The sequence below is a fragment of the Scyliorhinus torazame genome, chromosome 7 (genome assembly GCF_047496885.1).
Source record: "Scyliorhinus torazame isolate Kashiwa2021f chromosome 7, sScyTor2.1, whole genome shotgun sequence".
Classification (NCBI taxonomy): Eukaryota; Metazoa; Chordata; class Chondrichthyes; order Carcharhiniformes; family Scyliorhinidae; genus Scyliorhinus; species Scyliorhinus torazame.
In genome coordinates, this window is record NC_092713.1 from 69,862,435 (window position 1) to 70,150,792 (window position 288,358).

Consider the following 288,358-nt stretch of genomic DNA (forward strand, 5'->3'; position numbering starts at 1 on the left):
CAAATTAACCATGCCTTAGGTTAAGATCCTGGTCCTCAAAATACTCTTTTTCTCAGTCAACCAAAGGCTGATCTGGCACATTGGAGGCGATGATGAATTTCATTGTCTGTGTCTGCCTTTACCGGGAGGAAGCTCCCAAGATATGGAAAATGGTTCACATTTTCCAAGATCTTGCCGTTGATCTTAATAAAAAAAGAAAGAGGTTGTGCTTGGGGAGCAGGTTGGAAGAGGATCTTAGATGTTCTGGTATTTAGTGAAAGGCCCGTTTTCTCATAAATTTCAAAAGGAGTGGACAATAACCCAGAGCTTAGTTTCTGAGTGAGTGGATACACAAGCATCATCTGCATACTGGAGCTCAGTGAATCGTGAGAGTTCTAGAATGGGATCCAATTCCCCCCAAAATGTATGCTTTTCTTGCCTAATACAGACAGACTGGGTTGCCCGAGTGCCATCAAACAAAGAAAAGGAAGTGTCCCTTTTAAACATGCACAACCAATACAAAAAAAACATAAATGAAACTTGTACAATTAAATATTCTCCATGTTCACCATGCACTCCAGTCCATATAGTTCCCCCAGTCGAGGAAGGCTTTGAGCGTACTGATGGACAGCACATGCTCCTTCTCCGGGGCTGCCCAGGCATGGACAAATCCATAAATGAGGCAGGCAGCCAAAGCAAGCAAAAGAATGTGTATAAGTAAGAACCTTGAGACAGTACAGCTGTCGCCGACTTGTGTTCACAATGTTTTTTTTAAAATTTAGAGTACCCAATTATTTTTTTTCCAATTAAGCGGCAATTTAGCATGGCCAATCCACCTAACCTGCAAATCTTTGGGTTGAGGGGGTGAAACCCACGCGGACATGGGGAGAATGTGCAAACTCCAGACGGACAGTGACCCAGGGCCAGGATTGGAACCCCAATCCTCAGCGCCGCAGTCCCAGTGCTAACCACTGCGTCACATGCCGCCCTGTGTTCACGATGTTTGATTAGAATTTTAGTTATTGTCCCCTTGATGGTTCAGTGATGCACTGATTCATCAATTCCCCTTGATAATTTGGACTAAGATGGAAATAATTTAAAAATGTTAATTTGTGGCTTTTAATATATTCATTTGATTTATGTTTTCAGCATGTTATGAATCATTGCAGTCTGGAGAGTTATTTTTCAAACCCAACAACATTTTTGATCCTTTGTACATCTAAAATAATTGAATTTTTGGAATATTAAAGAAAGCATGGCACTGGATAACACAAAATAATATTTTGTAAGCGTCCTTCGTGTTTATGTCCTTATTTCCCCTGTATGTTATTTTTGCTGTTACATTTTTGATTCATGGATGATTAATAGATAAGTGTTTTTAAGGCAAGCAGCCTGTACCTTTAATTCAAGCAGAAAAATCCAGAAGGCTGTGCTGTTTTAAACTTGCAGACTGGCTGGCATCAGTCAGAGAGTTGGGGTTGGGACTTGGTTTGATTGATATGGCTGGTGACCAATGAATTGGCCTAAAGGGCTGTGTTCTGTCCAGTAACAGGTGGTGATTGGATCCTATTCCAGATACTTTTCAGAGTCCCGAGGTTTCTGTTATGGTTCTGGCAGCACATTGAATGGATCCAGCTAACTCTCCAGAAAGATCCGACTAACTCTCTCCAGAAGGCTGCTTTTAGCACTGTCTTTCCAGAAAGCCTGTGTGGATGCTGTATTCCTGAGACTACTGAGGCCTAAAGCCAAACCACAAACTAAAAGCAAATTTGGATGTGAAGTAAGGTGCCTCTTCAGGAAACCTGTGAGTAATGCATTTCTAAACTACAGAGAACCTGGATAAATGAATCTACAGAGATCATTATAAGCTGCAAACCAAAGGCTTTAATCTGCCAGCTTGCTGGAAAGAAAAATGTGCTAAAGACCATCTTCTGAAACATATATTTTTTTCCCCCTCAACTTATGATTTTTACCTTCTTTCCACCCCTGTGTTGGTCTGTCTTTATATGTGTATGTGTGTGTAGAGGGTGGTAGCCAATTAAAGTGGAAAGTACGTATTAGTTAATAGTTTGTAAAATAAATTTAAAGTATCCAATTCTTTTTTATTTCCAATGAACAGAGCTGTGTGCACTAGCAAAAGTGGAGACGGCTCCTAGCTTGAACCCTTTATTGTATATATGTACAGTGTTCTTGTACAATAATAAATAAGTGCAGTCAACCTACTTAAGACCAAGAGGCAGCATGGCGGCGCAGTGGTTAGCACTGCTGCCTCACAGCATCGAAGTCCCAGGTTCAATCCCGGCTCTGGGTCACTCTCTGTGTGGAGTTTGCACATTCTCCCCGTGTTTTCATGGGTTCCACCCCCACACCCAACGACGTGCAGGGTAGGTGGATTGCCACGCTAAATTGTCCCTTAATTGGAAAAAATGAATTTCGTACTCTAAATTTATAAAAGAATAAAAAACTGCTTAAGACTACAAAGACTTCATTGAGACCTACCAAATTGTAACTGCAACTGCAACGCTGATCAGTTCATTGACAAATGTAAGTCAAATACTCACAATATATTCTACATGTCTATCATAAAGCTGTTGTAATGCAGTGTTCATAAGGAACTAGTTTTATACTACATAGATATGGGCCTGAATTTTATGCTCCCCCACTGGTGTGTTCGTAGACGGAGAGTGAACGTGAAATAGCACGGTTGGACCTCCCGCCTGCCCCGACCTCTCAGCAATTTTACACTGGGGTGGCTGAGGCCTCAGTCAGGCCACCCACCCGTACCCCAATGGAGACCCTTAAGTGACCATTTAGTGGGCCACTTCCCACGCAACCTCAATTTTCAGACTTGTGGAAGGAGATCCTGGGTATGGGGGAAGCCTGAAAATAATCAAGTTTTGGCCTCAAGTGGAAAGCCAGGGTGCTTCCATTAGAAACCCAGCAAGCACCCTCCTCCTTGAGGTCCAGTGACTGCAGAACCACCCTCCTCCAATCCTAGCCTCTCCCCTGACGCCATGAGACCCCCAAAATTTATTTTCCTGACATTCTGGGACTTAGACTCCGGGGACTGCATACAGTCTCAATCCAGGCAGTCCACTGCAGCTTCTGCTACTGTAGAGACTGCCAAGTGAGGGGTGGAAATTTGGCCTGAGCCAATCAACACTCAGGAGCATAAAATGTCTTGGAGTCAGGCAGGGAGTGCCAGGACATATTCCCTGCCAACTCTTTGAATGGCGGGACAGGAAACCTGGGCATCCTAATATTCCTAGCCATGGAGTACCAGAATGTAATTAAACTCTGATAGTTTTGTCTAATACTGTAGAGAAAATGTTGCATTAAATTATAAACATTGAGCAGGAAACTTGAACTGACCAATCAGTACTAAAAATACAAGAGCAAAATACTTTTAAAAATATCTTATTATATTATGGGCTGTGAGCATTACTGAGGGATAATCTTCCAGTGGCCCAGGTTAATGCTCTGTGATAAATCCCAGCACAGCACTTGGTGGAAATTAAATTCAATTCATCAATAAATCTGCAAATAAAAGCTAGATCCATTAATGTAACCGTGAAATGGTCATTGTCGTAAAAGCTCATCTGGTTTCACAAATGCCCCTAAGGGAAGGAAATCTTCCGTCCTTAACTGGTCTGGCCTCCAACATTACTCCAGACCCGTAGCAATCTCGTTGATCTCACTGCCCTCTGAAATGGCCTAGCAAGCCACTCAATTGTATCATTGGCCATGATAAATTGCCCTTAGTGTCCAAAATTGCCCTTAGTGTTGGGTGGGGTTACTGGGTTATGGGGATAGGGTGGAGGTGTTGACCTTGGGTAGGGTGCCCTTTCCAAGAGCCGGTGTAGACTCGATGGGCCGAATGGCCTCCTTCTGCACTGTAAATTCTATGATAGTACTATGATCTATCTATGATAGAAAAGATGTCAAAAGGGAATATTGCTTTGCTTATTTAAAAAAAAATTTTTTAGAGTGCCAAATTCATTTTTTCCAATTAAGGGGCAATTTAGCGTGGCCAATCCACCTACCCTGTACATCTTTGGGTTGTGGGGGCGAAACCCACACAAACATGGGGAGAATGTGCAAACTCCATACGGACAGTGATCCAGAGCCGGGATCGAACATGGGACCTCGGCGCCGTGAGGCAGCAGTGCTAACCACTGCGCCGCCGTGCTTTGCCAATTCTTGTGTGAACAATCAACTAAAGAAGGGGATTCCATGAATATCCCCATCCACAATGATGGTGAGGGGGGGGCGAGCACACCTGTGCAAAATACAACACCAAAACGATCGCTATCATTTACAGCTTATCACTACTGTGATTGAAGTGCCAAGTGCATGATACATCTCGGCCTCTTCCTGAGATCCCCAGCCTATTGAAGCAAATAGGTTCCAGTCTTCAGCCAATATGGTATCCAGGGACTGCTGAAGGCATTAGATGCTGCAAGGACTATGGGCCCTGACCACATCCTTGCAGCGATGCTGAAAATTTGATTTCCACAGTAATACTCGAGCCATTCTGTTCCAGACTGATATCTACCTGACAATGGGAAAGGAAAATTACCTGGCGGCAAAGTGGTTAGCACTGCTGCTTCACAGCGCCAGGGACCCAGGTTCGATTCCGGCCTTGCGTGACTCTGTGTGGAGTTTGCACTTTCTCCCCATGTCTTTGTGGGTTTCCTCCGGGTGCTCCGGTTTCCTCCCACAGTCCAAAGAAGTGCAGGTTAGGTGTATTGGCGATACTAAATTGCCCCTTATTGTCCAGGGATGTGCAGGTTAGGTGGGGTTATGGTGTGGGGTGTGGGCCTAGGTAGGGTGTTCTTTCAGAGGGTTGTTGCAGCCTCGGTGGGCCGAATGGCCTCCTTCTGCACTGTTGGAATTCTATGTCCTGTTCACAAAATGCAAGACCGATCCAACTCTGCAATTACTGCCCCATCAGTCTACTCTCATTCATCAGCAAAATAATGAAAGGTGTCATCAACAGTGCTATCAAGCGGCTTTTGGGCAGAAATAACTTGCTCACTGATGATCTATTTGGGCTCTGCCAGGGCCGCTCATCTCCTGGCCTCATTAAAGTCATGATCCAAACATGGACAAAAGATCTGAACTTGAGGTGAGAGTGACTGCCGTTGGCTTTAGGCAGCATTTGACCAAGTTTGGTATAAAGGAGTCCAAGCAAAACTTGTGGTCAATGGGAATCAGGAGGAAAGCATTCCACTGGTTGGAGTCATACCTAGCATAAAGGCTGGAGGTCAATCATCTCAGTCTCAGGACATCGCTGTAGAGGTTCCTCTAGTCTCTTGGGCCAACCACTTCAGCTGCTTCATCAAAACCCTTCTTTCCATCTTAAGGTCAAGAGTGGGGATGTTCGCCGATGACTGACTGCACAGTGTTCAGTAGCATTTGTGACTCCTCTGATACCAAAGCAGTCCTTGTTCATTTGCAACAGGACCAGGGCAATATTCAGGGTTGGGCTAATACGTGGCAAGTAACATTCACGCCACACAAATGTCAGACAATGACCATCCCCAACGAGACAGAATCTAATCATCTCCCCTTGACATTCAACTACATTACTATTGCTGAATCTCCCACCATCAGCATTGTGGAGTTTACCATATAAAATACCGTGGCTGCAAGAGTAGGTCAGAAGCTGAGAATTCTTCAGCAAATAACTCATCACCTAACTCCACAAAGCCTGACCACCATCTACAAGGCACACATCGGATGGAATACTCTCTACAGCTCCAACAATACTCAAGAAGCTCAACACCATCCAGGACAAAGCAGCCTGTGTGATTGGTACCCCATCCACCACCTGACACACAATGGCAGCAGTATGTACTATTCAAGGTACACTGCACTAACTTGTCAAGCCTCCTTAGACAACACTTTACAAATCCTGGACGTCCACCATCTAGAAGGATAAGGGCAGCAGATGCATGGGAACACCATCGCCTACAAGTACCCCTCCAAATCACATACCATCCTGCCTTGGAACTACATTGCTGTTCCCTCACTTCTTGTGGGTCATAAGCCTAGAACTCCCTTTCTGACAACACACCACGTGGATTGTAACAGTTCAAGATGGTGGTTAACTACCACTAATAATAATAACATAATTATCGCTTATTATCACAAGTAGGCTTCAATGAAGTTACTGTGAAAAGCCCCTAGCCGCCACATTCCGCCGCCAGTTCGGGGAGGCGGATACGGGAATTGAACCCGCGCTACTGGCCATGTTCTGCATCACAAGCCAGCTGTTTAGCCCACGAAGAGCAATTAGAGATGGGGGACAATGTTGACCGAGCAAGTGATGCTCACATCCTGTGAAAGGATAAATAATCAAAAGAATTGTCCCTCCCTAATAGTTTATAAAAGCAAAATTATGCAGATGCTGGGAATATTAAATAAAAACAGAGGGCTGGAAAATTCTGGAGGTTGGGCAACATCTGTGGTGAAAGAAACTGAATTAGCATTGAGTCCAATCTGACTCTCCTTCAGAATCTTCCAGAATCATATCAGGCTTTAAATGTTAACTGTCTCTCTTCAAAGTTGCTGCCAATCCTAATAATTGACATTGGTTATAGATTGATTGATTGATTGATTGTCACATGTACCGAAGTAAAGTGAAAAGTATTTTTCTGCGTCCACGGGAACGTACACAGTACGTACACACACAGAACGTAGGGGCGTGAGGCCATCAATAGGAGTCACTTCTTTGTCCGGAGAGTGGTGAGAATGTCAAATCCGTTACCCCAGGGAGTGGTTGAGGTGTATAGCGTAGATAAGAGATAGATCGGCATGAGGAAGAAGTGAATAAGCGGTAGATAGAATAAATAGATAGAATTTACAGTGCAGAAGGAGGCTATTCAGCCCATCGAGTCTGCACCAGTCCTTGGAAAGAGCACCCTACTTAAGCCCACGACTCCATCCTATCCTGTAATCCAGTAACCCCACCATACCTTTTTTGGACACTAAGGGCAATTTATCATGGTCAATCCACCTAACGTGCACATCTTTGGACTGTGGGAGGAAACCAGAGTGCCCGGAGGAAACCCACACAGACACGGGGAAAACGTGCAGACTCCGCACAGACAGTGACCCAAGCTGGGAATCGAACCTGGGACCCTGGAGCTGTGAAGCAACTGTGCTAACTACTGTGCGACCGTGCTGCCGTGTTAGGTGGTGAGTTATTTTATAGTTAGATGAGAAAAGATGGGAGGATTGGATTAGATTTGATTTATTGTCACGCTTACTGAGATACAGTGAAAAGTACTGTTCTGCGTACGTGCAGACAGATCGTTACATACATGAAAATATAAATAGAGGCACGGGCATCAGGTGAGCATACGGAGTGTAGTACTACTCAGTAGAGAAGATGTGTGAAGCGATCCATTCGGTTCATAAGAGGGTCATTCAGGAGTCTGGTAACATTGGGGAAGAAGCTGCTTTTAAACCGGTTAGTGCGTGTTCTCATACTTTTGTATCTCCTACCCAATGGAAGAAGTTAGAAGAGAGAATAACCTGGGTGGGAGGGGGGTCTTTGATTATGCTGCCTGCTTTCCCAAGGCAGCGGGAGGTGCAGACAGGGTCAATGGATGGGAGGTGGGTTTGTGTGACCGACTGGGCTGTGTTTACGACTCTCTGCAGTTTCTGACGGTCTCGGACCGAGCAGTTGCCATACCAGGCTGTGAGGCAGCCAGATAAGATGCTTTCTACGGTGCATCTGTAAAAATTGTTAAGTGCCAATGTGGGCATGCCGAATTTCCTTAGTTTCCTGAAGAAGTACAGGTGCAGTTGTACTTTCTTGGTCACAGTGACATGGGTGGACCAGGAAAGATTGTTGGTGATGTACACACCTAGGAATTTGAAACTGTCAACCATCCCCACCTCCGCACCATTGATGCAGAGGTGTGTACATTGCACCGGTGTTCTATCACAATGTGTGTGGTATTATCAGATATTGCAGTACCCGAGAGGCTGAAGTTCCATTGGTTAAACCTGGGGGTTTACCATTGGCTATATAGTATGTAGTTCCGCCCTGATAGGCGGGGTATAAGAACCAGTGCTGTCCCAGCAGCCCTTATTCTGTACCTGAGCTGCTGGGGAACAGTTCTAGTCTATTGATCTAGTTATTGATCGTGCATTAATTTAATAGACTACACTTAAGTAGAAAGGATGGATCTCTGAATCAAGCCGGAGTGTCTGCAACTCAGTCCCCACGCAGCGAACTCAGCGGCAATTTTCAAGCACTGGCTGGCGTGTTTCAAAGGCTACCTTGAGACAGCTGGAGGCACACCCTCGGGGGAGCAGAAACTGCATCTCCTGCACTCAAAAGGTAAGCCCTGGGATCTACACCCTCATCGAGGAGGCGGAAGACTTTGATGCGGCAATCGAACTTTTAAAAGGACATTATATCCGCCCAGTAAATCAGGTCTACGCACATCACCTGCTTGCTACGAGACGACAAAGCCCCGGGGAATCGTTGGAGGAGTTCTACCGCGAGCTACTGGTGCTGGGCAGAAGCTGTGGCTGCCCGCAAGTTTCGGCGAGCGACCACACGGAACTCCTAGTCCGGGATGCCTTCGTAGCAGGTATGAGCTCCTCAGAGATCCGCCAGCATCTTTTAGAGAAAGACACCCTGGGACTTAGGGAGGCACGGGCCCTGGCAGGGTCCATGGACGTTGCCTCCAGGAACGCACAATCCTACGTGCTCGACCGCGCGGCAGCCCCCTGGGCAGCGTGGAATCCCGCAGCGGCAGCCCCACAGACCTTCGCCGTGTCCGCACAGGCCTGCGCTGTAAGGCAGCCCGCCAACTCCGTTGGGCCCCGCTGTCTCTTCTGCGGGCAGGAAAAGCACCCCCGCCAGCACTGCCCGGCCCGCACATCCACCTGCAAAGGGTGCGGCAAGAAGGGCCATTTTGTGGGGGTCTGCCATGCACGAGCGGTGGCTGCGGTCTCCAGCGGTGACTCCACACTGCCACAGCGAACTTCTCCTCGGGCCCCGCCAGCAGTCACTGCCACCCCCGTATCCTAGGGCCACGTGCGGCCCACGGGCGCCGCCATCTTGTTCCCCGGACACCGCGCTGGACGGATGGGCGCCGCCATTTTGTCCATCTCCGACCACCATGTGCGACCCATGGGAGATGCCATCTTGGATGGGGCCCCAGGACCCCAGCCCGGCCGACTACACACTGCCCGATCAAAAGTCACAACTACTGTGTCTGGCCTCGGTGACTCTGGACCAAACTCAACATCGAACACTCTCGACAGCAATGACGACGGTCTTCATCAACGGCCACGAGACGTCCTGCCTGATCGACTCTGGGAACACGGAGAGCTTTATACACCCCGACACGGTAAGGCGCTGTTCACTTTTTACCCACCCTGTAAATCAAAGAACCTCCCTGGCCTCCGGTTCCCACTCAGTGGAGATAAAGGGGTTCAGTCTAGGAAACTTCACAGTCCAAGGAAGGAAATTCAACAATTTCCGCCTTTATGTCCTTCCGCATCTCTGCGTGGCTACACTCCTGAGGTTGGACTTCCAATGTAACCTGCAAAGTCTGACCTTCCAATTCGACGGCCCTGTACCCCCCCTTACTGTCTGCAGCCTCGCGACCCTTAAGGTCGACCCGCCTTCCCTGTTTGCGAACCTCACCCCGGATTGCAAACCCGTCGCCACCAGGAGCAGACGGTACAGTGCCCAGGACCGGACCTTCATTAGGTCGGAGGTCCAAAGGCTGCTGGGGGAAGGGGTCATTGAAGCTAACAACAGTCCCTGAAGAGCCCAAGTAGTGGTGGTAAAGACCGGGGAGAAACATAAGATGGTCATTGACTACAGTCAGACCATCAACAGGTTTACGCAGCTGGACGCGTACCCTCTCCCCCGTATAGCCGACCTGGTAAACAGGATTGCGCATTATAAGGTCTTCTCCACGGTGGATATCAAGTCCGCCTACCACCAGCTACCCCGCCGCACTAGTGATCGCAAATACACTGCCTTCGAAGCAGATGGGCGGCTCTATCATTTTTTAAGGGTTCCCTTCGGTGTCACTAACGGGGTCTCGGTCTTCCAACGCGAGATGGACCAAATGGTTGACCGGTACGGCTTACGCGCAACGTTTCCGTATCTCGATAACGTCACCATCTGCGGCCATGACCAGCAGGACCACGACGCCAATCTCCGAAAATTTCTCCAGACCGTTAAAATCCTTAACTTAAGGAGTACAATGAGGATAAATGCTTGTTTAGCACCGACCGTTCTCGGCGACATAGTGCGAAATGGAGTTATAGGCCCCGACCCTGAACGCATGCGCCCCCTCATGGAGTTCCCCCTCCCTCACTGCCCCAAGGCCCTGAAGCGCTGCCTCCGATTTTTTAGCTACTACGCCCAGTGGGTCCCTAACTACGCAGACAAAGCCCGTCCCCTGATCCAGTCCACAACCTTCCCCCTGTCGACGGAGGCCCGCCGGGCCTTCAGCCACATCAAAGCAGACATTGCAAAGGCCACGATGCGCGCCATCGACGAGTCCCTCCCCTTCCAGGTCGAGAGCGACGCGTCCGACGTAGCTCTGGCGGCCACCCTCAACCAAGTGGGCAGACCCGTGGCCTTCTTCTCCCGTACCCTCCATGCTTCCGAAATCCGCCACTCCTCAGTCGAAAAGGAGGCCCAAGCCACAGTAGAAGCTGTGCGACACTGGAGGCATTACCTGGCCAGCAGGAGATTCACTCTCCTCACTGACCAACGGTCGGTGGCGTTCATGTTCGATAATGCACAGTGGGGCAAGATAAAAAACGACAAGATCTTGCGGTGGAGGATAGAACTCTCCACCTACAACTACGAGATCTTGTATCGTCCCGGGAAGCTAAACGAGTCTCCTGACGCCCTGTCCCGCGGCACATGTGCCACCGCACAAGTGGACCGCCTCCGAGCCCTCCACGAGGACCTCTGCCACCCCGGGGTCACTCGCCTTTTCCACTTTGTTGAGACCCGCAACCTGCCCTACTCCATCGAGGAGGTCAGGACAGCCACCAAGGACTGCCAAATCTGCGCGGAGTGCAAACCGCACTTCTACCGGCCAGAGAGGGCGCACCTGATAAATTCCCATCCCTTTGAACGCCTCAGCATGGACTTCAAAGGCCCCCTCCCCTCCACCGACCGCAACACGTATTTCCTGAACGTGGTTGACGAGTACTCCCGGTTCCCATTCGCCATCCCCTGCCCACACATGACCGCAACCACTGTCATCAAGGCCCTCCATAGTATCTTTGCACTGTTTGGTTTCCCCGCTTACATACACAGTGATTGGGGGTCTTCCTTTATGAGCGACGAACTGCGCCAATTCCTGCTCAGCAAGGACATCGCCTCAAGCAGGACGACCAGTTACAACCTCCGGGGAAACGGGCAGGTAGAGAGGGAGAAGGGAACGGTCTGGAAGACCGTTCTACTGGCCCTACGGTCCAGGAACCTCCCAGTCTCCCACTAGCAAGAAGACCTCCAGGAGGCCCGCCACTCCATCCGGTCACTGCTCTGTACGACCACCAATCATACACCTCACCAACGTCTCCCTGTCTTCCCCAGGAAGTCCTCCTCCGGGACCTCGCTCCCAACCTGGCTAGCAACACCCAGACCCATCCTGCTCCGAAAACACGTGCGGGCGCACAAGTCGGACCCGCTGGTCGAGAGGGTCCAGCTGCTGCACACTAACCCCCAGTACGCCTACGTGGCGTTCCCTGACGGCCGACAAGATACAGTCTCCCTACGAGACCTGGTGCCCGCCGGAACCCCACGCGCACCCCAACCACCACCCCCACCCCCCCCCCCTCCACAGCATCTCACAGGAGGGTCAGTCCTCCCGCCGCCCCTGCCTGGGCCCTCCCACCCACCGACGCCCCCTACAGGCGCCCCCCTCCCAGGTCAACCGCTTTCCCCACCAGCGCCGTCTAGCAGCGACAAAGCTGCCATGGAGGCCAAAGCCACGCTCCCGGAGTTGCAGACGCCTGGACCCCCACCGGAATCACCACCGAGGCTCAGACGATCCCAGAGGACGACCAGGGCACTTGACCGACTGATTGCTTCATTTTAACTGATCTGTAACTATAAATAATAAACACTGACTGTATATATCTGCCATGACTGTAAATATCCTTTAAACACAGTAAGGAGGTATCACGGTACCTCCATATCTGATCATACCATGTTGAATACAGTTGTGGCCGCTGGCCTCCACCCCCGCCGGACTCCTTTTGAACAGGGGGTGAATGTGGTATAATCAGGTATTACAGTACCCGAGAGGCTGAAGTTCCATTGGTTAAACCTGGGGGTTTACCATTGGCTGTATAGTATGTAGCTCCGCCCTGATAGGCGGGGTATAAGAACCAGTGCCGTCCCAGCAGCCCTCATTCTGTACCTGAGCTGCTGGGGAACAGTTCTAGTCTATTAAAGCCTTCAGTTGTGCTACAACCTCGTTTTAGTAGTTATTGATCGTGCATCAATGTGCTTGCGACTTTGGTTATTCCGTGCAGTTTGATCCATCTATTGAATAAACAAATTCTAACACACTTACCATGTCCTCTATCACTCAAAACCTTGTATTCAATCCCACTCCCAAATGAAAGAAAAATATGGATCAATTTCACCTCTTTTAGAAAAAAAATGTATTTTGTTTCTGTACAGTGCTACTTTTGTTTTGTCAAAAATCTATGAAACTAAAAAGGGCAAGTAAAGCCTAGAAGGTGCTTTTGATTCACAATATTCCTTTTTATAGATGTAAAAATGCAAAACTCATCATGAATTTACTTGACATTTTTGTAAAAACAACGGCTTTACAGCTGTCGGAGAGATCCTGAGGAAAGGATCCCCCTGCACACAACAACCCCACCCCCTTCCCCCAATCCAGTGAAGGTATGATTTGAAACTTTATTTGATTTCTTCAAGCATATGAATGATGTTGGAAAGGCTGCATTGATTACCCATTCCTAGTTCTGATGGGGAGATGACATGGATCTCCTTGAACTGATCCAGCTCTTGCAGCAATGGTTCTCCACAAATGCTGTTTGATTCCAAAATAACAAAGGAATGATGATTATACAAGAACGTAAGAAATAGGAACAGCGGTAGGCCATTTGGTCCTTCAAGTGATATCTGCCAGTCAGCAAGATCAGGGCTGATCTCCCCGTGCCTGCGTGGGATTCACCCCCACAACCCAAAGATGTTTAGGTTAGGTGGATTGGCCACGCTAAATTCCCTTAATTGGAAAAAAAATAATTGGGTACTCTAAATTTATTTTAAAAAAAGATCAGGACTGATCTACCTCCTCCCACACTTTCCCAATATTCCTCAATTCTAGTCGTGTCCATTACTCCCTTTCAAATATACTCAATGACTCAGCAGCCACAGCTCTCTGGAGTACAGAATTACAAAGATTCACAAGTTACTGAATCTTTACCTCAGTCCTAAATGACTGAATCTTAATCCTAAGATTGAGACTCCTCGTCCTAGATTCCTTAGCCAGGGGAAACCCTATCAAACCCCTTAACATTTTTATAAGTTTCAATGAGGTCACTTCTCATTCTTCTGCATTCTGGGGAATATAGGTCTAAACCACTCAACATCACCTTCCAGAACAATCTCCTTACCCCAGGAATCAGTCCAGTGGAGCTTTGTTGCAATTCCTCCAAGCAAGTATCTCATTCCTTAAGTAAGGAGACCAAAACTGCCCTAAATAATTGCAGTAAAACTTATTCACTCTTTGCAATAAATTAACTTACCATTTGCTTTTCCAATAGCTTGCTGCACCCGCATACTAACTTTGTGATTATTGTACAAGACCCGTCTCCAAAGCAACATTTCCAAGTCTCTCACAATTTAAAAAATATTCTGCTTTTCCATTTTTCTGACCAGTGGATAATTCGACACTTCGCCATGTTACCCCCACCTTGCTTTGTATTATCAGCAAAGATAGATGGATATATTGGGTGGGATTCTCCAAGAATGGGGCGATGTCCCACGCACGTGGAAAAACGCACGTGAATCACTCTGGACTTATCTGGAGTAAGTCCAGGGTGATTCTCTGATTTGCAGTGGGCTAGCAGGGCCCCGCAGTAGTCCTCGCAGCTCCGGCTGCCTATACGGGGCCCTGCACTTCAGGTCGGGAGTCCGTGCATGCGCACAGCGGTGGCCTGCGTCGCCCACCCCACGCGGCATGACCCACATTACGGACTGGCACTGAAAACATAGGCCCCCCCCCCCCCCCCAGATCGCAAGTGCCCGCGATTCGGTGGCCCCTGGTTGGTAGCCTGACCATCCTGGAGGCCCCCCCGGTGAATAATCCCCCCGCTCTCCACCAGGGCGGCCGCGAACTGAGTCCACAGCTGCCACGACGAGTTGCCGACGGGTGGAACTATGAGAGAACCACGGCGTTGGAAACTCGTCCAGCTGCACTTGGTGAATCGCCACGCCTCTTTCAATGGCCCCCTGACTGGCACCGCGTGAACCGCACACGCGCAATTGGCAGCGATTCTCCGGGGACCAGAGAATCGCGGGAGCGGCGTCAGACCCGATCTTGGGTTTGGCGCCCAATCTCCGCCCCCGCGCCAATCCCGATTTCCGTGCGGAGGCTCGAGAATCCCACCCATTACATTTGGTCCCTTATCTAAGTCCACAATAGAGACTCTAAGCAGCTGGAGTTGAAATTCTGATCCTTACAGCACTCTACTATTTGCACCCTGTAATTTTGAAAATAACCTGTTTATTTTTACTTTCTGCTTCTGTAAGTTAGCCAATCCTCATCGAAATGTACAAATTAGGATCAGGTGTAGGCCATCCGGCCCCTCAACACGTGCTCTGCCATTCAATAAGATATTCCTGATCTGACAACTTCACATTCCAACTTCTCCCACAATAACCTCGACTCTGTTGTTCGTCAAGAATCTATCTCTGCCGTAAAATTATTCAATGACGCTGCTTCCACTGCTCTCTGGAGAGGGGCGTTCCAAAGATTCATAACCCACATTCATAATATTCATAATATTTATTCTCATCTCGGTCTTAAATGGGAGAACCATTATTTTAAAAATGTGACCCCTAGTTCTAGTCTCTCCCAAGATGGGAAACATCCTTTCAGCATCCAGCCTGTCAAGTGCCCTCAGGATCCTGTATCCTCTTCACAATCTATTTCCCACCTTTCTTTATGTCATCAACACGTTTTTGCAGCGAGGCATTCAGTCCCTTTATCAAAGTCATTGCTATAAATTGTAAATAGTTGAAGCCCCAGGTCTGATCCATGTGGCACTCCACTCGTCGCATCTTGCCAATCTGAAAATGACCCATATGCCTACTCTCTTTCCTGTTACCAACCAATCATCTATCCATGCTAAATATCCACCCTCTATCCGTACGAATAGATTATCCACAATCGCATGAGCCCTAATTTTGTTGGAAAAAACCTCGTGGCACCTTATCGAATGCCTTCTGAATTCAAATATACTTCTCCATGGTGGCACAGCACCTAACACTGCTGCCTCACAGCGCCAGGGTCCCAGGTTCAGTTTCGGCCTTGGATGGCTGTCCGTGTGAAGTTTGCACGTTCTCCCATGTCTGCATGGGTTTCCTCCAGGTACTCTGGTTTCCTCCCACAATCCAAAGGTGTGCAGGTTAGGTGGATTGACTATGCTAAATTGCCATAGTGCCCAGGGATGTGCAGGTTAGGTTACGGGATTTTTAAATATAAATTAATTTACGGATGTGGGTGTCGCTGGTTAGGCCAGCATTTATTGCCCATCACTAGTTGCCTTTCAGAAGTTGGTGGTGAGTTGCCTTCTTGAACCACTGCAGCCCTTGAGGAGTAGGTACACCCACTGTGCTGTTAGGGAGGGAGTTCCAGGATTTTGCCCCAGTGACAATGAAGGAGTGGCAATATATTTCCATGTCAGGATGGTGAGTGACTTGGATGGGAACCCAGGTATCTGCTGCTCTTGTCCTTCTAGATGGTAGTGGGGTTTCCAGGTATCTGCTGCTCTTGTCCTTCTAGATGATAGTGGGGTTCCCAGGTATCTGCTGCTCTTGTCCTAGATGGAGTGGGGTTCCCAGGTATCTGCTGCTCTTGTCCTTCTAGATGATAGTGGAGTTCCTAGGTATCTGCTGCTCTTGTCCTAGATGGAGTGGGGTTCCCAGGTATCTGCTGCTCTTGTCCTTCTAGATGATAGTGGGGTTCCCAGCTATCTGCTGCTCTTGTCCTTCTAGATGGTAGTGGGGTCCCCAGATATCTGCTGATCTTGTCCTTCTAGATGGTAGTGGTCGTGGGTTTAGAAGGTGTTGTTTAAGGAACCTTGGTGAGTTACTGCAGTGCATCTTATAGATGGTACATATGGCTGCACTGTTCTTCAGTGGTGGAGAGTTTGAATGTTTGTGGAAGGGGGAGCAATCAAGCGGGCTGCTTTATCCTGGATGGTGTCGAGCTTCTTGAGTGTTGTTGGAGCTGCACTCATCCAGGCAAGTGGAGGGTATTCCATTACAATCCTGACTTGTACCTTGTAGACGGTGGACAGGTTTGGGGAGTGCAGGTGAGTTACTCACTGTAGAACTCCTAGACTTTGACCTGCCCTGGTAGCCACAGTATTAATGTGGCAAATCCAGTTCAGTTTTTGATCAATGGTAACCCCCAGAATGTTGATTGTGGGGGATTCAGCGATGGTATTGCCATTGAATGTCAACGGGTGATGATTAGATCCTCTCTTGTAGGAGATGGTCATTGCCTGGCACTTGTGTGGCACAAATGTAACTTGTCAGCCCAAGCCTGGATATTGTCCAGGTCTTGCTGCACTTGGACATGGACTGCTTCATTATCTGAGGAGTCACGAATGGTGCTGAACATTGTGCAGTCATCCACAAACATCCCTACTTCTGACCTTATGATGGAAGGGAGGTCATTGATGAAGCAGCTGAAGATGGTTGGGCATAGGACACTATCCTGAGGAACTCCTGCAGTGATGTCCTGGAGTTGAGATGATTGACCTCCAACCACCACAACCATCTTCCTTTGTGCCAGATAGGACTCCAACCTGCAGAGAGTTTTCCCTCTGATTCCCATTGACATCAGTTTAGCGCGGTCTCCTTGATGCCATACTCCGTCAAATGCTGCCCTGATGTCAAGGGCAGTCACTCTCACCTCACCTCTGGCATTCAGCTCTTTTGTCCATGTTTGAACCAAGGCTGTAATGAGGTCAGGAGCTCAGCCACCTTGGCGGAACCCAAACTGAGGGTCCGTGAGCAGGTTATGCTATGCCACTTGATAGCACTGTTGATGACTCCTTCCATCACTTTGCTGATGATAGAGAGTAGACTGATAGAGCGGTAATTGGCTGGGTTGGATTTGTCCTGTTTCTTGTGTACAGGACACACCTGGGCAACTTAACACACTGACAGGTAGTTCCAGTGTTGTAACTGTACTGGAACAGCTTGGCTTCGGGTGTGGCAAGTTCTGGAGCACAAGTCTTCAGTACTATTGCCGGAATATTATCAGGCCCCTCAGCCTTTGCAATATCCAGTGCCTTCAGCCGCTTCTTGATATCACGTGGAGTGAATCGTATTGGCTGAAGACTGATATAGTGATGCTGGAGACCTCTGGAGGAGACCAAGATGGATCATCCACGGCATTTCCGGCTGAAGATTGTTGCGAATGCCTCAGCCTTGTATTCTGCACATATGTCCAGGGCTCCTTCATCATTGAGGATGGGAATATTTGTGGAGCCTCCTCCTCCATGGAGTTGTTTAATTGTCCACCACCATTCACGACTGGATCTGACAGGACTACAGAGCTTAGATCTGATGTGTTTGCTGTGGAATTGCTTAGCTCTGTCTATTAGCTGCTGCTTATGCTGTTTGGCACACAAGTAGTCCTGTGTTGTAGCTTCACCAGGTCGACACCTCTTTTTTCAGTATGCCTGATGTTGCTCCTGGCATGCTCTCCTGCATGTGAACCAGGGTTGATACCCTGGCTTGGTGGTAATGGTAGAGTGGAGAATATGCCGGACCATGAGGTTGCAGATTGTGGTTGAGTACAATTCTGCTGCTGCTGAAGGCCCACAGCACCTCATGGATGGCCGTTCTTGAGTAGCTGGATCTGTCCGAGGTCTATCCCATTTTGCATGGTAGTAGTGCCACACAACACGATGGAGGGTATACTCAATGTGAAGACGGGACTTTGTCTCCACAAGGACTGTGCAATGGTTGCTTCTACCGATACTGTCATGGACAGATGCATCTGCAGCAGGCAGTTTGGTGAGGATGAGGTCAAGTATATTTTTCCCTCTTGTTGGTTCCCTCACCACCTGTTGCAATCCCAGTCTAGCAGCTATGTCCTTTAGAACCTGGCCAGCTCGGTCTGTGGTGGTACTATCGAGGCACTCTTGGTGATGGACATTGAAGACCCCCACCCAGAGCATATTCTGCACCCTTGCCACCCTCATTCCTTCCTCCAAGTCGTGTTCAACATGGAGTACTGATTCATCAGCTGATGGTGGCCGGTACGTGGTAATCAGCAGGAGGTCTCCTTGCCCATGTTTCACTGGAAGCCATGAGTCTTCATGGGGTCCAGAGTCAATGTTGAGGACTCCCAGGGCAACTCCCTCCTGACTATACCACTGTGCCGCCACCTCTGCTGGGTCCGTCCTGCCGGTGAGACAGGACATACCCAGGAATGGTGATAGTGGTGTCTGAGACATTGTCTGTAAGTATGAATATGTCAGTCTGTTGCTTAACTAGTCTGTGAGACAGCTCTTCCAACTTTGGCACAAGCCCCAGATGTAAGGAGGACTTTGTAGGGTCGATAGGGTTTGGTTTGCCATTGTCGTTTCCAGTGCCTGGTTCGATGTCTCATGGTTGTCTCATCCATCGGTTGCATTCCTTTTTTGTGTTTTTTTAGTGATTGAATACAACTGAGTGGCTTGCTAGGCCATTTCAGAATTAACCACATTGCTGTGGGTCTGGAGTCACATGTAGGTCAGACCAGGTAAGGATGGCGGATTTCCTTCTTTAAAGGACATTAGTGAACCAGATGGGTTTTTACAACAATCGACAATGGTTTAATTGTCATCATTAGATTTTTAATTCCAGATATTTGTATATAGTTTAAATTCCATCACCTGCCGTGGTGGGATTCAAACCCGGGCCCCCAGATCCTGGGTCTCTGGATTACAAGTCCAGTGACAATATCACTATGCCACCGCCTCCTTACAGGGATAGGGCAGGGCAGTGGATCTGGGCAGAGTGCTCTTTTGAAGGGTTGGTCCAGATTCAAAGGGCTGAATGGCCTCCTATACTATAGGGATTCTAGTTACACACCCCAAAAAACTCTAATGCTTTCAAAAGAACAAATTCTCCTTCATAAAACAATCCTATTCTTAATAATAGAACCTCGTCGGGGCAGCAGGGTGGCGCAGTGATTAGCACTGCTGCCTCACAGCGTTGAGGACCCAGGTTCGATCCCGGCCCCGTTGTCCATGTGGAGTTTGCACATTCTCCCGTGTCCACGGGAGTCTCACCCCCATGACCCAAAACGATGTGCAGGGTAGGTGAATTTGCCACTATAAATTCCCCTTAATTGGAAAAAAAGAATTGGGTACTCTAAATTTATAATTTCAAAAAAATAAAAGATCCTAGTATTCCCCGTACTGTTACATCGTTCCGCTTGGGTCACTGTTTGTGCAGAGTCTGCATATTCTCCCCGTGTCTGTGTGGGTTTCCTCCAGGTCCTCCCACAAGTCCCGAAAGACATGCTGTTGGGTGAATTGGACATTCTGAATTCTCCCCGTGTACCCGAACAGGCGCTGGAGTGTGGCGACAAGGGGATTTTCACAGTAAATTCATTGCAGCGTTAATGTATGCCTACTTTGTGACAATAATAAAGATTATTGATATTATTGTGGGGGTTTCCTAGACGCAGGATTGCAAGGAGAAGGTGATGACCATAATAATGATCTTAATTAGTGTCACGCGACACCATTGAACTCATTGGCGTTAATGCGCAGGTGCGAATCTCTCGGGGCGGGACGGATCGGCGCCGCGGAGCCTGCCGGGATATGTAGTTTCCTTCTGGCGGAAGTTGGAGTCTCTGTCTGTGACGCCAACGGAAGGCATCGCTGCGCCTGCGCGCTGTTAGTTTAGTGGATGGCCTGCTGGTGATCGGGGAGGTTTTAGCCCAAATAAATAAATGGTGGGACACGTCGGGGAGCGCTGGCCGACCCTGCCGGTAAGAGTCTGAGGCCTGAGCGTGGGTGAGGGACAATACAGGATGGTTAATTATATAAATCGCCAAGTATGTCCGGGCGTACTGCTGGCTGGCTGATTCGCTGGCGGGCGGGGAGGGCTTTCGGCGCTTTCGTTTTGCTCTGTCTTTTAGGCCAATGACAGGTTTAAAGCCCCGGTGGGATTTGGGGTGGGGGCGCTTGTTATTTGTTCTGTTCGCTCTCCCTGGAGAAAGTGAAGGCGTTTAACCCGAGCATTTGTCACAGCTAATCCAAATCCAAGGATGTCGCAACCAATCCAGTGAGCCACAAGTGTTACCGGCCTAGAGGTTGTACTTTGGCCAATTGACGTGATCTTTTCCTGCCCGAGTGATATTATTAATCCTACTCCTATGTGTGGGTGTCTTTACGTGGAGCGAAGCTGCTTTGTGTTTATTCTTGTGACAACTTATTTCCTTCATAAATCCCCATTAAATATTTTTGATTGTTTTTGTCGTCGCGTCCGTTGCTGGCCAGATGAACCCTAAAGTCATTGTTTTAAATTTTACTTTTAAATTAGGCATTAATGTTTATCAAAATAGTGAAAATCCATGATACTTATTTGAATCAGATAAATGGACGTGTTGAAAGAAACGTAATTAAAGGTGGGGAATCGCCAATGTCTCAAATCTACTGTGGGTAGACGATGAGATGCCGCATCTATATTTTGTACATTCTCAAAATTCACTATGTTGTGGTTGCTGCCACAAAGGGTCCACAATCTTAATTGCATTTAACTTGTATCTGTTTTAGTAATTTACATTGGAAAGTTGTTATCCCACTCACTTTCTCTGTCATTGGCAGAGTAAGGCTATCTCATTTCTGGCACCATCGCTTCGAGAATCCAACTTTTCTCTACAAAAATCAATTCAGTCTTGGTTTGTTTACATATACTACTGAGCTTTGCTCCTTCTAAAACCAGAGTCAATCAAAGGATGAATAACAAAATTAGTAGCATATGTATATAAAAGCAAATTACTGCGGCTGCTGGAATCTGAAACAAAAAACAGAAAATACTGAACCATAACAGAATATACTGGACAATCACAGCAGATCTGACAGCATCTGTGGAGATAGAAGGGAGCTAACATTTCAAGTCTGGATGACTCAAACAATGAGTCACCCAGACTCAAAACGTTAGCTCACTTCTCTTTCCACAGATGCTGTCAGGCCTGCTGCAATTGTCCAGTATTTTCTGTGATAGTAGCATATGTATGCTGGCTGTGAAATGTGGAAAATGTTGATAACTTTTTACATATGATGCTGTAAAGGGAAGATATAAAAGTTACACCTTTTAAATCAATTTAGGTGTGTCAGAAAGAGATTTTTTTTAACCATAGCCTTATTACAATAAATTGTTAAATGCACTGTAGCTACAGCTTGTGGTTGAAATGAAATGTACAGAAAAAGAACAGGGATTGAATTGACAAAACTGTATTTGTTGAGCAATCTATTGTGAATGCCTAAGTTATTAGCATCTCTAAATTTCAATGACAACTAATCACTGAATTTTTCATTCAACTTTGTCACATATACACAAGGACTTGACTCCCGACCCTTCAGTGGAAATAATGGTAGGATGATAGATTGAAATGACATCTTCAAATACCACAAATTGGTATCTCTGTCATCCCGGTTTATAAGTTGCAGAATGTTAGTACCACACATGAAGTTACTGTCATCCTGAATTATCATCTTTTTAAAAATGATATTCATATTGTTTTACTTGAATGATCACTCATCCACAAAAACTATGTTCTGTATTTAAAACTGCTGAGACAGTCAAAATTTGAAATAATCATGTCAAATTCCCCTGTTCAGCATGGGGAGTAAATATTCTATTTTGTGGTGATCATCTGCTCCATGCGGAAGGCAGTGGCTGAGTGGTATTGTCGCTGGACTAGAGATCCAGAGTCGCACTGTGGGGTCCCGGGTTTGACTCCTGCCATGGCAGATGGTGAAATTTGAATTCAGTAAAATTATCTGGAATAAAAGTCCATAATAAAATCCCATCTGGTTCACTTTTTCACAGTAACTTCATTGTAGTAATGTAAGCTGACTTGTGACAATAAAGATTATTTTTTTTAAAAAAAATGTCCTTTAGGGAAGGAAATCTGTCATCCTTACCTGGTCTGGCCTACATGTGACTCCAGATCCAAAGCAATGTGGTTGACTCTTAAATGACCTGTGGGATGGGTAATAAATGCTGGCCCAGCCAGCAACACCCACATTCCATGAATGAATTAAAAAAAATTTCAGTTGCAGAATATTTTATTTGGGCTCGCTCACTAAAGAACTACATGCCATTATGTATTTTGCTTCAGACATATTGCACCATTCTCCCCTCCCATGGTTACCAATCCTCTGCAGTAGAGCTCCTCCACATCATAGGAGATCCAGATGCAAAATTGGTGAAAAGGTCTATTTGATTGAGGCGTCCAAAATCATGAGGGTGCTGGACAGAGTTGATGGGGAGAAGCTGTTCCTGTTCATAAAAGGATCGAGACTGCAAGAGTAGATTTAGAGTGATTTGCAAAAGAAGTAAATGTGATGTGAGGGAAAAACCTTTTCACACAGCAAGTGGTTCGAATCTTGAATGCACTGCCTGGAAGTGTGGCAGAGGCAGGTTCAATTGAGACATTCAAAAGAGCATTGGATGATTGCTGTGCAAGGGTACAGGGAAAAGGTAGGAGAATGGCACTAAAATATAATGAGCCGATGCACACATGATGGGCTGGATGGCCTCCTTCTGTACCATAACAGTTCTGTGATTCTATGACCAAATCATGTGGAATTTACTCTGCTTTGTTCTAACCACTATCAAAGAGCTTGGCTTTCTGATATACCCATTATCGGTCAACATTTCCTGATTGTTTTTGACTTTTCCGTACCAACTTGCTTTAATAAAGAATGGACACCAGTGAACCATATCATCTCTGAACCAATAGACCATCACCTAGGATTAACTGGTCATGTCCTGTTTGGGTGCTTCTCAACCACTCTTGAATCAGAGAGACAAGGAGACAGGCTATCTCAAATCTTCACATATAATTATATAAGAGTAGGTCATATTTAGCCCCTTCAGCCTGCTCCACCATTCAAAATGATCATGGCTGATCTCCAACATCAATTCCACTTTTCCACCCAAATCAATTATAATAATAGTCTGTGTTATTGTCACAAGTAGGCTTACATTAACACTACAATGAACTTACTGTCAAAATACCCTAGTCGCCACATTCCGGCGCCTGTTCAGGTACAATAGAAGAATTCAGAATGTCCAGTTCACCTAACAAGCACGACTTTCGGGACTTGTAGGAGGAAACCGGTGCACCCGGAGGAAACCCACGCAGACACGGGGAGAACATGCAGACTCTGCGCAGTGACCCAAGCGGTAATCAAACCTGGGACCCTGGCACTATGAAGCAACAGTGCTAACCACTGTGCTACTGAGGATTATTACTGAGGAGGCAGTTGTAGTGTGTGGTGTGATTGTTATGGGCCAGGGTTTAGAGGATATAGTATATCATGGAGTTCACCTGACCCACAACTTTTAATAGATGTTGGTTATAGGGAGCACAAGGGCACACTTTACAGGTGTGATGCAACAGAGATCTAAAGTATTTTAAAAACAAAACAGTGCTTATTCTATGAATCCAGTTAACATTTTATAAACCCACAGTAAACATCTTACCAACACTGATAACCCCCCAAAAAGATACATTACTCTATAGGTAACCGTTAGTAACTTTCCAAACAACATCCATAAGCCAAAACACTTTTTAACAAAGACAGTAGGTTTGAATTCTCTGCAGAGACCAGTTATCACTTTTAAATTATCAAGTGATCTAAACACCTTGTTTAACATACGAGAGAGATCAGTATACATCTGCTTGGTTTGAAAGCAGCTCTCCAACTGAAAGGAAAATTAAAACACAGAGCCAAAAAGAGATTCCAGCTCAAAACAAAAGTAAAAAGCAGAATCACATTCCAGCTCTACCCACACAATGACATCACTGCAGACATTTGATAAAACACACTTTTCTTAAAGGGACTCTCACATGACAGTGATACAGAGCAGTATATATTACAAACGTTCTCTGCTAATTCAGCCCTTCCTCAGTACTGCAATCAAGCTTTCAGAATAAATTATTTCCCCAAGTCTGAGAATGGAGATTAAATGCATAGCCATCTTCATTTAAAGACGGAAATGCTGGTGGCCAATCTTCCACTTATGGGGCCTATGTGGCAACATCGGGTATAAAATATTTCTCATGGTGAATCATACCCACTTATTTAATTGCCTGATGCCCTAATATGGCTGAAACTCTTGAGGTTGTCGACAGCTTCACCTTGGATCAGTAATTACCAGCAACCTGCTCCTTAGTGCTGAAATCAGCACCAGGATTTCCAAGGTTGCAATGGTCATATCAAATTTGATATGTGTGAAAATACAAAACTCTGTGTGTACCAGACTTGTCTTCTCACCACCCTCTTTTACAGTAGGGAAGCATGAGCAACAAGGAAAGCTGGCTGAACAGCTTCCACCTCCGCTGCCTCAGGTAAATATTGGGTATTTGCTGGCAGGACAGAGTGCTGAATATGGAAATACACTAGTGTTGAGGGAACCCCAGCATGTTTGCCCTCTTGAGGCAGTGGAGACTGCATTAACTGGGTCATGTGAGCTAAACGGATGATAGCCACATCCCTGAAGACATGCTCTATGGCGAGCTTGCTATTGGCATGAGATCAACAGGCTATCCACATCTGCGATGTAAGGATGTTTGCAAGAGAGAACTATAGTTGACCAGGATCAGAGTTGCTGCATGAGACGTCCTTCCTGTTGACTGGAGTGCCTGGAGAGAAACAGTCAGGAAGAGCATGGAAAAGGCAGAGAACAAATTAAATGAATAAGTGGTGAAGAGAGCCCCCACCAGAAGGAAAAAACTTTGGGCCAGCACTATTCACCTTCTGCCAGTTGCAGAAGGGTTTGCCACTCACAAAATGGTCTCTGCATCCACAACGGCCGATGTTCTGTCTAGGTGTGACATCTTCTGAGATGACCAGCTGCCATTACATGCCAACTTTGCATACACTGAATAATAATTGACCCTTGGAGCGAACAGCTTCCAACCCTTCTCCAACTTGAACAAGGCCCACTTACTTTAACTCTTGTGATCATGTCCTTCTTTAGTTATTTTTAATTTTGTGCTTCCTTGTATGTTTAGCAAAGTCTTTATGATCTACTTGTTGACTTCTGCTGCCTTCCAGTCCAAGCCCTAGTCTTTTCTATTCTTGTATTGAACCTTTTCTGAAATACATTTAGAGGACCCAATTATTTTGTTCCAATTAAGGGGCAATTTAGCTTGGCCAATGCACCTACCCTGCAAATCTTTGGGTTGTGGGGATGAGACCCATGCAGACACGGGGAGAATTTGCACACTCCACACTGACAGTGACCTGGGGCCAGGATTGACCCCCGGGTCCTCAGTGCTGTGAGGCAGCAATGCTAACCACTGTGCCACCGTGCCGCCCTACTTGTATTGAACCTAATTATATTGTATTTGCTGTTTCACAGTTCTCTTCCACTTCATTTTCTAGAACTAAATCATGCAATGCTTCTCTCCTTGTTGAACTTAGAATACTCGTCCATGAAGCAATTCTGGAGCGTTTAAAAAAATATTCCTCATTTTGATTGCTTTTATTCCAGACTGTTTTCCTGAGAACAGAAGAGGCTGAGGTGTGACTTAATTGAGGTGTACAAAATTATGAGGGGCCGAATAGGGTAGACAGGAAAAACTTGTTTCCCCTAACTGAGGGTCAATTACTATGGGGCATAGATTTAAGGTGATTGGTAGAAGGATTAGAGGGGAATAGAGGAAAAACTTTTTCTCTCAGCAGGTGATGGGTGTCTGGAATTTACTACCTAAGTTGGTGGTTGAGTCTGAAACCCTCAACTAATTTGAAAGGTACCCAGATCTGCATTTGGAGTGCTGTAACTTGCAGGGCTATGAACCAGGTACTGGAAAGTGAGATTAAAATGAGCGGCTAATTTGTTTTTTTCTCTTATTTTGGCTGGCACAGAAATGATGGGCTAAATGGTTTCTTTCTACACCATAACCGTTCTATGGCTCTACTATTTTGGGATAGTTAAAATTATACCTATTACATAGTTATTTATTTCTTCCTAAATCCCCACAGTTTCAGATTAATTGGTGACCTTTAGGGTAGATCTTAAAATGAAATGAAAATTGCTTATTGTCACAAGTAGGCTTCAAATGAAGTTACTGTGAAAAGCCCCTAGTCGCCACATTCCGGCGCCTGTTCAGGGAGGCTGTTACGAGAATCGAACCGTGCTGCTGGCCTGCCTCGGTCTGCTTTCAAAGCCAGTGATTTAGCCCTGTGCTAAACAGCCCCATCTTTACATGTCTTCAGTATGCATTGTCGTAGGATTTAACACAATTGACTCAGATTGCCACTTCATCAAAAAACATTGAGAAATTGGTCAGGCACGATCTTTCCTATCTTTAAAAAATATTTTTATTCTCCATTTTCACATTTTCTTCAGAATTTACACCCCACCAACAAACAGTAAACGGTAACAAATACAATGTCAGTCCCCTCATCAACAACAACGATCCCATTCTCCCACCACCCAAACAACGGCCCACCTGACAATATAAGCATCAAATAAAACAAACCCTCCCAAGGTGGGAAAATAAAGAAAAGGAAAAAAGAAAAAAAGGAATCAGGAATTTCCTATGGTCACCATTGGCATATACAGTCCACCCCCCACCCCCAATATTCAATGCAATCCAACCCCCGAAAGAGTACCGTGAATGACACCCATGAATTGTAGACACTGCCCCCCCCCCCCCCTCTCCCAGACTCCTCCCCTCCACTTCCTCTTGTAAATTCCTCCCTCAACCTCTGCTCCTTCCCCCAACTTTTCACCCCGGCTAGTCTCACTAGAACCTGTTCTACCAGGCTCCGATGGCCGCAGCTCCTCCCCCTACCTCACCCCCGTTCACTGGCCGGCTTAAACTAGCCAGCGTGGAGGCCCCTGCCCCGGTCTCCTTGCCCGGCCCCAGGAAAACCAAGAAATCCCCTTTAGCACACAACTCCCGCATGCACACCCAAGCCCCAAAGAACCATCATTGCAAATGAAAGTCCCATCTCTTCCCTTGTCCAAATATATACAGCGTCGACTCATTTAGTAGATATACCAACACGCAGTGAAAAAATAAAGTTACATGAGGCTACATCGGTACACGACCATTCTCATTTCTGCCACAGTCCTTCTGCCTTCGCATACTTCTCTGCTGCTTCCGCCGTCCCAAAATAAAAGTCCTTGGAATTGTAGGTCACCCTCAACTTAGCTGGATATACTATGCCACACTGCACGTTGCTGATGTACAGTGCCTTCTTCACCCGGCTGTAGGCAGCCCGCCTCCTCGCCAGGTCCACCGTAAAGTCCTGGTGTATACGTATCCAATCTCCAATCCACTGCATCTCCCGCTTCTGCTTTGCCCAGCACAGGACTTTCTCCTTCACGCTTATACGGCAGTACGGTAGCACAAGTGGATAGCACTGTGGCTTCACAGCGCCAGGGTCCCAGGTTTGATTTTCCGCTGGGTCACTGTCTGTGCGGAGTCTGCACGTTATCCCTGTGTCTGCGTGGGTTTCCTCCGGCTGCTCCGGTTTCCTCCCACAGTCCAAAGATGTGCAGGTTAGGTGGATTGGTCATGATAAATTGCCCTTAGTAACCAAAAAGGTTAGGAGGGGTTATTGGGTTACAGGGATAGGGTGGAAGTGAGGGCTTAAGTGGGCCGGTGCAGACTCGATGGGCCGACAGGCCTCCTTCTGCACTGTATGTTCTAACAATACCTATGGAACCACAGAGTTACTACTTTTGGCGGCTCACTCGCCTTCGGTGTAGGCCTCCACGACCGATGAGCCCGATCCAGTTCATATCGGGAGGGATCGTCCCCCTCCCCCAATAGCTTTGCCAACATCGTGGCAAAATACTCCGTTGGCCTCGGGCCCCTTCGAGCAGACCCATAATCCTCAGATTCTGTCACCTGGATCTGTTTTCCAGGTCTTCCATTTTGGCTCGCAGACCCTTGTTGGTCTCTATCACCCTCCGCAACTCCTTCCCCATCGAGGTGAGTTGATCACTGTGCTGCGATAATGCCTCTTCCACTTCCTTCAGTGTCTCACCTTGCTCCCGCACCTCTGCCACTGCGCTTGATACCGCTGCCCTCACTGGGGCAATCGCCTCCTCCACCAGCAGTTTCAATACTGCCCCCATCTCCTTCTTAAGACCATAAGACATAGGAGCGGAAATAAGGCCATTCGGCCCATCGAGTCCACTCCACCATTCAATCATGGCTGATTTCAACTCCATTTACCCGCTGTCTCTCCGTAGCCCTTAATTCCTCGAGAAATCAAGAATTTATCAACTTCTGTCTTAAAGACACTCAACGTCCCGGCCTCCACCGCCCTCTTCATCGCTTCCATGTGTTTTGTGAACTGTTTTTCAAGTTCCACAACCATCACCGTGGTCATTTCTTCTGCTGTGAGCAATGCGGCCTCCCCTGGTGCTCCAGCCTCCGCTTTCCTTACAGTTCCTGCGCTGACTTTTTCACTCACCGGCAGACTTCCGTTAATAGCACCTCACAAATTTCCTTGGGTTATCTCTGCCAACACTGAAATATATACCATCTAAACAAGGGATTTATTTACTTAAAACCATCTCAGCTTGTCCAGGAATTCATTTAAAAAAAAATCTTTTAATTCTAATTTTCAACATTTTCATCAATAAACAACCAAAGAAAATCCAAACTAACAAATACAACAATTCTCCACACACAAACCGCACCCTGCTCAATATACAGATCAAAACATCCACCCGTACATTCCAGGTAAAAAAAACCCACAAATTAACAATCAATTCATAAACAGTGTAACCAAAGACAACAATACCGCCAAACCCCCCCATCTAATATTCAATGGCGACTAATTCTCGGAAGTGCATAATAAACAGCCCCGATGAATTGTGGAACCCTTCCTTCCTCCCCTTCAGCTGAGACTTCACCTTCTCGAGAGTCAAAGAAATTCAAGTAGGTCCCCCCCCCCCCGCCAAGCAGTGTCACAAGATGGAGAAGCAAACCTCCACCCCAACAGGACCTGCCTCCGGACAATCAGCGAGGCAAAGGCTAACATCTGCACCCGCCTGCCGTCTGAGCCAGCCCGAACCCCCAAAAAAGGCTTCCAGGGACCCTGGTTCCATTCATGAACACGACCCCCAAGATGACCCTGAAAACCTCCCTCCAACAAACCCCTCACATTCCACGTAACCATCCTAACCCGGGGGGGGGGGGGGGGGGGGGGGGGGGGTCTCATTCTCCTCCTCCCCCCCCCCCCCCCCCCCCCATTTCCTGTCCATCGTCCTCATAAATCCAGGCCCTACCCCGTCCCATTGTTATCATTGAACAACCCCCCCCCCCCCCGCCAGAATCCCCCCATCCACTTCCTCTCAAAAACACTTCAACCAGCAATGGTCCCCTCTCCCAACGTTTCACACATCCGAGCCCCATCGAACATCTGATTGCCGCAGCCCCTCCCCCCACCACACTCCTGTTCACTGGCCAGCTTGAGCTAGCCAGTGTGGAGGCCCTTGCCCAGGCCTCACTCCCCTCCAATCCCCCCCCCCCGTGCGGTCCCAGGAAAACAAATAAATCCCATTCAACACACAACCCCAGTATTATAAACCACAATCATTGCAAACGAAAATCCCAACTCTTACCTTGTCCAAACAGGCAACTTCAACTCATTTAGCACATATAACAACATGCAGTGGAAAATACAGCTACATACACTCCTGCACCCCCCTACCCTCAGTCCAAGTCCAATCCTCAGTCCCATTTATCACTTCTGCCCCAGTCCTTCTGCCTTCACAAATTCCTCCGCCGCTTCCACTGTCTCAAAGTAAAAGTCTTTGGAGTTGTAGGTCACCCTCAACTTAGCTGGGTACACTATGCCGAACCGCACCCTGCTGTTATACAGTGCCGTCTTCACTGGGCCGAAGGCCGCCTGCCTCCTCACCAACTCCACAATAAAGTCTTGATATATATGTTTACTAGCTCCAGCCCACTGCACCTCCCGCTTCTGCTTTGCCCAACATAGGACCTTCTCCTTCACGCGGTACCTACGGAAACAAATAACCCCTGCTCTTGGCGGCTCATTTGCCTTTTGTTTTGGCGTCCACACCCTATGAGCCCGATTCAGTTTGTACCGAGAAGGATCTTTCCCCCTCCCCCAACAGTTCCACCAACAACTTGGCAAAATACTCCGTCGGCCTCAGGCCCTCCACCGCTTCAGCAGGACCACGATCCTCAGATTTTGCCGCCTAGATCTGTTTTCCAGGTCCTCCACATTGGCTCGCTGACCCTTGTTAGCCTCCACCACCCTCTGCAGCTCCTCACCCATCGAGGTGAGTTGATCACTGTGTTGCGACAAGGCCTCTTCCACTCCCTTTCAGTTTCTCACGCTGCACCCACACCTCGGTTGATGTCCTTGACACCGCCGCCTTCACCGGGGCAATCGCCACCAGCACCTTCAATGCTGCCATCATCTCCTTCCTCATTACCGCCATGTGCTTTTCAGACTGTTTTACAAGTTCCACAACCATCACCTCGGTCATCTTTTCTGCCGTGAGCAATGTGGCCCCACCTAGTGACCCAGCCTCCGCCATCCTCCCAGTTGCCGAGCCGACCCTTCCACTCAACGGCGAACCTTCATTCACCCCTTCACCGCAGCTTTCCTTTGGGTTTTGGACATCTTTCTTCCTTAGGAGTTCCTGCACTTATTTAACAAAGGTACCCCTGGGACCAGGCATTAAATTCTAAAAAATCAAGCCTCAAGCAGTAGCCATCCAACGTGCGACTTCCTCCTACATGCCGCAACCGGAAGTCTCCAGGAATTCATTTTAATTTGTATTTGTCGTGCAGTTTGGGAGAGGGCATGTTCTACATCTCTTTTTCCTGTGAATGCTGTGGGGACGTTATCATTAAAGATATTTATTGTTTGGTGCTCATCGTCTGTTTCAAGCCTATTTGCCTCCTTTCTGATTGACCTCTTGCTGTTGTAGCATTGAAAGCATTTCTTATTCTTACATTTTGCATCTGCAGTGATGCTTTTTGTTAGATATATTTTGACCCTTCTGTGATACCCTTTGTTTCACATGACTTGAATTTGGGTGATACTTGTTAAGTCTGAGCTTGTTTGTCTGGGGCATGTATTTGTCCTGTATGTCCACCATTCTTTTGTTTGTTTTCTTTTGAAATGTTGACCAGCATCCTTCTTGAATCCACTTGTCTTAATTCATCAATGTCATGTAAAATTAAGAAATTGGACTGTGTCTAAGCTATGCACCAATCCCTGAAGACACAATTAGCCATAACCTTAAGTGAGGAATTTGTTTGCAATTTAATTTTTAATAATGTAAGCAAAAGGATAATTTCACCAGTGTTCCAGCACAGAGTGGCAAGTTGCAGTTTTCTGGCGACAGGGTGAACTCCTAATGTTAAGCATACGGTCAGGGATACCTGCAATGTGCTCTGATTTTGTATTTGTGCAGTTTAAGCCAACTGTAGCTGTGCACTACCAATAATTATAGTCTGACCGTATTTATCGGCCTGTATTTGTTTTTACAGTGGCAGGTGGTATCAAAAACCTGCATCTTGTTATCTTCAAAATGAGTTTGCTATAGGATGCTGCAGATATCAGACATTAGGAAATATTTAGGATCAAAACTGCTTCAGTACTAGAGATTGAAATGTCGGTGTTGAATTTCCTCAAACTGTGAATGAAGAAACTGGCAGTGACTTTGATGGCTGGATCAGAATTGAATTTAAACTAGATTTTAATGAAGAATAACTTAACACTAAATATATGCTAAAAAGAGTACTCACCTTTAAATATGAAACTTATTCAGTCATTGATGTTCATGCACATTTTCGCATTTCTCTCCATTTTGTTCTAGTGGTGGCGCGTAAAGGTCTGTGTAGCCTTGTGGTTCTGTAATCACAATGAATTATTATGCTGACCTTGAGCCCAGAAAAGTTGCTGGGAGGAGCTACAGTACAATAAGTTGGCTGCTTCAAATGTATTGGAGTCAGGTCTAGTACAACTGGTAAGTTTTATTCTATCACAGTCAAACTTTAAAAAATCCACTTTTAGTTAATCTGTCTGTTTCAGACATGTTAGATACATTAGCAAACATTTACAATTGATTTTCATTTCATAAGATAAAACATCTGTTTTTGACTCCCATATGTTCAACAGACACCAGTATGCCCTTTGAATGTAGTTTTATTTTAAATGTTCTGCAATAGCAAGTCATATCTTGCTACTGTTACACAAACCTGGTGTTGGATATACAAGATTCAAAGCAAAACAAAACATAATGAGATCAACTATTGTTCAGTAACCTCAATGTTGTATCATTCCTTGCTTTGGGGCAAATTTGGTTAGATTGATGAGATGCACTGAATTTTGATAACTCTTGCTGCTATGAATTGTATAATCTGGTTGACTCATTACTCAGTTCGAATTCAGTGTTTGTTTAGGTACCTCCTCTTTCCCATTTTACTCTCCGTCCAAGCTGCGGAATTGTGGTTTGGGAGTTATTAGCACAGATGCATATTCTATCTTTCCTTGATGTATCACATGTTGATGCTTAAATATTGTGTTGTATTTTTGTTTCCCCAAATGCACTGTAATAATGTTGCTCAGCAGTCTTCTTGTTAGAACTACTGCTGACAACAAAAACACCTTTTGTTCTTTACTTCCAGTAAACTTGCAGTGCAAGTTACTTAAATAGCTGCCAATTCAGAACAGCTACAACAAAATGGAAAGGTTTTTTTGTACTCCTTACAACAATCTGTTCAACAAGGGCTAGCCTTCAGGTGAAAACTTGACAACAATACTTGATCTTGGAATACTCTTAGAAGATTTAGGTTCTTTTTAAAGATTTTTTTTGCCTTTATTTCTGAATAATATTTTAATTTTTAATCTTAGTTAAGTGAAGTGCCTTAAGCTTTTCAGACCACACTCAATCATCCCCTCTATTAAATGAATGGTAGATTCTGAACCAGTTTTTTTTTTTTGCCAAGCACTTTTTAAAAAACCTTTTTGCAATTTTGAAATAACTGATCAACTGCCAGTAGCTACATTGGGTGTTAATGAAATGCCAGTTTGTAACTATGCTATTTAAATACTATTGACCAGTCAGTTCTTATTGCTTATGCAATTCAAAATGTTCTGGTGGTCTGGTTAGCTCAAGAGTGCAATATACCAGCATCTGTAATCGCTAAATCCTTAACAGGTTATGCTTGTGATTTTAACAGGAATTCGACAAAAGCTGTTTGTTCCCCCTGGGTTATAGATCTGCATCAATCAATAATTAAGTGACTGACTAAGATAGTTTAACTTTAAAAAGCGGGAAGAAGGTTGGCTGTTGGCAAAAAGAAAGAATACCAAGTGCTGTTACAATGGAAGAAACTAAAATTAAGGATGAAGGGCACAAGTCTGGGAAGTCACCTCGCCTTGTCCGTGGAGAAGGTAAGGACTTGAAAGTTACTGTGCAGAATGACATTGAACAAAAACCTTCCAAAAATCTAATTGAGGGCACTTCTCGAGACAATGGCAAAACTGTTTCAAGCTGGAGCAACAAAATGTCAAAATGGAATGAAGAACTAACAGAAAGAAAGAACAATGAAAAAACTGCAGATATGAAATTAAGCAGGAGTAGCAAACAAGACATGCCAAACTGTGTAGCTAGCTCAAGGATTTCAGGAACACGTAATATACATGATCAAGGTCACAGCCAAGGAAGCCGAGCAGCAAGTGGAATGACGTCAGCTGAGAAAATAAAACACAAGCAAGTTAAAACACAGCAAGCTCTTGGGAAATTTGCAAATTCTAACACCTGCAGTAGTTTAAAGGCTGCAAATGAAAAGGATTGTTTCCCTGTGAAACCAAAGGAAGAGATTGAATTGGAGTGTGCAGCACAGTCAAACAAGTCTCCTGTGCGTACAAATAGTGATGGCAGCACTTTGCCTGGGAAGGCCATGCAGGATGTCAAAGAAGTGGAAAAGAAGCTAGATGTTTCTGGTAAGGTGGATTATTCTAGGATTATATTTCAATTAAATCAGGTAGTTATTTATTAATTTATACCAGAATTGGCATCTTGTAAATGAAACTGAGTGATACTTCGCTGTCCATTGTGAAAATATTCCTATCACGATTATTCTGAGGTCACAATAGTTTTTCATGACATTTTAAGAAATACATACATGTGTGATTTAAATAGGTAAGTGTGAAATACCTATTTGTATTTCACTGGAAATGACCTAATTGTTCACTCGCATCATTGCTTTGGAACAATAGCAGTATATTGGATGTTAATGTACAATAACCTGTCTTTTCGCTTATACATGGGTTTGAATTCAAAACAGATTGAGAGGTGCAAAGAGGTCTTGCCTCTGACTGTAAGAGTCCTGTGTGAACTATATGAATCTAATTTCTAGTGGCTGCAAGCCCTTAATTTAGCACTACAGTGGCAAATTTAGAAAAATAAACCATAATATTGGCTGGTCTCGGAAATGGAAATTATGTGTGCTTTCGAGGTTCAGAAGAAGATACACTGCTGAGGCAAAATAGAAGGAGCTTTACTGTGTATCAAATGTTCTGTACCTGACTCAGGAATGCTTGAAGCTGGGTGCCTGAAATAATGGCACTGGCATCAACTATTGAGCCCAAATTTCAGCAAAAAGAGAAATAAACAGCCAGCCACTTATTGTAGCCATCTAGCAATGGTCATTACATAACATTTCAATGCATTTTGTGGTGAAATAGGCAGTTGTGAATTCATTAAAGCATTAAGATGGATGCTCCACATACATTACCCAGTTCAAAGTTCCCAATTTCAACATGAAACTTACTGCACTGATGCAACTACAGTAACTCACGAGTCATGAATGTCAGTTAGTGTCTTTTATTTTAAAAGTGGTCACTTACAGCAAATGAACAATAGTCACAGCTATTATGTTTTCACACTAAATATTACGTCCAAATGTATCACAAGAAAATCTATCTTGTTTTCTGCTCAATTTTATTTTCAAAGTTTTAAAATATTATTCACTTTATTCTGGAACATGGGAATTTTGACGTCAGGAAATTTAGATTTATAGTAAATGAATATACGAGCAGGAGGAAATGATACAACCCTTGAGCTATTTAATTACCATAAGACCATAAGACAATGGAGCAGAATTAGGCCACTCGGCCCATCGAGTCTGCTCCGCCATTCAATCATGGCTGATATTTTCTCATCCCCATTCTCCTGTCTTCTCCCATAACCTCTGATCCTCCTATTAATCAAGAACCTATCTATCTCTGTCTTAAAGACAAAAATTAGATCATAGTCAGCACAGCAGGGGATGATTCAATCCATCGAGTCCATGGCAGCTCTCTAGAGCAATCCAGTGACTCCCATTGCTACACATTATTTCTGTAATCCTAGATGTTTATTTCTCTCAAGTGCCCTTCTAATTTCCTTTTGAAATCACTGCCTGTTTCCAGTTCTTACCATTCTCCCTCTCATCCTCTCTGCATCTCTTTTCAAAACCTTCAAATTGTGTCTCCAATACTTGTACTATCAGTTAATGGGAACAGCTTTCCTCTGTCTGCCTCGTTGAAACATGTCATTATCTTATATCCCTTTATCAAATCTCTCCTCAATCTTTTTTGCTGTATGGAGAATAACTCCAGCTTCTCCAACCTCGCCTTGTAGGTAAAATCCATTCTGGTAAATCTCTTCTACACCCTAATGGTTAGAATACCTACAGTGATGGGCAGCACGGTGGCTCAGTGTTTAGCACTGCAGCCTCACGGCACCGATGTCCCAGTTCGATCCCGGCTCTGGGTCACTGTCCGTGTGGAGTTTGCACATTCTCCCCGTATTTATGTGGGTTTCGCCCCCACAACCCAAAAGATGTGAAGGGTAGGTGGATTGGCCACACTAAATTGCCCCTTAATTGGAAAAATGAATTGGGTACTCTAAATTTGTTTTTAAAAAAAGAATACCTACAGTGCAGAAGGAGGCCATTCGGACCATCAAATCTGCACCAACCCCACCTAACCTTTTGTCACGAAGGGGCAATTTATCGTAGCCAATCCACCTAACCTGCATATCTTTTGGACTGTGGGAGGAAACCGGAGCACCCGGAGAAAACCCACGCAGACACTGGGAGAAAGTGCAAACTCCACACAGTCACCCGATGCCGGAATTGAACCCAGGTCCCTGGCTCTGTGAGGCAGCAGTGCTAACCACTGCCACTGTGCCGTGCCTGTACCTCTGCTCCATTTATCCCCTTTGCTCCATATCCCACCAGAGGAAAGATTTACCCTTTACACTAGCAAATCCTTTATAATCCTTTAGCAGTTGCTATATTTGACACAAAGATAGGTAGGAAAGTAAGTTGTGAAGAGGACATAAAGAGGCTACGAAGGAATGTAGACAGTTTAAGTGAATGGGCAAAGATCTGGCAAATGGAATATAACATGGGAAAGTGTGAAATGTTCTTTTTTGGGAGAAAGAATAAAAAAGGCATATTTTTAAAATGGTGAGAGATGACAAAGCCCTGAAATGCAGAGGGATCTGGGTATCTTCGTGCATGAATCACAAAAGGTGAGTATGCAGTTTACAACAAGTCATTAGGAAAGCTAATGTTTTGTTTATTGTGAGGGGAATTGATTACAAAAATAAGGGAGGGGTTGTGCTTATGTTATACAGGACATTGGTAAGACCATGTCTGGAGTACTGTGTACTGTGTTGGTCTCCTAATTTAAGGAACAATGTAAATACATTGGAGGCAGTTCAGAGAAGGCTTACTGGCCAAATACTGGGCAGATGGTCTAATGAGGCAAGGTTGGACAGGCTAGGCTAGGCATGGATCCACTGGAGTTTAGAAGAGTAAGAGGCAACTTGATTAAAACATATAAGATCCTGAGGGGCTTGACAGGGTAGATGTGGAGAGGTTGTTTCCTCTTGCAGGAGAATCTAGTCATTGGAACTCTCTTTCTCAAAAGCTGGTGGAAGCAGAGTCTTTGAATATTTTTAAGGCAGAGGTGGATAGATTCTTGATGAGCCATCGGGGTGAAAGGCTATTGAGGGGTAGGTGGGAATGTGGAGTTGGAGTTGCAATCAGATCAGCCGTGATCTTATTGAATGGCAGAGCAGGCCCAAGTGCCGAGTGACCTACTCCTGCTCCTAATTTGCATGTCCATACAATCATTTTAAATGCCTCAACTAGATATGGCCTTCAGAGCTCAGCCAGCTCTAACATAGATTAACATAGAATTTACAGTGCAGAAGGAGACCATTCGGCGCATCGAGACTGCACCGGCTCTTGGAAAGAGCGCCCTACCCAAGGTCAACATCTCCACCCGATCCCCATAACCCAGTAATCCCACCCAACACTAAGGGCAATTTTGGACACTAAGGGCAATTTATCATGGCCAATCCACCTCACCTGCACATCTTTGGACTGTGGGAGGAAACCGGAGCACCCGGAGGAAACCCACGCACACACGGGGAGGATGTGCAGACTCCGCACAGACAGTGACCCAAGCGGAATCGAACCTGGGGCCCTGGAGCTGTGAAGCAATTGTGCTATCCATAATGCTACCGTGCTGCTCAGTCAATATTAGTAGTGTCAGGCCATTCTTGGTAATAGACATTGAAGTCTCCTACCCACACCCTTCACTCTTACTTTCTGAAGGGAAAACAAGATGTTCCCTGGCAATAATCACAAGCCATCTCTTATCCTTGTAATCTTCAACTATAGGATTGTTTCAGAACTTTCAGTAAAATTGGAGAGAAAAATAATCAAGATGAAGAACTGCAGCTTGTATACTCATTTTCTTTGTAAACTAAAACTAATGCTATCTTGAAGCTTCTTCATAAAGTTCAAAGCACTGTTGCAGCCCATTTTCCATTCCTTCTGGAGTCCCTGTATTCATCCAGCTACATTTCCTTCCCTTAGTCTGTGCTATTTTTATTTGAAATTAATACATCATTGCAGAACTTTAGTAATTGTACGTTGACTAGACCAGAGAGGCGATTTCCAGACTCTACTTAGTGCATACCCATTTCCAGATTTACTAGCTATTCATATATCCGTACCAGTGTACTCGTTTAATATTTTCATAGAATCATAGAATTTACAGTGCAGAAGGAGGTCACTTGACCTATCGAGTCTGCACCGGCCCTTGAAAAGAGCATCCTACTTGAGCCCCAGAATTGGATACACAACTCGAGTTGAGACGGAATCAGTGTTCAATAAAGGTTTGCGTTCTCTTTTGACTCTCTTTATGAATCTTAGGATCCTATATGCCAAACTATCCACTTTTTCAATCTACCCTGTCACTTTTGATGCCAGGTCCCTCTGCTCATGCACCCTCTTTTCGAATTGTACCCTTTATCGTGTCCTTCCACGCCTCATTCTTCGACCAAAACAAATCACTTCACACTATTCAGCATTAAATTTCATGTCCACTTCTCCACCAATTTTCTGAATCATGTCTGTATATCCTTTTGAAGTCTATTTGCAGTTCACAACATTTCCAAGATTTGTGTCATCCTCAAATTTGAAATTATGCCCTGTACACCAATGTCTAGGTCATTTAGATATATTAAGAAAAACAGGGGGTTGTAACACTGACCACTGAGGTCCCCACTATATACCTTCCTCCAGTCCATAAAACACCCATTCAACACTACTGTTTCCTGCCAATTTTGTATCCATGCAGTTACTGTCTATTTTATTCTATGAATTCTAACTTTGCTGCCGAGCCTGTTATGTGGCACTTGTATGGCACCTTTTGGAAGTCCATGAAATGCAGATCAACCATATTACCCTTATCAATCATCTCTTTTACTTCATTAAGCACTCTAGCATGTTAGACATGATTTTTACCAAAGAGATTTTGTCCCAGATTATTGGGCTGTAGTTGCTAGGTTTATTTTTACATCCTTTTGTGTAACCTTTGCAACTCTCCAATCCTTTAACATCACTCCTCTGTTGAAGGAGGTTTGGAAGTTTTTGGCCAGTGCCTATGCAGTTTCCATCCTTCCTTCCCTTGGTTGTATCTCATTTGCTCATGGTCACTTATCAACTTTAAGTACAGAAAGTCTATTAAATACCTCTTTATTAATTTTTAACCCATCAAGTATCCCAACTACCTTCTCTTTCATTATGTAATGGGCCTCAAGTTCTGCCTTGCTAAAGACAAATGCAAAATATGGATTTAATATCTCAGCCGTGCTTCTTATTGGTTTTTCACTTTTCCTGTATGAACCCAGCTGATGTTGGGACTGGACGAGTCTGATCCCAGAATGGAACCTGGCTTAATAAATCCTAATTTGTATTTGTCTTAGAAATCGTGGAGGGTAGTTACTGAGAAAATTCCCATGTGCGCATGTGTCATTTGCTGATGAACAAAGACTAAAACATTTATTAAACAACAAAAATGAACTATATTACACTAGACAAAAATGTTGGAAAGATTTCAATACAAACGCTAGTAAATAAGTCAAATCGCACTATTTCTTCACCCCAACCTTTACAGATGGATACAAATTTGAAAAGGTAACATAATCTAAAATATCTATCTTGTATTCTGATATTCACCGTAAGTATGCGGAGAGGGATGGCACGGTGATTAGCACTGCTGCCTAACAACTCCAGGTCCTGCGTTCAATTCCGGCCTCGGGGGACTGCCTATGTGGAATTTGCACTTTCTCCCCGTGTCTGCGTGGGTTTCCTCCGGCTGCTCTGATTTCCTCCCACAGTCCAAAAATGTGCAGATTAGGTGGATTGCCCCTTAGTGTCCAAAAGGTTAGGTAGGTTTATGGGGATAGGAGGCGTGGGTTTAAGTAAGGTGCTCTTTCCAAGGGCCGATGCAGACTTGATGGGCCGAATGGCCTCCTTCTGCACTGTAAATTCTATGATTCCTTGATTCTACATGTAAACTGATAGGTGAACTGTGGTCAGACACAACACACTCCAAAATCAGATGCTACCTATGCAGAGCCTATGGATTTCTCATTAACCTCACCACTGCCCTTGTTACATCATGAGCCAACCGGTCTCACTGAAACTTTCTCCTTCTCACAAGGGCTTCTGATCTCCAGGTTCAAAGGACTCGCCTGGGATTCTCTCCCAGGATTCTCTCCCAAACAATGCTTTCACTCAGATATCTTTAACAAGGGTCCACTTCTAGGGTTTCAAACTTTCCCTCCGATGTTTCATTTCTCCCGGATTGCCACGCACACTCAAGCTTCACCTTCCACACGCACTCTGATATTTGGCCGTGCCAAGCAGAACACCATTGCTTCAAAGGCCAACAGTAAGGAGTCATCAACCTTTGGCTGTGTCTTTGAAACTTTTGGCTTCTCTCAAGCCCACTTTGTTTTAAGTCTGCTCCCTCCCAGCTTCCTCTCTTTAATTCAGAATCTTTTCCTTTGCTCCTTACTTTCAAGGTTACCCAACAGGATTCAGTTGGGTAAGAGAAGAGACAGTTTCACGTTCCTGTCCTTGACCCTTACCTTGACTGTCTTCTTGGGACCTCTTTCTGTCCCATTCCCTGATTTGGAGCCTTCTTCTTTGCTTTGAGATCTTGTCCCTGTTCCCTTCCCATGTCCTGCTTACTGGGAAACCATCAGAATGGCCAACTTCCCAGATCACCTGACCTTTTTGCACTCTTTCACATTCTTCCTCTCGTTTTCCTTCTGTGCACGTGCAGGGCTTACTTCCCATCTGAAAAAAAATTGCATTTCCGGAGGGCTGGTTTCTGTCTGACGACAAGAAAATCCACAAACTGCGCATGTGTCATTTCATGGCCTGCGCATGCGCAGAAATCCTGAGGCCCACTGGGAACTGGTATTTCTAACCTCCAGACACTGATTTAAAAGGTACTTTGAAGGCAGCCCATTTTCTGTTAAAGTTTTGCAAGCTAATCTTTGATTCCAATTTTCCTGGGCAGATTTTTTGCTCTATTGAAATTGGTACCCCCCCCAATTTTCTTAACTCTTGATTGCTCCTTGTCGCCTTCCATAGATTTGTCTTGCCTTACAAATCTTATTGAATTCTTTGAGGAGGTGACCAAGCATGTGGATGAAGGTAAAGCAGTGGATGTAGTGTACATGGATTTTAGTAAGGCATTTGATAAAGTTCCCCATGGTAGGCTTATGCAGAAAGTAAGGAGGCATGGGATAGTGGGAAATTTGGCCAGTTGGATAACGAACTGGCTAACCGATAGAAGTCAGAGAGTGGTGGTGGATGGCAAATATTCAGCCTGTATCCCAGTTACCAGTGGCGTACCGCAGGGATCAGTTCTGGGTCCTCTGCTATTTGTGATTTTCATTAATGACTTGGATGAGGGAGTTGAAGGGTGGGTCAGTAAATTTGCAGACGATACGAAGATTGGTGGAGTTGTGGATAGTAAGGAGGGCTGTTGTCGGCTGCAAAGAGACATAGATAGGATGCAGAGCTGGGCTGAGAAGTGGCAGATGGAGTTTAACCCTGAAAAGTGTGAGGTTGTCCATTTTGGAAGGACAAATATGAATGCGGAATATAGGGTTAACGGTAGAGTTCTTGGCAATGTGGAGGAGCAGAGAGATCTTGGGGTCTATGTTCATACATCTTTGAAAGTTGCCACTCAAGTGGATAGAGCTGTGAAGAAGGCCTACAGTGTGCTCGCGTTCATTAACAGAGGGATTGAATTTAAGAGCCGTGAGGTGATGATGCAGCTGTACAAAACTTTGGTAAGGCCACATTTGGAGTACTGTGTACAGTTCTGGTCGCCTCATTTTAGGAAGGATGTGGAAGCTCTGGAAAAGGTGCAAAGAAGACTTACCAGGATGTTGCCTGGAATGGAGAGTAGGTCTTACGAGGAAAGGTTGAGAGTGCTAGGCCTTTTCTCATTAGAGCGGAGAAGGATGAGGGGCGACTTGATAGAGGTTTATAAGATGATCAGGGGAATAGATAGAGTAGACAGTCAGAGACTTTTTCCCCGGGTGGAACACACCATTACAAGGGGACATAAATTTAAGGTGAAAGGTGGAAGATATAGGAGGGATATCAGAGGTAGGTTCTTTACCCAGAGAGTAGTGGGGGCATGGAATGCACTGCCTGTGGAAGTAGTTGAGTCGGAAACATTAGGGACCTTCAAGCAGCTATTGGATAGGTACATGGATGACGGTAAAATGATATAATGTAGATTTATTTGTTCTTAAGGGCAGCACGGTAGCATTGTGGATAGCGCAATTGCTTCACAGCTCCATGGTCCCAGGTTCGATTCCGGCTTGGGTCATTGTCTGTGCGGAGTCTGCACGTCCTCCCCGTGTCTGCGGTGGTTTCCTCCGGGTGCTCCGGTTTCCTTCCACAGTCCAAAGATGTGCGGGTTAGGTGAATTGGCCAATGATAAATTGCCCTTAATGTCCAAATTGCCCTTGGTGTTGGGTGGAGGTGTTGAGTTTGGGTATGGTGCTCTTTCCAAGAGCCGGTGCAGACTCAAAGGGCCAAATGGCCTCCTTCTGCACTGTAAATTCAATGATAATCTATGATTAATCTAGGACAAAGGTTCTAGGACAACATCGTGGGCCGAAGGGCCTGTTCTGTGCTGTATTTTCTATGTTCTAACCTAAACCTCATGACACTATGATCATTGTTGCCTTACTGACACGTGATCACTTGTCCTACCTCATTTCCCAGAATATGACCCAACAATGCTTCATAGGCTTGGAAACATACTGACGTAGTAAAACTCTTCTGTAAGCACTGCTTGTCCATCTCTGCATTTTTTACTACTCTGAACTTGTTCATGTGAGGGCTACTGAGAGGGCAGCAGAAACACTAAAGTGTTACGTCCTCAAAATATCCTTGAAGGGGTCAAACATACCCGCGTGGTTGTCTTGGCTGTCCTTGTCTCTCCAACCTTGTGATCCACCAAAATAGAGAAAGCTCATTCAGGAAAGAACCAAATGCATTAAGAAACTTCAGGAAGGTGCAGAGGTGAATTTGAGGCGGCAGAGGGAGCACACAAATCACCAAACACCTCGTCTCCCCAACCCTTCAAACACCACCTGCCCAGGAAGTGGCAGAGTCTGCAGGTTGAGCACTGGACCATTTCAATACCCATCAAATCGGAATTAGAAGCAAGGCATCTTCCATCCTGATGGACTGCCTAAAAGAAGAGATCGTTTTAGTCTATATTAGAATATTTAAACTTCTCTAGTATAACTGCGCCATTACTCTGTCACATGTTTAATCTGTAATTTCCTTGCAAATACGTTCCTTTATATCTTTCCCATTAGTTGGTGAACTATAGTTTGAGTTCATTAGATGGGTCCGTTTTTGTCCCATGTGTGCAGGAGGGTTTCTTGACACAGTATGTAGATAGGCCAACGAGAGGCGAGGCCATTTTGGATTTGGTACTGGGTAATGAACCAGGACAGGTGTTAGATTTGGAGGTAGGTGAGCACTTTGGTGATAGTGACCACAATTCAATTACGTTTACTATAGTGATGGAAAGGGATAGGTATATACCGCAGGGTAAGAGTTATATCTGGGGGAAAGGCAATTATGATGCGATGAGGCAAGACTTAGGATACATCGGATGGAGAGGAAAACTGCAGGGGATGGGCACAATGGAAATGTGGAGCTTGTTCAAGGAACAGCTACTGCGTGTCCTTGATAAGTATGTACCTGTCAGGCAGGGAGGAAGTGTTCGAGTGAGGGAACCGTGGTTTACTAAAGCAGTCGAAACACTTGTCAAGAGGAAGAAGGAGACTAATGTAAAGATGAGACATGATGGTTCAGTTAGGGCGCTCGAGAGTTACAAGTTAGCTAGGAAGGACCTAAAGAGAGAGCTAAGAAGAGCCAGGAGGGGACATGAGAAGTCTTTGGCAGGTAGGATCAAGGATAACCCTAAAGCTTTCTATAGATATGTCAGGAATAAAAGAATGACTAGGGTAAGAGTAGGGCCAGTCAAGGACAGTATTAGGAAGTTGTGCTTGGAGTCCGAGGAGATAGGACAGGTGCTAAATGAATATTTTTCGTCAGTATTCACACAGGAAAAGACAATGTTGTCGAGGAGAATACTGAAATTCAGGCTACTAGACTAGAAGGGCTTGAGGTTCATAAGGAGGAGGTGTTAGCAATTCTGGAAAGTGTGAAAATAGATAAGTCCCCTGGGCCGGATGGGATTTATCCTAGGATTCTCTGGGAAGCTCGGGAGGAGATTGCTGAGCCTTTGGCCTTGATCTTTAAGCCATCTTTGTCTACAGGAATAGTGCCAGAAGACTGGAGGATAGTAAATGTTGTCCCCTTGTTCAAGAAGGGGAGTAGAGATAACCCCGGTAACTATAGACCAGTGAGCCTTACTTCTGTTGTGGGCAAAATCTTGGAAAGGTTTATAAGAGATAGGATGTATAATCATCTGGAAAGGAATAATTTGATTAGAGATAGTCAACACGGTTTTGTGAAGGGTAGGTCGTGCCTCACAAGCCTTAGAGAGTTCTTTGAGAAGGTGACCAAACAGGTGGATGAGGGTAAAGCAGTTGATGTGGTGTATATGGATTTCAGTAAAGCGTTTGATAAGGTTCCCCATGGTAGGCTACTGCAGAAAATACGGAGGCATGGGATTCAGGGTGATTTAGCAGTTTGGATCAGAAATTGGCTAGCTTGAAGAAGACAAAGGGTGGTGGTTGATGGGAAGTGTTCAGACTGGAGTCCAGTTACGAGTGGTGTAACACAAGGATCTGTTTTGGGATCACTGCTGTTTGTCATTTTTATAAATGACCTGGAGGAGGGCGTAGGATGGGTGAGTAAATTTGCAGATGGCACTAAAGTCGGTGGAGTTGTGGACAGTGCGGAAGAATGTTACAAGTTACAGAGGGACATAGATCAGCTGCAGCGCTGGGCTGAGAGGTGGCAAATGGAGTTTATTGCAGAAAAGTGTGAGGTGATTCATTTTGGAAGGAATAACAGGAAGACTGAGTACTGGGCTAAAATGGTAGGATTCTTGGCAGCGTGGATGAGCAGAGAGATCTCGGTGTCCATGTACATAGATCCCTGAAAGTTGCCACCCAGGTTGAGAGGGTTGTTAAGAAGGCGTACGGTGTGTTAGCTTTTATTGGTAGAGGGATTGAGTTTAGGAGCCATGAGGTCTTGTTGCAGCTATACAACACTCTGGTGCGGCCGCATTTGGAGTATTGCGTGAAATTCTGTTCGCCGCATTATAGGAAGGATGTGGAAGCATTGGAAAGGGTGCAGAGGAAATTTACCAGAATGTTGCCTGATATGGAGGGAAGATCTTATGAGGAAAGGCTGAGGGACTTGAGGCTGTTTTCGTTAGAGAGAAGACGGTTAAGAGGTGACTTAATTGAGGTATTCAAGATGATCAGAGGATTGGATAGGGTGGACAGTGAGAGCCTTTTTCCTCGGATGGTGATGTCTAGCACGAGGGGACATACCGTTAAATTGAGGGGAGATAGATATAAGACAGATGTCAGAGGTAGGTTCTTTACTCAGAGAGTAGTAAGGGCGTGGAATGCCCTGCCTGCAACAGTAGTGGACTCGCCAACACTAAGGACATTCAAATGGTCATTGGATAGACATATGGACAATAAGGGAATAGTGTAGATGGGCTTTAGAGTGGTTTCACAGGTCGGCGCAAAATCGAGGGCCGAAGGGCCTGTACTGCGCTGTAATGTTCTATGTTCTATAGAACACACCCACTGTAATGTTACCTCAATTGTTCTTTGGCTCTAACCAAATAGTGGGATGAGTTATGAAATGCTTTGAGATGTTAATTATGAGATACATCAGCTCCAAACGTCCAGATTGCCTTGATCCACTGCACCACACACAACCAGTTCACAGCAGGCATTTTCTCCCTGGCCCTACACTCAACCCTGGAGCATCTCGACAACAAGGACTCCTACGTCAGACTCCTATTCATTGACTACAACTCCGCCTTCAATACCATAATCCCAGCGAAGTTCATATCAAAACTGCAAAACCTAGGACTTGGCTCCTCTCCCTGCAACTAGATTCTCAACTTCCTGACCCACAGACCACAATCAGTATGGATAATCAAAGACACTTCCTCCATGATAGTCCTCAATACCGGTGCCCCGCAAGGCTGCATGCTTAACCCCCTACTATACTCCTTATACACACATGACTGTGTGGCAAAATGCGGCTCCAACTCCATCTACAAGTTTGCTAATGATACGACCGTAGTGGGTCGGGTCTCAAGCAATGATGAGTCAGAGTACAGGAAAAAGATAGAGAACCTAGTGGCATGGTGCAATGATAATCTCTCCCTCAATGTCAGCAAAACTAAGGAGCTGGTCATCGACTCCAGGAATCAAAGTGTCCTACACCTCCCACTGTCTGCATAATAATAATCACTTATTGTCACAAGTAGGCTTCAATGAAGTTACTGTGAAAAGCCCCTAGTCACCACATTCCGGCGCCTGTTCTGGGAGGAAGGTATGGGAATTGAACCCGCACTGCTGGCCTTGTTCTGCATTACAAGCCGGCTGTTTAGCCCACTGGGCTAAATCAGCCCCATTAATAAACCAGCATCAATGGTGCCATGGTGGAGATTGGTTGACAGCTTCAAATTCCTAGGTGTAAACGTCACCACCAATTTATCCTGGTCCACCCACATCGATGCTACGACCAAGAAAGCACAACAGCACCAACACTTCCTCAGGAAATTTGGTGTGCCCACATTGACTCTTCCAGTTTTTATAGATGCACCATAGAAAGCAACCTAACTCGCTGCATAACAGCTTGGGATGCCAACTGCTCGGCCCAAAACAATAAGAAACTACAGAAAGTCGTGAACACAGCCCTGTCAATCATGCAACCCCCCCTTCCCATTCATTGACTCTGTCTTCACCTCCCGTTGCCTTGGGAAAGTGGGAAGCATAAGCAAAGATCCCTCCCACCCAGGTATTTCCTCTTCCAACCTCCATCATCGGGCAGAAGATACAAAAGTCTGAGAACACACACCAGCAGATTCAAAAACAGCTTCTTCCCCGCTCTTACCAGACTCCTGAATGGCCCCCTTATAGACTGAATTGATATCTCTCTGCATCTTCTCTACAGTTGTAGCACTATATTCCTTATGCTTCACCCGATGTCTATGTCTCTGTATTTACCGTATGTCCTATGTTTTTCATGTATGGAGCAATCTGCCTGGACTGCATGCAGAACAATACTTTTCACTGTACCTTGGTACACATGACAATAAATCTAAATCTAGATTCTGTCCTTGTCTCTCCAACACTATGACGTTCTCATTAATCAATACTGCAATCCATCATCCTCTCTCCTTCCCTATCTTTCCTGAAGGCACAGCACCACTACTGACCAAGCTGGCTGAGCCAAAAGGACATAGTTGCTGTACTGGGTCTGATGAGGAAACCAACAAAAAAAACCTCATTCCTTCATCCTTCCGAGTCTACCTGTCGTTGATGCACCTGTCCATGAAAGTATTGGTAGGATTGACCACCGCATAGTCCAGGCATTTTCGTCGGGGTCAAGTCGGGGTCGCGACCTGCAGGTGGGTCGCGGGCGGGTGTCGGGAGGGTCGCGGAGCCGTCTGTCGCGGCGCTCCCAATCTCCCAAATTCGCACGCAGCAGCCGGCTTTTAACAATGCCGGCTCCGAACGGCCTTCAAAATGACGGCCGTGACCAAATAAAAAAAAATGCGGGCACACTGCGCATGCGCAGAACCGTGTGGTTCGGTGAGCTCCATAGAGCTTCAATAAGGAAAACTGATCAGCTAGCATTTACAGGCAAGATTTCACCCAAGATGTGAAGGTACTTTTTTTCTAATTCTGTTATGAATTTCTTTTCTATTTCTGATCCCAAAACCGACTGAGCCTAAGTAGCCAAATCCTGAGTTACACTGAATTACATTGACTGTATCAACACATTCGGCCAACCAGCCCAAGTCCACATTTTTGCTTCATTCGGCACACAATTGAGTATAAGGCACTATTCATACCGGAGAGAAAACGTGGAGAAACAAAAGAACAATCTGGCCAGCCAACCAGCCCACACCTTGGAATTGAATGAGCAAATACTTTATCCCTCATGTCTTACAAAATATGAAGCAGCTACTGGTCTGACCAGGTGGACAGAAAAGCAGCAAATGGAATACAACCCAGGGAAGTGTGAGGTGATGCATTTGGGGAGGTAAAACAAGGCAAAGAAGTACACAATAAATGGGAGGATACTGAGAGGTGCAGAGGAAGGGAGGGACGTTGGAGTGAATGTCCACAGATTTCTAAAGGTAGCAGGACAGGTTTCTAAGGTGGTTAAGAAGGCATCTGGAACCCTTCCATTTATTAGCCAAGGTAGGTTTGCGCAATCGGAGAAGCAGGAGAAGATTTTTTTTAAAAATGCAATGTAATCTTCCTGCCTGAAGGGAGGCAGAGAGCAAGTCACAGCCTCCAAACATCAACGGCACGTGCTTTCAGCGCGATTGCAATTCCTCCATTAGCAGCAAATAAGGTAAGAGAAAATGGTGGGTCGCGAAGGTTGGCTGGTGTGGGTCGCAAAGGTCGGCCGTCATGGGTCCCGAAGGTTGGCCGGTTGGTAAAAATAGGTCCCCGGAAAAAAAAATTGAAAAACACTGGCGTATTCCTTGTGGAGACAAAGTCTCATCTACACATTGAGGACATCCTCCATCATGTTATGTGACACTATTGTCGCGCTGAATGAACTCAAAACTGGGCATCCGTGAGTCATCCAGCAGCAGAATTGTACTCAGTCATAATCTGTAACATCATGGCCTGACATAATTCCCGCTTTAGCATTACCAACAAGCTGGGGATCAACCCTCACTCAATGGAGAGTGCAGGAGAACATGCCAGGAGCAGCCCCAGAACATGCCAGGAGCAGCTCCAGACACACCTAAAAATGAGGTGTGAACTTGGTGATGGTACAAGATAGGGCTGCTTGCAAGTGCTGTTAGGTAATTTGGACATTCTGAATTCTCCCTCTGTGTACCCGAACAGGCGCCGGAATGTGGTGACTAGGGGCTTCTCACAGTAACTTCATTGCAGTGTTAATGTAAGCCTACTTGTGACAATAAAGATTATTATTATTATAAGCAGCATGCAATAGACAGCTAAATAATCCCACAACCAATGGATCAGCTCTAAGCTCCGCGGTCCTACCACATCCAGTCTTAAATGGTGTGGACAATTAAACAACTAACAGGGGGAGGCAGTTCCACAAATATCTCCATCCTCAATATCCGTGCAAAAGACAAAGCTGAAACATTTGCAACCAAATTCAGCTGAAGTGTTGAGTACAAGATCCATCTCGGCCTCCTCCTTAGGACCCCTACATCACAGATGCTAGTCTTCAGCCAATTCAATTCTCTCCATGTGATACCAAGAAAGACTAAAGGCACTGGATACTGCAACGGCTGCGAGCCCTGACAACATTCCAGCAATGGTACTGAAAACGTAATGAAAACAGAATTAGCTGTTCCAGTTCAACTACGACACTTTCATTTACCTAGCACTATGGAAAGTGCACAGAAAGCGGGACAAACCCAATCTGGCCAACTACTGCTCCATCAGTCTGCTCTTGATCAGCAAAATTCTGGAAGGGGTTGTTGACAGTGCTATCAAGGGACAATTACTCAGCAAGAACCTGCTTATTGACATTTAAGTTTGGGTTCCGCCAAGGGCACTCAGCTTCTTACCTCATTGCAACCTTCATCCACACATGGACAAAAGAACTGAACTCGAGAGATGAGTTGAGACTGACTGCTGTGATGAACAGAGATTTTACAAATATTGGCTTCAAGGTATTGGGCAATTTAAGGGTTAACAGCCTGGGGTTAAAGTGTGTTTGACTGCAGTGGTCATGTTTTTATATTTTTAAAAATAATTCTGTTTTGCAAGACCTGGGTGTTTTTAGGAGCCAGAAGGTGAAATTGACTAGAGCAATGTCAGTCTGGACTAATGCACCGTGGTTTGACTGAGGACAGTCCCTGGGGAATGAATATGATTTCAGTCCCTGGAAAGTTCATTTGTTTTGCAGCTTGGGGAGATGATGTCATTGTTGGGTGGAGCTACGATTCAGACAGAATTTTGAGAAAGCTTTTGGGCGAAGAATTTAAGTCTGATCTGGCAACTCTTGTTTTGTTTGATCATAAGTAAATTATTTCCCAGTAGGATAGTTTAAAAAAGAGTGATAATATTTTAAGGTAGAGCAGTCTTGTCTGAAGACAAGGAAGGAGCTGAAACAACTCAGTTGAGGCGAGAGTCTACTGGGGTCCAAATCTATTCTGCAATGCAAGTATTTCTCAAAGCCCTGCTGCTTTTAAGATGCATTGAGAACTGTATATTTATTTTCTTCTTGTTTAATGGGAAATTGAGGAGTAGTGTTAAGGGATAATTGGCTGTTCTTTTCGGGTGTGAAGTTAAAGCGTTTAATATTGTATTCATAATGTCTTGTTTTAAAATACCAAAGCCCTATTTTGTATTTTTAAAAACCTTTATTGGCAGAAGTAGGCTTACATTAACACTGCAATGAAGTTACTGTGAAAAAAATAATAATTTACAGGATGTGGGCATCACTGGCTAGACCAACATTTATTGGCCATCCTTTGTTGCCCTTGAGAAGGTGGTGGTGAGCAGCCTTCTTGAACCATGGCAGTCCCTGAGGTGTAGATATACCCAGCGTGCTATTAGGAAGGGAGTTCCAGGATTTTGACCCTGATTAGCAGAAGGAAGATTGAACTCTCACCTTTCCTACGTCTTTCTGAAGTAGTGGGTGGCACGATAGCACAGTGATTAGCACTGTCTGTGTGGAGTCTGCATGTTTTCCCTGTATCTGCGAGGGTTTCTTCCAGGTCCTCCGGTTTCCTCCCACAAATCCCGAAAGACTTGCTGTTCGGTAATTTGGACATTCTGAATTCTCTCTCTGTGTACCCGAACAAGCGCCGGACTGTGGCGACTCGGGACTTTTCACAGTAACTTCATTGTGGTGTTAATGTAAACCTACTTGTGACAGTAAAGATTATTATTATAGAATGCACTCTGCCCATGCACCATCTCTGCACATATGCAAATTCACCATTCACGATTTTAACTTTTGTGAGATTTTCCAGGAATAAAAGGGAGCTGACTATGCATTTGCACATAATAAAGGCATTGAAGAAGAGTATTATTATCAAACAGAATTTCAAACCAAACGCAGCACATATGACCAAAAGCTTGGTCAGAGTCCTAGGGCTGGATTCTCCGCTCCGCCGCGCTACATTTCTGCCCCGACCCACTGGCGGGATTCTCTGTTATGCCGGCCAGTCAATGGGGTTTCCCATTGTGGGGCAGCTCAACGCCATCGAGAAACCCCTGGGCGACGGCAAAATGAAGAATCCCACCGGCGGAGAATGCGCCCCCAGTTTTAAAAGAGGCAGGGAGATTTAGGGAGGGAATTTCGAAGTTTATTGCCTATGCAGGGGTAAGCTTAGCATCCAATGGTGAAGCAATTAAATAGGAGATGCACAACATCCGACTGCATGGGATTTACAGCACAGGAACAGGCCATTCAGACCAGCCAGTCAATGCAAATGTTTCTGTTCCATTCACGTGTCCTCCCATCTTTCTTCCTCTTAAATCTACTTTCCTACTATATATTCCCTTCTCCCTCAAATGCTCATGTAACTCTCCTTTAAATGCATCGACACTTTGTATTCACTTCAACCACACCCTTTGGTAATGAGTTCCACATTCTTACCACTCTGAGGTAAAGCAGCTTCTGAATTCCCTATAGAATTTCTTATCTTGATGACAATCTTATGTTGGCCTCTTCCCCACATGACAAGACATTTTCTCTCCATCCACTCTTACCAACATCTTTCATAATTAAAAAAAATGGTTTTACTCACCCATCAGACTTTGTTCTTTTAATGCAAAGGAATTATTTTTCAAGAGAAAGGAGACCCAGTAAAAACATAGAATAATAATCTTGGTGGATTTCAACTGCCCCAATAATAAATGGACAGAAAAGATAGGTAAAGGGTATTGGAGAATGGAATTTCTACAAAGTATGGGACCCCATTCCAATCCAATATGTAAAAAGTCAAACTACCTTATCTGAAATTTATACTCGTACATTTCTGGTATCATGATTGTAAATCTTCTCTGTACATTCTCCTATGCCTCAATTTCCTTTTTATAATATGGCAGCCAGAACTGAATGTAGTAGTCTATGTGCTCTAACCAAAGTTCATGCAGGTGGAGTATAACTTGCTTTTGTTTCAATTTTGTCCAACCAGTAATAAAACCGAGTGCTTGGTTTGCTTTTTTGTGGCCTTGCTAATCTGTGATGGAACTTTTAATGATTGATACGTTTGTACTGCCAAGATCCCTTTGTTCCTCTATCCTAACTAGACTTGCACCTTCCAAGTAATATTTGGCCTCCCTACGAAAATGTATCATCTCATATTCTTCTGTGTTGAACTTCATTTGGCAATTATTTGCCCTTTCCTAAAGTCTATTAATATCTTCCAGTGAATTTGTTGCAGTCCTCCTCAATATTCACTATACTCCCGTCCCCGAATTTGGTGTGATCCACAAATTTAGAGTTTTTGATTACAAAGTCCAAATCATTAATATAAACCATGAACAGCAGTGATTCCAGCACTTATCCTTGTGGACCACCATTTGTATCTTCTGCTACTCTGAATAATTACTCGCACATTGTGTTTTCTGTCTTGAAGCCAGCTCGCAATACATTTTGCCTCTTGTCTCTGAACTCCATATTCTCTGACAGTCATTAGCCCATCAAAGGTCTATGGAAAATCCAGATGAACCATATCTACCACATTACCATTCTCTCTGTTACCTCCAAAGATTCAAAAAGGTCAGTCATGCAACATTTTTGCCTTGACTATTCATTGTTATATTTGTAACTTTAGATGTACTTCTAGTCTCTCCTTTGGTAAGGATTCCATTATTTTTCCTCCTGATGTTAAACTGGTCCATAATTCTCCAGACATGTTCAGTGTTCCCTTCTTACACATGGGAATTACATTTGCTGAACTAGTGGTGGCAGCATGTGAGGAGAGGTCGCTCACTAGCAGCTCCCACCTGGATCCTTGTTTTAAAGTCCTTTTGCCCAGGTTTTCAGGAAACGTTTTGCAGGAAAAACCATTTCTTTGAGGATACAGGGTATCTGTGCCAAACCAATGCTGGAAAAGAGCAGTAAGCAGCCTGTAGGAGGTAAAATTCTTCAACCGATTCGTAAGGCATTGCGCAACTCCTCCCTGGAGAAAATGGCAAAGGCTGCACCCGCAACGGTGGCCTCTCCAATAACAGCAGATATGCTTTTGAGTGTGCTGGCAAAATAATTCAATGCGCATTTTGATAAACAGTGGAAATTGATGTCGGAGAAGATACGAAGGTTGCTCATGGAGACCTTGGGCCCCATCCGGTTGAGACTGGAAAAGATTGGTGATGAAGCATGGCGTGATGCAAAAGGGTGTGGAAAAAGCACTGTCGATACACTGAGCTGCTTCCATCATGGCTGACGAGAGCAAGAGATTGAAGGGCAAAATCGATGATCTCGAGAATCATTCGGGGAGGCAGAACCTCAGTCGTGGGGTTGCCGGAGGGGATGGAGGGCCCGAATCCCACTGTGTATGTTTCGCAGATATTTGGGGAAATGATGGGGATGAGTGGTCCCATGTCCCCTCCGGAGTTGGATAGGGCCCATTGGACACTTCATTAAAAGCCTCGACCGAACGAACTGCCATGTGCAGTCATCGTTCACTTTCATAATTTCCAGGAGAAGGAGCGGGTGCTGAAGTGGACAAAGGAACATTGCGATTGAAAGTGAGAGGCCAATCGCATTTGGATCTACCAGGGCAGCACGGTAGCATTGTGGATAGCACAATTGCTTCACAGCTCCAGGGCCCCAGGTTCGATTCCGGCTTGGGTCACTGTGCGGAGTCTGCACATCCTCCCCGTGTGTGCGTGGGTTTCCTCCGGGTGCTCCGGTTTCCTCCCATAGTCCAAAGATGTGCAGGTTAGGTGGATTGGTCATGATAAATTGCCCTTAGTGTCTAAAATTGCCCTTTGTGTTGGGTGGGGTTACTGGGTTATGGGGATAGGGTGGAGGTGTTGACCTTGGGGAGGGTGCTCTTTCCAAGAGCCGGTGCAGACTCAATGGGCCGAATAGCCTCCTGCTGCACTGTAAATTCTATGATATGATAGGACGTTGGTGCTGATCTGGCAAGGAAGCTGGCGGCATTTAACAAGGTTAAGGCCACCTTGTACAAGAAGGGAGTTTGGTTCGGGATGGTATATCCGGTGAGGCTGCGTGTCACCTATGAATCAAAGGACTTTTGCTTTGATGCACTGGAGGAGGCAGATGCCTCCGTTAAAAAACATGGACTTGGTTCTGTGCTTTGTGTGCTCTGACCACTGTGGGTTGGGACGAGCATTGGGGTATCCTGTATATAGTTGTCACAATTTGATGGTAAATGTTTGTTTTTGTTTTTGAAGATGATGGGGGATTTCTTATTCACTTGTGGTATATTTATTGGTGTAGGCCTAACTACTATGAGAAGTGCTGTCGTATGTATTATAGTTGAAATTGCATAGCCCCTGTTGTGAATTCAGTTTTGTAGGTGGACTGTTTTATGAGGTATGTTTTATCCCCGGAGCGAGTGATAATGTTGTCTTTTTCTCTATCCTGGGAGAGACTGCCCCACCAGCATTAAATTCAGCGAGCTAATGGGAGTGAGGTGGGGGCAGAAGCTGCAGCTGTGAACCAGTTTCACTCGGTATCTGTGTGTGATTGGGAGTTGGGGCTTGGGGAGGGGATTTTGGTCATTTGTATGGTTTCAATAAGAATATTTGGGTGGTATGTTATTTGGGGGAGGATGAGGGGTTAGTTTGCTGATGGTGACTATGGGATTTTCTTTGTTTCACTCTGCAGACCAATGGTATTTTATGCACCCAAGGGATAAGGAATTTTCATTCTTCTCCCATGTGCCCAAAGTTTATTCCAGGATTGACTTCTTCCTATTGGATAGGTCCGTTTTACCTTGGATGAGGAGGGCGGAGCACTTAGCAATCGTAATCTCGGACCATGCTCCACATTTTATGGACTTGATCTTGGAGACAGATCCCAGTCAAGCACCTGCCATGGAGGTTAAATGTGGCGCTGTTAGCGGATAAAGGGTTTTGTGAGCGCATGTCCACGACCCTCGAGGACTATATATTAGGTTCAGTAGGGACAAATCTGTCTGTCCCTCCATACTGTCGGAACTCCAGCTTTTAGAGGGAAGGTAATCTATAAGGCGCATTTGGATAGGACTGTGAAGGTGTAGTAGCAGCAACTGATGGGTGCGATTCTTGAGACGAATCGCCAGTATTAGTGTGATCCTACACGGGAGTTACTGGCGAACAGGAAGTAGCTGCAAATGCAGTTTGATCTGGTGTCCAGAGGGAACGCGGTGAGTCAGCTTTGCTCAGGAAAGGGGGGGAATTTTACGAGTATGGGGAGCAGGCCAACCGCCTTTTAGCGCAGCAGCTGTGGCAGCAGATGACTTTCTGGGAGATCATACAGATCAAAAACACGTGCGGTAGCTGGTTTCCATCCTGAGTGAAGTTACAGCGGCTTTTGAGGCAATTCACAGGAATCTCTATAGGTCAGAGCCCCTGGAGAATGGTTCGATCATGTTGGTGTGCCTAGATGGGTTGTCCTTTCCGGAGAGAGAAAGATGGGAGGTCCCTTTGAGTCCCAAGGAAATACTGAGGGACATTGAATTGATGACGAGGCTCTGATGGGTTTCCTATCAAATTTTATAAGACGTCTGAGAGCCAGTTAACGCTATTAATAGTGGACATGTTTAATGATTCCTTGTCACGGGGTTCCTAGCCCGCCACGCTTTCACAGGCCATTATATCTCTCATTTTAAAAAATCTTTTTATTGGCATTTGCAACATTATTTACATCGACATTCGTGTTTATTGATTGTACAGTATAATGCAAAGAGGCTTTTATCTTACTTTACTTTATTTACATATTGCTGCCGTCTAGTTCGGCATGTCCTCCCCTTTAACCCCCCCCCCCCATCTCCCCCTTTTCCTTGCTCCCCCCTTTCTCTTCTCCCTTTGTCGGCTTCAGCTGTTTTTCTTTGTGGTTACCACCCCGCCGCCCCCGGCGTTGTCCCTTTTTACCTGTCTCAGATATCTCTAATTTTTAAAAAGGACAAGGACCCCACAGAATGTGGATCATATAGACCCATATCTCTTTTGAACCTTGTCGCCAAAATACTAGCTCCGATGTTGGCGTTGCGATTGGAGCACTATGTCCCGGAGGTGATCGCGGATGACCAGACAAGCTTCATTAAGGGTCAGCAATATCGGCAAATATACGGCAGCTAATACGTATTGTCCTTTCCCCGTCCAGTTTCCAAACCAAAGTGATTGTGTCCATGGATGCCGAGAAGGCATTCAATAAGGTAGAGTGGGAGTACCTTTTTGATGTCCTTGGGAAATGATCTTGGGTAGAAGTTCATTTTGTGGGGTTGGCTGCTGTAGAGGGCTCCTACGGCCAGTGCTTTGAGCTCAGGGTATTTTTTATTGAGTAGGGTGCAAGGCAGGGGTGTTCTTTGTCTCCACTCCTGTTTGCGCTGACGATTCAGTGTTTGGCCATAGCACTGCGATCTTCAGGTAAATGGAGCGGGAATAAGGTGGGGGGAGGGAACATAGGGTGTTCTTGTATGCTGATGACCTGCTTCAGTATATTACAGACCCAGCCTCCTCTATGGGTGAAATAATGAAGCTACTCAGGAGCTTTGGCTCCTTCTTGGGGTACAAACTGAACCTAGAGAAGAGTGAATATGTTCGGGTTAACCCCTGGGGAGGGGAACCAATCTGGGGGTATATTACCTTTTTGTCTTGCCAGAGGTAGCTTTCGTTATCTGGATATCCAGGTGGCCCCTGATTGGCCATCGCTCCACAGATAAAATTACGCTAGTCTGGTGGACAGGGAGAGATCCAACTTGCTAAAGTGAAACAACCCCCTTCTGTCCTTGGTGGCAGGATCCAGACTATAAAAATGAATATCCTCCCAAGGTTTTTATTTCTTTTTCAGTGCCTCCCTGTTTTACTCCATAAATCTTGTTTTGCTAGGATTATTGAGCCTCCTTCATTTGGGCAGGGAAGGCCCCAAGAATCCGTAGGGCATTCCTTCTGAGGGACCAGAAGTCGGACGTCTAGCATTTCCCAATGTTCTCTTTTACTACTGGGCAGCCAACATTAAAAAGACATTGCAGTGGATTGGGAAGCCGAGCTTCATGTGGGGACAGATGGAGGCGAGCTCTCTTCGGGGCTCTAGTTTAAGGGCTTTGGCAACAGCCTCACTCCCCTTCTCTCCGCTGAAGTACTCTTTGAACCCGGTAGTGGTGTCCACTCTTACGGATATGGAGGTAATTTAGGCAGCATTATAAATTGGGCTCCATGTCTTTGTTGGCCCCCATCAGTAGCAACCACCTATGTACCGTCGAGTTTAGACGTGCGGTTCAGGTTGTGGAAAAAGTTTGGGGGATTTGTTTATGGAGGGGTGGTTTGCTAGTTTGGAGAAGCTATTGGCCAAGTTTCAACTTTCAGGGGCGGACTTGTTCCTTTACCTCCAAATACATGATTTTGTCCAAAATATTTTTCTTACATTTCTCTTGGCTCCACAACCCTCCTTGTTGAAAAGAATCCCAACTCTAGCACGGCCTGATGGGGGAGTATTTCAGGTATCTATGGACAAATACTGTCAATGGAGGTAGCCCCACTGGATGAGGTTCAAACAAAATGGGAAGTGTAACTGGGACCTACTTTAAATGAGGACATATGGTGTGAGGCCTTTTGCAGGGTAAACTCCACGTCATCCTGTGCATGACTCAACCTAATTCAACTCGAGGTGGAACGTAGGGCTCAACTAACTAAAGTTAGGATGAGTGGTTTCTTTTCAGGAGTGGAGGACAGGTGTGAGCGGTATTCTCTGTGGCCGGCTAATGACACCCACATGTTTTGGTCGTGTTCCAAGATGGTAAGCTTTTGGGTCTCCTTTAACACCATGTCAATGATTCTTAACGTTGTCCTTTGGTGGCCATTTTCGGGATATCGGACTCACCGGTGCTGCAGGCGGGGCTTAAGGCAGATGTTCTCGCCTTTCCCTCGTTAATAGCCCGAAGGTGAGTTCTGTTGGGAGGGAGACCTTCTGCCCCACCCAGTGCCTCGGTCTGGTTGGTTGGGTTACCTGATTGAATTTCTACATCTGGAAAAAGTCAAGTACACCGTCAGGGGGCTGGTTGAGGCGTTCTATCTGAGGTGGCAGCCATTCATTTCCTACTTCAAAGAAATGGTCACCATTAGCAGCTCTTGGGAAAGGGTGAGGTTAGTTCCTATTGTTAGGCAAAGGGTGCTTCTCTCTTTTGTGGGATTTATATGGTTGTTTGTGTTTTTATTATACTGTTAAGTATAATAACACCGCTTTCTGTGTTGATACTGTATTAGTATTTTGTTTGCTATAAATGAAACATTTTTAAATAAAAATATATATATTTTAATTAATTGCTATTTGCGATTTGCCTTTTTTGGACCAATTGTTAAACATGAATAGTAGTGTTACCTCAGCTGGCTATTTTTGAGTTTATTTTAATTCACCTTGAAGTTCCACCTCTGGGTGAACCCCTCCTCTGCCCCCCATAGGGCATACTTGATCTCCAAGTGCAGGAATTCTGCTAGGTCACCCACCCACACCACCGCCCTCAGCGGCTCCGAGTCCCGCCAGCCCGACAAGATCCATCTCCGGGCTATCAGTGAGGCTAAGGCCACATCGGCCTCTCTTCCCAGCTGGACTCCTAAATCTTGGGGGAAAATGCTAGAGTCAATTATTAAAGATGAAATAACTGAGCATTTGGAAAGTGGGGACAGGATTGGTTCAAGTCAGCATGGATTCATTAAAGGGAAATTATGCTTGACAAATCTTCTGAAATTTTTTGAGGATGTGACCAGTGGAGTGGACAAAGGTGAACCAGTGGATGTTGTGTATCTGGACTTTCAAAAGGCCTTTGACAAGGTCCCACATAAGAGATTAGTGAGAAAAATTGAAGCTCATTGTATTGGGGTAATGTAGTGACGTGGATAGAGAACTGGTTGGCAGAAACAGAGACTGGGAATAAACAGGTATTTTTCAGAGTGGCAGGCAGTGACTAGTGGGGTACTGCAGGATTGTGCTGGGACCCCAGCAGTTCACTATATACATTATATTTTGGACGAAGGAATTGCATGCAATATCTCCAAATTTGCAGATGACACTAAGCTGGGTGGCAGTGTGTGTTGTGAGGAGGGTGCAAAGAGGCTGTAGGGTGACTTGGAAAGGCTGACTGACTGGGCAAATACTTGCAAATGCAATATAATGTGGGTAAATGTGAGGTTATCCACTTTGGTGGCAACAACAGGAAGGCAGATTATTATCTGAATGGTGGCAGTTTGAGAAAAGGGGAAGTGCAACGAGACCTGGGTGTCATGGTGGAACAGTCGCTGAAGGTTGGCATACAGCGACGGTGAGGAAAGCTAATGGCATGCTGGCCTTCATAGGGAGAGGATTTGGTTATAGGAGCAGGGATGTCTTGCTGCAGTTATACAGGGCCTTGGTGAGGCCACACCTTGAGTATTGTGTGCAGTTTTGGTCTCCCAGTTTGTGGAAGGACATTCTTGCTATTGAGGATGTCCAGCGAAGGTTCACCAGACTAATTCCTGGGATGGCAGGCCTGACATATGAAGAAAGACTAGATCGACTGGGCTTATACTCACTGGAGTTTAGAAGAATGAGAGGGGATCTCTTTGAAACATATAAACTCCTGATGGGAGTGGACAGGCTAGATGCAGGAAGAATGTTCCCTATATTGGGGACGTCCAGAACTAGGGGTCACAGCCTAAGAATGAGGGGTAAGCCATTCAGGACTGAGATGTAAGGAAAAGGCGGTGTGGTTGCATTGCTGGTTAAAGAGGAAATTAACACAATAGTGAGGGAGTGTATTAGCTCCGACAATGTGGAATCTGTATGGGTAGAGCTGAGAAACACCAAAGGGCAAAAAACATTAGTAGGCATCATATATAGACCCCCAAACTGCAGTGGGGATATTGGGAATGGCATTAAATAGGAAATTAGAGACGCATTTGATAGAGGAGCATCTGTAATTATGGGTGATTTTAATCTGCATGTAAATTTGTCAAATTAAATTAGTCGCAATATGGTTGGTTTTCTGGATCATTACATTGAGGGAACCAATTAGACAGCAGACCATCCTAGACTGGGTACTGTGTAATGAGAACGGAATCGTTGGCAGTCTAGTTCTGAGACCTCTTTGGGATGAGAGGTCATATTGTGATAGAATTTTTCATCAAAATGGAGAGTGAAGTAGTTGATTCTGAGATTAGGATCCTGAATCTTAACAAAGGAAACTACGATAAAATGAGGCACGGGTTGGCTATGATCGATTTGGGGCGGCACGGTAGCACAGTGGTTAGCACAATTGCTTCACAGCTCCAGGGTCCCAGGTTCGATTCCCGGTTCGGGTTACTGTCTATGCAGAGCCTGCACGCTCCCCCTGTGTCTGCGTGGGTTTTCTCCGGGTGCTCCGGTTTCTTCCCACAGTCCAAAGATGTGCAGGTTAGGTAGATTGGGCATGCTAAATTGCCCTTAGTGTCCAAAAAAGGGTGGGTGAGGTTGCTGGGTTATGGGAATGGGGTGGGGGTGGGGGCTTGGGTGGGTGCTCTTTACAAGGGCCAGTACAGACTCGATGGGCCGAATGGTCTCCTGCACTGTAAATTTTATGAGGAAGAATTCTTCTCTCAGAGTTGTGAACTTGTGGAATTCTCGACCACAGAAAGATGTTGGAGCCTGTTCGTTGGATTATCAGCCGGTGTGTGTCCAGTTCTGTGATCTTCCCCAACTTAATAAAGTCCACGTTGTCTCATTTTGGGGCATAAACATTCACCAGGACCCCCTTGTCTCCATGTCCAACCTCGAGTGCAACAACTGCCCCACTCATCCCTTGCTCAGCCTCGTCTGATCCACCAACTTCAGGTGCTTCTGCATGAACACGAGGTCCACTTTCAAACTCCCAACTGCACAAAAACACATGACCATTTAACCGGCCCATTTAACTCTTACACATTCTAAGTAACCAGCTTGATCGGGGTGCTCCCCCGCCCCTCCCCTGCCAATCAGCCATAATTCTTCTTGAGCCAGCTGCCTCCGGCGCGCATCATGCACTTTTCCAGGCCCATCCCAAGATGTCCGCCACCATCTCTCTTTACCCAACTACACCACGCCAACCACACTCATGTCAGCAAACCTCCCTCCACCCCTCCCCATAACTACCACCAATACTGAACCCCCCCCCACTCCTGGCAACCTCCCCCACTTCACTCCATTAACCAACCAGCTAACATGGTGGCCCCCACCCAGGGCCTCTGACTACCCCTCATCCTCCCAATCCGCCCCTCCTTCCATCCCTCCAAACAACCAATATACAAAGAAAAACAAAATGCACAAACCATCACCCCACCCCCGTTGTTACCTGCACCAATCCACCCACCCTATGTGCCCACATTTTACTCAAAACTCCACTCCATAGTTCATTGTCCTCACACTCCTCCCAGTCCATGGTCCCTCATAAAGTCTATCGCCTCCTCTGGTGAGTCAAAATAAAACTCTTGCTCCTGGTCCATAACCCACATGCGGGCGGGGTACAGAACCCCGAACCTCATCCCCTTTTTGGAGAGGGCGTCCTTGATCCAGTTTTACCCGGCCTTCCGCATGGCCACCTCCGCTCCCAGGTACTGGTATATCTGCAGCTCACTCCCCTCCCAGGTACACTTCTTAGTCTGCCTCGCCCACCTTCAAATCTTCTCCTTATCAAGGAACCAATGTAGCCATCCCACATCGCCCTTGGCGGCTCCCCCATCTGCAACCTCCTCCTCAGCGCCTTATGCGCTCAGTCCACCTCAAAAGGCCCCCTTCCCCTTAAGATGCACAAGCATACTTACCGGCCTCTGTGACCTCAATGTCTTCAGGCATCCCCACAATCGCAGGTTATGCCTCCTGGAGCGATTCTCAAGATCCTCCAGCTTTTCCCTCCGCCTTTTCTGGCTGCTCATCACTATCACCATCCCCTTTCCCATCTCCACTGTGGACGGCACGGTAGCACAGTGCGTAGCACTGTTGCTTCACAGCTCCAGGGTCGATTCCCGGCTAGGGTCACTGTCTGTGCGGAGTCTGCACGTTCTCCCCGTGTCTGCGTGGGTTTCCTCCGGGTGCTCCTGTTTCAAAGAACAATACAGCACAGGAACAGGCCCTTCGGCCGACCAAGCCTGCACCGATCATGTATCTTATCTAGACCAACCGCCTGCATCCTTCTATACCCAGTCTGTTCATGTGCCTATCCAGATAAGTCTTAAAGGTAAGTCTTAACCACCTCACTTGGCAGCGCATTGCAGGCCACCATCACCCTCTGTGTAAAAAAAACCTCCCCCACACATCTCCACTGAACCTTTCCCCCCTCTCACCTTGAACCTGTGCCCCTTTGTAATTATCATTTCCGCCCTGGGAAAACACCTCCAACTGTTCATCCTATTTATACCCCTAATAATTTTATAAACTTCTATCAGTTCGCTACTCAGCCTCCGTCTCTCTGGGGAGAACAATCCCAGTTTATTCAGTCTCTCCTCATAACTAATACCCTCCATACCAGGCAACATCCTGGTAAACCTCTTCTGCACTCTCTCCAAAGCCTCCACATCCTTCTGGTAGTGACGTGACCTCAGAATTGGACACAGTATTCCAAATGTGGCCTAACCAACGTTCTGTAGAATTGTAACATAATTTTCGAGCTTTTATACTCTATACCCCATCCTATGAAGGCACGCACGTCATATGCTTTCTTCATCACCATTTCCACCTGTGCTGCCACTTTTAAGGATCTCTGGACTTGCGCGCCCATACCTCTCTGTGTCTCTATGCTCCTGATGGTTCTGCCATTTATTTTATAGCTCCCACCTGAATTGGATCTACCAAAATGCATCCCCTTGCATTTGTCCGTGTTAAATTCCATCTGCCATTTCTCTGCCCAATTTTGCAGCCTATCTATATCCTGTTGTATTCTCTGACAATCTTCATCACTATCCGCAACTCCTGCAATCTTAGTATCATCCGCAAACTTGCTAATCAGACCCGCTACGTTTTCTTCCAAGTCAGTTATATACATTACAAAGAGCAGAGGTCCCAGAACTGGCCCCTGCGGAACACCACTAGTTACAGACCTCCATTTGGAAAAACACCCTTCCACTGCTACCCTCTGTCTTCTATGGCCAAGCCAGTTCTGGATCCATCCAGCTCATTCACCCCTGACCCCATGTGATCTAATCTTTTGCACCAGCCTGCCATGAGGGACCTTAGCATAGAATTTACAGAATCATAGAATTTACAGTGCAGAAGGAGGCCATTTGCCCCTCGAGTCTGCACCAACTCTTGGAAAGAGCACCCTACTTAAGCCCATGCCTCAACCGCATACCCGTAACCCAGTAATCCCACCTCACCTTTTTGGACACTAAGGGCAATTTTATCATGGCCAATACACCTAACGTGTACACCTTTGGACTGTGGGAGGAAACCGGAGCACCCGGAGGAAACCCACGCAGACACGGGGCGAACGTGCAGACTCCGCACAGACAGTGACCCAAGCCGGGAATCGAACCTGGGACCCTGGAGTTCTGAAGAAACTGTGCTAATCACTGTGCTATCGTGCTGCCCACTACGCTTTACTAAAGTACATGTAGACAACATCCACAGCGTTCCCTCGTCAATCATTTTTGTCGTCACCTCAAAAAATTCAATCAAATTAGTGAGACATGACCTCCCTCGTATAAAACCATGCTATCTGTCGCTAATAAGACCATTCTCTTCCAAATGAGCATAGATCCTATCTCTGAGAATCTTTTCCAACAATTTCACTATTACTGATGTCAAGCTCACTGGCCTATAATTATCTGGATTATCCTTGCAACCCTTTTTAAATAACGGTACAATATTGGCTATCCTGCAATCCTCTTGGATCTCACCTGTGACCAATGAAGACACAAAGATTTCTGTCAGAGGCCCAGCGATTTCTTCTCTTGCCTCCCTCAATAATCTGGGATAGATGCCACCTGACCCTGGGGATTTGTCTACCGTAATGCTTTTTAACACACCTAACACTTCCTCCCTCGTAATAATGACCTGTTCTAAAGTGTTTACACATCCCTCTGAGACACCACCAATGAACATGTCTCTCGCCTTTGTGAATACCGATGAAAAATACTCATTTAAGGACCTCACTACTTCCTCTGGTTCTATACATAATTTCCCTCATGTGTCCTTGAGTGGACCAACTCTTTCTCTAGCTACCCTCTTGTTTCTAATATACGTATAAAATGCCTTGGGATTCTCCTTAATCCTGTCTGCCAAGGACATTTTGTGACCCCTTTTTGCCCTCCTAACTCCCTGCTTGACCTATTTTCTTCTTTCCTTGTATTCCTCAAGTACTTTATCTGTTTTGAGTTGTCTGTACCTCGCATATGCATCTTTTTTCTTTTTGAGAATATTCTCAATTTCCCTGGTCACCCATGGTTCCCGAATCCTGCCTTTCCTGTCCTTCCTTTTTACCAGCACATGCCTGCCCTGCACTCCCATCAACCGGTCCTTAAAAGACTCCCACCTGCCAAATGTGGATTTTACCCTCAAACAGCCTCTCCCAAACAACAGCCTCCAAATCCTGCCTAATCCGGTTGTAGTTAGCCTTCCCCCAATTTAGCACCTTAACCCGAGGACAACACGCGTCCTTTTCCATGTGTATCCGAAAGCTTACGGAATTGTGGTCACTGTTTGCCACATGTTCTCTCACTACAACGTTGATGACCTGGCTGGGCTCGTTCCTTGTGCTAGGTCCAATATAGCCCCCTCTCTAGTCAGACTATCCACATATTGTTCAAAAAAACCTTCTTGGACACACTTAACAAATTCCTCACCATCCAGACCCCTAGCCCTAAGGGATTTCCAGTCGATATGAGGAAATTTAAAGTCTCCCACCACAACAACCCTATTATTTCTACATCTATCCAGAATCTGCTTACATATCTGTTCCTCACCTTCCCGTGGGTTGTTGTGAGGCCTGTAGTACACCCCCATCATAGTGACTGCCCACTTACTGTTTCTGAGCTCTACTCACAGTGCCTCGTTACTTGATTCTTCCATGGTGTCCTCCCTCTGTACAGCTGTAATATGTTCCCTAACCAGTATTGCAACTCCCCCACCTCTTTTGTCTTCCTCCCTGTCTCGCCTAAAACACCTATATCGTGGAATATTTAGCTGCTAGTACTCTCCCGTTTTTAACCAAGTCTCCGTTACACCAACCACATCCAAGTTCCGCGCGTGAATCAAGGTTTTAAGTCCATCTGTCTTACCTGTCATACTCCGTGCATTGAAGCAGATACACTCCAGACCTCTAGTCCCACTGAGTTCGACCTCCCACAGACTACCCTTCCTCTTAGCCAGCCTGACCCTGGTACTATGCCCATCCCCAGCTTCTATACTTGCTGGCTTACTGTCCTGATTCCCACCCCCCTGCCAAATTAGTTTAAATTAATAAAATTAATAAAGTTCCTCCCACAAGTCCCGAAAGACATGCTGTTAGGGGTAATGTGGACATTCTGAATTTTCCCTCTGTGCACCCGAACAGGAGCTGGAATGTGGTGTCTCGGGGCTTTTCACAGTAATTTAATTTCAGTGTTAATACAAGCATACTTGTGACAATAAAGATTATTATTATATATCCAACAAGGCCAACCGATCTTCATGCTCCCCCACCGACTCCTCCACCTTTTGGATCACCAGGCCCTGTGCCTCCTGTCTCTGCTCCACCTGCTCAAGTGCCGCCCTAAGTGGCTCCTCAGTAGCCAAGTCCTCTGAGGCCTCCTTCCTCTGCTGCTGGAACTTGCCAATGAGGAATTCCACCAGCTGCTCCATGGACCACTGGATGGGCAGTGCTGCCACCTGTTCTGCACCATCTTCTCCTGTGTTGCACCACAAAAACTTTCTTGCTCAAGTTGCTGTCTCTTCCTCGTCCGATTCTTGTCCGATGAGCTATAAACTAGTCCCACCAGAGGATTATGACATTTCCGTGGCGCTCATGCACCCTTTGCCATCAAACACCATACAATTCGGGTGGGGAAGCACTAAAAAAATCCATCTCAAGCGAGAGCCACCAAATGTGCGTCCACTCACTCCATGGTTGCCACCGGAAGTCCTCTTTTTAATTTGAAATGCACTTATCTCCTTACATCTTTCAATGTCATGTCTATCCGTTCTGTACTCCTGGTAAATACCGGTGCAAAATAACTATTCAATTTTTTTCCCATTACCTATGGGAATATTATCCTGTCTATCCCTTAATGGTCTTATTTCCACCATAGCCTTTATTTATTCAGTCTGTAAAATGTACAATGTATTTTTGTTGTCCTTAACATGCAGGAGAGATGGTAGCATAGTGGTAATGTCATTGGCCTAGTATTGCAGGCTAATGCTCTGGGGACAGAAGTTCAAATCCCACCACGACAGCTAGTGTTCAGAGGCTGTTTAGCACAGGGCTAAATCGCTGGCTTTGAAAGCAGACCCAGGCAGGCCAGCAGCACGGTTCAATTCCCGTAACAGCCTCCCCGAACAGGCGCCGGAATGTGGCGACTAGGGGCTTTTCACAGTAACTTCATTTGAAGCCTACTTATGACAATAAGCGATTTTCATTTTTCATAGTGGAATTTAAATTCAATTAACTTTTCACACATATCCAACTTTAATAGTTTAAAATAAAACAATACTCATTTCCTACCACAGGACCCTTTCCTTTTCTTGGTAACTGAAAATGCACAATGATTACGTGGGGTGGTTCACCAAAACGGGGCTTCTGCCTCAGCGGCCTATGGCCCAATCCAACTCAGGCGGGATGCCATTCCTCCAACCCACCATCTTCACAGACAGCTGCGACATATATTTTGTTGTGTTTGGACCTTCCAGACCCTCTGGCGGCCCAACGATTCTCAGGTTTCTGAAATATCCTATGATTATTATGCTATGCTTTTTGCGCAATTCATTAATCTGTCTGCATATTTCTTCTTCCACCTCCCTTCCATTGCTTGGTGGTCTGCAGACTACACCTACTAATGTAGTGGTTTTGTCATTGGACTGGTGATCCAGGGACCCAAGGTGATACTCTTGAGGACCCGGGTTTTAATCCTGCTACGGAAGATGGAATCCAATAAATATCTGGAATTAATAGTCTAATGATGACCATGAAACCATTGTCGATTCTCGTGAAAAAAACCCAGCTGGCTCACTAAGGCTCTTTAGGGAAGGAAGTTGTAGTCCTCCATGTGACTCCAGATCCACTGCTATGTCATTGACTCTTAAATGTTCTCTGAAGTGGCCTCGCAAGACACTCAGTTGAATCAAAAACTGCTATAAAGTCTAAAAGGAAAGAAACCAGACAGACCGCCCGACATCAACTGTGGCAAATCCAGCCCTGTTGACCTTGCAAATCCTCCTTACTAACATCTGAGGGGTTGTGCCAAAATTGGGAGAGCTGTCTCACAGACGAAGCAACAGCCTGACATAGTCAAGCTCACGGAATCATATCCCATATGCCACTATCACCATCCCTGGGTATGCTAGTGAGTTAGGACATACCCAGCAGTGGTGGTGGCACAGTGGTATGCAGCCGGGAGGGAGTTGCCCTGGGAGTTCTTATCATCAACTTTATGAAGTCTCTTCGGGCCAAACATGGGCAATGAAACCTCTGCTGATTACCAAGTATCGTCCACCATTAGCTGATGAATCAGTACTCCATGCTGAACACCACTTGGAGGAAGCACCGAGGGTAGAAAATGGCGCAGAATGTACTCTGGGTAGGGGACTTCAATGCCCATCACCAAGGATGACGCGGTACACCACTACAGACCAAGCTGGCCACGTCCTAAAGGACATAACTGCTCGACTGGGTCTGCGATAGGCGGTGAGGGGACCAACGAGGGAAAAACATACTAGACCTAATCCTCATCAACCTGCCTGCCACAGATGCATATGTCCATGACAGTATAGGAGGAGTGACCACCCCAAAGAGACAAAGACCCGTCTTCACACTCAGGATATCCTCTATCATGTTGTGTGGCACTACCATTGTGCTAATTGGGATAGATTCAGAACAATCTAGCAATTCAAGACTGGACATCCAGGAGGCCCTGTGGGCGATCAGCAGTAGAATTGTACTCAGCCACAATGATGGAATGGGTCAACAGTGCTATCCAAGGGCAGCACAGTGGTGCAGTGGTAGCACTGCAGTCTCACGGTGCCGAGATCCCAGTTTCGATCCCGGCTCTGGGTCACTGTCCGTGTGGAGTTTGCACATTCTCCCTGTGTTTGCGTGGGTTTCGCCCCCACAACCCAAAGATGTGCAAGGTAGGTGGATTTGCCCCTTAATTGAAAAAAATGAATTGGGTACTCTTAGCAATAACCTGCTCACAAACACTCAGTTTGGGTCCGCCAAGGCCACTCAGCTTCTGACCTCATTACAGCCTTGGTTCAAACATAGAGGTGAGATGAGAGTGACTGCCCTTTACATCAAGGCAGCATTTGACTGAGTACGGCATCATGAAGCCCTCGCAAAACTGGAGTCAATTAAAAAATCATGGGGCAAACTTTCCACTGGTTGGTGTCATACCTAGCACAAAGGAAGATGGCTGTGGTTGTTGGGGGGTCAGTCTTCTCAGTCTTGGAACATCACTGCAGGAGTTCCTCAGGGTAGTGTCCTAGACCCAACCATCTTCAGATGTGGGGATGTTGGCTGAAGGATTGCACAATGTTCATCATCATTTTCAACTCCTCAGACAATGAAATAAATAGTTCATATGCAAATGCAGTAAGACCTGGACAATGTCCAGGTATGTGCTGACTTGTGTCAAGTAACATTCATGCCACCCTGCATTCGAAAGTGACTTTGGCACTGCCCCGTGGCCAGGTCATTGATACTGCAGGAAGAATAGCTCGAAGGTTTATTCCCGTGTTTCCTGTGGATGTGGTTTCCAGGGAACCTTGTTACTTTCGGACAGATTGGCCGGTTGTTGTCTCTCTCTCTCTCTCCCTCCGCCTCTCCTCCCCTCACCTCTGGGGCCTGCATGTGGGGAGTGTTCCTGGCTAACCTTTTTTTTCTCTCTTAAAAAAAAAGTAACATTCATGCCACACAAGTGCCAGGGAATGACCATCTCCAATAAGAGAGAATCAAACCATCTCCCCATGATATTCATTGGCATAACTATCACTTAGACCCTGACTATCAACATCCTGAGGGTTACCATTTACCAGAAATGGAACATAAATACTGTGGCTACAAGAGCAGGTCAGAGGCTGGGAATCTAGAATTTCTCCTGAGTGTGTTGGCTAATTAGAACCAAATTGAGGATAGGTTTATTGTATTATTTAATATGTACTTGCATTGGAAGCAGTTCTGAGAAGGTTCACTAGGCTGGCTCCAGGATGAAGGAGATATCTTATAGGGCCTATACTCACTGGAATTTAGAAGAGCAGGAGTGATCATATTGAAACATGTAAGATTCTAAAGGGACTTGACAGGGTAGGTGCTGAGAGAATGTTTACCTCGTGGGAGAATCTGGAACTAGGGGGCACAATTTCAAAATAAGGAGTCTCCCATAACCCTATTCCCAATAGGATCTGGATAAAGTCATTTCAGGTCCATTTGGATTTGATCACAGATCTTCGGAGAAAGGTAATATGTAACCCACTACACCAATGAGTTATTCAACAATGTTTATTTGACATTTTGTGAGTAATGTTACAGCTGAGGAATAGAATTGTCCCTGCTTTGATCCCCTACTGTGTGTATCAGGCATTTCTGTGTGAGATATGCTGTGACTTGATGCAGAAGGAGCTGTTACTCTTCCTCGATAATGTGCCTCAGCCAGAACCTCAAAGCGTGTATTTATTAGGTCAGAATAATATATCACTTTTCCACAGCCAGCATCCTGTGACCGTTGCATGTACAATTTAGTGCTGAATTAGTGAGTTGCTTTGTGCTGTAGTCTCATGAATTCAAACTACCCAAACTAATTCCACAAAGAATGCTTGCAGCTACCAGACTCTGGGCTGAACTTGTCTTTCGGTTTTGGAAATAGGGGATTTATGTCTAGTTCACTGTATAATGGCGTAATCTGTCATTACTTTTATTTGGGGCAAAAATACAGAGGTGTATCAAAATTAGTATTGTTCATTTGTAATATTTACAGGTAAAGCAACTGCTACAAATGCAAACAAAGCACATCCTTTAGAGAAAGACAACCCAGAAAGTGCACCGGTGATTGATGAGTCTAAAATGACAGCAGAACAACAGCTTGGACTTAAACAAGCAGAGGAAAGACTGGAGAGGGATTATATTTATCGCCTGGTAAAAGTAGGACATGATTTACTTGAAAGTACAATTAAACTTACAATGGTATTAAAGTTGACTTAAAACCAAGAATGAATAATATTGATTTTTGGATTTTTGTAAAATATAGTGCTCAGTAGGATTCATAACCAGAAGTGTGTTCCTTAATGTAGCACTGTTGGTAGAAGAATTATGTTAATATTGTTAATGAACTGTCAGAATTGATTCCTTTTGAAAGATGCGAGGAGATGAAGAATAAATATGCTGCACCATTCCAGACTGGTTTTGAATGTTCTAGCAAAGAACCAGCCAAAGCATGGTGGGCCAAATGGCTTGCTCCTTTGATTTAAATCACAATAGCACTGAGCACCCATGTCGAGGTGTTTGGCTTTTGCTTGATCCTTCCCAATTGAGCAAAAACTGGACCCAAATAAGTCATTTTTTAAAAAATGGCAGTACTGCACTGAAGTGCCAGCAAAGAGTTTTGTGCTCAAGTCTCTGGAGTGAGGTTTGGATCTGCAACAAACTGCCTCAAGAATGCTGCTACTGAACCACAGCTGACACCTAGAAGCCTTCAATAGTCTTCTATTGTTTGAATAGTAAATAAATAACTTCATTATATCACAGGGGTTAGCACTGCTGCCTCACGGCACTGAGGACCAGGGTTCGATCCCGGCCCCCATCCGTGTGGAGTTTGCACTTTCTCCCGGTGTCTGCGTGGGTCTCACCCCCACAACCCAAAGATGTGTAGGGTAGGTACATTGGCCACGCTAAATTGCCCCTTAAATTGCAATGGGCGTGTCGTTGATGTGGAGATCAGGCATTGTTTCTCTTTTTTTGAAAGATCTTTGTGACATGCTTGTAAACTAGATCTTTCAATCAACTGACAGCAATACTGATCATTAAATATTCTTTATAAGCTAATAATTTAGTATAGTACAGCATTTCTGGTCACACTGAAGCTTTGTTATACTTACTTTTTGTTTCAAAGCGTTCATCGGAATATCCTTCATGTCAGTACCTATGCAAACTTTGCCTAGTTCACATCGAAAATATCCAGGGAGCACATAAGCATATAAAAGAAAAACGGCATAAGAAAAATATTGCAGTAAGTGCTTTCATTTATTGTAGATTTGTTACTTATCCCAGATTGTTTACTGTTTTGTAGCTTGCAGCAAGTTCTACTTTGCATACTTTATTAAAGTGACGTTTAAGTCTTTTCAGTACAATGTTAGATAAAATATTTTATCTAACAAAGAATCAGTAACTTTTTTCATTTTTGAACTGTACAGAAATATTATAGTTAATTTTCAAGGTGTGAATATGTGTTTCCTTCCTCTGCCTCTAGGAGAAACAAGAAGAAAATGAACTTCGAAACCTAATACCACCAACTCCTGACCATCTGGCTGCACTAAATTCTGCCGTGTTACAGGCTGCACAGCAAGAAGGGATTTCTGAGCAGGATTTCCAAGTCCGGGAAAATATCGTAAATGAGATGGAGAAAATTATTCAACAACATTTGCCAGGTGTGAATTACTTTGTTATGGTTCTCCAGCTGGTCACAGACCGATCATGTGAAATAATGTCTACTGTCATTTTGCAGACGATACGAAGATTGGTGGAGTTGTGGATAGTAAGGAGGGCTGTTGTCGGCTGCAAAGAGACATAGATAGGATGCAGAGCTGGGCTGAGAAGTGGCAGATGGAGTTTAACCCTGAAAAGTGTGAGGTTGTCCATTTTGGAAGGACAAATATGAATACGGAATACAGGGTTAACGGTAGAGTTCTTGGCAATGTGGAGGAGCAGAGAGATCTTGGGGTCTATGTTCATACATCTTTGAAAGTTGCCACTCAAGTGGATAGAGTTGTGAAGAAGGCCTATGGTGTGCTAGCGTTCATTAACAGAGGGATTGAATTTAAGAGCCGTGAGGTGATGATGCAGCTGTACAAAACTTTGGTAAGGCCACATTTGGAGTACTGTGTACAGTTCTGGTCGCCTCATTTGAGGAAGGATGTGGAAGCTTTGGAAAAGGTGCAAAGAAGATTTACCAGGATGTTGCCTGGAATGGAGAGTAGGTCTTACGAGGAAAGGTTGAGGGTGCTAGGCCTTTTCTCATTAGAACGGAGAAGGATGAGGGGCGACTTGATAGAGGTTTATAAGATGATCAGGGGAATAGATAGAGTAGACAGTCAGAGACTTTTTCCCCGGGTGGAACAAACCATTACAAGGGAACATAAATTTAAGGTGAAAGGTGGAAGATATAGGAGGGATATCAGAGGTAGGTTCTTTACCCAGAGAGTAGTGGGGGCATGGAATGCACTGCCTGTGGAAGTAGTTGAGTCGGAAACATTAGGGACCTTCAAGCAGCTATTGGATAGGTACATGGATTACGGTAAAATGATAGAGTGTAGATTTATTTGTTCTCAAGGGCAGCACGGTAGCATTGTGGATAGCACAATTGCTTCACAGCTCCAGGGTCCCAGGTTCGATTCCGGCTTGGGTCACTGTCTGTGCGGAGTCTGCACGTCCTCCCCGTGTCTGCGTGGGTTTCCTCCGGGTGCTCCGGTTTCCTCCCACAGTCCAAAGATGTGCGGGTTAGGTGAATTGGCCAATGATAAATTGCCCTTAATGTCCAAATTGCCCTTGGTGTTGGGTGGAGGTGTTGAGTTTGGGTAGGGTGCTCTTTCCAAGAGCCGGTGCAGACTCAAAGGGCCGAAAGGCCTCCTTCTGCACTGTAAATTCAATGATAATCTATGATTAATCTAGGACAAAGGTTCGGCACAACATCGTGGGCCGAAGGGCCTGTTCTGTGCTGTATTTTCTATGTTCTATGTCCATGAGCACTCATCTTCAAATTTTAATATGCAAAACATTGATTGTACTGCATGTGTTACCCATACTAGTCATCGTGGGGTAATAAGACATCCAATGTAATAGCCAATTTGAAAGTTAATAGTAACATGGGAAACATTGATGCCAGGGTAATAGCATTAAGGGAAGTGCAATCATATCTTTCTGAAGGATAGAACAAATACAAGAACCATCAAGGAGGTGAAAAGATGGACTGGGACTGGGAGAGATTGAAAATTGCTTGCGACTGTGGTTCATAGATGGAAAACAGTCAGGCTAGCGATCTGATTGGAGTCCTGGAAATGAAAGTGCCCAGTAGAGTAAGAGTTACATTTAGTGCTGGTTATAATTGAGGGAGGTTGTAAACTAATTACCAAGATTAGAGTTGAAGCATGTCAAAATGCCAGCTTTCCTTTTGGGAATGTAAGGGCATAGAAAAGGGTATTAACGCACAAGGATGTTCATCTACACAAAATGAGACTAGATAAATCTCTGCTGGTGTATTTTGTTTTTTTGTTTTACAGATTGCTCACTGAGGTTGTATGGCTCTTGTCTTACAAGGTTTGCTTTCAAAACTAGTGACATCAACATTGATGTAAAGTTTCCCCCCCACGTAAGTGATAGTGTGTTTCCATTAACATTTTTAAAACATCTTTTAACATGTAAGCATGAGTCATATGATAGATATATTCTGCATGCGTAAGAGTTAATAATTTTAACCAATATCCTGGTGTCACAGAATTAGACTTTGTATGCTTGAACTGTGGTCATTAAATTATCCTCCTATTTAATATAAAATTATGTTTTTAAATTAAATTATAATTGTTGGTTCCTTCTACCGCAACTCTTTTTGTCAATGTTTCCATCAGATTCTTCCCTATTAAATCATTCGCATTCGCAAGAAAACCCTCACACAGGGACTTTCTGATCACACTCTTAAATTTGCTTCCTGACATATTTGAGAGCTCTGCAGTTTCTCCTGCCCTCTAAGTTTCTCTCATATCCCTGACACTGACTGGAAACACTAACTGTGCTTGTTTTGGAGGGAAAAAAACATGTAACTCTGCGTAGCACACAGAATGTGCAATTAAAATAGAAAGTGTAGAATTAATCTGATAAAAGATTTGGATATATGAGAAAGTTGGGAATCTTTTCAGAAATCTGGATTTTGATTCAGATTCCTGACTTCTGCATCCTGAAATGGAATGACAATATTTTATCGGTATAAGCTTCTCTGGAATGTAATCTGGAATTAATTAGCATGACAATATGATAAGTTCTCCACATGTATAATACTTTGAATAAAATGATGCCTTTTAATATTATGCAGTGTACGGCGGTTTAAAAATTACTGCATGATTTTTTCCTCTCTCCATTGTGTGAATTTAATTTTATTGTTTCTTTTGCAGTTAAATCAGCCAGATGTTTTGATACAAGTGCTGGACATTATTAAAAACAGTTGTAAGTTCACTGATTATCTTAGATCATTTTAAATTTTGATTATTAGAAACAGTGTGGTTTGTAAAGATAGTGGGGATATTGGGTGGAGACACAAAGTGAGCTTCCATTTGCTGAGTTTCTGATTACAGCCATTCAGTTGAGTCAAGTGGAGGCTGGGTACTTCTTCTCTGGAAGACAAAAATAAACCTTGCATTTAAGCAGTCCTGACTGGTCAGTTGCAGCAAGGCCTTGGGCAGAGGTGTGTAATTTTGTTGCCAATATTCTCTGTATTCCAAATGGCGCATAGTGCAAGTTAGACTTAAATGACATGAGGATTCTTTGCAAACAAGAAACTGGGTTAATCATGTACTAATTTGATTATGTTGTCCTATAAAGTTCATTCATTTATGTTGGGATCAACCAAGGTTTCTAAACCCGCTTAAACAAAATAAAATGAGTTTATATAATTTTGTTCAACACTGTTCTCTAGAATAATTCTGATTTATGGGCTTAGGTTACATGTGGGTGTCTCATTTCTTTTCAGCACATATTCAATTACTGTACATCACATACATAAAGATTTTAGTGAACAATGAACTAAAAGGGCATGTTCTCACTTGAAAGTGGCATGTTCTCACTCGAAAAGAAGAGGTTGAGAGCTGACTTAATTGCTGTTTTCATTAGTCTAAAGGGACTAGATAATGTACACCATTAACAAACTGTTGCACCTTGCCCAGAACAGGACCAGAGGAAACTGCCTTTGCTTGAAGAAGGAGTAAATTGAAAACAAATCTGTGGAAATTATATCTCATTGAGCAAGTGATTGATTTAGGAAACAGGTTACTATCGGGAGATAATTGAGTCAGTTGGTTAATATTGATGAATTCAAAAACAAATTAGAGCAATTTTCTTTCATAAAATAACATTTTTGGTTACTGTATTTATGTAATTTGAGATGGAGCTTACTGTAAGTGTAGTATGCCTGGGAAGAGTTCCCTACGTAACAAGTAGTGTGTGTACGTATACCACAAGGACTGCAGCAGTTCAAGTAAACAACTCACCACCACTGTCTCAAGAGCAATTAGAATTGGCATTGAATGCTGGCTTTCCTGCAAACAAATTAATTGAAAAAGGCAAACTAGATTAGCCTTGGTCTTTTTCTGTACAGCATTGCCGTTGTTCAGAAATAGCCTGCAGTTTTTTTCTAAATAGTTACTTAACATTCAGATCTTGTATCCATTATACTTTATTTTAAACTTCTTGTATTATATCAGCTTTGAAATTGGAAGAATATAAGTCCATTATTTATAAATAATTATTTAAATCATGCATAGTTTCTTCCTACCTTTGTCCTTAATCTATTTAAAACTTTACCTTCCAGCTTTATATTCAGATGTCGAGTCTGATTTCCATGCCAAAGTTCCAATTATCTACTGCAGGGATATAAAAAGGTTTGTGTAAACTGCAGTTATGCTTTATTCCTTTCATAATGTTCATGGAAGCTACTTGCATTTGATTTATCCTCTATGGAAGATGCAGCATGAGAAATAGCGCGATATGGTTTATATCTGACTCTTGGGAATGGCCAAATAACCTGAGAGCTCAGAATGACTGGTACAGGTCATCTTCCAAGGTCCAGTCAAATGAAGGATTTCCACCTTAGCAGTTACTTTTTTGTCTTGTCTCCTGACAAATCCATTGTTCATCTCCGACATTTTCTCTTGTTTTCTTTGCAGACTTCCAGCTTTCAGAATTTTTGAACCTCTTAAGATATGTTCTGTATCACACAAGCATACATGTTATATTCCCTTTATACAATGAATATATAATTTGCAATAACATGCTTTTTAATGGGCAGCACGATGGTGCAGTGGCTAGCACTGCTGCCTCACGGCGCCAAGGACCCAGGTTCGATCCCGGCCCCGGGTCATTGTCTGTGTGGAGTTTGCACATTCTCCCAGTGTCTGCGTGGGTCTCACCCCCACAACCCAAAGATGTGCAGGACAGCAGGATTGGCCATGCTAAAATTGTCCCTTAATTAGAGAAAAGAAATTGGGTACTTTAAATTTTTTTTAAAACATGTTTTTTAAAACTAAGATATTGATTTAATTGTGATCATATAGATTGCCTCTCACCTTTCTCTGAAAGGCATTGGCCAATATTAAAAATCTAAGTTGACATGCATGTAAATATTCTGAGCAGCCTGCAAATGGTTGAGGTGAGTGGGGAAATGTTTTTTTTATGTTGCCACTTAAAATAAAAACTACTGTAATGAACATATCACAAGAGCAGCTGGTTTCTAAACAAATCAAGTCACACTGATCCCAATGGCTTCATGGAAGATAAATGGGATTGACATGGCAGGCTTAAATACTTGAGTTCAAATTATAGATGTAATGTAGGCATGTTTAAACTGCTTAATCTATACTCTTTTCAGAGTAATTTGTTTTCAAACTCATTGACTCAATGGTAACACTCTTGGCTCTTAAGTCAGAAGATTATGACTTCAAATCCTACTCCAGAGACTTGAGTACATATTCCAGGCTGACACTTGAGCACAATGCTAAGGATATTAGGAATAACAGCAAAAGGGAATATTATTTAAATGATAAAATATTAAAACATGCTGCTGTGCAGAGAGACCTGGGTGTGCTAGTGCATGAGTCACAAAAAGTTGGTTTACAGGTGCAACAGGTGATTAAGAAGGCAAATGGGACTTCCGGGTGCGGCGATGACCAGCTAAGTCGCACGTTTCGGCAGCTCCCGGTGGAACGGACTTTTGGGCTCTCGATAGGAGCCCCAACGGCAATTTTAACGGCTGAAAACACCGTGCGGTAAACCAGAAGGGTGTTCCCCCTGGACACGGATGGAAAAAGGAGAGGAAAGTGGCCGGATTGCAGCGGATCCTTTGGAACAACGGCAAGGAAGGCAAGCAGAAACCAAGATGGCGTCGGAAGGTGGCAGTTTCATATGGGGCCCTGAACAACAAGAGTTTTTGAAACGCTGCGTGGAGGAGATAAAAAAGGAAATGAAGAAAGAGTTGTTGGCCCCGATATTACAGGCGATTGAAGGGCTGAAAGAGGAACAAAAGACCCAGGAGCAGGAGCTTCGGGTCGTGAAGGCGAAAGCAGCAGAGAATGAAAACGATATACAGGGCCTGGTGGTGAAGTCGGAGATACAGGAGGCACACCAGAAACGATCTGTGGAGAGGTTGGAGGCACTGGAAAACAACGCAAGGAGGAACAACTTGAGGATTCTTGGCCTTCCTGAAGGTGTGGAGGGGGCGGACGTCGGGGCATATGTGAGCACGATGCTGCACTCGTTAATGGGAGTGGAGGCCCCGACGGGTCCGTTGGAGGTGGAGGGAGCATACCGAGTTATGGTGCGAGGATCGAGAGCAGGAGAAGCTCCCAGAGCCATAGTGGTGAGATTTCTCCGTTTTAAGGATAGAGAAATGGTCCTTAGATGGGCGAAGAAAACTCGGTGTAGTAAATGGGAGAACGCGGTGATCCGCGTCTATCAAGATTGGAGTGCGGAGGTGGCGAGAAGGAGGGCGAGCTTTAATCGGGCCAAAGCGGTACTTCACAAAAGAAAGATAAAATTTGGAATGCTGCAACCGGCAAGACTGTGGGTCACATATCAAGGGAGGCACCACTACTTTGAGACGGCGGATGAAGCGTGGACTTTTATTGTAGAAGAAAAATTGGAATGATTGGACTACGAAAATGAACGTTTGGACAAAGTGGTGGGACGAGTGGGGGGGGGGGCGAAGAGGGATTGTATGATTAATCCTGCGGTATGGTAACTTTTCTTTCTCCCACAGGTGGTGATGGGGGGAGGTGGGGAGGGAGAGGAGATGGGGCGTTGGTCATGGGAGGCGGGGCCGAGGGAGAGGCGCGGGCTTGGTTCCCGCGCTATGATAATTATGGCGGGAATAGAGAAGCAGGAAGGAGGGGGCGCCGCACGGGGCGAGCCGTGATCACGGGGGGAAGCCGAGGTCAGCCAGAGTTTGCTGACTTCTGGGAGCAACATGGGGGGAGTAATTACGCTAGCGGGGGGTCTAGCGGGGTGGGGGGGGGGGGAGGGGGGAATTACTGGGTTGCTGCTGCTGGGGAAAGGGGGGAGTGGGTACGGGAAAGGATGGGCGGGGGGCACCGTCTGGGAGAAATACAGCTGCGTGGGAACTGGGCGAGAAGCTGGAAAAAGATGATGGCTAACCGGCAAGGGGGGGGGGGTGGGAAGCCCCCCAACTCGGATGATCACGTGGAACGTGAGGGGGCTTAACGGGCCGATAAAGAGGGCACGAGTACTCGCACACCTTAAGAAACTTAAAGCAGATGTGGTCATGTTACAGGAAACGCACCTGAAACTGATAGATCAGGTTAGGTTGCGCAAAGGATGGGTAGGGCAGGTGTTCCATTCGGGGCTGGATGCGAAAAACAGGGGGGTGGCTATATTAGTGGGGAAGCGGGTAATGTTCGAGGCAAAGACTATAGTGGCGGATAACGGGGGCAGATACGTGATGGTGAGTGGCAAATTACAGGGAGAGATGGTGGTGTTGGTAAACGTGTATGCCCCGAATTGGGACGATGCCAATTTTATGAGGCGAATGCTAGGACGCATCCCAGACCTAGAGACCGGAAAGCTGATAATGGGGGAGACTTCAACACGGTGTTGGAACCAAGGCTGGATAGGTCGAAGTCCAGGACTGGTAGGAGGCCGGCAGCAGCCAAGGTGCTTAAGGATTTTATGGAGCAGATGGGAGGGGTGGACCCGTGGAGATTTAGTAGACCTAGGAGTAAGGAGTTCTCGTTTTTCTCCTATGTCCATAAAGTCTATTCACGCATAGACTTTTTTGTGTTGGGTAGGGCATTGATCCCGAGGGTGAGGGGAACGGAATATACGGCTATAGCCATTTCGGATCATGCCCCACACTGGGTAGACTTGGAGATAGGGGAGGAAACAAGAGGGCGTCCACCCTGGAGAATGGACATGGGACTAATGGCGGATGAGGGGGTGTGCTTAAGGGTGAGGGGATGCATTGAAAAGTACTTGGAACTCAATGACAATGGGGAGGTCCAGGTGGGAGTGGTCTGGGAGGCGTTGAAGGCGGTGGTTAGGGGGGAGCTGATATCAATAAGGACACATAAAGGGAAGCAGGAGAGTAAGGAACGTGAGCGGTTGCTGCAAGAACTTTTGAGGGTGGACAGACAGTATGCGGAAGCACCGGAGGAGGGACTGTATAGGGAAAGGCAAAGGCTGCATGTGGAATTTGACTTGCTGACCACAGGCACTGCAGAGGCACAATGGAGGAAGGCGCAGGGTGTACAGTATGAATATGGAGAGAAGGCGAGCAGATTGCTGGCACACCAATTGAGGAAAAGGGGAGCAGCGAGGGAAATAGGGGGGGTGAGAGACGAAGATGGAGAGACGGAGCGGGGAGCGGAGAGAGTGAATGAAGTGTTCAAGACATTTTATAAAAAATTGTATGAAGCTCAACCCCCGGATGGGAGGGAGAGAATGATGGAGTTTTTGGATCGGCTGGAAATTCCCAAGGTGGAAGAGCAGGAAAGGATGGGATTGGGAGCACGGATCACGGTAGAAGAAGTGGTGAAAGGAATTAGGAACATGCAGACGGGAAAGGCCCCGGGACCGGACGGATTCCCAGTTGAATTTTACAGAAAATATTTGGACTTGCTCGCCCCGCTACTGACGAGGACCTTTAACGAGGCAAAGGAAAGGGGACAACTGCCCCCGACTATGTCAGAAGCAACGATATCGCTTCTTTTAAAGAAGGAAAAGGATCCGCTACAATGCGGGTCCTACAGACCAATCTCCCTCCTCAATGTAGATGCCAAGGTCCTGGCCAAGGTAATGGCAATGAGAATAGAGGAATGTGTCCCGGGGGTGGTTCATGAGGACCAAACTGGGTTTGTGAAGGGGAGACAGCTGAACACGAACATACGGAGGTTGTTAGGGGTAATGATGATGGCCCCACCAGAGGGTGAAACAGAGATAGTAGTGGCGATGGATGCCGAGAAAGCATTTGATAGAGTGGAGTGGGATTATCTGTGGGAGGTGTTGAGGAGATTTGGGTTCGGAGAGGGGTATGTTAGATGGGTGCAGCTGTTGTATAGGGCCCCAGTGGCGAGTGTGGTCACGAATGGACGGGGATCGGCATATTTTCGGCTCCATAGAGGGACAAGGCAGGGATGTCCTCTGTCCCCATTACTGTTTGTACTGGCGATTGAGCCCCTGGCGATAGCGCTGAGAGGTTCCAAGAGATGGAGGGGAATACTTAGGGGTGGAGAAGAACACCGGGTATCTTTATATGCGGATGATCTGCTACTATATGTGGCGGATCCAGCGGAGGGGATGCCAGAAATAATGCGGATACTTGGGGAGTTTGGGGATTTTTCAGGGTATAAATTGAACATGGGGAAGAGTGAGCTGTTTGTGGTGCATCCAGGGGAGCAGAGTAGAGAAATAGAAGACCTACCGTTGAGGAAGGTAACAAGAGACTTTCGTTACCTGGGGATCCAGATAGCTAAGAATTGGGGCACGTTGCACAGGCTAAATTTGACGCGGTTGGTGGAACAGATGGAGGAAGATTTCAAGAGATGGGATATGGTAGCATTGTCAATGGCAGGGAGGGTGCAGGCGGTTAAGATGGTGGTCCTCCCGAGATTCCTCTTTGTGTTTCAGTGTCTCCCGGTGGTGATCACGAAGGCTTTTTTCAAAAGGATAGAAAAGAGTATCATGGGTTTTGTTTGGGCCGGGAAGACTCCGAGAGTGAGGAAGGGATTCTTACAGCGTAGTAGGGATAGGGGGGGGGCTGGCACTACCGAGCCTAAGTGAGTATTATTGGGCCGCTAATATTTCAATGGTGAGTAAGTGGATGGGAGAGGAGGAAGGAGCGGCGTGGAAGAGATTAGAGAGGGCGTCCTGTAGGGGGACCAGCCTGCAGGCTATGGTGACAGCCCCACTGCCGTTCTCACCAAGGAACTATACCACGAGTCCGGTGGTGGTAGCTACACTGAAGATTTGGGGACAGTGGAGACGACATAGGGGAAAGACCGGAGCACTGGGGGGGTCCCCGATAAGAAACAACCATAGGTTTGCCCCGGGGGGAATGGATGGGGGATATGGAATGTGGCAAAGAGCAGGTATAACGCAATTGAAAGATCTATTTGTGGATGGGAAGTTTGCGAGTCTGGGAGCGCTGACCGAGAAATATGGGTTGCCCCAAGGGAATGCATTCAGGTACATGCAATTGAGGGCTTTTGCGAGGCAACAGGTGATGGAATTCCCGCAGCTCCCGACACAAGAGGTGCAGGACAGAGTCATCTCAAAGAAATGGGTGGGGGACGGTAAGGTGTCGGATATATATAGGGAAAAGAGAGACGAAGGGGAGACTATGATGGACGAACTAAAAGGGAAATGGGAAGAAGAGCTAGGGGAGGAGATTGAGGAGGGGATGTGGGCAGATGCCCTAAACAGGGTAAACTCGTCGTCCTCGTGCGCCAGGCTAAGCCTGATTCAGTTTAAGGTATTACACAGGGCACATATGACTGGAACACGGCTCAGTAAATTTTTTGGGGTGGAGGATAGGTGTGCGAGGTGCTCGAGAAGCCCAGCGAATCATACCCATATGTTTTGGTCATGCCCGGCACTACAGGGGTTTTGGATGGGGGTGACAAAGGTGCTTTTGAAAGTAGTAGGAGTCCGGGTCGAACCAAGCTGGGGGTTGTCTATATTTGGGGTTGCACAAGAGCCGGGAGTGCAGGAGGCGAAAGAGGCCGATGTTTTGGCCTTTGCGTCCCTAGTAGCCCGGCGCAGAATATTGCTAATGTGGAAAGAAGCCAAGCCCCCGGGGGTGGAGACCTGGATAAATGATATGGCGGGGTTCATAAAGTTAGAGCGGATTAAGTTCGTCCTAAGGGGGTCGGCTCAAGGGTTTACTAGGCGGTGGCAACCGTTCGTCGAATATCTTGCGGAAAGATAGATGGGGGAGAACAAAGAAGGCAGCAGCAGCGGCCCAGGACTTGGGGGGGGGGGGGCGGGGAGGGATGGGGGGGGGGGGATGGGGGGGGGGTGTGGCCTGAGACAAGGCAGTTGCCAATTAGGGCTAGTTTTTATTTTTTTGTTATTTAATATTTATTTATTTGTTGTTGTTTTTGTTTAAATTAAAAAAGGTCATTATTATCTGTATTGTTACAATGTTGTGTAAAGGATGCACAATGTACTGTGTTGGTTGACCAAAAACTTTCAATAAAATATTATTTAAAAAAAAAAGAAGGCAAATGGAATTTTGTCCTTCATTACTAGAGGGATGGAGTTTAAGACTAGGGAAGTTATGCTGCAATTGTATAAGGTATTAGTAAGACCACACCTGGAGTATTGTGTTCAGTTTTGGTCTCCTTACTTGAGAAAGGACGTACTGGCACTGGAGGGTGTGCAGAGGAGATTCACTAGGTTAATCCCAGAGCTGAAGGGGTTGGATTACGAGGAGAGGTTGAGTAGATTGGGACTGTACTCATTGGAAGTTAGAAAGATGAGGGGGGATCTTATAGAAACATATAAAATTATGAAAGGAATAGATAGGATAGATGCGGGCAGGTTGTTTCCACTGGGGGGGTGAAAGCAGAACTAGGGGGCATAGCCTCAAAATAAGGGGAAGTAGATTTAGGACTGAGTTTAGGAGGAACTTCTTCACCCAAAGGGTTGTGAATCTATGGAATTCCTTGCCCAGTGAAGCAGTACAGGCTCCTTCATTAAATGTTTTTAAGATAAAGATAGATCGTTTTTTTATGGTGTTCGGGCCGGAAAGTGGAGCTGAGTCCACAAAAGATCAGCCATGATCTCATTGAATGGTGGAGCAGACTCGAGGGGCCAGATGGCCTACTCCTAGTTCTTATGTTATGCATTTACTGAAATGCCTTCACTTGAAAAGTTAAACCGAGACTCTCTCTGTCCCCTCGGGTAAATATAAATGATCCCATGTCACTATTCGAAGAAGGGCAGGAGAATGCTCCTTGTACCTTGGCCAACATTTACCTCTCAACCAAGACAGGTTATCTGACCATGTAGCTCATTGCTGCTTGTGAGAGCTAATGGTGCACATATAGGCTGCTGCATTTCCCTATATTCAACCACGGCTGCACTTCAAGAGTACACTTTGGCTGTAAAGCATTTTGAGACCCCCTGAGATCATGGAAGATGCTACATGGATGCACAACATTTCATTTGTGCTATCATCCATCCTTGCCTTACAGATTTAGCCATATGCCCCAAATTGTACCCTATTATTAGCTATGAAAACTATTCCATTCCTCATTGAATGATCACATCCAAACTGTCCACTTCATAGAATAGAGTATGATAGTCCAGGCCACAGTCATCTCCATGTATATAGAACATACAGCAGCATTATTGCCGGAGGTGCAGTAAGTACAATTCACTAGTCGACCATTTTTCTTTCCAAATTCTTAGTGTGGCAGAGATAGAGATGAGGAGACATGTTTTCTCTCAGGGGGTTGGTCTGTGGAAATCTCTTCCCCAGAGTGCAGTGGAGGCCGGGTCATTGAAAATTTTTAAGGTTGCATTAGATTAATTCCTGATTGACAAGGGAGTCAAAGGGTTCAGGGGTAGGAAAGTGGAGTTGAAGATGTTGTAAAGATATTGTATGTTCAGTTTAGAAGGTTCCACAGAGGTTCTGAGTCTTATGTGGTTGGATATCAAGTGTTTACTGGTAACACATAGCTGTGTACTTATATACAAGGTATACCCCAAGCTACAAGCTAACTCTATGCTTGCTTCGCATACCGATCGCTATTCAGTCCAAAACCAGCCCTAGTATCAGGTCATGTTTCTCTTCACATCACACTGGGCAGTACTATTTTCCAGTCCCATATTAATGAAATGAAATGAAAACCGCTTATTGTCACAAGTAGGCTTCAAATGAAGTTACTGTGAAAAGCCCCTAGTCGCCACATTCCGGCGCCTGTTCGGGGAGGCTGGTACCTTGCTATGCCAGATACCCTTATACTACAGGAACTAAAATCAGATCAACCACAAACTTATCAAATGGCAGAGCAAGATTGAGGGACCGAATGGACTATTGCTCCTAATTCATATGTTTCTATGACCTGTCATATGAAAGAATGACTATATCCAAAACTGAGATTCAAATTTGTGCTGCTGGTTAAAAATCTAACAATTGGATTACAGTTACTAGACCATGCAAAAAAAAAAAAAATGTTATTCATTTAAATTCAATAGTCTATAGAAGATGTTTTCAGACTGTTCTTAATCTCTTCTATTACAGTGGTCTGATTTGTAAAGTCAGTGCAGGGAACGATGTGGCCTGCCTCACTACTAACCTGCTGGCAGCTCTGGCCAAATTGGAGCCTCGACTGATCCCACTAGTTCTAGCATTTCGGTGCTGGGCAAGGGTAAGCATTTTCCTTCCGAATCAAATGTTTTCATCTTAATCACGATGGTGATGAACAAACACCGAGTTTTTTTAACATTTGAGTTTAATATTCAAAAAGTTATCCACAGTTGTATTGTTCAGCCAAATATATCTGAAGTAAATCATTCTGAAATATATTCCTTAAAAATCAATTCTAAAACAAAGAATTCTCACAAAAATGTGGATGATTATTGTCTTTAGTCTTTTGCGATGGTGGTGTTGTATTCTCTCAGTTGGAAATTAGAGAAAGAAAGCATAGTAACAAGCTGAAATCAGAAATTACTTGTAGGAGAGAGGCTCACTGTTAGCATTCCTGTCCTTAAGTCAGATGGCTGTGGGTTTAAGCCCTCATTTAGTACTTGGGGACTTAATTTAGATGGAATTGCCTTGTCAGTCAGAGTACAATTCTCAATGTATGGCTCAGTACCACACCATGCACCACAATTGCCTTCTCGGCAATAATGAAATGCTGTTGGCCCCTAGTTTGCAATTAGATGCAATGCAATAGCAGTCAGCATTGAATCTGGGAGAAAGCTGCCCACAAGAGCAATCTATGTCTGTGACCTGGATTTCCCCTTTCCCAACATCAGTTTGAATCTGGAGCCAAGTCAAAGGGATTTTCAGACGCCCAGCTGCAATGATGTCATCAAGCAGGATAATAAGTCAATTAGAGTCACAGAGGTTTACAACATGGAAACAGGCCCAGCTGGTCCAAGCCGCCCAGTTTCTATCACTAAGCTAGTCTCACTTGCCTGCATTTGGCCCATATCCCTCTATACCCACCCTTCCAATGTAACTGTCTAATTGCTTTTTAAAGGACAAAATTGTACCCACCTCTACCAGTGCCTCTGGCAGCCCATTCCAGATGCTCACCATTCTCTGTGTGAAGAAATTTTCCCCCTGGTCTCTTTTGTATCTCTCTCCTCTCACCTTAAACCTATGCCCTCTAGTTCTAGACTCCTCTACCTTTAGGAAAAGATGTCGACTATCTACCTCATCAATGCTCCTCATTATTTTATAGACCTCTATAAGATCACCCCTAAGCCTCCTACATCCCAGGAGAAAAAGTCCCAACCTATCCAGCTTCTCCTTATAACTCAGACCATCAAGTCCTGGTAGCATCCCCGTAAATCTCTTCTTCACTCTTTCTAGTTTAACAATATCCTTCCTAAAATAGGGTGACCAGAACTGAAACAGTATTCCATGTGAGGTCTTACCAAAGTCTTGTACAACTTCAACAAGACGTCCCAGCTCCTGTATTCAATATTCTGACCAATAAAACCTAGCATGCTGAATGCCTTCTTCACCATCCTGTCCACCTGCGACTCCATCTTCAAGGAGCTATGAACCTGTATTCCTAGATCTCTTTGTTCTGTAACTGTCCCCAACTCCCCACCATCAACTGAATAGTCCTGTCCTGATTTGATCTACCAAAATGCATCACCTCACATTTATCCAAATTAAACTCCATCTGCCATTCATCGTCCCACTGGCCCAATTGAAAATCGCTTATTGTCACAAGTAGACTTCAAATAAAGTTACTGTGAAAAGCCCCTAGTCGCCACATTCCGGTGTTTGTTCAGGAAGGCTGGTACGGGAATTGAACCGTGCTGCTGGCCTGCCTTGGTCTGCTTTCAAAGCCAGCGATTTAGCCCTATGCTAAACCAGCCCCTGGTCAAGATACTGTTGCAATCTTATATAACCTTCGTCACTATCCACTATGCCACCAATCTTGTCATCTACAAATTTACTAACCATGCCTCCTACATTCTCATCCAAATCATTTCTATATATATCACAAATAACTGTGGACCTAGCATCGATCCCTGAGGCTCACCGCTGGTCACAGGCCTCCAGTTTGAAAAACAATCCTCCCTTTGGCTTTGGTCGCCAAGCCAATTTTGTATCTAATTGGCTACCTTGCCCTGGATTCCGTGAGATTTAACATTTTGCAACAACCTACCATGAGGTACCTTGTCAAAGGCCTTGCTAAAGTCCACGTAGACAACGTCGACCGCACTGCCCTCATCTACCTTATTGGTTACACCTAAGAAATTGCAATGAATTATTCTCTCAGAAAGCAAACCAGGAAACAAAATGCACTGGCTTTTTCACATTCAATTAAAGTTTTACTAAAGAGATAACAAGATTAAGGTAGAACCTGAAATATCAAAAACTTCAAAAAGAATTTTAAATGTGTGAGTTTTCTTAATTCTAATGGAGAAATTTGGTATTCCACAAATATAAAATTAATTTTTCAGAGGGCGGCACGGTGGCACAGTGGTTAGCACTGCTGCCTCACAGCGCTGAGGACGCAGGTTCAATCCCAGCCCTGGGTCACTGTCCATGTGGAGTTTGCACATTCTCCCTGTGTCTGCATGGGTCTCACCCCCACATACCAAAAAGATGTGCAGGATTAGGTAAATTAGCCATGTTAAATTGCCCTTAATTGGGAAAAAGGAATTGGATACTCTAAATTTATTTCAAAAAAGAAAATTAGTTTTTCAGGACCAATGAGGCAGTTCAGCAGAAATTAGGAACTTTAGAAATCAAGTTACATCTTATTCAACAAGGTCTAATTTATAAGGATTTTTACAGCGCGACTAATAGCATAAAAGAACATTTGTTTTTGTCCTTCATTGATTTCCGTTTGACTGCATTCTGGGGCTATCATCAGCGCACTCAAAGAAAATGTAGAATTACTGACAGCAACTTCTGGATTTTCACATTTAATTGTGCATGTGCAGACTCCAGACATTGCTGTAAGTTTCAGAGGAGTAATGACAACAAATGCTGATAGTTTTGCCGTCATTACTGCAGGGTACTGCAATATCCAGACTATTGTATTTTTAAAAAAGTTATTTAATTCTCTCTGTACTTATGTGAAAAAGTGTATTGCGAATCAAGATCTGCAGCTCCTCTAGTAATGACTTCTCTTCCCATCCACATGTTATCACCTCAGGAGCCTCCTAGACATCTATCTTGGGTTCTGTCAACCTCCTCATCTGCAAACTGCCCTTTTGCAATATTATCCAAAGGCACAATTTCCATGAGTACACTGATGACATCTCTCCATGACCTCTCCTGGTCTTCCACTGTTTCAGTAATATCTAATATCCAATCTTCGATGAGCTTTAGTTTTTTTCCCAGTCATTGGAAACAGCAAAAGCCCCAGTTTGAATTGCACATCTCAGTCATTGACTGTCCTTTTGCCTGGCTATTAGCTCAGGCTGAGCCAGAACTTGTACTCCTATTGTCCTCTTTAGCCTTGAACTGATTTTCCAATCGTACATCCTGTACACCATAAAGACCACTTGCTGACTTCTAGTGATGTCATATGAGGTGAGGACGCTCACAAGGCAGCTTCCACCAGGATTTTCACCCGTTTTTCCCAGGAATATTTTGCATAGAACTATTTCTTATTGAACATAAAGGATCCTGAAGCCACCGCACTGCCAAGCAACTCACAGAAAGCAACTCATTGACCGACTCGAAGGAGTCGCTCAGCTCCTCGGTGGAAAAAATGATGGAGGCTTCGTCAGCCGCCTCCCCAATAACAGCAGACATGCTGGTCCGCATGCTAGCCAAGGAATTCAACGCCCACTTTTAAAAACAGTGCAGGCGGATGGAAGACAACTTATGGAAGTAGTTCGAAGAAGTCCTGGGCCCTGTCCGGGTGAAACTAGAAAAAACTGATGATTCAGTGTAAAAGCATGGTAGGGTGCAAAAAGGTATAAAAAAAAGGCTGTTGAGGCACAGTGAGCAGCTTGCCTTGTTGGAAGCCAAAATAGCGGTAGTTGCTGACGCGAACAGGAGGCTGAAGGCTAAGGCTGATGGACCTAGACCCGACCTAGGAGGCAGGACCTCAGAGTCATGTGTTAGACGTTTTAGTTGCTGTGATATGAAGAGTCTAAAGTTCTGTTCCTTTTTCACAAACACCCATTTATTTCATTCCAACAGCCTTTGCACAAAACTCTCATTATACATCACCTGACAGAGGCCACCTGAAGCCCCTTTACATATCAGTGTCAATTAATGGATACTTAACATAAATGAGACAACGAATTGCAATGTCTCTTAACCCATTACTTAACAGTCTCCCCTTCCTTGGAGAAAAAAAAAAATTAGGTGAAAACAAAATTTCAAGAAACTCAAAAACACACACATGATTCCCCCCCTTTTTTTTGTTTGGACGAGAAAGAAAAAAAACAGTCACAGAAACAAGCGCCCTTCATTCACAATATCCAAAAGTTTCTGTGAACTCGTCCCTCTTTTCGTAAAACAGTCTGAGAGTTGATAGCTCCTGTCAACCCATTTAATTTTTGTTATTTCCCCTCTGTCCAACATCTACTTCAAACTTGCGATGTCTATCCGTAACCTCTTTTCATTGACACTTTTTGTAGAGTGCACATTTTCCAACAGGGATTTATTGTCAATGTGACAGTCAATAGGTATATTACCCAAATCCTCTAATCCCAAAATTTCTGTCAATATCATACTTGTATAAAAGGCCATATCCACCGCCTCTACAAGGCTTAAAGTCTCAGCAGCCAAAGTGCTTTTTACCACTCTCCTTATTTTCTTTGTTTCCCACACAAGTGGGCAACATTTACCATTGTTCCCCAAAAGCAAAATTATAAAACCTCCTGCGCTTGAAACCCCATCACATAAATTTGCGTAGGACGCAGCACTATGAACTATGAGTTTCAAGTGCCTAAGGTCACCTAAAACCGGGAAATTCAAAACACACTGCTGCATTTTTAGTTTGGCCAATGCTTTATTTGCTCTTATTATGTCTTCCACTTTGGGATCATTCATTTTTGTACTCAACGCTAAGACATCAAAACTCACGTCCGGTCTAGTCTGTCTACCTAGCCAGTTCAGTTGCCCAATTAAACTTTGCAGTTGCTCTTTTTCTATCTTTGAAACCATTGCGTCTTTTTGTGAAACTCTGCCACGACTACTTGCTATTGGGCTGATGCTTTCCAAATAAGATTGCTGACGTAAAGTTGCCCCTAACTTAGTCTGTCCAATTTCCAGTCCCAATATATTTAAATGCACCGGAAGCCTGACTTCCAACCCTGAATTCTTTCCTCATACTAGAGATTACAATAGCTTCAAAATCACTAGTCCCACCCCACAAAAAAATCATCGACATGCATCATAAAAATGCCAGAAAGATTTATAGTGCCGGTGAAACATTGCAGGATCTGCTTTCAACTGGCAACAGCCTTACTTTAACAAAACTGACCGTACCGAAAAATACCAGACTCTAGATGCATCATTTAATCCATATACACATTTGTTCAACTTCCAGAGTAGTGTGTGTGAGCTGTGTTAGCTGCATCTTTAGGAGGATGGAGAAAAATGTCTCTCTGGAGCTGATGCCCTTGCAAAAAGGCAGCTTTTATATCTATAGATTTGCATTCCCATGCCTTTGTGGCTAATGGAGCCAAGAAGATCTTTAAAATAACCTTTCCTGTTGTAGGTGAATCTACCCTTAAATCCTGATCTTCTAAGTTTTCTTCAAATCCCCTTGCCACAAGCCTGGCCTTTGCCTTATAAGTTCCATCTGGAAGAACATTTTCCGTGCAAATCTATCTGTGGGATAGAGCTCTTTGCCCCCTATCCGGTACTTCCGTGTATACCCAAATTCACTCCAACTATGCAATTCTTGCTGTTTAGCTTCTTTGATAACTTTTTCATCTAATTTAGTTGAAGCCACCAAAATCTCACGTGCATGTGGGCTTCTACTCCTATTGGTATTCGTAGTCTTACTCATGTTCCGAGATCTTGATAAACTACGTCCCCTCTCCCGCCTGGTTTCTCGTTCTGTACTGCTACTGCTTGATCTTTCCCTTCTGCTGTGGGATGTCCTTTCAATAGTTCTCGACCTTTTCCTGCGGACCTGTTCACTATCTGATGTACTATCTGAACTGGCACTGCGTTTCTATGCCCTCCATTTTTGAACTTCGTTTTCCCAATCCATTGTCTTGACTCCTTCCCCTGAATGCTGTACATTCAACCAATGTTTATACTTTCCAGTGGCCTTCCCTGCTCTACTAATAACAGTTGCATCCTTCCATTGAATAGACCCTTCAGGCAAGTACGTCACTTTTGTACCAACTTTTGGCAGTTGCCCTTTCAGAAAAATGGCCTGTTCTAATTCATCAGAAGTGTTGGGTTCCTCCACAGAAACCCTGTCTATATCAGTTAATTGGTCCTCATAGTTCTGTAACACATGCATACTAGATGACTCTGATTCCTCGTCAAGTCTGTCTGCTCTGTCTAAATTTGAAAATTTGTAATCTGTACCCATTATCCTTGATGAATGTACCCGAACAGTTTGATTACCATGTTGCAAAATAATTGTTTTGCCATCTATGCCTATGATCTTCCCTGGGCCTTTCCATTCATTAGAATTGTCTCTCTTATAGTATACCATGCCTCCTTGCTGAAAAACGGAATCTGATGGCTTAAAGCTCTGCGAATTCTTTCAGAGACTAATGCTTCCAAAAAAGCTTTTCTTCTGCTATGTAATGCATTTAAATGTTCAGCAAAACCAGAGCTAATTGTAGTGCCCTCCCAAGCTGGAGGCTGGTCATCCAAAATGGACGGAATTTTAGGATTTCTACCAAACACTAATTGATAAGGACTATAGCCCCCAACCATCTGCAATTAATTCTTTGCATGTACTGCCTATGCTAAAGCTGAATTTAGCCTGCAATTTGGTCGATCTGCCAAATTTTTCGAAGCATGTCATCGATGACCGCATGATTTCTTTCACAGACACCATTACTAAATAGGCTTTCTGCAGCCGTATTCATAACTCTGATATTCATGTTTTCACACATATCCCTAAACTCATCATTAGCAAATTCTCCCCCATTGTCCGTAAGGAATTTTACCGGTGGACCCATTCCTGTCCCTATCCATTTTTCCACGATTTGATCCAGAATTACTCTCTTTTCTTTACTTCGTACAATCGTTGATTGACTAAATCTGGTTACTAAATCTACAAAATGCAAAATAAATATATTATTTGCTTTATCCCAGATCTTAAGGTCCATGGCCACAATGTCATTAAAAACCCTGGCCAAAGGTAGGGTTACTATCGGTCGTGCTGGTGTCCTTCTGTACTTCCTACAAACTTCACAGCGGTCATTAACCTGTTCTATCAGTTTAGTATAGTCGTCATCCCTTACCCCTGCATCCTTTAATACATTTTTCAGCCTCCGAGGAGACGGATGTGCAAATTGCCTATGCAGTTTTAATACCACAAGCTTTTTATCAGCTAAAGTCCCATTTTCAACTGCCATTAACACATCCTTAACCATTCTACTTGAAATATTATTTGTCAGCAATGGAATACAATAGTGTCCCGACTGTGTAAATTGTAAGTCCACCATCTTTCCAAAAACGGTTGCCTTATCCTGTTCCATATCCAGTTTCATGTGTGCTTTCTTTATCGGCGGTCTGCTCAGAAACAAAGGTATCTCACTTGATACAACATCCGTGCTAATGAAATGATTCACTCCGGCAATATTGCAAGGGATCTCCACTCTTTTCAGCGACTTCAGAGTATTATCATCCCCAAACCTGAAACTTGTGGAACTTTCAAATTCCTTAACCTTGTTACGATTTTCAGCATTCAAAGAGTCCAGGTAACATTTTAACCAGTCAAATCCACACACAGTAGATGTGCAGCCACTGTCCAATACAGCACAGTTGAAGGATTCTGCAACCAACACCCTCATTACTGGCGTAAAACTGCTTGTCAATAGGACAATGCCTTCTTTCTGGTCACTATATTTTTCCTCTTCTGACTCTTCCGTGTCATGTGTCGCTTCAAACACTCTATCATAACGAGTTGGACAGTTGAAAGCATAATGGTATTGAGAGTCACATCGAAAACATCGATTTATCATGCCCCGTGCATTTCTGGGGTTCATCTTCCTATTGTAGGTTCTAACTGAGTTTCTGTCTTCATAATTTCCTTGTCTCGGTCTCCTTCTATAGTCTTGAGCCCTGTTCGTAGCCATACGATTTTGCCATCCTGTTAGTAGTGTATCTTCCATATTCTGCCTTATTGCTGGCTGACCTATTTGAGTCATCAGAGCCATCGGAATCGAATGTTTCCCCAGAAACTTTTGTAAAGCTTTTGTCATCTGTTCGAATAAGGTATCCTTATCAGTAAAATGAACTGTCAAAACCAGGAGCCTATCCATGTTGCTCACTCTAGCACAGTCAAGTAATTTAAAGGCCAACACAGACTGTGGAAATTCCAGGTTGTATTTCTGTAGCCTTTTATATAGTCTGCCAAATTCCATTATATAGTCATCCATGGAGATATCCTCCATTTTCCGGAACTTATCAAAATCCGACCATGCTTCATACGCACTTAACAAGTCATCTATCTTTCTTATAAATCTTATCCATATAATGTAATAAAGTCTCCAGACCTTCTTCTGAGTCTAACTCTTCCAATTCCAGCTCAGAAAGCACTTTGTTTCGGATTTTACTGCCATATGGTAGAGAAAGAGCCAATGTCATACCTTGTTTTCTCTTTCCCAAAGCAGTTACCTTAGTCCATATAACTACTGCACTTCTCCATTGGTTGTACGATTACCTTTCAGAAAATAAGGGAGGATAGTCATATCCAGCCATCTTTATCCTCGGTTCAGCCATATATCCCCTTTTTTTTCCCTTCTTTTCACACTCACTCCTTGGTTTGGTCTGGAAAAGTTGTATCTTTCAACTCTTCACATTTACACAGCAACCACCCTCTGCTACCAATTGTTAGACATTTTAGTTGCAGTGATATGAAGAGTCTAAAGTTCTGTTCCTTTTTCACAAACACCCATTTATTTCATTCCAACAGCCTTTGCACAAAAATCTCACTATATATCACCTGACAGGCCATCTGAAGCCCCTTTACATATCAGTGTCAATTAATGGATACTTAACATAAATGAGACAACTAATTGCAATGTCTTAACCCATTACTTAACATCATGGGGTGCCGGGGGGAAAAAAGGGCCCGAGCCAACTATGCATCTTGCACGAATGTTTGTGAAAATGATGGGAGAAGGTGGACCCACGTCCACTCTGGAACTGGTCAGAGCACCGTACCCTTCATCAAAAACCTCGGCTGAACGAACCACCACGTGCAATCATAGTGTGCATCCAAGAAAAAGAGTGAGTCCTGAAATAGGCCAAGGAACATTGGGATTGACAGTGGGAGGGCAATCCCGTGCGGGTCTACCAGGATATGGGAGTGGAGCTGGCGAGGAAGCAGGCAGCCTTCAACAAGGCTAAGGCCGCCTTGTACAAGAAAGGAATTTGGTTTGGAGTGGTGTATCCGGCAAGGCTGCGGATCACTTACAATTCAAGGGACTTTTACTTTGATACACCGGAGGAGGTGGATACCTTCTTTAAGAAGCATGGACTCGTTTCAAGTTAATGATGCTTAGTTTGGTCTTTGACTGCTGTGGGTTGGGAGGAATATTGCGGTATCCTTTTTAATAGTTGTTGTCTACGGGTGAAATTTTTTCTTGTCTTTGTCTTTTTTGCTTCACTTGTGGTTTGTTTATTGGTGGGGAGCTAACTTCTATGAGAAGTGTTGTTTCTTGTATTATAATTGGAGTTAATTTGCCCCTGTTGGCAATTCAGTTTTTTAGGGGTACTGGTTTTGGGAGGTTTGCCTTATCCTCCGGGTGGGCGATGAAGTTGTATTTTTTCTTCTCTATCCTGGAGAGGGTTGGGGGGGACCGCTCCTCTAGCATTAAATTCCGCTACTTAATGTGAGTAAGCTGGGGGAGGAGCTGCAGCTGTTGAACCAGTCTCACGTGGTTCAACAAGCTTAACATTTATAAGTAATGGGGATTGAGGTTTGGGGGGGGACGGGGTTTTGGTTATTTAGTGGTTATCAATATGTATATTTGGGTGGGGCATTAGTTGTGAGTGGGGTGAAGGGGTAGTTTGCGGATGGTGATTGAGATTCTCTTCGGCTGACTCAGAGATGAGGGGAGGTGAGAGGCCTCCAATTCGGTTGGCCACCTGGAAAGTAAGCGGGTTGGGTAGTCCGATTAAAAAGGTCGAGGACTTTTGCTCATCTGAAGAATCTCAAGTGCTGATGTTGTGTTTTTTCAGGAGATTCACTTGCGTGTCTAAAATCAGACCAGACTGCGGAAGGGGTGGGTGAGCGAAGTGTTTCTGTCGGGCCCAAGGGGCAGCGATCTTAGTTAATAAACTGGTTCTTTTTTTTGGCCACAAGGACTGTGGCAGATTTGTGATGGTCAGTGGGTCTTTGGCAGGTGCGTCAGTGGTACTGGTGAATGTATACTTGCAAAATTGTGACAATGTGGCATTCGTTAGAAGAATGTTGGCTTTCATTCCTGGCCTGGATACACACCACTTCGTGGACCTTGGAAACAGATTCTAGTCAGCAACTGCCATGGAGGCTGGATGCTGTGCTATTGGCGGACAGGGGGTTTTGTGAGCACATATCCAAGAACATCGAGACGTACACTAGGTTCAGTAAGAGCGACTCTGTCTCTCCCATCATACTGTGGGAAGCCCTTAGGCTGGTTGTAAGGGAGGACGTAATCTCCTTATCAGGCACATTTAGATAGGACGGTGAGGATGCAGCGGCTGGTAGATGCGATTCTTGAGGCTAATCACCAATATTCGTCTGACCCAATCCCGGAGTTGCTTGCGAATAGGAAGAATCTGCAAATGCATTTTAATTTGTTGTGCTGGGAAGGCGGTGAGCCAGCTCTGGAGCTCAAGGTTTTTAAAAATTGAGTATGGGGAGAAGGCCAGGCATCTTCTAGTCCACCAACTGAGGTGGCAGGTGGCTTCCTGAGAGATTATACAAATTAAAAACTCAGGCGGCAGTTTGGTTTCCACCCTTAATGAAATCCATGCCACTCTTGAATCTTTTTACAGAAACCTCTATAGGTCAGAGACCCTGAGAATAGTTTGGTCATGTCAGCATTCTTAGTCGGATTGTTCTTTCTGGTGGTGGAGAGAGGAAGGCAGGAGGAGTTGGGGGCCCCTTTGAGACCGGAGGAAGTACCGAAGGACTTAGGATTGATGCAGTTGAGTAAGGCCCCTGGTCCTGGTGTGTTTCCCGTTGATTTTTATAAGACATTTGCGAGCCAGTTAACAATAGTGATAGTGGACATGGTTAACGATTCCTTGTCACGGGGATCCTTGCCCCCTACGCTCTCACTGGCCTCTATATCTCTCACTTTGAAAAAAGACAAAAATCCCTCGCAGAGTGGTTCTTTTGGACATATTTCTCTTTTGAATGATTTTTAAAAAATAAATTTAGAGTACCCAATTCATTTTTTTCAATTTAGCATGGCTAATCCAACCAGCCTGCATATCTTTTGGGTTGTGGGGGCGAAACCCACACAAACATGGTGAGAATGTGCAAACTCCACACGGACAGTGAGCCAGAGCCGGGATCGAACCTGGGACCTCGGTGCCGTGAGGCAGCAGTGCTAACCACTGCGCCACTGTGCTGCACTCCTTTGAATGTTAATCCAAACTGATAGCTAAGATGTTGGCCCTTCGTTTGTTCTGAAAGTGATAGCAGACGACCAGACTTGCTTCATTAAAGGTGGGCAACAATCGGTTAATGTGTGGCGGTTATTGAATGTTAACCTTTACCCTCTCCACTTTCCGAACCGGAGGTGATTGTGTCTTTGGACACGGAGAAGGCGTTTGACAGGATAGAGTAGGAGTACCTCTTGGAGGCCCTGGGGTAGTTTGCTCATAGGCGGAGGTTAATTTTGTAGGTTTGGCTGCTTTTATGGTTCCCCTACAGCTAGTATATGCATCAATGTTTCGAGCTTGGGGTATTTTTCATTGAGGAGGGGTACTAGGCAGGAACATCCTTTGTTATTACTCCTGTTTGTGCTGCGATTGAGCCCTGAGCAGTAGCACTGAGATACTCTGATAAATGAAGGGGGGTAGAATGAGGGAGAGGGAGCAGGTGTCCTTGCATCCAATGATATGCTTCTATATATTATGGGCCCAGCCTCAAAAGAACTAGGGGCAGGAATAGGCCATCTCGCCCCTCGAGCCTGCTCTGCCATTTAATAAGATCATGGCTGATCTTTTTGTGGACTCAGCTCCACTTACCTGCCCGCTTACTGAAACCTTTTATTCCTTTACTGTTCAAAAATCTATCTACCTTTGCCTTGAAAACATTTAACGAGGTAGCCTCAACTGCTTCATTGGGCAGGGAGTTCCACAGATTCATGACCCTTTGGGTGAAGAAGTTCCTCCTCAACTCAGTCCTAAATCTGCTCCCCCTTATTTTGAGACTGTGCCCCTTGTAGTTTCACCCGCCAGTGGAAACAACCTCCCTGCTTCTATCCTATCTATTCCCTTCTTAATTTTATATGTTTCCATAAGATCCGCCCTCATTCTTCTAAATTCCATTGAGTATAGTCCCAGTCTATTTAGTCTCTCCTCATAAACTAATCCTCTCAACTCCGGAATTAACCTAGTGAATTTCGTCTGCACACCCTCCAGTGCCAGTACATCCTTTCTCAAGTCAGGAGACCAAAACTGTAGACATTACTCCAGCTGTGGCCTCACCAGCACCCTATACAGCTGCAACATAACCTCCCTGCTTTTTGAAAATAAATTTAGAGTACCCAATTATTTTTTTCCAATTAATGGACAATTTAGCGTGGCCAATCCACCTAATCTGCACATCTTTGGGTTGTGGAGATGAAACCCACGCACACAGTGAGAATGTGCAAACTCCACACGGACAGTGACCCAGGGCTGGGATCGAACCCAGGTCCTCAGAGCCGTAGGCAGCAGTACTAACAACTGCGCCACTCTGCTGCCCTACCTCCCTGCTTTTCTCCACCCTTCTAGCAATGAAGGGCAAAATTCCATTTGCCGCCTTAATTATTTGCTGCACCTCAAACCAACCTTTTGCGATTCATGCACAAGGACACCCAGGCACTGCAGCATGCTGCAATTTTTTACCATTTAAATAATCGTCTATTTTGCTGTTATTCCTACCAAAATGGATGACCTCCCATTTATCAACATTGAACTCCATCTGTCAGACCCTTGCCCACTCTCACTTAAACTATCTATAGCCCTCTGCAGACTTTCAGTATCCTCAGCTCACTTGGCTCTACCACTCACCTGTGAACTTTGACACATTACACTTGGTCCCCAACTCCAGATCATCTATGTAAATTGTGAACAATTGCAGACCCAACACTGATCCCTGGGCACACCACTAGCCACTGATCATCAACCAGATAAACACCCATTTATCCCCACTCTTTGCTTTCTGTCAGTTAACCAAGCCTCTATCCATGCTAATGCATAACCTGTAACACCATGTGCCTTTATCTTATGCAGCAGCCTTTTGTGCGGCACCTTGTCGAATGCCTTCTGGAAATCCAGATACACCACATCCACCGGTTCCCAGTTGTCCACCGCACTCGTAATGTCCTCAAAGAATTCCATTAAATTAGTCAAACATGACCTGCCTTTCATGAACCCATCCTGCATCTACCCAATGGGACAATTTCTATCTAGATGTCTCGCTATTTCTTCCTTGATGATAGATTCAAGCATTTTCCCCATTACAGAAGTTAAGCTAACTAGCCTTGAGTTACCTGCCTTTTGTCTACCTCCATTTTTAAACAGTGGCGTCACTTTTGCTGTTTCCCAATCTGTCGGAACCGCCCCAGAGTCCAGCAAATATTGGTAAATTACCACAAGCGCATTTGCTATTTCCCCCTCTTTTCGACCCTGGGATGCATTCCATCAGGGCCAGGAGAATTGTCTACCTACAGCCCCATTAGCTTACCCAACACTACCTCCTTAGTGATAATAGTTTCTAGGTCCCTACCTGCGATAGCCTCCTTGCCAACAATTATTGGCATGTTATTTGTGACTTCCACTGTGAAGACCGACACAAAATACCTGTTCATGTCTCGGCCATTTCCTCACTTCCCATTATCAAATCGCCCTCCTCATCCTCTAAAGGACCAATGTTTGAATTTAAAATACAGATGGAGGGTAAGATGGTAAAATCCATTACCAGTGTCTTGTGCTTAAACAAAGGACTACAGTGGGATGAGGGAGGAGTTGGCTAGGGTAGATTGGGAGCAAAGACTTTGCTCCCACTTGTGGAACAGTGGAGGACTTTCAAGGAGATTTTTCTCAGTGCTCAGAAAAAGTATATACCAGTGAAAAGGAAGGTCTGCACGAAAAAGGATAATCAGCCATGGATATCTAAGGAAATGAAGGAGGGTATCAAATTGAAAGAAAAGGCATATAAAGTGGCAAAGGTTAGTGGGAAACTGGAGGCTTGGGAAACCTTTAAAGATCACAGAAAGCCACGAAAAAAGCTATGAAGAAAAGTAAGATAGATTATGAGAGTAAACTAGCTCAGAATATAAAAACAGACAGCAAACGTTTCTACAAATATATAAAACGAAGAAGAATTGCTAAGGTAAACATTGGTCCTTTAGAGGATCCCTAACTATGAGATCATTAATTATTCCCTCCTCATTACACAAGACCAGATTTAGGATAGCTTGTTCCCTCGTAGGTTTCATTACATACTGTTCGAGGAAACTATCGCTGATATATTCTATGAACTCCTTCTCAAGGCTGCCCGACCGACCTGGTTGACCAATCGACATGGAGATTCCATGATAATTGTCGTACCATCTTTACACGCATCAGTTATTTCTTTGTTTATTGCCTGTCCCACCGTGATGTTATTATTTGGTGGCCTATAGACTAGCCTATCAGTGACCTTTTCTCCTTACTTTTTCTAATTTCCACCCAAATGGATTCAACCTTTTTCTCTATAGAACCTATATCGTTTCTCACTACCGCCCTGATGTCATCCTTAAATATCAGTGCCACACCAGCTACCTCACCTTCCTGCCTGTCCTTCCGAATCGTCTGATACCCCTGGATATTTATCTCCCAGTCGTGACCATTCTGCAACCGTGACTCTGTAACGGCCACTAAATCATACTCATTTGCGATGATTTGTGCCGTCAACTCATTTATCTTGTTTCGAATGCTATGAGCATTCGGGTAAAGTGCCTTAATGCTAGTTTTAATACTTTTCTTTTTGAATCCTAACACCTCCATTAATAGCATCTCCTGAGTTCTCCCCGTGTCTGCGTGGGTTTTGACCGGGTGCTCCGGTTTCCTCCCACAGTCCAAAGAGTGCGGTTAGGTGGATTGGACATGCTAAATTGCCCTTAGTATCCAAAAATGGTTATGAGGTTACTGGGTTACGGGGCTAGGGTGGAGGTGTGGGCTTGAGTAGGGTTCTCTTTCCAAGGGCCGGTGCAGACTCGATGGGCCAAATGGCCTCCTTCTGAACTGTAAATTCTATGAAATCTATGAAACCTACATCTGTCCTTTTTGTCTTGCCAGAGGTAGCTTTTGTTATCAGGATATCCGAATGGCCCGTGACTGGCCATCGCTTCATAGATTGAATTACTCTGGTGAGCAGGGTGAGGTCCGACTTGCAAAAGTGGGATAACCGCCCTCTGTCCTTGGCAGGGAGGATCCAGACTATAAAAATGAATATTCTTCCGAGGATTTTATTTATTTTTCAGTATATCCTGATTTTTCTCCCCAAATTCAGAGGGACCAGCAGTCGGTGGGGTGGGGGCCGGGGGGGGCGGGGGGGGGGGCTTGGCGTTCCCCAACTTGCTCATTTACTATTGGGCAGCCAACATTGAGAAGGTGCTGGGAATGCTTGGGGAGCCAAGCGCCTGTGCAAGCTCTTGTTGCGTCTCTGGTCTAAGAGATTTGCAACGGCCTAGCTCCCCTTCTATCCAATGAGGTACACTTCGAACCCAGTGGTGGTATCCACTCTGAAAATATGGAGGCAATTTAGGCTGCGCTACAAATTGGGTTCCATGTCATTGCTGGGCCCTATCTGTGGCACCCACCTATTTACTCCGTTGTGTTTAGATGCGATGCTTAGGTCTTTGGAGGGGAAGGGTCTTTGGAGTTTTAGGGATCTGTTTGTGGAGGGATGTTTGCTAGTTTGGAGGTATATGCAAGGTTTCAACTTTCAAGGGCAAACTTATTCCATTATCTCCATGTACGTGATTTTGTTCGGGAAGCTTTCCCACATTTCTCTTGTCTCTACAAACCTTGTTGGGTCTGGCGTGGGGAGCATTTTGGGAATCAATGGGCAAATCCTGTTGAAGGAGATAGCCCCTTCCAGATGAAGTGCGAGCAAAATGGGAGGGAGAATTGGCGCCTTTTGTACATGGGGACATGTGGTGTGAGCCCCTTTGCAGGGTGAACTCCATGTCCTCCTGTGCATGACTCCATCTAATTCAGTTCAAGGTAGTACACAAGGTTCACCTAACTAAAGCTAGGATGAGTGGTCTCTTTTCGGGAGTGGAGGAAAGGTGTGAGAGGTGTTCTTTGGGACCTGCTAATCACACCTATATGTTGTGGTCATGTCCCAGTATGGCAAGCGTTTGGGCCTCCTTCTTTAACACCATGTCAGCGATTCTCAACATTGATCTGGTCTTGGCCTTTGGCCATTTTGCAGGCTTTCGGATTCGCTGGCGTTGCAGACGGGGGTGAAGGCAGATGGAAATCTGTTCCTCCCAGGGCCCTGTCTGGTTGGGTGACCTGATGGAATTTCTACATCTGGTGAAGGTCTAGTACACCGTCAGGGGTTGGTCGAGGGGTTCTACCTGAGGTGGGGGCCATCCATTTCTTACTTTAAAGACTTAATCACCATTGGCTATTAGAGGGGAAGGGGGGTTAGTTCTCATTCTTGGGGAAAGGGCGTTTCACTCCTGGGTGGGCTCTGCTTGGTTGGTTCTGGGGTTTTTTCCTAATATTTCATTTTGTAACATCCATTTTTCATGTTGATATTGTGTATTTTGTAAAAAATGAAAATTATTCAATAAAAATATTCTTAAAAAATAAAGACCACTTGCTGCCACATCTGTAACATTGCCTACTGCTTTTTAAAAATGTTTTCATGGGGTGTGGATGTCACTGGAAAAACCAGCATTTATTGCCCATCTTGAATTGCCCCTGAGAAGGTGGTGGTGAGCTGCATTCTTCAACCGCTGCAGTCCACATTATGTGGGTACACCCACAGCGCTGTTAGCGAGTGAGTTGCAAAAGTTTCACCCATCAACAGTGAAGGCACGGTGATATATTTCCAAGTGGGGAGTGGGGGACGGCATGGTGGCTCAGTGGTTAGCACTGCTGTCTACGGCGCTGAGGACCCCGGGTTCGATCGCAGCCCCGGGTCACTCTGTGTGGAGTTTGCACATTGTCCCCGTGTCTGTGTGGGTTTCACCCCTACAACCCAAAGATGTGCAGGGTAGGTGCATTGGCCACACTAAATTGCCCCTTAATTGGAAAAAAAATAATTGGTTACTCTAAATTTATTTTTAAAAAGCAGGGAGGTTATGTTGCAGCTGAAAAAATTCCATTTTGCCAGGTAGATGCCAGTGTTGTAGCTGTACTGGAACAGCTTGGCTTAGAGCATTACACGTCTTCAGTACTAATACCGGAATAATGTCAGGGCCTTTAGCCTTTGCAATACCCAGTGTCTTCAGCCATTTCTTGATATTACCTGGAGTGAATCGAATAGGCTGAAGACTGGCACCTGTGATGCTGGGAACCTTTGGAGGATGCCAATTTGATCATTCAATTGCCCACGTGTGTCATGTACACAAGAAATAGAACAAATCCAACCCAGCCAATTACCACCCTATCAGTCTATTCTCCATCATCAGCATGGAAGGAGTCATCAACAGTGCTATCAAGCGGCACTTACTCAGCATTAATCTGCTCACGGACACAGTTTGGTTTCCGCCAGGGTCATTCAGCTCCTGACTTCATTATTGCCTTGGTTCAAATATGGCCAGCTCTTTTGAGAGTGAGTTGAGAGTGACTGCCCTTGACAGCAAGGCAGCATTCGACCGAGTATGGTATCCAGAGCCTTAGCTAAACTGGAGTCAAATGAGCATCCCGGTGGGGGGGGGGGGGGTGGGGGGGGAAGACATACTCCGCTGGTTGGAGTCATACCTGACACAAAGGAAGATGGTTGTGATGGTTGGACGTCAATTATCTCAATCAGGACATCAATGCAGGAGTTCCTCAGGGTAGTCCTAAGCCCAACCATCTTCAGCTGCTTCATCAATGACCTCCCTTCCATCATAAGGTCAGAAGTGGGGATGTTTGCAGATGACTGCACAATGTGTAGCACCATTCGCAACTCTGTAAGGCACAAGTCAGGAGTGTAATCGAATACTCTCCCTTTGCCGGGATGAGTGCAGCTCCCACAACACTCAAGAAGCTTGACCATCCAGGAGAAAGCAGCCCTCTTGATTGCTCCCCCATCCACAAACATTCAATCCCTCCATCACCGCCGAACAGTGGCAGCCACATGTACCATCTACAAGATGCACTGCAGTAACTCACCAAGGTTCTTTAGACAACACTTTGCAAACCCACAACCACTACCACCTAGAAGGACAAGAACAGCAGATACCTGGGTTCCCCTCCAAGTCACTCACCACCCTGTCTTGGAAATATATCGCCATTCCTTCACTGTCGCTGGGGCAACAGCCTGGAATTCCCTCCCTAACAGCACAGTGGGTGTACCTCCAGCTAAAGGACTGCAGCGGTTCAAGAAGGCAACTAACTCAGACCATTTTCTGAAGGGCAACGAGGGATGGGCAATAAATGCTGTCCTAACCAGTGACGCCCACATCCCGTAAATTAATTTTTTTAAAATCCATTTGGCACTTCTGGCTAAAGATTGTTACGAATACTTTAACCTTATCTTTTGCACTGGTGTGCTGTGCTCCTCCATCAGTGAGGATGGGGATATTTGCAGAGCCTTTGTGCGTTGTTTACTTGTGGGTTGCGGAATGGCTTAGCTCTGCCTGTCACCTGCTGCTTATGCTGTTTGGCACACAAGTAGTGCTGTGTTGTCGTTTCACCAGGTTGACACCTTTTTTTAGGTACACTTAGTGCTGCTTCTGTCATGCCCGCTTCATTGGGTCAGGGTTGATCATCTGACTTGGTGGTAATGGTAGAGTGGGGAAATGCTGGGCCATGAAGTTGCAGATTGTGGGTGGCACGGTAGCATAGTGGTTAGCACTGTTGCTTCACAGCATCAGGGTCTCAGGTTTGATTCCCGGCTTGGGTCACTGTCTGTGCAGAGTCTGCACGTTCTCTCCATGTCTGCGTAGGTTTCCTCCGGGTGCTTCGCTTTCCTCCCACAAGTCCCGAAAGATGTGCTGTTAGGTAATTTGAACATTCTGAATTCTATCTCCGTGTACCCGAACAGGCGCCGGAGTGTGGCGACGAGGGGATTTTCACAGTAACTTCATTGCAGTGTTAATGTAAGCCTACTTGCGACACTAATAAAGATTATTATAAAGATTATTATTGTGTACAATTCTGCTACTGCTAAAAGCCCACAACATCTCTTGATTGCCCAGTCTTGAGTTGCTAGATCTTTTCAAAATCTATCCTATTTAGCACGGTGTTAGTACCACACAACATGATGGAGGGTATCCTTAATGTGGAGACAGGGCTTTGTCTCCACGAGCGCTGTGTGATAGTCAATCCTACTAATACAGACATGGACAGATGCATCTACGGGCAGGCAGATTGGTGAAGATGAGGTCCATATTTTTTCCTCTTGTTGATTCTCTCGCCTCCTGGTAGGGGACATTACCTGCTAAGTACGATTTTGTGAGGAAAGTCATCTCAGGCTGTTGCTGTGGGACAGCTCTCCCAATTTTGGCACTAGTCCCAGATGTTAGTATAGAGGACTTTTGCAAGGTCGACAGGACTGAATTTGTCATTGTTGTCTCCCGTGCCTACGTTGATGCTGGGTAGTGCATCCAGTTTCATTTCTTTAGACTTTTTAGAAGTTGGATACAACTGAGTACATGTTAGGCCATTTTAGAGGGCATTTAAGGGTCGGCTACATTGCTGTGTTCTGGAGTCACATATAGACTAGACCAGGCTAGAATGGCAGATGTCCTTCCCTGAAGGACATTAGTAAACCAAGTTTCATGGTCATCTTTAAACTTTTATTCTTCTTTCCAGATTTTTATTGAGTTCAGATTGCACCATCTACTCCTACCTCATCTCATTTGCTGTAGAACCTTCAGTCATGGCTTTGTTTTCTCCAAACTTGAGTACTCAAAATCTTTCCTCGCTAGATTCCTCTCTGCACAACCATAATCTTCAGCTCATATAAATCTGTTTCTCTTATCCAAATTTGTGCCGACTCCCACTAGCCCATCTATACTTACTGATCTATGTTAACTTCTAGTTCTACAACAATTCAAATTAAAAATTCTCACCCTTCACTCCCGCCTATTTCTGTAACCTCCTCCAGTTTATAACCTCCCAAACTCTCCAATCCTCTGCTGCTGGGCTCTCCTACAGCCCCCTCTCTTTGCCCATCGTTGTTCAGCCTGCTTTCAATTCCATAGACCCCATGCTGTAACATGCTCTTCCTAAATTTCTCTGCCTGTCCACTTTCCTCCTCCTCTTTGAAATCTTTGAAAGTGGATAAGATCCACTCTGCAACTGGATCCTCGATTTTCTGACCAACAGACCACAATCAGTAAGAATGAACAACAACACCTCCTCCACAATAGTCCTCAACACCAGCGCCCGCAAGGCTGCGAACTTAGCCCCCTACTCTACTCCCTGTACACACACGACTGCGTGGCAAAACTTGGTTCCAACTCCATCTACAAGTTTGCTGACGATACGACCATAGTGGGCCGGATCTCGAATAACGATGAGTCTGAATACAGGAGGGAGATAGAGAACCTAGTGGAGTGGTGTAGCGACAACAGTCTCTCCCTCAATGCCAGCAAAACTAAAGAGCTGGTAATTGACTTCAGGAAGCAAAGTACTGTACACACCCCTGTCAGCATCAATGGGGCCGAGGTGGAGATGGTTAGCAGTTTCAAATTCCTAGGGGTGCACATCTCCAAAAATCTGTCTTGGTCCACCCACGTTGACGCTACCACCAAGAAAGCACAACAGCACCTATACTTCCTCAGGAAACTAAGGAAATTCGGCGTGTCCACATTGACTCTTACCAACTTTTACAGATGCACCATAGAAAGCATCCTATCGGGCTGCATCACAGCCTGGTATGGCAACTGCTCGGCCCAGGACCGCAAAAAACTTCAGAGAGTCATGAACACCGCCCAGCCCATCACACGAACCTGCCTCCCATCCATTGACTCCATCTAGACCTCCCGCTGCCTGGGGAAAGCGGGCAGCATAATCAAAGATCCCTCCCACCCGGCTTACTCACTCTTCCAACTTCTTCCATCGGGCAGGAGATACAGAAGTCTGAGAACACGCACGAACAGACTCAAAAACATCTTCTTCCCCACTGTTACCAGACTCCTAAATGACCCTCTTATGGACTGACTTCATTAACACTACACCCTGTATGCTTCATCCGATGCCAGTGCTTATGTAGTTACATTGTATATGTTGTGTTGCCCTATTATGTATTTTCTTTTATTCCCTTTTCTTCTCATGTACTTAATGATCTGTTGAGCTGCTCGCAGAAAAATACTTTTCACTGTACCTCGGTACACGTGACAATAAACAAATCCAATCCAATCCAATCTCTTTGGCTTAGTTTGTAGCCTTTCCTCACAAACATTTCTCCTTTGGCTTGCTCCATTTTTCTTCTATCTCTGAGAAGCACCTTGAAACAAATTCTCAAGTATTGTATAAAATTCTTCACTAGTTTTCATATTATTTCATCAAAAGTCATTCGGTGGTGGAACGATTCTTCACTGACTAATATTTAGAAAACATTGGATTGTAATAAGCTGTATCTACAATAACCTATTTAAAAATCTTCAAACCCTTTTTCATTTTAGGTGTGCCACATAGACTGTCAAGCAGAAGGTGGCATTCCCTCCTATTCATTTACATTGATGGTAATCTTCTTTCTTCAACAAAGACAAGAACCTCTTTTACCAGCATACTTGGGCTCATGGGTGAGGATTATTATAGTTTTTTAATGAGAAGCTCTCATTCTTCTGTTTTCCTTTGATGCATATCTAACTCTCTTTAGCTGATTATAAAAAGCATTAGAGGGGGCAGCACGGTGGGTGGTTGGCACTGTTGCCTCACGACACCGAGGACCCGGGTTCAATCCTGGCCCCGAGTCACTGTCCATGTGGAGTTTGCACATTCTCTCAGTGTCTGCATGGGTCTTACCCCCACAATACAAAATAATGTGCAGGGTAGGTGGATTGGCCACCCGAAATTGCCCTGTAATTGGGGGGGAAAAATAATTTGGTACTCTATTTTTAAAAATAAAATGCATTAGAAACATCAATCACGTGGCTAACACGCTTGTGCCACTGTTGATATGGAGTTTACACTTTCGCCCCGGGTCTGCATGGGTTTCCTCCGGGTGCTCCGGTTTCCTGCCACAGTCCAAAGAAGTGCAGGTTAAGTGGATTGGCCATGTTAAATTGACCGTTTGTGTCTTAAACTGTGCAGGTTAGATAAGGTTATGGGATAGGGCAGGGAAGTAGACATAGGAAAGGTGTTCTTTCAGTGGGCCGGTGAGATTTGATGGGCTGAATGGCCTCCTGCTGCACAATAGGAATTCTATGCTTGCAAAGTTACAGCAGCACACACATTTACACTTGCTGCGTTTTAATTTCTTTCATGGCATGTGGCATCCCTAATTGCCTTTGAACTGAGTGCCATTTCTGACGCAGTTAAGAGTGAACCACATTACTGTGAATCTAGAGTTACATGTAGCCCAGACCAGGTAATGATGCCGGTTTCTTTCTTTAAAGGACATTAGTGAACCAGCTAAGTTTTTTACAAAAATCGATAATAGTTTTATGGTCACTATCAGTGATGCTAGCTTTTCAATTACAGATTTTAGTAATTGAGTTTAAATTCCACCACCAGCCATGGTAGGATTTTAAACCCAGAGCATTAGACTGGTCCTCTGGTGTACTAGTCCAGTGACACTATCCCCAAGCCACTTTCTTCCCCCTTGTTCTATAGTGTAGCAATACAAAATGGTGTAGATACTGGTCTTAGGCAGTGGTGCAAAATGGATGGTGTTGGGATTGTATTTTCTATTCATTCAGTGGAGGTGAGCGTCGCTGGTTGGACCATCATTTCTTACATTTATTGCCTATCCCTAATTGGCCTTGAACTGAGTGCTTTGTGAGGTTATTTCAGAAGGCATTTATGGATCTGGAGTCACATGTTTGCCAGACCAGGGAAGGGTGGCAGATTTCCTTTCCCGAAAGGACATGAGTGAACAAAGAGAACAAAAAATAGCGCAGGAACAGGCCCTTCGGCCTTCCAAGCCTGTGCCGATTGTGAGAACCAGATCGGATTTTTATTGAATTCATATTTCACCATCTGTCGTGGTGGGATTTGAACCCACGTCCTCAGAGGATTACCCTGGGTCTCCGGATTACTAGTCCAGTGGCAATATCACTGCACCACAACCTCCCCATATTGGTTGTTCCTGCCCTTTTGTACCACCGACCAAGGTGTATTTCCATGTCTAGTAGCTGGACCCTTTAAGGGGTTATCCCCTTTCAGGGACTTTCTCTGAGGAAGGAATCCAAGCAGGGACAGAGTTAGGATTTCACTGAGAAATGTTGGGGCCTGGCCCAGCAGTTGGACCTTAGAGCAGCTTGTCTCAGCAGTTGGACCCTAGAGCTGAGCTTGAAAAAACCATTTTAGCACTCTGTAAGTAGTTATTTATAGATGTAATAAATTATTTTTTATAAGTTAACTGGTGGAGCCAATTCTTGAAGTTAATACATTGGTGATGAGGTAAAGACCCGCAACTTAGATTGCATGAATTAGTGGAAAAAAGTCTGATGTTAAGTGTTGCAGAACAAGCCCAGATAGGTCCAGCCGACAAGAAAGAGAACAGACGAAATGCCTCTTTCGGCAAACGAGAGCCATTTGATCCTGCGACAGAAGATTGAGTACAGTATGTGAAATGCATAAAATTCTTTATCGGTGCGAATGGTCACGACTGGGAGTTAAATATCCAGGGATATCAGACTATTCAGAAGGACAGAAAGGGAGGTGGTGTAGCTCTGATATTTAAAGTGACATAAGGGCAGTAGTGAGAGATGATATAGGTTATATAGAGAAAAAGTTTGAATGCATTTGGGTGGAATTAGAAATAGTAAGGAGGATAGGTCACTGATAGGTGTAGTCTATAGGCCACTAAATAATAACAACACGGTGGGACAGGCAATAAACAAAGAAATAACTGATGTATGGAAAAATGTTACGGCAATTATCATGGGGGATTTTAATCTACATGTCGATTGGTTAAACCAGGCCAGTCAGGGCAGCCTTGAGGAAGAGTTCATAGAATGTAACCGTAATATTTTTCTCGAACAGTATGTAATAGAACCTATGAGGGAGCAAGCTATCCTAGATCTGGTCTTGTGTAATGAGGAGGGAATAATTAATGATCTCATAGTTAGGGATCCTCTCGGAAGGAGTGATCACAGGATGATTGAATTTAAAATACATGTGGAGCGTGAGAAGGTAAAATCCAATAGAAGTGTCCTGTGCTTAAACAAAGGAGACTGCAATGGGATGAGGGAAGAGTTAGCTAGGGTAAATTGGGAGCGAAGACTTTGTGGTGGGACAATTGAGGAACAGTGGAGGACTTTCAAAGCGATTGTTCACAGTGCACAGGAAAAGTATATACCAGTGAAAAGGAAGGACTGTAGGAAAAGGGATAATCAGCCATGGATATCTAAGGAAATAAAGGAGGGTATCAAATTGAAAGAAAATGCATACAAAGTGGCAAAGATTAGTGGGAAACTAGAGTATTGAGAAATCTTTAAAGGTCAACAGAAAGCACGAAAAAAAGCTATAATGAAAAGTGAGAGATTATGAGAGTAAACTAGCTCAGGATATAAAAACAGACAGCAAACGTTTCTACAAATATATAAAACGAAGAAGAGTAGCTAAGGTAAACATTGGTCCTTTAGAGGATGGGAAGGGGGATTTAATAATGGGAAGTGAGAAAATGGGCGAGGCATTGAACAGGTATTTTGTGTCGGTCTTCACAATGGAATACACAAATAACATGCCAATAATTGTTGGCAAAGAGGCTACAGCAGGTGAGGACCTAGAAACGATCATTATCACTAAGGGGGTAGTGTTGGCAAGCTAATGGGGCTAAAGATGGACAAGTCTCCTGGCCCTGATGGAATGCATCCCAGGGTACTCAAAGGGGTGACAGGGGAAATAGCAAATGCGCTTGTGGTAATTTACAAATTCGCTGGACTCTGGAGCACTTCCAACAGATTGGAAAACTGCAAATGTGATGCCACTGTTTAAAAATGGAGGTAGACAAAAGGTGGGTAACTATAGGTTAGTTAGCTTAATGGGAAAATGTAGTGGGAAAAATGCTTGAATCTATCATTAAGGAAGAAATAGCAAGACATCTGGATAGAAATTGTCCCATTGGGCAGTCGCAGAATGGGTTCATGAAAGGCAGGTCATGTTTGACTAATTTACTGGAATTCTTTGAGGACATTAAGAGCGCGGTGGGCAACGGGGAACCAGTGCATGTGGTGTATCTGGATTTCCAGAAGCATTCGACAAGGTGCCGCACAAAAAGCTGCTGCATAAGATAAAAGCACATAGCGTTACGGGTTATGCATTAGCATGGATAGAGGATTGGTTAACTGACAGAAAGCAGAGTGGGGATAAATGGGTGTTTTTCTGGTTGAGGATCAGTGGCTAGTGGTAATCCTCAGGGATCAGTGTTTGGTCCTCAATTGTTTACAATTTACATAGATGATCTGGAGTTGGAGACCAAGTGTAATGTGTCAAAGTTCACAGATGGCACTAAGATGAGCGGAAGAGCCAAGTGTGCAGAGGACACTGAAAGTCTGCAGAGGGATATAGATAGTTTAAGTGAGTGGGCACGGGACTGACAGCTGGAGTACAATGTTGGTAAATGTGAGGACGTTTTAGTAGGAATAACAGCAAAATGGACTCTAATTTAAATGGTAAAAAATTGCAGCATGCTGCTGTGCAGAGGGACCTTGGTGTCCTTGTGTATAAAAAGTTGGTTTGCAGGTGCAGCAAGTAATTAAGAAGGCAAATTGAATTTTGTCCTACTTTGCTAGAGGAATAGAGTTTAAAAGCAGGCAGGTTATGTTGCAGCTGTATAGGGTGCTGGTGAGGCCACACCTGGAGTAATGTGTACAGTTTTGGTCTCCTTACTTGAGAAAGGGTATACTGGCACTGGAGGGTGTGTGAGGAGATTCACAAGGTTGATTCCAAGTTGAGAGAATTAGCTTATGAGGAGCTTCATTGGAATTTAGAAGATTGAAGGGGGATCTTACAGAAACATATAAAATTATGAAGGGAATAAATAGGATAGAATGCAGGGAGGTTGTTTACACTGGAGGGTGAATCTTGAACTAGGGGGCATAGTCTCAAAATAAGGGGAAGCAGACTTAGAACTGAGTTGAGGAGGAACTTCTTCACTGAAATGTCGTGAATATGTGGAATTCCCTGCCCAGTGTGAAGCAGTTGAGGCTACCTCATTAAATGTTTTTACAGCAAAGGTATATAGATTTTTGAACAGTAAGGGAATAAAAGGTTTTGGTTTTTTAAAAATATATATTTATTCAAATTTTCCAACAAATTTTCAACAAACCCCCTCCCCCCACAAGAAAAAAGAAGCAAAAACACAACAATCAGAAATTATACATTGGATTTCCCCCATATATAATAACCCCCCATATAACATTTAAAAGCACAAAATAGGGGGGAAAACCCCACCTTCACCCAAACGCCACCCCAAAAGAACCCCCCCTCCCCCCGCCCCTGGGCTGCTGCTGACCTCCACCTAACGCTCCGCGAGATAGTCTAGGAACGGTTGCCACCGCCTGGAGAATCCTTGCACAGACCCTCGCAAGGCAAACTTTATACTCTCTAGCTTAATGAACCTTGCCATGTCATTGATCCAAGCTTCCACACTAGGGGGCTTTGCATCTTTCCATTGTAGCAAAATCCTCCGCCGGACTACCAGGGACGCAAAGGCCAGAATACCGGCCTCTTCCCCCCCCCCCCCCCCCCCCCCCCCCCCCCCCCGAACCTACTCAACCTCGCCCCTGTCATATACGCTCTGTGAGTAACTTTGAACTGTATTAGGCTGAGCCTGGCGCAAGAGGATGAAGAATTAACCCTACTCAGGGCATCAGCCCACAGACCCTCATCTACTCCCCAAGCTCCTCCTCCCACTTGCCCTTTAACTCCTCCACCGAGGCCTTCTCCTCTTCCTTCAGCTCCTGGTAAATCGCTGAAACCTTGCCTTCTCCAACCCATACACCTGAAATCACCCTGTCCTGAATCCCACGTGCCGGAAGCTGCGGGAATTCCATCACCTGCCGCCTCACAAACGCCCTCACTTGCATGTACCTGAAAGCGTTTCCCGGGGGGTAGCCCAAACCTCTCCTCCAGTGCCCCTAGGCTCGCAAACGTCCCATCGATGAACAGGTCCCCCATTCTTCTAATCCCTGCCCGATGCCAGCTCCGAGACCCCTCATCCATCCTTCCCGGGACGAACCGATGATTCTCCCGAATCGGTCACCAAACCGAGGCTCCCACCTTGCCCCTGTGTCACCTCCACTGCCCCCAGATCTTCAGCGTCGCCGCCACCACCGGACTCGTGGTGTAACTTGTCGGCGAGAGCGGCAGCGGTGCCGTCACCAGCACCCTCAGGCTCGTGCCCACACAGGATGCCATCTCTAGCCTCTTCCACGCCGCCCCCTCTCCCTCCATTACCCACTTGCGGATCATCGCCACGTTGGCAGCCCAATAATAGCCACACAAATTCGACCATGCCAAGACCCCCCTATCCCTGCTATGCTCCAGAAACACACACTTCACCCTCGGGGTCTTATTCGCCCACACAAATCCCATGATGCTCCTGCTTACCCGTTTGAAAAAAGCCTTGGGGATCAAAATGGGAAGGCACTGGAACACAAAGAGGAACCTCGGGAGGACTGTCATTTTGACCGACTGCACCCTACCCGCTAGCGAGAGTGGCAGCATATCCCATCTTTTGAAATCCTCCTCCATCTGCTCCACCAACCGCGTCAAATTGAGCTTGTGTAGGGCCCCCAGCTCCTAGCTACTTGGATCCCTAGGTACCAAAAGCTCCTTTCCGCCCTCTCCAGCGGTAGCTCGTCTATCCCCCTTCCCTGGTCCCCTGAATGCACCACAAAGAGCTCTTCCCTACGTTGAATTTATACCCCGAAAAGTCCCCAAACTCCCTAAGGATCCGCATGACCGCCACCATCTCAGGGGCAGCACAGTAGAATAGTGGTTAGCACAATTGCTTCACAGCTCCAGGGTCCCAGGTTCGATTCCCGGCTTGGGTCACTGTCTGTGCGGAGTCTGCACATCCTCCCCGTGTGTGCGTGTGTTTCCTCCGGGTGCTCCGGTTTCCTCCCACAGTCCAAAGATGTGCAGGTTAGGTGAATTGGCCATGCTAAATTGTCCTTAGTGTCCAAAATTGCCCTTAGTGCCAGGTGGGGTTACTGGGATAGGGTGGAGGTGTGGGCTTGGGTAGGGTGCTCTTTCCAAAGAGTCGGTTCAGACTCGATGGGCCGAATGGCCTCCTTCTGCACTGTAAATTCTATGAGCTATCTCCTCCACTGGATCCGCAACATACAACAACAGGTCATCGGCATACAACGACACCCGGTGTTCCTCCCCCCCCCCGGACCAATCCCCTCCATTTTCTAGATTCCCTCAGTGCCATGGCCAGCGGCTCAATTGCCAGTGCAAACAACAAGGAGGATAGGGGGCACCCCTGCCTCGTCCCCCGGTACAGCCGAAAGTACTCCGATCTCCGCCGGTTCGTAGCCACACTCGCTACCGGGGCCGTATATAGCAACCTGACCCAACTGATGAACCCCTCCCCGAACCCAAACCTCCGCAACACTTCCCAAAGATACTCCCACTCCACCCGATAAAGGAATAAAAGGTTATGGTGAGCGGGCGGGTAAGTGGAGCTGAGTCCACAAAACGATCAGCCATGATCTTATTGAATGGAGGAGCAGGCTCGAGGGACCAGATGGCCCACTCCTGCTCCTATTTTTTATATTCCAATGAATGAAATAGAGGGAGGGGGAAGGAGGCGCAAAGAGTAATTTTGTTAATTTTATGTGGAACACAGACATACAGTCTGATTCAAAGATTAACGTCCCCAGATGCCCCCGATGCTAAAACATTCTCAAAGATCGTCGAGTTACACAAAGGACACCACCACCCCGGTAATTTTGCAGCATTACAAGTTAAATTTGACCGGGAAAGCCCCAGGAGAAACTATTGGCGCCTTTATGGCGAGGCTCAGGAAGATTGCAGACCAAAGCGACTTGGGCATATATTGAATGGGATGCTGAGAGATTGTTTCGTATTTGATGTTAACTATTAAGCCATACAGAAGAAGCTTTGGCAGAACTTAGATTTTAAAAAGGCGCTAGTGATTGCTTTTACCATGGAGAGTGCGGAGAAGAGCACCCGGGAACTACAAAGCACTCTGAGTAGCGCAGTCCAACATTTAGGGCAGGAAACCGAAAGCAGCAGTCGCCCCAGGAGTGAAGCCGCTGGTCCAAGCAAGGAAATTAATATGGAAATAGGCTCGAAGGGCCAAAAGGCCTCCTCCTGCTCCTATCTTCTATGTATCTAACCGGGAGGGTGTTACGGATGGAAGTGGACACTGGAGCCTCAGCCACCCTAGTGGGGGAGCAGACCTACTGGTACCTTCAATAAGGGGTCCACCCCCTGAGATTGACAAACATTGACACTAGGCTGATGACATATACCTGGGCCATGAAGGATACAGTAGATGCAGCAATGACTCCAGTGAGCTATCGACAGCAATCTACTCAGCTGCCTTTAGTCATGGTGGCTGGTCAGGGATCCAATTTAATGGGGCATGACTGGCTCCAGGAGAACAAATTAAATTGGCTCAAAATTTTTAGCATCAAAGAGGGAGATGCACACACGATCATCAGCACGAACCAAGATGTTTTCCAGGAAGAACTGGGAAAAATAAAATGAGTACAGGCGAGGATCTGTGTGAACCTGGAAGCCATTCAGAGCCAGACCTGTGCCCTGTGTGTTATTGGAGAAGGCCATAACGATGTTGAAAAGGCTGGAAGACCTAGGCGTCATTCAACTAGTGCGATTTGCAGAATGGGCAGCACCAATTGTGCCAGGAGTGAAACAAGATAAAACCATTCTGTGGGAATTACAAGCTGACAGTGAACAAGGCCGAGAAGCTGAACAAGTCCCCATCGCCAAAATCGAAGATCTTTACACAAAACTGGCTGAAGATCAAACGTTAACTAAGTTAAACATGAGTCATGCCTACCAGCATCTGGAGCTGAACAATGCCTCGAGGGAATATGTGACCATAAATGCCCATCAGGGGTTGTACCAGTATACAAACTTGACCTTGGACTTTCATCAGCGTATGCTATATTCTGAAGAACCATGGAGAGATTACAGCAAGACTTGCTGGGTGGTGCCGTGTACTTGGATGATGTATTAGTAATAAGATTTATAGAAGAACACATTGCATTTGGAAGCAGTATTCCAGGAATACTGGTGATTCCAGGAAGCAGGAGTGCGCCTCAAGAGCGAGAAGTGCACCTTTCAGGCAAATGAGGTGGGTTACCTGGGTTATCGGGTGGATGCACGAGGGTTACACTCCATGGAGGACATGGTGAGAGCAATTAAGGAGACACTGGCCTTTAGGAATACCTCAGAACTCAATTCCTTTCTGGGGATGGTTAGCTATTATGGGCAGTTCCTCCCAAACCTGTCAATGGTGTTAGCTCCACTACACGTATTATTCAAGAAACACCAGAGATGATTCTGTGAGGCACCACGTAAAGAGGCATTTAACCAAATCAAGCAGCTTTTGCAGTTGCCGTGTTTACTGGTACACTTCAACCCCACCACAGGTGATGCATCCCCATATGGCGTTGAGGCAGTTTTATGCCACAGACTGGATGATGGGTCGGAGAGACCTGTGGGATATCCGTCGAGAATCCTTGCAGATGCAGAGAAGAACTATTCCCAATTCGCGAGAAAGGGTCCAGCTGTCATCTGTGGCATTAAAAAGTTCCATCAGTATCTATTTTGGAGACATTTCAGTTTACAAGCCACTGTTGGTTTTTTTCAAGGAAGATAAGGCGTTTCCACCAATAGCTTTGACCTGGATAAAGCGTTTGGCTTTGTTCTTATCGGCTTATGAGTACACCATTGAATATCATCCAGGGATGCAGATAGCCAATGCAGATACACTGAGTTGTATTCTTTTGCCAGTGATGGGTGCACTCCCCACACTACCAGAACAATAGACATGAATTTACTAGGCATGTTGCCAGTGTCAGCTGGCAGATCAAGTACTGGACAAGCAGAGACCCATTGTTGTCGAAGGTGAAACAGATGATATTGCATGGATGGCAGAACAAGAGAGCTTCAGAGGAAATTAAGCCTTACCATTTCCGGAAAGATGAGCTCAGCTGTGAGGATAGTATTGTCCTTTGGGGATCGAGAGTGGCCGTCACCAGGCCAGGAAGAGAATTATTACTGGAAAAGTTACACAGTGCCCATCCGTGTGTGTCTAAAATGAAGATGCTCCACAGCAAAAGCTACATGTTGTGGCCTGGCATCGAAGCTGCAATGGAAAGAATGGTAAAGCACTGACTATCAGTGCCAATTTCAGCTCCGTTGCCTGCCGCGGCTCCGTTGTCTGCCCCAGCTCCGTTGCCTGCTGCAGCCCCGTTATAGCCACGGGAATGTCCAGGTCGACCAGAAGTTAGAGTCCATGTCCACTGTGGGACTGTTTATGGGCACAATGTTTTTGTTATTAGTGCATGCCCAATCAAAGTGGATGGAGGCATTTGAAATGAGATCCACAACTTATTACGCCACAGTTGAGAAGCTGCACCAGTGTTTTGCGATCCACGGAACACCAGAGGCCCTCATTTCAGACAACAGAATGGCTTTTACTGGTGCCGAGTTTCAGAGGTTTATGACTTTGAACAGAATAAAACATATCAGAAAGGCACTGTACTATCCTTCATCCAATGGACTAGCTGTGAGAGCAGTGCAGACTTTCAAGGCTGGCTTGAAGAAGCAACCACCCGCATCTTTAAGCACCAAGTTGATTCGGTTCCTGCTATCATATAGGATCACCTCACATGTGACTGCTGGTGTCTCTCCAGCTGAGCTGCTGATGGGTTTTCGGTTGAGTACCAGGTTAAGCCTGGTGTTCCCAAACTTAGCAGGGAGGGTGGAAACAAGCCAGAAGAACCGCTGTTCATTTAAAAGTGCAAGAGCATTCGAGATAGAGGGTCCAATGTTGTGAAGAATTTCAGTAACAAACCAAATTGAGTTCCAGGAGTAGTTGTGGCCAAAACAGGGCCGGTTTTCTATGAAGTTAAAGTACAGGACAAGATTTTAAAGAAGCATGTGGACCACTTGTGTGGACGATAGCCATCCCAAGAGCCAGTGTTACAACCTGGTTTATTTGTGCAGGAAGCATGTGGGTTGCCTGAAGAGTGAACTGTCGGTCCAGCCAGTAACACGCCAGAACAGGAACAGTAGAAACAGAGGAAGGTGAAATGTCACTACAAGGAGCGGGTTCTTGTGAGATATGGCCAACAGAGTAACTACCTCAATAGGAGAATCTCAGAACTACCTCGCTCTACGAGAAAGAAGTCTTCACCAGACAGACTGAGTTATTGATGAACTAGTGTACAATTTTAATTACGTTACTGTTTTGGCAATTGTGTAATTTAATTATTCCAATGTGTAAAAAGGGACTTAAAGGAGGAGGGATGTAGTACAAAGAACAAACAAAGAACAAAGAAAAGTACAGCACAGGAACAGGCCCTTCGGCCCTCCAAGCCTGTGCCGATCACGATGCCGTAACTAAAAAAATACCTTCTGCCCTTACTCGGTCTGTATCCCTCTATTTCCTCCCTATTCATCGACCCATCCAGATGCCTCTTAAATGTTGCTAATGTGCTGCTTCCACCACATCCTCTGGCAGCGCGTTCCAGACATCCACCACTCTCTGTGTGATTAACATACCCCACACATCTCCCCTAAACTCCCCCCTCTCACCTTGAACCTGTGCCCCCTTGTAATTGATACTTCCACCCTTGGAAAAAGCCTCTGACTATCCACCCTGTCCATGCCTCTCATAATCTTGTAGACCCCATTCAGGTCTCCCCTCAGCCTCCGTCTTTCCAGTGAAAACAATCCTAGTTTATTCAACCTCTCCTCATAGCCAACACCCTCGAGACCAGGCAACATCCTGGTGAACTCTCTCCAAAGCCTCCACGTCCTTCCGATGATGTGGTGACCGGAACTTTGGTAAGGTTCCCCACGGTAGGCTACTGCAGAAAATACCGAGGCATGGGATTCAGGGTGATTTAGCAGTTTGGATCAGAAATTGGCTAGCTGGAAGAAGACAAAGGGTGGGGGTTGATGGGAAATGTTCAGACAGGAGTCCAGTTACTAGTGGTGTACCACAAGGATCTGTTTTGGGGCCACTGCTGTTTGTAATTTTTAGAAATGACCTGGAGGAGGGCGTAGAAGGATGGGTGAGTAAATTTGCAGATGACACTAAAGTTGGTGGGGTTGTGGACAGTGCGGAAGGATGTTACAAGTTACAGAGGGACATAGCTAAGCTGCAGCGCTGGGCTGAGAGGTGGCAAATGGAGTTTAATGCAGAAAAGTGTGAGGTGATTCATTTTGGAAGGAATAACAGGAAGACAGAGTACTGGGCTCATGGTAAGATTCTTGGCAGTGTGATGAGCAGAGAGATCTCGGTGTCCATGTACATAGATCCCTGAAAGTTGCCACCCAGGTTGAGAGAGTTGTTAAGAGGGCGTGCAGTGTGTTAGCTTTTATTGGTAGAGGAATTGAGTTTCGGAGCCATGAGATCATGTTGCAGCTGTACAAAACTCTGGTGCGGCCGCATTTGGAGTATTGCGTGCAATTCTGGTCGCCTCATTATAGGAAAGATGTGGAATCATTGGAAAGGGTGCAGAGGAGATCCACCAGAACGTTGCCCGGTATGGAGGGAAGATCTTATGAGGAAAGGCTGAGGGACTTGAGGCTGTTTTCGTTGGAGAGAAGAAGGTTAAGAGGTGACTTAATTGAGGCACACAAGATGATCAGAGGACTGGATAGGGTGGACAGTGAGAGCCCCCTTCCTCAGATGGTGATGTCTAGCATGAGGGGACATAGCTTTAAATTGAGGGGAGATAGATATAAGACAGATGTCAGAGGTAGGTTCTTTACTCAGAGAGTAGTAAGGGTGTGGAATGCCCTGCCTGCAACAGTAGTGGACTCGCCAACACTAAGGGCATTCAAATGGTCATTGGATAGACATATGGACGATAAGGGAATAGTGTAGATGGGCTTTAGAGTGGTTTCACAGGTCGGCGCAACATCGAGGGCCGAAGGGCCAGTACTGCGCTGTAATGTTCTATGTTCAACACTCCAAATGCAGCCTAGCCAGGGTTTTATATAGCAGCAACATGATTTCCCAACTCCTGGACTCAATGCCCCGGCTGATGAAGGCGAGCAAGCCATATGCCTTCTTAATCTCCTTGACCACCTGTGTTGCCACCTTTAGGGAACTGTGTACCTGCACGCCCAGATCACTCTATGTTAATGTTCCTGAGGGTTCTGCCATTTACAGTAGAAGTACAGGATATGTCACAGACAGGACAGCTGCGGCTTGATCTTAGGGGGATGTGTAACACAAGATAAAATAAAACAAGTAACTGACCTGTAGCCTCTTTCCCTTTAAGAGACTTTCTGAAGGATGAGTCATGTGACCTGCTAGTCCAACCCGGAATGGAGTTGTGAATTCACTGGGTCGTGTTGGGACTTATCTCAGCAGTTGGACCCTGGAGCTGAGTGTGCAAAGATATTTTAAGCACTCTGTAAATAGTTATTTATAGATGTAATAAATTGTTGTATTTTATAAGTTAACTGGTGGAGCCAATTCTTGAAATTACCCAAAATGCATTTTATAAAATGTGTACCGAAAACTGTTCCCCCAGTTTTAATTGTGAACTAGTGGAGAAAGTTTATTTGTCATTTTTTTGGAATCCTAGATTGAAGGTTTTGACTTGAAAAGAATCGATGAATATCACCTGAAAGGAATGCAGAATGATGAATATGTATTATGGGAGCACAGACCAGCAAACTCTGGGGAAACAAAAAACACAAGTAATGGAGATGGCAAAAGCTCAAATAAAGCAGATCACAGAAAATCTGCAAATAAAAAAACAGAAATCGCTGAACCGAATAACCAAAGTAGTTCATTGAAGGAAAAGCAAGGCAAAGTAAGTACAACATATTCTCTTCTTTTTAAAGACACACTGTTATACTTTGTGTACAGTTTTGTGATCTTACTTCGGTTTTCACTATTTGTTGAGCCGTGCTCCCATTATAATTTGGTGTAAAATTATTTCTATCTTTCTTTATTATAGTATTTTAAAAAAATATTTTATTCACATTTTTCACTTTATATAATACATAACAAAGAGTAAACACAATTACATACATGAAAAGTCCAACAACATAAACACCCTCTCACAAAACCTAACGCCCTTTCCCTTCTCCCCCCTCAACAACTAACAGTGACTAATTCCTTGAAACAAACAATAAAAGGCTCCATCTCCAATAGAACCTCTTGATTGCTCCCCTCACGGTGTTCTTGACTCCCTTGAGGTATAGGAACTCCCATCAGTTCTGCCAGCCACAACAAGGCACTGGGTGGAGATGGTGACCTCCACCCAGCAGTACTCGCCTCCGGGCAATCAGTGAGGCGAAGGTCGGGACACTGGACCCCGCACTCGTCTGCAGATCCGGTGAGTCTAACACCCCAAGTATGGCCATTAAGGGACAGGGCTCCAACTCAATCTTCAGAATCGCCAAAATGGTACTAAAGATGGAGACCAAAAAAAACCATGAGAATGGGGAAGACCAGAACACGGTTAGCCGAACCTCTTGAACAGCACTCGCACCTGTCCTCCACCCCTGCAAAGAAACAACTCATTCTAGATTTGGTCAGGTGCACCCGAAAAACTTACTTACGTTGGATCAAACCAAACCTCACACATGACGTGGAGTTCACCCTGTGAAGGGCCTCGCTCCACACCTCGTCATCTAATATGAGCCCCAACTCCTCCCACCTAGCCGTAACCCCCTCCAGTGACACCAAATCTGACAAATTCAATCCATAAATACCAGCAGTGCTCCCTTCCTCCGACCCTGCGAGCGAAAGAACCCTCTCTATTAGAGGCGTTGGCGACGCCACAGGAACTGTGGAGAAACCTATCTCGCAAAGTTGCGAACTTAGAAGATTTCTGAATAAATCTGAATCCAAGAGCCCAAACTATTCTGTCAATTCTACTGGACTGGCAAGCCGCCCCTCCAGGAACAAATCGGCCGCTATCTCCAGCCCCTTCCCACCTCTGGAACGTGGCATCTAATCTCGCAGGCTTGAACAGATGGTGAGCACCGATGGGAGCCAACTTCGACACTGACCCCAATTTAAAATGTTGTTGAAATTGTCTCCATATCTTCGAAGTGGAAACAACCGCAGGATTTAACGAATGCTTTGTTGGTAAGAATGGGAGTAAGGCCCCCAGACCAGTCCCTCTACATGATCTTGATTCTGTTTGCGCTCATGTAGCTCCCCGATCATAGCACCAATCCAACACTACCTCTGCATTAGCGGCCCAATGATAAAATATCAGGTTTGGCAACACGAGGCCCCACGACTGTCTATCCCTTTGAAGGACTGCCCTACGAATCTTCGAGGTTTTGTCCGCCCATATTAAGAATGATATCAACTTATTAACCCTCCCAAAACAAGATACAGGAAGGAAAACCAGCAGACACTGGAACTGAAACAAAGGTCGTGGCAAAATGTTCATCTTGATCGACTTAACCCTGCCTGCCAAGGACAGGGATAGATTATTCCACTTTTGCAGGTTGGTCTTGACTCTACCTACCAGACTAGTATAATTCAGTTTACAAAGTCAGGCCTAATCCCGAGCCATTTGGACCCCCAGCTATGTAAAGCTGGAAACAGCCATGCAAAATGGTAGCAATCCTAGATTGGCTCCCCACCCCGGAGGTTTCACCCGAAAAACACTCACTCTTTTCCAAATTTAGCTTATATCCTGCAAAGGAGCCAAAGCACGTCAAAAGTTTCATTATATCGCCCATGGTGGGGACCAGGCCTGTCACGTAAAGTAAAAGGCGATCAGCATACAGGGATACCCTATGCTCCACCCCTCCCTGATTATCCCTCTCCACTTACCCAAAGCCCTCAAAGCAATGGCCAGAGGCTCTATCGTCAATGCAAACAAGAGGGGGTGACAAAAGGCACCCCTGTCTCGTACCCCTATTTAGTTGAAAGTAACCCAAGCTTGTGGTATTGGTGCGGACACTAGCTGAGGGAGCTTCGTACAAGTGTATCCAAGACACAAACTTGGGCCACAACCCGAACCTCTCCAAAACTGCAAAAGATACTCCCATTCTACCCTATCAAATGCTTTTTCAACGTCTAACATGACGATTACCTCTGGATCTGGCCCCTCAGACAGGGAAAGCACCACATTTAGCAATCACCATACATTAGACAACAATTTCTGGCCTTTGACAAGCCCCGTCTGATCATCCCCAATCACCTGAGGAAGACATGGTTCCAACCTCAACGCTAGCACCTTGGCCAATTTCTTGGCATCTACGTGAAGTAATGAAATTGGGTGTATGACCCGCATTCCATGGGATCCATGTCATTTTTCAATCGAGGTGACACTGTTGCCTGCATCAACATCACAGGCAAGGAGCCCATGTTACAGAGTTTTCAAACATCCCGACCAATAACGTTAGCAGGTGTCCAGTAAATATCTTGTATAACTCCATTGGGACCCGCCTGACCCAGGGTCTTACCTGTTTGCATCCACCCTTTGGGCTCAACGGCTCCTCCAACTCCTCACACTCTTCCTCCTGCACCTCCGGAAACTCTAAGCCCTCCAACAACTCCAACATATCTGATCTCACCCCTCCCCCGACAGCTCCAACCGATAAAGGTTCTTATAAAAAGTTTCAAATGCCCTATTAACTCTGTCAGGAGCAGGGCAGCACGGCGGCGCAGTGGTTAGCACTGCTGCCTCACGGCGCCGAGGTCCCGGGTTCGATCCCGGCTCTGGGTCACTGGCCGTGTGGAGTTTGCACATTCTCCCCATGTTTGCATGGGGTTTCGCTCCCACAAATGTGCAGGGTAGGTGGATTGGGCATGCTAAATTGCCCCTTAATTGGAAAAAAATGAATTGGGTCCTCTAAATTATTATTTTTTTAAACTGTCAGGAGCGGACAGCAGCCTGCCACCTGAGTCTCTGACCTGGATAATCTCCCAGAAGGCCCCCCCCCCCCGTTTCCTCCACCCCCTGGGCCCCGCTCTTAAAGCCTGAGTGGAACATCTGGCTCATCCAATTCTTACAGAGCCTAGTCTGATCCCCATGGCCCAAGTGATTAGTCTGGTCGGGGGTCTCTCATACCACCCTCCCTCTCAAGTCAGCCATTTCTACCGTGAGGAATTATCTCATCCTTACTCCAAGTTCCTAGAGCTAAGGCCAACCCAAGATGGCCACCAACCCCACCCATAAAGTGAGACAAAGATAAACCCCTGGTCGCTGTCAACACCCTTTTCTCTCCCCATGCCCCCTCCCAAGTCAAGAACCTGCAAACTACCTCCCAACAAACAACACTCCCTCCTTGTGATGCCTCTTCCCCATCAAACAAACACGCTAGACACATCAAAACCTGTCCCAATAGGTCCAACAGGCCACAGCCCCTCCCCCCACCTCACTCCTGTTCACTAGCTAAGACCTAACTGCTAGTGAGGTAGCCCCCCCCCCACCAGGTCCAAAGAACAAAAACAAAAGGGAAGATTCCCCCGCCTGCCCCCTGCTGCAAACGAATAACCGAAACTCAAGTCTTTACAATTCTCAACACCCCACCTTGGGCCATATATTGTCCATACTGTTGCCTTAACCATTACCCCCCGACTACATTGGCCCCTTGTCCCTCTCCCAACAACATATAAACTCCAAGACAGAACAGTAAACCCCAAATAAACAAAATTAGATACATAATGCTGAAACATCCCCAAACAATCCCATCCCATCAACACCCATTAATGTCCCATTCAAACCTTTTGAATTAAGTCTCAAGTCCTCGTTCCTTGACAAAAGCCTCCGCCTCCTCCGATGTCTCAAAGAAGTGATCTTTTGAGTTATGCATAACTCTCAGCCTCGCCGGGTACACGACTCCAAAATGCACTGTGCTTTTATATAGCGCTGACTTAGCCCTATTAAAAGTCGCATGCCTCTTTACTAGCTCTGCCCCAACATCTTGAGAAATTCGGATGCTGCTTCCTTCCCACTTCACATCCAGCTTCTCTTTGGCCCATTTAGCTGTGGAAAAAAAACTGTCATCGCCCATGGTAGCTCATGCGACCTGCGCCAAGTGTCCAGTGAGCCCTATCTAGCTCAGGAGGGGACATCTGTTCATTTTGCAAACTGTGCAAACATCTGGGGAAAGAATTCGGTTGGCCACGGGCCGACCACCCTCTCCGGCAACCCCACAACCCTGAGGTTCTGTCTCCTCGACCTGTTCTCCAGGTCCTCAACCTATTCTCCAGATCCTTGGCCTTCGCCCTCAGAGCCTTTATATATAAACGTTTTAATTCACAATTTTCTTATTGTACAGTTTCTGCTGAGATTTGGTCTCTGTAGGCCCTAATTTGGAGGTAACTTTCCAGTACCTAAGAACTTTGCAGTGAAATTAGTTTAATTTGTTATGTTGGCACAAGCCTGATTTTTTTCCCAGTACTGAAAATTTATTTTTTACTAACACAAAGATCTGAAGAGACTTTTAATAGATAATTTATTATGCTTTCTCATTGTTTTTCTTAGGCTGCATTGAAGTGCGGTTCAACGCATCAGGTTTCTCTTGGACACCTCTGGCTAGAATTACTGAAATTTTACACTCTGGAGTTTGCGTTGGAAGAATACGTCATTTGTATACGGGTAAAAGATCTTGTAGCAAGAGAGCATAAAAACTGGCCGAAAAGGAGAATAGCCATTGAGGGTGAGGTGAACATATACCTAAAACAACATTTGACATGTATAACAAATAAAATGTTCATCAACCAATTAAAGTTTAATTTTCTAGCCACGCTGATGATTTGGGGGGAAATTTTGGCGGCATTTCAAGTTGCAGGCTGGGTCGAGGGTGATGCCAATAACAGGGAATCACAGGTCAAGCCAGTGAGGATGGAGGCGAGGTTCCAGAGATAGGAGGAGAAAGAGATGAAGGATCTGTTTTTGGAGGGGTGATTCGCAAGCTTGGAGGAGCTGGGAGTGAAGTATGGGCCCCAGCGTGAGGAGGACTTCAGGTATATGCATGTACAGAATTTTGCAAGAAAGCTTTTCCCAAGCTTCCCAGTGGCACAGTCCTCCTCGTTGTACTGTGTTGTTGGAAGAGGTGCTGTCAGTGGGGGAGTTGGAGAGTGAGGTTGTTCAGCGATCTACAGCAGGATTATGAGGGAGGATAAGGCCAAGTGGGAGGAAGAGTTGGAGATGGGTGAAGGATTTTTTTAAATTTTTAAATAATTTTTTATTAAAGTTTTCAGAAAATATCAACAACAAAATGTAAAAGGAACCCAATAGAATTAAATACAAAACAAAACAAAACAACCCAGTGCCCCCCTCCCCCGATACATAAATAATAAATTAACACCCGCGAAACACATAGCAAACATAGCAAATATATACACCCCCTCAGATCCCCCAGTATAGACAAACAAAAATAAAATAGAACCCTCCCCCCCGGGTTGCTGCTGCTGACCATTGTCTATCGTTCTGCCAGGAAGTCTAAGAACTGTTGCCACCGCCTGAAAAACCCTTGCACCGATCCCCTTAAGGCAAATTTCACCCTCTCCAATTTAATAAACCCCGCCATATCGTTGATCCAGAATTCCTCGCTTGAGGTCCCCGCATCCTTCCACTGGAGAAGAATCCTTCGCCGGGCTACCAGGGACGCAAAGGCCAGAATACCAGCCTCTTTCGCCTCCTGCACTTCCGGCTCCTCTGCAACCCCAAATATTGTGAGCCCCCAGCCCGGTTTAACCCTGGATCCTACCACCCACGACAGTGTCCTCGCTACACCCTTCCAAAATTCCTCCAGCGCTGGGCATGCCCAGAATCTATGGGTGTGGTTTGCTGGGCTCCCTGAGCACCTAACACACCTGTCCTCACCCCCAAAAAACCGGCTCATCCTTGTCCCGGTCATGTGTGCCCTGTGCAGCACCTTAAACTGTATGAGGCTGAGCCTCGCGCACGAAGAGGAAGCGTTCACCCTCCCTAGGGCATATGCCCACGTCCCCTACTCGATCTCCTCCCCCAGCTCCTCCTCCCACTTACCTATTAGCTCCTCCACCGAGGCCTCCTCCTCCTCCTGCATCACCTGGTATGTTGCCGAGATCTTCCCCACTCCAACCCACACCCCCGAGAGCACCCTGTCCTGTACCGTGCGTGGCAGCAGTAGCGGCAATTCACCCTGTCCTGTACCGTGCGTAGATGGATGAAGGATTATGGTGCAAAGTGCGAAATGCCTTGGCCTCGTGTGCGAGACTGGGGTTGGATTGGATTGATTTGTTTATTGGCACGTGTACCGAGGTACAGTGAAAAGTATTTTTCTGCGAGCAGCTCAACAGATCATTAAGTACATGAGAAGAAAAGGGAATAAAAGAAAATACATAATAGGGCAACACAAAGTATACAAGGCACTGGCATCGGATGAAGCATACAGGGGTGTAGTGTTAATGAGGTCAATCCATAAGAGGGTCATTTAGGAGTCTGGTGACAGTGGGGAAGAAGCTGTTTTTGAGTCTGTTCATGCGTGTTCTCGGACTTCTGTATCTCCTGTCCAATGGAAGAAGTTGGAAGAGTGAGTAAGCCGGGTGGGAGGGATCTTTGATTATGCTGCCCACTTTCCCCAGGCAGCGGGAGGTGTAGATGGAGTCAATGGATGGGAGGCAGGTTTGTGTGATGGACTGGGTGGTGTTCACGACTCTCTGAAGTTTCTGGCGGTCCTGGGCCGAGCAGTTGCCATACCAGGCTGTGATGCAGCCCGATAGGATGCTTTCTGTGGTGCATCTGTAAAAGTTGGTACGGGTCAATGTGGAAAAGTATTTTTCTGCGAGCAGCTCAACAGATCATTAAGTACATGAGAAGAAAAGGGAATAAAAGAAAATACATAATAGGGCAACACAACATATACAATGTAACTACGTAAGCACTGGCATCGGATGAAGCATACAGGGTGTAGTGTTAATGAAGTCAGTCCATAAGAGGGTCATTTAGGAGTCTGGTAACAGTGGGGAAGAAGATGTTTTTGAGTCTGTTCGTGCGTGTTCTCAGACTTCTGTATCTCCTGCCCGATGGAAGAAGTTGGAAGAGTGAGTAAGCCGGGTGGGAGGGATCTTTGATTATACTGCCCGCTTTCCCCAGGCAGCGGGAGGTCTAGATGGAGTCAATGGATGGGAGGCAGGTTCGTGTGATGGACTGGGCGGTGTTCATGACTCTCTGAAGTTTCTTGCGGTCCTGGGCCGAGCATTTGCCATACCAGGCTGTGATGCAGCCCGATAGGATGCTTTCTATGGTGCATCTGTAAAAGTTGGTAAGAATCAATTTGGACATGCCGAATTTCCTTAGTTTCCTGAGGAAGTATAGGTGCTGTTGTGCTTTCTTGGTGGTAGCGTCGACGTGGGTGGACCAGGACAGATTTTTGGAGATGTGCACCCCTAGGAATTTGAAACAGCTAACCATCTCCACCTCGGCGCCGTTGATGCTGACAGGGGTGTGTACAGTACTTTGCTTCCTGAAGTCAATTACCAGCTCTTTAGTTTTGCTGGCATTGGGGGAGAGATTGTTGTCGCTACACCACTCCACTAGGTTCTCTATCTCCCTCCTGTGTTCGGACTCATCGTTATTCGAGATCCGGCCCACTATGGTCGTATCGTCAGCAAACTTGTAGATGGAGTTGGAACCAAGTTTTGCCATGCAGCTGTGTGTGTACAGGGAGTAGAGTAGGGGGCTAAGTACGCAGCCTTGCGGGGCGCCGGTGTTGAGGACTATTGTGGAGGAGGTGTTGTTGTTCATTCTTACTGATTGTGGTCTGTTGGTCAGAAAATCGAGGATCCAGTTGCAGAGTGGGGAGCCAAGTCCTAGGTTTTGGAGCTTTGATATGAGCTTGGCTGGGATTATGGTGTTGAAGGCGGAGCTGTAGTCAATAAATAGGAGTCTAATGCAGGAGTCCTTGTTTTCGAGATGCTCTAGGGATGAGTGTAGGGCCACGGAAATGGTGTCTGATGTGGACCGGTTGCAGCGGTATGCGAATTGTAGTGGATCAAGGCGTTCTGGGAGTATGGAGGTGATGCGCTTCATGATCAACCGCTCGAAGCACTTCATTACGACTGAAGTCAGGGCCACTGGTCGGTAGTCATTGAGGCACGTTGCCTGGTTCTTCTTTGGTACCGGTATGATGGTGGTCTTTTTGAAGCAGGTGGGGGCCTCGGAGTGGAGTAGGGACAGGTTAAAGATGTCCGTGAATACCTCTGCCAGCTGGTCCGCGCAGGCTCTGAGTGCACGACCAGGGATCCCGTCTGGGCGTGTTGCCTTCCGAGGGTTCACTTTCAGGAAGGCCAATCTGACTTCGGAAGCTGTGATGGTGGGTATGGGTGAATTATGAGCTGCTGGGGCACTCGCCAGCAGATTGTTGGTTACCTGCTCGAACCGAGCATAGAATGCATTGAGTTCATCGAGGAGGGGTGCGCTGCTGCCAGAGATCGGCTTTGTAGCCCGTTATGTTGTTTAGTCCTTGCCACAACTGCAGAGAGTCTGTCTGTGACTCTAGCTTGGTTTGATATTCTCTCTTGGCATCTCGGATGGCTTTGCGGAGGTCGTACCTGGATTTCTTGTATAGGTCAGGGTCGTCTGCCTTGAACGCCTCAGATCTGTCCTTCAGTAGGGAGTCAATCTCGCGATTGAGCCATGATTGAGAACGCACGTACTGCTTTCTTTGGCACGCAGTCGTCCACACATTTGCTGATGAGGTCTGTGACGGTGGTGGCATACTCATTTAAGTTGGTCGCTGAGTTCTTAAATATGGACCAGTCCACTGTCTCTAAGCAGTCACGTAAGAGCTCTTCTGTCTCCTCGGACCAGCACTGCACAACCTTCTTAGCTGGATTCTCCCGCTTGAGTTTCTGCTTGTATGCCGGGAGAAGGAGCACCGTCTTACGGTCTGACTTATGGTTGATTCAATTCAAAGTGGTGTATAGGCTGCACTTAACGAAAGCAAAGATGAGCCAGCTGTTTGAGGAGGTGGAGGATAGTTGCAAGCGGTGTGGGAGGGGGACTTCAATGTGGCTCCAAGAGTGGCTCTGTAGTACCATCATAGACCTAGCTGGCCGGGTCCGAAAGAACATAGCTGCAAGACTGGGACCGCAGCAGGTGGCGAGAGAACCAACAAGAGGGAAAAACATACTTGACTCATCCTCACCAATCTGCCTGCTGCAGACCCATCTATCCATGACAGTATCAGTTGAAGTGACCACCGCACAGTCCTTGTGAAGGCAAAGTCCCATCTTCACATTGAGGATACCCCCCATTGTGTTGTGTAGCACTACCACCGTGCTAAATGGGATAGACTTCGACCAAATCTAGTAACTCCAGACTGGGGATCCATGAGACACTGTGGGATATCAGCAGCGGCAGAATTGTATTCAGTCACATCCACAACCTCATAGCCCGGCATATCCCCCACTCTACCATTACCACCAAGCCAGGGGATCAACCCTGGTTAAATGAAGAATGCAGGAGAGCATGCCAGGAGCAACACCAGGCATTCCGAAAAATGAGTTGTCAACCTGATGAAGCTACAACACAGGAATACTTGTGTGCCAAACAGCATAAGCAGCAAGTAATAGACACAGCTAAGCAATTCCACAACCAACGCATCAGATCTAAGTTCTGCAGTCCTGCCACACCCAGCCGTGAATGGTGGTAGACTATTAAGCAATTCACTGGAGGAGGAGGCTCCACAAATATCCCCATCCTCAATGATGGAGGAGCCCAGCATATATGTGCAAAAGACATGGCTGAGGCATTCGCAACAATCTTCAACCAGAAGTGCCAAGTGGATGATCCATATCGGTCTCCTCCAGAAGTCCCCAGCATCACAGATGTCAGTCTTCAGCCAATACGATCCACTCCACATGATATCAAGAACAGCTGTAGGTACTGGATACGGCAAAGGCTATGGGTCCTGATAATAGTCCGACAATAGCACTGAAGACTTGTGCTTCAGAACTTGCCACACCTGTAGCCAAGCTGTTCCAGTACGGCTACAACACTGGCATCTACCCGACAATGTGGAAGATTGCCCAGGTGTGTCCTGTACACAAGAAACAGGACAAATCCAACCCAGTCAATTACCGCCCTATCAGTCTACTCTCCATCATCAGCAAAGTGATGGAAGGAGTCATCAACCGTGCTATCAAGTGGCACTTACTCAGCAATAACCTGATCACGGACGCTCAGTTTGGGTTCCGCCAGGGTCACTCAGCTCCTGATCGCATTACAGCCTTGGTTCAAACATGGACAAAAGCGCTGAATGCCAGAGGTGAGGTGAGAGTGACTGCCCTTGACATCAGGGCAGCATTTGACCCAGTATGGCATCAAGGAGGCCTAGCTAAACTGGAGTCAATGGGAAGCAGGGGGGAAAATCTCCGCTGGTTGGAGTCATACCTGGCATAAAGGAAGGTGGCTGTGCTGGTTGGAGATCAATCATCTCAGCTCCAAGACATCGCTGCAGGAGTTCCTCAGGGTAGTGTCCTGGGCATATACATCTTCAGCTGCTTCATCAATGACCTCCATTCCATCATAAGGTCAGAAGTGGGGATGTTTGCGGAGGACTGCGCAATGTTCAGCACTATTTGCGACTCCTCAGATAATGAAGCAGTCCATGTCCAAATGCAGCAAGACCTGGACAATATCCAGGCTTAGGCTGACAAGTGGCAAGTTGCATTTGTGCTACACAAGTGCCAGGTAATTACCATCTCCTACAAGAGAGGATCTAACCACTGTCCCTTGACATGCAATGGCACTACCATCGCTGAATCCCCCACAATCAACATCCTGGGGGTTACCATTGATTAGAAACTGAACTGGATTAGCCACATTAATACTGTGGCTACCAGGGCAGGTGAAAGGCGAGTAACTCACCTCCTGACCCCCTAAAGCCTGTCCACCATCTACAAGACAGAAATCAGTAGTGTAATAGAATACTCACCATTTGCCTGGATGAGTTCAGCTCCAACAACACTCCAGAAGCTTGACAAAATCCAGGACAAAGCAGCCCGCTTGATTGCTCCTCTTTCCACAAACATTCAAACCCTCCACCACCGATGAACAGTGGCAGCCTTGTGTATCATCTACAAGGTGCACTGCAGTAATAGCAAGGTTCCTTAGACAGTACCTTCCAAACACACCACCACTACCACCTGAAGATCAAGAGCAGCAGATACCTGGGAACCACACCACCTGGAGGTTCCCTCCAAGTCACTCACAACCCTGACTTCGAAATATTTTTTCTTTTTTTTCGAGTACCCAATTAATTTCTTTCCAATTAAGGGGCAATTTAGCATGGTCAATTCACCTACCCTGCACATCTTTGGGTTGTGGGGACAATGACCCAAGCAAACACGGGGAGAATGCGCAAACTCTACACAGACAGTGTCACAGAGCCGGGATCGAACCTGGGACCTCGGCGTCGTGAGGCAGCGTTGCTAGCCACTGCAACACCAGGTTGCCCCTGACTTGGAAATATATGACCGTTCCTTCGCTGTCGCTGGGCCAAAATCCTGGAACTCCCTCCCTAACAACACAGTGGGTGCACCTACACCTGAAGGACTGCTAGCAGTTCAAGAACCTTCTGAAGGACTACTAATGATGGGCAATAAATGCTGGCCTAACTGGCGACTGGCCCACATCCCGTAAAAAAAATCATGTACATATGTTCTGGCCCTGCCCGAAGTTGGAGAAATATTGGGGTCGCTTTTCAGCGCAGTGTCCAAGATTCTGCATGTGGAATTGGAACCGGGTCTCCTGGATGTCAAATTCGGGGTGTCAGACCTGCCAGAGCTGCAGACAGGAGCATGGGCAGGCATTTTAGCCTTCACCTCGTTGATTGCTCGCAGGCGAGTTCTGTTGAGGTGGAGATCAGCTTCTCCCCTCAGTGCCTCAGTGTGGCTGGGGGATCTAATGATGTTCCTGTATTTCATAGATTATCATAGAATTTACAGTGCAGAAGGAGGCCATTCGACCCATCGAGTCTGCACCGGCCCTTGGAAAGAGCACCCTACCCAAGGTCAACACCGCCACCCTATCCCCATAACCCAGTAACCCCACCCAACACTAAGGGCAATTTTGGACACTAAGGGCAATTTATCATGGCCAATCCACCTAACCTGCACATCTTTGGACTGTGGGAGGAAACCGGAGCACCCGGAGGAAACCCACGCACACACAGGGAGGATGTGCAGACTCCGCACAGACAGTGACCCAAGCCGGAATCGAACCTGGGACCCTGGAGCTGTGAAGCAATTGTGCTATCCACAAGGCTACCGTGGAGAAGGTGAAATTTGCTCTGAGAGGGGCGGATGAGGGCTTCCACCAGAGATGGGGCCTATTTGTTTTACATTTTGGAGACCTGTTTGCTGTCAAGGGATTGGAGTGGCAAGCGTGCATATTGTTAAAATTTTCTAAATTTTAACAAAAATATTTTTCAAACAATAATGTTAATTTTCTAATGAAGCGAATGTCTGACAACCTCGAAAATTATAAGATTGTACAATTTTTTGGTGGGCGGAGGAAATGAGCTGAGGTTTGGAAGGGTACTAATTAAGTTCAATATTTCAGCACTAGCGAATGGACCCTTTTATTTTGTTTCCAGTCTTTGTATACAAATGTCAGTTTGGTTTGGGGGTAGCACTCTCATCTCTTGTGTCAGGAGGTTGTGGGTTTAAGCCTCACTCCGGGCAAGTAATTTATTATCAAACTCCGTCAGAAGGTGACTGCACCATTTTACCTGTTAGTGATGGATTGAACTTAATAATTAAAATAACATCAGTGAAAAATGTTTTGAAAATGTATTACTCTCTTACCGTTTCTCTTAGGAAGAGCTTGTTAGTACAATTTGCTCATGTGACTGAGGTGATAACTGCATTGATAGAGATCAATGGAATTTTGGGTACTGAATGAAATAAAGGATATGAGGTTAATGTAGGAAGGTGGAGTTGAGGTAAAAGATGAGCCGTGATATTATTGAATATCGGAGCAGGCTCAAAGGACCAAACGGTCTACTCCTGCTATTTCTTATGTGTCATCCATACTCCGTTTTTCTGCAAGTTTTCTCAAGGTGAAAAGTCGTCATTACGGAGACCCTCTTATTTAAAACATCAGTGTGCCTAAATCTAGTTTGCTGCACCACTGTGGCATTTATATTTCATGGAAAGCACTGAACTGCCTTTAGGCATGGCATCAGGAATATTTTTGACTGTTGCACTTGTATTCAGTAGTGCTGTGTGTCTAACCTGACTCCTTTCATGGAAGCACAGTGTGAGACAAAGAGAAGGTTTGGAGGTGAAATTCATCTTCAATGATACCATAATGGGCAATAGAGAATCGACAGCCTGTTTTATACACCTCCCAGTATTCTTTTTTTAAAATAAATTTAGAGCACCCAATTCATTTTTTCCAATTAAGGGTGTCCAATCCACCTACCCTGCACATCTTTGGGTTGTGGGGGCGAAACATGGCAAACATGGGGAGAATGTGCAAACTCCACACAGCCAGTGACCCAGAGCCGTGATCGAACCTGGGACTTCGGTGTCGTGAGGCATCTGTGGTAACCACTGTGCCACCGTGCTGCCCTTACCTTCCAATATCCTCCAAACTGACTTCCACTGGAAAGAACTTTGGACAGAATGTAAAATGGGCTGCCAATAGGCTATTGTCTGTTTTATACTATCTCCCTGGTCACATTTCACCGATTGTTTTTTTAATCTGGAATTAAAGCCTGCCCTTAAAATAAGAAGATTGTAGTTACTCTAAGTAATGACAGTGCTCAGCAGAGGAAAACATTGAATGTTTTTAAAAATATTTTTATTAACATGTGTACATGAAAATCTCAGAAGACCAAACATCAACATGAACAGAAAACACAGGCCTCCACCATCCCCCGATACCAACACCCCAACCCACCGGCCTTCCTGATCGTTTCCCCCTTATCTCTCCCCCACCCCCACCCCCACCCCGCTGACCCCTCAATTCACCTCGAAGAAATCAATGAACGGTTTCCACTTCCGAGTGAGTCCGTCCTCCGACCCCCGGCAGGAAAAATTGACCTCCAAACGCAGGAATGCTATGAGGTCACTTGTCCAAGGCCCTGCCTTCGGCGGCTCCAAGTCCTGCCAGCACAACAAGATCTGTCTCTGGGCTATCAGGGAGACAAAGGCCAGTATATGTATCTCTCTCTCCACCTGGACTCCTGGATATTCCAACGCCCCAAATATCACTATCTCCAGACTTGGGGCCACCCCCACACTCAGAATCTCGGGACATCACATCCGAGAAGCCCTGCCAGAACCCCCTGAACCTCGGACACGCCCAGAGCACGTGGATGTAGTTTGCGGGCCCTCCCGCCCATACCTATTCTCCACCCCTGCAACAACAAAAAAACGGCTCATCCTTGCAATCGTCATGTGGGCCCGATACAGTACCTTAAACTGGATGAGGCTTAACCTCGCACACGGCGAGGATGCATTCACCCTCCGCAGGGCCTCTTTCCATGCCCTGGCCCTCATCACCCTACCCAACTCCTCCCACTTAACGCTTGACATTAAATCACCATATTACTGTACGTTTTGCGATTTTTTTTTTATTTGTATTTTCCTCCATTCAGTTTATTTGAATTCTCGCAGGGTGTACTTTACAGGTTATTCTCCCAATGCCATTCCTAACTTGAAAGTATTAGAAGACATGATCTCTGCTGTGAACATTTTGTGTTGAATGGGCAGAGATGAAGAATTGTCTGATCTTTGTTTACACTAACCCCCCCCCCCCCCCTGCTATTTGGGAGAGGTCTCATCCTATCCCTCCATGTTGTGCTGCCTTTGAAATGTAATTAGACATCAATAGTCAATTCTTTGCACTTCACAGATCTCCAAAATAAAACACAAACATTGAATAATTTGAACACACATTTCAAACATTAAAATATCCAGGGGTAAGCAATGTTAGTGACAAGAAATGCATTTTTAAAATTTAATCACAATCAGCAGTATCTTAAAAATCTCAATATTGTCAATCAAATGACAGTTATTATGACAACCAAGACAGAGGCAGGAGATGAGCACATTTATATTTGCCAAAATGAAAATAAAAACTTTAATGCGATTTCTGCTGATGGATTTCTTTGGAGAGTTGTTTGATATCTAGACAGGTTGCAAAACATGTTCCATCGATCAAGGTCAGGTGCCACATGAGCTCGCATCTTCAGAGCAGCAGATTGCCAACACATGTCCTAGATCATCTCCAGCCTAGGACATTTTGACAGCCTTGCAGTAATGACTTTGGATTTCTGCGAGTTCTGGTATAAATGCCATTGAAAGTATTTTTCATGTATGCTTGATAAGGAAGAATGTTGGGTAATATAATTGCTGTGTTAATTTTTTTTTTAAATAGACCCCTTTGCACTAAAGAGAAATATTGCTCGGAGTTTGAACAGCCAGATGGTGTTTGAATATATTCTGGAACGATTTAGGACTGCTTATAAATATTTTGCATCTCCTCAAATGAAAGATGGGGTCAAGTTAAAACCTGATGCTAGAAAAAAAGGGAAAGTCAACAACAAAAAGCCTGCAAAATCCGAAGAACGTTCAGGGAACTGTTGTCAGCCACAGAAGGGAACTGCAGTAAGGAAAGATATTAAAGAGCCTTCCACCGATGAATCTAGTGACTGTGGAACACAAGTATATACTAACGCAAGTGTTGAACCTACTGCAACTATTATAAAGGATTTTGAGCATTTGGAATTGAACACTCTTTCACCTTCCAACAGTGCAGTGAATTTAAAAAAATGTGATTTGGGTATGCCAGAGATTGACCACTGTACAAGAGATTCGAGCGAAAGATTACCCAACTGCGATTCAGTTGAACAATCCGCTAGAACATTGGAGGTGGCTGATTCTTCAGAGAGTTGTTCAAAGCAGGCAGGCCTGAACGAGTTAGGACATGGATCCATGGAAAATGTAATGCCACCATCCAGTTTGCAGTTGCATAGACATAAAGATAGTTGCAAACTAGGAGTATATTGCTCAGAAGGAACAAATTGCACTGCCAGTTGTGTTTCAACTACCTCACAAACTTGCACAACAGAAACTGAAGCTCCTAACTGCACTGTTATTGATGACACTGGAAATGCATCAGAAACAGGAGAACTACATTATGTCTTTGAGAAAGGTATCCTAACAAATGGAAAGGCAAGTTATCCTTTACGCTTGCATGTACTGATTGATGTATTAGAGTGCAATCCTTTAAAAAAGGAGTTCTTAGAATCATCCTTGTATCTAGAAGCAAAGTGTGTCACTTTTCTATGTTCAAGGAATGTTTAAGATCCTAGGTTTGTTTATGACTACCAGCTTGGATTTTGCAGTGGTAATGACATTAAAGCTGTCAGCAGTTGCTGTTGCGACTCCAGTGAAATTGGCAGCAATTCCTGGGCAGAATAACACAAAATCCAGAAATTATGTTGATGATTCCAACGGGTGTGGTGCTGAGGTCCAATTGAATCTTCCAATTGAGAATTTCCACTGTTGCACAGTTAGGCTTGTGGTTAAAAGGGCAGCACGGTGGAACTGCTGCCTCACCGTGTCCAGGACCCGGGTTCGATCCTGGCCCCAAGTCACTGTCCGTGTGAAGTTTACGCATTCTCCCCGTGTCTGCGTGGGTCTCACAACCGAAAAGATGTACAGGCTAGATGGATTGGCCCTTAATTGGAATAAATTTTACATTTATTTTTTAAAAGGCTTGTGGTTAAAAAGTATCCTTGAAAGAGTTGCACCTTGTTTAATGAGGTATTACTGGATTTTTACCAGCATACTAACAGTATAATTATTGTTAACCACCCTCACCTACCCTGAAAATCTATATTTGCGAAATGTTAAATGTTTTCATAATGCTGAGAAAAATCCACTTTTTTAATTAAAAATTGTTTATCTTTAATTAAATTTCTATCTTAATCCAATCATCATCATTTATTTCACTATCTGAAATTTTAAATGAAGAGTTAAGGGATTCAGTGCTTTAAACTTCTAGTTCGTTGTCTGTGTGAATACTTCCAAGTGATTGGCTGTTTACTGACATCTCTGCTGCAGCACACCTGGCGATCCCCACATCTTATCACCAGATTTAAGCTGCCATTGGGAAAGGGAAAATTTACACCACAGAAATCACTTAGATCTTTATGGGCAGCTTTCTTCGGGGTCAGTGGTGAGTTCCATTGCTTTGCCACTTTCTGCAAAATCTGGACCAATATAATTATTGAGAACATATGTCCCTATCTTTAAAAAAAATAGTTCACAATATAGAAGTTCCCAATTGAATTTGCAGCTGCAAACCCCTCAATTCGAATGTCCATTTACACAACAATTTCAAGGTTTGGTGTGATATTTCTGAACAGACTATTCCCCACCTGAAGAGAAAGCACAGGAAATCTTAAAAGGATTGTCAGCACCGAAAGATTGATGTTTTGTTTGTTTTTGGTGTTACTGGATTAAAGTCGTCATTAGTTGAGTTAGAACTTGTGGGATGTCTGCAGAGAGGCACAGAGGAGGGAAGCTCATTGGAAAAAAGCAAGTCGCAGTAAGGAGAAAAGTTCAAACCCCCAAGGAAATTCAAGTGTAATGGACAACTAGGCAATTTTAGGGGCAAAATTTAGCTAGTTTTTGTGAATTATTTCAATTTCATATTTTGTTAGGTTTAAAATTGCCACTTGGGGTATCCGGTCAGTTGGTTGAGGAAACAACATGGCCACTGAAACAATCAGAAAATATTAATTTTGCAGCAGTTGCTGGATGTCTGTCATAATTGTGGGAAGAATGAATCGGCTGGTAATTTATAATAATTAATTCCTCCAAATTACCTATATTTGTGAATATCAACATGGTTCACATCATATTAGTTATTTCACACAGTCATTTAAGATATGGGCACTTTGAACTCCTTGTAAGGCAGATAGAAGTACATTATCTCATGCATTAGTGATATAAACTAAAGGCAGGAACCTTTATGTAGAAAAATCACAATCTAAAATTGATACAAAGATTTTATGCCACAAATGTTCATAGTAAATTTAGCACATTGGGCTAAAACAAATTAGCTGCAAATTCCAGGCAATAAATGTAATTTACAGAGTTTTCACAAAGGACCAACGATTGATGCCTAATATAGGTGCACTGTGACGGCATTCAACAACAGTTATACAAAGTGCTCGGGAAGGGGTTGGTCTGGTAGCCCTGGGTTGGAGGAGATGTGCTCTATGATTTGGCAGCAAGCAGGCTGGAGATAACTTTCCCATTTTTGTCTCCATTCTTTTGGGAAATATCTGGGTACAGCAGCAAAGCTGGTATCAATTCAATATTTAGAAGTATCATCACTTGGTGAAAGATCATATTGATGCTCCATCTTACTTTGATGTATAATTATTATGGCATTCTTAAGAGGATAATAATGATTCTTGGAGTATTTTAAGTTAGTAAATGGTTCCTGTCATCTTCAGATGCCAACAATTGTGTGCAGCATCTGCAAACGAGATGGACATTCAAAGAATGATTGCCCAGAGGATTTCAAGAAGATTGATTTGAAACCTTTGCCACCAATGATAAATAAATTTAGGCAAATTCTTGATCTAGTCTGCACAAAATGTTATGGTAAGTTTGTGTCATCACAATTAGTAATGTTATTGGTTGAATGATGTTATGGACTTGTAGAAAATGGTTTATCATAAGTAAAGAAATACTGAGTCAGTATTGATGTACTACTTGATTTGTTTCACTTGTGGGAGAAACGTGATCAATTTGTCGCCATAATATTTGTAAAGCATTTTAATTTCATATGGCCAAAACAAACCCAATAATGTACCATTATCAGTGCAGCATTTTCCATAGACAAGCAGCCAATTTGTACAATATTTTTGAATTACAAACAGTTTGTTAGAACGTTGTGATACTGCAATGAGTTACGTGTTAGTATGATACAAAAGCCTTAGACTATTTATTGACTCTGATGTTGAATTTACTCAAAAGTGCATATTTTGCAAAGACTGAAATTATGAGGTGAGTTTTATGCCTTTCGATGGGGTGCAGGAGGCTGACCCAGAAGTGTGCAGTCCACCAATTCCTGCATAGAAAGCTTGCTCTCAGGCCACAAATTCTTCCCTTTCCTCCCTTCCAAGCTTTCAGTTGGTATCAGGACATGTTCCTCATGCCTGTTTTTTATGTGCCACACCATAGTAAGCTCGTGACTTGAGTTAATACGGTAAATAATAGTGTTCAATTTTTGTTGCAACTACATTTGCAATGTAATATGAATAACACCTTGGTGTAAGGGTTCTGAGAAGCAACACTGCAGGCCGTTACGCCATGCGGCCAAGGGGCAATGCTGCAGTCACAGTTAGAAGCGTAAAGTCCCTCTGCTCTCAGAATCAGCCTTTATTGATCACCCTGAAGGCACAAAAAAGATTGTAAAGATGGCATGAAAGATCATGCAGACACTGCCACCTTCCCCAGCAGGATCTGCTGGTGCATACAAGCATTGTCTACCACTGGTGTGCTGTCTCGTCAGACCTGCAGTAAAATACTCTCAAACCTTTCTAGGTCTGACACCTGAGAATCCAATGGGCAGGTTATTGTAAAATTGTGGATGTTTGACTTAACAAGCTTAATAGCTTGTAATGTAGGGCAGCACGATTGCACAGTGGGTAGTACTGTTGCTTCACAGCTCCAGGTTCGATTCCCGGCTTGGGTCACTGTCTGTGCGGAGTCTGCGTATTCTCCCAGTGTGTGCGTGGGTTTCCTCCGGGTGATCCAGTTTCCTCCCACAAATCCCAAAAGACGTGCTGATAGGTAATTTGGACATTCTAAATTCTTCCTCAGGTGCCGCAATGTGGCGACTAGGGGCTTTTCACAGTAACTTCATTGCCGTTTTAATGCAAGCCTGCTTGGGACAATAAAGATTATTATTATTAATTAGATCTTTTTAAATGACAGATGGGCTGCCGATTTCGGCACCCACCCGTCTTTGTATTCTAGGAGACAGGCATGAGGATGTCAGGGTAGCGGTCCAAAGCCATCATGCTGGATTTGGGCAGCCTGCCCAATTTTCACATGAAAAATTCACCCTTATGAATCTATTTCCTGTAGAACTGGAGCTAGCACACTTTGAAGTATAAGCACAAGTAAACACAGAATTGCTACAGCCTAGAAGGCAGCCATTCAGCTTATTGTGTTTGCACCAGCTCGCTGAATGAATAATTCGCTTTGTGCAATTCTCTCACCTTCTCCCCATAATCCTGCACACTCTTCTATTTCAGATAACAATCTAATTCCCTTTTGAGTGCCTCAATTTCAGCCAGTGCATTCCAGACCTTAACCATGCACTGCGTGGATAGTTTTTCCGTACGTCTTTTTTGTTTCTTTTGCCAATTACTTTAAATCTGCAGCTTCTCATTCTTGATCCTTTCATCAGTGGGGACAATTTGTCCTTCTCTACTATGTCCAAAGCCCTCATGATTTTGAATACCTCGAGCAAATCTCTTCTCAGCCTTCTGTTCAAAGAAAACAGTCCCAACTTTTTAAATCTATCTTTATAACTGAAGTTCCTCACCGCTGGAACCATTCTCATGAATCTTTTCTGCACTATCTCCAATATCTTCAGAAGCTAAGATTAGATTTTACATCTCAAGTTCCTGTGAGGTGCATTTTGTAGCTTCATGAATGAACATGGGGATGTTTAAATCCTCCAATTTTCATTATTAGCAGTCAATAATTCTTCATTATTTGCTTATCCACATACCTTGTCAGGGAATAAAGGAGGAGAAACAGAGAGATAATCTACTTTATAAGATTCTGTTTGTTGCTATGCCAAATGTGATGCTTACCTACCTTTGCATTCTGTAAATAACATTGTGATTTTCTTTTATTTGTGAGTATTGCTGGAAAAGCCAGCATTTATTGTCTATCCCTTATTACCCTTGAAAAGATGGTGGTAAATGTTCCTCTTGAACTGCCAGCAATCCATGTGGTGTAAAAGTCATCATAGACTCAGATGACCATAGGCTGCTTCCCCCTTTGAGGAGGAGAGCTGACTGGTGGTGATTTAACCTGAAGTTCACCACACCTCAGGCGAGGGGGAAGGTTGAGAAGGCAGGGCCTTCATGAATAACCCTCAGTCAGTACAGAGCTGCTGGCCTCACTCTGCATCTAGCCAACTGAGCTAAACCGGTGTAGTCTTACACTATTGTCAAAATCTTGACCAGCTACACTGGGCAGCACGGAAACATTGTGGATAGCACAATTGCTTCACAGCTCCAGGGTCCCAGGTTCGATGCCAGCTTGGGTCACTGTCTGTGCGGAGTCTGCACATCCTCCCCGTGTGTGCGTGGGTTTCCTCCGGGTGCTCCGGTTTCCTCCCACAGTCCAAAGATGTGCAGGTTAGGTGGATTGGCCATGATAAATTGCCCTTAGTGTCCAAAATTGCCCTTAGTGTTGGGTTGGGTTATGGGGATAGGGTGGAGGTGTTGACCTTGGGTAGGGTGCTCTTTCCTAGAGCCGGTGCAGACTTGATGGGCCGAATGGCCTCCTTCTGCACTGTAAATTCTATGATTCTATGAATGAATGAAAAATGATATATTCCCAAATCTGGATGTTCTGCAATCTGGACGGGAACTTGCAGGTAATGGTGTTCCCATAACCTACTGCCCTTGTCCTCCTAACATTAGAGGTCATGGCTTTGGGAGGTGCTGTTGAAGAAATCTTGGTGAGTTGCTGCAGCACATCTTGTAAATGGTACACCCTGCCACCACAGTGTGCAGTGTTGGAGGAAGTGAATGTTTAAGGTGGTTGGTGGGGTACCAATCCTATCTTTATCCTGGATGGTGTCAAACGTCATAACCACACTCATCCAAGCAAGTGTAGAGTATCCCATCACACTCTACTATCTACAAAGCACAAGTCCGGATAGGCTTTGGGAAGTTAGAAGGCAAGTTACTTGCTGCAAAAGTTCTAGCCTCTGACCTGCTCTTGTAACAGCAGTATTTATATGGTTGGTCCAGTTAAAGTTCAGCCCATAATGAGCCCTCAGAATGTATGTAGATGTTGGGGGAATTCTGTGATGGTATTGTTTTTTAAAAATATTTTTATTAAGGTGTTTTTATATATATATATATTATATATATATATTACATTGAACGAAACCAAAAAGGCAATCTCATAACAAATAAATAATCTCCCACCCTCCCAGCCGTTCCCCTCCTCGCACCCTGCCTTCCTTATTTTAACCCCTATATCCCCCACCCCGGCATCTTAACTGTTCTAGTAGAAGTCGATAAACGGTTTAAATCTCCGAGTAAACCCATCCACTGACCCTCTCAAGATAAACTTGATTTTTTTTCCAGCCTAAGGAATTCCGTGCGGTCGCTCACCCACACCGCTGGCTTCGGCGACCCCGAGTCCCTCCACTCCAACAAATTCCGTCTCCAGGCTGCCAGGGAGGCAAAGGCCAAAGCATCGGCCTCTCTCGACCCAGACTCCCAGATCTTCCAACACTCCGCGTATCGCCACTTCAACCTTCAGCACCTCGGACATTACGTCTGCGAACTCCTGCCAAAACCCATTCAGCTTCGGGCATTCCCAAAACATGTGAACATGGTTCGCGGGCCTCCCCGCGCACCGCCCACACCTGTCCTCCCCCTCAAAGAACCTACTCATTTTGGCCACTGTCATATGCGGCCCATGGACCATTTTGAGTTGAATAAGACTAAGCCTAGCACATGAAGACGATGCATTCACTCTCCTAAAAGCCTCCTACAACCCACCTTCCATTTCCCTCCCCAGCTCCTCCTCCCACTTCTGTTTAACTTCTCCTATCGGGGCTCCCTCCCAGTCCATTGACTACTTATAAAGTTCCGACAACCTACCCTCGCCAACTCCTGCTTTCGACACCACCTTGTCCTGCAGCCCTTGAGGTGGCAGTTCAGGAAACAAAGGCACCTGCTTCACGACATAATCCCACACCTGCAAGTACCGGAACCCATTCTCACTAGGCTGCTCATACTCCTCTTCCAATTTCACAAAACTCGAAAAACTGCCCCCCACAAATAGGTCCCCAAATAGGTCTCCACATCCTTGGGGCCCTCACCACCACCGGGCTCGTGCAGTACTTGTCCGGCCAGAACGGCAGCGGCACCGTCAACAGTGCCCCTAAGCCTGTGCCCTTATAAGAGGCTGTCTCCATCTGCTCCCAAGCACCCCTCCGCCACTACCCACTTCCTAACCATGGCTATATTCGCTGCCCAGTAATAGTTCATTATATTTGGCACGGTCATCCACCCCCCAACGTCCCCGTTCCAACAGCACCTTCTTTACCCATGGAGATTTCCCCGCCAACACAAACCCCAAAATCAGAGCATTAATTTTCCTGAAAAGACCTTTGGAATAAAGATTGGAAGGTTCTGGAAAACAAATAACTTCGGTAGTATTATCATCTTCACGGTCTGCACCAGCGGCAACGGGAGCACGTCCCACCTCTTAAAATCCCCCTTCATCTGCTCCATCAACCGGACCAAATTCAATTTACGTAGTTGTTCCCATCCCTGTGCCACCTGGATGCCCATGCACCATGCCCAACCTCCTCTCCTGCCCCCTTTTCTGGATCAGAAAGACCTCACTCTTGTAGCCACCTGGGTTGGCCAACTCCCGACGTAAAATGGAGAACAGCAAAGGCTGCAGGGAAATTCAGCCAACACAGGCCGAAACTAGCAGGTGCAAGTCACTGTGTATTCAACTCTGCAAAAGCCCAGACAGCATCGATACAAGCAGCCATCTGCATAATAATGTAGCAGCCATCTACATACTAATGAGCGATCCCCAGGTACAATCGAAACATTTGGGATAAAGAAAGCCAAGCCAGACTCCTCGGCGCCAGCAGGAGCCAACACAAAAGAGGTTAAAAGACACCTCAAGACCGCCCATCTATCTGGGAACCGCTCCAGTATTGGAGAAATCGAACCAAGCGATTGGAACAAAGTCCAATCACTTGGAACCAGGTACAGGGTCCGCCCCGAAAGGGGACTATAAAGTTAAGCCCCCAAGTTCAAATCGTTTTTCTTGACCGGGTCACTCAGCAACGCGAACCAACCCTTGACAGTGACCGGTTCAGCTGCCGCCAAGAGCCAGTAAGTCTTAAGTCAACGCTCGCTACGAGATAGGCGCTCCTAGCTACCAGTCCGTACCAACTTTGAATCCCGCTGACTCCGAACCCGAACGAAAGGACATTTGTTCCCCTCACCTGGTGGGCCAGTCCGAAGCTAAGTATAGGCCTGATAGTTGTAGAAGTAGCTTAGAAGTTGAATTTATGCATGAGTAGCGATTACTGTGTATAATAAATGTGCTTTGATTTGAATCTTACTAATTTGTGTATTTAGTTATTGATCATTACTTGAACTTTAACCTTGTGGCGGTATCATAAAGATACCTGGCGACTCGAGAGCAAAGGTTATAAAACAGCCAATTGAACCAACCAAAAGTTAGCAACATATTACTGGCGACATCTGACGGGACCCGAACTAGAAGTGGCTTAACCACTCCGGGAGAACCCAAAAATTTGAATTAGAGATCCAATTGGGAACAGAAAAACCACAAGTGTTCAAGCAGTTCTGATCAATCCTCATAATTCGGAAGTGTGTGTATGCATGCGTAACTAACAGGGCGATAAGGTAATAATAATAGATTTTTTTTTGTTGCGACAAAACTGTCTGGAGTTTGTATTCCGGAAAATAGCGAAAGCCGTACCCGTAATTACAGCACCGCCTTAGTCCCCCTTGTTCCAAATTTAAAGAAGTATTCAGATAGGAAAGATGGCAATGCAACGCCTCATGAACCCAGAAGAATTTGCGGTTGCAGCGACCAGCAGCAGTAGAGTAGGACAATGTCCTGTATGGGAAGAAGAAATCAGGAAGTACCTCAAAGGGAAAGGATGGCCCCTTTGGAGCGAATTCTGTAACAACGAAGAAACAGGTCCCGGGAGTATAGGACATACTTGGTGGGAGAACCTGAGCGAGATTCACAAGAAGAGCTTAGGAAAAGCTTGCAAGCCGATAGCAATCGTGTCCTGCGAGGCACAATTGCGAGGCACAGAGGAGGTCGTTAGGACGCTCCGGAAAGAGATAGAAGGCATACATCGAATGAGCAAAGTCGATGTCAGTGAGGTAGAGAGAGAGAACGTAGCGTTAAGGAGGAAGTTGACAGCAAAAGACGGAGCGGTGGATGATGCCAAGAGGGCACACCAGTCTTGTCTGGCGCACTTAAGCAGCTTCCAGTCCCAGTATGAAAAGGCCTATCAGGACACGCAACATGCAGTCCTGGTACGAGAAGAAACCGAGAAGCAGGTAGAGGCATTGCAGAGGCAGTGTAGTAACCTGAAGGCAGCGTTAAGAGCACTCCATGCTGCCACCACGGAGCAAAGACAAAGCTCACTAGATCACGCAAAGTGCCGGAAGCAGATTGCAGAGCTGCAAACTCTGCTTTCAGTTCAAAAAGGATTCCAGGAAACCTTTGGATCCCAGTTAGACGAGGAAGACTTCCCTGATTGGGGAGAGTTAAATGAGACAGCGCAGAGATATGTTCAGGGAACATGTGCGCAGGGAAAGTCCCAGAAGAGGAAAGCGCCCCAACCCCCCACAGAGCAGATAGTTCAGGCTCCAATTAACCCAGTAGCCACCCACCACACAGCCACATCGGACGACACAGAATTTCTGTACACCACCCCCTTAACAGTGACCCAATTACGAGACGCGTGCGATAAAATCAAACCGTTCCTCCCCACCTCAGACCCCCACCACTTCTATGCCAGAGTAAAGCAGCAGGCGACCGTGTACGGCCTGGATGAGCGAGAGCACGTAAAGCTCACAGTTTTGAGTCTAGACCCTTCGGTCGTAGCAACCCGTCCTGACCCACAGAATGTAGGAGGAGGCACCCTTGCAGAAATGCATACCGCGATCCTAGATGCGATTGGGTATAACCGGGGTGACCCCGTAGATGGCCTCAATAAGTGCAGGCAAAAGAAAACCGAGCACCCTACAGCGTTTGCTGGACGCCTGTGGATCCATTTTGCAGCAGTTTTCGGCGACTTAGACCGCGCCCATTTGTCCCCAGACAACATGGCCAAATGGACCCGCACCCTTATCTCCCATGCCACAGAAACAGGACAAAAAGCTTGTGCGAATTATGACCCCTCCGAGGAAGCTCACAATGAGAAATGGGTTTTAAAAAGATTATCCCGCGTCTGGGAGCAGTCTGTACAAAACAAACCCGCAGTTAGGAAACCCGAAGAACAGCAAGAAGAGCAGGCAGCCATGCATCCAGTTAATATGCACCAGAACCCCGCATGGGTAAACGAAGGAAGGAACAGCCCCCCACAGAAACCACCGGAATGTTACAATTGCGGACAATTAGGACATTACGCACGAGAATGTCAAGCCCCCCTGAAACAGCAACGGAATCAGCCCACAAATGCCCCCCGAACCAGCAAAGACACCAACAGCCCCGACCCCCCACCCAGGGAACCATACCCAAGGGAACAATGCACCAGAGAGCCTGCTCCATCTTATGTGCCCCAGGGGTCATGTTACAACTGTGGGCAGCCAGGACACTTCGCCCGAGATTGCAGGAGACCCCCACCAGCTAGACTAGCCCCCAGATATGCAAGAGAACACCACCCACAGCAGCTACAAGGTCCCAGCTGCCCCATGCAAACTGTGTGTGCTTACCCACTGCTTCTCATGGCAGCGTTACCTCACCAAGGCCACTTCATTTTTGTTTCACTTCTCCTTCCTCTCTTCTTCGGTCACGCTGCACTCCCTCCATATGCTAGTTACACCCCAGTCCAAATGTGATTTCCAATGTCCTGTATTCTGATAGAACCTGCAGCATGTTTGATGTTGTTTGTACTTGTTCAGTTAAATGTTGTATGTTAGAGCGGAAATCTTTTCCACGGCCCCATGCCACCACCCTTCTGACGCCCACTGGCCGTCAGAGAAACTAGTTTGGCCAGACGCTAGTTCAGAGGAACTAGTTTGTCCGCAGAGACTTGTTAATGTCCCAGACGCCAGTTCAGAGGAACTCGTCTGTCGACTGAAACACAGACCCCCGTTCGTAACTGCCCTTCTGGTTCGAAGGAAGAACCAATATGGCAACCCCCCACGATTACTACATTTCGTGCCCGTTCTTGTCGGTTGCTCAGGCCGTGGAGAAACGGCATTGGGACCTGTCCTGCCTGGGAACCCCCCTCTGGTCAGCTACGCTCGGGTAGGGCACACACAGCATTGGTCGCCGTCCTACCCGGGGATTCCCTCCAAATCGTATTCGTCGCGGCCCATACGCACCTCATTTCGGCACGTTTTGTTCAAAAAAATAAAAAGGTTTTGTTTTCAGGTGACCCTTAGGTTGCCAACCCTTTGCTATTTACATCCTCAAACATTTGGATGGTAAACCGCACAGTCTGTGAGACGGCTTGCACTGGTTCAGTATTTGTAAGTGTGTCTTGTCCTGAAATTCGGTTTTTGAAAAAAAATGAGGGAGTCACACATAGTGAGACACACAATTATAAAGGGAGTAATTGGCACTAAAGGACAGACAGGCTATCATACGAGATATTAAACCAAGGTAGTAACAGACACTATGCTTGATCCCACAGAACTCCAGAAGCTCCAGGACCAGAGAAGAGAAGAGAAGTGAAAGAAGAAGAACCATGAGGACATCCTCCGCGTGGCTCATCGCCCTAATGGACATTTGGTTGCGCGCGAACCCCCTGACCTCACCCCCCCCAGCCGTTAATGATTCACGTCCCCACAGTACCCAGAGCCCAGTCACAAGCGACACCACACCATCTTGGTGTGACAGGTTTATAACCTGGTACTCCCTGTCCTACTTGATAGAATCCTTATTGGTATTGGCGATACTCTGCTGCATCGTGCAGACTATTCGTCTGTGAAAATGGAGAAGGAGAGCCTACCGCGCTCGCACCCCGGTATATAGAATAAGATCCCCTATTTTCGGATATGACCAGACCCCCGACCCCCGCGATCTATAATAAAGAGCATTCGTTTGCGATTTGTTGTAAATAAAGAAATGTTCATGAGCAATTGTACAATCCTGAGCTTGACTGCCAAGCTAGAAAAATGTGTATAATACTGCTATGATTTTGTTTGTATGGTTTAGGAAGTTAGTGTGATGAAATGTTTGAGTGAGTGTAGTTTATTAAGGGTAGTTAGAGGTTCCGATTTTCTTGTTTTGTAATGCATGTCCCTGTTTGACATAGCGCCCCTCAGAATTGTCAGTTAAAATTTTTTTGCATAGTTATGGTCAGTGTAGAGGCCATAGAAGAGTGCTTGACGGGTCAGGGAATGAAAAACAACGCAGTTATGTGATGCTTCGCGTTAGGATCACAAGGAGGGAGTGTAGCCACCTGGGTTGGCCAATTCCCGACGTAAAATGGAGAACAGCAAAGGCTGCAGGGAAATTCAGCCAACACAGGCAGAAACTAGCAGGTGCAAGTTACTGTGTATTAAACTCTGCAAAAGCCCAGACAGCATCGATACAAGCAGCCATCTGCATAATAATGTAGCAGCCATCTACATACTAATGAGCGATCCCCACGTACAATCAAAACATTTGGAATAAACAAAGCCAAGCCAGACTCCTCGGCGCCAGCAGGAGCCAACACAAAAGAGGTTAACAGACACCTCAAGACCGCCCATCAATCTGGGAACCGCTCCAGTATTGGAGAAATCGAACCAAGCGATTGGAACGAAGTCCTATCACTTGGAACCAGGTACAGGCCCGCCCCGAAAGGCGGGAAGCCCCTGGGGACTATAAAGTTAAGCCCCCATGTTCAAATCGTTCTTCTTGACCGGGCCACTCAGCAACGTAAACCAACCCTTGACAGTGACCGGTTCAGCTACCGCCAAGAGCCAATAAGTCTTAAGTCAACGCTCGCTACGAGATAGGCGCTCCTAACTACCAGTCCATACCAACTTTGAATCCCGCAGACTCAGAACCCGAACGAAAGGCCATTTGTTCCCCTGACCTAGTGGGCCAGTCCGAAGCTAAGTATTTATGCATGAGGCGATTACTGTATATAATAAATGTGCTTTGATTTGAATCTTACTAATTGGTGTATTGAGTTATTGATCATTACTTGAACTTGAACCTTGTGGCGGTATCATAAAGATACCTGGCGACTCGAGAGCAAAGGTTTTCAAACAGAGCCAATTGAACCAACCAAAAGTTAGCAACACTCTTCCACATGTTTAACTTATATCTGGAAAACCACTATCCCTTTCCAGTTCCTTGACACTCCAAGCGGCATTGCCAGTGGCTCTAACACCAAGGCAAAAAGCAACGGGGAGAGTGGGCATCCCTGCCTTGTCCCACGATGTAGTCAGAAATACCCCAAGCTCAACCGATTCATCCTTACAGTCGCTACCGGTACCCTATACAGCAACCAGACCCAATCCACAAACCCCTGCCTGAAGCTGAACCGCCCCAGTATTTCCCACATATATTCCCATTCGATCAAAGGCCTTCTATGTGTCCATAGCGACCGCCACCTCCACATTCTGTCCCTCCGAGGGCATCATCACATTCAATAAACGCCTGTCGTTCACCAACAAGTGCCTCCCATTTACAAACCCCGTCTGGTCTTCCTCTGTCACCCCCTGCACACAGTCCTCAATCCACGAGGCCAAGATCTTTGCCAGTAACTTGGCATCCACATTTAGCAGAGATATCGGCCGGTAGGACCCATGCTGCTTCGGGTCCTTATCCTTCTTCACAATCAAGGATTTCAAAGCCTGCGATAACATAGGGGGACGCTCCCACTTCTCACTCGCCTCATTGTCCTTACCACTGCCCTTGCCAGAAGGGGCTCCAGGTCCCCCGCAAACATCTTATAGAATTCTACCGGGAACCCATCTGGGCCCGGGGCCTTCACTGCCTGCACCGCCCCTATACCCTCCATCACCTCCACTAGCCCAATGGGTGCACCCAGCCCCTCTACCAGATCCTCCTCCACCTTGGGGAACTCCAATCCATCCAGAAATCGCCGCATTCCCTCTCCCCTGGCCGGGGTTCCGATTCATATAATCTCTTATAAAATTCTTCAAAAACCCCATTCTCCCCACATATATGTGGGAAGGAGGACCAAAACTACTCTTCTCTTCCTATCCTTCACCTTTCCGATCTCCCTCGCCGCCTCCTGCTTCCAAAGTTAGTGAGCTAGCATCGTGCTCGCCTTCTCCCCATATTCATACATTGCCCCCCTGGCCCTCTGCAACTGCCTTTCCCGTAGACACCAGCCCGAACTCCATCTGAGGCTTCTGCCGCTCCTTCAATAACCCAGCCTCCAAGGCCTCCGTGTACCTCCTATCCACCCGCAGGATTTCATCCACCAACATAGCCATATCTGCCCGCTCCTATCCCTAAGCGCCCAGATCAATATAAACCCCCTGACCACTGCCTTAAGCGTGGCGGCCAAAACCTCACCTGTATATTCAGCTCCACATTCTCCCCGAATAACGGCCCTCACCCGCTCACACACCATCTCATCCACTAGCAACCCCGCGTCTAATCTCCACTGCGGGCGCTGGGCCCCCCTTGTCTACTTGCAGGTCCACCCAATATAGTGCGTGGTCAGAAACCACAATCGCCGAATACCCCGAGTCAGCCACCCTTGCCAGCAGAGTCTTATCCACCACAAAGTAAATGATCCACGAGCTCACCTTGTGCACATGGGAGAAGTATGAAAATTCCTTTGCACTCGGCCTCCCAAACCTCCACGGGTCTATCCCCACCATGCGCTCCATAAACCCATTCAGCTCCTCCGCCGCCACCCTTATCGATCGCGTACTCGACCGGTCCACCATTACGAACCTTCCCCCGAACCTGCTACTATATTCCCCACCTTAAACGCTACCCTTATTTATCAGTGCCACCACTCCCCCGCATCTTCATATCCAATCCTGGGTGAAAGACTTGCCCTACTCACCCTTTCCTTAGCCTAGTCTGGTCCTTGATCTTCAAATACGTTTCATGTAAAAATGCCACATCTGCCTTTAAGCTCCTCAAGTGCGCAAACAAACGCGACCGTTTGACTGGCCCATTCAGCCTTCTCACATTCCATGTGACCAGCCTAGTCGAGGTGCCACAGGTCCAGATGGCGTAGGGTAAAGGGTCTGCTTGCCTGCCCAGTGGTCGACGGATCAACTGGTGGACTTTTTAACTGAAAAGTTTAGCCGACAGAGGAGGGAGGCCCAAGAGGACTTAGCCAAGGCGATGGAGCCATTAAAAGCGGGAATTAACTGGGTGGTGCAGAGGCTGGAATCCCAGGGCCAGGCTATTCGGGTGGTGGGGAAGCACAAGGAGCATCTTGCCTTGTTGATGGCCAAGGTAGGTGATGTGGGAGACTCAGCAACGGTTAATGGAGAAGGTGGAGAACTTGGAGAACCACTCCTGGCAGCAGAACCCAAGAATCGTGGGGATGCCTGAAGGCAGCGAGGGAGCGGACGCTGGCACATATGTGGCCAAGATGTTGGAGAGGTTGATGGGGAGGAGGCCTTTGACCAGCTCCATGGAAATCGACCGAGCGCACAGGGCACTGACCAGGAAGCCGCAGGCGAATGAGCGGGGGAGGGAGGGGAATCAGCTGGGGGGGGGTAGAAGGCTTTGGCGCCTTGGGTGGGGGCTGCCAGACCGGCTGGGTGGGCTAGTTGACGGGAGAGCAGTTGGGGGGGGCGGGGGTGACCAGGTGGCTAGTGTAGCAGAAGGAGATTGGATAGTTGCTTCGTTTAAGGGATGGGGTTGCTGACTGAGGTGTTGTTGCTGTGGCGTAGCATGGGAAGGAGTGTCAGGATGGACATTTCTGAGTGGGCCTGGCGGGTCACGTGGCATAGGCCGGGGACTGGCCTAAGAAGGTTGATCTGCAGGGGAGGGGCACGGGGAGTCCTTCGACCAGGTTGGTCAGATGGAATGTGAGGGGGCTGAATGGGCCAGGTAAACAGCCGCGTGTTTTTGCGCAGCTGAGGAGATTGAAGGCGGACGTGACTTTTTTTACAAGAAACACACTTGAAGATCGGGGATCAGACAAGGCTGTGGAAAGGGTAAATCTTCCATTCAGGATTAGACTTCTCCCACGTGCACAGGGTGTACTCTCGGAGTGATTGTTTTGTGATGGGTTAGACGTTGTTGGCGGGGGTGGTCGATTCAGGGTACTCAGACGGCGCGCTGCATTGGACTTGCAAGTGGACCGGGGGGGGCAGCGCTCACAGTGGAGGCTTGACATATGGTTTCTAGCGGATGCGGAGGTATGTGAGCAGGTGAGGGTCACCATTCGGGGTTATGTGGAATTCAATGAAACAAGGAGATCTTGACCGCCAAGCTGTGAGAGGCACTCAAGGCAGCGATTTTGGGGAGTTCAGATCAATCCAGGCGCATCAGGAGAATAAGGAGCGTGCAGAGATGGCAAGGCTGGTAGATGAGATTTTGCAGGTGGACAGGAGGTATTCGGTGGCCCCGGAGGCATGATTGTTGAAGCAGAGGCAGAAGCTTCAGATGGAGTTTGGGCTGGTGTTCACGGGAAAGGCAGTAGGGCAGTTGAGGAGGGCTAGAGGGGCAGTGTATGAGTACAGGGAGAAGGCTCGTAGGATGCTGGCCAACAACTCAGGAAGCAGGAGACATCAAGGGAGATTAGAAGGGTGAAGGGCGGTAGGGGTGGTGTGGTAATGGACCCGGTGGGGGTAAACGGGGTATTTGAGGAGTTTTATAGGAGGCATTATAAATCGGAGCCCCCATCGGGGGGGGGGGGGGTATGCAGCGATTCCTGGGTGGGTTGGGATTCCCCAAGGTGGAAGACCTGGTAGAGGGGTTGGGAGCAACCATGGGATTGGTGTAGGTGACGGAGGGTATGGGGGCGAAGCGGGCAAGGCAGGCCCTGGGCCCCGGTGGTTTTCCGGTAGAATTTTATGAAACGTTTTTGGGTGACCTGGGGCCCCTGCTGGTAAGGGAATTCAATGAGGCGAGGGAGAAGGGGGAGCTTCCCCCCACGTTATCGCAGGCCTCAATATCTTTAATTTTGAAGAGGAGTAAGGATCCGGAGCAGTGTGGGGCTTACCGCCCGATATCACTGCTGAATGTGGACGCCAAGTTGTTGGCGAAGATCTTGGCCTCGCAGATTGAGGACTGTGTGCCGGGGCTGATAGGATAAGACAAGATGGGATTTGTAAAGGGGGAGCATCTGTCGGTTAACGTTAGGCGTCTGTTGAAGTTAATATTATGCCCTCGAAGGGACGGAATGTGGAGGTGGCGGTCGCTATGGATGCAGAGAAGGCCTTTGATCAGGTAGAATGGGAATACTTGTGGGAGGTACTCGGGCAGTTTGGGTTGGGCAGGGGTTTGTAGACTGGGTCCAGTTGTATCAGGTGCCGGTGACGTGTGTAAGGATAAACGGGTGAGTTTGGGGTATTTTAGGCAGGGATGCCCAATCTCCCCTTTGCTCTTTGCCTTGGCGATAGAGCCACTGACAATGGCGCTTAGAGGGTCAAGGTGTTGGCAGGGGATAGTGCTGGGAGGGGGGAAGCATAGGGTCTCGGTATATGCAGGCGATCTGTTGCTCGACATATCGGACCCATTGAAAAGTATTGGAGTTATTGACATTTTGGTGGAATTTGGCCGGTTCTCTGGGTATAAACTAAACATGGGGAGAGTGCGATCTTTCCAATCCAGGCAAGGGGGCAGGAGAGGAGGCTGGGCGAGCTGCCGTTTAAGGTAGTGGGTGCGAGCTTCAGGTATCTGGGCATACAGGTGGCGCAGGGCTGGGAGCAATTACATAAATTGAATTTGGCCCAGTTTCTGAAGCAAATGAAGGGAGATTTTAAGAGGTGGGACGTGCTCCCGTTGTCATTGGCGGGGCGGGTGCAGTCCGTGAAGATCCCCTTTGTGCTAGTTATTTTGTTTCTTCCAATCAGTAAAAATTGTGAAATGTGTTAGCTGATTTAAGGCTGGGCTTTCACACTTCATAACTTATTGATTGACAGTAATATCAATGAAAAGTATTAGACCAATGAAATTCAAGAAAACCAGCATAGATGCAAAATTCACTGCAAACCAAAATCAGTTACATGGATTGATATTACAAATTGATACTTGCCACTAATCCTTAAAGGCAGGTCTCAAATCATGAACTGTGCAGTTCTATGTATTTTTGTTTTTTGAGGATCAATAAATCAAGAAGAAATATTAACTATCGTCATTATCTATAATCAAATGTCCGTAAGTAAATCCAGCTGATTGTGTATAAGTGTATCTCAATAATATTGTTTTTTTTAGTCAAATAAATAAAGTCTGATGAATAACTAAAATCTGACATGTTTATTCTTAGATGAACTCTCACCTCTGGAGGAACAAAGTAGAGAACAAACCTTAGCAAGTTTGGAAAGATTTATTCGTAAAGAATTCGATGGTAATTTCTAATCTCTGGAACTTTTTTTAAAAATGTATTTGATTACAAACAGTGTAAAAAAACACAGTAACGTAAATAACAACACACTCCACAAGCTCACAATCCACAGTCTATACAATTTTACCCCTTTTTACTCCCTACCACCCCCTCCCAAGACGAACAGTTCCTCAAGCATTGTCAAGAACAACCCCCATCATGTCTCAAAGCCCTTCTCCAACCCTCTCAACTTAAATGTTATCTTTTTCAACTAAAGAAAGTCATACAGGTCCCCCAACGAGGAGGCATATCTGATCTCCAATTCAGCAAGATCCTTCTCGGGGCAATTAGAGAAACGAAGGTCATGACATTGTCCTCCTTCCCCTCCATTAGCTCCGGCATTTCAGATACCCCAAAGATTGCCACCATTGGGTCCGGCCTGACCTCCACCCCACAATTTTTGACAAAATCCCAAACACCGCTTCCCAGTACCTCTCCAGCTTCTCGCATGATTCACTGGCCCTCGCCTGCACTTCTCGCACTCGTCGGCCACCCCTTGAATAAACCCCACTCATCCTCGCCCGAATCATTTGCACCCTATGCACTACCTTGAACTGAATCAAGCTCATCCGTGCGCATCGCCTCGCACCACAGACCCCAGTCTATTTCCCCCCCAACTCCTCCTCCCACTTGCTCTTAATCCTCACCACTTGTGCCCCTCCCCCCACCCCCTGCTCCCCAACCACCAATATATGCCCCCAATCCTATTCTCTGCTGACTCGTCTGGGAGCAGCAATTGCTCCAATACTGGAAACCCGGGAAACTCCTCCCACTCCTTTCTTGCAAAATCCCGCACCTGCATTTACCTAAATTCACTCCCCCCTCAGCAACTCAAACCTACCCCAGAACTTGCCCAGTCGCGCAAACTGCCCTTCCAGATACAAGTCCCTCACCCTCTTCAGTCCCCCCTCCCTCTACTTCCCGTACAACCCATCCGTCTCGACCTGGCTTAAACCTGTGGTTCCCACACAGTGGCGTCAACGCCAACATCCCCTCCAATTTAAAATTACTCCTCAACTGATTTTGCACCCTGACCGTCGACTATACCAACGGGAGCTAAAGGCAGCGGAGTCATCACCATGGCCCACCAACTGGATCCCCTACAGGACTCCTCCTCCATCCTGAACCTACTAAGAGAACATTTATGCAGTAAAACTGATTATACATCAATATCTTCCCATTCCCATGCTGAGATCCAATAATAATCCAAATAATAAGATTTCCCAGGTTCACCAGTGACTTGGTCTGCTGGAAGTTATGTTTGGTTATATGAAGTACTGATTAGGTACTTCCGGTTGCGGCTATGTCTAGGTAGGTCGCACGTTCGGCAGCTCCCGCCGGGAACGGACTTTTGGGCTCTTGAGAGGGGCCCCAACGGCAATTGTTCGACGGCTTCCAGTGTGGGAAGGTGACAGCAAGGTCCCCCCGACATTATATGGATTGGACTAGGAGTGGAGCGGTTAAAAAAGTGATCCTGGTGCAGCGAAAAGTGCGAGAGAGGAAAAGCAAGATGGTGGCGGGTGGAGACCAAGCAGCATGGGCGCAGTGCTCGCAGGAGCAGCAGGAGTTTCTTAAACGCTGCTTTGAGGAGCTGAGGACAGAAATGCTGGCGCCAATGAAGTCGGCGGTTGAGAAGCTTGTGGAGACCCAGAATGCCCAAGGGGCGGCGATCCGGGAGGTGCGGCAAAAAGCCTCGGAGAACGAGGACGAGATCTTGGGCCTGGCGCTGCACAAGAGGTGGGCGGAAAAATTCGAGGACCTGGAGAATAGGTTGAGGAGGAAGAATCTTCGAAATCTGGGTCTCCCTGAAGGAGTGGAGGGGCCCGATGCCAGGGCATATATGAGCACGGTGCTCAATTCACTGATGGGCGTGGGAGCTTGCCCGAGGCTCATGGAGGCCAACGACAACGAGGAGGTGCAGGTGGGGTTAGTCTGGGAGACGTTGAAGGCGGTGGTCAGGGGAGAGCTAATCTCCATTAGGGCCCACAGGGAGAAGAGAGAGGGGAGGGAGAGGTTGGTGGGGGAGATTTTAAGGGCGGACAGGAGGCATGCAGAGGCCCGCGAGGAGGGGCTACTTATACTTAGGGAGCGACGGAACCTCCAGACGGAATTCGACCTGTTGACCACGGGGAAAGCAGAGGCACAGTGGAGGAAAGCGCAGGGGGCGATGTTTAAGTATGGGGGGATGGCGAGTCGGATGCTGGCACATCAGCTTCGTAAGAGGGAGGCAGCGAGGGAGATTGGTGGAGTTAAGGATAGAGGGGGGAATACGGTGCGGAGTGTGGTGAGAATAAACGAGGTATTTAGGGACTTCAGTGGGGATCTGTACAGGTCTGAGCCCCCAGCGGGGGAGGAGGGGATGCGACGATTCCTAGATCAGCTGAGGTTCCCGAGGGTGGAGGTGGAGGAGGAGGAGGTGGCTGGTTTGGGGGCGCCAATTGGGATGGAGGAGCTGGTTAAAGGATTGGGGAGCATGCAGGCGGGGAAGGCCCCGGGGCCGGATGGGTTCCCGGTTGAATTCTACAGGAAATACATGGACCTGCTGGGCCTGTTGCTAGTGAGGACTTTTAATAAGGCGAGGGAGGAGGGGACCTTGCCCCCGACAATGTCCAGGGCGCTGATTTCTTTGATCTTGAAGCGGGACAAGGATCCATTGCCATGTGGGTCGTATAGACCGATCTCGCTCCTCAACGTTGATGCTAAGTTGCTGGTGAAGGTGCTGGCTACGAGAATTGAGGACTGTGTCCCGGGGGTGATTCATGAGGACCAGACGGGATTTGTGAAGGGTAGGCAGCTAAATACTAATGTGCGGAGGCTCCTCAATGTTATTATGATGCCCTCGGTGGTGGGGGAAGCGGAGGAAGTGGCAGCTATGGACGCGGAGAAGGCCTTTGATCGGGTGGAGTGGGAGTATCTTTGGGAAGTTTTGTAGAGGTTTGGGTTCGGGGAGGGGTTCATCAGTTGGGTCAGGCTGCTATATAGAGCCCCAATGGCGAGTGTGGCTACGAACCGCCGGAGGTCGGAATACTTTAGCCTGTACCGGGGGACAAGGCAGGGGTGCCCCCTGTCCCCCTTGTTGTTTGCACTGGCAATTGAGCTGCTGGCCATGGCACTGAGGGAGTCCAGGAAATGGAGGGGACTAGTCCGGGGGGGGAGAGGAACACCGGGTGTCGTTGTATGCCGACGACCTGTTGTGGTATGTGGTAAGTGGAGGGGATGGCGGAGGTCATGCGGATCCTTATGGAGTTTGGGGACTTTTCGGGGTATAAACTCAACGTAGGGAAGAGTGAGCTCTTTGTGGTGCATTCAGGGGACCAGGGAAGGGGGCTACCGCTGAAGAGGGCGGAAAAGAGCTTTCGGTACCTAGGGATCAAAGTAGCTCAGAGTTGGGGGGCCCTGCACAAGCTCAATTTGACACGGTTGGTGGAGCAGATGGAGGAGGATTTTAAAAGATGGGATATGCTGCCACTCTCACTAGCGGGTAGGGTGCAGTCGGTCAAAATGACGGTCCTCCCGAGGTTTCTCTTTGTGTTCCAGTGCCTTCCCATTATGATCCCCAAGGCCTTTTTCAAATGGGTAAGCAGGAACATCATGGGATTTGTGTGGGCGAATAAGACCCCGAGGGTGAAGAGAGTGTTTTTGGAGCGTAGCAGGGACAGGGGGGGGGGCTGGCGCTGCCGAATTTGTGTGGCTATTATTGGGCAGCCAATGTGGCGATGATCCGTAAGTGGGTAATGGAGGGAGAGAGGGGGTGCGTGGAAGAGGCTAGTGATGGCGTCCTGTGTGGGCACGAGCCAGAGGGTGCTGGTGACGGCACCGCTGCCGCTCTCGCCGACAAGGTACACCACGAGTCCGGTGGTGGCGGCGACGCTGAAGATCTGGGGGCAGTGGAGGCGACACAGGGACGAGGTGGGAGCCTCGGTCTGGTCCCCGATTCGGGTGAATCATCGGTTCGTCCCGGGAAGGATGGATGGGGGGTTTCGGACCTGGCATCGGGCAGGGATTAGAAGAATGGGGGACCTGCTCATCGATGGGACGTTTGCGAGCCTAGGGGTGCTGGAGGAGAAGTTTGGGCTACCCCCGGGAAACGCTTTCAGGTACTTGCAAGTGAGGGCATTTGTGCGGCGGCAGGTGAGGGAATTCCCGCTGCTTCCTGCACGTGGGATTCAGGACAGGGTGATTTCGGGTGTATGGGTTGGAGAAGGCAAGGTTTCGGCGATTTACCAGGAGCTGAAGGAAGAGGAGGAGGCCTCGGTGGAGGAGTTAAAGGGCAAGTGGGAGGAGGAGATTGGGGAGGAGATAGATGAGGGTCTATGGGCTGATGCCCTGAGTAGGGTTAATTCTTCCTCCTCTTGCGTCAGGCTCAGCCTAATACAGTTCAAAGTTACTCACAGAGCGCATATGACAGGGGCGAGGTTGAGTAGGTTCTTTGGGGTGGAGAACAGATGAACGCCCGGGTCAAGCTGAGCTGGGGATTGGCATTATTTGGGGTATCGGACGTGCCGGGGGTGCAGGAGGCGAAAGAAACCGGTATTCTGGCCTTCGCGTCCCTGGTAGCCCGGCGGAGGATTTTGCTACTATGGAAAGATGCAAAGCCGCCTAGTGTGGAAGCTTGGATCAGTGACATGGCAGGGTTCATCAAGCTGGAGAGGATAAAGTTTGCCTTGCGAGGGTCTGTGCAGGGGTTCCTCAGGCGGTGGCAACCGTTCCTAGACTATCTCGCGGAGCGTTAGGAGGAGGTCAGCAGCCCAAGGGGGGGAAGGAGGGGGGGTTTTGTTTGGGGTGGCGTTTGGGTGAAGGTGGGGGGGCTTCCCTATTTGTGTTCTTAAATGTTATATGGGGGGTTATTGTATATGGGGGAAATCCAATGTATAATTTCTGATTGTTGTGTTCTTGTCTCTTTCTTTTTGTTGGGGGAGGGTTTTGTTGAAAATTTGTTGAAAAATTTGAATAAATATATATTTTTTAAAAGTGAAGGGACTTCCGGCTGCGGCTATGCAGAGCTGTGTCGCATGTTCGGCAGCTCCCGCTTGGAACGGACTTTTGGGCTCTTTACAGGGCCCCCAACGGCATTTCTTCGACATTTCCCGATGTGGGAAGAAGACTGCAACATTTCCCCGACAGTGTTCCCCAGGAATGGTATGTCTCTTGGTTACCAGACCCGGCAGAAACAGTAAAAGATTTGGCTGGAGCTGTAGGAAAGACAAAAGCCTCTTCCAGCATGCAGGCGGGGGAAGGGCAAGCTTAAAGGCTTCAAGCTGACTTGAGGGCCTTTATTAGAGGTGAATTCTAGCAGCAGAGGGAACAACTGTGAAAAGATCTCACCACGGCCATTGAAGAAGCGGGGACAAGGCTTCCGGTGGCAGCCATGGAGGAGTAGGTCGCGCATTCGGCAGCTCCCGTCTGGAACGGACTCTCAGACCTTTTTCAGGAGTTTCCACAGACTTTTTGGGGCAGATTGGTGAAGCGAACACTGCCAAAAGGATTCCCTCTCGAGACTTTCGGTTGCGGCTATGCGGAGCTAAGTCGCACATTCGGCGGCTCCCGCAAAAACGGACTTTTGGGCTCTTTTCAGGGCCCCCAACGGCACTTTCTCGACGTTTCCCGATGTGGGAAGGAGTTAATAACAGCTCCCCGTCAGTATATGGCTTTAACTAGGAGCGGGGCGACAAAAAAGGTGGTGGTGGACCCGAAGAAGGGAGGGAAGAAGGACAAAATGGCGGCGGGCAGAGACCAGGCAGTGGGCGGCGGAGCAACAGGAGCGTATCCAGCACTGCCTCAGAGAGATTAAAACGGACCTGCTAGAGCCGATGAAGGCTTTTATTGATAAGCTGCTGGAGACACCGACGGGCCAGGGGATGGCAATCCGAGAGGCTCAACAAAAGATCTCTAACAATGAGGACAAGATGTTAGGCCTGGTGGTAAAGGTGGAGGCGCACGAGGCACTCACAAGAAATGGCAGGAGCGGTTCGGGGAGATGGAGAATCGGTCGAGGCGGAAGAATCTGCGGATTCTGGGCCTCCCGGAGGGGCTGGAGGGGCCGGACGTGGGGGCCTATGTGGTCACCATGTTGAACTCGCTGATGGGAGCGGGGTCCTTCCAGGGGCCCCTGGAGCTGGAAGGGGCCCATAGAGTGTTGGCGAGGGGGCCCCAAGGCTAATGAGCCTCCGCGGGCAGTGCTGGTGCGGTTCCATCGGTTTGTCGATCGGGAGTGTGTGCTCAGGTGGGCCAAGAAGGAGAGGAGCAGTAGGTGGGAGAACGCAGAGGTTCGAATATACAAAGGACTGGAGTGCGGAGGTGGGGAAGAGGAGGGCCGGGCACAATCGAGTGAAGGCGGTGCTGCACAGGAAGGGGGTGAAGTTTGGCATGTTGCAGCCGACGCGACTGTGGGTTACCTACAAGGACCGGCACCATTATTTTGAGTCTCCGGAGGAGGCGTGGGCCTTTGTTCAGGCCGAGAAGCTGGACACAGACTGAGGGTCGGAATGGGCGATTGGGGACTGCGATGGATATGTTATGCCTATTTTTTGTTCGGGGGGGGGGCTTTGCATTGTTTTGGGTTTCTTTTTATCTGTGTTTTTCTCTTTCGGGTTGGGGAGGGTGGATGGGGCGGGTTGGGCACTTGTTTGATTGGTGGCGGGGCCTGGTAGGTGGAGAGCGCGGGCTTTTTTCGCGCGGCGAAGACTGGGGGGGGGGGGGGCGGGAAGCGAGAATTGTTTCCCGCGTTTAGAATGGAGGGGGGAGGGGGAGAGCCTGTGGATGGGGAGTGGGAGAGGAGGGTGTGCCACACAATGGGAGGAGTCAAAGGGGAGGCGGGAGTGGCCGGGGTCAGCAGGAGTCATCTGACCTGCGGAAGTGCAATGGGGGGAGTAAATGGGTTGGGGGCCCGAGGCGGGGGTATGCCACTGTGTGGAATGGGCCGGGTGTGGGGTGCGGGCGCGTGCCTGGCCGAGGAGGGGTCATGGCTAGTCGGCGGGGGAGGGGGGCGGGTAGCCACCTGATCCAGATGATAACCTGGAATGTAAGGGGACTGAATGGGCCGGTTAAGCGGACCCACGTGTTCGCGCACCTGAAGATGCTCAAGGCGGATGTGGTTATGCTCCAGGAGACACACCTGAAGGTGGCAGACCAGGTAAGACTGAGGAAAGGGTGGGTAGGTCAGGTGTTTCACTCGGGGCTAGATGCCAAAAATCGAGGGGTGGCGATCTTGGTGGGAAAGAAGGTGTCATTCGAGGCGTCGAGCATTGTGGCAGATAATGGCGGTAGATACATAATGGTAAGTGGTAAGTTGCAGGGAGAGAGGGTGGTACTGGTCAATGTGTATGCGCCGAATTGGGATGATGCGGGTTTTATGCGGCGTATGTTGGGTTGGATCCCAGACTTGGAAGTGGGGGGCCTGATTATCGGGGGAGACTTTAACACGGTGTTGGATCCGGTACTGGATCGCTCCAGGTCTAGGACGGGTAGGAAGCCGGTGGCGGCTAGAGTGCTGAGGGGATTTATGGACCAAATGGGAGGGGTGGACCCTTGGAGATTTGCAAGGCCGGGGGCTAGGGAATTTTCATTCTTCTCACATGTCCATAAGGCTTATTCTCGAATCGACTTTTTCATTTTGAGTAGGGCGCTGATAGTGAGAGTAGAGGATACCGAGTATTCGGCAATAGTTATTTCGGACCACGACCCGCATTGGGTGGACTTGGAGATGGGATGGAGAGGGACCAGCGCCCGCTGTGGCGCTTGGAGGTGGGGCTGTTGGCGGACGAGGAGGTGAGCGAGCGGGTCCGAGGAAGTATAGAGAGGTACTTGGAGACCAACGACAACGGGAAGGTCCGAGTGGGGATGATATGGGAGGCACTGAAGGCAGTGGTGAGGGGAGAGCTGATCTCCACTAGCGCCCACAAGGAGCGGGGGGAGAGGGAGAGGCTGTTGGGGGAGATGGTGAGGGTAGACAGGAGGTATGCGGAAGAGCCTGAGGAAGAATTGTTGAGGAAGTGGCGCAGCCTCCAGGCCGAATTCGACCTGGTGATCACCAGGAAGGCTGAGGTGCAGTGGAGGAAGGCCTAGGGGGCGGTCTACGAGTATGGGGAAAAGGCAAGCCGGATGCTGGCACATCAGCTTCGGAAGCGGGACGCAGCTAGAGAGATCAGGGGAGTTAAGGACAGGGGAGGGAGCGTGGTGCGGAGTGGGGTTGGCATCAATGGGGTCTTCAGGGACTTCTACGAGGAATTGTACCGATCCGAGCCCCCACGGGAGGAGGGAGGGATGGGCCGTTTCCTGGACCAATTGAGGTTTCCAAAGGTGGAAGAGGGACTGGTGGCGGGACTGGGGGCCCCGATTGGGCTGGAGGAGCTGATCAAAGGGATATGAAGCATGCAGGCAGGGAAGGCACCGGGGCCAGACGGTTTCCCGGTCGAGTTCTACAAAAAATATATGGACCTGTTGGGCCCACTGTTAGTTAGGACCTTTAATGAGGCAAGGGAGTGGGGGGCCTTACCCCCGACGATGTCCCGGGCACAGATCTCCTTAATCCTGAAGCGGGACAAGAATCCCCTGCAATGTGGGTCTTACAGACCGATTTCCTTGCTAAATGTAGATGCCAAGGTGCTGGCGAAGGTCTTAGCCACGAGGATTGAGGATTATGTGCCGCAGATCATCCATGAAGACCAGACGGGGTTTGTGAAGGGGAGACAGTTGAACGCGAATGTGCGGAGGCTTTTGAACGTTATCATGATGCCGGCGAGGGAGGGGGAGACGGAGATAGTGGTGGCGATGGACGCTGAGAAAGCCTTCGATAGGGTAGAGTGGGGCTACCTGTGGGAGGTGCTGAAGAGGTTTGGGTTTGGGGGGGGGGTTTGTCAGGTGGGTTAGGCTGTTGAATGAGGTCCCGATGGCGAGTGTGGCCACAAACAGGAGGAGGTCCGAGTACTTTCGGTTGCACTGAGGGACGAGACAGGGGTGTCCCCTGTCCCCCCTGCTCTTCGCACTGGCGATTGAACCCCTGGCTATGGCACTGAGAGAGTCGAGGAACTGGAGGGGGTTGGTGCGGGGTGGGGAGGAGCATAGGGTGCCGCTTTATGCGGACAAACTGCTGCTGTATGTGGCGGACCCGGTGGGATGAAGCCAGAGGTAATGAGGATCCTGAGGGAATTCGGGGACTTTTCGGGGTACAAGGTCAATATGGGGAAGAGCGAGCTGTTGTAGTTCAGCTAGGGAACCAGGAGAGGGGGATTGGCGAGCTCCCACTAAAAGGGGCAGAGAGGAGCTTCAGATATTTGGGGGTCCAGGTGGCCAGGAGCTGGGGGGCCCTGCATAGGCTTAACTTTACAAGGCTGGTGGAGCAAATGGAGGGGGAGTTCAAGAGGTGGGACACGTTGCTGCTGTCCTTGGCGGGTAGGGTGCAGTCAATCAAAATGACGGTGCTCCCAAGGTTTTTGTTCCTGTTCCAGTGCCTCCCCGTGTTTATCCCGAAGGCTTTTGTCAGGCGGGTTAACAGGAGTATAATGGGGTTTGTGGGCGCGAGGGACTCCGAGGGTGAGAAGGGTGTTCCTGGAGCGGAGTAGAGATAGGGGGGGGCTGGTGCTGCCCAATCTCTGTGGATACTACTGGGCCGCCAATGCGACGATGGTGCACAAGTGGGTGATGGAAGGGGAGGAGGCTGCATGGAAGAGGCTGGAGACGGCGTCCTGTGTGGGTACGAGTCTGGGGGCGCTGGGAACAGCGCCGCTGCCGCTCCCTCCAAGGAGGTATACCACAAGCCCGGTGGTTGTGGTGGTCCTCAAAATTTGGGGGCAATGGAGGCGTCATAGGGGGGAAGTTGGGGCCCCGGCGTGGACCCCATTACGGGGGAACCGCTGGTTCGCCCCAGGAAGAACAGGTGGAGGGTTTTCGGGTGGCCCAGGGCAGGAATACGAAAGTTGGGGGACCTGTTTGTGGACGGGATGTTTGCGAGCTTGGGTGAGCTGGAGGAGAAGTACAGGCTCCCCACCGGGGAACACCTTCAGGTACTTACAGGTAAGGGCGTTTGCCAGACTGCAGGTGGTGGAATTCCCGCGGCCTCTCGGGGGGGGGGGGGGGGATTGGGAAGATCTCGGAAACTTACCAGGTGATGCAGCAGGAGGAGGAGTCCTCGGTGGTGGAGTTGAAAGGTAAGTGGGAGGAGGAGTTGGGAGAGGAGATCGAAGATGCCCTAGGGAGGGTGAACTCTTCCTCTTTGTGCGCGAGGCTCAGCGTCATACAGTTTAAGGTGCTGCACAGGGCACACATGACCGAGACAAGGATGAGCCGTTTTTTTGGGGGTAAGGACAGGTATGTTAGGTGCTCAGGGAGCCCAGCAAATCACACCCATATGTTCTGGGCATGCCCAACGCTGGAGGAATTTTGCAAGGGCGTAGTGAGGACGGTGTGTAGGGTGGTAGGATCCAGGGTCAAACCGGGCTGGGGGCTCGCAATATTTGGGGTGGCAGAGGAGCCGGGAGTCCAGGAGGCGAAAGAGGCCTGTATTCTGGCCTTAGCGTCCCTGGTAGCCCGGCGAAGGATTCTTCTCCAGTGGAAGGCCCCCAAGCATGGAATCCTGGATCAGCGATATGGCAGGGTTCATTAAATTGGAGAGGGTGAAATTCGCATTGAGAGGGTCGGTACACGGGTTCTTTAGGCGGTGGCAACCGTTCTTAGACTTCCTGGCAGAACGATAGACATTGGTCAATGGCAGCAGCAGCTCGGGGGGGGCGGGGGGTTTACTTTATTTTTGTTTATGTTATTTACACTGGAGGGTCTGAGGGGATGTATACACCTGTTGTGTCAAGTCGGGGTGTTAATGTTAATTTATTATTTATGTACAGGGGGGGAGGGGTTTGGGGGGTTGTTTTTTTAGATTGTGTTTTGTACTTAACCCTGTTGGGTTCTTTTTTCTTTCTCATCTTGTTGTTGGTATTTTATGAAACCCTTTAATAAAAATTATTTTTTAAACAAAAGTGAAGTACTGATTCGACCTTATTTAAAGTACTGCACTAAGTTATGAGCATCACAGCTCAGGAATATGACTAATTTTGACACTTTTATTTGAGTACAGACAAGGCCAGACTGTGTTTGTTTGGATCATCTAAGAATGGATTTGGGTTTCGTGATAGCGACCTGGACATATGCATGACTCTGGAAGGTCATGAGACTGCAGAGGTGAGATTTGTTTTCAGGGTGAAAAAAAATTGAATTGTGAAATGAAGGGAGGTAACCAGGTTGGACTAACTTTTCCTGAAAGGGCACAGAGCTCTCGGAGAAAACGGGGAGTTCCGAGTACCAATAATGCAGCATCATAGAACAATTCATGAAGGAAGTCAGATCTCCTAATTTCCCTCATGGCCAGTTTGGAGGTGAACTTTCAGTTTCAAGTTAATATTCAATATTTTTTTTAAACTGGGCACTCACATTTGAGCTGGTTGATTGTTTATCTTTGTCATCTGTTAACAGTGTCATGATAGGGAGATATTAGGAACTTGGTTCCAGAAATGGGGTCCAAGGTGGAGCTGGGGATTTAGGGGTTAAACAGACTGAAGGAAAAGACTGCTCGCAGCTGAGTCAGAGGGATACGCCCACAGTCTGAATTGACCTTGTCCAATTCATACTTAACCTCCTTAGTGGGAATAACAGGATGTCTCGGTTCAGCCAGGATGATCCACTCAAGATCCGTTGGGCGAGATTTACCGGCTGTTCACGCTGGTGGGAAATTTCGGTCCCATACCGACGCATGGGTTTCCCAGCGGCAAGGGGTGCTATCAACAAGAAACCCCGTTTACAACGGCGGGACTGGTAGATCCCGCTAGCAGGCCACCTCCCCCTCCGAACAACATGTGGCGGGATGGTCAGTAAATCACACCCATTGTAATTCGAGACAACCTTGTTTGACCAGCCATCAGCCCATCACAGAGTCTGATGACATATTTGTCCATTAATGGAAGGCTAGTTGGCATAAATGGCATAACTCCGGGTCTGTACTCGTTGGAGTTTAGAAGGATGAGGGGGGATCTTATTGAAACTTACAGGATACTGCGAGGCCTGGATAGAGTGGACGTGGAGAGGATGTCTCCACTTCTGGGAGAAACTAGAACCAGAAGATACCATCTCAGACTAAAGGGACGATCCTTTAAAACAGAGATGAGGAGGAATTCTTTCAGCCAGAGGGTGGTGAATCTGTGGAACTCTTTGCCGCAGAAGGCTGTGGAGGCCAAATCACTGAGTGTTGTTAAGACAGAGATAGCTAGGTTCTTGATTAATAAGGGGATCAGGGGTTATGGGGAGAAGGCAGGAGAATGGGGATGAGAAAAATATCAGCCATGATTGAATGACAGAGCAGACTCAATGGGCCGAGTGGCCTAATTCTGCTTCTATGTCTTATGGTCTAACTCCTGTTTTTTTGCATGAACGGGAGTGGGCAATCAGCCAAGATAATGAGAATTGATTCAAGTCTGGTGACCTCGGGGAGAACCTTTGTTTGAGAGGGTCGATGGAGTTTAGAGAGAGAGGGGGAGGGAGAGAGAAAGACAGGAAATGCTGTTTTGAACAGTTACAGAGAGGACTGTGGCAATCGACCAGGGAGGTCATGTAAGTTGCCCCCGAGGCAGACTTGGGAAAAGAAATTCTAAACAAATGTCCCTAACCGAAGAAAATTGCTTCGTAAATGCAAGTATTGCCTTTTTTTGTCTGTGTTAGTGAAAGAAGAGTGACATGTTTATGTAGTGTTGTTTAATGGGAACGAGAATGTTACGGTTAAGAAACTGTGTGTAATCTGTTAGTATTAGAACTGAAGTAAAAGTTTAAATATTGTTTTCTTTTCTTTGGTTTTAATAAAGTTTGTTTATAAAATAACCAAGCCGGGGCAGCACGGTGGTGCAGTGGTTAGCACTGCTAACTCATGGCGCCGAAGACCCAGGTTCGATCCCAGCCCCGGGTCACTGTCTGTGTGGAGTTTGCACATTCTCCTCGTGTCTGCATGGGTCTCACCCCCACAACCCAAATATGTGCAGCGTAGGTGGATTGGGCATGCTAAATTGACCCTTAATTGGAAAAAAAATAATTGGGTATTCTAAATTTATAATAAAATAAAATAACCAAGCTCTATTTCATATATTATCATTGGAACAAATCGATCTTTCCACAACGCATTAAAACTTAAAAATGTTACGCATCTTGTTCAGTATCTTAGCCGTTGTTTAGGGCCTACCAGGCGTCCGTAATAACAAGCATATTGTGAATGTTGAGTTCTAGCAAGCCCATTGGCACCCAACACAGACAATCAGATAGCTAGTGGAAATTGGCGTGAACAAGTTTTAAAAAATAGAATTGCTAATCTATTTGCAGTTATTTTATTTTCCCTGCTCCAGCATAACTTGCACAATAGCAAGGTAGCACTGTTGCTTCATAGCGCTAGGGACCTAGGTTCAGTTTTGAGTCACGTGCGGAGTCTGCACATTCTCCCTGTGACTGCCTGCGTTTCCTCCAGGTGCTCCAGTTTCCCCCCACAAGTCCCGAAAGACGTGCTTGTTAGGTAAATTGGACATTCTGAATTCTCCCTCAGTATACCCGAACAGGCGCCGGAATGTGGCGACTAGGGGATTTTCACAGTAACTTCATTGCAGTGTTAATGTAAGCCTACTTGTGACACTAATAAAGATTATTATTATCATGTATTTGTTCAATTATCGTTGTCAGATTTGTCAAATTGTGTCCTATTTTTTGGACAGAATCTTTGCTCCCATATGGAGGTGGTAACCGGTTAAGGTGAGTGAATGGCGTACTAAGGCCAATTGCTTGAGGCCAACTTGGGGTCCCAAGGTGTGGGGAACCAGGCAGGTGCCTGGAGGCAGCTTCCCAATAGCAGACTGGGGAGCTAGTGTAGACTCGTTAGCACATTAAACTGACAATGATAAGGAATCAGGGAGTGCCCGTTTTGTACAGAACTCTTCAAGACATCTTGGAGCACTGCTTCTTCCACCCAGCAGTTCTAAAGTAAACTGAACAATGAACAAATGAGTGAGACCAAACACGGGCTTATTTCTCTTTATATTATTTAGCATTTTAGAGAGTTGTCGTTGCAGCCATTTTTCAACAAGCCTGTAAAATTGAATTTAGGGTGTTTTAAATATGTTTACGGGATCTCAGTGGCCCGGTGTGGTTATTTACACCGGATGGAAACTTTTGACGTCAAGGTTTACAAATGAATGTGAGTTCATATTTGTTGTTAGAACTGCTGAAGTATAATGTTAATAGGATATTACATTGTTGGAAACACCATTCTTTGCACTTGCTATCTATCTCTGTCTCTCCTGTGGACAGTAAAGATTTTTTTTAAAAATCTTTTTATTGGCATTTTCCACATTTTATCAACAACATTTTTTTTGCCGTGTTAATTTATTGTATTATACAGAAAGGTTTATTCTGTCCTTCCCTTAATTTACTCTATGTACATTTTGCCACCCTCTGGCTTGGCCTGTGGTCCCTTCCACCCCCCTCCCTGCCCCCCCTCAGCTCCCTTGTGTCCTCCTTTCCCCCCCCCCCCTTTCTTTCCCCACCCTGTCGACTTCGGCTGTGTTTGTCCTGTGATTGCGGAGGGGGGGGGGTTTGCCGCCTCCCTCCCACATTGGTCCCTTTTTTCCATTTTGTGACTTTCCAGCCTTTCCCCTTCCTCCTCCTCCCTCCCCCAGGTTGCACATTCCTTTGGTCCCATCCCCCCCATCTTTATTTTCCTCTTGTCCTTCCTCTTTTTCTTCCTATCTCGCCCGTTTTCCTTTCTTACTTATCATTGCTGGCCTCGAACAGGTTTTGGAACAGGCCGACGAACTGTCCCCATGTATCTAGGAAGCCTTCCTCCGACCCTGGGGTGGCATACTTAATCTTCTCCAGGTGGAGAAATTCCGAAAGGTCAGCAAACCAGTCTGCAGCTGTGGGTGGTGCTGCTGATCGTCAGCCGAGCAGGATTCTTTGCCGTGCGATTAGGGAAGCGAAAGCTAGGGCATCGGCCCTCTTCCCAACGTGTAGCTCTGGCTGCTCCGATACCCCGAAGATTGCCACAATTGGGCACAGCTTCACCCTCACCCCCACAACCTTAGACATTGCCTCAGAGAAGGCTGTCCAGAAGTCAGCAAGTTTGGGACAAGTCCAAAACATGTGGGTGTGATTGGACGGGCCCTTCTGACTCCGTTCACATTTGCCCTCCACCTCTGGGAAGAACCTGCTCATTCAGGTTCTGGTCAGGGGCTCTCTGTGCACACTTTGAGCTGCATTAGGCTAAGCCTTACGCAGGAGGAGGTGGAGTTAGCCCTGCTCAGTGCTTCGCTCCAGATTCCCCACCCCACCTCTGTCCCCAGTTCGTCTTCCCATTTCCGTCTGGTCTCGTCCAGTGGTGTTCGAGCTCTGTCCAGTAACTGTCTGTACATTTTCCCACATAGTCCCCCTTCTTTGCTGCTTGTGCCTATCAGGTCCTCTAATAGTGTGGTTTCTGGGGCCCCGGGATACCCTACTGTCTCTTTGCAGAGCAAGTGTTTTATTTGCAGGTGCCTCATTTCCTGTCCTGTCGGTAGTCCCCACTTCTACGTCCGTTCGTCCAGTGTCGCCAGTCTGTGCCCTATGTAAAAGTCCCTGACCGTCAGTGGACCCCAGTCCCGTCTCCATCTCTTGAAGATGGTGTCTAGCATTTCAATAGTGGCATGGAATTGATTTATACTGATTTTTATTGGTGCATGAACAGGCTATTGAGCAGTTAAATGAAACATATACATGTGACCAACATGTAATGTACCTGTTAGCCATTGCTCAAGTTTATGTATTCTAATGTAAGGAAATCTAAAACAAACTTGTATTTTAGTCACCCTTAAGTCCTTTATTCAAGTATATCACCTTAAATTACCATGATCGCCATATCATTTTCTGATATGAAATTATAACCACCCTTGAGGAAATGGGTTACTTTTAATAAAACGATAATGTGGTCAAACTTGCTTGTGAAATGAATTTATCATAGATACTTGTTATTCCACTAATGACTTTGTCTTACAAGATTTTTCACAGAGGAAAACAAAGAGTGGCATAGTAGATTCATTGTTAAAGTAGTTATGTCATCTGACCCTTAAACTTTAATTTGCTGCATCACTTAAATACAGGGTGACGAAACTCCCGACTGATACAGAACAATAAATGTGGTTGCACAAGTTGCATACATTTGTTGGATGGGGCTTATTGATAATATTTTGGAGCACATTGCACTTATAGCTGTTCATGTCAGTAAAGATTTTTCTTTTGCTTTACGCTTGTTTGCCTTATTATAGAAATGCTTTTAATTTCTTACAGAAACTCAATTGTAAAGAAATAATTGAAGGTCTTGCAAAAGTTCTCAAGAAGCATCCAGGTAGGTAATTGTTTCAGATAAGAATATCAAACTTTTGATGAAGTGATCTATATAACCTTCATTAGTGAAATCTTTCAGCTTTTTCTACAGGCTGCGTTTTATTTATTTATTATTCGTTCATGGGACGTGGGCATAGCAGGCTGTGCCAGCAATGATTGCCCGTCCCTAATTGCCCTTTACAGGCAGTTAAGAGTCAACCACATTGCTGTGGGTCTGGAGTCACACATAGGCCACACCAGGTAAGGATGGCAGATTTCCTTCCCTAAAGGACATTAGTGAACCAGATGGGGTTTTACGACCATCAACAGTGGTTTCATGGTCATCATTAATTGGACTTTTAATTCCAGATTTTTATTGAATTCAAATTTCACCATCTGCAGTGGTGGGATTTGAACCTGGGACCCCAGAGTACTCTGGGTCTCTGGATTACTAGTCCAGTAACAATGATTACACTTGAAGTCTATTGTTCTTCAGTTTGTATTTTACTGATGGTAAATCAATATTCATCTTTGTTTTAGATAACAAGAGCAATCATTGACACTAAGGAAAACATTATTGCAATTTGTGCTCAGCAGTGAATATCTCCTATTTTGATAGGTTTGAGAAACATCTTGCCCATAACAACAGCTAAAGTGCCTATTGTAAAATTTGAACACCGGCAGAGTGGATTGGAAGGAGATATCAGCTTGTACAACACTTTGGTAAGGAAATCTGAATGTTTTTCCAACAGATATAACTGGATCCATGTTAAGTATGGAAATCTGGAGCTCGAACAAAATTTGAATATTGTTTAGTAAGAATTCAGTAATTAAATGATTATTAAAAATGTCAACATGTTTGTACATGTATGTTTATCTAATGTGAGGTTGGTATTCAATCTGTTAGTATTCAGGCTGTCAGTAATAACACTGCATTTTACAGGCCCAGCATAACACAAGGATGTTGGCTACCTATGCTGTTATTGATCCTAGAGTAAGATATTTGGGATACACAATGAAGGTGTTTGCCAAGGTAAATTTACAACATTGTTTGCATGTATTTGTCATAGATTTATCCTCTTCATTGCATTTGTTATACTTGTTCTGGGTTGTTTTGTTTATATTCAAATTAGAATAAAAAGTAGGGGTGAATAGCAGATTGGAGCATCCCGTGAACTATGCGGCAGCATTAGACCAGGGCTTGCACCAATGTTTCCCTATAATGTGAATTGCTAATTTATCTCATCAGGGGGAGGCAAACAATGGACATTTGGCATCATCAACCAAAAAAAGTTAACATTAAAGAGCTTCTGCCACTCACTTGCACGTATTGACCAGTTACAAACTGACAAATTCCTGGGATTCTACCTTGTATTCAACTGTAAGGCAGGGAAAAAAATAAAGTTGAAAAAGAGCACAGCACAATTTCCCATTCCATCTATTTGATTGCAAGAATCACATCTTAATGCTACAGTAAAAATAAATTGAAGTTTTCTTTTGATTGTGAATCTTTGGAATTCTCTATCTGAAAGGATTGCAGACCACAGAATCCCCGCGGTGCAGAAGGAGGCCACTCGGCCCATCGAGCCTACACTGACCATTCAAAAGACCACCCACCTAGGCACAATCCCCTGCCCTATTCCTGCAACTCCACCTTAAGGGGCAATTTAGTATGACAAATCCACATAACCTACACATCTTTGGACTGTGGAGGAAACAGGAGCACCCGGAGGAAACCCACGCAGACACAGGGGAGGGTGGCACAGTCGTTAGCACTGCTGCCTCACAGCTCCAGGGACCCTGGTTCAATTCCTGCCCCGGGTTACTGTCTGTGTGGAGTTTGCATTTTCTCTCCTTGTCTGTGTGGGTTTCCTCCAGGTGTACTGGTTTCCTCCCACAGTCCAATGAAGTGCAGATTAGTTGGATTGACCATGCTAAATTGCCCCACAGTGTCCAAAATGTTAAGTGGGGTTACTGGGTTGCGGGGATATGGTGGAGGCATGGGACTTGGGGAGGAAGCCCTTTCCAAGGACCGGTGTGGACTCAGTGGGCTGAATGGCCTCCTGCACTGTAGGGATTCTATGATTCTATGAATGTACAAACTCCACACAGTCACCCAAGGTCAGAATCGAACCCAGGTCCCAGACGCTGTGAATCAGCAGTTTAACCGCTGTGCCACAGTGCCATCCCATCATTGCTCCATTGTTGAATGCATTTAAGCCTGGGATGGACGGATTTTTGGTGTCTCAGGCAATTAAGGAATATGAGGAGCCATGAACGTATTGAATGGTGGAGCAGTTTCGATGGGCTGTGTGGTCAACTCCTGCTCTTATTTATTATGTTCTTATAACACTAATCTAATTCTGTACTAAAGCACTGTGAAGAACAATATGATTTAGCACAATACTGTATGTTGTCTTTCATGATTCAGTGTTGAAATGCTACACATCAAAAAATATGCATACATATTAATTAACAATGAGATCACAGTTCTGTGGACTTTTGCCTAACATTATAAAAATGAAACCAATAAAAAATATGGCCGTTTCTTCCACCAGAACAACCATGTACTCAATAGAATACCATAGTATGAAACTCAGCAAGTTCCTTCAACCACTGATCTTGTGTCCAAGTTTGCTTATTGAGTCTTGTCTTGGGAGAAGAAGAAAAGGTCTTTTGCAGATGTGGATGAAAATCTCTGATGAATGATTTTAGTATATTTTAAAATTAGAGCATCAACAAATAATTTTTGTTGCATATGTATTAATTTGAAGACTTCCCAATCTCTCAAATATAAAACAGTAGATAACTGGAAAAAGAAAACTGCAGCCTCAATTGTGCAAATTTTAGATTCTATACTTGTAGCTTCTGCTTTAAAAAAAAATCACGAGTTCACTTCTTTCCACTTGGTGTCTTTTATTCTTATTAAAACTATTTCAAAAAGCCAGTCATGAAACCAAAAAAGTGGTTGAGCATTTAATTACTAATAGTCAAAGTACAAACTTTTAAAATAATGTTAGAAAATACAACTTTATTTGCATTGATGTAGTGTTGTATACATTCTCAATGCAGCACTTACAGGACGACACATTAATGACAATGACACAATTGTTTATATTCTCATAACAGTTTAACACACTTCAGAATCAGTGTGGGCAAGAGTGAGGAAGTACAATATCCAGTCGGGTGTTTTGGGTAATTTCATACTTGATGAACAACTCAAGACCAGGGGTCGCACCAGTACCAAAACGAAATGCTGGAAATCTGAAATAAAAACAAAAAATACTGGAAACACTCAGGTCAGGCAGCATCTGTGGAGAGAAAGAGAGTTCATGTTTCAGGTTCATATTACCTTTCATCAGAACTTCTGTCTAACATTAACTTTTATTTATTCTTTCATGGGATGTGGGTATTGCTGGCAAGGCCAACATTTGTTGTCCATCCCTAATTACCCTTGAACTAAGTGATTTGCTAGGCCATTTCCGAGGGCATCTGAAATTCTGTGGGTCTGGAGGCACATGTAGGCCAGACCAGGTACGGATGGCAGGTTTCGTTCCCTAAAGGACATTAGCGAACCAGGTGGGTTTTTACGACAATCGAGAACTATTTCATGTTTATTTCCTCCGTAGCAGTACCTTTTGCGATTTGTTACAGAGGATTCAAGGGGAATGCTCTAGACAGCTTGCTACCTGCTGGTTCTAAGCAGAGGTCACAAATCACCTGCTTTTATTGTATTAAGAACTTGCAGACATATGTTTGTGGTGAAAGAGGGGTTTTGCTGTAACCAGGCTGATACAAGTGACAGTTACGCTCGCCTATGGAATTTGCACCTTTTAAAACATTTATTCACGGGATATGGATGTCACTGGCTAAGTCAGCATTTATTATCCATTCGTAACTGCCCTTGAAAGGGTGGCGGTGAGCCATCTTCTTGAACTGCTACAGTCCATTTGATGCGGTACACCCATAATGCTGTTAGGGAGAGAAGGAACAGCGATATAGTTCCAAGTCAGGATGCTGTGTGGCTTGGAGGGGAACATGCAGGTGGTGGTGTTTCCATACATGTGCTGCCTCATCCTTCATTGGCAACAGAATTAGCAACCAGGGGAATGGTTATGAGGGAAGGTCAATTTTGTTCAATGCCTTTGTGAACTTGGATTTGAGGCATGACTGGAGCATGTCAACTTACTCTCCCAGTTTCATCTGATGAGATAATGTGGAGTCTGTAAATCATTCATATTAAAATTCAGTGGAACATCGATGAATCATGAAAAGTAAGCAGCTTTTTGATTCAATATTCTTTCTAACTGAAAACATGCACTTTTTATAGCGTTGTGATATTGGTGATGCTTCAAGAGGAAGCCTGTCCTCCTATGCCTATGTCCTCATGGTGCTCTACTTTCTACAGCAAAGAAAGCCTCCAGTTATTCCTGTTCTTCAAGAAGTGAGTATTAATGTTCCTAATGTAATAAAATGTAGCTACTGAAAATATGTATATGAAATGCTGCCCCCTTAATATAGACAAAGTAGTCATTTGATAGTACAGAACTTGAATATGAATGTGAAAGAAGACTTTTTTATTTGTTCATTGTTCATGCGATGTGGGCATCGCTGGCTGGACCAGCATTTATTGCTCATCCCTGAAGACATTTAAGAGCCAACCTCATTGCTATAGATCTGGAGTTACGCATAGGCCAAAGCAGGTAAGGACTACAGATTTCCTTCCCTAAACAACATTTGTGAACCAGGTGGGTTTTTACAATAATTGACAATGATCTCATGATTCATCAATAGACTTTTAATTCCAGATTTTTTAAATTCAAATTTCACCATGGTGGGATTCGAACCTGGGTCCCCAGAGCATATCCTGGGTCTCTAGATTACTAATCCTGTGACAATGTCACTGCCTCCCCTTTAACTGCTTGGCAGTTGAATGTCAATCACCATTAACTGGTGGATTCTCCATGGCAGTGCTTCTAACAATCAGAGTGCACTTACCAACCAATCATCACACTCTCCTCATGCAATATAAAGTTGTTGTTTCCCCTGACATATTTTGGGATTATCCTGATGAGTGCAAGACAAAAAGCTTTGAGAAAATGTCTTCTTGCAGCAATACTTAGACAAAATATATATCTGCTGAAAGAATTGAGGCAGTTAAAGGAAAGTATAGGGGGTAGCACAAGTGGCTAGCACTGTGGCTTCACAGCGCCAGGGTCCCATGTTCGATTCCCCGTTGGGTCACTGTCTGTGCGGAGTCTGCACGTTCTCCCCGTGTCTGCGTGGGTTTCCTCCGGGTGCTCCGGTTTCCTCCCACAGCCCAAAGACGTGCAGGGTAGGTGGATTGGCGATGATAAATTGCCCTGAGTGACCAAAAATGTTAGGAGGGGTTATTGGGTTACGGGGAAAGGGTGGAAGTGAGGGCTGAAGTGGGTTGGTGCAGACTCGATGGGAAGAATGGCCTCCTTCTGCACTGTATGTTCTATGTTCTACATTTCTTTCCAAAGTGATATCTTTGTTCATTAAAGAAAATTGGACTTCCTGTTGGACCATTTCAGTGGCCTTAATTATATGGGGCTGTTAATCTGTCATGTGGTTTTCTGGGGCCTGCAGCAGCTTTTGGACCAGTCAAAAATTCCACTCTGTGCTATTTCCAATGGTGGCAGTTTGGTGGTAGACATCCTATAATTGACTTAATTGGAGTAGCCAATTGGATAAGAAGGCTGTAACTCTGGTCTCCATTGCAGAAATAAAATAGATTATTTTTTCAATTAAAAAGTCAAAATATTTGGCAATTATATAATTTTCTTCTGTTAAAACTTTGAACAAAATGTTCCTCTTTCCCATTGTTCCTGATTTGATACCTATTAACTTGGTCTATAGGAGCGGCAAGGTGGCGCAGTGGTTGACACAGCTGCCCACAGCGCTAAGGACCCGGGGTCGACCCCAGCCCCGGGTCACTGTCTGTGTGAAGTTTGCACATTCTCCCCGTGTCTGTGTGGGTTTCATTCCCACAATCCAAAGATGTGCAGGTTAGGTGGATTGGCCACACTAAATTGGCACTTAATTGGGGGGAAAATAATTGGGTACCCTAAAAAAAAAATTTTTTTAAGAAAAAAAAACTTAGTCTGACATGCTCTTTCCCTATGTTCATCCACCAAGGACAAAAACTGCTGATAAGATAACTTGGTGCAATTACCATAGTGGAATGTTCTTGGTTGAACAGTTCTGTTATCATAAACCAGAAAAGTATTTTTCATAGGACGTTATTTTTCAATATTGGTTTCCTATGAATGTTAATGCCTGATTGTAGGGTTCTATTTAACCTTTTCTGACATTCTGGCTAACTTGACAGAAAACGTTGAGGCTTTGGGTGCACACCAACTTGGTTCTTGAGACTATGGGCAATTCCAAGTACTGATTAAAAGTCTACTGGTGTACGCCGTTAGCACTGATGCTTCACTGCGCCGAGGACCCGGGTTCGATCCCGGCCCCTCGTCACTGTCCGTGTGCAGTTTGCACATTCTCCCTGTATCTGCATGGGTCTTGCCCCACAACCCGAAGATGTGCAGCGAAGGTGGATTGACAATGCTAAATTGCCCCTTAATTTGGGGGGAAAAAAGAATTGGCCACCTTAAAAAAAAAAATTTTTAAGTACCGGTGTGATCCTGGAACAGAAAGAATATCTTTTTTCACCTAGTATAAATACGCAAACTATTTTGCCAGTCCTCCAATGCAGTTTACATTTCTAGCATGCTGCATACTTTAATTGTAGTTGTACTTATTTTAAGAGTTAGAAATTGTTTTGTGTGCACTGTGACCATAGTGTCATGTGAGAGTACCTTTAAGAAATGGGTGTTTATAAAATAGCTGTAGTGGATGTACCTTTAAGAAATGGGTGTTTATCAGTGATGTCAGAGTGTGGGTGGTGCTGGGCTGTCTGCTTTTACTTTCGCTTTGGGCTCTCTGCAACAGGGTACATTTTAGTTTTGTTTTGAGAGCTGGATAGCTGCAGTCACAGCAAGAAGGTGTATTAGTCTCTCTGCAATCTAAAGACTGTCTCCAGATCCTTTGGTGATTTAAAAATAATTCCTGTTTCTGTAGAGAAGTTAAACCTGATGTCTTTCTGTAAAAAGGTATTTTTTTGTCTTATGGATGTTGCAAGGAAAGATTAAGATTTACTTATAGAGTTTTCTATTCTTTGGGGGATTTATTAGTATTGATAGTTGTTAAGATGTTTACTGTGGGTTTATAAAGTATTAACTGGTTTCATAAATAAACATTGTTTTAATTTAAAAGTACTGTAGATCTCTGTTGCATCACACCTGCAGAGTAAGCCCATGTGCTCCCCATAACCACAATCTTTTAAAAGTTGTGGGTCAGGTGAACTCAATGATACACTTTGTGATTCTCTCAACCTTGGCCCACACAATAGTGGCTGCACTCTTTTGCTTCTGTTTGTGGAAGGCAGCAATGGCAGAGTGGCCTCTGTTTGTGGACAGCCACAATGGCAAGCAATACAGTTGGTGCCAATGCAAAATGGCAAGACAGTAGCCAAATTCAGTAATGGGTATTATTTTCTATGAATATCAGTTCTGGTATTCAGAAAAAATAATAGTCCAATACACAATGTGAGTTGAGGGGGATTCTATGAAATTTTAAATTCAAAGCACTGGGGCTGTCATTGTTATTGTATATATGATTTTTTTCTAAACTGAGCATAAAAGCCAAAACCAATTCCTTGTAGATTTTTGACGGGAAAGAAGTGCCACAGAGAATGGTAGATGGATGGAATGCCTTCTTTTTTGCTGATATTGAAGAGCTGGTAATATATTATTTTTGATTCATTGCCTTCAAGATAAAACATGAAAGTAATGGGATTTAAGTTATGGGAAATCTTACTGAAATTGTTTAGAACCATGGCATTTTACAAGCACATAAGATGGTAATTTTTCTCATTGTATCTGTGCCATACTTTTGGAAAACAAAGCCATCTATTTAGACTATTCCTCATACCTTTTCAGTGTTTTCTTTCTAAATATTTTTTCACATGAATTCTGCTTCCAACACTTTTTAATAGATCAAGTCTCCCATGTTGTAACATCATCCTGCATATAAAATATGTTATCTCCCTCTTCTTTAAGTTGCACATTTAATGCCCACTGGCAAATGCCTCACTGAACTGTTGACAACTTTCCTCATTAATACTTTTTTTTTTCTTAAAAGAACTTTATTAAATTTGTTGGACATGATTTTCCTTTTAGTAATCTGTGAATTTAGGCTGTTTTTAAATGACCAATTTTTTCCTGTAATAATGTCTCGAAAGGTTTACCCACTATCGATGTTGGGCTGACCACTCTATATTACCTTGTTTATTCCTATCTCCCTTTTTAAACACAGGTGTTACAAATCCTCCAATCCTCTGACACTGCTTCCATGTGCAAGGATGTTTGAAAGATTGTGGTCAGAGCTTTGGTTTCCTCAATTACCATTTTCTATTTTAAGTCTCACCTAAGTTTTTCAATGCTAACTAACCTTTTTAGTGCTTTAATTTCTTCCAACTAGATTCGGAACTGCTCCCTTAGTTGTCAAAAATGTATTTGCCATGGTCAATGTGATAATTCTACTGTTTGGGGTAAATGTGCTAAATTACCTGTTTAACCACCTGATTTTGCATATCAAATTTGTAAGACCTTTTTCATATATTGTACTGAATACCTTTGCTAAAATATTTCTTCTCTCGTGCATTAGAAGAAAAAGTTGCCTGAACTTGGGACAAACATAGAATCAGTGGGTGAACTTTGGTTAGGCCTGTTGCGATTTTATACTGAAGAATTTGATTTCAAGGAGTATGTTATCAGCATCAGGCAGAAAAAGCTTTTAACAACATTTGAAAAGCAATGGACTTCCAAATGCATTGCCATAGAAGGTATTTAGCTTAATTTATTTGTTCAATTATCGATTATCTGCTTCAGTTAATATATCACTAATTCCAGGAACATGCATTGTTTTAGGGACTAGAATCAATACAGAACTCAGGAAGATGCTGCAGTCCTGTCTTTATACAGATCAACTGTAATTATTATATGTACAGAAGGTATAAGCAACTAGAGTTTTGCTTTGTCCTTTTGACCCCTAGCAACAACTCATTATTATTGTTATAAACAAGACTGGCGCATCATCTCCAGTCTCCTTTCATTATCTTGCCCTACATCCCTCATTTAATGATATTGTTCTATCCACAGTCCTTTCGCCTGAAGGCTTATGGCGATCATTTATGCTGTAACTTATCATTTTTGATTGAGTTTTACCAGGAATTCAGAACCTTGAAATCAGACTGAAAAGTCTGGGACAAGCCCTGCAGTAAGCAGAATCAGCTCAACAATTGGGTGGGACGGTAGCACAGTGGTTAGCACAGTTGATTCACAGCTTCAGGTTCCCAGGTTCGATTTGTGACTTGGGTCACTGTCTGTGTGGAGTCTGCACGTTCTCCCCATGTCTGCGTGGGTTTCCTCCAGTGCTCTAGTTTCCTCCCACAGTCCAAAGATGTGCAGGTTAGGTGGATTGGCCATGCTAAATTGCTCTTAGTGTCCAAAAAGGTTAGGTTGGATTACGGGGATAGGGTGGAGGTGTGAGCTTGGGTAGGGTGCTCTTTCCAAGGGCCGGTGCCGACTCGATAGGCCGAATGGCCTCCTTCTGCACTGTAAATTCTATGATTCTATGAAACCTCCCTGTTAGCAGGACTTTGATGGGAAGTTACCTTGACCTGGCTCTCTGCAATTTTACTGCCGCCCTCTAAACTCCTCTACCACCCCACAAACCTCCATTCTTGTCACCCTGTTGGCCAGTAAAATTCAGTCTTTTGTTTTCAAATCCCTCCATAGACTTGCCTTTCCCATCCCTCCAACTTCCTTCAGCCCCACAATTCTTCCAGTTCTGAACTCTTGCTCATCCCCAATTTAACCACTCCATGAAAGTGGCAGAGCTGTCAGCTGACAAGGCTCTAACTCTAGAATTCCCTCCCTAAACCTCTTCATCACCTTCCACCTTTAGGACGTTCCTAAAAAAACTATCTCTTTGACACTTTGTGGTCATCCCCATCTAATATGTCCTTCTGTGGCCTGGTGTCAAATTATGTTTGAAAAAAACTTGTCTTAAGTCCCTTGAGAGGTTTTACTATGTTAAAGGTACTTTGTAAATACGAGTTGTTTTTGCAACCAGCTGAAACTGATAAACCTTTTAATATACTATATGACATGGATGTTTGGAGTTTGCGGTAGTTTTTAAAATGTTTTTTTGCCTTGCTTTTTGCTAGGAGTGAGAAAAGCCAAGATCAATTTGACTTAATACTTGGCCAACTTACAGTAGGCACTCGATAATTTTCTTTGCCTTTCAACCAAAGCTTTCTTTCCCCATTATCAAACCTCACAAACCATTTTTTGCCCACAAGGATAGAATTTTGCCTGTTTCAAGGTTCTACCACTGCTGCTCATTAGGCAGCCATAGGAACATGAAAATTTCTTGAAGTCATGCCTCCCAGTTTTCCCTTTCCTTGTAGAAGGGCTTAGCCTCTGATCACTGTTTCTGCTGTCCATATGGACAATTTTGGAAACTGTCTGGAATAAAGCATTTGCTATCACTGTCATCTCTTAGTTGATCTTTTTGATGAGCATATGTAATGACACTACCTATGCTTTGTCGCACCTTTCAGTTTCCCAAAGTGTAAACTTCTCATTTTTGCCCTGACAATATGGTTAATGAGCAGAAGGTATTTTCTGCTGGATTTTCTTGTCATTATTGTTGTTTATAACTAAATTAACCAAGTATTTTTTATGCTGCTTTGTCCACTGATCATGAATTTAATTTCGTATTGGTGCATCACTATCTGAAAGTGGTGCAGAAGGGTGAAATAGATTAAAGTGGTACGAAATTATTAGAATATTCTGAGATCTTGAAATTCAAGTCTAATCTCATCATGGGTAGCATAAATTTCGAATAATTCTGTGATAGAATAAATTAATGTAGGGAGCTAATACCATCTTAAACAAGATGCAGTGATGCCAGAACTTGTTTTCCAGATCCTTTTGATTTGAATCACAATCTTGGTGCTGGAGTTTCAAGAAAAAGTAAGTCCTCTTTTTTTTAGGCTGTTCACAAGTTTTTTTGCTTCAAAGTGCATGAACTTAACTCCGATACCAATGTTTTTTGTCTTTGCAGTGACCAACTTTATAATGAAAGCTTTTATTAATGGACGCAAATTATTTGGTACACCTGTATATCCACATCTTGGCATGGAAACAGTATGTAATTACAACAATTTTACTCTTATCTTCTTTCTTCTTGATCAAATGACACTTGCGTTGTCAATCCTAGCATCCTTTTCCAAGTGAAACCCAAGTAGTGTCACCTCACAATGCTACAGTAGCACATTTTATTGTATGACAAATTAATGTAAAGTTAAGTGTGATTATTTCCCACCATCTTTGTCTGATGAATTCATGAAAGAAGATAGAAAAGGGGTCTTAAAATTATGAAAAAGTTTGATATGGTAGACATAGGGAAAAGGCTTATGCTTGTGGGGATGTTCAAAAATTGGGGCCATAAATATAGGGCAGGATTTTCCCAAAATTTATCGGAGTGTCAGGCTCTGACTGAAAACTGGTGTGTTTCTCTCCAGGAACATAGCTAAGTTTTCAGACCAGATTTTCTGACACTTAGTTTACACCGTTACTGTAGTGGGGCCTGATAGAGCTGGCAAGGCCAGCTCCACAGAGATGCTATCCCGATCAACATTTAAAATAAGTTACCCTAACCAACCCGCTCCACGGTCACGAAGGACCACCACCACAAGCTTCAGGGTGACCCCACCCCCCAACCTCAAGTATCAGGGGACTCTCTTTCTCCCCCTGCACTGTCATCGGGGCTATACTTTTTCTTCCCCCCACCCACCGCCCACCACAAGTAAGAGCCCCCCCCCCCCCCCCCCCCCCCCCCCCCCCCCCCCCGCAATGGAGGAGGGTTAAACCCCCGGCAGTGCCCACTTGGCCCTTCCCACTTCAGCGCCCACTTGGCAGTATCCCCTGACACTGCCGGGGACAATGCCCATACTTGGTCCTCAGCCTCCAGGGCCTCGAGGCATCTTCACACCCCGGCATGATCATCATAACTGGTTCTTGCTTTTGAAAATCAGCAGTGATTCGTGCCAGCATGACATCATGCCACCAAGGTGTGGAATCCATCATGTGTGGACGGTAGGGTGTAAAACCCTTTAAGTACATTTAAATTTATTCAAATTAATTGATCAGGTTCCTGCCCTTTCTGGGTGTGAACCTGATGATGTCATCGGCGAGGGGTGGAGAAGATCTCAAACTGAGATCACGTCGGCGCAAATCCCATTTTGGCCCTTTCGTAAAGTTCAGCAGCCATAATGGGATTTGCGCCCGCAGTGAACAAGACCGCTAGATCTCTCCCATAAGATAGTTACTAATAAATCCAACAAAGAACTCGGGTGAGACTCTTTGGTTAGCATAAGGAACTTGCCACCAAAAGGAGTAGGTAAGGCAAATACCATTGATGCATTTAGCAGAAGCTGGCTAAGAACATGAAGGAGAAAGGAATATAAGGCTATGCAGATAGGGTTCAATGAAGTAAGATGGGAAGAAGCTCATGTGCAGCCTAAAAACTGGCATAGATGGGTTGGGCTGGATGGTCCATTTCTGTGCAGTAAATTCAGTGTCATTAATTATTATTATTAATGTCAAATACAACTGTTGTAAATAGTGGGCGGGATTCTCCGGATTCCTCCAGTTGCATGTTTCGCAGCCGCATGCCGTTTGCCTGCGGGGGGATTCTATCCTCCCGCTGCTCGTCAATGGGATTTCCTATTTAAAACCACCCCAGATGGCGCGAAACCTACTTGTGGGATGAACTGCTGGTGGGAAAAGTGAATTGCAACAACCGGAGAATTCCGGACAGTAACCTTGTTTGAAGTTATATTGTATGTGATGTCTGTATAGGTTTTACCCAGTGAAAGAAAACTGAATTGATGATGCCATGGGGTCATCATGTTATCCTGTTCATGAAATGCTAAATTCTTACAAATAAAGCTCACCCCATTTTTAGATGTGGTGATGACTATCTTTTTGTTGCCCATGTCAACCTATTTTTCTCAGTAGTTATATGTCCCTGAATTTTTTTAAAATAAATTTAGAGTAGCAATTATTTTTCTTTTCCAAATAAGGGGCAATTTAGCGTGGCCAATCCATCTAACCAGCACATCTTTTGAGTTGTGGGGGTGAAACCCACGCAAACATGAGGAGAATGTGCAAACTCCACGCGGACAGTGACCCAGAGCCGGGATTCGAACCCGGTTCTTCAACGCCGCAGTCCCAGTGCTAATCACTGCGCCACATGCTGCCCTATATGTCCCTGAGTTGGCAATTTCAGCAAGGCTCCTGAGATCTATATAAGTGGGAATGGCCATCAACATAAATAGGAGAGTTTGTTTGGAGGGAGATGTTTGGGGAGGACAGGAGGGCAAATCATTTGGAGAGAGATCAAAGGAGTTGAGATGGAGATTGAAGTTTCTTGGCGAAGGAGAAGAAAAAGGACAATATCATGGGATAGGATTGAGATGGACTAATTACAGCAGAAGTGAGAGTTTATATTCTCTGAGGAAATGGTGGCAAAAGAGTAGGAGAGATGCCAAAATGCGATTTGGTAAACTGAATTTAAGAATGAGTAGAAAACAAAATTAGAATGAAGAAAGTAAATGAGATAAAGCAAAGCAAAATTAGACATGAAGACAAAAACTGAACTGAAGGAAATAAAACTTGGACATCAGGGGCGCGATTATCCGACGCCCCACCGGGTCGGAGAATCGCCGGGGGCTGGCGTGACTCCCGCCCCCGCTGTGTCACGAATTCTCTGCCACCAGAGATTTGGCGGGGGCGGGAATCGCGTCGCGCCGGTCGGCGGGAATCGCGCCGGTAGGCGGGAATCGCGCCGGTCAGCGGGCCCACCCCTGGCGATTCTCCGGCCCGCAATGGGCCGAAGTCCCGCCACTGTCAACCCTCGCCAGCCGGCGTGGATTAGACCTCCTTTTCAACGACAGGACAAGGTGGCGCGGGCAGGCTCCGGGGTCCTGGGGGGGGGGGGGGGGGGGGGGGGGGGCGGGGCGATCTGGCCCCGGGGGGTGCCCCCACGGTGGCCTGGCCCACCGATCCGCAGGCGGGCCTGTGCCGTGGGGGCACTCTTTTTCTTCCGCCTTCGCCATGGTCTTCACTATGGCGGAGGCGGAAGAGACCCTCTCCCCTGCGCATGCACGGGGATGCTGTGAGCGTCCGCTCACGCGCATGCGCCGACCCGCATCGCCCGGCGAAGACCTTTCTGCCCCGGCTGGTGCGGCGCCAAAGGCCTTTCCCGCCAGCCGGCGGAGCGGAAACCGCTCCGGCGTGGGCCTAGCCCCTCAAGGTGAGGGCTTGGCCCCTAAAGGTGCGGAGAATTCCACACCTTTGGGGCGGCCCGACGCCGGACTGATCCGCGCCGTTTTTGGCGCCGGGTAGCGGACATTGCGCCGTTTGCAGAGAATCCCGCCCCCTATTTTTAAAAGAATTTAAGATAAGTAAACCTGTTGTAAACTGTTTCTATCCCTCGAGATGTTCGTGTCAGTCAAATGACAAATTTAGTTTCCCCAGATGTTGAATTTATATCCATGATAATGTGGTCAACACAATTGAAATAGTGGAAATAACTTTTTTTAGGATTACTTTTTTGATTCAAAAATCCTAACTGATGGGGAGCTGGCACCAAATGATAGATGTTGTCGCATCTGTGGGAAAATTGGACATTACATGAAAGACTGCCCAAAGAGGAGGAGGTAAGTAACAGTTTGCATTTGTACATTTCCTTTCATGTCCACAGACAATCCCGACTCAATACACAACCCATTAATTAGCTTTGAAGCACATAGCAGCAAGCTCACACAAACAGAAAATGAGATTAATAAAGATAGCAAGCAGGAAGAAGCTGAGAGAGGACGTGAGCATGTTGCCTGAATGATGGAAATTGACCAGGATACTACTGCTCTTCGGGTAGTACTATAAGATTCCTTATGACAGACTGAGTTTAGGATTTCACCAAAACATAGCTTCTCTGATATGTCATGTTCCTTTAGTAAAACAGTGAAGTGTCAAAATTATGTGTTCTAACCCTGGAGTGGAATTTGAACCCATACTTTTTGACTCAGGTGAGATTTATACGATTGAGCCAAGTTGACACTGTTGAAAAAGTTTTCAATGCTATTATTTGATCATAGAAATGCCCTTTTTAATGGAGTTTGGATTCCTAATTTTTGCCGCATTGAAAAGCAGATAGTAGTCGGGGCTGTGCAGGACCAGCAGCATGCTTAGAGTTTTCTCTTTAAATTGCTTTTTTTTTTACTCTCTCTGCAAGAAACTGCAGAGAGTCGTGAACACAGCCCAGTCCATCACACAAACCTACCTCCCATCCATTGACTCCATCTACACTTCCCGCTGCCTGGGGAAAGCGGGCAGCATAATCAAAGACCCCTCCCACCCGGCTGACACACTTCCAACTTCTTCCATTGGGCAGGAGATACAAAAGTCTGAGAACACACATGAACAGACTCAAAAACAGCTTCTTCCTCACCGTTACCAGACTCCTAAATGACTCTCTTATGGACTGACCTCATTAACACTAATTCCCTGTATGCTTCACCCGATGTCGGTGTTTATGTAGTTACATTGTGTACCTTGTGTTGCCCTATTATATATTTTCTTTTATTTCATTTTCTTTTCATGTACTTAATGATCTGTTGAGCTGCTCGCAGAAAAATATTTTCACTGTACCTCGATACACGTGACAATAAACAAAATCCAATCCAATCCTGTCTTCCTCTCTTTCTTCCTTCTCCCACTCATCTTCCCTGATGATGATAACTTAATTCTGCTTTTTGGTCTTTAAAATAGTTTGAATCAATTAGTTTTGTTGTTTTTTTGTAAACCCTGCAATACCGGATGAAAGAATTACACCTTTTGATGCTCTGTTAATATTTGAAATTTTAAAAACATGTTAATAAAACCAGTCAAAACTGGGACAGGTGACAACCCTAAATTCATCCTTGCTTGCTATAATTTTAAAATTAAAGGATTGCAATATTGATTACATATATATATTGTGTTAAGAATGAAGAAGAAAGAAAATGAGAAAGATGAAGAGAAGGATTCAAAGGAAGAAGAAAAAGAACTAAGAGAAAAACGATGCTTTATCTGTGGTGACACTGGTCATATGAGAAGAGACTGTCCAGAATTCAGAACAACCCGACCAAGGAACAATATTGTGTCTGGTAAATAAACTAATTGTTTAGTGGAAAGAGAAGTACCTATATGTTACCTTGTGACATTTTTGTGCATGCTAAATTAGATCTGTTTCTATTCCCTCAAAATCATCAAGAAAAAGTATTTTGTAACCCAGTTTTTCGGTGATGCTATGCATTGATGCAAAGAAGAATTAAGAAAGTTTGTGCTGTTTGATTGCCCAATCTTGGTAGTGTTCCGGACAATCAGAGGACCGTCAGCTCTACAAGGAAGATTAAAGGCCATTGTTCCTTTCCAAAAGAGACAGAAAATTGGAGTGAGTCATTCCAGGATGTTTTCTCACTTCTATGAAATTCTTTAAAAAGCCAATGTATGGGGCAGCACGGTGGTGCAGTGGTTAGCACTGCTGCCTCATGGCGCTGAGCTCCCAGGTTCGATCCAGGCTCTGGGTCACTGTCGATGTGGAGTTTGCACATTCTCCCCGTGTTTGCGGGGCTTTCACCCCCACAACCAAAAGATGTGCAAGGTAGATGGATTGGCCACACTAAATTGCCCCTTAATTGGAAAAAAATGAATTGGGTACTCTAAATTTATTTTTTAAAAAGTCAATTTATATATTTGGTGCCATAAAGTAGTAGAACCTCCAGTCGCTACATAGACGATGGGCACAAAGCAGTGGGGAATAGTTAGGGGATATGGCCCAAAGCATGACTGAAACAACACATTATTAAATGTGGGGGTCATTAGTGGGGCTGAGGAGTTTAGGAAATGCTGGAAGTCTATTGCACAGGAATTGATGGTCCCTTTATTTGTCCTTATCCCAAGGATGTCATCATCCCATATTTACCCAGAGAGTAGTGGGGGCATGGAATGCACTGCCTGTGGAAGTAGTTGAGTCGGAAACATTAGGGACCTTCAAGCGGCTATTGGATATGTACATGGATTACGGTGGAATGATGGGGTGTAGATTAATTTGTTCTTAATCTAGGACAAAAGTTCGGCACATCGTGGGCTGAAGGGCCTGTTCTGTGCTGTATTTTTCTATGTTCTATGTTCTATCATGGTCAATTTTTTGGCATCACCGAAACAGCAGGCATCACCCCCTCTTAAAAAAGTCTATTCTGGATTCCTGTCTTCTCCAACTACGAGCCCATCTCTAACAACCCTTGTTACGATCCCCAAAGAAATTGATAACTTTTAAAAATACATTTGAACTTCCAGTTAATAGCTGAAAGAGTGGCACATCAAAATGACACATTAAGATGTCATGTTTTAAAACTTCTACTGTAATAAATGACTAGAACACTAGAGTAAACACTATTTTTGTAAGCAACTTATACTTCAAACTGCAGATCCGAATACCACCCTCGCCACTCATATTTTTAACCCAACTGAAAAAACACCATTCACAGGTGTATTGTACACTGTCCTTGACATTGACATTCAATTTTCCCAGGATCAATCCAAAATGATGCTTCGTTCCTGAGGGTTTATTCCTGTTCTCTTCTTTTCTCAGCCTAGTAAATTGCAATTTTAGAACTGTCTTGTATAATGAGATTTTCGTGTTCCAGAGACTCTAGATAAGCACAGTGGTTAGCACTGGTCCTTCACAGATCCAGGGGTCCCAGGTTCGATTCCCGGCTTGGGCCATTGTCTGTGCGGAGTCTGCACGTTCTCCCCGTGCCTGCATGGGTTTCCTCCGGTTGCTCTGGTTTCCTCCCACAGTCCAAAGATGTGCAGGTTGGGTGGATTGGCCATGCTACAATTTCCCTTAGTGTCCAAAAAGGTAGATGGGGTTAGGGGGATAGGGTGGAGTTGTGGGCTTAAGTAGGGTGCTCTTTCCAAGGGCCGTGCAGACTTAATGGGCCGAATGGCCTCCTTCTGCACTGTAAGTTCTATGAGTCTCTCCCTTTAGCCCAAGCTAAGTGGCTCTTCCGGCTTGTTTTAGTGCTCCACAATTTTAGTTGTTTCAATCAGAGCACAGGCTTCCATCTTGGAGGAAGGCAAGACTTGAGTAGAAAATAAAGAAGCAATTAGAAAAGGAAAGAAGCATTAGGTAATTAAAACTGCACATGAGTTCAGTTGTAAGAATATTATTTATTCTTAAATAATCATTTGTAAAATCATGTTTGGTATCCAACAAAGGTTGTATACTTTGTCTTAAAGTTCCTCAGGCTACACGAAATATCACCAATATACAGTCAGTTGCAACTTCTCAGCCATCAGCAGCACATTCAGGGCATCATCAGGATTTCCCACAACGTACCAGGCAGCCCTCTGAATGCGTGAGTAATTTGTTTCTGGTTCTTTCATGAAGTACTACAGTTGCAGAGTATTCTCCAGCATAAAAGACTCTACACTGAAATTACCATTTGTAGTTTTCTCTCAAAAACATTATTTTTTAGAGTTTCACCCCCTGGACAAACCCCTGGTTGTAACTGAGTTGAGTTAATCAATATTACATGGTGATGAATAATATCACATATGTAGGAATAGCTAAACAGTTGTAATAACATTTTATTTGAAAATGGTATATCAGATAATTCCTTTTAGAACTATTATCGCTTTCCCCACCCTTTCCACACACAGTATTTTGTTAGTTATTTCCTCCCCTCTTAAAACATGGTTCGGTGAAAGAATGCTAGAAATTGGAAATCCATTAACTGCAGCAATAGTCTGTCTCATTGCTTTTTTGTTTCTAATTTTCAGTCAGAACCACATCAGACGCCTCCTTATTCTCCTCAAACAGTGCATCAGCAATTAACATCAAATTCACTTCAAACAGCTTCTGTTTCCCATCCACAGACCCAACAAGCTTCTTCTCAAAATAAGCTTGCACAGACACTTACTCAGCCAACTCATCAGGTTCAATTGCCCTTGTTTCCATATCCTCAGCCTCACCCAGGTCAGTTTTCCAATCTGCACAACATGGGCTTACTACAGCCACACCAACCACAGCACCAGATGCAAATACCCACTAACTCTTGGCCTGCTGTCCTTCACTCTGCATCTGGTAACCATCCCAACATTACTTTTCCAATGCGGTCTAGCAGCAACACAGCTAATCCCAACAATATGAATCTCAATGATCCTAGCATCATCTTTGCTCAGCCTGCTGCCAGGCCCATGGGTATCTCCAACAGTGCTCACGATGGACAATGGCATAATCACATGACTCGCAGCACACTAGTGGGAAATGGCACTCTGCGAGCTTCAGGTATATTTATTTTTCTCATTATATTAATATGTAGCTATTATTCTTATATGCACTTTAATAGACATGCTTAAGTGTAGTTTTATACTTTCAACAATTTTATAGTACGTGTGCTCATATTTTTATATTTTTAATGTCAGATGTTATCGAGCAAAAATGCATTCCCTTTATGGCTAGACGACAAATGACAATGAAATAATAAATTAGCTGAAAGGTGTAGCTTATGATGTGGCACTTCCCCAATGGTAAACTCCAGAAGATGTTCATCCTGTGCTGAATTGGCTAGTTTTGCTTGGGGCGGTTGTTAATTGTTACAGTTACTCTCAGAAGCTGGCTGGCTCTTTGCCCTTTCTGCACCACGTGTCAGGTGAAAATGTCTTGTCGATGTTGTCTACCTGATTTGAAGAATGAGAAGTTGTGATTTCATCTCATACAGAAGTGGGCGGCATGGTAGCACAGTGGCTAGCACTGTTGCTTCACAGCTCTAGGGTCCCAGGTTCAATTCCCTGCTTGGGTCACTGTCTGTGTAGAGTCTGCATGTTCTCCCTATGTCTGCGTGGGTTCCCTCCGGGTGCTCCGGTTTCCTCCTATAAGCCCCGAAAGCCGTGTTGTTAGGTAATTTGGAATTCTCCCTCTGTGTACCCGAACAGGCACCAGCATGTGGCGACTAGGGCTTTTCACAGTAACTTCATTAAAATGTTAATGTAACCCTACTTGTGGCAATAAAGATTATTAAAAATAAACAGTAGAGAGCCAGGAATGCAGCAAAATATTTCCTGTATAATTGAATATTTTGGAAATATTTTACAACTCAGATTATAAAATTACAGTATAAATTACACACACATATATATAATTTGTTACCATCAATATTCATTGCATACAAATTACATCAGTGAAGGGCGGCACAGTGGCGCAGTGGTTAGCACTGCTGCCTCACATCTCCAGGGTCCCAGGTTCGATCCCGGCCCTGGTCACTGTCCGTGTGGAGTTTGCACATTCTCTCCGCGTCTGCATGGGTCTCACACCCACAGCCAAAAAGATGTGCTGGGTAGGTGGATTGGCCATGCTAAATTGCCCCTTAATTGGAAAAAACATAATTGGATACTCTTTAAAAAAAAAAATTAAATTTTTTTTTTAATTACATCAGTGAAAAAGATAGTGACCAACTTCCCACTCTTTGTATTTTGTTGTTTGAATACATTATGTCTAAGGGATCCTAAGAGTAAAACTCGTTGTGATGGTCATCATTACTTCTACAAATAAACACCAACAGAAACAACAAAAAAAGACTGATGGGCTATTTTTGGAGGGTAATTTAACCTGTAATTTGCCTCTTCTCATTCCCCTCTTTTTCCATCTTAAATAGCTATTATTTTGAAAGTTAATCATCAATGATAAAATCCCTATCTCATTATTATGGAAAGCAATAAATTCTCATTAAACTGCCTGCAGTGTTTTTTTTCCTCTAATACCTATTAATATTTTGCACGAACCTCTGACAATGTTGTTTTTAACTGTGTTGCTGATGTAAAGTAAGTACATCTTGCAACAAAACGTGTTAACAAGCTACCCTGCTACAAAGTTAAATAGGCTATTACAGAGGGAAATAATACTAAGGAAGAATTGTATGCCACCCAGTTTGCAAATGGGACAAAAGAATACACTTCATAGGCTTCTTAATGTTAATTTTAAGCAATCATGTCTTACAACAAATATTTGACTTTTTTCCCCTCTATGGAAACATAGATCAACGGTTTCAGGGACAATTTGCAAAACTAAATCCTCCACCCATACCTTGGGAGCATCATCCTCTTCCTCATTTTCAAGCACCGTGGCCTTACAGAATGCCTCAGAACTTCATTCAGCAGGGAAATACGAACTATCCTCAGCAGAACAAATCTTACTATTCTCAAGGTACCAATAACAGCAAGCCATTCTGATCAGGTTTAACTATTGCAAAGTGATATGGCAGGTAAATACAGGAATATTACTTCTCACTTATATATCCCCTGGAGAATTGTTGTAAATGGTTTTGAGAACAGAAAGTACACCCTACATTTAGTGGACTTCATGAACATTCCACCCAAATAATGATAGGCCATGGGATGCCAAGAATTTTTCATGTTAAATCACAAGCATCAGTGATCCAGGATTTTATGAATTGTAGAAATTGTACCTACAACTAAATGGATGATGATCCTTAAATGCATTGGTTCTGTTCTCTTTCTTCTCATCCAATTGATTCAGCCTTTCTGTGATATGATGCAGAATACTGCAAATGCACTGGTAAATTGTGATGAGGAAGCTTAATAATAACCAGATCAACACCAAGCAGAATCGAGAGGACAGGGCATGGCAGGGTCAAACCACACGAAATCTGTAGTATTTTATAGATTGAATGAACTAGATCTTGCTGCTGGTTCATTTGGCAAAAGCATTACTTAATGGGCCATACAGACCAGTAAGCGAAGATGGCACCTAACTTTACAACCAGCAAACTGAATTTCTCATCCTAATAATGGTGAGTTCCAGAAAACCGCTTTCATTTATGCAAAGCAACTTGCTTGCATCTGGAACAATTGATTTTTGTCCCATTTACACTTGAACAAAGATTTTTTTGAACATACTATTCCAATTGAAGTTAGAATTTTTCAATTTGCTCGCAAACAACATGAATACAATGTTTACATTCTCACAATGTAGATCTAAAATTGGTGCATCAGTAAAACCTGTAAATGTTGCTATTTTGGCAGGTCCTACAATCCACAGTAACCAGCATTTTCCAATCATGCAGCAAGGAAGAATACGGATGAATTACATTCAACAAAAGAAGTGACTTATAAAGAAATCCACACCATGATACACAGTTACTGAACCCTACTCACTTGGGAAGGGGGAGCAGGAAATTATTTTAAGACTGTTTTTAAACTGTATGATTTGTACATAGACCAAACCTGATTGTAATTTTTACTAGTTTTTTTGTTGTGATGCATCACAATGTGACTTATGATACAGATCACATCTATTTTAATGCCTCCCATTTTTGAAGGTGGGGCAAAATCATTTTTTGTTTGAAGCTGATGGAACTGTAAAAAAAAAGCTTTTAAAAAAAACTGGATTTATTTTCTCTTTGTTGTATTCATACTTTGGCTGCCTCAGACTTTGTATATGGTTCTTAAAAAAAGAAAATATGGTTTAAAGATGGTCAGCTGTATTCAGAGCAAAAGTATATAGTGCCAAATGCCTTTTAAAAATAAACTGTAGCTTTTTAAAAACCTGGAATTTTACCAAAATTATTTTCTCTCTGGACTGCGGAAGCTTAGTGCACACAATCTCTAAGAGGATCAATTTAATTAATTCTGTATTTCATTTATCAACAGCAAGAAGCATTATGAATGTTTGGGACTCTTCCGCAAACAGCAGTTGATACTAGGTCAGTTGTTAATTTTAATCTGAGATTAACAGAATTTCATTAACCAAAAGTATTAAGGGATATGGACAAAGGTGGGCATATGGAGTTAGATCATAGATCAGTCAAGCTCTCATTGAATGGCAGAAGAGGCTCTGAGGCAGGAGAGGGAGATTACTCATTCCTGTCCCTGTGTTCCTCAACTAGTGAACTGACTATTACATTGATCTTAAAGAATACAATACAGTGAAACCTGTAAATTACAGGTGCCATAGGCATCAGCTGCCCTTTTTTTGTAAGTGATCTTATTTTCAAAATGGTCATTGTATGAACTGTAAAAAGAAGTAGAATGGAAGGTTCTTTAACCGGCATCCATTGCAGTAGATAAAACCCTCTGTTCCTTGGATAGAGCTACGGAAACATTCTATCCCAAGGATAGCGTTGTTTCTTTGGCATAACGTATGCTGGATAAAGAGCTCCCCATTACATCAAAACAGTCACCTTGCACTGACCGACACATCCTGACCTTGTAGAATTTGGTTACAGAAAGGAAGCAAGCTGTGAGGAGAAGTGCGTGGGAACCCAACTCAGTGAAAGTTCTGAATACAGCAGCTTTGCAACAGGTGGTTTCTTTGTTTTAAGTTGTAAAAGGGCTGGGTGTATTCATTTTTTGAGAGTGTCCATTTGCGCAGATTTCGCTGTGACAGGTATCCTGCTCTGTCTCCCAATTTTATCCCATCTCTCCTGAAACCTCCTCTTCAGATCCTTCCTGTGTGGTTTCTACCTTTTTGACAACATCAAAACATCCCATATCAGTCACAAATTACTTTCTTTATGATTTGTGACCATTGTGGACTATCCGTCCACAACCCTTCAGCAGTGTTCAGCACTTAACCATGCAGCGTCTCCTCCATCATCCAGTTCTTGGAATGACCTCAACTGCTATCCACATGAACAAAGCCAGTGCATCTTCAATGGTTTCTCTCCTCTTCCAGCTTAACCTGCTGAATCTCACAAGCATCTATTTTATGCCGTCCTTTTATTTACATTGTTAATAACCTACACGCTCTAACTCTCTGCAACCTTCTTTGACCCACCCCCAACTGCTTCTTTGACCCATCCTCCACTGCTTTCTGGGGGATCTAATTCCACAGACTAATGTCCCTCTGGGAGAAAACAAATTTGCCTAATCTCCATCGTAAAAGGGCGGCCTCTTATTTTTAAACTGTCTCTCCTAGTTCTAGTCTCCACAAGATGAAACATCCTCCCCATATTCACCCTGTCAAGTTCCCTCAGGAGATGTTTCATTCTTCTAAACTCCAACAACAGCAGCCAGAACAGTGGCACCACAACTGGCTCTGTTGCACAGCACAGGAGGACAAAGTGCAGGAGAGTGATAGTTATAGGGGACTCAATAGTAAGGGGCACAGATAGGCACTTCTGTGGACGTGAAAGAGACTCCAGGGTGGTATGTTGCCTTCCTGGTGCCAGAGTCAAGGATGTTTCTGAACAAACACAGGACATCCTGAAGGGGGAGGGTGAACAGCCAGAGGTTGTAGTACACATAGGTACTAACAACATAGGCAGGAAGAGTGATGAGCTCCTGCAGAAGGAGTTCAGGGAGTTAGGCAGTAAGCTAAAAAGCAGGACCTCGAGGGTTGAAATCACAGGATTCCTCCCTGTGCCATGTGCCAGTGAGGCTAGAAATGGAAGGATAGTGCAGCTAAACACGTGGCTAAACTGGTGGTGGAGGAGGGAGGGTTTCAGATTTTTGGACCATTGGGATCTCTTCCGGGGCAGGTGGGACCTGTACAAGAAGGATGGGTTGCATCTAAACTGGAGGGGCACTGATATCCTGGCTGGGAGGTTTGCTAGATTCACTCGGGAGGATTTAAACTAGTATGGCAGGGGGGTGAGCTTAGAATGTGTAATAACTGAAGGGGAAATAGAGAACCAAAATAAAAGAACAACATCATCCTCAGGCAGAACAGAAAAGGTGACAAGTGTGAAAAGGGGGGTGGTCAATGCAGGATTGAGGGTGCTGTACCTAAATGCGCGCAGTATACGGAACAAGGTAAATGAGCTTATTGCACACATTGAATTGGCCGGTACGATGTTGTGGGCATCACAGAGACGTGGCTGCAAGGGGATCAGGGCTGGGATCTAAATATCCAAGGATATGTGTCCTATTGAAAGGACAGGCAGATGGGCAAAGGGGGCGGGGTTGCATTGTTAGTAAGGAATGAAGTTAAATCGATAGCAAGGAGCGATATGTGATCAGAAGGCATAGAATCTCTGTGGGTAGAATTGAGGAATCGCAAAGGTAAAAAAACCCTGATGGGAGTTAAGTACAGGCCCCTGAGCAGTAGTCAGGATGTGGGGCAGAAAATAAATCAGGAGATAGACACAGCATGTAAAAAAGGCAATATTACAATAATCATGGGGGACTTCAATATGCAGGTAGACTGGGAAAAACTACAAAGACATGAGGGAGGAGCTGGCCAGAGTTAATTGGGAAAGGAGCCTAGCAGGGAAGACAGTGGAACAGCAATGGCAGGAGTTTTGGGGGGTTATTCCAAAGGCACAACAGAAATTCATCCCAAGGAGGAGGAAATATGCTAAGGGGAGGACAAGGCATCTATGGCTGACGAGGGAAGTCGAGGACAGCATTAAAGCAAAAGAAAAAGCATACAAAGTGGCAAGGATTAGTGGGAAGCCTTTAAAAGTGAGCAGAGGGGCAGCACGGTGGTGCAATGGATAGCACTGGGACGACGGTGCTGAGGACCCGGGTTCGAATCCCGGCCCTGGGTCACTGTCCGTGTGGAATTTGCACATTCTCCCCGTGTCTACGTGGGTTTCACCCCCACAACCCAAAACGATGTGCAGGTTAGATGGATTGGCCATGCTAAATTGCCCCTTAATTGGAAAAAAATATATATAATAATTGGGTACTCTAAATTTATTTTTAAAAACGAGCAGAGGACAATTAAAAATGCAATAGGGGGGAGAAGATGAAGTACGAGTGCAAGCTAGCTAGTAATATAAAGGAAGATAGGAAGAGTTTTTTTCAATATGTAAAAGATAAGGGAGGGACAAAAATAGACATTGGACCACTGGACAATGTGGCTGGAGAAGTAATAATAGGAAACAAAGAAATGGCAGACGAACTGAATAGTTACTTTGCATCAGTCTTCACGGTGGAAGACACCAGTGGGATGCCAGAGCTCCAGAAGAATCAGGGGGCAGAGGTGAGTGCAGTGAGCATTACTAAGGAGAAGGTTCTGGGGAAACTGAAAGGTCTGAAGGTGGAGAAATCACCTGGACCGGATGGACTACACCCCAGGGTTCTAAAAGAGATAGCTCAGGAGATTGTGGAGGCATTGGTGATGATCTTTCAGGAATCACTGGAGGCAGGAAGGGTCCCAAAGGACTGGAAAGTGGCTGATGTAACACCCCTATTTAAAAAGGGAGTGAGGCAGAAGATGTGAAATTATAGGCCGGTTACCCTGACATGGGTCATTGGTAAGATTTTAGAGTCCATTATTAAAGATGAGATCGCGGAGTACTTGGAAGTGCATGATAAAATAGGACTGAGACAGCACGGCTTCGTCAAGGGGAGGTCATGTCTGACAAATCTTTGAGGAAATAACAAGGAAGTTAGAGGAGAACCAGTGGACCTGATTTATTTAGATTTCCAGAAGGCCTTTGACAATGTGCAGCATAGGAGATTGTTAAATAAGTTAAGAGCCTATGGTGTTAAGGGTAAGATCCTGGCATGGATGGAGGATTGGCTGACTGGCAGAAGGCAGAGAGTGGGGATAAAGGGGTCTTTTTCAGGATGGCAGCCGGTGACTAGTGGTGTACCTGGGACCACAACCTTTCACAATATACATTAATGATCTGGAAGAAGGAACTGAAGGCACTGTTGCAAAGTTTGCAGATGATACAAAGATCTGTAGAGGGGCAGGTAGTATTGAGGAAGCAGGCGGGCTGCAGAAGGACTTGGACAGGCTAGGAGAGTGGGCAAAGAAGTGGCAGCTGGAGTACAATGTGGAAAAATGTGTGGTTATGCACTTTGGAAGGAGAAATGGAGGCATAGACTCCATTTCTAAATGGGAAGATGCTTAGGAAATCAGAAGCACAAAGGGACTTGGGAGTCCTTGTTCACAATTCTCTTAAGGTTAATGTGCAGGTTCAGTCGGCAGTTAGGAAGGCAAATGCAATGTTAGCATTCATGTCGAGAGGGCTAGAATACAAGACCAGGGCTGTACGTCTAAGGATATACAAGGCTCTGGTCAGAACCCATTTGTAGTATTGTGAGCAGTTTTAGGCCCCGTATCTAAGGAAGAATGTGCTGGCCTTGAAAAGGGTCCAGAGGAGGTTCACAAGAATGATTCCTGGAATGAAGAGCTTGTCGTATGAGGAACGGTTGCGGACTCTGGGTCTATACTCGTTGGAGTTTTGAAGGATGAGGCGGGATCATATTGAAACTTACAGGGTACTGTGTGGTCTGGATAGAGTGGACGTGGAGAGGATGTTTCCACTTGTTGGAAATGCTAGAAGCAGAGGACATAATCTCAGACTAAAGGGATGATCCTTTAAAACAGAGATGAGGAGCAATTTCTTCAGCCAGAGGGTGATGAATCTGTGGAACTCTGCCGCAGAAGGCTGTGGATGCCAAATCACTGAGTGCCTTTAAGACAGACATAGATAGATTCTTGATTAATAAGGGGATCAGGGGTTATGGGGAGAAGGCAGGAGAATGGGGATGAGAAAAATATCAGCCATGATTGAATGGTGGAGCAGACTCGATGGGCTGAATGGCCTGATTCTGCTCCTATGTTTTATGGTCTTAATGGGTATAGGGTGAATCTGTTCAACCTTTCTTCAGAAGGTAAGCCCTTCATCCTAGGTATGAGTCAAATGAACCTTATCTGAACTGCTTCGAAGGCATTTATATCCATTCTCAAATAAGAAAACCAAAACTGTACACAATACTCACCAAGGCCCTATTTGCCAATGAATTTTCGTGACCCCTTCTAGCCCTCCTGACTCCTTGCTTAAGTTCCTTCCTAATTTCCTTATATTCCACACAGGCTTCGTCTGTTCCCAGCCTTCTCGCCCTGACAAATGCCTCCTTTTTCTTTTTGATGAGGCCCACAATATCTCTCGTTATCCAAGGTTCCCGAAATTTGCCATATTTATCCTTCTTCCGCACAGGAACATGCCGGTCCTGAATTCCTTTCAACTGACATCTGAAAGCCTCCCACATGTCAGATGTTGATTTACCCTCAAACATCCGCCCCCAATCTAGGTTCTTAAGTTCCCACCTAATATTGTTATAATTAGCCTTCCCCCAATTTAACACATCCACTCTAGGACCACTCTTATTCTTGTCCACCAGCGCTTTAAAACTTACTGAATTGTGGTAACTGTTCCCGAAATGCTCCCTTATTGAAACTTCTATCACCTGGCCGGGCTCATTCCCCGATACCAGTTCCAGTACAGCCCCTTCCCTAGTTGGACTATCAACATGTCCCCAACCTCTCCAACCCCACCCCTCCCCCGAATTTTGAACAACAAGTCCAAGCCAGACAGCACAAAAAAATGGTTCCTGCAAATATGAGCCAACATTGACATAGAGCCCAGCTCAAAATGCTGCCTAAACTGCCTCCAAATCCTCCCACTACCTGGCTCGTGGTGAATCTTGCAAGGGTAAATGGAAGCAGGGCAGTGACCAGGATCCTCGGGCTCAAACCTCTACACGAGCCCACCTCCATCTACCCCCATATAGAACCTCAATCTCGAGACTACTCCCGCACCCTCTCAATATTTGCAGCCCAATAATAAAATAGCAAATTACGTAGCGCCAAACCCCCCAGCTGCCTCTCTGTCGAAATATGCTACAAATCCGTGGGGTCTTGCCCACCCAAATAAAGGAAGATACCATTTTATTGACCCTACAAAATAAAGATTTGGGGAGAAAGACTGGGAGACACTGAAACAAAAACTCAGGAGGATGTTCGTTTCCACAGTGTGCACCCTGCCCGCCAAGGACAGAGGGAGGACATCTCACCTTTTCAAGTCAGCCTTTATCCCATTCACCAGATTAGTAAAGTTAAGTTTGTGGAGTGAGGCCCAATCATGGGCCACCGATATTCCCAGATAATGGAAGCTTGTGTTGGCCATGTGAAACAGCAACTTCCCCAGGTCAGCTCCCCTCCCTGGGAGATTTACCGGAAAGTATTCACTTTCGCCCAAATTCAGCTGATACCCCAAGAAAGAGCCAAAACTCCTAAGAAGCTTCATTATCTGGGGAGTGGGTCCATGATGTATAGAAGCAGATCATCTGCATATAAAGACACGCTATGCTTCCCCCCCCCCCCCCCCCCCCCCACCCTCTATGCCCCTCTACCTATTGGATGACCTCCAATAGAGCATGCCCAGAAGCTCTATTGCCAAGGCAAACTAAAGAGGAGACAATGGACAACCCTGCCTTGATTCCCTGTTCAATTGAAAATAACCCGTATGCACACTTGCGGTGGGAGCCCTATACAGGTGCCAAATCGATGGCTGCGTCAATGTGGCCGGCAACACCACCTGAGCCAAAGAATCATTGAGCATATCCAACAACAGTGGAATCAACTGACCTGCAAACATTTAATAAAATTCAATAGGGAACCCAGCCAGCCCTGGAGCTAGCTGACTGCATTAATCCGTTGCACTTCATAACCTACTCCGGACCCATCATCACCTTCAACTCCTCCCTTCACCACCCTACACCACCGTGAAGGACAATCCCCCCCCCCCCGCACAAAACTGCATCATTGACAGTCTCTCTTGTGGAGACTGACTTATATAGCTCTCAATAAAAGGCCTCAAACGTCACATTAACCTTCCCTGGGGCAGAAACCAATCCTCCACTCAAATCCCTTATCTGCACTATCTCCCAGGAGGCAGACTGCCGCCTCAGCTGGTGCGCCAAAAGACGACTGACCTCCACATGTTCATAGAAGGTCCCCCTCGTGCGCCGCAGTTGGTTCACCGCCTAGCCCTTCAAGAGTAACTCAAATTCAGTCTGCAGTTTCTTCCTACTCACCAGCAACTCCGATGTCGGGACAATGGGGCACTGGCGGTCCACCTCGAGAATGGAATCCACCAGCCTCTGCCTTTCCACCTTTCCAGATTTATACTTACGCACCTTGTAAGTTATTAACTCCCCGCTAACAACCGCCTTCAGAGCCTCCTACAGCATATAAAGCAAAACCGCCTCGTTCCTATTGAATTCAATGTACCCCCCAATGGCAGAGGATATATGCTCACAGAATCCCTTGTCTGCCAGCAACGCCGTGTTCAATCTCCATGGGGGTTGCTGAGCAGGGCCCGGCTCCAACATCAGATCCACAAAGTGCGGAGCATGATCCGAGATAACGATCGCCCAGTACTCCGCCCCCTTCACCCCAGGGAGAAGAGACCTACCCATCATAAAGAAGTCAATCTATGAGTAGACCTGATGGACATGTGAGAAAAAGAAAACTCCGTATCCCTCGGATACATAAATCTCCCCCCCCCCCCCCCCCCCGCCCTCCATCTGCTCCATAAAGACCAATATCGCCCTCGTTGACCCTCATGGATTCAAAGACTTAGGACTTGACTATCCACCCTAGGATCCAAAATGCAATTGAAGTGTCACTCACTCTCTCTCTCTCTCTCTCTCTCTCTCTCTCTCTCTCTCCCCCCCCCCCCCCCCCCCCCCCCCGGAATTAGTTGATGTGAATACAGATCCGGGATAGAAGCCAAATCCTTATTTATAAACACAGTATCATCCCAGTTCAGTGAATAAATATGCTGCTTTTCTATTCTTCCTGCTGAAGTGGACAAGTTCACATTTTCCCACATTATACTCCAACTGCCAATTTTTTGCTGATTTACTTAACCTATTTATAACCCTTTCAGGACTACTTACTTCCTCTCACAACTTTACTGTCCTGGCTATTTTGGTGTCATCAACAAATGTAGCTACCATACATTCGGTTACTTCATCCAAGTGATTGATAGATTGTAAATAATTGAGACTCAGCATTGATCCCTGTGGCACTCCACTAGTTACTGCTTGCAGACCCATTTATCCCTAATCTCTGCTTCTTGTTAGCGAACCAATCCTCTATCTATGTTAATATATTAACTTTTATACAGGAGTTCTGACCTTTGACGCGGCAACTTATCAAATGTCTTTTGGGAATCCAAGTGGCCCACATCTACAGGTTCCCCTTCATCCACATTCGTGTATTACTTCTTGATAGAATTCTAAAAAAAGTTAAACACAATTTCACTTTCACAAAGCCATGCTGACTCTGCCTGATCCCATTTTGATTTTCTAAGTATCCTGCTATAACCTATTTAATAATGGATTCTAGCAATTTCCCTGTGACAGACAATGCTGGAAAAGCTGAACAGGTTTGGCAGCATCTGTGGAGCGAGAAACAGAGTTAAAATGATTCAAGACCAATATGACTTAATTGGAACTGAAGAGATAGAAATGTGACGGGCTTTATACTTTTGAAAAATGGGGAGGGAGTCAGGTGGAACAAGACAAAGTCAGGGATAGATTAGAGCAGAGTTTTCAAATGTTTTTCCCTGGGACCCATGTCAAGAAGACAGGTGAGTCTGCTTGGTCCTCATCATCTCACTTCAGTCAGGTTCAAGGGATGAAAGGGCAACGCACATATCAAGTGCAGAGTTAGTCCGTTCGTTTGTGTTGTCTTCACCTTTGTCAGAATGGAAAATCCCACCTCACACATGTAGGCCATCATGAAGGGCAATAGCATAAAATGCTTGTTTTACTGAGCACCTGGATACTCCTGGGAGTTGCTAATCCAAAATGCTGACAAACTCATGGACTTGGACGTGTTTTTAACGTGCTGCCACAGGTCAGGTGCAGCAGCTCAGTCTCCTCATTTGGAGTCAGCTGCAAGTTAATAACTGACTCCGGAGTCTCAAACTCAAAGGGATTTTTCACCCACCTCTTTTTCAATATCTGAACCATCTCTGGAAAGTAACGACAAAACCTGTTGATTGGCACAGCCAGGTGCGACTGAATAAGGCTTGTCAGTCTATTAACAGTTTCTTTACTGACACTGTTTTCTTCGATGTGCAGTAGCAGTGTGGGGAACATGTAGTAGTTTAGTCTATTTCTTCACAGTGCTGAAAGCAATCATCATCCTTTCCTTGCAATTTTAGGCTCAGTTCGTTTAGAATTGAAAAAATGTCTGCAAGGTAAGACAGAGTTAGCATCCACCTTTCATCTCCGAATGAATCAGCCAGAGGGGACGATTTCTCAAGGAGGAAAGCATGAATTTCATACCTCAGTTCATCAACTCTGCAAAGCGCCTGACCCCTTGACAGCCAACCTACCTATCTGGAACAATCAATGTGTGTGCTCAGCCCCCATTTCTGAACACAGAACCTCAAAAAGCCTGGTATTGAGTGATATGCGTGAAATGAAATTCATGACTTTCACAATTCCTTTCAACACCACTTCAAGTTCGGATGGAATTCCTTTTGATGTCAATGCCTTGTGAATAAAGCAATGATTCCAAACAATGTCCTGTCCAGCTGCCTTAATCCTTATTATAACTCTGCTCCTTTTCCCAGTCATGTTTGCTGCCCCATCCCTTGGGATTCTTATGGAATTAACCCAGTTAAGCCTAAATTCTTCACCCACTATTCAGCAATTCCAAGATCTGTGCGTGAGTCATGCTGGTTGGTAATGCCGAGCAGCACAGTAAATCCTCAACAAATTCATTGTGTCAAACATACCTAACATAAACTAGCAGGGTTGCATAATTTGTAACATCTATACTTTCATACAGTTGTATCGAGAGCTCCCGCTCTATCTTCAAACAAGAAATAAACTGTACTTATAAATTCTCAGCAATATCACATTCGGCGAGCTATTGTTTCATCACTAAGTGGGATGCATTTCAGTTTTTCAGCTGACATCTAGGACCATTCAAGCCATATTTAATCCTGCAGGGAGAATTAATCTCTCTGCAACACTGTGGGGCATTTTCTCTTTAGCTACATGGTAAGCTATCATGTAAGGGGCTAATTGTGATTTCTGCTAAGAACCTGAGCTGATGATTTCCGTTCTCGCTGCATCCTTTGAAAAAAATCAAGAGGCTTGTTCTCATTCTTAGCCTTAAGATGCCTTTGCAGTTTTGAGTGTTTTAAACTCTCATTCGCCAGTACTTCCCCGCAAATAACACACAAGGACTTTGCATCCTGATTTGCTTTGGCATAATTAGAAAAACCATACCTCAAGAAACCCTTCTGTTCCTTCTTCCTCAACCGTGATTTCCCACTACAGTTGTTGCCAGGGCCCTCAACAGTGTGCGGTCCATCTCCCGCGCCACTACCCTCGCCTTCTCCCCTCCCTCCCAGAACAAGGATAGAGTCCCCCTCGTTCTCACATTTCATCCTACCAGCCTCCGTTTGCAAAGCATAATCCTCCGCCATTTTCACCAACTCCAGCGTGATGCCACCACCAAACACATCTTCCCTTCACTCCCTCTGTCAGCATTCTGCAGAGACCGTTTCCTCCAAGATAATCTAGTCCACTCCTCCACCATACCTCGTACTTCTCCCATCACCCATGGCACCTTCCCATGCAATCGCAGAAGGTGTAACACCTGCCACTTTACCTCTTCCATCCTTAACATTCCAGGCCCAAAACACTCATTTCAGGTTAAGCAGCGTTTCACTTGCAACTCTTCCAATTTGGTCTATTGCATTCGCTGCTCCCAATGTGATCTCCTCTATATCGGAGAGACCAAATGCAGACTGGGTGATCGCTTTGCTGAGCATCTTCGGTCTGTGCGCATTCAAGACCTTGACCTTCCTGTTGCTTGACATTTTAACAAAAGACCCTGCTCCCATGCCCACATGTCTGTCCTTGGCCTGCTGCAATGTTCCAGTGAAGCTCAACGCAAACTGGAGGAGGAACATCTCATCTTTTGGTTAGGCACGCTACAGCCTTCCGGTCTCAACATCAAATTCAACAACTTCAGATGATTAGCTCTACCCCACCTCGACCTATTTGTTTTCATCCCATTTCATTTTAACTGTCTTTTACCATTTCTTTCTTTCTTGTCTTTCTTAATATATATTTAGCACCCCCCCCCCCCATCTTATCCACCTTTCCTTACCCTTTCTCCTCTTTGCTTCCCCCTTCCCCTCCCCACATCTACAGTTCACCCTCTGATGTTAGTTTCTCTGCTGTTTGGCCTTTCATATCTTTTATCTCTCTGGGGACTGCCATTAGCACTCTCCCCTTGGTTTCTGTGGCCATTATCACCCAGTTTCCCTGGGTTTCTGTGGCTATGACTCATCTTTCATTCTCACTCCACAGTATAAATATTTCCCACTTTCTCTGTCTATTAGCTTTGACAAAGAGTCATCGGACTCGAAACGTTAGCTCTTTTCTCTCCCTACAGAAGGTGCCAGACCTGCTGAGATTTTCCAGCATTTTCTCTTTCGCCTCAAGAAATCATCTTTATATTGCTTTGTTCCTGCTTCTAGATCCTTCTTTGTAGGCTGTTCACCAGAGGCCCCGATGCTCTGTACAGACCTAACAGTAGCTCTGCTCGGTCCTGTTGTGGACTCTCGGGAGCAGTTCCCTCCATCAGATTCTGATGTGAGCTCCTGGCCAGTAGCTACACTGCCTATTAGTGTCTCTGGCCATCTCTTTCTTGTAATGAAACAATCCATGTCCATAGTCCTCTTGTCTTTCTCGCAAGTGAAAGAAGCTCACCTCCCAATGAATTTGTGGCAAAAGCATGTACATACAGCATGCTTCACAACAAGTATACGTACAATGTGCTCTGACCTGCTCACTGTTGCCTCTTATGGTCTGAAACTGTAATGTTAATAATGCAGCAGTTCTCTGGCTCAATGCCTATGTTAGCTGATGCGTACAGGGAGAAGCAATTAATGTCCGGTGACCTTTGGGGAACACCATAACCCTTTTTGCACCCGCCTGTAACCCACTTATGTGTTGTGACCCCATTTTGAAAAAGTCTGGATTACAAAGCGGGCAGATTAAATTCCAACGGTATCATGGAACAAAAGGCAAAGCGAGTGCAAGTCTAGGTAAAAAAGCAATTTACTTTTACTTCTTTCAATTTAGTCTGCTGTATTCACTGTTTACAATACGGTCTCCGCTACACCAGGTAGGCCAAATGCACACTGTGTGACTGGTTTTCAGCACACCAATCATTCTGCAAGCAAGACCCCAGCCTTCTGGTCGCTTGCCATTTCAATTTACCGTCTTGTTCTCGTGCTCACATTTCTGTTCTCAGCCTGCTGCAGTGTTCCAGTAAAATCCTACACAAGTTGGAGGAACAGTATCTCATCTTCTAATTAGGCACTTTACAACCTTTGGGACTCAGCATTGAGTTTAACAACTTCAAACCGTGAACTCTGTACTCCATTTTGAATTTCCTCCCCCCTCCCCCAAGTGCCTGTGTGTCTTGTTTTCAGACAGACCTGACTTTTACCAGCTATTCACTGTCAGCAAATTCTCTATTATTCTGCTATTAGCACACACTCTGGACCAAAGCTTTAATTCTTTACAATTGTTGGCACTCTCTTCTTTTAATTTCACCCACCCTCTAAGCTATCCCTGACCGCCCCTTTCGTTCCACCTGAACCCCACCTATCAACAACATAAAACCCATCACATTTCTACTCTTGATACTAATACAAAGGATCTATACTAGAGTAAATGACACCACACAACACTTGACTGGTTCGCTCAATTTAAATCCCTCCATCGGGGCAGCACGGTGGCGCAGTGGGTTAGTCCTGCTGCCTCACGGCGCCGAGGTCCCAGGTTCGATCCCGGCTCTGGATCACTGTCCGTGTGGAGTTTGCACATTCTCCCCATGTTTGCGTGGGTTTCGCCCCCCACAACCCAAAGATGTGGGTAGGTGGATTGGCCTCGATAAATTGCCCCTTAATTGGAAAAAATGAATTGGGTACTCTTAATTTTATTTTTAAAAAATAAAAAACATTTTTAATCCCTCCACGAAAACCCTGGCTGCCCGTGAACACATAAATAAACCATGACTTATTAATAAAGGCCTCCACTGGAAAATCACAGGCAACACCCCACGCTTTTGCCCCAAACCTTATTCAATTCAATCTAAACCCCCTCAGGATTTCATTGTTACCCTTAAATTATCCTTAAACCTCACTGCGGATCTGGCTGATAACTCACAACTCCCCACACAGTTAATCCTTCCGGTAACGGTTGTAGGTCCACAAATTAGTTGACCATTCCTGACCCTCAATGACTGCAGTCCCAAACCTGGCTATCATTGCCACAATATGGCTGAAAATACAATCCCCAACATAGCTGGTTCTTGACCGGTGTTGAAAGTAGTCCTGAGTCAAGGTGACCAGCCCTGACTCTCCGTCCAACTGTAGTGTCAGACCCTATGGTCTTGGCTCTTTTTATTACAAATCTTATCAAATATATCAATTCCAGAAGACACTCTGCTGAATGGTGAACTTATTAACTGAGGGCATCCTGCCAGATATCCAGTGCTTGGAACCCTTTTAATCTCTTTGGTCTGTCCATGCCTTGGTCCAGACAGACCTATTCATTGCTGATGTTGTTTCCACAACCGAAACAATGGATCCCATTCTGGTGAGGTATCTCTTGATTCCCAAACTGATATGCATGTAACAAGTTCATTTCTCCTTAGCAGTTCATAGAATCATAGAATGTACAGTGCAGAAGCAGGCCATTCGGCCCATCGAGTCTGCACCGGCTCTTGTAAAGAGCACCCTACCCAAGCCCATACCTCCATCCTATTCCAGTAACCCCACCCAACACTAAGGGCAATTTTGGACACTAAGGGCAATTTAGCATGGCCAATCCTAACCTGCACATCTTTGGACTGTGGGAGGAAACCGGAGCACCCGGAGGAAACCCACGCACACATGGGGAGAACGTGCAGACTCCGCAAAGTCAGTGACCCTGGAGCTGTGAAGCAATTGTGCTAACCACTAAGCTACCGTGCTGCCCTCTTGTTGTCAATGTTGTTTGTATGATGGTCGTTGTCTGGGGCTATCTGCTATGATGGTCTGCCCAGCTTCTTTAATTAAGTTGTCTGGTGGCAGCTATCTTGGGCCATTGTGATGATAATGTCCCAGTGTCCTTATATAGTATCGGTTTGGTTTCGGTATTGACATGCTTTGAAGATTAACCCCTGGCAACACAATCTGCTTCTGTGTGTTGAGGTTTGGCCTGTTGGGTTTTTTATATTTCATAAAGTCCAGTTGGAAGAGATTCTGATCCTACACAATGAAAGCAATGTAAATTAATTTCCCTTCAGCAAGAAGATGTGCAATATCTTAAGCTACTGTTGTTCCATAGTGTGTCTTAACCCGTATACGGTGGTCAAATGACTGTAAGTCTACTTGTTTAAATCAAACAGTATTTATTCGCATTCGTACAATGTTATAGTTACACAATGACATCATCAACATAAGTTACACAACAGAATACTACAGGTCCATACGAGACCTTGACTTAACTTCAGAGTGACTTGCAAGTACCAGACAGATATTGGCATTTATCTGTGTGTTGAATCCTGTAGTCCTCAGTGACCAGTCCTTGGTCTGGTATGTTCCTTGTTTTGGTCTTCCTTTGGTTGGTCGAGTGATGGTCTTCCTCATTTTGACCAGGTCACCATTGTTGCGTTGCTGCTTCAGAGAGATTCTACGGTGGTGCAGCACCTTTTAACCTGCTTGGATTTTGTGCCCTTTTTTGGGTGGTCTCTGGGTCATTGTCAGTCAATTGATCAGGGCTCCATAACCCTGATCGATCAAGTCCAATCAGGGACTGCCACATCGATTTTGGGGTGGGCACTCAATGGCAATGCCTGCAAGTGTTGGGGGCAGGTAGGCCCTTCCAAATAAGGGGTTTAGGTGCCGCTGTGCCTGGTAAATAAGTGTGATTGACAGAATGTTGCACAGTAACAGCCCTTCGCCCTCCAAGCCTGTACCGACCATGATACCATCCTTGGCCAAAGCCCTCAAGCACTTCCTAGTGCCATATCCCTCTATACCCATCCTATCCATGTATTTGTCGAGATGCCTTTTGAATGCCGTTAATGTATCAGCTTCCACAACCTCCCCTGGCAACGCGTTCCAGGCACTCACCACCCTCTGTATAAAAAAACCTGCCTCGCACATCCCCTCTAAACTTTGCCCCACAGACCTTAAACCTATTCCCCCTGGTGACTAAGCCTTCCATCCTGGGAAAGAGTACCTGCCCATCCACTCTATCCATGCCCCTCATAATCTTGTAGACCTCTATCAGGTCACATCTTAACCTCCATTGTTCTAATGAAAACAGTCCAAGCCTATTCAGCCTCTTCGCATAGCTAACACCCTCCAGACAAGGCAACATCCTGGTAAACCTTCTCTGCACTCTCTCCAAAGCCTCCACATCCTTCTGGTAGTGTAGCAACCAGAATCATACGCAATATTCCAAGTGCGCCTTACCGAGGATCTATACAATTGTAGCATGACTTGCCAGTTTTTATACTCGATGCCCCGTCCAATGAAGGCAAGCATTCCTTATGAAAAATGAAAATCACTTACTGTCACGAGTAGGCTTCAAATGAAGTTACTGGGAAAAGCCCCTAGTCGCCACATTCCGGCGCCTGTTCGGGGAGGCTGGTACGGGAATTGAACCCACGCTGCTGGCCTGCCATGGTCTGCTTTAAAAGCCAGCTATTTAGCCCTGTGCTAAACCAGCCCTTATGCTTTCTTGATTACTTTGTCCACTTGTGTTGCCACTCTGAAAGATCTGTGGACCTACATGCCCAGATATCTCGGAATTTCTATATTCCTAAGAGTTTTCCCCTCTATGTTGGACCTACCAAAATGCATTACCTCACATTTGTCTGGATTAAACTCCATTTGCCATTTCTCTGCCCAAGTCTCCAACTTATCTATGCCCTGCCGTATCCTCTGACAATCCTCAACAATATCTGCCACTCCGCCAACCTTGGTGTCATCCGAACTTACTAATGAGACCAGCTACATTTTCCTCCAAATCATTTATGTATACTACAAACAAGAGGCCCCAGCACAGATCCCTGTGGAACAGCACCAGTCACAACCTTTGATTCAGAAAAACACCCTTCTACTGCCACCCTTTGCCTTCTGTGACCGAGCCAGTTCTGTATCCATCTTGCCACCTCACCTCTGATCCCATGTGACTTCACCTTTTGTACCAGTCTGCCATGAGGCACCTTGTCAAAAGCTTTATTGAAGTCATGTAAACAACATCCACCGCCCTCACCTCATCAATCATCTTTGCCACCTCCTCAAAAAACACAATCAAGTTAGTGAGGCACGACCTCCCCTTCACAAAACATGCTATCTATCGCTAATGAATCCATTTGTTTCCAAATGGGTATAAATCCTGTCCCTGAGAATTCTCTCCAATAATTTACCTACTACCGACATGAAGCTCCTGGTGTTCTTGGGATGGCCTGGAGATGGCATTTTTCATGTGTATTGGAGAATCTGGGCTGCAGGTTAATCATCAGTGTTTATTTCAGTTGCAGCCTGCTTGTCCTTAAACATGGCCAATTCTCCCAGCATCCTGTGCAGGGCGCCATCTTAGGTGGCCGTTTGGCCACACTACAATCTTCCCTCTGCAAAATTGCCTGTTTGTTTCTGATTGCTCTGTCAGGGTTTCCAAAGCACATATGCGTGTTACAACAATACTAAGCACCACTGATAACTTAGACTTGATAGGCTGGAACCGTCTTTTTTGATATATTTAAGCTTTTTCTTTGTACTTTCCTCCCCATGGTGCTCCAGATCCATTTTTCAGGCAGAGTTGTCTCCGTGGTGCTCATCCTGAGGATTATTAAAATTAAACCCATCTGCTGTACTCCTTGGTTACATGCCCCAAACCTCCTCCTTCACTCGTCACTCCAATCATGTAGTTGCTTTCCATCTACCTATACCATGGTCCCATACTGAAAAAAAACCAACAGCCCTTTTTCTGGCTTAAAGTTGCTTACGCTCTTATGACAATTGTACTATGATAAGCACTTATTCAACATCAGTCCTTGCCTGGGGAGCAAATCCTGAAAGTATTCCTCTGTTCCCTTCTATAAAGTGCATACTGAACATAATAAACACTTTGCTGCTGGGGAAGCACATTTGTGAAGCTATGAAGGTGGGAGGCCAGAGGGGGGGGGTGGGGGTGGAATTAAAGCTCAAATGCCTGGATTCCTCTATCTGTTGTTTATATACCCTTGTCCCCCACGCCTTTGCCTCTTCCTGCTAAGATCTCTTGTCACTCCTACCAAGGCCCACCCCTAAAGCTGGGAAAGTCCTTTTTGTTATATTTTCAACTGTAACCAGCCAGCTTTAAGCTATAAATATTTATTACACTTTTATTGTAAGGTCACGCATTACTTAAGGGTGAGGAAGAGGTAACCCATCTACAGAGAATTCTTTAAGACATATCGATATGTAACCAACAACCTCACAACGTAATAGCAGAGATGGGATAAAAACCCAGAACTTTGTTAAAATGCAGAGAAATACCAACATTCTGGATGACTGAGAAAAATTCAACAAAGCATTCTGACCTGGAAGAATCTCCTAAAGAAGCAGAGGTACATGATGTGTTGGGTGCTCTGGATCCGTGGAACACATACAGGCCACCAACACTTAAAATAGTACAACACTATTTTATTAAGTTAGAAACTGTTGAACATACTTTCACTGTGGGTTAACACAATGTTAGATTAAACTAAAGAGGAGCCCACGATTTCAAAGGGAAGGATGGCTTTGTGTGACCTGTGCGTCACTTCAAGTTGGCATGAGCCGCTGGCAGCAATGGCATTGCCATTATAATCTATTAGCTGGCAGGCGGATGGCAGGATGGCTGGTTTGACACAAAGGCTTTGGAGGTCAGACCGCGCAATGAGATTGGCGGAGGCACCGGTGTCCAGATGGAATCGTATTTGGGACCGGTTGACCGTAAGGTTGGCACACCACACATCGTCCGGATCGATGCTGTATACCGATAGAGGCTGGATTCTTTGCTTCGGGGACACCCTGTTTTTTGGAATGATACCGACTCGAAAAGGCGCCTTCGGGTCCTCGGTGTCAATATCGGGTAGCAGGTCCAAATCGGGCTCGGTGACCGTGGGTTGAATGGCCCGGACATTCCTGTGGGGCTAGCTGGAGCGACGAGAGTTGGCAGGCTGAGCTGATCTGCATAAAGCAGCATAGTGGCCAAGTTTGCCACATCGCAGGCATCATCGGGATTTGGCAGGACATTGCCGCTTTAAGTGGGCAGAGCCACAGTTGCCGCACGTTGTAGCGTCAGTACGTTCGCTGCGCCACCGCGCATGCATGGTGCGGTCGTACGTGGTGCGCACCTGCGCAATACGTTCGTCGACGTCGACGTCCCCTCGTTCGGTGCGCACAAGCGCGTGAGTCCGCGAAAAGGACGCAAAATGGACGCCCTCATCCAGGCTGAGGTCCTGGAGTTGCTCGATTGTTTGGACCCGTTCTGCCTCGTGGGGACCTTGCCGCGCCGTTTCAGCCATTTGGATGTGGGAATATTGACCAGTGGCGTGTTCATGTAGCACGCAGGTCTCGATGGCAGTCGCTAGGGTGAGCTGCTTTACCTTGAGGAGCTGCTGGCGTAGGGGGTTCGACTAAACACCAAAAACGATCTGGTCGCGTATCATGGAGTCGGAGGTGTGCCCGTAATTACAGGACTGTGCAAAGATGCGGAGGTGGGTGAGAAAGGACTGGAAAGGTTCAAGCTTACCCTACAAACGCAGTTGGAATACATAGCGCTCAAAACTTTCATTCACATCGATGTCGCAGTGACTGTCAAACTTAAGGAGGACCGTCTTGAATTTTGATTTATCTTCACCATCAGCAAAGATGAGAGAATTGAAAATGTGGATGGCATGTTCCCCGGCCGTGGATAGGAAGAGTGCGATCTTCCTGGTGTCTGAGGCAGCTTCCCGGTCTGTGGCTTCAAGGTAGAGCTAGAAGCGTTGTTTAAATATCTTCCAGTTGGCCCCTAGGTTACCGGTGATGCAGAGTGGCGGTGGCGGGCGGACGCTGTCCATTTTGCAGGATGGCTGTATGCTGGTGGAAGGCAGATCACTTGCAGGTAGGTCTAAGAAGTTCTAACATCCCTCAACTACTGGTACCATGATGCCAGTTGGGTGCTCTGGATCCGTGGAACACATACAGGCCACCAACACTTAAAATAATGCAACACTATTTTATTAAGTTAGAAACTGTTGAACATACTTACACTGTGGGTTAACACAATGTTAGATTAAACTAAAGACCTATGCCTGTCCTAACCAGTCTATGCACTCAGCACATGGTGAAGATCTGTGCTGTAAGCTCTGTCCTTCTGAGAGGCTGCATCCCGAATGAGCGGGAACTCTGATGCCCTCTGTCTATATAGTGAGTGTGCTCTAACTGGTGATTGGCTGCGGTGTTGCGTGTGTTGATTGGTCTTGCTGTGTGTCCATCAGTGTGTGCGTCTGCACCATGATATACTGGTGTATATTATGACAGCACAGAGGAAAAATTGCCAGAAAATGCTCGAGGAAAGACCCGGAGGCTGAATTTAAGTTTCTTACTGCAGCAGAAGACCCCATTGAATCTCCTTTGGAAGTCCAGCTTCAGAGTGCAGAGTCACCGTAACCTGCAAAGGTAAGCTAAATCTTTTCAAATTCCAGGCTGCACCAAGTCCTGAGAACTCTTTTAAGTAATTCAGCGCCAGAAGGAAACACATCACCAAAACCCAATCCTCAAGTCGAAGCCTGAACATGCGGCGCCCAAGCTCGTCAGAACAACAAAGGGAGAAAGAATTAATTAAATGTTTTGGGAATGTCACAACTGTCCAGCTCAGTGAAAAACAATCAAAAGCTCAAATTCTACCAACTTGACATTTCAGAGAGTAACCCACAGAACAAAAGAAGTCAGCAGACAGCTGATACAGGCAGTTGGTGTTTAAATGTTTTTTTCAAGAAGCGCACCATCGGCGTTTTGTGGAGCCCGCCAAAACTGGCCAGCACGGGAAATCCCTTTGTCTCCGAGTGAACAGCAAAGGCATCGTGAAATTCAGAAAGCTGCTAAAGATGAACAGAATACTTTTAAAACTTGCATTTTGGATCACAATTGCAAACTTCCAAATGAATTTGAACTAATCCAAGGCCCAGATCAATCACCTATTTGGAGATTTTGAAGGAAAAGATTTTAAAAATACAACATCGCTTCAGATTTGAATGAAAAGTGAGAAGAGTGGGTGAACATGCTGCTTTACTCATAAGGCCTGATTGCAGATGACATCATTATAAGACAGGGAATTAATGAATCATCCGCAAAATTCAAAGAGGTACTAAAATCATTAAACATTTAATTCAATCTAAGAAACAATAAAACACTCGAAAGAGCTGAATTCTATAAGACAGTCCAACTGCCAAGGGAACCAGTCAGTTCATGCATCAATGAACTGCACAGATTGGCAGAAGATTGTGAACATGGAGATTTAAAATCTGAAATCATCAGAGATAGAATAGTGGTTAGAGTAACAGGTGGTGCGCTCTCTGACCTACAAGCAAAAGAAGACCTAACCCTGGAAAAGACAGTCTAGATAGATAGACAGTGAAAACTCTGAACAGCACATGATGATCGTAAGAGGAGAGAATGAATTGTGGTGCTGAGGCTATTTCCCAAAGTCAGGTAAAGCAATTCCTGAACTGGCCGACTGGCTAGCAGAGTGACCATAATAATAATATTTAATAGTGTCATAAGTAGGCTTACATTAACACTGCAATGAGGTTACTGTGAAAATCCCCTCATCGCCACATTTCGGCGCCTGTTCGGGTACACTAAGGGAGAATTCAGAATGTCCAATTCACCTAACAAGCATATCTTTCGGGACTTGTGGGAGGAAACTGGAACACCCGGAGGAAACCACGCAGACACGGGGAGAACGTGCAGACTCCGCACAGTGACCCAAGTGGGTATCAAACCCGGAACCCTGGCGCTGTGAAGCAACAATGCTACCATGCCAGCACTGTGGAGCAAAGCACCCTCACAGATGAAATCTCCAATGCAACAGAATCGGTCTTGATGGCAAACAGTGCAAGGCAAAAACTCTGAAATGCACAGAAGACCTAAAGATGATCCACAATGTTGAGAATGTAGACCCAGAAGTCATGCAGCTATGCTTCTTGAGTGAGGTCAAAGATCTTGGTTCTTATTTTGGAATAGACATTTCTCTCAATGGCCATTTAACAAATTTTAAATTAGACACAGAAGCCAATGGACAAAGAATCCTAGCTGAAAGATAAATAGACACACAACTTTACGAGCCTGGAGGAAGCTGACTTCCAATCAAAAGTATGATCCTGGAACCACTAAGATATGGTGGAAAACAAATCTTCGAGCTGATGTACATCATCCGTAACCAGTCTTTCTCCTGAGCAAGGATGCTGTTGGGCCCTGGATCTCCTCAAGACTGCAGATGATTTCAAGACAACCACTGTCATTAATCAGACAGAACTGCAAGTTCCCGAGCATTAAAGAGTATTCCGACTGGGATTTCAGCTTTAAACCATCTTCTCTCGTTTGGGACCAGGTTTGGCTATTCTCATTATAGGCCTCAGATATTCCTCAATGGTCAGGCCAGCCAACCACCCAGGAGGTAACCATGATGCCCCAGTGGAAGAGGTGAGAGAAATCAACAGCCAAAGAAGTCTCTACCGCTGGCCCCAACTATGGTACAGTGGGTCAACACTGCAACCACTGTGCATATGCTGCAACCCCTAGCTGGCATCCTAAAATTCCTGTAGTTTTTAGGGCCGGTATTCCCAATTTAACTCTTCAGGAAGTAGCAAGGGGTTGGGTGGGAAAGACGTCAGGAAGACTCCTGGAGTAGGAAGCAGCAACATAGCCCATGGAGAGGCTGGCAGGTTACAAAGATAGATCAGCAGCAGACCAGAGGCAGAAAGATGTGGATGCCCATCAAACAAGAGGAGGCCCTGTCTCATACTCCCTGATTGGCAGCTTTAGTAAGAATTGATTGCTGATTCACTAGGGCAATCATCAATCAGGAGTGAGTAACCAACCCTTCCCCCACCTCTGCATGTTGGGTGGGGATCACCTGGAAGCCAGAATTTGTATTGGGATAGAGAGGGATTGGGCAAGTTAAATATAAGGAGTCAAGAATTTTATAATAATTTTAATGTCTACTAGAGACATTTCCCAGACTATGGAGTTGTTTGTAACAACTCTTCTTTAACAGACTCACATAACATTTTGGTTCTTACTTCTTGCTTGATACCTCTACTTTCACAGCTAGACGTACTATCGCTCTATATTTTATTGCTGAATTCTTCAATGCCCAACAAACTAGATGATAACATCTCTTTATTACAGCAGAAACATCTATCACCAGCTGAAGGAGTGATTTTCTTATGAGGAGAGGTTGAGTTGGTTGGGTCTGTACTCATTGGAGTTCAGAAAAATGAGAGACAACTTTATGAAGACATATAGGGCGCAAATCTCCGGCCACGTTGGGCTCTCGCTTGAGTGCAACGCGGTTGGTGAAGGCTGGGAAACCTCCAGCAAACCTCCCAACAGGCTCCGCGTCTTCCAGGATTCTCCAAAGCCCCCAAGATGTCGGAGTAGGAACCCCGTCCCAAATGAGTGCGACCGAATGACATTCGCAGAAGTAGGTCGTCAACCTACTTACCACCTACCTGCGTGGGATCCAGCGGCTTCCATTGATTCTTCAGCCTCCCCAGGCAGACTGCAGCCAGGCGCTGATCAGTGCTGGTCCGAACAAACGTTGACTAGGCGACACGGCACCTGGGGGGTCTCCCGGGCCGCCGGAGACCTTGGGTGGTCAGGGTAAGTGCAGGGTGGCTCCCTGGTTTCCCTCAGGATCGCGGGCACCTTGTCACTGCCACCCTGGCACTGCCAAGATGCCTGGATGGCACTGCCAATCCATCAGGAGCACTGCCTGAATACCACGGTGGCAGTGCAAGGCTTCCCGAGTGCCAGTGTGGCACTGCCAAGGGTCAGGGGGTGAGGGGAGCCATGCCATAAAATGAAGGTTGGAGGGGTTTGAAGGGTGGGAGAGTGCAGGAACTCCGGGAGATTGGGTGGGTGATGGGCGGGGGTTCTATAAGGAAGAGGGTGCTGTAAGGGAGCATGAGGGGTCCTGAAGAGGGAGACCCCCAGGGATCCCATAGCGGGGTGTCCTCACTTGTGGGGGGGGGGGGGAGGGTTAGTGTCCATGTGTGTGGGGCGTGACATTGCCTCAGGGCACCCTTTCAAAATAACGGCCTGATCTCTGGGTTCAGCTCCCCAGTACTAAAAAATAATTCTTTTTTTTTAATAAATGTTTTTATTCTCCATTTTCACATTTTCCTTCAGAATTTACACCCTATCCACAGACAGTAAATGGTAACAAATACAAAATCAATCCCCTTAACAATAACAACAATCCCATCCTCCCTCCACCCCAAACAACGGCCCACCTGTCAATATATGCATCCAATAAAACAAACCCTCCCACGGTGGAAACAAAAAACAAAGGAGAAAAAGAAAAAGGAGTCCGGGACCGCCCATGGTCACCATTAACCTATAGAGTCCACTCTCCCCACCCCCCCCCTTCACTCAACGCCATCCAACCTCTGAAAGAGTACCGCACATGATACCCAAGAGTTGTAAACACCCCTCCCCCTCTCCAACTCCTCCCGTCCACTGTCTCCTGTAAAACTCCTCCCCCACCCTCGGTTCCTTCCCCCCAACTTTCCACCCCGGCTAGACCACTCGGACCCTGTTCTGCCAGGCTCCGATGGCCGGAGCCCCTCCCCCACCTCACTCCCGTTCACTGGCCGGCTTAAACCAGCCAGCGTGGAGGCCTCCGCCCGGGTCCCTTTCCCCCTTGCCCGGCCTGAGGAAAGCCCAGAAATCCCCTTTTAGCACACAAACCCCGCATATGCACCTACACCCCAAAGAGCCCTCATTTCGAGTGAAAGTCCCATCACTTCCCTTGTCCAAATATATACAACAATGGCTCCTTTAGCCCATACACCCGCACGCAGTGAAACAAAAAAGAAGAAAATACAGTCCTGAGGTTATATCGGCACATGGCCATTTCTCAATTCTGCCACAGGCCTTCTGCCTTCGCAAACTCCTCAGCTGCTTCCGCCGTTCCAAAATAAAGGTCCTTGAGCTTGTAAGTCACCCTCAGCTTCGCTGGATATACAATGCTGCACTGCACCTTGCTAAGGTACAGTGCCCTCTTCACCCAGTTGAAGGTAGTCCGCCTCCTTGCCAGCTCCACCATAAAGTCCTGGTATACACGTATACCAGCTCCAGCCCACTGCACCACCCGCTTCTGCTTGGCCCAGCTCAGGACCTTCTCCTTCGCACTGTACCTCTGGAAGTACAGAGTCACTGCCCTTGGCGGCTCACTCGCCTTTGGTACAGGCCTCCACGACCGGTGAGCCCGATCCAGCTCATATCGGGAGGGATCCTCCCGCTCCCCCAATAGTTTCGCCAGCATCGCGGCAAAATACTCAGTCAGCCTCGGTCCTTCAACTCCTTCGGGCAGCCCCACAATCCTCAAATTCTGTTGCCTGGATCTGTTTTCCAGGTCTTCCATTTTTCCTCGCAGATCCTTGTTAATCTCCATCACCTTCCGCATCTCCTTCCCCATCGAGGTAAGTTGATCACCGTGCTGCAATAATGTCTCCTCCACTTCCTTCAGCGCCTCCACTTGCTCCCGCACCTCCGCTACTGAGCTCGCCACCGCTGTCGTCCCCGGGGAAATCGCCTCCTCCACCAACACACTCAAAACCTCCCTCATCTCCTTCCTCATTGTCTCCAGGTATTTTGTAAACTGCCTTTCGAATTCCGCAGCCATCACCTTCGGTATTTCTTCAGCCGTAAGCAATGCGGCCTCCCCTGGTGCTCCAGCCTCCATTTTCCTTGGTGACCCCGTAGTGACCTTTCCACTCCCCGACGGACCTTCAGCTGTTTTTTTTACGGCCGTTTCTTTGCTCACCCTCGACATTTTACTTTACTGTGCCTTCACTGTGCCTCCGCTGTGCCTTCTCCCTGCTTTTGCCGCCTCCGTGGACCCTGGGACCGGGCTTAAAGCACCGAAAATGCCGTTCCCGAACGGGAGCCCTCCATTGTGCAGCTGCCTCCCACCCGCCGTCACCGGAAGAAAACTAAAAAATAATTCTGTGGGCTAAACCAGTAAGAAACTACCCAGGGCCCCAAAAAGTGACTAAGTGTCATTGAATAGCAACATCAAGGGGCCAGCGAGCAATTGCAATTTGCAATTAATGCAAATTAATGACCCATACCATTTGTTTTAAAAACATTTGAAAATCATTTTTGGTTCCAGCAAAAAGTGATAGACCATTATGATTGCCTCCATCAATGAGGACTTCATATTCACTGAACCATTGAATAACTCGGTGTAGCATCTGTGGTTAATCTGAATGTGTATTATCTTCGCATTTTACATGTAGTTTACTTAGTATGTCTCTGATTTTACTTACAGGTAAACTGCCAGATGGTATTGAGATACCAGAGAGATTGTTGAATAGAGTTCACAGCTAAGGACAAATTAATTATTCATCAAGTCGTTGGCTGTTGATATCTGGGGATCCGCCGAACTGAGAGGAATGTCAATCTATGGAAGAGCGTGCCCACAAGCTGTGAGTGCTGGAAGTACTGGGAAGCCTTTGTTTTCATAACAAAAGTTAAATATATCAAAATTACTCCCATACGAAGGCTGTTTTTTCTTCTTGTATGATGCGGTGTCCCCTTAGTTAACCGAGGAGCATTGAAAAAGGGTTAATTGATTTCCTGATTATGATTAGGTTCCAAGAAATGCCCAAATGGACTGGTGCTGCCAAGGGGATGAACTGCTAAGAAACAATGGCTGAACAAATGGGGTTGTGAAGACTGTTTTATTGCAGGCAGCAATTTTCTCTCATGGGGATGAACTGCGAAGAAAGGTGACCAATATGATTTTTAAAACTCTTTTATTGCAGGCAGCAGAGAAGATGCAACTTCTCTCAGCAAAGCTGAGGCCTCTTGTCACTTGTTTTGTAAGACCCTGACACTTAATTTCAACTTAACCTTTTTCTATTTTTTTGCAGCATGTTTCACTGGCCACCTCCAAACCCAGGGGCTGAGTGAGGAAACTTTAAAAGCTCAGAAAAATTAATAATTACGTCACTGAGAAACTCCAGGACCTCAATAAGAGACATGAATCCAGTGAACCACCTAACGTAAAATGCCTAAGTATTTTGATTAACAACTTGGAATTTAACATTCCTGCATTTCAACTATTTTTCTTTTTGCAATTTATGCATTTAACTGTTAATTTCTTACATTACAGGGAAATCAAGAGTATGAGCATCTCGGCAAAAAATTGAGAGGCTGATATTAGGCAAACCATTGCATCTCAGTAATGTAAATACTGTTCAAGTTTTACTTGTGAGTAACACGGTAGCACAGTGGTTAGTACAGTTGCTTCACAGTCCCAGGTTCGATTCTTGCTTGGGTCACTGTCTGTGCCGAGTCTGCACATACTCCCAGTGTCTGTGTGGGTTTCCTCCGGGTGCTCCGGTTTCCTCCCACAGTCCAAAGATGTGCAGGTTAGGTGGATTGGCTATGCTAAATTGCCCTTAGTATCCAAAAAAGGTTAGGTTGGGTTACGGGGATAGGGTGGAGGTGTGGGGATAGGGTGGTTGGTTACTTTTTTAATTTCGGCACTGTTTATTAGGCTATTGCTTCATGAGTTTTGTGTTCTTCTGCATCATAATAACATTTGAAACATGTAGCGGAGTCCAGTTTTGTGTTTCACTTACCCCCACCTCACACTTAGACACTTATTAGTATTACTCACTTATTAGTAGTACTTATGTAAATGGAGTGGGTGACTTAAATTTTTAGATTTCTTCCTTTCACAAGTTTCAAATACTTTGGCTGATCTTAAATGGAACCAGTTGTGTCAGTAAATTTACCCAGTCTTAAGAGGTCACAACTGGAGCCAATTTTCAATTGGAGTCAGGTCAACTGGAACCAGCTCAATTGTCCAACTGGCACCAATTCAGCCTGTAAACAGGGAACAATCCAGCATCCCAACTGGGACCAGTTTGACTGGGACAATTCAGCTGGTCCTGCTGGCCCAATTTCCATTTGACAACTGGTTTGGCTTCATCCTTGATCTCTGGGTGTACTCTCTGGTATTGATCTTGTCTGGCCTTTCCAGAGGTAAATATACAGCCAACCTGCAGCTGCTCTTTTTTGTCTTGTTGGCTGACTTTCCCATCAGCCTTTGTCGTTCGCCATTTTGAATCGGGAGTTGGCCATTTTAAGTGGCTACATCTCACCAAGATTGGCTCAGTAATATTGCCACAGGCTGAGCTGGTCGGGCATTTCTGCTGGACCGGGACAGCGGCAGGTGGTGAGCGAACCAGCAAGAGAGAAATACATACTTAAGCGTATCCTCCCCAACCTGCCTGCCACAAATGCATCTGTCCATGACAGTGTCAGGAGTGACCACTGCACAGTTCTCATGCAGATGAAGTTCCATCTTCACATTGAGGATACCCTCCATTGTCATGTTGAGTGGCACTACCATCCTACTAAATGGTATAGACTTCGAACAGATGTAACAACTCAAGACTGGACATCCATGAGGCGCTGCTCACCATCAGCAGCAGCAGAATTGTACTCAACCACAATTCGTAGCCTCATGGCCTGACATATCCCATTCTATCATTACCATGAAGCCAGAGGATCAACCCTGTTTCAATGAAGAGTGCAGGAGGGCATGCCAGGCCCAACACCAGGCATACCTAAATATAAGGTGTCAACCTGGTGGAGCAACAACATATGACTACTTGCGTGCTAAACAGCATAAGCAGCAAGTAAGAGACAGAGCTAAGCAATTCCACAGCCAATGGATCTCATCTAAGCTCTGCAGCCTTGCCACATCCAGCCAGGAATAGTGGTGGACAATTAAAAAACTCCATGGAGGAGGAGGCTCCGCAAATATCTCCACCCTCAATGATGGAGGAGCCCAGCACATCAGTGCAAAAGGTAAGGCTGAAGTATTCGCAACAATCTTCAGCCAGAAGTGCCAAGTGGATGATCCATCTCAGCCTCCTCTAGAGCAGGGTTTTTCAAACTTTTTTTCTCGGGATCCACGTTAGCCAACTGGCTGACTTTCAGGACCCATGCTGACTGACATTTGCACCACACCACGTTCGCTTACCATTAATGTGAAAAGGGAGCCTGCTTGGTCCTCATCATCTCACTTGAATCAGGTTAAAAGGAGGCAAGCACAATGCGCATGTCAGGTGCAGACTTCAGCCAGTTCCATTGTGCTGTCTTCATCTTTATGAAAACAGAAATTCCACTTCGCACATGTAGGTCAGCATGAAGGGCAATAGCAACAAAATGTGTGTTTTACTCAGCACTGGATACTCCTGGAAGATGCTACACCAGAGTGCTGACAGCCTCATGGGTTTTTGGCACGTTTTTAATGTGGCATTACAGGTCAGCCACAGCAGCGTAGTCTTTTCATTTGGAGTCAGTTCTAAGTTAATAACGGACTCTGGAGTCTCAACCTCAAAAGGAATTTGTCACCCATCACTTCTCTTAAAAAATAGCTGGTACAGTAAATTGCAATGAGGATTAAAAACCTTACAAATGGATATAGATAGGTTAGGAGAGTGGGCCAAAATGTGGCAGATGAAGTTTAACATGGATAAGTGTGAGGTCATGCACTTTGGTCGAAAAAATGGAAAGGCAACTTATTATCTAAATGGGGAGAGACTTTGGGGTGCTCTGATGCAGAGGGATCTGGGTGTCCTTGTGCATGAGTCACAGAAAACTAGCATGCAGGTGCAGCAGATAATAAGGAAAGCAAATGGATTGTTGGCATTTATAGCCAAAGGAATTGAGTATAAAGGTAAGGAAGCGTTGTTGTAACTATACAAGGCATAGGTAAGATCGCACCTGGAGTATTGTGCACAGTTTTGGTCGCCCCCCTTATTTGAAGAAAGATATAGTGACATTGGAGGCAGTTCAGAGGAGGTTCACTGGATTGATTCCAGAGATGAGGGGTTTGTCGTATGAGGAGAGATTGAACAGTTTAGGCCTATATACTCTCTAGAGTTTAGAAGAATGAGGGGAAATCTAATTGAGGTATGCAAGATGCTAAAAGGTATGGATAAAGTAGACGTGGTGCTGATGCTTCCTCTTGTGGGGCATTGTAGAAGACAACTATTTCTTTTACATCTGATAGGTAAAAACATTAAGCCCCTAGTCTATTAAACCCCAGTTTACCCATTTAAAATTAAGAATTTCAGCACTCTCATAACCTCAGGTCATTTCAAAACATAGCTTCAACAGAACACAGAAGCAGATAGATTAAAACAGCATTCTTATTCAGCTAACAAATACATTTGCAAGATAAAGTGACCAAGGACAGGGCAGGCTCCATGGCAACGCCACAGGAACCTAAAGGCGCTATTGTCCCCAGCAACAAACTAGTTTAGGTCGCTTTCGATAACAGCGCTAAATCGCATTCCATAACTCTACAGGAATTAATCTATGAAACATTTTAGGTTCATGGTGCATTTAAAGATGGACAGCTTACCATCAAATCAAACGTATTTGACTCTAACCCAAACCAATTAGGATTACATTGGGGTGTAATTAGATGGCTAAAGACAGATATGATACAGTATAACCGTGATGGATTTTCTGGATCATTCTCTCTTTTCATAAATCATCTATAGTTTGACTTATTATTCGCTGTCTCCCTGTCTTCATATTTCATTTTCAGACTTTGACTTCTAAAGTTATTGCGAGCTGTTTACCTAAGCAAGAAAATCATTTCTGTAATTCTTTGAAAGCTTCAATTATCTACAAATTGCCTCTCTGTGAGTTCTATGCTGGCTGGACTTATTAGAGAATTAGACTTTTAAATGACTCTCAATTGTAATCAATAGGAGACAAATAAAACAATTCTTATTTGCACCTGAGAAGTTTTAACTTAAATTTCTACTGAGTTCTAGTAATCGCAAAGTGCTGCTAGTACCGCATGGTAGATCTATCAGGCATTCTAAAACGAGAGGCCATAATCTTAGAATAAGAGGTAGCAAATTCAAAACAGATTTGAGGATAAACTACTTCTCCCAAAGGGTTGTGAATCTGTGGAATTCATTACCCCAGAGTGCGTGGATGCAGGGACAGTGACTAAATTTAAGGAAGAGTTAGACAGATTTTTAATTGGTAATGGGTTGAAGGGTTATGGAGAACTGGGAGGACGGTGGAGTTGAGGCCAGGTTGGGATCAGTCATGATCACATTGAGGGTGTTAGGCTTGGGAGGCTAAATTGCCTACGCCTGCACCTAGGTCATGTGTTCTAGGGAGGAGATGCTCTGGCTGATTTCACAATCCAGCTCTTGGTCTGTAACATTGTAGGTAGCAGATGAGGAACATATCAGCCATGATAGAATGCGGAGCAGACATGATGGGTTGAATGGCCTAATTCTGCTCCTATATCTTGTGAACTTATGAAAATCTGAAACTTCTCTCATTTGCCAGTAATATCCTGCATGTAACACAAGAGCTTTGAATTCTTATTTGCACTGTCACAATTGACAAAAGCATACCTCAAGAAATCATCTTTGTACTGCTTTGTTCCTGAGTTAAGTTTCTTCTTTGTGGCCTGCTGACCAGAGACCTTGGAGCTCTGCACAGACCTAACACGAGCACTGCTCTGTCCTGCCCAGGACTCTCCATGTGCAGCCTCTCCAGCAGATTATGTTATGAGATCCTGTCCAATGGATAAACTGCCCATTTGAGTCTCTGGCTGTCTCTTACTTTTAAGAAAACCATTCATCTTCACAGTTCACTTGTCTTGCTTGCCAGAAGCTAGAACATGGAAGCAACACTGCTCCGTTATTTGGCGCCAAAAGTACGTACCTGGAGGGCGCTTGACATCAAGTGTGTGTGCAGGTCGCACAACATACTTTCTGCTGCTTCTGACTGGAAGAGTCCACACAGCCTCGTTTATTTCCATTTAAAAGGCAGGAGCGGCCTCCATTCTCGATGTAAAAGCCAGTAGCAGCTGTTGGGCACTTCCCCCGCGGTCGGCATGACAGCGGGAATGGCACAACCAATCATTCCAGGATCCTCCAATTACCTGCCCATGACCCACACACAGGTAGTAACTCACTTTGAAAACCATGCACTTGAGGTCCGCAACACCACAGATGTCAGTCCTCATTCAATTTGATTCACTCTACATATCATCAAGAAATGGCCAAAGGCACTGGATACTGCAAATGCTTTGGGCCCTGACAATATTCCGGCAATACTACTGAAGACTTGTGCTCCAGAACTTGCCATGCCTCTAGCCAAACTGTTCCAGTAGAGCTACAATACTGGCATCTACCCGACAAATAAGGAAAATTGCCCAGCTATGTCCTGTACACAAAATGCAGAACAAATTCAACCCGGCCAATTGCCACCGCATCTGTCAACTCTCAATCATCATTGGGGCAACGTGGTGGCGTAGTGGTTAACACTACTGCCTCACGGCGCAGCGGTCCCAGGTTCAATCCCGGCTCTGGGTCATTGTCCGTGTGGAGTTTGCACATTCTCCCCGTGTTTGTGTGGGTTTCGCCCCCACAACCCAAAAGATGTGCAGGGTAGGTGGATTGGCCAAACTAAATTGCCCCTTAATTGAAAAAATTAATTGGGTACTCTAAATTTATTTTAAAAAACCTCTCAATCATCAGTGAAGTGATGGAAAGGGTCATCAACAGTGCTATCAAGTGGCACTTACTCAGCAATTACCTGCTCACTGACGCTCAGTTTGGGTCCCGCCAAGGTCACTCAGCTCCTGACTTCATTCCAGCCTTGGTTCAAACATGGCCAAAATAGGTGAATATCACCTATTTGCTACGAGACCTGGGTGACCTCGCACACCAGTCAGTGAAGCATGCAGCTACAGCAGGCGGTAAAGAAGGCAAATGGTATGCTGGCCATTTCTATTGTGAACTTGGCATGGGTCGCGAGAGGCGTCTATTTTGTAAAAACGGGTCACTGGAAAAAAAGTTTGAAAAACACTGGGGTAGACCAGTTAGGACAGAGATGAGAAGAAATTTCTTCACCCAGAGTGGTGAGCCTGTGGAATTGTTATCACAGGAAATAGTGTAGCCACCTGAGTTGGCCAAGTCCCGATTTAAAATGGCGAACGGCAAAGGCTGAAGGGAAATTCAGCCAACACAGGCAGAAACCAGCAGGTGCAGGTTTGCTGTGTATTTAACTCTGCAAAAGCCCAGACAGCATCGATACCAGCGACCATCAGCATAATAATGTAGCAGCCATCTACATACTAATGAGCAATCCCCGGGAACAATAGCAACATTTGGGACACACAAAACTAACCCAGACTCCCCGGCGCCAGCAGGAGCCAACACAAAAGAGGTTAACGAACATCTCAAGACCGCCCATCGATCATGGAACCGCTCCAGTATTGGAGAAATCGAACCAAGCGATTGGAACAAAGTCCAATCACCTAGAACCAGGTACAGGGTCCGCCCCAAAAGGCGGGAAGCCCCTGCGGACTATAAAAGTTAAGCCCCAAGTTCAAATCGTTCTCCTTGACCGGGTCACTCAGCAACGCGAAGCAACCCCTGAGAGCGAACGGTCCAAGCTGCCACATCTCTGAAGTAAGTCTCAAGTCGACGCTCGCTACATGATAGGCGCTCCTAGCTACCAGTTGATACCGGCTTTGAATCCCACAGTTTCAGATTCCAAACGAAAGGCCATTTGTTCCCCTGACCTGGTGGGCCAGTCCGAAGTTAAGTATAGACCCGTTAGTTGTAGAAGTAGCTTAGATGTAGAATTTGTGCATGAGTAGCGATTACGGTGTATAATAAATGTGCTTTGATTTGAATCTTGCTAATTGGTGTGTTGAGTTATTGGTCATTACTTGGACTTGAACCTCGTGGCAGTATCATAAAGATACCTGGCGACTCGAGAGCAAGGTTATAAAACAGAGTCAAGTGAACCAACCAAAAGTTAGCAACAATAGTTGAGGCCAAAACATTGTATGTTTTCAAGAAGCAGTTAGACATAGCACTTGGGACGAAGGGGATGAAAGGATATGGGATGAAGGTAGTATTAGGCTATTGAGTTGGATAATCAGCCATGATAATAATGAATGGCGGAGCAGACTTGAAGGACCGAATGGCTCCCTGCTGCTCCTATTTTCTATGCTTCGATATCAGGGGTTCCTCGGAGTAATGTCTGAGGCCCAATCATAAGAATATAGGAACAGGACTAGGTCATTCAGCCCCTCGAGCCTGTCCCGCCTTTCAGTGAGATCATAACGCCATATATCTGCCCATATCGCTTAATGTCTTTACTGAACAAAAACCTATATATCTGATTTAAAATTAACAATTGATCTAGCCTTAACTGCTGTTTGTGGGAGAGTTCCAAACTTCTACCGCCCTTTGAGTGAAGATGTTCCTCCTAACACCTCTCCTGAATGGTCGAGCCCTAATTTTTAGACTATGCCCCTAGTTTTAGAATCTCCAACAGGTTGAAATAGTTTACCTTTATCTACCAGGTCTTTCCCTGTTAATATCTTTCCTCTTTCCCTTGGATCAGATCACCCCTTAACGTTTTAAATTCTAGCGAAAACAGGTCTAATTTGAGTTACCTCTCCTTGTAATTGAACCCCTACAATCCAGGTATTATTTTGTAAACTTATGTTGCACTCCCTCCAAGGCCAAAATATCCTTCCTAAGATGCGGTGCCCAGAACTGTTCACGTACTCCAAATGCGCTCCAACTGCAGCATAACCCGTGTCTTTATCTCCAATCCTCTAGATATAAAGGCTAGCATTCCATTAGCACTTTGATTATTCACTGCACTTGTTCCTGGCACCTTAAGAACCCATGCACCTGAACTCCCAAGTCTCTTTGGGCATCCACTGTACCTAACCTCTTTCCATTGTTATGGGCAAGGTCTTATAAACTCCAAAGTATATTATGAAGCCCACTGACCTACAACCCTTATGTTGAATTTGGCTAGGATGAGCACAAGAGCCTTCCCTTCAGGTGTGATTCAACAGTCTTCCTAGATACTTTAATCAAAATAAGCTTTATTCTAAGAACTTAGTTAACATTTATATAAACACACAGCAAGAATTATCAATTACAAACATTAAGACACCCCACAGCTATAGTAATCTCTGTATAACATTTATTGAATTTCCCCTTAACTGTTCCAATTCATAAATCAAAAAACCCTTTTCAAGGGCGTGGCCCAGCACGATGCATTCTTCTCTTGAATGAGACTGGCTTTCCCTGAGATTCTGACCCCGTCTCACCAGCAGGATTAAACCCTTCCGGAAAGCAAACTATATCTTTTAAGTTGCCAAAGCAGGTAACTATAATTAATGTTTTGTTTCCTGGAACAACTCTTTAAAATGAAAAGAGAGACAGGCCAAACCACTGATTTACTCTGCCTGTAGTCCACAGCAGCCAAACACTGAAAGTAAACCAAACCTCACAGCCATAGCTCAGCTCCACCCACAAAATGACATCACTGAATCCATGTGATAAGACAGCGACCCAAACATCGAACCTGGAATGCTGGGGCTGTGAAGCAACAGTGCTAACCACTATGCTACCATGCTGCCCATCAACCTGCGCATCTTTGGACTGTGGGAGGAACCTGGAGGAAACCCCTGCAGACAAGGGGAGAAATTGCAAATTCCACACAGTCACTGCTGTGAGGCAGCAGTGCTAACCACTGTGTCACCCTTTGTTTGATCAGTAATTTATTGCAGTGGGATCATTATAGGAAGAATTTTGTCTCAAGGGCAGGATGACATCCAATAGACATGAGGGGAGATAGGCTAGAAGCTGATGAAAAATGTTCTTGGCCAAGGTTAGAGGTGGAGGGTGAGAAATTTTGAAGAAATTTGGCTTGGTGAGGATTAAGGGCACTGTGTGGCAGTGGACACAAAGGTGGAGGTTATCCTGAAGCTAAGAGCTGAGGAAGTTGGAAAGTTAACAGTGAACATGCACATATTGATCCAGGGCTCATTTCTCAGCAGAAGCAAACAAGAGGTCAAATGTTAAAATAGCAACAGAACAGCAGAATAAATGGTCTCTGCAGCAGCTACAGTAAAAGGTCACTGACCTGAAATGTTCCTGCTACAGATACTATCATACCGCCTGAGTATTTTCAAAATTTTCTGGTCATTCAAATATATATTCAGAAGTCAGTGGAAAAGGTGAATTTCCATCCAAGACCCACACAATGGCAAATCTAAGAAACCAGCCACACTTCAAAATACTGGACTGGATTCTTCCACCCTGACCACCGCAAGATCACCACGGGCAGGACGCGGGCCAGGTAAAGGACCTTTGACCTCGGGTAGGACTATACAGTTGCCGGGTGGGCGCGGCCAGAGAATCCCGCCCACTGTTTCATGATCAGCATGTGGGCGGAAGGGTATGGCGGGTGGATGAATTGTAGATTACGTGAAAAATTGAAGCAACGGAGTAACAGTCATGGCAGCTAGGTCTCACAGCAGTCCAATGTGGCATCTACTGCAAAACTGCAGCATTCTCAACAACCACCTCAACTTGAATAACAAACTCACAATACACGCAGCATTATAGTGGACAATTTATTGGTACTTGGTAGTTTCTTTCTGTAGTATTCCACTAGGGAATTTTTCCACAGGAGGTGCACAGTGAATGCAGTCAATGGTCACATTAATTTTAAAAATTCAATGATTTAAACTGTATTCACCACTTAATGTCAGGTTTTCTTTTTTATTTGTACTGCTACCTCCATGATTTGTAAATCCTCTGCTTGGTTTGTTACATTGCTCATGATAGTGTAGAAGGATGGAAAGCCTGTGATGCATCTTTTTCACATACACAATGAAAGGTGTGAGGCTGCATCTATGCACCATTCTTCTAACAGTAGAGATAATAATCACTAAAAGCTCCACTATTCTACTTCAACATAATCATTATCCCAATCACTTATAAGAACCAGGTTCAGATACAAATGTCAGAACAGATTTGTTGAAGAAAGTCTTGTACCACATTCAAGTTATTTCGTTATCTCATGTTTATTAATGTTCTGAGCCCAATAACAGATTCAAATGTACATAATGTCTTTCATGACCCCAAAGCACTTTACAACCAATGTAGTTATGAAATATAATCAAAGAATAAGAATCATCTCACATGGACATTGGAAGAGATGAATAGAGATTCTCAATGTGGATCATCTTTGGAAGAAGTGGAGGAATTTCAAAGAAATCATTTCCCTGGAATTTGTTGAAGTCAAAAAAAGCTTATTTTCTGTCTCTCCTACGGCTGTTGGCGGATGAGAGCATTGTGATCATGATGCTTAATTACAACAAGACTGCATGGGGCAAGCTTAGTGGACCAGCTGAGCTCTTACAATATCATCTTTTTCTATCAGTTCAAAGGTGGGAACGACATTAAGCTCCACTCTAACATTTGAACACAATACAGTAATGAGGGAGCAGTACAACGTCTGAGGTGCTGTCTTTCCAATGACACATTAAACCCAGGTCCCACTTGTCATCTTGGGTGGATGCAAAAGATTCCAGCAGGCAGCACGGTGGCACAGTGGTTAGCACTGCTGCCTCATGGCACTGAGGTCCCAGATTTGATCGCAGCTCTGGGTCACTGTCTGTGTGGAGTTTTGCACATTCTCCCCATGTTTGCGTGGGTTTTGTCACCACAACCCATCACTGTCCATGTGGAGTTTGCACATTCTTCCTGTGTCTGCATGGGTCTCACCCCCACAGCCCAAAGATGTGCAGGGTAGGTGGATTGGCCATGCTAAATTGCTCCTTAATTGGAGAAAAATAATTGGGTACTCTAAATTTTTTTCAAATGAAGCAGAACATGTCCAAATGCAGCAAGACCTGGACAATATCCAGGCTTGGGCTGACAAGTGGCAAGTTACATTTGCGCCACACAAGTGCCAGGCAATGACCATCTCCTATAAGAGGATCTAACCACTGCTCCTTGACAGTAAACGGCATTAACATCACTAATTCCCCACAATCAACATCCTGGGGTTTACCATTGATCAGAAACTGAACTGGGCTAGCCATATTAATAGTGGCTACCAGGGCAGGTCAAAGGCTAGGAATCCTACGATGAGTAACTCACCTCCTGACCCCCCCCCCCCCCCCCCTCAAAGCCTGTCCACCATGTACAAGGTACAAGTCAGGTGTGTGATGGAATATTGTTAATTTGCTTGGATGAATGCAGCTCCAACAACACTCCAGAAACTTGACACCCCACAAGGACAAAGCAGCCTGTTTGATTGCTTCCCTTTCCACATTCAAGCCCTCCACCAGCGACGAACCGTGGCAGCCTTGTGTACCATCTACACGATGCACTGCAGTAACTCACCAGGGTTCCTGAGACAGCACCTTCCAAACCCATGACCACTACCATCTAGAAGGACAAGAGCAGCAGAAAACTGGGAACCCCACCACCCTGACTTGGAAATATATCACTAATCCTTCACTGTCGCAGGGGCAACATCCTTGAATTCCCTCCCTAACTGCACAGCGGGTATACCTACACCTCAAGGACTGCAGTGGTTCAAGAAGGCAACTCACCACCTTCTGAAGGGCTACTAGGGATGGGCAATAAATGCTGGCCTAACCAGCGACGCCCACATCCTGTAAATGAATAATAAAAAAAAGAGCTGGGGAATTCTACCCAGGATCCAGGTCAAAATAGTTAAAGCATTATTTTAAAAATAACCTGGTCATGATTGTAATGGTGGCTGTGAGTTTGCTATGTGCAAAAGGGCTGCCATGTTTCCCACACTGTAACAATGACTAGACTTTAAAAGTACAGCACTGACTCAGTTGGATGCTCCACACTCATGCTGTATAAACAGAATAAAAGCATATTACTGTGGATGCTGGAATCGGAAACCAAAAGAGAAAATGCTGGAAAATCTCAGCAGGTCTGGTAGCATCTATAAGGAGAGAAAAGAGCTAAATTTTCGAATCCATGTGACCCTTTGTCAGCTTTGACAAAGGGCCATCTGGACTCGAAACATTAGCTCTTTTCTCTCCTTACAGATGCTGCCAGACCTGCTGAGATTTTCCAGCATTTTCTCTGTACAAACAGGAGTTCTTTTTTCTCAAATCTTTGATTTACCAAGCGGTAGAACACTGCTGGTAGATGCCTATTCTTCACTCTACACCTGACTGCTAGAGGGAGGCAATGTACTTCCAGTTTATAGATCTTGATAAAACTCTGGAAACCACAGCTGTTTTCTGTAGTAGGATAATGATGCCTAGCTCAGCGAGACAAAATAAAACACTGAGGAGGAATGAAACAATTCAAATTTGAATGAACTTTTATTGCTGGTTTGAGCAATTACTGCTCAATATATAAAGATGGTCTTTTGGACAGGTTTAATGTGTGAGCATGTACAAAAGGTTTTGACAGAAATGTTTCTAACATCCCAAAAGAAGTAAAGATTTTTTGTTTTCTTAACCTGCATTTTGCCAATGAGAAACAACCATAGTGTGTGTTTGGTCATGTAGTTTTCCCAATTGCTAATGTGCTTTAGTACAGAGTATATTTACAGCATTAACTTTTTTCCACAGTTCTTGTTCTTGAAAGTCTGAATCATTACATTTAATATTTGTGGAGTAAGAATGGAATATAACATATTTCAGGTGAACCTTTGTGTAACCATTGCTATATTAATCACTTTTAATAATCAAGTTTACCAAATATTATACTAAACAATGTACTTGCTCCATCTTTCACAATATGTCACCTAAATCATCACAAATAAAAACTGTACTTTAGCAAGCAGTCAACATATTCAAAAAAATAGCAGAAATGTCAATCTTCTGACCACTCTAAAAAGCTGTATAACAGCACGACCATAGTATTTTCATGTCAAATGGAATTGTTGCTAATAGCATCTTAAAATCAGAATAAACAAAAAGTACAAATATTGTCAACGTAAGATGAGGAAATTTCAGTTATATCTACAAATAGGTATTGTGACACACTAGAAATGTGTATTTGTGGTTGTATGCCACCTTCATTCATTTCCCCTTCGACTCTTCTTGTGACTCTTCTTCGATCTAAAAATGGAGTAAAAATTATTAGGAATAATGCATTCACTCTGTGTCAATTAGAAAAAAAAGTCTGAAACTAATACCTTTCAGGTGATTTAGAATGACTTCTATGTCTGTGGCTTCTGTGATGACCTATTTGAAAGATGTAATAATTATCAGTGACAGAAACATACATTAAATGGCAAAAGAGTCTCTATACAGTTCCCACCACAAAAATACATTTTGCCCCCCCTCCCCAAAAAAGATGGCTAATAATCTACAATATTAAGAAACATTGCCAAGGTCACCTCAGAGAGCAGTTAAGAGTCAAGCACATAGGTATGGAAATGGACTAATATAGTCCACAGGAAAGGCAGGTTTGTTACTCATAAATGACATTACTGAACCATATATACAGCCATCATCAGCTTGGTGCTATCAGCTTTTACCTGAAGCTTTTTTAAAACAATGCCATTCTCAAACTGCCAGGGTGGCATTTGAACCCATGTTCTCTAGACATGTGTCAAGAGCCGTTGACAGTTGCTGACCTGGAGCAATCACCACACTAGCATACACATATACAATCTGAGAAACCCTAAACGCAATCATGAGTAGTTAGGCTTATTTAGAGCATATGTGATCACCCCAGACACACAAACATCTGGAACACAGTGCTGTTAAGGGAGGGCATTCCAGTATTTTGACCCAGCAACTGTAAAGGAACGGCAACATATTTCTAAGTGAGGATGGTGATTGGCTTGGAGCAGAACTTCCAGGTCGTGGTGTTCCAATGTGCCCCCTGTCCTTGTCCTTTCAGATGGTAGCAATGATGAGTTTGGAATGTAGTGTCAAAGGAACGTTGGTGAGTTCCTGCAGTGCATCTTGTAGAGGATATACACTGCTGCCACTCTGCGTTGGTGGTGAACAGAGTGAATGTTCGTGGATGGGGTGCCAATCAAGTGGGCTGCTTTGTCCTGGATGGTGTTGAGCTTCTTGAAGCTGCACTCAACCAGGCAAGTGGAGAGTATTCCATCGCACTCTTGACTTGTGCCTTGTAGATGGAGGACAGACTTTGGGGAGTCAGGAGGTGCGATACTCGCCATAGAACTCCTAGTTTCTGATCTGCTCTTGTCGCCAGGGTATTTGTATGGCTAGTCTAGTTCAGTTTTTGGTCAATGGTCAAAGTAGGGGTTTCAGCGATAGTTCTGCCATTCAATGTAAAGGAGAGATGGTTAGATTCTCTCTTATTGGAGATGATCATTGCCTGGCAGTGGTGTGGTGTGAATGTTACTTGTCAGCCCAAGCCTGGATATTGTCCAAGTCTTGGTGCATTTGGACATGGACTGCCTCAGTACCCGAGGAGTACAAGGGTGTTGAACATGTTTGTGGAAATCTTGTGGAGATGCCGGCGTTGGACTGGGGTGAGCACAGTAAGAAGTCTTACAACACCAGGTTAAAGTCCAACAGGTTTGTTTCGATGTCACTAGCTTTCGGAGCGCTGCTCCTTCCTCAGGTGAATGAAGAGGTATGTTCCAGAAACACATATATAGACAAATTCAAAGATGCCAAACAATGCTTGGAATGCGACCATTGGCAGGTGATTAAATCTTTACAGATCCAGAGATGGGATCTCTGGATCTGTAAAGATTTAATCACCTGCCAATGGTCGCATTCCAAGCATTGTTTGGCATCTTTGAATTTGTCTATAATGTGTTTCTGGAACATACCTCGTCATTCACCTGAGGAAGGAGCAGCGCTCCGAAAGCTAGTGACATCGAAACAAACCTCATGTTTGTGGATGATTGCACAATGTTCAGCACTGTTGTACTCCTCAGGTACTGAGGCAGTCCATGTCCAAATGCACCAAGACTTGGACAATATCCACCCTGTCCTGAGCTAATGATGGAAGGAATATCATTAATGAAGCAGCTGAAGATGGTTGGCCCTGAGGAACTCCTCCAGGTGATATCCTGGACCGCAGATGATTAACCTCAAACAACCACAACCATCTTCCTTTGTGCTAGGTAAAACGCCAACCAATTGAGTTCCCCCCATGATTTCAGTTTTGCTAGGGATTTTTGATGCCACACTGGGTCAAATTCTGCCTTGATGTCAAGGGCAAACGCTTTCACCTCACCTTTTAGGTCTCAGTGGACCCAGTCAATTTTGGATTTCATTAACAAAGAACTCAACATAGACACCAGCCTACATTTCCATTAAATATTAACAAGAAACCAGTCAGTTACAACAAAGATAGTCTTAAAAGACAGCCCATCTTCTATCACAATAATTTAAGAGGGAAAATGTATGAAGACATTCTCTTACAGGCTTCACATTTGCCACCAAACATGAAGGTTGTGTACAAGCGTCCATTCCTAAAGTGAAAATGGCAAGCTGTTGAATTGAAAACAAGTAAAATAAATTATACCTGGAGATTTGGATCTTGATCTGTGACGGCGATCTCTAGATCGACTGCGATGACGCCTGGGACTTTTGCTGCGATGTCTTTCACGCCGTGGTGATGGGCTTCAGTAGAATAAAAACATCAAATAAGAAATAAAAATAATGGATGCATTCACTACCAATAAATGACAAGGAAATAAGAAGCGTTATACCTTCTTCTCTTGGGGGATCTGCTTCGTCTGTAAAATACAAGATTAAGAATTTGATGACTTTTGAATATTTCCTTTTGCATGATCTAAAGGAAAATTACCGTTACTACATTATGTATAATTTTAATTTGTACTGGTCTCTTTTTCCAAATTTATGATTTATTCTTATATCTGCATGCTTTAACTCTGCTGATAAATTCTAAACACCAATAAGACATCTAAAGAGAAAAGATTTACCACAACTTGCTAGCATAATTAAGCACTATCATAAATTCATTACTTAAAGAAAACTGATAAAGGACAAAAGAAAGTACTGTAAATCTGAAATAAAACATACTCAAGGGACAAGGTTTTATGGCCCCACCTGCCCAGCAGGATGTTACAGTCCCGCCAAAGTAAACGGCAATTTTAATGGCTCACTGCGTCCACCAGGGGGAGAGACGCGTTGTGGGGTTGTAAAATCCTGGCCCAGGTCTTGAAATATACCCAAAATGCTATATCTCATATGCTGATTGATTCAATGTGAATTTCCAGCATTTTGCATTTTATTCATTTATTAAAAAGTTAAGACTACAGCTACTTTCTTACCGCCTTGGTGTTTTGCTTCGACTTCTTCTGTATCGTGGAGATGGAGATCTTCGAGGTCGATCAAGGTCACGGTAGCCTCGTCGTGGAGGCTCTGGTGATGGAACTCTGTCACCCTAGAAATTAATAATAATGTACAGAAAATTAAGGCAGCAACTTAATATTTACACAATATATTTTGCTATTCATCTGTACCAATTACATACATACATGACCAGAATTAACTCTGGTCCCTGTAATCAGGTGAATGACATTGTTGAGATAAATCATATCAATTATGTAAACAAAAGTAGTGATAAATGTAACTGCTTACGAAAACTACTTTCACAAAGAAACTAAAATAAAAACTCAAGAAATGTTTTCTGCCGGGCAGAACGGGGATAGGATATCTGGTGGGACGAGGAGCGAAGGGAAGGAAGATTGAATGTTATTCAAAAAAAACTTTGTAAATATTGACAAACACTGGCAAAAAACATGTTGAAAACTGAAAAGGTCCAATTTTACAAAATCATCAGTTGGCACAACTATTAATTTTTTTCTTTAAAAAAAAGCAAATGTAGTTTTGCGATATGGAAGTATTAAGTTAGTTTTAAAGTTCAAAAGTATTTAAATGTATCAGTTCTACTTTTAAAAGAAACATGGATCACCAAAAATCATGCAGTTTAGTAACAATACATAATTTTTTTTAGCATTTCTAATGTGATGGATCATCTCTCAGGTATGCAGCTTGCATGCTGGAATGGACTAAAGTTTGATTAAAAGTTAGGTTAATGGGAGAGCCTTGTATGGGCCAAATAGTCTGTTCCTCAAAAATTACATTTCAGAAGTGCATCAAAGTACAATAAATACATCCCTATGGAAAACAGTTGAAGCAAATATTCTTTTTTAAAAAAAAGAATTTAGAGTATCCAATTTGTTCCAATTAAGGGGCAATTTACCATTGCCAATTCATCTACGCAACACATCTTTTTGGGTTGTGGGTGAGACCCAAGCAGACACTGGGAGAATGCACAAACTCCACACACGGACAGTGACCCGGGGCCAGGATCGAACCCGGATCCGCAACGCCGTGAAGCAGCAGTACTAACCACTGCACCACCGTACCGCCCCTGAAGCAAATTTTCACAATAACACAAATATATGATATTTCAAATACACCCATTAAGTGTATATAAACCTTATCATCATCGTCTTCATCATCGCTAGTGTCTACATCATCCATATCTTCCTCCAAAGCACTGACTCGTGTATCCAGCATCTCTGCTTCTTCCAACACATAGCGTTTCTAGATGATGAAAATAGCTTATTTCAAAGATTATTCATATCAATTATTACAAATAGTTCAAGCACAATGAAAGTTTATAGCTGCAAAATTCAGAACATAGAATTAAAAGGGTCACCCTTTTACATACAAAAACACCTCAAAAATGTATTTATGGTATCAAGATCACAACTCGAGCTATTGTTGCACATATGTAAACTACTGCTATTAAGTTTCTACTTGTAGAATCCCAAGTTGTGGATTTTTGGAAATTAAACTATCGTTAACTTACTCTGCCCCCACACTTTTCTTTCCCCCTTCCAAATACTGAAAGCCAGTTGCTTAATGAAATGGTACCAATGGTGAAGAGAGCCACATAGATTCCGTGCCCAAGTGACCATGCATTTGGGATTCCAGGAGAAAGCATGGTAAGCTATTTGATTGGATAAAATCACAAGCAATTTTGCCACCTGTCTCAATGCAGCCTCTTTAGCACAATCAAACATAAAATTGATCTTCAATTGTTCACAGGTTCAGATGGGGAGGAGGGGCTATATGCTGATGATTTTGATGTTTACTATCATTAGCAATTACTCTGAGAATGAATCAGTCAACGCCACCCCACAGCAAGACATGGAGAGCATCCAGGCTTGAGTTGACAAGTGCTAGGCAATGACCACTTCCGACACGAACAGGCCCCAACCACACGGGCACAATTGCCAAGTCCACCAATGCCTCTCCACCAGCTATAAAGGCTCATGCAAGGAATAATAATAATATTTATTGTCACAAGTAGGCTTACATTAACACAGCAATGACGTTACTGTGAAAAGCCCCTAGTCGCCACATTTCGGCACCTGTTCGGGTACACAGAGGGAGAATTCAGAATGTCCAAATTACCTAACAGCAAGTCTTTCGGGACTTGCGGGAGGAAACCAGAGCACCCGGAGGAAACCCACGCAGACACGGGAAGAACAGACACGTACAGACAGTGACCCAAGCCAGGAATCGAACCTGGGACCCTGGTGCTATGAAGCCATAGTGCTAACCACTATGCTACCGTGCTGCCCTGGATGCTTCTTCCATCCAGATAGCATTTGCTCTCTGAATAGAAGAAACACCCAGAACTGACATGAAACTTGATACTATTGTTATGGGCCAAGGTTTAGAGAACCCCAAAGTGTATCATGGAGTTCACCTGATCCACAACCTTTAATAGATTGTGGTATGGGGAGCACACAGCCCACTCCACAGGTGTGGTACAGCAGAAATCGAAAAGTATTGTTTAAAGCAAAACAATGTTTATTCTATGAACTCAAGTTAAACTTTTTAAAACATACAGTGAACATCTTAGCAACCATCAATTCAAATACAACCCCCAAAAAATACAACAACCCCCAAAAAATACAACACTTAAGTAATCCTTACTAACTTCCCAAATAACATCCAGAAGACAAAAGAAACACCTTTTAAACAGAAGCACATTAGGTTTACATTCACTACTGAGAACATTTATAATTCTGAATTCACCAAATGATCAAGAGATAGTCTTTTCATGGCAGAGAGATCAACAGTACACCTGCTCTGTCTGGCTTCAGCTCCAACACTGAAAACAAAACTAAAACACACCCTGCAGCAAACAGCCTAAAACGAAAGTAAAAAGCTGACAGACAACGCAGCTCCACCCATACTCTGACATCACTGATAAACATCCATTTCTTAAAGGTACATTTCTTAAACACCCATTTCTTAAAGGTACTTTCACATGACACCCCCCCCACCCAAGAAAAAAAAACTATCAACTTCAAGATGGTTTCATTTTTCACTATCGTTCAACAAATGCACAGTAAATATACTTTTTCGTTTCAAAAAACACACGCAAACAGGTATAATAATAGTCCTTTTTTTTTTTTCATTCTTCTTCCTCCAACTGAAACTGCTTTGTGGCTCTTTTTGGTTGGCTCTGAATATGGCAGTCAATATGGTCGCCGTCCTTAATTCTAATTACGTTTGCTCTAGAGTCGCCAGGTATCTTTCGTTATCGCCACAAAGTTCAAAACTGAATACTGATCAAAGACTCGATACACCAGTTAGTTAGTTCAAAGTCAATGCTTATTTATTTACACACACAATTAAATATACTTATGCACAAAACTCTACAGACTAAACTATCACTACTGCTACAGCCTATACTTTGCTTAGGGCGCCCAGTCAGTCAGAGGAACAATGGCCGTTGTTCGGTTCTGAGGCTGCTGGGGTCGAACTGGTAAAGGGGAACAGCTAATCGGGAAGTGGCCATCCCAGATGGCTACACTCCCTCCTTCTGATCCTCAACGCAAAGCGTGAAGGATCACATTACCGTGTCGTCTTCGTTCTCTGACCAAGCTGGGCACCCATTAGCACTTCATAGGCTCTACACTGCTCTGTCCTATGAATTGCAACTTTACCCAAGTTATTTTATATACATACATCATTAAAAAACTGGAACCTCTAACTATCCTAAATAAACTATCCTCACTTAAACAATCAAAAATAATCTATAACATTTTAAACTGTACAAATAGCAGCAACACAAGTCTCTCTGGCTTGGCAGTCAAGCACAGAGGTTTACATTTCTTTATTAAACGAACAAAACTCACACAAAAAACGGATGCACTTTAATTCACTTAAAGGGGTTGGGGGGGTTTGTTAGAGTCCGAAGATAGGGGATCTAAATGTGTATACCGGAGTGCGGTTGCGGGAGGCTCTCCTCCTCCATTTTCTGAGTCTAAGTGTCTGCACGACACTGCAGAGTATCGCCAGTATGAAGAGTGCTTCTACAATGCAAGATAGTGAATACCAGGTGATAAACTTGTCACACTATCTCGGGGTTAACTATCTCGGGGTGCAGTGTATGGCAGGAGTGGGGATCATTCACGGCCTGTGTGGTACGTGTCAGGGGGGTAGCATCCGCGCGCAACTGAAGGGATCCCGCTAAGATCCAGGTGAAAAACATGAAGGTTGTCTTCATCTTTCCTTCTGTCGGTCTTTTTCTTCCTCTGCAGTTCCTGAGGTTCCGGAGTTTTGTGGACACAAGCATAATATCTGTTATTATCTTGATTAAGATCTCATATGTCTGTCTGTCTGTCCTTTGTTGCCAATTACCCATTATGATTGGTCACCATCTGTGACTTCCTCATTTAAAAAAAACTTTTTAAAACCGAATATTTGGACAAGGCATCCGAGAAAAATACTGACACAGTGCGAGCCGTTTCGCAGCCTGTGCGATCTACCATCCTAGTGTTTGAGGATGTAAATAGCATACGGAAGCAACCCAAGGGTCGCCAGAAACAAACAAAAGAATTTCGAACTGAAAGTGCCATAATGGGGTGCGTATGGGCCGCGGCAGGCAAGAATGGGTGGAATCCCCGGATAGGACGGTGACCAGTGCTGTTTGTGCTCTACCCGAGCGTAGCGGACCGGGGGGGGGGGGGGGGTCCTCAGGCAGGGCGGGGACCAGTGCAGTTTCTCCACTGCCTGAGCGACCGTCAAGAACGGGTAAGAATGTGGTCTTCGTGGGGGGCTGTCTCTTATGATCGAATCAGAAGATTAGCTAGGAGTGGTATCTGCCGACAAACTAGTTCCTCTGAACGGTTGTCTGTCGACAAACTTGTTCCATTAACTGCCAGTGGGCGTCAAAAGAGTGGTGGCGTGGGGCCATGAAAAGTTTTAAATTCACAAACAACATTTAACACGCACATTAAACGAACAAACATACATTACAAACATGGTGCAGGTTCTGAGTGTCCCATCAGAAAGGACACCGTAAATCACATTTGGCTTGGGGTGTAACTAGCATATGGGGTCAGTGTAGTGTGACCGAAGAGAGGAAGGAGGAGTGAAACAAAAATGAAGTGGCATTGCTGAGGTGTCCCTGCCATGAGAAGTGGTGGGTAAGCGCTCACAGTTTGCATGGGGCAGCTGGGACCTTGCAGTTGCTGTGGGTGGTGTTCGGTTTCATATCTGGGGGCTAGTCTAGCTGGTGGTGGGGGTCTCCTGCAATCTCGGGCGAAGTGTCCTGACTGCCGACAGTTGTAACATGACCCCTGGGGCACGTAAGGTGGAGCAGGACTCTGGGGTATTGCTCCCTTGGGTATGGTTCCCTGGGTGTGGGGGGTTGGGGCTGTTTGTCCATCGCTGGTTCGGGGGGCATTTGTGGGCTGATTCCGTTGCTGTTTCAGGGGGGCTTGACATTCTCATGCGTATTGACCTAATTTGCCACAATTATAACACTCCGGGGATTTGGTTTGCTGTGGGCTGTTTCTTCCCTCATTTACCCATGCGGGGTCCTGGTGCGTCCTAACTGGATGCATGTCTGCCTGTTCTTCCTCTGGTTTTGCAAAGCGGTTTTGCCTTGGACGGATTGTTCCCAAGCGCAAGACAATCTTTTCAAACCCCATTTCTTGTTGTAGGCCTCGTTTGAGGTGTCGTAATTTGTGCAAGCTCTCTATCCTGCCTCTGTCGCATGAGAGACTAGGATTCGAGTCCATTTGGCCATATTATCCGCAGACAAATGGGCGCGGGCTAACTCGCCAAATACTGCTGTGAAATGTATCCACAAGTGTCCAGCAAACGCTGTGGGGTGCTCTGTTTTCTTTTGCCTACACTTGTTTAGACCTTCTACTGGATCTCCTCGGTTATAGCTGATCGCATCCAGGATCGCTGTGTGCATTTCTTGGAGTGTGCCTCCTCCTACATTCTGTGGGTCGGGAAGGGCTACCACGATTGAAGGGTCGAGGCTTAAAACTGTGAGCTTCACTTGCTCCTTTTCGTCCAGGCCCTACATGGTAGCCTGCTGTTTAACTCAAGTGAAAAACTGGTGGGAGCCTGATGTGGAAGGAACGGTGTAATTTTTCCACACGCATCCCGTAATTGGGTCACGGTTAACGGGGTTGTATATAGGAAATTACGTTTGCTCTAGCGTCGCCAGGTATCTTTCGATACCGCCACAAGGTTCAAAACCAAATACTGATCAAAGACTCGATACACCAGTTAGTTAGTTCAAAGTCAATGCTTATTTATTTACACACACAATTAAATATAGTTATGCACGAAACTCTACTGACTAAACTATCACTACTGCTAAAGCCTATACTTAGCTTTGGGCGCCCACTCAGTCAGAGGAACAATGGCCTTTGTTCGGTTCTGAGGCTGCTGGGGTCGAACTGGTAAAGGGGAACAGCCAAGGTAGTCTCTGTCTGGTAGCGTGCGTTGACCTCGGATTTACTTGCTTCTGGTGCAGTTGGTGGACAGGTCGCTCCTCGGTGAGAGCCGGGTCCAAGGGAACGATTCTCTCTTGGGGGGTCATTCTTATACCCAAAGGGGCTTCGCGCTCTTTTGAGCGGCCTTGAACTTGGCCCCAATCAATTGGGCCGTTTCTTGATCATTCCTATTTATTTCATCCAGTAAAGGGGTGGGTGCCCTGATGGTTGGGCGTGTCCTAGGTGGCCGTTGGCCTGCTTTGTTTCGGTCTCCTCTGGCGCCGGGGTGTCTGCCTTAGTATCGGGTACTCAAATGTTACTCTTTTGTTCCCGGAGATGGGCCATTAGCATGCTAATGGGCCGACAGTTTTGGTCTGGTCTGGGAGCTGCAGCTCCAATATACAGACAAGCTCTGAACCGGCTTGATTTCTCAGCAATGTCCATTTTCCCTGCAATCTTTGCAAAGTGTCCATTTTGTAATCGGGAAGTGGCCATCCCAGATTACTACAGCTTCCATTCATCACATGCATGGCAAAGCATCGGCTATCACGTTTACTCGTCCTGCCACATGTACTATTTTTAAATGAAATGGCTGTAACAATAAACTCCAGTGAAACAGCCTAGCATTGTTATTCCGGAATCTCTCCGTTGTCCACTGGAATTTGTTACGGTTCTTGAGCAAGTCCGTCAGTGGAGCACACTACTAAAATTCGGTACAAATTTCCGGTAAAATCCACTCATACCAAGAAATCGCATTATTTTCCGTTGTGTCGAGGGTATCGGAAACTCCCTCAAAACTTTTGTTTTCACATCCCGTGGGACCATTCGACCCTGCCCGATTGTATGGCCAAGGTAAGTGACTTGGGCCTTTCCAAATTCACTTTTGGCTAGGTTTATCACCAAACACGCCTCCTGAAGTCGATCGAATAACTCCATCAGATGTTTTAAATGTTCTGTCCATGCCTAGCTGAAAATTACCAGATCGTCAATGTATACCACATAATTGGGTAATCCTGAAACAACTTTGTTAGTTAACCGTTGAAATGTGGCTGGGGCCTTTTTCATGCCAAATGGTATAACTTTGAATTGGTATATACCATCTGGAGTCACAAAAGCTGAAATCTCCTTCGCCCTTTCAGATAAAGGTATCTGCCAGTAACCTTTAAGTAAATCCAGTTTGGAAATAAAAGCTGATTGTCCCACCTTCGCAATGCAATCCTCCAAACGTGGGATAGGATAAGAGTCCGTTCTTGTAACTGCATTAACCTTTCTAAAGTCCACACACAACCGTTGGGTACTGTCTGGTTTAGGTACCATCACTAGGAGTGAGCTCCATTGGCTGCAACCTACTTCAATTATGCCATTTTTAAGCATACTCTCAATCTCTTTGTTAACCTGTGCCAATTTTAACGGGTTAAGTCTGTATGGATGTTGTTTGATTGGAACAGCATTTCCCACATCTACATCATGTATAGCCATTTTAGTACTTCCCAATTTATCTCCACAAACTTGCCCATGTGATATCAATAACTCTTTCAGGTCAGTTTGTGTTTCCTCTGGAAGGTAACTTAACAATTTATCCCAATGTTTAAGAATATCCTCGTTTTCCAATTTAATTTGGGGTATGTCAAATTCAGTCATCTGGATTTGTTCGTCACTTTAAGTTAGAATCAAGTTAGAATCATTAAAACCTCCTCCTTTTTCTCTCCTTCCCTTTCAAAGTACCTTTTAAGCATATTCACATGACACACTCGGTGAGTCTTCCTTCTATCTGGTGTTTTTACCACATAATTCACCTCACTTAATTTCCTTTCAATTTGATGAGGTCCACAAAACCTAGCTTTTAAAGGCTCACCCACCACTGGTAACAACACTAAAACTTTATCTCCACAGGCAAAACTACGAACTTTGGATTGCTTGTCCGCGACCCGTTTCATCACATATTGTGCAACTTTCAAATGTTGTCTAGCCAATTCACCTACTCTATTTAATCGTTCCCTAAAATTTGACACGTAATCCAATAATGTAATTTCAGATTTCTCACTCACCAATTTTTCCTTAATCAATTTAAGTGGTCCTCTTACCCCATGACGAAAAATTAGTTCAAAAGGACTGAATTTGGTTGACTCATTAGGTGCATCCCTAATTGCAAACAGTACGAATGGACTTCCTTTATCCCAATCCTCTGGATAATCGTGACAATAAGCCCTCAACATTGTCTTTAATGTCTGATGCCACCTTTCTAACGCTCCCTGCGATTCTGGATGGTACGCATTTGATTTAAATTATTTTATTGCTAAGCTATCCATAACTTCTTTGAATAACCTCGAGGTAAAATTTGATCCTTGATCCGATTGTATTTCTGTGGGTAGTCCATGTCTAGTAAAGAATTTAAGTAACTCCTCCACAATCTTTTTAGCTGCAATATTACGTACTGGAATGGCCTCTGGAAACATCCATTATCGTCAAAAGATATTGATTCCCACTTTTTGTTTTAGGAAGCGGTCCTACGCAATCAATTAGGACCCTTGTAAAAGGTTCCTCAAATGCTGGAATGGGTATTAAGGGCGCTGGTTTTATCACTGCTTGAGGGTTCCCTATCACTTGACATGTGTGACACGATTGACAAAATTGAACTACATCTTTATGTAGTCCAGGCCTATAAAAATGTTTTTGTATTTTAGCTTGAGTTTTCCTTATTCTCAAATGACCTCCCACTGGTACCTCATGTGCAACTCGCAACACCTCCTTTCTATACCCTACCGGCAATACTACTTGATGAACTTTTGCCCACATTTCATCTGCCTGCATATGTAAAGGTCTCCATTTTCTCATCAAGACATCACTTTTATGGTAATAACACTCCGGTATACACACAGATTCCTTTCTGATACATCCGTTTCATTTCTATATCTTTCTGTTGTAACTCCGCCAATTTTCCTGAACTAAAAATATCTGCTTCATCCTCCACCTGTTCTTGTTCTTTTTCAACCATCTGATCAAAAATCGTTTCTGACAATTGCACTTCAGCTTTATCTTCACTCTCTGATTTCTCCTCGTCTTAACCTGTGACTTTGCGACCTTGTTACCATGTTAGACGTTTTAGTTGCTGTGAAATGAAGAGTCTAAAGTTCTTCTTCCTTTTCACCAAACACCATTTATTTCACTTCCACAGCCTCTGCACAAAGCTCTTAACAACACACCACCTGACAGAGGCCACCTGAAGCCCCTTTACATATCAGTGTCAATTAATGGACACTTAACATAAATGAGACAACTAATTGCAATGTCTCTTTCCCCATTACTTAACATACCACACAATCCGGAAAAATCCCAGGATATTCATTCTTCAACACTTCAGTTGTCTGATTTTCCACTGGCTTATCAACCACAGTGGCATCACTCCCACCTGCGATCCAGCTATATCATTACCCAAGATAAAATGTATTCCTGGACAAGATAGTTTCTCGATTACTCCTACTACCATTTCACCACTCTTCACTGGACTTTCCAACCTTTCCTTATATAATGGAACACTACTCCTCTCACCCTGAATTCCACATATGACCACCTTTTCTGGCAACATTCTTCCCAAACTACATAACTCCTCATCTCTTACCATTAAAGATTGACTAGCTCCCGTATCTCTTAAAATTGTGACTTCTTTACCTGCTCCTCCTGATACACGAGTAAACTTTACCCACACAAGTAAATTCTTTAAAGAGATCTGGCACCTTATTATCAATCGCCTCTTGATCAGGCTGTACAATCTTTTGCACCTCCTTCGCTTCACTTGGGCTTTCCTTTACCACTTTAACAAACCCCACTGTTTTATCCTGTTTTACTACATCAGCCTTCCCAGTGCTTTTCTTCAACCACCAACATGGCCTAGTTTATTACAGTGAAAACATTTGAAACTTTTCATGTCTCTTCCACCCTCCTGGATTTCTTTTTTTAATCTGAGTACACTCTCCTTATTATCTCCCATCAGATCACCTTTACTTTTACCACTTGAGTATTTCTCATGTCCCCAGTTTCTATCCCTCACAGGCTGAAACTGTTGTCGGAAACCAAGCTTTGATTTATGAACTAATTCATAATCATCTGCCATTTCTGCTGCTAACCTCGTAGTTTTAACCCTCTGCTCTTCCACATGAGTTCTCACTACATCAGGAATTGAATTTTTAAACTCCTCCAAAAGTATAATTTCTCTGAGAGCTTCATACATTTGGTCTATTTTCAAAGCCCTTATCCACCTATCAAAATTACTGTTTGATCCTTTCAAACTCCAAGTATGTTTGACCACACTCCTTAAATTTCTAAATCTTGGCTGTATGCTTCAGGCACTAGTTCATATGCACCCAAGATGGATTTTTTCACCTCCTCATATGTCCCAGGTATCTCCTCTGGTAGTGATGCAAACACTTCACTAGCCCTACCTATCAGCTTTGTTTGAATCAGTAATACCCACATGTCCTGTGGCCATTTCATTTGTTTAGCTACCTTCAAATTAAATGAAAAAGGCTTCCACATCCTTCTCATCAAACCTTGGCAATGCTTGGACATATTTAAATAGATCCCCACCAAGCCTTCGACTATGACGCTCTTTCTCACTATCCTCATCACTATCATCCAACTGTATGTTTCCCTTTACGTCTGCCAATTTTAACTGACTGTCATGTTTCATGGCCATTTTCCGAAGTTCAAACTCTCTATCTGTATCTTTTTCCCTGATCTGTATCTCCCTTTCTCCTTTCTTTCGATCTCTTTCCGCTCTCTCTCTTTCTTTTTCCTCTCTTTCGTATTCAAGCTGCTTTAATTCTTTCTCATGTTCCATTTGTTTAAGTTGTAACTGAATTTTTGCCATTTCCAATGAGTCAAACTGTATCTCAGGCAATTTTAAATGCTTAGCCACCGCCATAATTACCTCATCTTTTCGCATTTTGTCAGGTAATGTTAACTGCAATGTTTTTGCCAAATCTAACAGTCTGCTTTTAATCTCTGTCTGTAAGGTACTGCATGTGACCATCTCCACCCACAAAAACTTCAGAGCCTCTGAAAGAGCCACTGTCCACAGCACACTCCCTACTTAACTGAAATACCACACCTGAAAAGCAGCCACAATATGCTCACACCTCACCGTCTGTAGGTTCACAAAGCCAATCCAATAGATAGACTTTATCCCGGACGAGCCCCCAATTTGTTGTGGGCCAGGGTTTAGAGAACCCTAAAGTGTATCATGGAGTTCACCTGACCCACAACTTTTAATAGATTGTGGTATGGGGTGCACACGGCCCACTCTACAGGTGTGGTACAGCAGAAATCGAAAAGTATTATTTAAAGCAAAATAATGTTTATTCTATGAACTCAAGTTAAACTTTTAAAAACATACAGTGAACATCTTAGCAAACATCAATTCAAATACAACCCAAAGAATACAACACTAAGTAATCCTTAATAACTTCCCAAACAACATCCAGAAGACAAAAGAAACAACTTTTAACAGAAGCACATTAGGTTTACATTCACTACTGAGAACATTTATAATTCTGAATTCACCAAATGATCAAGAGATAGTCTTTTCATGGCAGAGAGATCAACAGTACACACGCTCTGTCTGGCTTCAGCTCCAACACTGAAAACAAAACTAAAACACACCCTGCAGCAAACTGCCTAAAACGAAAGTAAAAATCTGACAAGACAGCCCAGCTCCACCCACACTCTGACATTACTAATAAACACCCATTTCTTAAAGGTACATTTCTTAAACACCCATTTCTTAAAGGTACTCTCACATGACACTATACAGAACAAAGCAATTGTTTGGCTGACTCCCCTACTACTGATCTCAATAGCTATCCCTTCATCACCAGTGTGTGCACTATCCCTGCAGTATTAACCAGATGCACTGTAGCAACCTATCAAGGTTACCAGCCTCGGGTTACTGTCTGCGGTTTGTGCGTTCTCCCAGTGTCTGCATGGATTTCCTCCGGGTGCTCCGGTTTTCTCCCACAGTCCAAAGATGTGCGGATTAGGTGGATTGCCCCCAGTATCCAGGGAAGTGCAGGTTAGGTTGTGGGGTTACAGGGATGATGGGGGAGTGGATATGGGTAGTGTTCATTCGAAGGATCGGTGCAGACTTGGTGGGCCGAATGGCCTTCTTCTGCAATGTAGGGATTCTATGATTACCCTGATAGCACTTGCTAGCCCTGTGATCTCTACCATGGAGGAAAACAGCAGCAATACAATGGGAACACCATCAACCCCAAGCTTCCTTCCAAATCACACATCAATCTGACTTGGTTTCTTGTTATCATGGATAAAATCTTAGATTTTCCTAATCGCATCACCACAAGAATGTGGTGATTAGAGAAGGCCTACTACCATTTCGGTTTAACTAGGGATGGGCTGCATTGCTCATATCCAAAGAACACCTTTTTAAAAAAAAAAAGTGGACGTTCAACCCAGGGGTTTCCCAGTTAGCATGTCGGTGGCCATGTTGGTTTGAAGTTACCATGTAGTTATGCTGCTTGAATACAAACACAGTCAAATGAAAGAGAGCTCAAATATGCAGTTATTTATCCTGCACCTTCTCATTCTTCTTAACCATTGTAATGTGTAGAAGTTAGTTTTCTAACTAACATAAAAGCATTGCACATAACTGGCTCAACTGTGCCAGGCAACTTCCCTATTCTGAACAGGAAGTGAACTCAAGTCTCTTATACAAACATGAGCTGTCAGAGCCTTTTTCCATTTAAAAATGTATCCTTCAGAGTGTTGACAAGTTACTCACCTACAGTAACAGATATGGTCATAATGTAGCAAGTAAACAAAACAAATCTTGTACATGGGGCTCAAACAAATTTAACAAGGAGACACGAGAACGATCAATATTTTAAAGATCTGTTGCACTATTTTAGAAGATCATGAGATTTTATGTAAAATTTTTCAGGTAAATCATGTAGTCCGTGGATCTTTACAGAAAGGAGAAAGGAATTGAAAGTGATGCTTTCAACCTCCAGTAGTTCTACAAACTGTGGTAAATATACCAGCTCATCATTAAAATTATATGTCCTGTCACCTGTCGGTTTAAAATTCTGTTGTCAGCAATATCCATAAGGTTTAAGCATTAAGTGTTCCCACATCTAGAGATAGATTTGATGACTTGCCCATTAAGGTGACAGTTTTTGATGCTGCAGTTTCAGTTTTAATGTCTTCTTTATATCAATGAGGTACCTTTCAGGTTCTTGGGCTCACTCAATTGACAATCATCATTTCCAGGCCCCAGGTTTCTCCCTCAGAGAAATCTTTGAGGCGTCAGTAACAATCCCTGATGTTGATTTCAGACATACGATCATCACTGAAGTAGCTTCCCCGCCTCAAGTCGTCCTTTCCCTTATACTGCCTCTTTGACTGATTAAACCCCCTCAGCACCCTCCATTCTTGCTCCATTTGAAGACTGTCCTTGGTCTTGACTGTTCAGGTGTTGAACCACAGGAAATCATATCCTAGTAGTGATCATGTTACTCGTGCATGATGTCTGTAACTGTCTAATTTGAAGAGTTAAGATTTATGTTAAAGGAATACTGTATGTACTACAAAGCAAAACAAACTTTTCCTTCAATATATTTTAAAATTAAGTGGCATTAACCATACAAGAAAAGTAAACCACATTTTACTGCAAGACACAATTTAACATATACAATTCTCTGACCCCCCCCCCCCCCCCCCCCCCCCAAAATCGTTCTCTTCAGCTTTAAAGTGCTGACCCTTTGGTGCATATGGTTCCATGGGCACCATCAGCCCTCATGCTTTATCATAGTAGCCAACCTTTACGCACAAGCATGCACTGCGAATGTTGGCACACTATTGAAACATGTGGGGTGGAGGTGGGTGTAGGGAGGCAGTGGTGCATTGTAGTCGAGTCCATTCCCATTCTCACCTGACACTTTTCAATAAAAGTAGGTGGGGTAGGAGGTCAATCTTTTCACTTTCCTAATGGTTAGGTACAATTAATTGGAGAGAATAGAACATACATATTTCATATTATAATTTGTACCTGAAGTCGGGGCAAGATAATATCACAAACCCGCTCTTCATGGAGTAACTCATCCATAAATTCATCGACATGAATAAGTTCAAATTCTTGAGGGGAAAAAACATGATAATGTGAAACAAAAATAATACAAAACCTGAAGTTTCATTTTAATTTATAAATTATTCACACATAAAAGTAGTGAGCACTCATGAGTTCCATTTAAGAATTGATGATAATAATCTTTATTAGTGTCACAAGTAGGTTTACATTAACACTGCAATGAAGTTACTGTGAAAATCCACTAACTTGGAAGAAAATTAAGACTGAAAAAACTAGAATTAAAACTAGATCCTAAAGTGTTTGAGGCAATTTCATACCTTTTTTTCTACCTGTAATCAAGTAAAAGAAAAATAATTTCTCAGTAGACTGGTTTAATACAAGCAGATCAAGCATGATTCAAATCACCGGATTTCGGAACTGGTTTAGCTACATCCATCAAGGACATTGCAATAACTTTCAAGGATTTAACAGTCAAAAATGAAAGTTTGTTACTGAGGATGAATACTTGTGAGTGAATGGAGATTAGGAATTGATGTGATACAAAGCTATTGTGAATAAAGCAATATATCATTGTAATCTAATTTCCAATATCATTAGAGATCAAAGTACATTTGCTCCAAACAAGAAATCTTTCTCAGTTTCACGCCACAAGGCACTCAATTCTGGAAAACAATGAGGTCTTATTTTTGCTCATAACTGGAACAATCTTTACCTCCATCTCTCTTCTGCCTCTTCACTTTCCGATAATCGTTATAGAGTGGTTCCAGATATTTATAACAATCAATGGCCGAGCCTGTCAGTCGCATGTACAATGCACCCAGCAGTCGAACATACCTGGGATGAAAACCAATGAAAATGCACTTAAGATTCAGTTTAAGAAATTCTTCATTTACAAAGTTTGATAACATTCGATACCAAAGAACTTAGCTGTGAGTTAAGAAAACATGCACAGAAAAAAGATTTGATAAAATATTATATGCAAGGCACCAGAGGCGTTATAGGGCAAGTAATATCAATGCTCATTAATTCACCTCTTTCCATAACAAAGACTATCAAATTTTATTTCCTTCAGTTTCATCATATTTGGAATGAGGGGACAGGACTACACCACCTCCACTTCTGAATATTCATGTTGAAGAACAGATAGCTTCACTCAGATTGATGTTCTTCATGGTTATGTTAAGACAGGTGAGTCAACCAAGAACTGCATGGCAGCAAAGCATGACTTGGTTCTCAGAGTCCCCATATGCACATTTTCCATCAGGGAACATCAAACAGCAAAAAGAACCAGGAACTGTTGCGCATTGTTTATAGCTCAGCATATTCATCATCATCACCTCTATTTGGACCATAACCGGACAATGAACATTGAAATTTAAAAGTTTATGAGCGATTTGATAATAAATAAATTTTACATACTTAAAATCTTCATTCTTTATAAATTCAACAATGATATCCTTTTCGGGTTGAATTTGAAGCATCTTAAGGGTCAGACAAAGGAATGGTGAAGGCTTAATATTGCCACCATAGACACCACCAATATATTTCAGTTCCATGGCTTTGTCCACCACCAATTCCGCTAAGAAGCAAAGAAGAAATTAATTTGTTACAACATTTCTATAGCATAGGACAACTTCTCAATATCTGACTCAATCTGCTGTTACACCTAAAAAGTGAAGTTATTTAGAAACATTTTGCACTAGATTTATACAGATTGTCATAAGGAAAGTGCATGAGCTAACAATGAAAATACAGCTGAGTGAATAATTAAAGTTTGCTCTGAACTGGAGTATAACACAATATATATGTAAAACTGACTCATTAACAAACAACCATTCAGCTCTCCATCCTTGCAACTACCACCCCATCTCCAACCTCCCTTTCTTTAGAGTCCTTGAATGTGCTGTCACCGCTTACGCCTACGTATCTTTCCCAGACCTCAAAGGGATTTTTCACCCACCTCTTCTCTTTCAAAATCTGAAACTTCTCCTCTGGAAAGTAGTGACAAAAACTTGATAAGTGCAGGCAAATGCAACTGAATGAGGCTAGTCAGTCTATTGAAAGTTCCCTTCTTTGGTGTGCCATTGCAGTGTGAGGAACATATAGTAGTTTTGATTTTGTACTTGCATCTGTCCATTAAATAGCATCTATTTCTTCACAGTGCAAAGACAATCATCATCCTTTCCTTGCAATTCGAGGTTCTACTAGTTTAGAATTGAAAAGATGTCTGCAAGGTAAGACATAGTTAGCATCCAACTTTCATCACCAAACAAATCAGCCAGAGGGGACAATTTCTCAAGAAAGAAAGTGTGAATTTTGTATCTCAGTTCGTAAGCTCTGCCAAGCACCCAATCCCTTGACAGCCAACATACCTCTGTGTGAACAATAAGTGTGTGTGCTCGGCCCCCATATTGGAAAACAGAACTTCAAAAAGCCTGATGTTTAGTACTCTGCGTTTAATTAATTTAAGACTTTCACAATTCCTTTCAATGCCACTTCAAGTTCAGATGGAATTCATTTCAATGCCAATGCCTCACATTGAATAAAACCTTTAAGTCGAGCAGAGGAAGTGAAAACTTACAAAATAGTACACTGTGCTAGCTTTTGAACAGCAGAACTCAGACTTTTTGGAGAATTCGGAAAGATTTGGTTGGCTGGTGGCCAATGAATTGGCAAAAGGTTGTGTTTGATTCAGCGACGGGCGGCGATTGAATCCTGCCCGAGTGGGATTGTTTTCAGAAAACCAAGGAAAGGAAAGTCGGGTCCTGGATGCTCGGAGAAGAAGCTGTGAGTCTCTGCAGAAAAGCTGCTGTATTTCTGAACCTACAGAGAATCTGGATGAATCTACATGAAAACTATTACATACTGAAAGCAGAAACCTCCAGCTGAGCTTAAATTGAAGGAAGTGTGCAAGAAGACAACCATCTAAAAAAAAGACTTTTATCCTATTACTTTCCTCATTATTTTTACACCCCTCTTTTCCCCTAGTGTTTGTCAGTTGTGCGCATGTGCAGTGGGGAAAGTTAAAGAGGAGGGTTAGGAATTAGATAATAGTTAACCAGTTGTAGTTGCTGCATATTTAATTATTGTTATTGATTTTAAAAAGTGTTTAAATTTACAAACCTGGTAACTGTAGTTAATGGGTAGCCTTAGACTTAGGGTGTCTTTCAGAATTATTTACTAATTTAAATTGTGTAGCGACTCCGGGCCAAGTGGGGCTGGAATTGACCACACACTAGCTCAGGGGGTCGTAACAAAGCTGACCTCTCATCTTAGACCGTGCGAGCCATGTCTAATGCTGCAGGGAGAATTATCTCTATGCAACAGTGTGGGGCATTTTCTCTGTAGCTACAAGGTAAGCTACCATGTAAGAAGCTAATGGTGCTTTGTCAATCAGTGTTACATTTCTGCTGAGCACTTCAGCTGATGATTTCAGTTCTCGCTTCATCCTTTGAAAAAAAATCAGGTTTTTTTCAAGCTCCCCATGCCTTTAGGTCTTCAGATGCCTTTAGTTTTGAGGGTTTAAAACTCTGATTCGGTAGTACTTCCCTGCATATAACACACTTGCGCTTTGCATCCTGATTTGTGTTGGCACAATTAACAACAAAGCCTGCTGCCGAATTAAGTTTCTTCTTTGTAGGCTGTTCACTGGAGGCCCTGGAGCTCTGTACACTAATGGAGACTAGCACTGCTCTGTCCTGCCATGGACCCTCCAGAACAGCTCTCTCCTGCAGATTCCAATGTGAGATCCTGGCCAAGAGGTACACACTGTCTATTTGTGTCTCTGGCCATCTCTTTCTTGTAACAAAATGATCCATGTTCACAGTCTTCTTGCCTAGCTCGAAAATGAAAGAAGCTCGCCTCCAGGTGATTTTGGGTTAAAAGCATGTACGTACAGGGCACTTGGCACCAAGTGTATATGTAGTGTGCACTCACCTGCTCACTGTTGCCTCTTATCCTCTTATGGTTGGAAGATTGCATGGTTGATTATGCAGTACTTCTCATTTTAAATGCCTTACCGGCTGATGGGCACAGCGAGAAGCAATTCTTCTTTTGGAAACACCGTGACCCTTAGCTCAGCCACCCTTCTGACACCCGCCCTGTCCTAAATCATATTGAGTGACATTCACCAAACCAGCCCCCCACCCCACCGGCTCCCAATCGAGCAATACCAACTTTCAAATACACTTCAATTTTTTTCAGATCCCTCATTGGCCTATCTTTGTAATCTCCTTCAGCCCTACACCACTCTGCAACAAGAGAGAAATAGTAAGACAGAGGAAGGACCTAACTGCCATCAGATTGGGGAGGGTGGTGAACATGAGGAAACATGCAGAAAGTGGGTACTTGAGTGGAAGAACCGCAGGAAAGTCTTGATGTCTATATACATATGGTGCACTGCTGAGCAAATAGTTAATGTGTAGACTAAAGAAATAATGTTGCACAAGAGCAAGTGGCAGACATAGGTGAAAAAACAGCCGTGTCTACAATCATGACTAGCTTTCCTGAATACACTACTGGCTTAAGAAAAGTAAATGAATATAATGGGAAAGATTATGGAAATAGAAAGTGAATATTGAGTTCCAATGATGTCTGGAAAACTTAAAATAGGTGTTTGAGGAATTAGGCATCCAAGTTAATATGCAAGGTAGCAATCTCAGGATAATTCCTGTGTCACATGCCAAGTCATTCAGAGAGAAGCAACAACAGCGTGAATGTACCTGGTGCCCTTAACATAGAAAACGTCCCACTGCGATAGGGAACCATGGCAAGGAAAATCTAGAAATGGGGCAGAGAAGGTTGGATGGAGAGATGTGTTTTGAGAAAATCTTGAAGGAGAGACAAAGCATGAACTGGACTGAAGTGACTAAATACCACCATCAATAATGGAACAAAGACATTTGTACAAGGTCTAAAATTAAAGGTGCAAAGGTTTTTAAGGAATAGGTTATTTTCTTTTTCCCCTAATTTCTTACCCCTAACACTGGTCAGTCCTGCACTACTGTCTTTTTATAGTTTCTTCTGCTCGTGAAACTTAGTTATGAGATACACCACTTGCTCCATTCCCTCAACTTGTTTATTCAACTCCTTTTACTAATCCTGTATTGATTGACCTTCAAGGCCCCCTTGTGTCAGTCACAATCTCTTTCAAAACTGCTGTCATCAACCCGCTCAAACAAAATTCAAATTTAGACCCATCTGTGCTCACTAATTATGTCATTTTCCTGCGCAAAATGTATTAACTCACAAAACGTAATTAAATTACATCATCCAAATATTCACCCATTCTGCTAGCTTATCTGTCTCCTTTTCTATTATTGCCAAAACATTTCCATTCGTGCTGTCAACTTTATTTTGACATCCGGGTGTATTAAAAGAACAAAATCTCACTCTAAATATAACATCTCGCTGTCTTCACACTCAAGTTTAAATTGTGTTTCAAAAATCCAAAAAACAGCTGAAAAACAATGAACGATAACACTGCTACTCACAAACCAGAACAGGTTCAGGGTTTCTCCTGGAATATAAAAAGCCATCACTGGAACAGAGTGCAACAAAAACAGAAAATGCTGGAAAATCCCAGGTCTGTCTTAGTCTGACGGAACAGTCATCCAGACTCGAAACGTTAGCTCCCTTCTCTCCACAGATGCTGCCAGACTTGCTGAGGCTTTCCAGCATTTTTTGTGTTTGTTTCAGATTCTAGCATCCGCAGTAATTTGCTTTTATCTTATTGCAACCGAGTGGCTGCTCCAGTCCACAACCGACCAGTTACTGTCCGAGCAAGAGACCCGGGCCTTAACCGCAATCACATCCTGAAGCTCAGTGTTTGATCCTCCAGCCCCATTGCCTACCTGTCAGCCCGAAACATTCCTCCTTCCAGTATTTGGACTCGTAGATGCGAGTGCGGATGATTTTCTCGATCAAATACTGCGGGTTGGTCCCATGGATGCTATGAGCATCTTTCACCGTACGGTTCGCCATTGCAATCCCAGCAGGCAAGGCAACAAATTAGTCACTGTTAATGGAGCAGCACCTGACCCCCCCCCACACACCATGGCAGGGCAGACATCCCGGTCATAGCTCCCCCTGTGGCCAGGCAGACCTCCTGCTCACAGCTCACCCTGTGGCCGGGCAGACCTGCCGCTCAGGGCGCCCCCCTGTGGCTGGGCAGATATCACGTTCTCTGTCTTCCCTGTGGTCGGGAAGACATTCCGCTGCCAGCGTCCACCTTTGGCCGGGCAGACATCCTGCTAATACCGCCCCCTGTGGCCGGGCAGACATCCTCCTCACAGCACCAATGTGGCCGAGCAGACATCCTGCTCAGAGCGGCCCCTGTGGCGGCAGACATCCTGCGTACACCGCCCCCTGTGGCCGGGCAGATATCGTGCTCACTCCGCCTCCTGTGGTCGGGCAGACATCCTTCTAATACCGCCCCCTGTGGCCGGGCAGACCTTCTCCTGTTTTTCTGATGAATTTAAATGTACCCAGAATGCTTTGCAAAGCCTCAGCTGATCGGAATGGCGCGAAAATGTGAGTGGGGCTGGGAGCAGACACCGAGTCTACTGGGCTGCAGCAGCCTTTCATTCGGCCTTTTCACATCAGTGCAGTTGAAGTTTTCTTCAGAGCAGATTCCGGATGGGAATTAGCCCTGTTTTCCTCAGGGGGCGGATTTTATTTCTGTTTTTATATTTTATAATCTGAAGTTTGGCGAATCGCATCTGAGATGAGCAACTATTTAACCAGGTTGAAGGAGCGGAAAAGACACGTTTACAGCTGGGCAGGAAGACCTCTTCAAGTGAACCGGAGGCTGCCACAGTTAGAGTATGAGTGAGTCGAAACTGTACATTCTCTTCCAGTTTAATGTCATTTATATCTCAGGAATCTGGCCTTTGAGGAAGAGTTCCAGAGACTCACGACCGTCCGGGAGAATTTGAAATGAAAAATGAAATGAAAATCGCTTATTGTCACAAGTGGGTTTCAAATGAAGTTACTGTGAAAAGCCCCTAGTCGCCACATTCCAGCACCTGTTCGGGGAGGCTGGTACGGGAATGGGAATTGAACCGTGCTACTGGCCTGCCTTGGTCTGCTTTCAAAGTCAGTGATTTAGCCCTGTGCTAAACCAGCCCCTGAATTTCTCCTCATGTCTGCCTTAAATGGGTGACCCCTTATTTTTTAAACAGTGACCCGCTCCTAATTCTAGATTCTCGCACAAGAGGAAGCATCCTCTCCACATCCACCCTGTCAATACCCCTCCAGGATCTTAGGTTTTCATCACGTTGCCTCTTACTCTTCTAAATAAACTCTGGTAGATACAAGCTTAATCCCTCCAACCTTTCCTCCATAAGACTACCTGCCTATTCCAGGTATTAGCCTAGTGAACTGTTTCTAATGCATTTGCATCGTTCTCTAAATGAATAAGATTCCCAATACTGTGCACAATACTGCAGATGTGGGCTCACCAATACCCTGTACAACTGATGCATAACCTCTCTACTTTTGTCATCAATTCCCCTCACAATAAATGATAACATTGTGTAGCCAGTTCGAAGATGCACTGCAGCAAGTCACCAAGACACATTAGATAGTGCCTTCCAAACTTGTGACCTTTGCACCTGGAAGGAGGCAAAGGCTGCAGAAGCATGGAAACACCTCCACTTGAAAGTTCCCCTCTGGGCCCCCCTCCACCCTGACTTGGGACTATATTGACTTTCCTTCACTGTCATAGAGTCAAAGTCCTAATCCCCCTCCTAAACAGCACTTGGTGCACTCCTGTCTCATGGACTGCAGCTCACTACCACCTTCTTGGTGGCAATTGGGGATAGGTGATAAATGCTGGCCTCGCCAGCGATGCACACCAACCAGGAAAGAGCTCACATTTTAGACAATTTGACCCAGCAATAGTGAAGGAACAACTGTGTAGTTCCAAGCCGTGATGTGTGGTTTTGAGGGGAAGCTGGTGGTGGTCATGTTCCTTATGCACCTACTGTCCTTGTCCTTCCAGGTGCTTGAGGTTGTGGGTTTGAAGGTGCTGTTTAAGGCCTTGGTGCGATTCTGCAGTGTGTCTTGTCGATGGGACATACTGCTGTCCAACATCCAATTTGCCCAGAGGAAGACCAGGGCTGGTGCAGCTGCTGAGGCTTTCCTGAGAATCAACAACATGAACTGCCAGTTTTTTTGCACATCCATGCTGATTTTTCATGGATCCTTCAGTCATGAGAGCACCCCCATAAGTAAATGAAGTCTCTTAATGTTCTAGTGAATAATCTTTGTATTTTCAGTACTTCTACATCATTTGCACAGTCTGGAGTTCACAATACTCTGCTTTTCAATTCATCATTGTAGAAATGAACCCAAGTGCTTTGTTTTCTTTTTTATATAGTCTTGTTAACTTGTCACTACTTTGTATTTTATCTATCTGTATTCCCTCTGTCTTCTACCCCATTTAGATTCCGCCTCCATTTTTTTTTCTCCCAGAAAATAATGAAAGCTAGGTCCTGGCAAATGTTTTGCTAGGCAAGGGAGTTGAGGGCTATGGGAAACAGACAGGAAAGTGGAGCAGAGACCATATTCAGACTAGCCCTGATACTGAATGGTGGCACAGGCTTGAAGAGCCAAATGGCCTATTTGTGCTCCTATGTTCCTATCTTGCAGAGAAATGTATTATGCAAATGCATTTCTTGCTCAATTTCTGCAGGTTAATTGTTGAGAAGGGACATGTAGTGTTTTGCATACTCCGTGTTAGAAAAATTACATAATATTTTTGCTTCTTTAGAGGTATTCAGATACAATGTGAAGGAGCTTCTGTCCAACATTGCATCAACATTGGAGATTTTGTTTTAGTCAAAAGTGAAGATGAGGATCGACCATATGTAGCTAAACTGCTGAAGTTGTTCGAGGATGGTAAGGACAAGTTTCATATATAAACTCATGTATGCTTCTGCTGTGAATGTAAAACTGTGCAAGTAGCCTCGCATTATCCAGAAATAATAATGATTTACATAAAATATTAGCTTGCCCATGAATATTCGGTGTGTTTTGGCAGTCTAAACTCAGATTGCAGCATTCTCCTAGCACATTACCGTGGGCAACTGAAAAGTGTGCAGCAAAACCAGGAATGTATGCAATATATATTTTAATATATCCATTTTCTCTACTAACAAAAAAACAATTGATGTTTAAAATAGGAATTCAACACAGCCATAAAGCTGAAGTTAATTTAAGTTGAAACTTCTTCACACTTGGGCCCTCCATTTTTCTTTTACATACATAAACCTTTCAAACTTCAGTTTCCCATATTCCTCTTAATTGAAGTCATATTTTCCTCACCAGGTAACCAACAACATCCAACCAAGTCTGCGGTGGTCCAGTGGTTTGCTCGAATTGAGGAAATACCCAAGACAAAGCAGAAACGATTGGGAAGGGAGACTCACCCCAAGGAGATCTTCTTGTATGGAGTCCCGGACTGTGATGATCATATCAGTGCAGAGACCCTTGTTAAGGCTGTAAAAGTAAGACTTGAGCGCATTAACTAGACATGGCTGGCATTTGAGTTCAGTGCTGCATTGTCAGAGGTGCTGGGATTTTGGATGAGGTGTTCATCTGTGGTCTTGCCTGCCTTGATCCGCAGCAATTAATCAAGGCATTTGTCCCATTGCTACTTGTGGGACTTTGCTGGATGCAATCTGGCTACCTCTGTATTACTTCTGCCTGATGTTTGTGCTGAGCGTTAATTCTATGCTTTATGATGGAATTAGATCTACATTTTGTAAAGCAGTGGAAGTGAATGAGAAGCCTTTGGTAATTGAAGCTGGACTTTGAACAATTTTGTTTGGCAAGTGCACGGTCAGCACAGTATATTGCTTTGGAACATAAGTGGTGTTCAATTAATCTTGATAATTTTTACCATAAATTTCACTGTTACATAGATGGAAGGGAAGCTTGTAAAGTTTGGTTCGCTGTTTCTACTGTCTTGCTTGCTGATGTAGCTTGGTTAATATTTCTATTTGTGCGAGTGCTGCTAATGACTCGTGATAATATGGCTGGCCTTTTTTTTGGAAACTGCGTTTATATTTTCAAAGTGTCTTTGAAAGGTTGACTATGGTGCAAGAGGTTTCCCCAAGCATCTATACAGTGAGGTGACTTATTAAAAATGTTGGGTACCACATCCTGATGTGGTCGACAGGTGTATGCTCACATTACGGTGGGAAGTCTATCATCCATCATACTGTATAAAGTAGGTGCACTGGCTGCAGGAGTACAAATCTGAAACACTTCAAGTGTAAAATAATTTATTCAAAGCAGGGATCCTGCAAAACCAGCATCAGCCAATATTCAGTTACGCTTCAGCGGCTGCACCTTGTAGGCTCTTTGGGAGTAAGGCCTGGTGGCCAATATTGGGGTACATTAGACCTCACCATTTAGCAGAGCACCCTGCACCCAAATTGTTTTTCTAATACTGAGCTTTAAAATTCTGAATCCATATTTTAAAACTAATGAATTGAATGGAAATTCCAGTCTGAATGCATGCCTATAATATCTTAACTTTTTGTGCTAAGATTAAAGACATTCTGATTTTGCTGCAGTTAGCAGTTGATGCTAACTTTTGATAAACAGCAAAGAAAACATTGGTTTACACGAATTCTGAACTTCTTTGGTAAGATCTAAACTTCTTATTTTAGGTGTTCCAGATTGGTCCCAATGAACCATTTCCTCCCGTTGAACCTGATGATGATGTTATGTTTGTTAAATTAAACTGGAATGGAAAAAATTTTAACATCTTGCCGAAAAACACATTCTCTGACGAGAAAACCAAAGAAGACGGTCATCGTAAAAAGTTGGAGTCCTTGCCCATAAGTGTGCAGAAGGTGTCTGATGCGAATTATTTTCCAAAGCAGAATACTATTGGGAACTACTATGAGTCTGAGTTTCACAGTGTAGCCAATGGAGATGGAACATTAGGCGGAAACGTTATTAACCACAAGTGCAAAAATGGCATTGTCAAGATGATTACTGAAGAGAAATCTAACTATTCTGATCAAAAAAACTCCAATGGTAAGAGGATTACGCAAATCCCAAACATGGAAAGCGACAAATCCAAGGTTCGGAGGAAGCTTCCGCTTTGTGGTAAGAAAGAGTGTGGCTTGGTATTTGTGACTGATTTTTTGTGTCCTTTGTGCCAAGCACCTACTCCTCGGGGAAATGCAAAGAGGTAGAATGGAAATCTTAGACGGCAGGTCTCTGATAATTACTTTGGAGGGAGTGGTGAATTTCCACCCATGAATTAACAGAGGCTTAGGGCAGCTGTAGTAATTAGAACAGCTGAGACTTCATTGTCTAAGGGATCATGGTCTTGGAGGTGTCTGGCTACTATCTTGGACACAGCCAGAAGACCCTGATCGCGGACCTAGTCCTGCCATTGCAAATCTGTTGGATGATAGCTAAGTCTTGCCAAAATTATACAAGGCACTAGTTAGATCGCTCCTGGAATACTGTGAACAGTTTTGGCCCCCTTATCTAAGGAAAGATATACTGGTATTGGAGACAATCCAGAGAAGATTCATTAGGTTGATCTTGGGTGTGGAGGAATTTACTTACGAGGAGAGATTAAGTAGGTTGGGCCTGTACTCACTGGAGTTTAGAAGAATGAGAGGTGACCATATGAAGACATATAGGATTCTCCGGGGGCTTGACAGGATAGATGCTGAGAGGTTGTTTCCCCTTCTGGGATAGTCTAGGATAGAGGGCATAATCTCAGATTAAGGGGAATAAGGCTGAGGTAGACAGATTTTTAGGTCTGTTACAGAATCAAGGGTAATGGGGATAAGGCGGGAAAGTGGAATGGAGGATAATCCCATCAGATCGGTCATGATCTCATTGAATGGTGGAGCAGACTTGATGGGCCAAATGGGCCTCTGCTCCTATGCTTTTATGATCTTGCCGAATGTAACTTGTATATTGATTCTTTACGGTAGCCCCAACACAGCTTGAAGAAAACTAAAATTTTGGAGCACTGGTGGGCTTTCTGAGCTGTCTGTGTAATCTCTGCAGGGACACTTCGGAATGCTTGTGAGGGGTTGCAAGAAAGAGGTTAAATATCCTCCTGCATCTCAAATGTTTGCGGTAACCTGCAAAGGCCACTTGCCTGTTGGAGTTGACTATCCGAGCAAATTGGGCCCCCCAGGTCCTTGGTAGAGAACCTTTTTAGACTTTCATTGTAACTTTTGAATTGACATGACAGTGTTGCAGAAACTATTTTGTTTTCTTGGTGTGGCGAGGTCATTTGTGTTGTATCCTTGTGTTCATAACTCTAGACTGATTTAAAAAAATTTTTTTTTTAAATTACAGATTTCAGCAAAACTTCCGGAAGTAAGCTAAGGAATGTTCTGTCAGAACTCTTAGATGATGACGATGATGATGTTTTGGCTAGGAAACTTTGTCAGGTGGTGGAGCCTGGACCTATAAAACGCAAAGAAGCTTTTAATGGTATTTCAGATGATGCTCTTTTGCCCTGTAAGAAGTTGCAAAATAAGGCCACTGCACAGCGTGCCATCTCACCTCTTAAAATGAGAAGAGGCAAGTTGAATAAACAAGTTACCACTTTGCATTTGATGCCTATTGATTCCAAGATTAAGCAGCAAGACTCTATGAGCCAATCCAGAAGGAATGTCAAAATAATTGATTTTCACAAGTAAGTTACGCAATATTTTTACCTTCCCAATGCCCAATTGTTAATTCCTTGAGTAGATGGATGGCAAATAATGGTTTGCATCAGTGTATCAGATAAAGAAACATAGGTTATTTTTGCAAGAAAATGCTGGAAATGCTCAGCAAGTCGGGCAGCGTCCATGGAGAATCGGGTAACGTTTCCGGTCAATGATGTTTGACTGTAGCTGGGAGAAAGTTAGAGATGTTTGAGCAAGTAGGGGCAGAGAAACTAGGTTCAATTTTGTGCTGTGAGGTGGATAGAAAGCTGGGCAGGATGCAGGGGTAGGACACAGTGACATAATGCTATTTTCAAAATAGCGTGTTTCAGTCTTTGAAATGGGTAAATGGGATCACTTAATGACCATGAAGTGAATGATCAAATATACTAGACAACTCTGTGTATCTTTTAGAAAGATGGAAGAAAGGGAATGTGTGAGTCTGTGTTTTGTCTTACAAATTCAGTAGGAGAAAACAAATTGCACTCTTTTGGTAGGTATATAATAAATAATCTTTATTGTCACAAGTAGGCTTACATTAACACTGCAATTGACACACATAAGCTTACATTAACACTGCAGTGAAGTTACTGTGAAAAGCACCTAGTCGCCACACTCCAGCGCCTGTTCGGGTACACAGAGGGAGAATTCAGCATGTCCAATTCACCTAACAGCACGTCTTTTGGGACTTGTGGGAGGAAGCCGGAGCTCCAGGAGAAAACCCATGCAGACGTGGGAGACTGCAGACTCCACACAGAGAGTGACCCAAGCGGAAATCGAATTTGGGACCCTGGTGCTGTGAAGCAACAGTGCTAACTGTTATACTGCAGTCAGTAGTATTTTTCATATCCTGTTGCACTTGTTTCACTCGTCAGTGATTTGTTTTTACTGCTGTCGAGAAATCAGATGTTTTGAAGTGCTTCATAAAATTAACTTTATATGAAACACTTCAGGAGAAAGAACTACGAGTTTACTGTGGTCAACACATCCTCAGTTCAGAGGAGCCTGTTCTCCAGAAACAAATTGCCCATTGCCTGTTCCAGTGAAGCCCAGCGCAAACTGGAGGAACAACATCTTATCTTCCGAATAAGCATATTACAGGCTTCCAGTATAAATCTGATCCTATTTCCAGTTCTCTCTAGCTTTGGCAAATAGTCATGCAGTCTCAAAACATTAGCTCCTTTCTCTCCACAGATACTGTGAAACCGCCTGAGATGGTCCAGTATTTTCTGTTTTTGGCCCATTCCATATGTTGCATTGTAAACTGACACCATGAAGCTTGAATTGGGTGGGTTTATGTAAATATCAACTCTGATCTTAAACTTTTTGGAAATAAGTCTGCTACAATTTTCTCCCCACTCACTGGTGTTTCCTCAAGTGGTTCTCGCCATTCACATAGCCGTAGTCTCTTGAACAGTTGGGACCATTAACCATTCTAACTTTGTCTTTGAAGAGACTGATGTAGTTGTGCCACCCCAACTTTGGAATTGAGGCCACAGGTCTGTAGTCTGCTCATGTCCTGTGAAACAAATAAACACAATCTACTGACAAATGTTGGATGTGTTTAGCTACGATTAGTACAGAATCATGTAGTAAGCTTGGTGATCTCTGATGGCTTTAAATGCTTTTTTTTCTGACAAGAGGTTTCTGCACCGTTGGCAGAATTTTAGGAGGTAAGCAGGAGGATTGATCAAAGGAGTGCTATATGTAGTCTACATGTGTTTTAGCAAGGCCTTTGACAAGATCCCACATGGCAGAGTGGCCAGAAATGTGAAATCGAGGAAAGTGCCACTTTGGATGCAAATCTGGTTCAGATGCAGAAGGCAATGGGTGTTTTTTGTGACTAAAAAGCTGTTTCCATTGGGGCTCCTCGATGTTCCTCCTCTTTTGCGGTATATATTACTGATTTGGACTTGAATGTTGGGGGCATGATAAATAAGTTTGGAGGTGATACTAAAATTGGCCATGTGGTTGACTGAGGAAGAAAACCTTATAGAAGATATCAAAGATCTAGGGCGGCACGGTAGCACAGTGGTTAGCACTGTTGCTTCACAGCTCCAGGGTCCCAGGTTCGATTCCCAACTTGGGTCACTGTCTGTGTGGAGTCTGCACGTTCTCCGTGTCTGCGTAGGTTTCCTCTGGGTGCTCCGGTTTCCTCCCACAGTCCAAAGATGTGCGTGTTAGGTGGATTGGCCATGATAAATTGCCTTAGTGTCCAAAAATGATAGATGGGGATAGGGTGGAGGTGTGGGCTTAAGTAGGGTGCTCTTTACAAGGGCCAGTGAAGACTCGATGAGCCGAATGGCCTCCTTCTGAACTGTAAATTCTACGATTCTATTTGGTGGCAGAAAAGTGGAAGTGTGAGATAAAGCACCTGAGGACAAATGAAGCTAAGGAATACTGAATAGATACAGATCCTAGTATGGAGATCGGAGAAGCCCCTCTGGAAACCACTTTGTTGGCACAAAAACAGCTGTCTACCATCACCCTTTACTTTTTGCAGCTGAGCCAATTTTGCACCTAAATTATCACTTTCCGGGGCGGCACGGTGGTACAGTGTTTAGCACGGCGCCGTGGATCCGGGTTCAATCCCGGCCCTGGGTCACTGGCTGTGTGGAGTTTGCACATTCTCCCTGTGTCTGCGTGGGTCACACCCCCACAACCCAAAGCTGTGCAGGGTAGGTGGATTGGCAACGCTAAATTGCACCTTAATTGGAAAAAAATAATTGGGTACTCTAATTTTATTAAAAATATATAGTAGACTATATAAAACACATGGCTAGGATACTGAGTATTGTGGTAGTGCACATCCACAGATACCTAAATGTTGCCGGGCATGTGCGTACAGAGGTTAAGTCAATGCTCTGTATACTTTCTGAAGGAGAATCTAATTTGGCTCAATATTAACTCTTTCTCTTTTCACACATGGCTGTCAGACTTGCTAAGTATTTTCTGGTTTTGTGATAGCACTGAATATTCCTTCATTGACCAAGCCATTGAATAGAAGTGCAGGTATGTTGGAATGGCAAAAAACACTGATCAGGCTAAAGTTAGAATGTTGCCAATGGTTTTTGTCACTGTGGTTAGTGTGGGCACTTAACATCGATGGTGCCTGGATTGGAGAATTTTAGTGATGAAGAAAGATGGGATATACTGGGATTGATTTCTTTGGAACGGAGGAGGATGAGGGAAGATTTACTTGAGGTGTATGACATTTTGAGGGGCCTAGATAGGGTGGCAAGGTGGCGCAGTGGTTAGCATCGCTGCCGCACGGTGCAGAGGACCCGGGTTCAATCCCAGCTCTGGGTCACTTTGCACATTTTCCCCTTGTCTGCATGGGTCTCACCCCCCAACCCAAAAATGTGCAGGCTAGGTGAATTGGCTACACTTAATTGTCCCTTAACTGGGTACTCTTTTATTTAAAAAAAAAAAAAAAAAAAAAAAAAATTTTAATTGAAGGGCCTGGATAGCCTGAATTGGGCCGACTCTTATATTTCCCTTAGATTTCAGGTAATTGGTAGAGAAATTAGAGGTGAGATACGGATACCTGCAAAGGGTGGTGGGGATCTGGTATTCACTGCCTGAAAGGGTGGGAGAGGCAGAAACCCTCATGACATTTTAAAAGTATGTGAAGTGTCGTAACCTACCCGGCTACAGACCAAAGCAGGAAAGCTATTTTCAGCTGCCACAGACACTATAGGCCAAAAGGATTATAAAATCTGATCTAATTGCAGTGTACCAGCAAGTGAAAGATTAGAGCTGAATCCCCCAAATTATTCTAAAACTAGCTCGGGGTAGTTTTTTAAAATTAAGAGTGAGCTGCAAAGTTGTGTGTTTTTTTTTTTTTTCCTTTTATTGTACATTCACTGTATTGTGCATTATCCTGTAGGAACGTTTTGTTAGATCTATTTAATGAGTGCAATGAGCTGGTGTATTAACAGCCTCCCATTTGCCTTTCTAATTTGGGGGCATAAAGATCAGCTTGAAGTACCTTGCCTTCAGTGGATTAATAGCCTGGCATGAGCCAGGGATCATTAGGCTAGGCTTGTTCTTCATGAAGGGCCACATTATGTTCTCTGGATTAGCTGCTAACTTTCAACTCGCATTGTGACACTATTTTCAGATGAAGCACAAACTACCGTCAGAAACTTCCTCCACTTTGCCAACTTGAGAATGAATCAAAATTAAACGTCACACATCGTGTATAATCTTTGTGAATGATGAACTGCTGGAACGCCAACGCCAGAAGTCATGTGCTGCACCAAACCTTTCTGATTAACATTCTGGGAGGCCCCACTTCTACCCAATGGAGAAAGGAGGCCTTCCGGGACAAGCTGTCTAGTACATTTCTTACGACTAGTGGTAGTCAGCTCCCTGTCAACCCACACAACCACCTGGTTAAAACTTATGGAAGATGATGCCATGTGTTAAGGTTAGGATTCTTCCAGTAGCCTGAGAAATACCAGGTATTCTTGGATATCCTCTTGACTGTGAAGGGAAGTTATTCCAACCAAACCCCAACCTACATTCCTTTGAGTGCAAGCACAGTTATGCCATAAAACCTGGGAGCATTGATGCAATCCTGATACTAGTGCAGTGGAATTAAAATGTATGTTAACTTGATGCATATACAGTGTAGGCAACAGCACAGAAACAAGGTCTGTGCCAGTGTTGATGCTGCACATGAGCCTCCTACCCTTTTACTTCAAACCTGATGTGTGTGCCCTTCTATTCCTTCCTTTCTTTCTTGGTACTTTTAACATTCCTCGATGTATTTTATGCCATTCTCTTTAGTTATTTCATGTGACAGCAAGTTCCAATATATACAATGGTTTATTTTTTAAAAAGTACTTTCTGGCCAAGATTCGGAAGAAATATTACCTCTCACTGTGTTCAAAAGTGTGGAGTTTCGGTATTAAATTAAGTTAAAGCTTTGAGTAAAGTGGATGTTATGCTACTTCCTGGTACAAAATCTGCGCCACTCTTTTAATAGATCTCATATGTTTTGTATATGAACATAAAACAGTTTTTAATTTGTCTCTTCACAATTTATAGGTCAAAGAAAATGGAAAGTAAAATGGAAAATATTAGTGGTACTCCAAGGTCTTGTCGGAAGTCTGCACAGTGCTGTTCAGCTGTTCTAAAACAGTATCTAAAGTAAGGCTCTTAAAGTTATGAAGGCTGGTTTTGTTTCTCCTTCAAAGCAAAGAATCTCTGGCCTTATTTTCTACAAAATTGCTGGAACTTGTAGTTTTTGTATTTCAGTTAAATACATTTTCAAGATTTCTTCGATTGCAGCAGATTGCGATTTGACACTCCTTGAATTATCCCAGAACATAGAACATAATAACATGGTTTAGCACACTGGGCTAAATCGCTGGTTTTTAAAGCAGACCAAGGCAGGCCAGCAACACAGCCCAATTCCCGTACCAGCCTCCCCAAACAGGTGCCGGAATGTGGCGACTAGGGGCTTTTCACAGTAACTTCATTTGAAGCCTACTTGTGACAATAAGCGATTTTCATTTCATTTCATAACATTAAGACCAACTGTTTCTTGTGATTGAAAATGCCTGAACTTTGGATGTAATGATAGGCTTCCATAATGATTTAAGAGACTATACTAGTGATCAGTATAATCTATTTTTGCTTTCAAAGAATACAGAGAATAAAGTCTTGATCTTAAACATTTTACATTTCGCTCTCAATTCTAATATTGCATCACCAGTGTTTCTGGATCAATTTCTGCAGTAGCCAAATTCTATTTATAGTATTTTGTTTTTCTTCTGTGTTCTAATTGTCTAACTCTCCTGAAGGCATTGATGAAACCCATGATTCTATGATTTAGCATAGCCCTCTGGTGCTCAGCAATATGCCCATTCTTTAAGGCTAGCTGTTGAGTGCCGGTGTCTAATTCAGCACTGATCATAATTCAAATATAGTCTGTATATCTCAAATATCATTTTCCCAGTTAGCACCTGAGGGGTGCACTTTATCATAACTTAATTTGATTTTAATTGGGTAAATCAACGCTGATTTATAGAGTTAATTCCTTTGTGCTTATTTAATTTTAACCGTATGGCACACTTAATATTGTAAACACTGTTGCAGCTTGATTGATTCCGACACACTATTTCTAATCGCAAGCCTTCACTTTAATTAAGAGATGATCAGAGTGGTGAAGAGTCGAGTGAAGATGAATTCCTTCCAGACAATGAACCAAGCAGTAGTGAGAATGAGGAGCAAGAGGATGATTTACCATTTGATAGGAAATCTGCAAAGGTTTTTCCTAAAACACCAAAGGCAACAGCAAAGATGCTTCTTACGACTCTAGCCAAAACGGTATGTTAATTGTGAAAGACCTTGATGCGAGCTGATGTTGGATACACCCAGACAGCAAATTTGTCTTGGTGGATTATTTGCAAATAACGCTTGAACCACTTAATTTGACCAACCCGAATGGTTTTGCAGTTAACTACAGTTTTTTTTAATAAACGTTTTATTGAGGTATTTCTTTGGCATTTTAACAGCAACAAAATCAACAATACAAATAACAAGAGAAATATATACATAGTGCAAATTCCACCACCCTCTCCTGTAGGCCTTGCCATTACTTACCCCCCTAACCTATGCTAACCTAAACCCCCCCCTCCCTTTCTGCTGACGATTAGTTCTCTGCGAGGAAGTCGCCGAATGGTTGCCACCTCCGGGCGAACCCTAACAGAGACCCTCTCATGGCGAACTTAATTTTCTCCAGGCAGAGGAAGCCTGTCATGTCTGAAAGCCAGGTCTCCGATTTCGGGGGCTTTGAGTCCCTCCACGCCAGCAATATACACCTCCGGGCAACCAGGGAAGCAAAGGCCAGAACGTCTGCCTCTTTCTCCTCGTGGGTCCTGCATTACCCGAAAAATCATGGGAGCCCGGTGAACAACCTGAAATTGGATCAGGCTGAACGTGGCACATTTTGCGGTAGCATTGACCCTTCCTCACGTGTCCGCCCAAAGGCCCTCCTCTATCTCTTCTCTTTCCCCCCCCCCCCCCCCCCCCCCCCCAGCTCCTCCTCCCACTTTCGTTTCAGCTCCTCAGTCTGCGACTCCTCCGAACCCATAAGCTCTCTATATTTGTCCAAGACGCTCCCCTCCCCTATCCGTCCTCTAAAGACCACCCTATCCTGAATCCCACTTAACGGCAGGAGTGGAAAGGTTGGTACCTGCTTCCGCAAAAAGTCCCGTACCTGTAAATATCGGAGTTCATTCCCTCCAGCCAATGCAAACTTCTCCAGCGCCCTCATACTCCGGAAGCTTCCTTCCAAGAACAAGTCCCCCATCCTCTCAATCCCTGCTCTCCGCCAAATTCGGAACCCCCCATCCGTCCTCCCCGGGGCAAACCTATGATTGTCGCAGATTGGGGACCACACCGATGCCCCGTCTGCTCCCACATGCCTCCTCCACTGCCCCTAGACCCTCGGGGCCGCCACCACTACTGGACTGGTGGGTACTGCGCCGGCCACCTCCTCACCATGGCTATGCTAGCCGCCCAGTAGTAATTACTGAAATTCGGCAGCGCCAGCCCACCATCTCCCCGATTCCGCTCGAGAATTGCCCTCTTCACCCACGGGGGCTTAGCCCCCCCCCCCCTCCCCACACACACAGCCCACAATAATCTTATTATGGGGAGGCACTGGAAAACGAAAAGGAACCTTGGGAGGACCGTCATTTTTACCGACTGCACCCTACCTGCCAGAGACGACGGGAGCGCATCCCACCTCCGGAAATCCTCCTTCATCTGGTCCACCAACCGGGCCAGGTTCAATTTATGTAGCCTGTCCCAATCCCTCGCCACCTGAATACTCAAGTACCTAAAACTGTCTCCTATCACTCTGAACGGCAGTTCCCCCAATCGCCTCTCCTGACCTCTCGACTGAAGCACAAACCACTCGCTCTTCCCCATTTTGTTTTTTTATAGATGTTTTTTATTGGATTTTTGAACATATATATAGATGTAGGCATCTGTTTGTGCCGGAGAGCCAATTCAGGAGGGCACTGCTCGAATGGGCCTGGTGCTGGTGTTGCCCCTTGCTTCTCCTGGATGGATTTCGCTGCCGTTGTCGTCTCGTGCTCACTACCGCTTCAGCCGGCCCTCCCATCTTCCACCACCACCGCCGCCGACGACGAATAAAGACTTTGGGGATGTAGATCGGGGTCCACCACCACGACGTTTGATAAAGGCTTTGGGGATGTAGATCGGGATGGATATGAAAAGGAAGAGGTACCTGGACAGCACGTTCATTTTGATCGTCTGGACTTTCCCCGCGAGGGAGAGTGGGAGTGTGTTCCATCTTTGCAGGTCCTTTTTTACTTCCTCTGTCAGACTGGTGAGGTTCCATTCGTGGATCCCTTTCCAGTCATGGGCTATTTGGATCCCCAGGCAGCGGAATTTGTGTCGGGCTTGTTTAAACGGCAGTCCAGTTGGTGTTGCCCCCCCTACTTGTGGGTGTACCGGGAAGTTCTCGCTTTTGCTCATATTGAGTTTGTAGCCCGAGAAGGCGCCAAACTCTTTCAGGAGCCCGATGATTCCGTCCAAGCTGCTTTGTGGGTCCGAAATGTAGAGGAGCAGGTCATCTGCATAGAGTGAGACTCTGTGCTCTCTGCCGCCCCTTCGGAACCCCCTCCAGCTTTTTGCCGCTCTGAGGGCAATTGCTAGTGGCTCGATCGCTAGGGCGAACAGCAGCGGGGACAGTGGGCAACCTTGTCTGGTGCCCCTGTGCAGCTGGAAGTATCGGGAGTTGGTGTTGTTTGTCCGTATGCTCGCCATGGGAGCGTTGTATAGGAGTTTTACCCAGGAGGTGAATCCTGTTCCAAGCCCGAACCGCTCCAGTACCTCTGAGGTATTTCCATTTGACTCTGTCGAAGGCTTTTTCTGCATCTAGTGAGACGATCACCTCTGGTGTTCTCTCCCCGGGTGGGGTCATGATCACGTTCAGCAGGCGCCTGATGTTGGAGGTAACTGTCTACCTTTGACAAAGCCTGTCTGGTCCTCTGCAATCACCTCTGGCACACAGTCTTCTAGCCCTTTGGCTCGAATCTTGGCCAGTATTTTGGCATCTGCGTTCAGCAGTGAGATGGGTCAGTATGACCCACATTCCGTTGGGTCTTTATCTTTCTTGGGTTTCAGCGAGATTGAGGCCTGTGCTAGTGTGGGTGGCAGTGTGCCCTTTGCCAGCGAGTCTGTGAACATCTGCCGGTGCAGGGCCACTGCTGTCGCAAATTTTTTGTAGAAGTCCGCCGGGAATCCATCTAGTCCCAGTGCCTTCGCCACCTGCATGGAGCTAATGCTGTCCATGATCTCTCCCAGTGCTAGTGGTGTTTCTAGGTCCCGTTTTCTGCCCCCCCCTACGACTGGTATGTCCAGTCCATCAAGGAACCGTTTCATCCCGGACTCCCCCATTGGGGGCTCTTGGTAAAAGGCCCTGAAGGCTTTGTTGATCTTTTCTGGCTCTGTTTCTAATGTGCCTCTAGTATCCCTGATTTGTGCAATTTCTCTGGTGGCTGCCTGCTTTCTCAGCTGGTGTGCCGGCAGGCGGCTGGCTTTGTCTCCGTCTCAGTGTTCGTATAGGGTCCCACGTGCCTGGTGGAGTTGATGCACTGATTTCCTGGTGGAGAACCGATCAAAGTTCCTTTGTAACTCTTTCCTCTCCGCCAGGAGCTCTACGGTCAGGGCCTCGGAGTATTTACGGTCTACCTCCAGTATGGAGTTGACCAGCTGCTGCCTAGCCGCCCTTTCCTCCCTATCTCTTCATGCTTTGAAAGCGATGATTTCCCCTCTTAGTACGGCCTTTAGCGCTTCCCAGAACATGGAGGGTGAGACCTCCCCGTTCTGATTGTTCTCCGTGTACTCTGCTGTGGCGCATTTGCAGATTCTGTTTTGCCTGGCCCAGTGCAGGATTGTTTCCCTGTCTTCGTACCGGTGCAGTTTAGCTATTACTGCCCTTGGGTGGTTCCCTGCCCTGGGCTTCGGGCGCAGCGACCGGTGTGCTCTGTCCATTTCTGGTGGGTTGGGGAAAGTTTCCCTCCCACTAAGTTGCCCAGCATCTCGGCCACGTAGGCTGTGGGGTTTCTACCCTCGATCCCCTCTGGTAGGCCCACCATCCTGACGTTTTGTCTTGAGCAGTTTTCCTGGTCGTCCATCCTGCCCTTCAGGCTCCCCTGCGTTGTGCCCAGTCTCACCACCTCTTTCCCGAGGACTGTAATCCGGTCGCTCATGTCAGTCGCGGCTTTTTCCAGCTCATTAATGGTGGCCTTTTGGATTTCCAGTTTCTCCTCTTGGGCTTCCAGTTTCTTCTCTGCTCTGCCCAGGACAAGCTGCACCTCCGCTAGGGCCTTGGCCATTGCTGCCTGTACTGTGGTCTCTATGTCTGCTTTGGTCCCTGCCTTGCTTTCTTGCTGGTGTTCCCTCAGCGCCTCGGCAAAGGCTGCCTTCCAGTTCCCCTCTGGCCCAGGGGGAAAATGCTCCTGTCTGCCCAGTTATTTTTGTCGCAGCGAGGCTTCCATTCCGCTGCTTCGTGCGCCGATTAGCTCGTCTGAGCGGGCTCGCGTATTGCCCCGTTTGCTTTTGGTGCCCTTTCTCCCTCTGCTTTGGCTTCCTGCTGGCATTTTTCCCCCCTTTTCTTTTCTCCCCCCCCCCCTTTCCCTCTTTTTTCCCCCCCCCCTTTTCCTCCCTCCCTTGTCTCCCCTCCCCCCCCCCCCTTTCTTTTTCCCCCCCTTTCTTTTTTTTCTCTTCCCCCTAAACTTTTCAGGTAAGTTTGGGTTTTTTTTTAAGGGAATTTTTTTGAGAAACGTGGAAAGGGAGAGGGAATTTTCTGTCCCTTTAATGGTTTTCTTTTCTAAGTTTCCCCCCCTGCCCCCCCCCCCCCCCCCAAAAGAGAGGAAGTTCTTGTTTTTGTTTTCTCCCCTCACTCACCCTGGGACCAGAGAGAGAGAGAGCGAGAGAGAAAGGCTTCTCGTCGGGCCAGGAGTGCCCCTTTGTTCCGCCACCTGCCTCATGGTGGTTGCCACCGGGGGTGTGGGGTGGGGGGTGGGGGGGGGGGGGGGGGGGGGGGGGGGGGGGGGAGCGTCGGGCCTCGTTGCTGGCTTGGACCCTGCTTTGGGTCGGGCCGCTGCTCCTCCTGCCCTGTGTTTCGCTGCCCCGCGTTTTGCTGCCCCGTACCCTGCTGCCGCGCGTTTGGGGGGGGGGGGGGGGGGGGGGCTCGATCCCCGCTTCTGTGCTGCTTCTCCTCGGCCGCCCACGTTCTGCTGTGGGGTGGGGGGGTAGCTCGGTCAGGCAGGCCTGTGCTCCGATCCGCTATCTCCGTTCGGTGTGGGGGTACGGGGACGGGGGGACTCTCTCCGCCCGCTTCCTGGTCTCCGGCCCTGGATCTTTCCCCGGGCCGCAGCTTACCGTTCCGGTCCCTTGCGGCCTCTTCTCCTTCTCCCCGAGGGGCTCTCTCTTTGTCACTCGCTCTGCTCCTGAGTGCTCAGGTCTCCGACTTTGCTCCGTTTTGGAGTCCGAGTCGCTCCTCTTCTTCCGCACTCTCTTGCTGTGCGGGGGCCCAGTCGGCCAAGTTTGCGCACTTAAGTGCAAGTTCTTTGCCGGGAAAGGGACGCAACTGTGTTCCCCCCTCGGGAGCTCTTCTACCCGCGACCGCTCTCTTTCCCCCGCTGGAAGCCGACTCCTCTCTTCCCCATATTAAGCTTGGACCCCGAAAACCGACCGGATTACCATAATTTCCCCCATCCCCTCCATTGGGTCTGAGACATACAGCAGCAAGTCATCCGTATTCAATGAGACTCTGCTCCACTTTCCCCAGACCAACCCCTTGCTGCCCCTTGAGGCCCTCCGAGCAATTGCCAGCGGCTCTATCACCAGCGAAAACAGCAGTGGGGAGAGGGCACATCCCTGTCTCGTCCCCCGGTGTAGTCTGAAATATTCCAAAGTCGTCCTATTTGTCCGTACACCAGGCCCGGTACAGCAACCTAACCCAGTCAACAAAGCCCCTCCCAAACCCAAACCGCTCCCGCACCTCTCATAAGTAATCCCACTTGACTGGGTCGAACGCTTTTTCCGTGTCCATCGCTACCACCACTTCAACTTCCCTACCCTCCGGGGGCATCATGATCACATTGAGCAACCGTCTTACATTAGCCCCCAGCTGCCTACCCTTAACAAATCCTGTCTGGTCCTCCCCTATAACGTCCAGTACACAGTCCTCAATCCTAGAGGCCAGAGGTTTGGCATCCACGTTCAACAAGGATATCGGCCTATAAGAACCGCACACCTCCGAGTCCTTGTCCCTTTTCAAAATGAGCGAGATCATGGCCTGTGACATCGTCTGGGGTCAAACCCCTCTTTCCTTGGCCTCGTTAAAGACCTTCAACAGTACCGGCCCCAATATTCCAGAGAACTTTTTATAGAACTCGACTGGGTACCCGTCTGGCCCCGGGGCCTTCCACGAATGCATGGCCTTCAAGCCCTCCACTATCTCCTCCAGCCCGACCGGGGCCCTAGCACATCTTTTTTTAAAATAAATATTTTATTGAAAATTTTTGGTCAACCAACACAGTACATTGTGCACCCTTTACACAATATTATAACAGCACAAAGAACAATGACCTATTTTATATAAACAAAAAAAAAAGAATAAATATTAAATAACAAAATGAAAACTAGCCCTAATTGGCAACTGCCTTGTCACAAGTTACACCCCCAAAATCCTGGGCCGCTGCTGCTGCTGCCTTCTTTTTCCCATTCCATCTATCTATCCGCAAGGTATTCGACGAACGGTTGCCACCGCCTGGTGAACCCTTGAGCCGACCCCCTTAGGACGAACTTAATCCGCTCTAGCTTTATAAACCCCGCCATGTCATTTATCCAGGTCTCCACCCCCGGGGGCTTGGCTTCTTTCCACATTAGCAATATCCTGCGCCGGGCTACTAGGGACGCAAAGGCCAAAACATCGGCCTCTCTCGCCTCCTGCACTCCCGGCTCTTGTGCAACCCCAAATATAGCCAACCCCCAGCTTGGTTCGACCCGGACCCCCACTACTTTTGAAAGCACCTTTGTCACCCCCATCCAAAACCCCCGTAGTGCCGGGCATGACCAAAACATATGGGTATGATTCGCTGGGCTTCTCGAGCACCTCGCACACCTATCCTCCACCCCAAAAAATTTACTGAGCCGTGCTCCAGTCATATGCGCCCTGTGTAATACCTTAAACTGAATCAGGCTTAGCCTGGCACACGAGGACGACGAGTTTACCCTGCTTAGGGCATCTGCCCACAGCCCCTCCTCGATCTCCTCCCCCAGCTCTTCTTCCCATTTCCCTTTTAGTTCATCTACCATAGTCTCCCCTTCGTCTCTCATTTCCCTATATATATCTGACACCTTACCATCCCCCACCCATGTCTTTGAGATCACTCTGTCCTGCACCTCTTGTGTCGGGAGCTGCGGGAATTCCCTCACCTGTTGCCTCGCAAAAGCCCTCAGTTGCATATACCTGAATGCATTCCCTTGGGGCAACCCATATTTCTCGGTCAGCGCTCCCAGACTCGCGAACTTCCCATCCACAAATAGATCTTTCAGTTGCGTTATTCCTGCTCTTTGCCACATTCCATATCCCCCATCCATTCCCCCCGGGGCAAACCTATGGTTGTTTCTTATCGGGGACCCCCCCAAGGCTCCAGTCTTTCCCCAAATCTTCAGTGTAGCTACCACCACCGGGCTTGTGGTGTAGTTCCTCGGTGAGAACGGCAATGGGGCTGTCACCATAGCCTGCAGGCTAGTCCCCCTACAGGACGCCCTCTCTAATCTCTTCCACGCCGCTCCCTCCTCCTCTCCCATCCACTTACTCACCATTGAAATATTAGCGGCCCAATAGTACTCACTTAGGCTCGGTAGTGCCAGCCCCCTCCTATCCCTGCTACGCTGTAAGAATCCCTTCCTCACTCTCGGGGTCTTCCCGGCCCAAACAAAACCCATGATGCTCTTTTCAATCCTTTTAAAAAAAGCCTTCGTGATCACCACCGGGAGGCACTGAAACACAAAGAGGAATCTCGGGAGGACCACCATCTTAACCGCCTGCACCCTCCCTGCCATTGACAGGGCTACCATATCCCATCTCTTGAAATCTTCCTCCATCTGTTCCACCAACCGCGTTAAATTTAACCTGTGCAATGTGCCCCAATTCTTAGCTATCTGGATCCCCAGGTAACGAAAGTCCCTTGTTACCTTCCTCAACGGTAGGTCCTCTATTTCTCTACTCTGCTCCCCTGGATGCACCACAAACAACTCACTCTTCCCCATGTTTAATTTATACCCTGAAAAATCCCCAAACTCCCCAAGTATCCGCATTATTTCTGGCATCCCCTCCGCCGGATCCGCCACATATAGTAGCAAATCGTCCGCATACAAAGATACCCGGTGTTCTTCTCCTCCCCTAAGTACTCCCCTCCACTTCTTGGAACCCCTCAACGCTATCGCCAGGGGCTCAATCGCCAGTGCAAACAATAATGGGGACAGAGGGCATCCCTGCCTTGTCCCTCTATGGAGCCGAAAATATGCCGATCCCCGTCCATTCGTGACCACGCTCGCCACTGGGGCCCTATACAATAGCTGCACCCATCTAACATACCCCTCGCCAAAACCAAATCTCCTCAACACCTCCCACAAATAATCCCATTCCACTCTATCAAATGCTTTCTCGGCATCCATCGCCACTACTATCTCTGTTTCTCCCTCTGGTGGGGCCGTCATCATTACCCCTAACAACCTACATATATTCGTGTTCAGCTGTCTCCCCTTCACAAACCCAGTTTGGTCCTCGTGGACCACCCCCGGGACACATTCCTCTATTCTCATTGCCATTACCTTGGCCAGGACCTTGGCATCCACATTTAGGAGGGAAATTGGTCTGTAGGACCCGTATTGTAGCGGGTCCTTTTCCTTCTTTAAGAGAAGCGATATCGTTGCTTCAGACATAGTCGGGGGCAGTTGTCCCCTTTCCTTTGCCTCATTAAACGTCCTCGTCAGTACCGGGGCGAGCAAGTCCAAATATTTTCTATAGAATTCGACTGGGAATCCATCCGGTCCCGGGGCCTTTCCCGTCTGCATGCTCCTAATACCTTTCACCACTTCTACCTCGATCTGTGCTCCCAGTCCCACCCTTTCCTGCTCTTTCACCTTGGGAATTTCCAGCCGATCCAAAAAGTCCATCATTCTCTCCCTCTCATCCGGGGGTTGAGCTTCATATAATTTTTTATAAAATGTCTTAAACACTTCATTCACTCTCTCCGTTCCCCGCTCCGTCTCTCCTTCCTCGTCCCTCACTCCCCCTATTTCCCTCGCTGCTCCCCTTTTCCTCAATTGGTGTGCCAGCAACCTGCTCGCCTTCTCCCCATATTCATACTGTACACCCTGTGCCTTCCTCCATTGTGCCTCTGCAGTGCCTGTAGTCAGCAAGTCAAATTCCACATGCAGCCTTTGCCTTTCCCTGTACAATCCCTCCTCCGGTGCTTCCGCATATTGTCTGTCCACCCTCAAAAGTTCTTGCAGCAACCGCTCCCGTTCCTTACTCTCCTGCTTCTCTTTATGTGCCCTTATTGATATCAGCTCCCCCCTAACCACCGCCTTCAACGCCTCCCAGACCACTCCCACCTGGACCTCCCCATTGTCATTGAGTTCCAAGTACTTTTCAATACATCCCCTCACCCTTAGACACACCCCCTCATCCGCCATTAGTCCCATGTCCATTCTCCAGGGTGGGCGCCCTCCTGTTTCCTCCCCTATCTCCAAGTCCACCCAGTGTGGGGCGTGATCCGAAATGGCTATAGCCGTATACTCCGTTCCCCTCACCTTCGGGATCAATGCCCTACCCAGCACACAAAAGTCTATGCGCGAGTAGACTTTATGAACATAGGAGAAAAACGAGAACTCCTTACTCCTAGGTCTACTGAATCTCCACGGGTCTACCCCTCCCATCTGCTCCATAAAATCTTTAAGCACCTTGGCTGCTGCCGGCCTCCTTCCAGTCCTGGACTTCGACCTATCCAGCCCTGGTTCCAACACAGTGTTAAAGTCTCCCCCCATTATCAGCTTTCCCGTCTCTAGGTCCGGAATGCGTCCTAGCATCCGCCTCATAAAATTGGCATCATCCCAGTTCGGGGCATACACGTTTACCAAAACCACCGTCTCTCCCTGTAGTTTGCCACTCACCATCACGTATCTGCCCCCGTTATCCGCCACTATAGTCTTTGCCTCGAACATTACCCGCTTCCCCACTAATATAGCCACCCCCCTGTTTTTCGCATCTAGCCCCGAATGGAACACCTGCCCCACCCATCCTTTGCGCAGCCTAACCTGGTCTATCAGTTTCAGGTGCGTTTCCTGTAACATAACCACATCTGCTTTAAGTTTCTTAAGGTGTGCGAGTACCCGTGCCCTCTTTATCGGCCCGTTCAGCCCTCTCGTTCCACGTGATCAGCCGAGTTGGGGGGCTTCCCACCCCCCCCCCCCCCTTGCCGATTAGCCATCATCTTTTTCCAGCTTCTCACCCAGTTCCCACGCAGCTGTATCTCCCCCAGGCGGTGCCCCCCCGCCCATCTTCTCCCGTACCCGCTCCCCCCTTTCCCCAGCAGCAGCAACCCAGTAATTCCCCCCTCCCACCCCCCCCGCTAGCGTAATTACTCCCCCCATGTTGCTCCCAGAAGTCAGCAAACTCTGGCTGACCCCGGCTTCCCCCCGTGACCACGGCTCGCACCGTGCGACGCCCCCTCCTTCCTGCTTCTCTATTCCCGCCATAATTATCATAGCGCGGGAGCCAAGCCCGCGCTTCTCCCTTGGCCCCGCCCCCCATGGCCAACGCCCCATCTCCTCTCCCTCCCCACCTCCCCCCATCACCCCCTGTGGGAGAGAGAAAAGTTACCACACCGCAGGATTAGAACATAAAACCCCTCTTCGCCCCCCACATTCGCCCCACCACTTTGTCCAAACGTTCTTTTTAATAATCCACTCATTCCAGTTTTTCTTCTACAATAAAAGTCCACGCTTCATCCGCCGTCTCAAAGTAGTGGTGCCTCCCTTGATATGTGACCCACAGTCTTGCCGGTTGCAGCATTCCAAATTTTATCTTCTTTTTATGAAGCACCGCCTTGGCCCGATTAAAGCTCGCCCTCCTTCTCGCCACCTCCGCACTCCAGTCTTGATAAACGCGGATCACCGCGTTCTCCCATTTACTGCTCCGGGTTTTCTTCGCCCATCTAAGGACCATTTCTCTATCCTTAAAACGGAGGAATCTCACCACTATGGCTCTGGGAGTTTCTCCTGCTCTCGGTCCTCGCGCCATAACTCTGTATGCTCCCTCCACCTCCAACGGACCCGCCGGGGCCTCCGCTCCCATTAACGAGTACAGCATCGTGCTCACATATGCCCCGACGTCCGCACCCTCCACACCTTCAGGAAGACCAAGAATCCTCAGGTTGTTCCTTCTTGCGTTGTTCTCCAGTGCCTCCAGCCTCTCCACACATCGTTTCTGATGTGCCTCCTGTATCTCCGTCTTCACCACCAGGCCCTGTATATCGTCCTCATTCTCGGCTGCCTTCGCCTTCACGACCCGAAGCTCCCGCTCCTGGGTCTTTTGTTCCTCCTTTAGCCCTTCGATCGCCTGTAGTATCGGGGCCAACAGCTCTTTCTTCATTTCCTTTTTTATCTCTTCCACGCAGCATTTCAAGAACTCTTGTTGTTCAGGGCCCCATGTGAAACTGCCACCTTCCGACGCCATCTTGGTTTTTGCTTGCCTTCCTTGCCGCTGTTCCAAAGGATCTGCTGCAATCCGGCCACTTTCCTCTCCTTTTTCCATCCGTGTCCAGGGGGAATTCCCTTCTGGTTTACCGCACGGTGTTTTTAGCCGTTAAAATTGCCGTTGGGGCTCCTATCAAGAGCCCAAAAGTCCGTTCCACCGGGAGCTGCCGAAACGTGCGACTCAGCTGGTCATCGCCGCACCCGGAACGGCCCTAGCACATCTACCAGCTCCCCATCTACCGTCGGGAAAGTCAGCCTATCCAAGAAGTGCCTCATCCCCTCCGGCTCCCCAGGGGGTTCCGATCTGTACTACCTACTATAAAAGTCCCGAAAGGTCTTGCTCACCCCCGCTGAGTCCCCAACTAAGTTCCAATCCCCGTCAACAACTTTCCCTATTTCCCTAGCTGCCTCCCTCTTTCTGAGCTGCTGTGCAAGCAGCCTTCTGGCCTTCTCCCCGTGCTCCTAGATCGCTCCCTTCACCTTCCTGAGCTGCTCCACTGCCCTTCCTATAGTTAACAAACCAAATTCCACCTGCAGCCTCCAGAGTTCCCTTAATAGCCTTGCCTCTGGAGCCTCCGCATATCTCCTATCCACTCGTAGAATCTCTCTTCCCAGTCGGTCCGTTTCTGCCCTATTCGACCTGTCCCTGTGAGCCCGGATCGAGATCGGCTCTCCTCTCACCACTGCCTTCAGCGCTTCCCAGACCACCGCTGCTGAGACCTCCCCCGTGTCGTTTACCTGCAGGCAGTTCAGCATGCACTTCCTCATCCTCTCGCAGACTGCTTCGTCCGCCAACAGCCCCACATCCAACCTCCATTGCGAGCGCTGCATGCTATCCATACTGACTTGCAGGTCCACCCAGTGCAGAGCATGGTCCGAGATCGTAATCGCCGCATAACCCGTGTCCACCACCCCCACAAACAGGACCCTGCCCACAACAAAGAAATCTATCTGGGAATACATCTTGTGAACGTGGGAGAAGAAAGAAAATTCCTTGGCCCTCGGCTGCCTAAATCTCCACGGATTCCCCCCCCCCCCTTCTGCTCCATGAACCCTTTCAGCTACTTTGCCATGGCTGGCACCTTGCCCGTTCTCGAGCATGACCGGTCCAGGCCTGGATCAATAACAGTGTTGAAATTCCCACCCATGATCAGCCTGTGCGAATCCAGATCCAGAACCTTCCCCAGCACCCTCTTTATAAAATCTCCATCGTCCCAATTTGGTGCGACCATCACTACCTCCATCCCCTGCAGCTTGCCACTAACCATGATATATCGACCTTCCACATCCGAGACTATCCTCCCTACCTCAAACGCCACCCGCTTGTTGATCAAAATCGCAGCCCCCCTTGTCTTTGAGTCCAGCCCCGAGTGGAAAACCTGACTAACCCAACCTTTCCTCAAACTGACCTGATACATTACTTTAAAATGTGTCTCCTGCAACATCAGCTCATCCGCCTTCAGTCTCCTCAGGTGCGCAAACACACAAGCCCTCTTCACTGGCCCATTTGGATTAGATTTGTTTATTGTCACGTGTACCGAGGTACAGTGAAAAGTATTTTTCTGCGAGCAGCTCAACAGATCATTAAATACATGGGAAAAGATTAGAACGAGTATAAGTCAAGTAAAAAGTGGATCTGTTGGGGATAGCTCGCAGAGAGTCACCGGACATTCCAGTTGGGGGCAAAGTGCTCCGCCCTGCCGGTCAGCCATCCCCCTTCTTGGGCCCGCCTCTGGCCCATGCGCTGCACCTCCTCCGGCCTGCCCCGAGGCAGCCCCCACGCCCGACCCCCTCAGTGACCCTCCACTGAAGTCCCTCCCTCGTCAGCATACCCCCCCCCCCCCCCCAGCAACACTACTCTAAATCCCAACCCAGCTAATAAACTAAGCATATACCCCCCCCACACTGTGCTTCCTTGGTGACCCCCGCCTCTGGCGCCAAGAAGTCTCCCACCCATCGCTCCCCTCTCCCCGCTCCTGTAAGCAAGTTCCATCATCCAACAATCCCCAAACAAACAGCCCGCAGCAAGAAAACACAAAAAACAAAAGCACCACCCACCGAAACCCAGACAGGCACGTCTCCATCCCAGCAAAGTGCACAACAGTATGAACACACAAGATAAAACACAAAAGGAACATTACCAACACCAAACCAAAAACAAAACGGAAAATCATCACGGGCCTAAACGGGGCTGTTTAGCACACTGGACTAAATCGCTGGCTTTGAAAGCAGACCAAGGCAAGCCAGCAGCACGGTTCGATTCCCGTAACAGCCTCCCCGAACAGGCGCTGGAATGTGGCGACTAGGGGCTTTTCACAGTAACTTCATTTGAAGCCTACTTGTGACAATAAGCAATTTTCAATTCATTTCATTTCCTTCTCCCCTAAACAGAGCTCCTAAAAAAGACTGATACAAAGCAATACGAGAAGGCATAACCAATTTTAACAACAGAAAGAAAAAACCCAACCGAGACCCCGCCATCATTCCAAGGGGGAGAGAAGAAAAACAAACAAACAAAACAAAAAAAAAAAAAGCCCCCAGTGAAAAACAGAAAAGGGCCCAATATAGGCCAACATATTGTCACTGAGTCCAAAAGTTCTCAAGCTCCCACCAGTCCTTTTCTTTTTGCATAGTCCAGTGCCTCATCGGGCGACTCAAAATAATGATGTTGGCGCGCCGGGTACAGCAGACCGAACTTCACCTTCTTAAGGAAAGTCGCCTTGACTTGATTGAAGCCTGCCCTCTTCCTCGCCACCTCCACGCTCAGGTCCTGGTACACCCGCAGGATGCTATTATCCCACTTGCAACTCCGCATGCGCTTGGCCCACCGCAGAATACATTCCTTGTCCAGGAACCTGTGGAATCTCACCACCATCGCCCTCGGAGGGTCCCCCGCCCGCGGCTTCCTGAAGGTGGAGCAGACTGGACACCCAGGACCGGGCGATTCAGAAGGTGGAGAAGGCGTTGCTTTCGGTACGCCCTGTCCACCTCCAGCGGTCGGGGGAACGTCCCCTCAGCCAGCAGCTTTTCGAACATACCCGCCACGTATGCTCCAGCACCTGCTCCCTCCGGGAGCCCGACAATTCTTAGGTTCTGCCGGCGGGACCGGTTCTCAAGGTCCTCCACCTTCTCCAAGAGCCTTTTCTGCTGTTCCCGAAGCATCCCCACCTCCAGCTCCACTGCCGTTTGGTGCTCCTCTTGTTCCAGCAGCGCCTTCTCTACCTTCTGAATCGCCCGGTCCTGGGCGTCCAGTCTGCTCTTTAGGCGATCAATTGATTCTTTGATCGGGTCCAGGCATTCCCGTTCTGTCTGACAAAGCCATCCTGAATGACCTGCATCACTGGGTCCATTGAACGCTGCGCTGCCACCCCAGGGGTCCGTCCCTCGACCATACTGTCTCCCGTTACAGCTTCAACACAGCTCGCTACTGGCTTCTTGTTTCTGCCCTTTCGCACACTTCTGATCCTTTTTTCCATAAACCAATGCGAGGAAACAGTGCCCAGCTGCCTCAACCTACAAACTTTCCGTTTAAAACCTGGAAAAAAAGTCCGGGGGAATGGTCCAAAAGTCTATCATTATTAAACCTAACGTTCGCAGGCTGGGTCATTTCTCAAGTTTACCAAGTTTTAACCCCAAGTGGTCAGATTATATGCTGTATGTTCTGCATTTTCATTTTGTCCCTCTCTCAGTAATTAATCTATAATCTGTTCAATTGCTGTTTAATATGCATTGAATAGTTTCAAGGAAATACTGCTTAAACAAAGCAAACACAATTAGTTTAATAACACAGCGTTGCTCAGAAAAGATGATCTTTTAAACATTTCCCTCTGCACCAAATTATTTGGGGATAAGTGGTGTTATTTTCAAACTCAAAATGCAGTAATTGGCAGATAAAATGCTTACCAGTATTTAACCTCTGCAGCCAAGTGATGGGGCTGTGCAGTAGATTTGTCCACTATTATATCTGCAGATGTCTTTGCTCCAGAGTGCTTTTTTAATGTTTTTAAATTCTCTTCAGCCTGTGTCAAGAACTCCTCGGACGCCAAGGACACCCTGCAATCCTACTCCAAGTATTCCTCAGAGGAACCAGCTGGCTAAAAAGCCTGTCAGTGTGTTGGAAGAGGCCAGAGCAAGGTATGGAGTACAAGGACATTTGCTGATGCCTACTGTGGAAATAAGGTCCACGATTAAAAATAGAAGGTGGTAAATTTTGAATAGCTGGGAATCTTAAAAATAACTTTGTCAGCTCCTGTTTGAAAAAAATTATGGGGAATACATTCGAACTAATAAATTCATAGTTTTATCGTGACAAATTGTTAAACCCACAGAACAACCATTTTTAAAAATAGACTTAAATGATTAGCACAATGCACTTGTTGTTATGAAATGTAATGTCTTCATATAATTGATTTTCAAGGTGGAGGAAAGATTGGTTTGATTTAAAATGATCCAATAATGTGTTCGGGCATGGGCAAGAAAAAAAAAATCGAGTCAGTTACTGACCCTTGTGTTCGGCTTCTGCTGACCCTTTCCGAAAATGGTGGCTCTACTATCTGTTAGACTCTGTCTTTTTTTGACTTGCTTGTTTTATTTCCGTAAGATTGCATGTGTCTGCAGTACCAGAGTCTCTACCTTGCAGAGAGCAAGAGTTTCAGGATATCTACAACTACGTGGAGAGTAAAGTGATTGATGGTACTGGAGGGTATGAAACATTTATTCATTTTGAAACCGTTCAATATTTATTTTGAGTCTCTTGTGGTTTTGATTTAAAAAAAAAAAAAAAAAATTTAGAGTACCCAATTATTATTTTTTTCCCGATTTAAGGGGCAATTTAGCATGGCTAATCCACATAACCTGCACATCTTTTGGGGTTTTGGGGGTGAAACCCAGGTAGACATGGGGAGAATGTGCAAACTCCACACGGACAGTGTGGGGATTCAAACCCGGGTCCTCGGCGCCGCAGTCCCAGTGTTAACCACTGTGCCACCATGCCGCCCTTGTTGTTTTGATGTGCTGTGTTCGTGAATAGAGTGCACACTCTTATTAGCAATACATTTTTCAACATTTAAAGTGCCCAATTCCTTCTTTTTTTTTCCAATTAAGGGGCAATTTAGCGTGGCCAATCCACCTATCCTGCCCATCTTTGGGTTGTGGCAGAATGTTTAAATTCCACATAGGCAGTGACCCGAGGCCGGGATAGAATCCGGGTTCTCAGTGCCATGAGGCAGTGGTGCTAACCACTATGCCACCCAATTAGCAATACATTTTTCAAGATTTTGCTAATCCAGTGATTGACAGAATGCAGAATGAAGGCTCTTTTCAGAGGAACATTACTTGCTGGGAGAGCAATTTGAAGTAAATCTGTGCTACTGCTACAGAAATCCTGGAGTCAGTGGGAATCCGGGAATAAGCCCTCCACTA

At 45.4% G+C, this 288,358-nt stretch overlaps 3 protein-coding genes and 1 non-coding gene across 9 annotated transcripts in view; 3 read left to right on the forward strand and 1 right to left on the reverse strand.

Moving 5' to 3' along the window:
* Positions 1 to 20,124: 20,124 nt before the first annotated feature.
* On the forward strand, positions 20,125 to 195,149 carry tut4 (terminal uridylyl transferase 4). Of its 5 annotated transcripts, none has more exons than XM_072510879.1 (31): positions 20,125 to 20,246; positions 32,327 to 32,476; positions 33,693 to 34,458; positions 70,856 to 71,019; positions 71,987 to 72,103; positions 72,344 to 72,521; positions 74,370 to 74,458; positions 75,255 to 75,306; positions 76,667 to 76,736; positions 85,613 to 85,739; positions 107,713 to 107,832; positions 121,033 to 121,263; positions 125,914 to 126,088; positions 136,810 to 137,606; positions 139,904 to 140,054; positions 155,833 to 155,913; positions 167,018 to 167,121; positions 172,285 to 172,342; positions 172,940 to 173,043; positions 173,264 to 173,353; positions 176,651 to 176,764; positions 180,068 to 180,145; positions 181,072 to 181,249; positions 183,399 to 183,446; positions 183,538 to 183,620; positions 187,083 to 187,198; positions 188,526 to 188,686; positions 190,803 to 190,942; positions 191,367 to 191,874; positions 193,621 to 193,846; positions 194,628 to 195,149. In XM_072510879.1, the coding sequence occupies exons 3-30, from the start codon at positions 33,837 to 33,839 to the stop codon at positions 193,812 to 193,814; spliced, it is 4,950 nt and encodes a 1,649-aa protein (XP_072366980.1). In that variant the 5' UTR covers positions 20,125 to 20,246; positions 32,327 to 32,476; positions 33,693 to 33,836; the 3' UTR covers positions 193,815 to 193,846; positions 194,628 to 195,149. The 5 variants fall into 5 exon arrangements, with proteins under 5 accessions (XP_072366980.1, XP_072366977.1, XP_072366978.1 ...); XM_072510876.1 differs by having other exon boundaries at positions 193,621 to 193,788; XM_072510877.1 differs by having other exon boundaries at positions 190,824 to 190,942; positions 193,621 to 193,788.
* LOC140427522 (small nucleolar RNA SNORA71) lies at positions 69,533 to 69,663 on the forward strand. The gene has a single exon (XR_011948542.1). It is a non-coding gene; the product is annotated as a small nucleolar RNA SNORA71 (small nucleolar RNA).
* Positions 195,150 to 233,878: 38,729 nt separating the features above from the next.
* Positions 233,879 to 258,438, reverse strand: prpf38a (pre-mRNA processing factor 38A). The gene is made up of 10 exons (XM_072510885.1): positions 258,263 to 258,438; positions 253,830 to 253,989; positions 253,123 to 253,244; positions 252,372 to 252,457; positions 238,989 to 239,096; positions 237,815 to 237,927; positions 237,230 to 237,256; positions 237,043 to 237,140; positions 234,719 to 234,767; positions 233,879 to 234,641 (listed from the first exon to the last, which is right to left on the reverse strand). Exons 1-10 carry the CDS (start codon positions 258,390 to 258,392, stop codon positions 234,599 to 234,601), a joined length of 936 nt encoding a protein of 311 aa, XP_072366986.1. The 5' UTR covers positions 258,393 to 258,438; the 3' UTR covers positions 233,879 to 234,598.
* Positions 258,439 to 258,900: 462 nt separating this feature from the next.
* orc1 (origin recognition complex, subunit 1) overlaps positions 258,901 to 288,358 on the forward strand; it is a 98,904-nt gene continuing 69,446 nt past the window's right edge. For both annotated transcript variants that reach the window (XM_072510883.1, XM_072510884.1), the window contains exons 1-9: positions 258,901 to 259,238; positions 261,184 to 261,311; positions 261,741 to 261,919; positions 263,090 to 263,534; positions 264,756 to 265,098; positions 270,167 to 270,268; positions 271,273 to 271,450; positions 286,956 to 287,071; positions 287,538 to 287,639. In XM_072510883.1, the coding sequence (XP_072366984.1) occupies positions 259,135 to 259,238; positions 261,184 to 261,311; positions 261,741 to 261,919; positions 263,090 to 263,534; positions 264,756 to 265,098; positions 270,167 to 270,268; positions 271,273 to 271,450; positions 286,956 to 287,071; positions 287,538 to 287,639 (1,697 nt within the window). In that variant the 5' untranslated portion in view covers positions 258,901 to 259,134. The remainder of the gene's footprint in view (positions 259,239 to 261,183; positions 261,312 to 261,740; positions 261,920 to 263,089; positions 263,535 to 264,755; positions 265,099 to 270,166; positions 270,269 to 271,272; positions 271,451 to 286,955; positions 287,072 to 287,537; positions 287,640 to 288,358) is intronic.

Bases quoted from the DNA above. Each gene is read 5' to 3' on its own strand.
- tut4 (XM_072510876.1), top strand. From the start codon at position 33,837: ATGGAAGAAACTAAAATTAAGGATGAAGGGCACAAGTCTGGGAAGTCA. The intron at 71,020-71,986 runs GTAGGACATGAT...TTTGTTTCAAAG, and splicing joins ATATTTATCGCCTGGTAAAA to CGTTCATCGGAATATCCTTC. The intron at 183,447-183,537 runs GTAAGTCCTCTT...TTGTCTTTGCAG, and splicing joins TGCTGGAGTTTCAAGAAAAA to TGACCAACTTTATAATGAAA.
- prpf38a (XM_072510885.1), bottom strand. From the start codon at position 258,392: ATGGCGAACCGTACGGTGAAAGATGCTCATAGCATCCATGGGACCAAC. The intron at 253,990-258,262 runs GTAGGCAATGGG...TTTGCTTCTTAG, and splicing joins GGAATGTTTCGGGCTGACAG to CGGAATTGGTGGTGGACAAA. The intron at 234,768-237,042 runs GTATAATTTATT...TCTTTCAAATAG, and splicing joins ATCAAGATCCAAATCTCCAG to GTCATCACAGAAGCCACAGA.